Consider the following 230162-nt stretch of genomic DNA (forward strand, 5'->3'; position numbering starts at 1 on the left):
TTGCAATCACTATTTCCGAATAGACAAAAAACGTTGTATAGCCATCCAGAAAAATATAAAATAACAATGAGGTATTATACAAAGGAAGGTGTTCCAATGGAAAAGATTGGGTTACTTCTCAGAAAAGGCGTTTTCCCATATGAATATATCGATTCACATGAAAAATTCAAAGAAACGTCATTACCATCAATCGAAAAGTTTTATAGTGACCTTAAAGGAAGAATATCACAGAAAAATTATGAGCACGCACAAAAAGTATAGAAGGAATTTGGCTGTAAAAATCTAGGTGAGTATCATGATTTGTATTCAAAAACCGATGTGCTCTTGCTTGCTGACGTATGGACTGCCTTTTGTGAAACATCTATGAAATACTATGAACTAGACCCAAGCCATTATGTATCTGCAGCATCCTTAACTTGGGATGCGATGTTAAAATACACAGGTGTAAAAATTGAGCTTTTTACAGATATGGAGATGCATGATTTTGCAGAAAAAGCAAAACGTGATGGAATTACAATGTCTTGTAGACGTTATTTTAAAGCCAATAATCCAAAATGCAAAAACTTTAACATACGCCGACCAAAAACATGGTTGTCATATGTTGATGCTAATAATCTTTATGGATGGGCAATGAGTCAGTATTTCCAAATCGGAAATTACAAGTGGGAGTATAGTGATGAGTTTCTTAAAGATCCAGAGAATAATAAAAAAGTGTTCAATACTATCCTAAAGAAGCGAAAGGATGCAACACGAGGCTGTTATGTGCAAATTAAGTCTTATTTTCCTGCACAAACGCATAACTATTTAATGGATCTCATATATATATATATATATATCCCTCAGCAGTCGAAAATATTAAGGTAAAACGTGAACAATTTAGTCCAAAACAGGAGTCATACTTAGAAAAAATGGGAAAGAAAAATTATGTATCGGTGGAAAAGTTAATAACGCATCTTGGACCTAGAGATGAGTATGTCCTTCATTATAGCGAATTACAATATTATGTGAAACTTGGAATGGTAGTAGATGAAATACAAAAGGTTCTTTCATTCGATCAATCTCCATGGTTAGAACCATACATTTCACTAAATTCAAATCTTTAAAAAAAGGCTAGGAATGATTTTGAGAGGGACTTCTTCAAGTTAATGAATAACTCTGTATATGGTAAAACTATGGAGAATGTTCGAAAGCATATAGATATCAAGTTATTACCACTTAGAAATAAAAAAGATGAGAAAAGTCTTCTGAACAAGATTCGAAAACTTCATTCAAATACGCCCGTTTATTAGATAAGGACTTAGTAGGAGTACATATGGGTAAATCAGAAGTTACGTTAAATAAACTGATCTTAGTCAGTGCAGCGGTTCTAGGTTTGAGTAAACTCCATATGTACCAATTCTGGTATGACTACGTAAAAGCAACTTATGGTGAAAAAGCAACCCTTTGCTATATGGATACTGATTCATTCATATACGGGGTAGAAACAGAAGATATTTGTCAGGACATGTTAAAAAATGCGGACCTCTTTGATTTTAATAATTATTCCCTAACCATCCATTAGTAAAATCACTTCCAGAGGACCAGTGGTTAAGGGGACGAACATTAAAAAATGCGGGTGTCATAAGTAAATTCAAGGATGAGTGTCCTGATTATATAATATCCGAATTCTTTGGGATACGTGCAAAATTATACCATTATGTTTTGGAAAATGGTAGTATCGGCTCAAGACATAAAGGCATTAGTAAGATGGGGATGGAGAACACTGCCAGAAATAATATGTCTATTACCGCAATTGGGGAACAGTATGATCCTTTGACCTTATTATATAGGGAATGTTTATTTGACAAAAAACAGATTTATGCAAAAAATGTCGGGTTCAGAACTAAGGATCATATAATATCTCTCGTTGAAGTAGAGAAACAGGCTGCTTCACCCTTTGATGATAAGCGTTGGATTTTATCTGACGGAAAGCGGACACTTCCATATGAACGTGCATTTTACTATTATCTAAATAGTGAAATGACACAAGAAAATGCAGAACAACGAGCAATGATAGTTAAACTTCGAATATAAAGGCTTAATATCCATTTACTAATATGATAATAATCTGTATTTATTTTTCTATGTAAATTTTTTTTCATAACAAATATGCAATGCAGGTATTGTATAATGGAAGATAACGGTTTAGGTAGAGCCTACGAAGTAGTTTCAACAGGTATTATTACGTAGAAAGACATTGAGAAGGCGCAAATAAAAATAATAGACAGCGCACTCTGTTCTCGCTACAAGAGAGACAGTAAGTTTATAAAAGAATACGTTAGCTATGTGAAAAAATTGCAAAAAGAAGATAAACCCAACGAATACATAAGAACTGTCGCCATAATGTTATTTCCAAATGAGGAGACATATAAAAAACGAATAAATCGATATAGGGAATGATATGAAAATAAGAAAGAGCTTCTTGAAAGTGTTGAGAACTTATACAAACTCTATTTTGAATTATCTAAAGAAGAGCGAATTATTACTGAAGAAGAAATTAACAATACTAGAGATGATCTTAGAGAGGATTATGACTGACATAACATTTCAAAGAAAGGTCAAGGCCAAATTTCATATCGCAATTGTAAGTAGAGCCCGGATATCCCAACACATCAGTTATTTTTACAAATAAATAACGTATATTTTATGTAGATAAAAGATAACAATATATAAATGTCATTTAGTAAGTACGTTATATCTGGGCGGTACCTGGGCTTTAACCACGAAGTAATGGAGTCATTTCCATTACAGAATACTCTAATAAATACCTGAAAGGTACAAAGTAGACACAAAAATAAGGTTCAGCATAAGGAATACTCTTGTGGGTGAAATCATATAAGAATAACTGGGATCAGACGGAAATTTGTTAAAGACAGCTATACAGAATCTGTCCGTATTTCTGATATTGCAAAAATCAAGAAAATACGTGAAAATAATGAGAAAAAAATAAGAATGTTAAATGGTACATAAAACCGTAATGACGGAGAGGTTTCCATCCGATTTTCTAATAAGCTAATTTTTTATCCCGTATAATTCATAAGGAATGGAACAAATATACCGTAGATTTCTATTCCTTCTTTCCGTATATCAATCTTTGCTTCTCGTAACCACAGCTATTTTAATCCGAATACAAGATTGGCTTTGGGTTCTTTGACCACCACAAAATCGTTTAAGGGGTCATCACAATCAGTTGTCACTAAACTATCTTCCCCTTTGATTTTTAAAGATAAATCTAGACAGTCTATAAAACCTAATGCATTCGGTACTCTCTTCAAGATATTTTTGGAAGGTTTGGCATACTTCAATCCAAGTTTATCAGCCACGTTTTTTCTAATAAAATTATTGTAAACTGAAGTATCGATTAAAGCCTTAGCGGTATAGTGGGTATGACCCTCTTTCATTGCTTTGCAACGCCTTTCAAGATGATCTATATCATCAGAAAAAGGCCAATTTTACATTCCACATATGCCATTTTACTCTTTTACAGTTTTCGCCTAAGTGACGTACTATAAAGATGCTTATTTTTTCTTTGTTAATTTAATTTATTTTATTTTAAGGTAAGCCAGGAGAGTACATTGATAATTTTAGACTAATAAAAATTATAAAAAATGCACAATGTAAACATCATCGCCCAATAAATCAAGCTCTGACTAGAATTTTAAGAGAAACTAATTTATGGCACACCCGCTAAAAATTAGGAAAAGGACAGTGATAAAGGCGAACAGAAAAAAACAAAAAAGTAGTTCAAACAGATCACCTGTATTTTTCTTTTAGTTAGGCTATTACTAACTACTATGCGTAAATACTGTCAGGCATAGAATGGTATATTTTTAGTAGGTCCGAAATTGTCTTCTAATAAAGAAGTAAAACTATCAAAATAAAACAAATAATGAAAACTATCCTATGATAAAGGAGTGATATGTAAAAAGAAAAAAAACCCAAAAACCCAAAAATAAGGTGAATAAAGAAAACCGGTACTTATTGATTATATAGAGGAGTCGGGAGGTGAAATTGACTAAAATAGGTAGAGGAGTCATTAATAATGACATGATCACGTGCATTAATAATCGTATTACTGTTTATCGATGGGGATATTTCTTCCTGGGTAATGCGGCGAGATGATCTTTGTTTAAAGTTGTGATAGAGTTCCAAGGCTTTATGGTAGCCATAATTATATTCGCGAAGGGAGCTGACATCAAAACGGCTGCGTACTTTGTAGTCAAATAAATGTATGTTGTAGGTGTTGTAATAGAATAGGCAAGCGTCACCATTAAAATCTGGTGGTAAAGGAGGTAATCTTTTCTTCAGCTTGTTACGCTTTTTGACTCAACGGATCCAATTTTTTGTTGATTAAAATAATTTCTTATTGGCACGATTTTCACATTGTTCGATATAACCTATATTATCATGTGTCCTTTTCGGTAAGTGATAAATCTGTTTAAAGACCACATAAGGTTTGGCGTTGTCCTTATCCTCATTTAGCAGGAAAGGTTTATTTTTGAGTGATGTACCGTTATGTTCGTGTCTGAAAACACTAGTGGTAAGCTGCTTCCATCGTTCAATCTGTTTTGGAGAACGGTGTATGTCAAAGGTGAAACGTGAATATTCTTTGAAATAACGATATTCTGAAGTAACTCTCTTTTTTGGGTTAATTTTGGTCACTGGAGTTACGCTATGTTGTAACCTAGCGTTTTGTGGTTTGTACTAATGGTTATATTTTCGTATTGTGACTGTATAACTGACGCCAAGGCATTGTGAATGAACTTCCTTACCGATGCCAATAGTAGATTCATTACAATGAAATTTAGGATCATGCTTTGGTACTGCAGTATTAATCGTAATACTTGTGGATTTGACAGAAGTTTTGACTGAGGTGAGAGGATTGGAGGGGTGTTTTAGTACAATAGCCTTATAGTGGCGATTACAACGCCAATTATCTCGATTCGTAACTGAAGCTGCAGGTCTTGGCAATTATTATGTTTGCAGGCAAGGTAAAAGCCTAAGTAAATCATGTGATTTTCAAAACTAAATTTGATAAAAGTTTTGGTTGACTTCCAACTAACTATTTCAGTGTTTTTGTAGAAGTCCAATCGGCGGTGGATTGCCAAAAATTTTTCTATTAATAATTGGCGTAAACATTTAAAGTATTTGTTTACGACATGCTTGGGAAATTGTCTATTAAGAAAGAATATGAATGTGAGGTAATTTCCTATTAAGTAGTTCAGATTGGCAATCTTAGATGTTGATCCAAATGTACGACAGTGTTCTTGTGATAGTTCAATATCATTGGTGTAAATCCGGTATAATTTGTCACCAGTATTAGGATGATCAGCTCTGTAAGTGGTATCGAGCATGTAATAATGACCTAAACTAGAGTTGTATAATGTGCCACTTCCTCTAGTGTCATAACTAAGGTTGCTTGTCTAAACCTCTTCAAAATCCTACGATTAGTTTCGTCAAAATTTTACTATAGATTTATTATAGTTTTGGCAGAGTTTTGGCAGTTTCAGCATTTATAATAAGTTTTGGCAGTTTCGCCTTTCTCCAAAGTTTCGCCAGTTTTTTAATATAACTTTAATATAGTTTCAGCAGAATTTCGCTTTTCAGCAAAACGCCATCTTGCCTAAACCCCTAGGTTTCGGCAAGCAACCTTAGTCATAACGGACATAGGGATTGAGTTTTTTGATATGAAAGCGAAACGTATGGACCTTTGCTGGTCGGTAAAGATGAACTATAGCCTTGGTAGGTTGGCAGAGGTTAGGAGTATCTTCGTTACTCATATTTGTGATAATGAAAGGAGGTAAAAAAAAGAAACCAGTTGGACTATTATAAAATGTCCAGTTAAAAAAAAAATTTTTCCTGACTTTTTAACACTAAAATAATAAAGAAACGAAGTAAAAGTAATATTTATGTATAATAAAGAATGATAAAAAGTGTAACTGTAATAAAGTGAAAACATAAAACTCTTGTCAGAAATAAATGGAAACGAACGTTTTTGTAATATTTATAAAAATAAACGACGACGTTATAAAAAATTTTTTGTTCCAGAATTTTTTGGAAAAGAGTTTTTTTTTTTTCTTTTTTTCTTTGTTGATAAAATTAAGATCATAATTAATTGTCGTCATATCACAGGCACGTGATACTCTATTCATTTGTTCAGAGTGTCATATGACAAATATATTTTGTTAATAAATTAGTGAAACTGGGTATAGCCCGGAGCAATGATCAACAGCTCGGAAAATGTTCAATGATCCACATGCATGTACTCCTGTGTGACCAAATAAATGCGTCATACGACAGTGTCTGTGTAATGGCTGAATTTTTTACATATACCCTAACTTAGTGTTTTTCTCAAATAAAATTTTTTTTTACTCTTGTCCTCACGTACGTTACTTTTAGCCAATAATATTTCACAAAAATTTCTATATAAACTGAAAAATGTCTATCACGTTACTTTGCCTTGTCAAAGGAAATACCCTTGCGAACGCTTTCTCTGTCAAAATAAGTAGGGACGAGCCTGTTAGTGAACTCAAGAAGGTTATTAAAGCGGAAAAACAGAATGACTTTGCTGGTGTGGACGCAAACAAGCTCAGGCTATAGAAGGTAGAAATTGGCAGCGATCACCTTGACAATCCATTGAAGAATCTCACACTCAATGACAATAACGAGCTGTCTGCAATAAACGAAATTGGTGACTATTGGACTGAGAAGCCGCCTAAAAAACATATTTACGTTCTAGTTGAACCACCTGCCTCGACCGCCACTTCAACCCGTGAGCAGGAATTACTTGAGCGTATTTCGTTGCTAGAGAAATCACTCAGCAAGTCTGTCCATGGTATGTATTTCTGCCAAGAAATTTCTGGGACCGTGCAGTCTCGGAAATCATTAGGTCATGAGTCGCTTAAATCAACAGGTTATGGAGAGCATTTACTAACCCTGTTGTTGCATTACAGCATTCGACGTTGTTGTAAGTCTGAAACGGACGAAGAGCTTCAAGTGGACCGTAAATATCGAACACGCGACCCTCGATGGTCTCAAAGAACACATACGTGGAGTGCGTAAGATACCAGCGCTCGAGAATGATGGAGCGGAAGTTAAATGATAGTGGAAAATTCTCACCTCGAAACGATCAGGGTCTTCGTGAGATGCTTAACGTATTCGTGTCAAAAAACAATCTCAAGTTCACCGTATTCATTGAGATGCCATCAAAACCATTTTCAGATTAGTCATTCCCGAAGGTGTGTCAGCTTTATGGTCTTGGCGAGTCAGACGATCCCTCGTTATCAGTGTTCCCACCTTTCACTTGCGAGTATAAAGAAATGGAAGAGAATTCTTCCAAGGCAATATTTAACAATCTTGTAACCGAACTGAAGGCCCGTCTAAAGGCTATTCCAATCAGCGGGAATGAAGCATCGAAATCACAATATGTCTGCTCCTATCTTGTTACCAGAGTAAATCTGTACGAGGGGAAGTTTGAGCTTCGACCAGAAAAAAACATCACAGGACCCAATGGACACGGACCAGTTGATTTCGCAATAGACTTACTCCAAACTGCGAAAACTGTTAGCGTGACAGAGGTAAAGGACGAAGATTTTTTTAAGGGTATTGCTCAGAATGCTGTTCAACTCGAATCTGCATTATCAAACTGTAAACGTAAGGCGAATGAGATGGAGGAAGAGAGTGTGTTTGTAGGTAAGGTATTCGGAATTATCACAGATGCAGAAAAGTGGTACTTTATGGAATGTTCGCTTGATGACCAGGACAGGCTAAGAGTCGTCGGGCTGGATGTGGGAGGTGCAAGCACCACCCACCTCCGGGTCTACGACCCGTCGCAGTACCTCCTTCCCCCCTACGGGGGCTCAGGAATCCCCTATATCTGTCACCATCTGTCAATAACATCTGTCATATAACAATATACTAAAAAAGGATAAAATAAGGGAAAAGAGAGGAAAATACGATAGAATCAAAGGGGTATGACAGATATGACGGATATGACAGATGTTTCAGAAAAATCGGGAGAGGGTATCCCCAGAAAAAAGTTTTGATTTTACCCCCCAGATCTGTCATTCTGTCATAGTTCTGTCATATAATCAGGATTCCGTCTAATAATCTGTTGGAGGCAGTGAGATAGCAAACCAGATAAGTTAGCAGTTAAGCCCCTAGAAGGTCTATAGAGCCAGTAAGACCAACCCCGTCCCGCCCCCGTCAGAAAAAATAAGTAATTGAACAATGGGTATTGAGAATAGAGCATATCCAGATAAGTTTAGAAGACAGTACTAATCCGTCTTCCTCTTTTTTGCCTTTTTAAGGCATTTATCAATACACTGTTTACAAGCGTCATCAGAATCTAAGATTTTCTGTCCAAGTTTTTTGCATTGCCGATTGTAAGCCGTCTGCTGTCTCTTAGCAGCGGTTTCTTTCTTTTTCTCCTTAGTCTTCTTCTTGATCACCCAGTCTATTCCAGTAAAAGTATTCTTATGCATACCACAAATTGTGCAGTCACCATGCAGCCGGTAACGCCCATTTGTAGTCATATCTTGTATTTCACTAGCCGTCTCAGTTTCCTTCTTGCACTTTAGGCAGTAAAAATGTGTCATTTTAAGATTTGAAGTCTAAAACCATTCCTTTAATTTGTCGTAATATGTCGCATTTAGAGAATTATTACAAATACTACAATCTCTCCGGAGTACCAGCACGAATTCTAAAAGGTGAGGAGCACTACAACCTATACAAAAAGCCCCTAAAGGAGAAGTCATCAGAGCGTCCACGAGTAGTTGTATGGAAACCAAATGCGACACATCAGGCAGATCTCGCAGAGATGCCAGTCGACCCCAAAGGATTCCACTATTTCCTCGTATTGGTGGAAGTCGCAGGTAAACGAGTCGACGCAGAACCCCTAAAGGATAAAACCGCAAATAGGGTTCTCAATGGATTTGTTAAAATCTACAGAAGAAATCGTATCAAGCCACCAACACATCGAATAGAGACAGACTCCAGATCAGAATTCACCAATGATCAGGTACGTGATTTTTCCCTGAACAGCCTAGGGTGATGATGAGGTTCGGAGAGCCAGGAAGGCATAAACAGCAATCTTATGCTGAAAGAGCTATCCAAGTCATCCAAGAACCCCTTCTTAAACGAATGGTAGCACAGGAGTTGAAAACCGGGGTGACATCCGTGGAATGGTCAGAAGATTTCCATAATATAGTGAGTAAAGTAAATGAACTCTGGCAGAGAAATCCCCCAGACATTCCGACAGGGTCACCCAAAGTGTCAAAAAAGACGGAACTTCTCTCTGAAGGAACGTGTGTCCGAGTAAAGTTAGATGAACCTATCTCAGTACTCGGTAATAAACTTCACGGAAAATTCTGTACAGGAGACATAAGATGGAACCCAAACATTCGTGTAATCAAAAAAATGATACTCTCACCCGAACAGCCTCCTACATATCTCCTTAATGGACCACATGGTCGATTAGGTGTATCCAGATGTGCATATACCCGAAAGAAATTGCAAGTAGTTCCTATTAATGAAAAGCCTCCACCTGACTCTGTGATAAGAGGACAACCTGAAAGATTTGTTCCTGAGCAGATACTTCGGCATCGCATTAGAAAAGGTCAAGACCAGTATTTGGTTAAGTGGGAGCGCTATCCAGACACTGAGGCTACTTGGGAACCTGCTGACCGGTTGAAGGAGGATGTCCCTGACTTAATTCGCAAATTTTGGGAATAAAAAAAAATAGAAGAATTAAAGGGTCTTATTTTTTATCCCCTCGATTAGCATCAGGAACTATCGGGATAAAAACATTCTTCCCATCACAGGTAAAGGCTATATGTTCACGTGATTCATGGACATCATAATTGTAACGTTTCAGACATGTTCGGCTTAACCCAATCTCCCTATGCTTGTATCCATCTAAAACTGCAAGATCCTCAGTGATAGCATAATCAGGGGTAAGTTTGATTGACACTCCCTTTACCATGCCGAATGTCCTACCTGTTCCTGAAGCACCAGATATGTTGTATGTAATACTCTTGTCGATATCCAACCCTAATTCCTCAGCAGCTTCTCTCTGAATAAAAGACGCATTAGCACAAGTGTCTGCTAAACACTGAATTGCTATTCCATTAACCTCCCCATTCAGTGCTAAAAGATCTTTAGTATTCTCTAAACGAGCTATGTCAATATCCATAGGATCATCTACCCTGATATCCTCTTCTTGTTCCTCCTCAACTAGGTCCTCCGGAATCTCTGTGACTTTTCTAGCAGACAATAACTCCTCCTGAAGAATCTCACGGAGTAATTTCCTAAAGTCTGCAGACCTTAACAGGCTTAATAAGTCATTCTTAGTAACAGCTTTTGCAGGTATAGACTTACTACCAGTAACTTTCACAGGAATCTTAACAGGGGTTGCTTTGCCTTTCAATGGCACACTAGAAGAGCTAACTGCTGTCTTATTTGGGGACGACTTAAGAAGTTTTGAGATACTCGAACCTACTTTTTTTGACCCAACACGAACCATATAGACATCACCATCTTTTTCTCTCAATTCTACCTTTTCACCAAAACTCGCAGTATCAATGTCCATAGCATCATCATTAAGATTGAGGTTTCTCATTGCTTGGGCCAAATCCAGATCATCACGTCTATCTTTAGCCTTCTGAAGTTGTTTTGTAAGTATTTTAGACGTCCCACATTTATATCCCATAATAAGATCAATAGCATTTTGATGATCATCCAAAGTCCACTCAGGAGCATCAGGATCATCACCAACATCAAGTTCTACATAACCATCATCCCAATCAGAATCCTGAGGATCCTGAACAACACGTCTCTGTGGTTTTGGTCGAACAGGTTTAATCTGCTGTCTATAGACTGGTGGATTACGAACTGGCCGAGCCTGTAATTGTTTAAATTGCACCTGAAAATTCTTGGTAAGTTCCTCAGCTTGAGCCTTAAGTAACTCTTGTAATTGTTCTTGAGTAACCCCAGATGACTTTGATGTCAGTACGACAGGTTCCTGTTTTCCTAACGGAGGTTGAGTTACATCACTGTAATCTGCTTGAAGTCGTCGATTTCTATCTTGTAACCCCAAGCGCATTTCAGCCCTTCTCCGTTCTAAATTTCTCAGATGTTTAACCAAGTCATCAGGATTAAGATTACTAAACCTTTCTGCTTCAAAAATATTATCAGCTAAAAGACCTCTAAAGAACTGGTCGATAATAAGATCATCAGTTAGTTTTAGTAATTTTCCAGCCCTCTTTACAGTTCTATAAAATGCATCAACTGGCTCATTTTCCTGATAAAGACTGTTAAAACGGATACGTTTCTTTTCATCTAAAATAGTTGGAAATTGTGTTCTAAGCCAATAAAGCGCCTGGTTAGGTTTAATACCTGGAAAAACTATAGGATGATTATTAGCAGCAGCAACACCAGCATCTGCAGTAGCTGGAGCAACTCTATCTGTCAGACGAGCACCAGCTCTTCCCCAAGCTTTATCTCCACCTATTAAATCATGGGTAGGAATAAATGCCGCTTTAATAGTTACTAATGCATTAGCTGCATCTGTAGCATAAACATGTGCTTCAGACCCATTTACATAGGTACCTGCATTTGGTCCTCCTGCACCTTCTGGTATTACTAATGCTACAAAAGCAGCTAAATTAGCTCCACCTCTTGAAGTGATACCAGAAAGTTCCCAATTTTTTCCTGTAATTTCTCGATCAAACCATTCAGCCGCTTCACCAGCCATGCAGCTTCTAAGTATACCCATAGCTCTTTTCCAAGACTCTGGTGGCCCTCCAGCAGCGTATGGGTTAAGATTAATAGTATCAAGATAACCCATATAAAGCCTAACAAATGTATCAATATCATCAGTAGCTTTGCCCTCAAAAATTGGCAATCCTATCGCAGTGGTAGCCATATCGTCTCTAGTGGATTGTTTAAAAGAGGTGGAGGAGGGTTCAATTGTCTAATTCGAAACCATTGTACCTGAATTCTAAGAGCAGCTATCTGTTGGAAAAGTCTATTCCTAAGTCTCCCTAATGTCTGAATCCCAAAATGCACCCTATTATTAGCATGTGCTAGCTGTGCATTAACCTGTCCAAGTTGCGCATTAACCAATACAAGTTGCCCTCCAGTCCGAGTAGCCCTCAGCCGCCAATGATTTAAAAGGATATTACCACGATTCACAGCATTTTGAGCCTCATTACGATCCCTTACTGCTTGAGTATAATCTGCTTGTAATACATTACGTTCATGTCGTGCCTGATTACGTTCACCTATAGCCCGTTGACGAAGCTCTACCATAGTATCATAATCTCTTTGCAGGTTATGGTTTTCTTCTATGAAATTATCATTGGCAGCACGTATAATAACTAATTGATGTTCTAAATTAGTAAACGTTTCATCAAATGCATTTATCTTACCTTGTGCAAAAACTAACAAATCTTTTGTAATACCAAGTTCTTCATGTTTTGCTTTACAGCGATACATTAATATATTAATAATATGTTTGATTTGATTATTTGCCTCCTGTATCTCTGAATCAACAGTTAAACGACCCCTGGTAGTCAATAAATTTGCATGAGCCTTTAGTATTCTAACTAATTCATCATCGTCTTTTTCATTGACCAAGTGTGCAGGAGGCGGTCCAGTAGGTTCTGAAGGAGTATAAACTGGAATTGGTGTTGATGTTGACATCGTATTTAAACTAAGTTAGAATAAAATTCAAATGGATCTTTATGTATACAATTTGGACGAGTACACGACCGACTCAAGACAAGGCAATGAGTTTGCTCCATCATGGCCCTTTCAATTAGCCGTAGCAGGTAGCTCAGACTCAGGTAAGACAACTATGATCATTAATTTGTTAATGTGTGACAAGAAAGCAAAGGAGGATGGTAATCGGTATGTACTATGTGATGCAGTACTTTTAGTTGGCAGATATCTTGATGAGCCGAAGTGGGCAGTTGTACATGATTTTTTCGAAGAGGAGAAGATCTCATTCACTGCAGTAACCCATGATGAGATTCCAGAGATTGACTCCTTCAACCCTACTCAAGCTACTGTGGTAATCTTCGAGGATCTGATGGATGCACCTAAAAAAATCCAGGATCTCATCACTGGTTACTTTACACATGGACGACACAAAAATATTTCATGTATTTATGTAGCCCAAAGATTCTTTGCCATTCCTAAGGCTATTCGAGAAAATGTTAACTACATCTCACTGCATGGAGGTCATGGGAGCCTTACAGATACCAAGAGAATCATCCGCCTATATACAGAAGAATCAGAGTCATTAGCACCAGTAATTGATGATCTTACTCTGCAACGTGAATTTGTAGTGTTTGATCTTAGACGGTCCAAAAGTGATCCACTGTCCATTCGAGTAAGATGGGATACTAGTCTCAGTTCGATCACAGAGCAATCTCAGTTCAATCCTAGTTCGATCTCAGTTCAAACTCAGTTTGATCCAAGTTTGAACCCAGTTCGATCTCAGTCTGAACCCAGTTCAATCACAGTTCGATCCAAGTTTAGACCCTATGGTCAGAAAGCTGTATTTGAAGCAAAAAAAGGTGGACACTTGATTGAATTTGCTTGGGTATTTCCATCCCCTAAAGAACGTCAACATTTACTTGTACCTGGTGTCTTAGCCAAGAATGCAGATACCTGGATTAAATATGTCTTTCGGGAAGCTTATGGACTCTCTGGTAAGACCCTAGGAGCCGACTTTCAGGATTTCTTAGCAAAAGTACAGGGTAGGACTGCAAAGACTGAAACTTTGAAAACTGAGAATGTGAAGGAGTTATTCTCCCGATATGAAGCCCTGAAGTCTAGTCACCCTCTGGATGATAAACAAATAATAGAAGGTATTGAAGTCCTTCTACAAATCTTTTCTAAGAGCCACATGGACCGTCGAGCATTACAAGTAGGAATTAATAGTATCTTGTGAGAATATCAAGTAATTCGTCTGCAGAAGCTCTAAGAATCATAGCACTTTTTTTACGGCCTTCAAAGTCAATCCTTAACATCTTAGCCTTCAACCCTATTGCTCCTAAAGCACGAGAAGCAAAGTTCTTAGTCATTGGATTACTTATATGATTTACATAGTTCTCATAGAATGTAGTGAAAGGCTCGTCAATACCATCTGGATATGTATCCCTTAGAAATTGATATAAAGCAATTTCTCCACTGTCACAACCTATGGCTATAAGCTGTTCGAGAAGCCACTTCCTAATATCTTCATATGGCTCTCCATCCATAATATTTATATCCAGTCTTTGTGTAAACAATTGTGTAAAGTACACATTACTTCCCCGACGAATGATCTGAACTAACTTATCCCTAGCAAGTCCCAAAGCTTGTAGAGGGTCATTTTCATCACTAATCTTCTTTATAATCTGTCTGTATAATACACTGGATAATCCTCCATATGCTGTTTTTGAAGTGATTACTCCACAGTTTTGGCACTGGTTTATTATGATTGATGTTGACATGGCTATCTTTCTTTATGTAAAAAAGAATTATTCAAAATTAAGTAACTATTCGGAGCAGTCCTTGCACAACTTGTCCGTTAAGTCACTTGGGTTTACAGGCATGAGACATTCCCTATACAACTCAATATTAAGCTCTGCAAGTCTCGGGGTATGGTCCTCCAAAGTTCGTGGACGACCAGAAGGACTGATAGTTGTCATATCAGTCATATCCTGCTGTAAGATAAAATCATCATATTTATCTTGGTCAGCCTGAATAGCAGTCCTGATTTGTTGTATATCATTGAAAGTTAACCGCTGCCCATCAAGATTTTCCTCATTATAGCGTGTTTCATTGATGATTTCCTCTATAAGCGCCTCTTCTTCATAATGGACAAGGTAGTAATCCTCAACTACCTCATAGTCACTCTCAATCAGTCTATGATATGTTCTAGTACCACGTCGAACATAACGTCCTGTATCTGTATTTAAATATACAGGTTGCTCTTCAGGTGGAGGTGCAGTTTGTCTACGGACAAGCCTTCCATCAATATAATCATGGGATTCCATAACTATTCGATTAAAGGTATCTCCACCGATAATAATTGGACGTCCAGTTATAGGGTTAGCTATATAAGGGTAAGACATGTCTTTTTTCTGTACGTGTCTACATACCTAATAGTTTTCTTCAATTTACAATAACCAAGTGACACGGTCATCAGTCCTTATCAAGGCAAACATGGCATAATAGCCTTTATCTTTATTAAATTTATTTAATGAACTTACAAAAATAAAATAAAATTTTCAAAGTACAAAAGAGAAAAATAAAATTAACTAAAAACAAAACTATATAGTCTCCAAAACAGTAATAAAGCTATAAAATTAATTCGAAAAGGAAAAAATCGCATAACACTAAAACTATCCTGATCCCCCGCCTAGATATATTCCAACCTAAGAAGAAGCAACTATGCAAACAAACCAACGAACAATGTGCCATTATTAAAATCGACACACCACCCTGCTAAAGCTGTTAGTAAGTTGCACCGTTAGACGACCCAGAAAACCCGAATAGTGTTTAAACCAAGGCAAACCATATTTCATCGAGTTCATCAAATAATCAACGTCGGAGTCACATGTGGCGTCGGAAAGGGTCGGAGGAGGTAAAGTTGAGAAAGGTAAGTACGTGGACTTTGGCAAATTGGAAGGCCGAGAAAGTTTAAGTTTTTGAGTGATATTCATCGCGTCTTCCCATTGAGATTTGTCATAGGAGCGCGGTAGCCAAATTCTTTTTCTGATCTTTTGGATAAAGTGATTGTGGATAGCAGAGATAACCTTCATCGCTGAGTTACGTGGAATGGAAAGTTCATCAAAAAATTCGACGAAGGATTTTGGAAGGCAGCCACGGACAAGACTATATGAGGCCCAATTTGAAGAAGAAAAGGACCAACAAGGAAGAGATTTAAATTTGTTAATAATCAGAGAGGGATCCTTTTTAACGAGATCACCAGCATATTGGAGTTTCATGATAAAATTTTTCTGGTAGGAAAAGAGAATTTGTTCCATAGCAGTTCGTCTACATTTGCACATAAACAAGTGCATGAAATCTTCCTTAGAGTCGAGGCATGAACGACACGTTAAAATGTCAATATATAAGTCCGGGCGAATTCTTTTGAGATGTTCCAAGGTAGGCAAATCTTCCAAAAAGAGTTTAAATTTGAAGGTGCGATGAAAGGAAGCATGAGCACGAGTAAAGGAGGTATCATGCTGAGGTTCAGAATTTAACAAGAACCAGGTAAGATCCCAATCAATCACGAAATCTGAAATGGAAGATAAAATAATGGTAAAGTTAAAACGCGATAAACGCGTTAATCTATGCATCCACAGCATTTGCGAATATTGCTTAAATAGGCGTCGTGGGTTGGATTCGCATAAAATATCATCATATTTTAATAAGAAATCGTGAGGAGATACTTGATCCAGATCAGAAAGAAGAATTGCTGAAGAAGAAGTATGCGCAGAGTTATCCAGAGAGTCCGCGTAGTCATTATAGAAATTACCAGAGTGACCTTTCACTTTAACAGCCGTGACGGATAAAGATTTGGAGGAAATGAGACGTTCAATAATGGCCCAGAGTTCAAAATTGGTGGTCTTGTAATAAAGCCTACTATTGGAATAAGAAGAAGAAGCACATAGACGAAGACCATCTATGGCAGATTGAGAGTCAGTATAAATAGTGACCGTTGAAGAAGGAGGAGTGACTGTGAGGGCAGCATGTATAGCAGCGGTTTCAGCTCTTGAAGAGGAAGGCCAATTATGAATAATTCCATGTGCATAAGCAGCGATAGATTGGAAAAAACCAGCGCCATCGAGGACTTGAACCCAAGACCAACCCATCGAAACATCAGGAGTGCCAAGGTTAATTAAGGAACCATCGGTATAAAAACAATAATGGTTGTCAAGAGGAGTCGCTAACGGAGAAGCAGCAAAAGCAAGGGAGGCAACCGAGCCCAAAGGGGAAGGAGTAGGAGAAGGCACAGTATCCACATCTACTTGTGAAAAATTTGGTTGAATGTCCAGACGACTAAAGTATGTTCTTACAGTTTCATCAAGGTCCGCCCAAGTAAAGGGAGAAGAAATATTGGTGGTGTCATGTCTAATACGCTCCTGCGTAGTTGGGAGAATTAAAGATCTAATTGGAGAGAGTTTTGGGATGATACATAAGGGAGTAACATCAGATGGTTGATTTTTAGTATGAGAAACCGGTACATGTTTAGAACAACCGGGGCAAGGAGTGAGCGTGATAACATCATTAGGGCGAGTCACACAATCAGAGGTCCAATGGACAATCTTGCAGGAATATTGTTGTTTACTAAGTTGTTTTCCAAATAAAGGAGAACCATCATCATCCAAAGTCACGATCTATTTCATGGATTTTCGAGATGAGCCAAAAGCCGGAACCAAGTCAATGTTTGAAGGGATAGCTTCAGAGGAAAATTGTTCCAAAAGCAGAGAATTGGAATTTGGAACAGTGACGCATTGGTGGATGTCGTTGAACCATTTATGCGGGAGGACTCGATGACCTTTCCTACTTGATAGATTGGATAAATAAACATTCCAAGTGATCATATGGGTTCCTTGAGGCGTGATGAATTGAGATAGGTAATAAAGTTGCAAACTTCTAAGACGCCAGAAGTAAGATATAAAAATCTTTGGAGTCATAACGTCAAATAAGGGTGTATGACCATCAGATATAGTAAGGTCAGGCAAAGTTGAAAGTCGAGAACGTGACAACTTGAAAGGAGTGGCGGTCAGAAGAGCAATAGTGCAAGCGATATAATCCTGTTTAAAAGCAAAAAGTTTAGACCATATAGTCCAATCTTTAACTAACAAAGGGGAAACAGGAATCAAAAAAGAAAATTGAATTAAACGCAATCTATATAAAAATAAACTTTTCATAAAAGAAGAAGAAGAATTAGCTAATAAAAATAAATTAGTTAAATGTGTTTGTGATTGGTGAAAAAATAAATTAATCAATCCCAAGCCTTGAGATAAAAACAAAATAGAATCTGGGAGTACACGTGAAAAATTAGCCTTATGTTTAACCAAGGAACGGATACTGCTGGTTGCCGAGGCACATTCAGATTCAGAGAGGTGTGTGACTTGCATGCGATATTCCAATTTCGGAATAAGGACAGTGTTGTGTAAATAAACTACTTGTTTAGCAGATAATTTGGCAGGACGAGCGGTAGCAGCGAAAGAGTTACATTCTCTAGCAACTTGCTTTTTGACAAAATCGCGAGATCCAGCAACATTGAACCAGACGCCCAAGAAGCGGAAAGAGCTATTCATGGAGATGGGCACAATAGAGATGGAAGGAACTTTGTTCAATCCAGATAATTGCAAGTCAAACACGACTGGAGAAGGCGAAGGAGCTGAAGTGGGAGGCAACGAATTAGTAATTAAAACATATTTGTTGTGATTAGCGGAAGTATTATTGATCTGATAAAATTCTTCCGTAATAGAAAGCATCGATTCCATTCCAGATTTAGATGACGAGATTAAAGTAGAATCGTCCATAAAGACCAAGTTGTTGATGCGTAATCCATCTGGACTTGTCTTAGCCAAGGGATTAGATAAAGAAGGAGCATAAAGTATATATGGATCCATCATTTCATTCTTAAGAACAGTCAATAAAGGGTCTATATATATAACCCAGAGTAAAGGAGAGATAACTTCGCCTTGATCTATACCAATACGAACGCGGTAAGAAGGTGTAGTTCCATGAGCAGTAAAAACGCGATTAGAGCGTTTCATAAAGAGGGATAAAATAAACTTGGTAGCAGAAGCAGGAAGTTTAATGCATTCTAAAGCAAAACGCAACATCTTGAGATCAACCGAGTCAAAAGCCTTCGAAATATCTTGTGAAAGAATCCAAAGCGGCGATTTGTTGACATGAGCATCATGGATAATAGATTCCAGGACGACAATAGGGTCGCGACAAGAACCACCAGGGAGACCGGCGAAGTTTCCTCCTTTGAGAACTTCATTCGAAGCCAAAATGGAAGCGAGACGATTATAAAAGAGTTTGACCAAAGATTTCCTAATTACTTCAAGTAAAGTAATAGGTCTTGTATTCTTGAGTTGACACTTCCATTCGTGAGGTTTAGGGATAGGGAAAACCATAGCTTGACGCCATAAATCAGGAATGTCTGCAGTGTGGAAACATGATTGGACCAGAATTAAAACCAGAGCAGAAGCGTTTGAACCCAGATGCTTAAGCATCTCATAAGTAATCATAGAAGGACCAGGAGCTTTGTCGTTAGGCATAGAAGAGACCGTAGACAACCATTCTTCAAGAGTAGGAGGATCCAACAAAGAATCATAAATAGAAGAATTCACATCATCTATAGGACGATAAGCAGAAGACCATTTTTCAGGAAGAGCTGAAATGTTATCAGGAGGAGATGATTTTATAGGTACGGAATTCTGGAAATGGTTGATAACAGCGGCATCAATATCATGCAGGTCCGTTAGAAGTTTAGGTTGTGTAGAGTGGTCGATAAAGACACGATCCAATGTGATACGACGTCGAGTCCTTGAGAGAGCTGAATTAATGAATGAGGAAATATCAAACTCAAAATTGTTGTCCCTATCATCCAATTTGGCACGAATGGAAGAATCTTGAAAATCTTTCTCTTTGAGAAGAAGGAGGCCATAAAGGGCACTGGAAATAGTCTTTAAGGATTCTAATAAAGAATTAAAACCGTCTTGCCTACATGTGGTTAAAGAAGTAGGTAAAATAGGGGGAGAAGGAATAACCTTCTTATAAAGATGAAGAATTTTTTGAAGTCGAATGAAATGAATGGACCAAACATGTTCATATCTATTAAAATATGAGTAGGATATTTGCGCAATAAGCGTATCGAATGCAAAAGATGGCTGAGGAAACGATAATGTTGAGTTAAAGCTTCCAAATCTTTGGGCACCGTAGGCGTATGGTGATTACCAACCGTGACAGATGGAAGAGAGGCATTAGCAGCTTTCACGATACGAGAATGTAGATATTCACATTGTTGATTGATGTGCCATGTTGAAAAGGTAGAAGGAGGAACGTCACATAAGGAGTCAGTGTAAACAGAAAAGGATTCCCATTGTTGAGTAGTGACTGAATCAAATTTGAAAATGCGGCAGGTTCGTCGTTGAAGTTGTTTAGCACGAGCAACCTTGATAGACGCGGCCAAGAGTGAGTCATCAAAATACGTGATGATAGGATTGTGGTCAGAAGAGCAGGTGTCTTGTGCGTCAAATATGTAGGAAGTGAGAGCAAAGCATTTTAACATCGGGCAAGACCAAACATAGTCTATACGAGTAACTTGGTCATCACGGTGAAAGGTGCCTAAAGAAGTAGAAGCATTAACAGGAATGGTTTCTTCATAACCATGAGATAAAAGATGATATAACAAACGATAAGCTCGTTGAGAAGCAATAGCAGGGCGATTAAAGTAAATGGGATAATAAATGTCTAAATGCATATTAAAATCTCCACAAATAACGTGATAAAAATTTTGTTGTTTGGTTTGCACCAATAATTGTAAAAGAAGGTCAATAGTTTCTGAACGTAGTTTAGAATCAGAAATAGGAGGAATATATATAACAAAAATGTGTAATTTAACGTTGCCTTTAAAATATAGATCAACAGATAAAATTCGTGAAGAGTGTGAAACAAAATCTTGTACATGGGAAGCAAGGGATTTTTCAATAAAAAGGGAAACGCCACCAGTAGATTTAACTTGTTTAGTTTTATCTATATCAGATGAAAAAACAGTATAATTAGGGAGGCGTTTAGATAAAAAATGAATTTGTTTAGGAGATAAATGGGTATCTACGATACCACCAAAGGAGATATGTTTGAGGTTGAAAAAGTTGGAAATTTGTTCAAATTTAACTTGACTATTATGGCGAAGACCATTAACATTAAAGGATGAAATATTAAAAGAATTAGGGATAGGGGAAGAATTTAGGGTAGTAAATAGAGATTCATGTTCTAAAAAGTTATAAGTATCTACGGAGTTGGGTGGGTTACGAACAAATGTATCATAATTAAAATTGTCTGACATTAGAGCACAATGATAATAGGGAACGGAGAAAAGGAATCAAGAAGTCAGCTATTGCGAAGGAGCAGAAGCTCGATCGGAGGGAGAACCACCAAGAGAAGCTATAAAACCTTGAATGGAACCAGTGAGCGATTGTAAAGTATCTTTAATCGCTTTTTGATCTTGAATATACTTTTCGTCAAAATGACAAAATACTAATTAAATTTATTTTGACAGACGTAATGTATTTTGACAGACGTAATTAATTCATAGTAATTTTATAATAAATAGTGAATTGGTCCGTTCGCCGAAATACGACGTAATTAATTAGCGGAGAAGTATAATCTTGAATAACCGAGTTCAATTCGTCTTGCGGGGAAGGGTTAGAGTTGGACACGGGAACAGAGTGCGAAGCATTGGTAAGCGCAGATTTGGGGGGAGTGGATTTCTTAGGACCAGAAGACAAAGGAGCATTGGGATGCTGGATTAAAGTGCCAGTAGTTTCGGGAGGGTCTTCTTCTATCCGATCAGGTTCAGAATTGACAACAGGTGCGGAAGGAGGATTGATGCCTAAGTGGGCTTCAATAGCAGACAGCCGTTGATTATTGAGTTCAAGAGATGAGATGCGGGATTCCACTCGTGCGACATCATGTTGAAGAGTTTGCAACACGTTGAGAATTTTAAGGGCAGCTTCAAGGGCATTAGGGGTAGTTGGGTCCGGGAGTGGAACGCGAGCAGAGGCCGAAAAGGAAACAGATCTATCTTTGCCTTTTCGATTATTGGAAGGTATATGTCCATGAGCAGCTGAGGAGGAGTTAACCGAACCAGAGGAGGAGGGTTTAGTACTGTTATTGTTATTATTATTATTATTTGAACGATTGGAGTTTGAAGGAGAACGCTGAGCAGAGGCAGAACGATCCCGGGATTTAGATCGAGATCGAGACCAAGAATTATTGCGAGGAGTTTTTTGGTGAGCAGGTCTTTGGCCAATGTTGAAACGTTCTTTAAGGGTAGCAACAGGGTCACGTGTGCGTGAGCGACCACGACGTTGATTGAGTGGGCAGGAAGTAGGAGCACAACCGAGTTTGCCACATCTGTGGCAAAGGGCTTTAGAATCATTGGATGTACCCCATCGTAGAATACGACCTTGGAATCCAATTGTTTGTTCCATAGCGGCGTCCATCGTCGCTTGCGAGTTAAAAGTAACATAAGCCCAAGGCTTGGGTTTATAAGAATTTAGGGAAAGAGGAATGTTAATGGCTTTAGCTCCATGTTCTTTAACCAGTGGAGCGAGATGAATATCTTTTGTATTAGCAGGGAGGCCAGAGAGAATTGCAACGAATTCACGACGAGCAGCTTTTAGTTCCACTGAATAATGGCAGGGAGTGACGCGTAAACAGGTGGAAAAACAATAAACTACCTATTGAGTGGTAAAACGGGAGATAGCATCAGCATGATCGTAAACGATGCGGGCTTGTTGCATTTTGGCACCTTTCCTTGAATAGAGATGGAGGGATAGCAAATTGCCAAATTTCTTGAAGTAGGATTGGAGTTGAGGTTTGGTGATGAAGAACGGTATGTCAGTAACTTGAATGGCGCGGAGATCTTCATCAGATCGGAGTTGTTTTGGATCATACAGGTGGAACTGGAGGTCCGGAAATTCAGAGTGCATACTACCAACACACAAGTCACGAGCCTCCGCAGTGTGGAAATGGATGATGAGACGTTTAGCGTCCCCTGAACCAGTCATACGAGCCCGACCGGTATATGATTCATATGTTTCTAAAAACAAATTGTTAACGGCATCAATGATTGCCTTATTAGTTTTAAGTTTCTCTAGAGTTTGGGGAGCGGAGTTGGGCGCAGCCGCAGCCAGGAAATCTTGACGATTAATGGTAATGGTAGGGGAGGGATCGACAGCCTGATCGGGCGATGTATCATCATTCACGTCCATATTAGGAGACACGTTAGGGGATGAGTTATTTTCTTTATTTCGAGGTGCATGAATAGACGCGTTAGCTCCAGAGGACGCGCCTTGGCCAGGCGCAGTAGGCGCAGCAGAATTATTCGGGGTAGAAGCTTGAGTATTTTCTTGGGCGGTGCTGCGGGAATTATTTTGTTGAGGAATAGCGGTCGAAGTTGAACCAACTAAACCACCGTCAGCCGGCACGTCAGCAACGAAATCTTCATAGTCTTCATCCATAGAGTCTTTTGTAAGTATACGGGAACGTTTTTGAGAATTATTATCACTATCAGAACCAGAGTTATCAGAGAGTTGTTTTTTATTATTTTTCTTTTCTTGACGAGCAGCTTTATTACTGTTAGGGTTATAGCTGCCGCCACCTCTTCTAGCAAGGTTTCTAGACATGTTAGAAGGTATGAGTTGGGTAAAATATAAGAGTTGTTAGTACATCAGTCCTTATCAAAAAATACAAGAATACCTGATGATAAGATTACATGGTCATCAGTCCTTATTAAAAAATGCAAGAATACCTGATGACAAGGTTATATGGTCATCAATCCTTGTCGAAAAAATTCAAGGATACCTGATGATAAGGTTACATGGTCATCAATCCTTGTCGAAAAAATGCAAGGATACCTGATGATAAGGTTACATGGTCATCAGTCCTTGTCAAGAAATATGAGGATACCCGATAAATAAGCTAGTACTCCTGTTGAGTCTATTCGTTCCACTCCCAGTTCAGTCCCCAAGGGTCGCCTCCCCATCTTTGTTCACTTAATGCATGCTCTATGGTTTCCCTCTCTTGGGGGTCCACGACCATCCCATTCCTAAGCATTTTCTCCATAATATAAAGCTGATCCTCGGTGAGGCGGTCTATCCATCTTTTATAAAAGTCGTTTACATCTTCAAATGATATCCAGTCAATATTTCCTTTTTCAAACGGCTTTCCAAGAGCTTGGACATGCCCAATTGTAGTAGCGTAATTTTTCCATCTCTTATATGCTTCTTGACGAACCTCCTGCCACCACACACTATCTACTTTACTCGCTGCAATAAGGTCAGTATCTGGGATCTTTGCAACAATGCGTTCGACTATTTCTACTGGTAATCGGTCCAACATGATGTTATGTTACTTATACTATAGCCATCTTCAATTACTGTATGCCCATTACAAATGGATAAAAAATATAAACTAAATTCGTACAGGAGCCGCTTATGCAAGAAGTTCTGCTAAGGTTTTCTCAGCTTCATTCATAGTGACAGCTCGCTTTGGGGGGCCTGTTAATGAGTCCTTAGTTACATTATAATACAACTCGAAGAGGGCCTCAAGTTTGTCTAAAAGAGCTTGTTTATTCTTGTATGATTCACGAATCTTTGCTATCTTAGCAGTATATGCTGCATTATCTGGGAAGAGTTTTCTGGCCACGAACTTCACATATGATACAGGAGACTTTGCTGTCTGGATTCTCTTGATATACTTTACATGATCCTGGACAAGGTAGCTGGTTTTGCTAAACCCAGATACTAATGCGACTACTATAGTGTCTTTCAATGCACGGATAATCTTGAGGGCAGTTTCATCAGAGACAATGGTGAACTGATTGTGTAATGCATCATAAATAACTTTATCACTAATGCTGTCAGTGCTGTTAATAATGCTTGCTAATTCGGTATATGTTGACATAATTCCTTATACTTTTTTGTACTTTGTAATAAATAGGAATCTTCAAATTGACTTTACATTCAAGCAAGAAAAAATATATATACCTACTGTAAATCCAACCGCATTCTTGGCAATCATGTCCAGATAACCTTGTTTGCATTTTTCACATGGCAGTATCCTGCGGTTTCAAACTTGAGAGCTTTCAATGCTTTGGATGCATTTTCTGGACAAGTGATAAGTGTAGGACTACTCGGCTGTTCCTCTAGAATAAATCCATCTGTATGGATGCGTCGTACTTTATCCTTATATGGTTCTAATAACTCTGAAGTCGTCTTCCGTCCATGTGCTAATAAGAATGGAGCGATCCTAGGATACTCACCCTTGAAGGGACTACCTGGGTTTGTGAACTGGAATCGCCACTGGTCAGATCCTACTGGTACGATGGAGTCAAGTGTGTGGCCTTCTGGAAACTTGAATGGATCTGTTTGATCTGTGGTGAGTGTCTTGTAATTGCGTTTCCTCTGGCAGAGTGCTCCCCATAGTGTATTGAGAACTCTCTTTGCAACATGACTGGCCACGCCACCCTGGTTCTTTATATTGAAGAGAAAGTGGACATACTCACCAAATATTACAGTCCCAGGAATTCTTGCTTCTCTGTCATATATCAAGGCATTTGGCTTTCCATCCTGGATTAACTGTATATCGAGTCCAAGTTTCTTTGCTCGTTGTAAGTCAATGAATGTATAGACTCCCCTCTTATTCTGTCGGAAGAGAAGATCATTACCACTTACCTTGCCCTTGGGCGCTCCCTGGGAGCTAGCACAAAATAATCCATACAAGGCATAACCTCTATGGTCTACAAAGTCTTTGAGTATTTGAAACTTACCTTGTCGGATTGGAAAGTTTGCATTTGATTGCTGAATACTTAGATACAAACTTGTCACGTCGTATTGCCTTCCATAGCCCTTCCATTCATTGTCTGCCCAGATAAGACCTCCCATCATTGCATCACTTATCCACTCTGCTTTGACTGGGTCAAGAGGATCATTGGCTGGAACCCCTACACTAAACCGTTCAAAAAGCCAGAGTGCAGTTCTCTTGTACGACCAGTTGTGGTAAGATAAGTCGATTCCTAGACTGAACTTCTTTGTAGCCTGTAGGAAGGAATCCCGCTCTTCATGGATCCTCTGGTATGTTTCCTCAAGTGTTTCATATATTCCAGTTTTACAATTCTTCTTGATAGGGATGAAGGAGTAACTATCAGAGTTCTTACCTTTCTGAAACTGTCCAACTGTAAGAGACTTAACTGTCTTACCATTGTATATTGTTACTACATTATTAACCCCATCTTCACGATAAACAAAGGGAGACTTTTGTTTTCTATCTAATTTGCTAGGGTGGAGTCTTCCGGGATTCAGTGCAAGAGAGTAGTGGCCTTCAGACAGGATAAGTGTTGCACGTCTGTCAGATTTGCTCTTAGAAATTCGAGTGGAATCCCCTACAATATTAAGTGCAAGGCTTCCTGCAAGTTGTTCAACCTTATCCATATATGAGACTGGAACTGGAGCATCACGATTGAGACCTAATGCCTTTTTGATATACTCGGGCTTTTCGATTGACTTTGGCATTTTAGAGAATGTGCCGTAGATATATTTCAGGCGTTCATACAGGCAATCATTTAGCTCCCCGTTGCAACCCCCTGCAACCGGTGGGGCATCTCTCACATAAATTATGAATCGTTCAAAATAATCAGGGTCTGCATCATCCGGTAGTTGTGCTTCGTTGTAGTGATCCAAGAGTGAGAAGAGGCTGGCTGGTTGGTTTCCTGATGTCCATCCACCGGGTTTCCAGTTTTCATAGGGGAGCAGAATCTGAAATTTATGTGTCGGATACTGGGATTGGAGTCGCTGTCCAAGTCTTGCTATTGCTCCTCTGGAAAATCTTGCGCCTGAATTAATTCTTTGATATCCGGTCTTGTAGGTAAAGCACGGACAATCTCTGAATAAACCATTTGATGTATTTATGAATTGTGTTCAGTTGTAATATAGGTTTTTTATACAAAAAATATAAGATAACTAAGAAGTGCTTATCTTATTAAAAGGAGTCAATCTTGCTGCATACACGATCAAGATCCTCTTCATCCCAGTCGTCGACAATTCCATTGGCGGCTTCCCATTCACGTTCCATATCAGTTTTTGGACGTTCCTCTGGAATTTCTCGTGCCTTACCCTTATTCATCTTCATAGTTTTATAACCAGAGGTGGTAGGGATAATCTTGGCATCACGATCCTCCTTGTATACTCTTATTAGATCTGCGAGTTCTTTACGGCTAGGTGTTTTAGGTAAGTTCCCATTATATTCAATCCAGTCCTTGAAGCGGTCTACTACCTCCCTAAGGTAATACTGGTACTCGTCCTCAATACGTGTTGTGGGACATTCCTCTACTTCAAACGCGAGTATTTCCCAGTCATAGTCGTCTGACACGTCTTGGTACTTAGCCCATAAATCCTTACCTGTATTGTAGAGATCATTGAAGACCTGGTCCTTTGAATTCTTGACCCATGGCTTATGATCCCATCGGTGCCTTTCATGCCAAGCCCAGTGTGCTCGAGTACCTTCCTTTGGTTCAGGGTCCCAGTCAACTTCTAGTTCTGTGTCAGGTTCTGGGATAGGTTGCTCTTCAGGAGCGGGTTCTGGGTCAGGCTTAGTGACAGATGCAGAAAATTCTGCGGGAGACTCGGGTTGTTGTTCAGGAGCTGGGTTCACAGTTGTAAAATCTGAGTCAGATAGCAAGTCATCTAAAACGTCGTAGTTATCATCAGCTTTAAATGCAGGTTCTTCAGCAGGCGGCTCATTTTCTTGATCAGATTCCTCATCAGATAGATAACAGTCTGAGAAACTGTCTATAATTTCATCAGTATCTGACTCTATGGGAGCTGGAGATTCCTCAGGAATAGGATCCTCTTTGATGACAGGTGCAGGTTTTACCTTCAAGCAATCAGGTTTAGGTGGTACTGATGGAGGAGCCTTTTATTTTGGCAACTAGTTGCTCTTCAGTAGGTTTTTCTTCAACAGGTTTCTCAACAACTAACTCCACTTTCTCTTGATCTACTTGCGATTTACTAGCTGGATTATATATATTTGCCAAGAACTTCTCCAAGGCATTTGGATCAGATGCGGGCTTCTCAGGAGTTTCTATATCTATTCCTTCTGATTTCATCTGTTTCATGGATCCATTTTTTGCCGAGGTATTTCTTGTAAAGATCCTCCCTGGATATGCTATATACTCGGGTTAACTTTTTATTTATATAAGTCCGATTACTATTTATACTCAACTCATTTGATAGGATTCTAGAAGCGTTTATCTTTGATAATGGTGAGATGCAATGAGTTTCACAGTATGAAGTATATACCCTATAAAATTCTTGAACAGGTAGGTCGGTTATATGATTTTTTACTATGAGGTAAGTGTCCTTTATGAATTGAAATAGGGTGGAAGAGTCGATATGATGTGATCCTGCTTAGATGTTGTCATAGGTGGTGGATTCCCATTGAAGTCTAGGTAAGCGTCTGCAATGGCTCTCAAGTAAGCATAGAATGCCTCACTGGCGCCTGGGTATTTCATAGCGTCACTGAGTTTCTTAAAGTAGTTGAGGTCTCCCTTGCGGGATGGTGACACATCCAAGAACACTGTGCGCCTATCGTCATTCTCCACTCTGAGAGCATTTTCATTAGTGAGTACAATGGTGGATATAAAGTTTTTGTAATGTGTTGGCGTCTTGTATTTTTCATGGATTTCCATTATATCGCCTGTTACCTTATCTTTCAACGATCGATACAGATTATTCCACTGGCTTTTTTCTGTAGGCATTTCCTCGAGGAGGAGAAGAACCTTACCCTGTAATTGCCCATTGAAACTTCCAAGAATCGTTTGAGGATCGCTGGTCTTATAAACAAGTTGAGTACCTAAAACACTACGTTGAATGAAATCTGTTATAATACTCTTACCCCAACCCTGTCCAGATTTCAGGTAGAGAATCGAATACATTTTCCTTCCAGCTGCCACACCGGCCAACCACTTTATGATATACTCAGTAAGATTCCAATCGCCTGAACACCAGATATCCTGAATGTGGGAGAAGATAAATTTAACCGCGAGGTGGGTTGTAGATTCAAAAGTGGATATCGGACGCAGGATATGGAGGAATCCTGGAAAGATATTGAGATAAAGTTGGCCACCTAGTTTAAAGATACGGGATTTTTGAGGGTCACAGGTAGCTACACATACAGTACTATATTCGATCATAAACCATTTGTTGATATTAAATTCAACTTTTTGTGAAGGACCCTGTTCAGATTGTGTGTAAAAGACTTTGGTAATTGGACGGATAAGTTTATTAATATTTTTATCAGTGATGTGCTCGAGGTTTTTGATTTCTGATCGCCACATGAAGACTCCATGTGGGTTGGAGCAGGGGATAAAGTAACTGCAAAGATAACCTTTAGCTTGATTGAGATCCCTCATATTCTTTGCAGCGTTAATGAGCCGTTTAAGCTCATCAATACTAAAAGCCTTCTTCTGTTCACCGAACTTGGGGATAACTTGAGCTTGAGTGCTAGTTTGGGCAGTCATTTTTTGTTCTATCAAATCGAGTACTAATTTATAGTTACCTAATCTTCAATTGCCGAATATTTTTCCAAAGATCTGCACTCCTACCAATTTACCTCCTGTAGTCCTATGGTCCTGCGATTCTGCGGTCCTCCGGTTATATCTGGTTATCTTCTAGGGGTAAAAAAAAAACTATAAACCACGAACCTTTACGACTGCTCTAAATCTTCCCTTCCCCTTTTTCAAACTACATATATCTGAAATCCAAACCGCTCAAGAGCTCCTTTTACTATAGTTAGCTTTTTTCTAGTGTCCGTTAACTCTTTACAAGCCTTTTGATACGCCTTCCATTCAAGTTCACGGAGGATACCCTCCTCCTCCAATGATTGGCCAAGAGCATCATTTGCTTTTTCCTTCTTTTCTACTGCCCTGTCGTATGCCTCCTTGGCTTTTTTATGCCGCTTTCAGAGTACTCGTTCAGCTTCAGCTCTCCAGATTGGGCTGACTTCTAAAAGATGTGGCCCAAAATTGCTACTTGGAATGTGTTCCAGGATATGGCTTACAAGTTCGGGGATTACTGATACTGCGTGCGGGGTATACATGTTATCTGTCCTTATAGGTTACTTATGGTATACCCATTGTTCAATTACTTATTTTTTCTGACGGGGACGGGACGGGGTTGGTCTTACTGGCTCTATAGACCTTCTAGAGGCTTACCTGCTAACTTATCTGGTTTGCTATCTCACTGCCTCCAACAGATTATTAGACGGAATCCTGATATATGACAGAACTATGACAGAATGACAGATCTGGGGGGGTAAAATCAAAACTTTTTTCTGGGGATACCCTCTCCCGATTTTTCTGAAACATCTGTCATATCCGTCATATCTGTCATACCCCTTTGATTCTATCGTATTTTCCTCTCTTTTCCCTTATTTTATCCTTTTTTAGTATATTGTTATATGACAGATGTTATTGACAGATGGTGACAGATATAGGGGATTCCTGAGCCCCCGTAGGGGGGAAGGAGGTACTGCGATGGGTCGTAGACCCGGAGGTGGGTGGTGCTTGCACCTCCCACATCCAGCCCGACGACTAAGATTCAAACAATCCGAACCTATGGTCGTTGTATACAAGGATGAGAATATGGAAAATATGGTTAAAAAAGTTCTTGGACATATTGCATGGTTGTTAGAGGAGGTGCAAAAGCCGGATTCAGCTTCTCAAAGTGAGGAGAGGTCAATAAAAAAGTCTAGATCAAAAAGCAAACTTACGGGAAAGACAGATAGTGTAGATAAGTCTTAACAAAGAAAATTCGTTATGTATCAAGGGCAAAGTTCTGAACTTTTGTATTTATCTTTCATGTATTAATAAAAAATTTTAGTGAACATTTTTCGTCAAATCATGTGATTATTTTTTCCCGATCATGCATATGTCATATCAGTCGGAGACTGCCCAAAGAGCACAGAAAATAAGCGGTATATTTGGGTGAAACCCACGAAGTGGCTTTAGCCTTTCTTCGAAATGGTGAAACTGACTAACTAAAGACACACTAACGAATTTTTTAAATTAACTATTTGTCATCAGCGATCAGTTACTGTTTAATGAAGGAATGATTTACGTTCGGAGATTAATGGAGCTTCGTACTTGACTATTACATTTTAGCAGATTTTCCCTGTTACACTGATTGACCAGAGATTTTAATATTGGTGTTCCGTATCTGTCTATTTCGTTCTAGCAATGGCGAGATTTACAAAGATGATCAGGGGGATTGCGTTTACTATGATGATATCATGACAATAAACTTTTTAATTGTAATAGGCTGCGTACTCTTTGAGTTTATTAATAATCAATTGAACTTGATCGTTATTATTGTCTTTATTGTCTTCTCTTTAACGTACATTTGCCCTTTGGGCTGATATCATCTTTTTAAACCCGGTTAGCTCATTCTACGTAAGAAAACATATATAAATGTATGCTTTGCCCACTTTCACTGAAATAAATCGTTGCTTGATCATTTAAAATCGCTCTGCACAAAACTGATATTAAATTTAATAAATTTCAGTATTCATCCGATTAATCTTGATCTTTTTCTCTACTTCGTACACTCCGAGTATAAAATATCTTCGTTATCTTGATTCAAAGGTTCGTTAGAGTTGGACTACTATACCTAAAATCGTTTACCAAGACAAACTAATCGATTTTTTCATTTAGATGTCCTTAATCAATTTTAATGAAAATATTCCGTTTTTGGCAGTTACCTCATCTTTTTTTATCGAGAAAATCAGTATACTTATTGGGATCACCATTATTATGTATACTGTCAAACATTTCGAAGAAAGGATAAAGCCACTTCGTGGGTTTCACCCAAAATTCTCTGATTTATGTAACACTGAAATTAATAAAAAATTATCCGCGGAGATCAACAATTACTATACTGTGGAAATCGCATCGATCAATGCACGTATTGAAATTTTTATCATGGAGGCGCAAAGTATTCTCTACAGGATTAATAATATCGAGCAAACCGTTAATGATCTCTATGAAGAGGCACGGTTAGTTAATCACTCGAGACTGCTCAAAGAGCAAAATGAAATGGAAACAATTAACTCAGCCGTCAACTCTTCGGCTAATGTATCTTTTGAAACCATTTCGTGTAGTATTTGGACTCGTTTTAAACACATTACTGATAGAATCATGACCAAAAAAAAATTAACCTTAGATGAAGTATGCAATAGAATAGCAATTGAAATTAGTGATTATGGCATAGGAAAGATTTGTGCGCAAACAGTGAAAAATTTTTATCATAAGAATAATTCTCATAGTAAAACATTAGATAAAATTAGTGTGTGAGTACGAAATAATGAGTAGCGGGGAAGGAACTGTCATATACGGGTTAGGGCTCGACAAATTCCTCCCTTGAACCCTGCTTCTCAATTAGTCATATCCACTTTTGTTTTTATTAATTATTACTTATCTCATTACTTGACAAAATAAATAAATATGTTGTTTAGGGCAGTGACATTTATTACGTGATATTTTATTAGAAAAATTCTTACATTACACCTATATATGATCATGTGACTTAATATTATAATTTGATTGGTTATACAAAAATCTTACATGGGGGATAAGACCGGTATTTCGGAAAGTTATGTAGTATGATTGAGAATTTCTGTATAGTATGGTTAGAATGACCTACGTATGTATGATTTTAAAGTAGTATATATGATTCATATTTATACATACATACTTAGATTACTATATAAAAAAAATCATAGTATGTATGATTCATTTTTTTATTATTATTCTATACTACTAAAATTTAAATTTTAAGAAATTATAAATTTTATTTATATTACTTTAATACAAATTATATTTGATGTTATTTTTTAAAGTAATCCTAATGACTTCTTTTTTTCTAAATTAATTAGCTCCATTGCTTCAGCTTCGGCAAGTGCCTTTCTGGCTGCAGCCTCTTGAACACAAATCTGAAGTTCACGCTCCTTAAGGGCTATTTTTCTTTCTTCTATATCAAAATCAATATTTTCAGTATTATTTTCAGTAATTTTGCGTTGTTTAGAATTTCTAGTTGATGCAAATTGTCCTTTTCTTTTTGGTTGTGAGCTTTCAGCTTTAATATTGGTTGAGTCAACCAATATTGGCTTGTTTTTACCATTTCTTGTACTTAAATTTTTTAATGATAATACCATTATTAATTTTTAACTTTTTTTTAATATATTTAGCTTATCAAATGCAAAAATACCTTTATGTGTAATTGCCTTAGAAATTTTTTGACTTCTCCATTATCACGCCTTGAATAGGGAACTCCAAATTTATTTTCAGTTTCCATTATTTTTACAGCTTTTTGATCAACTTTACGTCCTCTAATGATATTAAAAAATAAAGAAAATAACTGATTAAAATGCTAAATATAAAATATTCAAATTAGAATTAAATTCAAATACCTAATTATTGCAGTTAACAATTTAAGATGCTTTCCTTCCCGATTAGCTAATGCATGGGCAGCTTCTGCCACATTGGTATTATTTGCACTGCTTGCCCATATTTCAGGATCTATTTTTGATGCATTTAAATTTAATGAGGCAAGAACATATGGCTGGCGGTAATAACGAATCCATTCTAAATTTTACATAAAAATTTGATTAATACTGTAAAGTAATAAATATAATAATAATAATATAATACCTTTAATTTTTGATTCTTCTAATTGTTCCAATGTATAAAATATTTTTTCAAGTTCACCAATTGATGGTGCTGTAGGGATATTTAAAATTAAATTTAGAGTTTCAGAGGAGAATTTTTTTGCTCTTGCATTACTAAATATAAAATTTTGTTAATATTTTTTAACAAAATTTAACCATTAATTATTTTATAATAAATTTACCGTTCAAAATGGACAACACATGATTTAAAAATATATTGTAAATGTGTTTCCCAATCCTTGTGTGTGTCTTTACTTTGTAGAAAAAGGCCCAATCCCTTGGCCTGAGCAGGATCAAGATCCCCAATAATACATCCAATTCCATTTCCATCTATATGCCTAAATTTGACAGCCTGTCCAGTTAGATCCTTGATTACATTAAAAAGATCAGTAAAAAGTTGTTGATAGCCTTCTGCTGTGGTAACATTAGTGTATACACGTGCATAGGAAAGAACTGTATATAAATAAATAAATAAGATTTTGTAAAATATATAAATGCCTAAATTTAATAAAAAATATTAATAAAACTTACTTAGCTTATGTTCAGTATTATATGAATTTATTTCAAATTCGTTTATATTTCCTTTGACCCTTTTAAATGTTAAGTCAATTTGAATTGATCCAAGTTGATGGATTAATTTGGCTTGATCCTTAAGCATGCAAACAAAAATGACAAGTTCATTAGAGTAAATATCTAAAATAAAATTAACAATCAATTAGCTTTAAATGTATATTTAAAATTTCTATAATAATTTTTACTTACTCATAGTATGTACATAATTGTGAAGTTCTAATTGTTTGGTTTATATGCTATGGATAACACCAAGCATTCCCTGACCGAATGGATAGATGTTCTTGTAAGTCTTCCCAACAAGATATCACAATTTGTCAATATTATTAAGCGATGCATGAATTTCTGATAATGTCTCTACTCTGAAATTAGCTTTTAGTAAATTCCCTAAATTGATTTTACTATTTATTAATAAAAAATCTTAAAGAGTTAAATATGTTACAAATAAAATTACCAGAAGTAATTGACCCTGCAGTTACTGAATTATCATCCTCAATGGCATTCTTTATAATATCTTGAAGGTCATCTTTGATTCCGTCAGGAATTCTTTCTGGTGGAGGAGGAGGATGATTATGTATTCCTTTACATATGATTACAATGCAGGGACATTGGTTTAAATCATATGGAGTTAAAAGAGTAAATTGTACTCTACAAGTTCTTTCCTTAATATTTCCTCTAACTATATGACCATCAGAATTAATATGTGTTTTTTCTAAAAAAAATTGTTTAATTAATTAAAGTTTAAAAGATGCAACTAAATTAACTGAATATTAATAAAAACAAATTATATTACCACATAATTTTTGTTTTGAGCTTCTTGAGCTAATTGTTGTGCAATATTTTAACAGTTCCCTTTCTTCCTATTATTAATAGTAAGGAAATATTATTAATTATTAAAATAATATTGCATAATATACAATATAAATTAAGACTCACCATTACAACATTGCCATTTAACAAATCACGTAATAAAGGAATATCATAAGTTGCAGGATCAACTTTTATATATCGATGGTATTTATCATTTAGTTTATATTTATCACAACCAATGATATAATTAGAAGTAGATGTTTGATAGTTCTTTAGATTGATTAATTTTGGCTTGCCAGAACAGGATATACCATTTTGTTTAAATTTACATTTAGATTCCATACTTCCAAGATATAGCCTATTATGATTTAAAGTAATTATTAAATAAAATCAATTATCATTTAACTTTTGTAACTTACACATAAAATGCACTATTGCAACTTATACATACGCATAGGTCTTTGATTTTTTTGTCTCAACATGTTTATTCTTACTGATTTCTTGCCAAAATTCTGAATCAAAGTCTACTTCATTATGGCTCATATTAATAATTTCAGGATTGATAAATTCACAGTGCTTGATTCCCATACAGTTTCTTTCTTCTTTTTTAATGCTAATATTACCAAAGAATGGACAGTTCTTAATTGAACTTTGACCACCTCCACCTAAGGAATATTGAATCTGGAGAAAAATTTATTTGTATTATATTTAATAATTTTAATAGAATTAATAAAGCTGCAGATTAATAAATGATAATTACTTACATTTTTCCAACAGTCTCTTGGATTCTTCCAACCTGTAATATTATATACTGTGGCAACACCATATTCTGAAGTTTTTGGATATTCAATTGGTACAGTGGCATAATGAACTTCTTGTACATGTGTCTTTCTTGAAAATATTGCAATTGAATCTTCTTCTTCATCGCTTATATCAGTATCTTTATCACTTTCAATAGTATTACTATCACTTTCAACTTGATATTCCTTTAAGAAATCCAAAAGAAAATTAATTTATTAAATTGAAAAACTTAGCCTCACATATTTTACTTACAGGATCTAACTCAATATAATTAATATCAAGTTCTTCTATGTCTGAAAGATCTATTTTCTCACTCATTTTTATTATTTTGGATAGAAATATTTTTTGCCAATAGAGAAAAATTTTTTTTCGTGTAATTATAAGCCACAATAGAGAGTTTTTTTCGTGTTATATATGATGTTATTGTTTATTACACGTGTTTCATTGTATCACATAAAATATTTTAGTATGATATTTATTGTGTCACATAGTATAATATTATCTTAGTATGGTAATTTGTCTTATCATACATACTAAATTTATAAATCATACTATACTGATTTACTATATACCCGATAAGACCTTATATAATTATATTAAACTGATATTACGTAATATATGTCACTGCCCTTATTGTTTTTCCGTAATTATGACACGTATATCTATAACATACCTATATCCTTTTTTTATTCATTTTCATGTGTTTCAAGTGATAAATCAGGAAATTGTGCGACGCCTTTTGCACAATCATTTGTTTATTTAAGTTGAACTGCGTGTAATTTACAGTATTTATAACCTTACGTAGTTACGTTTAAAGAATAAGTTCGCACCAACACATTTTTCCTTATAAATAATATCTTTAAAAACATGGCCGAAGCTATTATTAATGATTTTCATAATTATTTAGAAAATTTGAAGTCAAAAAATAATAAACATAGCGAAGAATTAGATATGAAATGCAGAGATGAAGAAGAAATCCATAAAAAAATTTCAATAGGCTTTAATAACCAAGATTGGACACAATGTAAAAGTAACTTTGAAGTGCTAAGTAATAACTCAAAAGAAATGCGCAAAATTATGAAAAACCAGAGCAAAATTACCGAAGATACTTTCTCTCTCACCGAAAAGATATTAGTATCAACCGAAAAGATATTAGCATCAAACAAAAATATCGAAGGGAGATTAGCATTATTGGAAAATACTAAACAAATTTTACGTTATAGTGATTGGGTCGTAATACTTATTAATGAAATAATAGTACCAAAACTTATGGGTGATCAGGATGATTGGGATAGAATATCTACTATTTTCACGAAAAGTATACTTGAAGATACTGATCATTATGTACTTGAGAATGAAGAAGATGATAGACTCTTCGAACGGTTAGTGGAAATTTTAGATCAAGTTAACATAACACTTGGAGAGTTTGAATATTTGGTTAGATTGAATAAGATGCGTAATACCGAATTTCATATAAATAATCAACCTCTGTGTGAAGCGAAAAAACAACTTGAAATGACATTTCCTGAGCATCTTGAACATTTCAAGGAACCGTTAAAGAAGGCTCTTTACGCTATCGAAGTTCAGTGGTAAGTTATACTTTGTTTATGGGTAGATTTATTTATTTATATAATTAATTTATTAATTTTAAAACTTTAATTTCTATAGGAAAAATAGAAAAAGAGATGGAAATAGAAATGGAAATAGAAAAATATTTAAAAGGAATCAATAACTCAATAACTACGACTTCTAATCTTATGTGATGGCATATTTATACTTGAGGCAATAAAGCATAGCAGTAGGGGCGCGAGTATAGTGTTTGTTTCGGGCTTTTTTTAACCGTGATAACGTCAATCCTGTTCACGTGACTTTCTGTCAGCTTTGGATAACAGAATAATGATTAGTTTAAAATATATGTACAAAATAATTTTTCGAGTAATAAATCTTGCAATAAAGCGAAATTTGCACTTTTTTTTTGATGCACTGCAAAACTTTCAGTAAAAAATGCAAGTTCCAGTCTCAGCTTTTCACACCTAACTTGTTTCACTACGAGATTCTCACCCCCATAATTGGCATAACTGAATAAAAATGAATTTGGGTTTATTAGCATAATATTTTATATGTTCTTTGTCAACAGCTTCTTCAATCCACTTAATCCATTCATTTTTATTCTCGGTATCTTGCATTTTGATATTATCGGACATTGAATAGTAATAATTGACAGAAAAGTGAGAAAGTGTTTAAAGCGATGAATTTGGGTAAAAAATTATTTTTAGTTTCCAATAGTCGTACAGTGTCACAAACAAAAGTTGTCAATCACTTTGATATTTTAGCCGCAGTACCGCAGTAATCGATGCGCTACATTTCTAAAATGAAAAGGGGAGGGTGTGGCAACTAAATAGTAATATTTACATATAATTTGAACTAATTAAATTTTTATTTAAAAAATTATTTAATAATATAGGAAATAAGTTATTTAATTTATTTTGAGCGTCTTCATCACCTTGTTTAGCAGTTTTTTTAAACAAATAAACTGTTTGATTTATATTTATCAATGCTCCATCTCCATTTACATACATTGTAGATAAATTATATTAAGCTATAATATTTTCTAAATTTGCTGCCTTTTGATATAATTCTACCAGAAGTATTACCCATAATTCAAATGCTTTTTCTTAATTGGCGTTAACTCTGATCCTTCATCATATCAATTTCCCAAATTGTCTACCCCAATTGAATTTCCTAAATCATATAATTCAAATGCTTTTTTTATCAACATTAACTACAATTACTAATAGTTAAATTCTCTAAGCAAAACAATAGAATCTGAATTATCCTGATTATTTGTTAACCATTTATAAATATATTCTGAACTTACGCTATGATCATTAAAACAATTAAGAATTGCCTCTTTTACTCTATATTGGTAGGCAAAGTAAATATTTCATGAATCATCAGATTAAAATTATTTTCATCAAACGACATCGAAGGTTCTATTTCGTTTAAATTTATCTTATCAAAATTTTTGAATAATTTGATGTTCACTTGATAATTGATTTGAAATAATTGTATTTAATTTAGTAATAACATCGTTGGTAGTCAGTCGATTATCTGGCTCATTATCCCAACATTCTATTAAAGGAATTTAAATATACAAGTATATTAATATAATTTAAAATTAACCAAAAACAACATTATTAATATATTATATTTACCAGTATAAATTTTTAAATAATCTTCGAGTATTAGAAAAAGTTTCTCTCTAAGACCCTGTAATATTTCTAAAGCCAGATCAAGATCGGATGTATTGAAAAGTTCATTACAAAAGGTGGGTGACCACTAGTTAGTTCCCATAAGAGTATACCAATGCTATAAATATCACTCCTTTTATTTAAAGAGTATGTTTGCAATTGGTAATAGTTGTATCTTATTTGATCAAAAACTTTTGGATCAACGTAAACAACCATATCAAATAATTTTGATTGAAGATTGAACGATCCTTCAATTCCTTTTGATAATCCGAAATCTGATAATTTGATAATACCTTGACGAACTAATACATTGTTAGAGTTCTATAATTATAAATGATGAATAAATTAATTAAATTCAAGTGAATAAATTATAAAATATTCATATATAGTATAAATTAATTACCAAATGATGCGTTGTTCCTTCATCATATAAACATACAACACGGCCAATTGAAGTGCCAGATTTAACTTATTAATCCAAGTGAGTTTATCAAAAATAATTTTGAAGGGTACCATCATCAGCATATTCCATTACTAATAGATACTTTTTTGAATTATCACTTTGATTTCTTTAAAAGAAAAAAAAACAAAATAATTAAATTTTAATATTTTAAAAAAAATTATTTTATCATACTTGTTGCAACGCCACAAAAACGAATAATATTCTCGTAAGGTTTACGATAATATTATTTCATTTTTTAATTTAAATTCTGTTTTATGATTAGCATTAACTAAAGACAAAAATATATATTAAGTATAAAATTAATAAATATTGTAATTACTTCATTAACAATTTTTTTTAACCGTGACATTGTCAAAATTAAAAAATTTTCAATACTTTACAAGAATTTCTATAGTTTGCGCGATAAACTTTTCCGAACCTTCTGAAACCAATTTCTTGAATATTATAGAAATGATTATATTCATAATATTTAAGGTAATTTTTTGTAATAGCTTCATCAATTATATTAATCATCTCATTTGAATTATCAATAATTTCAGGTTTAATTTTGTTAGACATTTTTGAGTGCAGAAAAATTTTTTTATTGAAAAAATAAAATTTCTATGCCTCGTGAGCTTATTTACATAAAGATTGTATTACCAAACATTACATGGCTCGTAACCGTCGATCACTTCATGATTTTACTGACATGATATGATGTATCTTTTCGATAGTAAAGTTGAATATTATTTTATCCTTTATTGAGAATCTAGAATAAAATTATTAAAAAATACAAGTTCATTGTGACCGCTAATGTTGTTATTTTCATGCCTTATTATAATATTTTACATTTTTATTATTATTTCACAAAAAACTTTTGTCAATCGCAAAATTATATATATATTATTATCACAAAAACATTTTGTATGATCTAACTCATTTCTTTTGTGCATTATCAATATCTTTTTTCTTACACGTTTTGAGAATGAACATGATGATAAGATAATTAGATTAATATGTATATAATTGGCCTTTAAAATCAAATTGTTTCATTCATTTTTCTATTTGACTTAAGATTGGCTAAACAAAAAATATTGTAATATACCGTCCCAATTTTTCGGCAGAATCTTTCTATTATGACAATTTCTTTTTATAGTATAAATTGACAACTACACTGGCTTTCAAAATAAGAAATAGAAGTGATACCAGTTTCTAAATTTGGAACAATAATTTGGGTATGAAAAATTTGAAAATTGGAAATATAGAAAGAAAATAATAAAATCTATAAATATCAATGTGATGTTCATTTTTTTTTTTGAATAAAGGAATAAGGATTTTTAAAACATATTTATTTAAAAGCTTTTTTTACATAATATTTTAACTGAAAATAGCCAATGAATCTGCAACTTTTTTTTTAATTTAAAAGATTATGTAATGTGATTAATATAGTATTTATATCTTTCAAAAATTTTAATAACTTTATTGCAATGGTAAAAAAATATTTCATTTTTCAATTAAATAAATAAAAATATCTTTGTCTAATAATTTTTTCCAATAAACTTAAATATTCAACATATATATATTTTAACATTCAAAGAGAATTACATTGAAAATGATAAAATAAAATACTGGTGCTGACTTTAAAATAAAGTAACATAATATTATACACAAATACATTAATTAAAAGCCTACATTTTAATATTGTAATAGGTCAAATTCTTCTTCCTGATACCTGGGTGAAGTTGCTACTGATATTGCTGGTTGAACATAAGTAATATTTGTCATTGATGGATTTGGATGTGTATCATCTTGAGATTTTGAATGACTTTCATTTTTTAATGATCTTACTTTCATTTTTAAATATTCAATGTAACTGTCTTTACCTTTTTCAATAAATTCAATTAAACTAAAAAAAAGTACTAATTATAAAGTCAACTAAGTGAGCGTAACGCAGTAGCTTCACTGGTCTAATCTAACATTTCTCACCTTTCTTTTAATCTTTTCATCCTTTTTGTCTAATTCCTTTTCCAGCTTTCTATTTCCATGAAACCTTTTATAATAAAAAAAAGTTTATTTTTCAAAAATAAAAATCCATTATCCAATTATAAAAAAAAGTACCAATTATTTTTTTCGAGAATGAGTTTTTGAGTAACTTGTCAATAAAACTTTTTTATCCCTGATTATATTAAAAGAAAATTAAATGTTTTACATTAAAATAAAATTTTTATTATTAAGTTGTAAAGAAAAGTTGAGTATTATTAAAAGAAATCAGGACGGTAGTCAACTTTACAGTATAGTCTAACATAAATTGTCTTATAACATGTAACGCGTCTTTTATAAGTTTGCGTAAAAGATGTAATTAACTTATTAAAATTCTTGGTCAGTGATTTTGACGGACTGATATACAGTTTAATTATACCTTTTATGTCAAATATATTTTATAACACAACCCATGATTTTATTGATGCGCAGTTTAAATTGTTTGGTAATAAAATAATATGTAAGTGACTCATAATTATATAAGATAATATGATTGTTATTGTAAAAGATGTAAGGACTGATATACAGTTTAATTATACCTTTTATGTTAAATATTTTTTATAACACAAGCCACTGGTTTTATTGATGCGCAGTTTAAATTGTTATATGGTAATAAAATAATATGTAAGTGATGACTCATAATTATATAAGATAATATAAATAGACTATTACAGTTTAATTATCAAATAAAATATTTTTTTTGCTTACAAACTTATACTGTAATAATTTTTTGTTATTGATGCGCAGTATAAAGTATTTTTTTTATTAAATCAATTAAATATCAACAATAGACTATTTTTTACTATTTTTCTATTTTTGTAAGTCCGCAAGAGTTGATTACATGATTATACAACACGCGTTTTTTATATTTTAAATAATATTAATATCATTTATACTTTTTATATGAAAAGCTTGTGCAACAAAAAAAAATATTTATACAGTCCTTTTTTCTTTTTTTTTTATTACACATCCTCTTATTCCAAACATCCTCCTATTTTACACATACACATCCACTTATTCTTTCCCTCCTTTAGAGAGAAAGGTAACAAACTTTTTCGCGCAAATAAATTTTTTTTTTTTTTACCGCGAAAAAAATAATATTCTTCCTTTCTATTATTCTTGAGAAAGGTAACAAACTTTTTTTTGCGCAAATAAATGTTTTTATTTTTTTATTGCGCGAAAAAATAAATATTCCTTCCTCAAATATTTTTATTTTCATATATGTATTTTTATTCAAATAAATATTTTTTTTTTTTTACACAAATAATTATCTAGGGTATACCATTTATTCCAAGATCAGGACAACAAATGTTGAACAAGAAATGAGTATTACTCCTAATATATCAACATAGAGATAAAGTCTAGAAAGATGAAAAACGTTAGACTAGACTAACCTACTCAAGTGAAGTCACCCAAAGGATAACATCTCCAAATCATTGTCATCAAGACCCAGGTTCTCAACAGGAATTTATTTATCACGTTTGGTACATTTGGTGAGTTGTTGTGTTTAAATTTAAAAAGTTTGGGCTTTAATTGCAATGAAGGCTTTTTTACGATTTAGTTCATGGGTCTGCTCACGTATGTATATGTCTAAGGTTTTCCAAATTTGCTTATAAGCTTATTTGTCGGGATTCTTTGTGAGTCTAGATGAAATCTGGTATATGTGCCTGAGTAAGCGTGGATGAGCGTTCTGATATCAGCCTAGTAATTCAATAACTCATTTATCCGAGTGATCATAGGATAACCTTTCTCTTTATTCTAGATTATTATTCTCCTTACGCAAGAAATTGAATTTGATTTACCACATTTGATACATTTGGTGAGTTGTTGTGTTTAAATTTAAAAAGTTTGGGCTTTAATTGCAATGAAGGCTTTTTTACGATTTAGTTCATGGGTCTGCTCACGTATGTATATGTCTAAGGTTTTCCAAATTTGCTTATAAGCTTATTTGTCGGGATTCTTTGTGAGTCTAGATGAAATCTGGTATATGTGCCTGAGTAAGCGTGGATGAGCGTTCTGATATCAGCCTAGTAATTCAATAACTCATTTATCCGAGTGATCATAGGATAACCTTTCTCTTTATTCTAGATTATTATTCTCCCTACGCAAGAAATTGAATTTGATTTACCACATTTGATACATTTGGTGAGTTGTTGTGTTTAAATTTAAAAAGTTCGGGCTTTAATTGCAATGAAGGCTTTTTTACGATTTAGTTCATGGGTCTGCTCACGTATGTATATGTCTAAGGTTTTCCAAATTTGCTTATAAGCTTATTTGTCGGGATTCTTTGTGAGTCTAGATGAAATCTGGTATATGTGCCTGAGTAAGCGTGGATGAGCGTTCTGATATCAGCCTAGTAATTCAATAACTCATTTATCCGAGTGATCATAGGATAACCTTTCTCTTTATTCTAGATTATTATTCTCCTTGCACAAGAAATTGGATTTAATTTAATTTATCACATTTGGTACATTTGGTGAGTTATTGTGTTTAAATTTAAAAAGTTTGGGCTTTAATTGCAATGAAGGCTTTTTTACGATTTAGTTCATGGGTCTGCTCACGTATGTATATGTCTAAGGTTTTCCAAATTTGCTTATGCTTATTTGTTGGGATTCTTTGTGAGCGAGTCTAGATGAAATCTGGTATATGTGCCTGAGTAAGCGTGGATGAGCGTTCTGATATCAGCCTAGTAATTCAATAACTCATTTATCCGAGTGATCATAGGATAACCTTTCTCTTTATTCTAGATTATTATTCTCCTTACACAAGAAATTGAATTTGATTTACCACATTTGTTACATTTGGTGAGTTGTTGTGTTTAAATTTAAAAAGTTTGGGCTTTAATTGCAATGAAGGCTTTTTTACGATTTAGTTCATGGGTCTGCTCACGTATGTATATGTCTAAGGTTTTCCAAATTTGCTTATGCTTATTTGTCGGGATTCTTTGTGAGTCTAGATGAAATCTGGTATATGTGCCTGAGTAAGCGTGGATGAGCGTTCTGATATCAGCCTAGTAATTCAATAACTCATTTATCCGAGTGATCATAGGATAACCTTTCTCTTTATTCTAGATTATTATTTTCCTTGCACAAGAAATCGGATTTAATTTAATTTATCACATTTGGTACATTTGGTGAGTTGTTGTGTTTAAATTTAAAAAAGTTTGGGTTTTAATTACAATGAAGGCTTTTTTACGATTTAGTTCATGGGTCTGCTCACGTATATATATGTCTAAGGTTTTCCGAATTTGCTTATGCTTATTTGTCGGGATTCTTTGTGAGTCTAGATGAAATCTGGTATATGTGCCTGAGTAAGCGTGGATGAGCGTTCTGATATTAGCCTAGTAATTCAATAACTCATTTATCCGAGTGATCATAGGATAACCTTTCTCTTTATTCTAGATTATTATTTTCCTTGCACAAGAAATCGGATTTAATTTAATTTATCACATTTGGTACATTTGGTGAGTTGTTGTGTTTAAATTTAAAAAGTTTGAGCTTTAATTGCAATGAAGGCTTTTTTACGATTTAGTTCATGGGTCTGCTCACGTATGTATATGTCTAAGGTTTTCCAAATTTGCTTATAAGCTTATTTGTCGGGATTCTTTGTGAGTCTAGATGAAATCTGGTATATGTGCCTGAGTAAGCGTGAATGAGCGTTCTGATATCAGCCTAGTAATTCAATAACTCATTTATCTGAGTGATCATAGGATAACCTTTCTTTTTATTTCTAGATTATTATCATCAAGGTTCTTCTTACACAAGAAATTCACCATATATTCGTCTATAAATTCATTACAAATTTCCGCGTATTCTTCATCATTATTATCATGATGAACTGAACGTTGACATTATCAATTCAAAATTCGACTTATTAAGTAATGTCATATCTTTTTCAATCATTTGATTTTTTTTCATTATGTAATCTAAACAAGCATTTTGGAACATTTTTTTAGCGGACTTTATTTTTTTTGACGTGACATTATTTTAAAGAGATTAAAATATTAATCCTGTAATTCTTGTAGTTAATTCTTTTTTTTTAAAATAAAATTTTCTGAATGATTATCGTAAAAGATAACTTTACTGCATAAATACTGATTAGTTGTTTAAATGTCCCTTTATGTATTCAATATACGAGTACATTTCTTCATTTACCATCTAAATTATTTGAAGACTTCTTGGCCGTTACCAATATAACGCTCATAATGGACATAAAGATGCAGTAAATGCCGATACTAATTTTTCAAATTTTTTTTTTAAACTTTACCATATTTAGTTACTGTACATCTTTATCTTGTTGTATGACAATATTATTAACATGGATTGTACTATAAGATTGTACTGTAAGATTTAAACAAAAATTTATAAAGAACAATGATATCAGATATTATTTTTTCATATAAATTATTTACTATATTATAATGTATCATTTTCAAATAGATTTTTTTTTATTATCTTCTAATTAACACCGATTAAGTAATTAACCAAACACAAATAATACAATCTTTCAATTTCCCATCCCAAAAAAGTAAAAAGAAATGATAATTCTTGTTCATTATTAAAATACATTAAAATATATTTCATTTTGTTAATTTTAATGATTTTAGCGAAGTGGCCTCCGTATTTTCTTATGTAGTATTTAATAATTGTATATTCTTTTTTTTCGTTTTCTTTATCGTTCAGCTTTTTTAACCGCTTGATAACTATATCATTACTTTATGTCGCTTGAAGAAATCTTTGCGTCAAACATCCTAAAAAAATATAACCGTTCATTTCTCGAAATTGTTATATTGGATCCACCTTTTATGAAAATTATTTACATATCTCTTGTTAAGCGGATTCTGGTCTGAACAGTCTTATATTTTTAATTGCGTTTGACTGTTAGATGTTCTGCGTAACCCACTTTCCAATATGACGGAAATCATAGAATCTTAAGTCACGTGAAATATCGACAAAAAAAATTTCCAAATAGTTAACGTCGGTAGTTGTTTTAGCCGGAACCTCAGCGATCTTTCCATTTTGCGATGTTTGTGTATCTGATTTTTTCCGGTTGTTACGTCTCTTGTTAGACTTACTATTTTTGTTGTTTTGCCTCGTTTCATTTTTCTTTACTTCTAAATTTTTTAATCTTTGCTTCTAATTCAGATATAGCGACCTCGTGCTACTTAATTAACTCCTTATCTCCCGATATTATTCATTCTTTATCTACTGTATCATTATTTGATTGGTTCATCTCTATTTTCCAATTTTGTAATCGTCTCCATGTGTTTCTTTATTTTCTCTTGATGTAGCATTATTATCTTATAATATTTACATATAATTTTAAACTAACTAAATTCTTTATTTTTAAAAAAAATATATATATATAGCTCGTAAGTTATTCCATTATTATATTTATATGATGTTACAAATAATTTAAACTAACTAAACACTTTATCCATATAATCATTTGGTAATTTTTTTTAGTTAGTAAGTTATTTATTTGATTATATTATATTTCTATAGCATTTGCAACTAATTAAATTATTGTTTAAAATATTATTTCATAAAATAGTATGGACGTGTTTACTTCAGTGAGTTGGAGGTCTCGAAAAACAAAAATATTACGCCATATTTGTAGAAATACCGTACTTGTAGTTATGTAGACAGAATTTTAAATTGAAAATTTGAAATAATTATTCATGATTATAATAAATTTGTTTAAATAAATAATTATGGTTTGTACAATATTATAGTTATAAATAAATAATCTGAAATAAATTAATAAATTTTTTTATGAGTTGGTAGAACATGTGACTATTATTTCGCTAATTTCCAAATTTTTTGTATTCCTTCATTTCATTATATCGTAATGACGTAATCCTGCAGGTATCCATAACTTTTATTTATAAAAAAAATGATACCATTTTTTTATGTTAATCGAATATTAAAGAGGAGTCGATGAATTTGTAAATATAAGGATACGATTATTATTAAAACATTTAAATTTCTTATCATTTCTGTTCTAAAACCCGAGTTTATATTTGGTTTCGATGTTACATTAGAAGGTGGTGATTTAAATGGTTGAGGTCTATACGGATTTGGATTATCTGCTGTAGTATATCTATAAATTTTTTTTAAAAAAAAAAAATTAATAAAAAATAAAAAAGAAAAAGAAAAATTTTATTATTTTTTTTTATTTACCCAAATGTTTCCATCATTTGTTTTAATTTAGGACCTATTGGACCACCAGAATAATTTCCATTATCCAATATCATATTTTCAGTAGATATACCATCAATAATATTATATGTCATTAAAAAATCATTCGTATTTATATAAGTTTTATAATCAACATGAATTAAACTTGAACCTTGTTCAAAAGGTATAGAAGTTTCTAATATAAAAGAATCAATAGAATAATTTTTTGAATTTCTTGGTAATAAACCAAGAGATTTTGGAGTAGTAGCAAGAACCAATAAATCTTGAGCAAATTTAAATTGAGAAGAATTAACAAATTCATCACTAAAAGCATTTGATTTATATTCATCAAAAAAAGTATTTAATTTTTGAGTAAATTGTGATATTTGAGTACCATTTGAAAGTAATATAGTATATTTATCCATCATAAATTCAACAAATGAAGAACCAAATGAAAATAAATTATTTTTAAGAACTATTCCATCAGGATTTACATAAATTGGTAATGGTATAACAGCTATTGGATTATTTTTATATCCCATCCAACCATTATAAAATCCTAAACCATGTATTAATTCATGACAAATTGTCCAAAAAATATCTCCTTCATCTGGTTTTATATTATTTAAATCTTCTTTAAACCAAAAACCTCCTTTTGAATTGAATTCTGCACTTATATCAAATTCATTAAATTTTGGTGTATTTGGAAATTGAAATTGTTTTACTAATGATTGAGGATATAATCTTTTCATTCCATCATCATCTTGTAATAAATAAAATTGAGTTGGATAAGCTGCTCCTCCTAAAATTTTGCATATATTTTCAGGATATACAGTACATAAATCATAATAACTAACGCTTATATTAATTTGTGTATTAAATATGAATATTGATGCAATAAGTTTTGCCGCTCTTTTAAATTCTTTTAATACATTATCGCATGTTATATTATCAGCATCACAATTTAATAATTGAATTTTAAATATTTCTTCTGATAATTCTCGAGTAGATATTTTTTCATTTTCAACTTTTGAATCCCATGTACATTCTATATTTTCTAATGATGCTAAAATATTATTTGGATGATAAAAACATTGTGCTGAAATATATGAAATTAAAAATTTGTATATTAAAAATATTATATAATTAATTTTCATTTTTTTTATATTATTATTATTATTATTATTATTATATAATTTTTTTGTTTTGTTTTTTTAAAAGGAAATTAAGGAAATTAAGGAAAAAAAGGAGCAAAAAAAAAAAAAAATTTACTTATGTTTTTTTTATAGTAAAAGCGGGAACTAATTTATGCGGGATGTTGCTCATTTTTATTTGATAAATATTTGGATTTTTTTAATTCGCACACAAAAATTTTTTATGATGTTATATCTAAAAATAAAATAATACATATCATTTAACGTAGACATAAAAAGTAAATAAATTTTGAATAATTCTTAATAAAGAAATTCCATTATGCGTTAAAATATCCGACATTTAGGTAACTCGCATGAAAAGTTTTTCTTGGCAAATCATTTATGTTATGCGCCAATTTAATTAACTCTAAATAAAGTTACATAATTTACATTCAAAGGTTACACAGTGATTTAATTAACGAATAATAAAAAAAATTTTTTTTTTCTTAAGAGAATTATTTTAAAACATTTTTAAAGATTATTTAATTATTATTTTAAAATAAATAAATATTTAAATTAAAAAGTAACGTCTGATTTACCAATTGACTTAAAATCCGGGTTTTCGGATATTCCCTTACATTTGTAACGGTATTACGATTGGTGTTGTACAACATAATTAAAATGTATATACCCGAAACTAGTTTAGGCTTTGCTTGTGGCTATAAATAGTGATATGTTAATTCTTTTACGAAATAATTCGTTACCGCATAAAAAATTTTTTATATGTACAATATTATATAATATAATAATATAGTATAGTGTATGTAGTGTGGTGTAATATAAAATATTATACGTTAATATGAAATAACTAAGTGACACAAGTCAAATTATTGTACCGGGCGATGAAACAATCGAAGGTACCGTATTTAGAAAAAATTTTAAACTTGTCCAAATTATAAATAATTTTTAATTTTATAAAATATCAAAATATCTATTTTAGGAAAAGATGAATTAAAAAAATATTTCAATATTTGAATATTGAACTTGTATAAAAAGTGGCTGCAAGGGAGGAAAGAAGCAAATATATTTGTATAAAGTGTGAAAAATATTATATTTGTGTCAATCATGTGAACGAAAACAATGTCAAGATAATTTTTCAAAATGGACCAGCGAAAATGAGGAATTCAAAATTCACAATTAAATTCTATGAAACCTCCAACTTTTTTGGAATGGATCCCTTTAAAAAAACTATATAAATATTTAGATAAACTTTATAATCAGCTGTTTGGATGGACATGGGATCATCGAAATCAAGAATATAGGAGATCTAAAGTTCAAGTTCTTGTCGAAGTGAGACAAATTAATGAAATTTTAAATGAGGTATTCATTATAATTTAATATGTCTTTTATTTATATTTTGTATTTGCACAGTTTGTATAATTTATTAATTTATCTTATATATCTAGATTGTCGCTTAAATGATAGCGCTTTATTAATACAGTTTATGGAATATCTAAAAATCCCGAAAATAACGAAATTTTAATTAATTACATATATTAGTATTTGATAGTAGTCTATGTACAATAAGTTAAATTTACCTTTACCAAAATCAGAGGACAACGTTACATGGCACTGGAATTTTTACGTTATAAACCTTATACAAAAGCCTGTGATATTTATTCATAATGTATACCGTTGGAATTGGAATGATTCCTTATAATGACACAGATGATGATTATCATCTAACTCTTGATATTTGTTTAGGATTAAGACCAAAATTTTCAATTAATATACCACGAAAGATTCGATGCTAATCCAGGTTTTCGTCCTGATATTTCTGAAATATGTGATACTTTATTGAAATGGTGGTCTGTTTATCATAAATATTTAACTCAAACTTGTTTAGAATTTCTCTCTGCAGATAATAGAAATAATTCTAAATTCAAAAATCCAGATGTAAACGAAACAAAAGACATAATCCTTCTAGATAATAAGGATTTAGAACCATCAGAATTTATCGATTTTATTGTAAGAAATCATTTGGTTAAATATATTAATTTAAACGAATTATCTTCAACAGTAGAACATATTGAAAGCGGTCATTTTTGGAACAATTTCAAAAACAATTTGGAAAAAAACGAATAGTAAGGTTTTTGTAAAAGAATAAAAAATATTGAATCAATTAATTAATGGAATCTTTTCTTCACGAATTAAATATGCATAAAAGAGTTGATTGTTGTCCAAGAATTATACATATATTAGGAATAAGTTTTGGTAAGATTTATACTATTATATAAATTGTTATTTTTTTTGTTAATATTACTTATATATTTGTTTATTATTCGTTTATAGATGAAAGTATTTATTTATAATGCAATATGCTGATGGTGGAATTTGAGTAATTACCTTAATAATCATTTTTCAGATTTAAATTAGAAAGATCACAAGATCAAGTTAGCTTATCAAATTACTGAAGGAATTAAATATCTTCATGGAGAAAATATTCTTCATCAAGATTTACATTCTAAGAATATAGTAATACATCAAAATAATCGATCTTGGTATAGCAAAAAGTACAGAAACCGAAACACATCTTCATTCGGGTTTATTTGGTATGATTCCGTATGTGGATCCTAAATTATTAGAAAGCGATTCTTATAAATATGATTAAAAGTCTGATATTTATAGTTTAGGAGTTCTTATGTGGGAATTATCTAGCGGTCATCCTCAGATGTTAACATATAGTTTAATAAAGGGTATCTGTTCCTTATGAATACATGAAATTATATCAATCGTGTTGGAATTGTGAACCAGATGAAAGACCATCAATTGAGCAAGTTTTTAGTAGAAATATTAAATATTCATGATGATATTGATGATGATGATGATATTGATAATACATCTATTTCACAGATTGTATTTTTTAATATTTATAATTTACTAATAAATTCTAATATCAATCAAGATTCATCATTAGACGACCTTTATCAATACTACAAAATTCGAATATGGATGGAGTCACATTAGGGATAAGAAATTTCAAAATAAATTAATTTTGATCTATGAATCGTTGTGCGCAAACCTTATATTTAATCGTAATTCTATGATTGTATTCAACTTGTTTTTTTTCTGTATTTAGAAATATTCAAAGCGTTATGACAACAATTTCTTTAAATTAATTATTCGCAACAAAATAAATAAACGGTATTTTTATTTTATAAATTCGCAAATTCGCGAGAGATGCATTAGTGATGATCGACGGCAATTTTATATTAGCACCCATAATCTGGAGGACAAAATGCAATTATTGGTACAATTTACATTAGAATTTACAAATAAGGTAAATAAATTTATTGTAATTTCGAACTTTAAAGTACCAAACAAATTCTTGACATTCTGGCTATCTTTATTTAAAAAACCATGAGGATATCTTCAAAATTACAAATTTTAAATGAGAGCTGAAATTATAAAATTAGACATTTTCGTTAAATTTTATATTAAAATCGGAGATTATGGCATATTGTATTTTTCAACAATTAAAGAACTCATTCTTTACAATCAGTGCTGACCAAATTATATATTACGGCAATTAAAATTATTATAACTTGGGTTGGGGGCCGCTCTGCTTAATTACAAATTAGATACGTATATGTAAAATGCCCGCCGGTTATTAGTAAATTTGACGAAAATTCTTTCCATTTCTCGCGAATTGCGAATTTAACTATTAAATTTATATTGGGTTCAGGTGTATTCTCATTGGATCGGAACACAACTATGTGATTTTAAAACATTATATAAAAAGTTTAGCCTAAATATATAAAAAATAATTTTATTTTAAATAGGGTCGATTTTTTAAATCATTAAAAAGTTAATAATTTTATTACAGCACTTTATTAGAATTTATAATATGCAATCGAAGAGAATGTTAGCAAATTTCGAATTACCTATAGTAGTTACATAATCATTACAAAAGTTTTCGTTAAATGATACTTTAATAATAATTTAACTTTTAAGACATAAATAATGATATAATGATTTTTCTTCACATAGTTAAGACAAGATTGGACCTAGACTCGAACATGTCTAATACCTGATTATGGATCGCACAAATATACTTGGACAAACATAACTAAAGTTCCTTAAATTTTTTTACAAAAAAAATTCGACGTGACCGTGTGACTTACTGAATTATCTGTTACACTAGTCTCAAATCTTTTAAAGCGAACAAAGAAAAAAAAAAAAGGTTTGCCTATTTTTAAATTACATATTCCCCTATAGGTAGGTAACTAACAGTTATCGGCATCTTTTTTAACCGTACCTTAAAATACCTTGTGACATGTTGTTAGTTTAATTGTCAAGTCTAAAAAAAAAACCGATCAGATCGTTGGCGTAATTAGAGTTTTATTTATAAACAAACAAAATTTTAAATTTTGTACAAAAATTCATTCTAACCGGATCAACATTTTACCAGGACCGAAGGTCTGATGAAAAAATTTTCACTTAGGGCCGGCATTATATAATGCTGGCTGACGTAAACAAAAAAGGAAATATCGGCATTATTCTTCATCTTGCCTTTTTAATGCATATTTCGGTCCTCTTTATCCGTTACGTAACAATAAACATTACATAACATTCTTCGTGGGAACACAAATTTCGTTATCTGTTTTGATGACAAATTGTCAATTGTCAGCAAAGGGGACACGTATAAATAAACACTGAGAAGTTTGTAAAGTAATTTATCAAAAATTTTTCTTTTGATAAAATGGCTAAAGACACTTCTTCCCCCACCAAAACCGGTATTGCTCTCGATGATTATGTTTTATTGGGTAATAGTGGACTAAGAGTTTCTCCGTTATGTCTTGGCGCTATGGTAATATTTAATTTCATAAATTTGGCCAAAATTATAACGTAAATTATAGTTTTATAATCGTTATATTTAATATTATGATGAATGACCCGCTTAGACTTTTGGTGAATCATGGGTAAGTTTATGCAGTATACAGTATTAAAAAAAAAAGAAGTAAAAAAAATGGTCTTTAAATTATATAATTTATAAATAGGGATTAGGTTCTAATAATGAGGAATCAAAAAAAGTTTTTGATCATTATTTTGAAAAAGGCGGGAACTTTATTGGTAGAGTTTTTATTTTTTATTTTAGTTGTAGTCATACTAAAATGATACTTTAATGACATAATTATGTTTCTTTTAGATACCGCCTGCAATTACAACTTTGGTGAAGTAAGTATTTAAAGACTATTAAATAATTAAATTAATCAATTAATGAAATTCTTTAATTGATTTAGAGCGAACGTTTTCTTGGGGAATACGTTGCCGGTAAGCGGTCCGATGTCGTAATTGCAACGAAATATACAGGTAATGAACTTTTTTATAATATTTAAACCGTTTAATTGTAAATTTTAAATAATTTTTTTAAAATTTATCTTATAGCGAATGTAACTAGTATGCAAAAGAGTATGAAAAAGGATGTGAGATACAATCCAAATTCTGGTAAGCTAGTTATTCATAGTATAAGCTAATTAATTGTATTAATATTAAACTTATGTATATATATATATTTATTTAGGTGGAAACCATCGAAAAAGTCTTGTGGAAAATTTGGATGCAAGTTTGAAACGATTGAATATGAGTTATGTTGACATCTTATACGTTCACTTTTATGAATATCGAACTCCAATTGAAGAATTTATGAGATCATTAGATGATACCGTTCGAAGTGGAAAAGTGAGTCGATTATACTACACAAAAATGATTTTTTTTTTCTAAAATATTTATAAAAAAAAAAATTTAGGCTTTGTATGTCGCTATAAGCGATACTCCATCTTGGGCACTTTCTCGTTCTAATACTATAGCTGATCTACGCGGATGGAGGTACGTTATTATAATTACAATGTAGATAATGAAGATACTTAATAATTCATATTATTTATTAATCGTATTTTAGCCAATTCATTGGACTTCAAACACGTTATAATCTATTGGATCGATCGATGGAATTTGATTTACAACCTGCTTGTGCTGAACATAATGTAATGAACTTCAATTCACGTTTAACTATAACTTATGAGTAAAGAAATAAGAAAATTAAACTATATCTTTTTTTCTTTAGATTGGAATTATTCCATGGGGTGTCGTTGCAGAAGGGTAATTAAATCATTGATACTTTTTATTTTTATATTGCGCATTAAAATATTTTTTTCATACTCTTGTTTTTTTTAAAAAAAAACCAGATTTCTTACCGGAAAATATACGAGGGAACAAACCGCTGATGCAAAATCGGAATTTCGTAATATGCAAATCGTAAAACATTCAAAATCTGATAAAAATTGGAAAATCTTGGATGAAGTTAATGCCATTGCAAAAGAAATTGGGAGATCTCCTGTTCAGGTGACTATTTATATTCAACCTTTTAAATATCTCTATAGGTTTCTTTCCATTTTGTAGATAAACTGTTAACACAAAATGTATAATACTTTAGGTTACTTTGAATTGGACTATGCAAAAACCCGGTATTACTTCTCCTTTAATTGGTGCTAGAAATATCGGTCAACTCGAAGAAAATCTTAAATCACTTGAATTCAAGTAAGTACATTAATATTTAAAAAAAAAATCTATTTTTAAAAAGATTAGCTAATATAAATTTATAACAAAAAATATTATAATTATAATTCTTTTTTTTTCAGATTGACACCTGAACAAATGAAAAGACTTGATGATGTTTCTGAACCAAGTGAAGTTCCATTTCCTTACGGGTTCTTTGATATGGTGGATTTAAATCTTGGAAAAAACATTAATATTCCAACTAGATTTGAATCCCTTGCGGCTAAATATGACTTTGGAACTTATCGTAGCTTATTTTAACAAAGATAGTTAAAGGGTCATTTGTATTTCATAATTAATCTAGTAATTATATTATTGTAACCAATTTTATTATATTAATATTTCGTTTTATTTTTTGTATTTTTTATTTTTAATAAATACATAATTTTGTACAAAATGAAAATTTTATTTAATCCGATATACGGAATACTTTTGCAATAAGTTTAATTTTGCAAGTGATAAACTGAGAAGATTGAACTACTTTAGCAATGAAAGCTTATAGCATAAAAGTATTAATCTTTACATACAGTATATACTGTATAAACCATTTTAGCTTTGAAATTTAAATTTTATAAATTATAATTTTGTCATATCATTAGTCCGAAGTGTAACGAAGGATTATACAGTCTACCCTTGATATAGCGAAGAAGCCGTTCTGCACCTCAAATTCGTTATAGCAAGTTAACGAAGAATTTGAAGAATTTGATTGGTTACTTCGTTATAGCGAGGGAAAATTGTCATATTTTATTATTCAAGTTGATATGCAATGTGTTCGGCAAAAGTGTCATTCTTGATATAAAATAAAAATAAATATACAGTATGTCTATCACCCTTTGTTGTACTATTTGTCTTATTTATTATTTCGTTACGCAAATTTTATAGTGATGACTGATGAGATTTGTAGATTTGTGGGTGACCAATTAATTTAGCTATATTAAGCAAGCTCTAACTATCAGTTATGAACTGAGTAAAAATTCGGGTCCAGATGGTTTAAACAATCTTTTCACAACCGGTTTCAATCTCAAGAGATTGTATATATTATATAAATTTAGAAACATCAGCTACAATTTCAGTATTGTTTAAAAAAAGTAAATAATCATGAGACTATCATGAGTCATCTCTTTACTAATAATCAGTAGCTATAGATTTACATAATTTTTATACTCTGACTATAACTAGAAAATTTATATAAAAGGCCTTTCCATCCACAAATTTTTTTTTAAAAAAATTCTCTCTTCCTCTCTCCAGCAAACAGCTGAGTGGCCAAAATCCAGCGAGGTAAACAAAAAAAAAGCTATTCTTTATTTTATTCCCACTTTATATTTCCTAAGTAAAAGCTTTAGACTTAGACATAAACCACATAAACCAAAGAAACAAAGCTTTTTTTGCCAAAGTAAACATAACCTAGGCGAAGAGAGTGGGCTGAGAGCGTGGGTTGGGAGTGTGGGGAGCGTGGGTTTGTGTGTGTAGGTGGTGGTGTTTTAACTTCGTTATTTTTTCGTCGTCTTTTTTTTTAGTTCTATCTTCTCTCTTTCAGGACTTCTCTTTATTAGGCCTTCTCTTAGGTCCCTTTTCTTTACGTCTTCCTTTAGGTACTGTATATGGTTGTGTGAGGTTTTGGAGTGTGGGTTGGAATGTGGGTGGTGGTGTTTTAACTTCTTTTTTTTTCGTCTTCTTTTTTTTTAGGTTTATCTTCTCTCCGTCAAGTCTTATCTTTATTAGGCCTTCTCTTAGGTTCCTTTTCTTTACGTCTGATTCCTTTATGTACGTAAGTTGGGAGTATGGGTTAGGAGTGTGGGTTTGTGTGTTGTGTTTAACTTCTTTTTTTTTTGTCGTCTTTTTTTTTTAGGTCTATCTTCTCTCTGTCGAGGTTTTCTCTTTATTAGGTTTCAGCTTAGATCCCTTTTCTTTACGTCTTCATTTAGGTGTGTGGGTTGGGTTGGGAGAGTATGGGTTGGGAGTGTGGGTAGGGAGTGTGTGGGTTGGGAGCGTGGGTTGGGAGCGTGGGTTGGGAGTGTGGGTTTGGAGTGTGGGTTTGGAGTGTGGGTTGGGAGTGTGAGGGTGGTGGTGTTTAACTTCTTTTTTTTTCGTCGTCTTTTTTTTAGGTTTATCTTCTATCTGCTAAGGTCTTCTCTTTATTTAGCCTTCTCTTAGGACCCTTCTTCGCGTTTTCCTTTAGGTATGTGAATTGGGAGTATGGATAGTCCCTATAAAAAAATTGGATACGTTTTTTATAAAGTTTTTATACGATTTTTTTTCCTTAGAAATAACGTATCATAATAGGATACGGAAAAATGCACAATTCCGTATCACTAAAAATATGGTTTGGATACAGAATTTGCACGGAATTCATATGGAATTTACATGATTTGATCACTGATTTTATCACGAAATTTATACGATTTGGTCACTGAATTTACTATTTGTATTACATTACAGTTTACTATAATTATATTTACATAAATCTAATTTTACTTTATTAAATTAAATAAAAAATAAAAAATAAACAAAATACAAATACATTATGAAAATTCCCTACTTATTAAGGCCACCTATTGCAACCAAAATTATCTATAAGTTCAGGTTCATTTGGAGTCAAACAACCTAAAAAAAACAAAAAAGAACGTCTAACTTAATTGAAAACAAAACCCCCCCTTCATATAGTATCTGCAATCGTCCAAGTCACCAAAGGTCAGCATTCCTACAAAAAAAGAAAGAGAACTCCAGAATGTCTGACCTACATAAATGAAAAGAATTATGAAGCATCTGATGAAAAAGAAACCAAAATAACAAAATAAATCCAAAACTGACCTACAAAAAAAGAAGACTCTGAAGCAACAAAACTGAAACAACCTACAAAAAGAAAAGAATCTGAACCCAACTTACAAAAAAAAAAAGAAAATTTGAACTGACCTAAAAAAAGAAAAAAAATCCTGAACAATCCTACAAAAAGGAAAGGACTCCCAAACTGATCTACAAAAAAACTGAATCTTCTCACAAAAAAAAAACTGCTGGCCTATGAAATAAAAAAAGGGATAAATATAAATAAAAAAGAAAGGGGGGTAACGAAGTTAGGAGAGTTAAAAAAAATTTTTTTTTTAAAGGGAGGACGTCAAAGTTAGAAAAATAAAAAATTTTTTATAAAGAGGAAATAGAAATAGAAAGAAGAAAATTTTTAGAAGAGTGGGAATAAAAGAATAAAATCAAAAAAATTTTTTTTTTTTTAAGGGAGTGACGAAAAAAAATTTTTTTTTAAAGGAGAGTGATGAAAAAGAAAAAAATTTTTAAAGTGAGGTACGAAAAAAAAAATTTTTTTTTAAAAGGGGGGTGACGAAAAAAGAAGAAAAATTTAGAAAAAATAACAAAAATAAGACAAGAGAAAAGAGAAGGAAAGGAAAGACAGAAAGGAAGATCGGAAGATCAAACTCATCAAAGTAAGGGTTTATATAAAAAACAAAACGTATCATAACAAAACAATAAACAATCACGTGATCTCGTGTTATGATACGAGATTTTTGTAAAATTATTTTCTAAAAATATTAAGTTTAAAAATTCCGTATACATTCCGTATGATTAATTTTTTCCGTATACATTAGTTTTTTTAAAAAATGTTCAAAAATGAATTGCTTATTAAATATACGGAATTTGTATACAGAATCTATAGAAACGTACATAAAATGTATACAAAACGTATCCTTTCCGTATACATATTTCTTATAGGGAGTGTGGGTTTGTGTGTTTTTGTGTGTTGTGTTTTTAACTTCATTTTTTTTTCGTCATCTTTTTTTTTAGGTCTATCTTCTCTCTGTCAAGGTTTTCTCTTTATTAGATCCCTTTTCTTTACGTCTTCATTTAGGTGTGTGGGTTAGGAGTGTTGGGAGTGTGGGTTGGAAGTGTGTGGGTTAGGAGTGTTGGGAGTGTGGGTTGGGAGTGTGTGGGTTGGGAGTGTTGGGAGTGTTGGGAGTGTGGGTTGGGAGTGTGGGTTGGGAGTGTGTGGTTTGGGAGTTTTGGGAGTGTGGGTTGGGAGTGTGGGTTGGGAGTGTGGGTTGGGAGTGTGGGTTAGTATGGGTTGGGAGTGTGTGGGTTGGGAGTGTGGGTTGGGAGTGTGGGTTGGAAGTGTGGGTATTTAACTTCTTTTTTTTTCGTCTTCTTTTTTTTTTAGGTCTATCTATTCTCTGTCAAGGTTTTCTCTTTATTAGGCCTTCTCTTAGGTCGTTTTTCTATAGGTATGTGAGTTGGGAGTATGGGTTATGAGTGTGGGGTTTGTGTTTTGTGTTTTAACTTCTTTTTTTTTCGTCTTTTTTTTTTTAGGTCTATCTCTCTGTTAAGGTTTTCTCTTTATTATGTTTTCTCTTAGATCCCTTTTCTTTACGCTTTCATTTAGGTGTGTGGGTTGAGAGTGTTGGGAGTGTGTGTGCGGGTTGGGAGTGTTGGGAGTGTGTGTGTGGGTTGGGAGTGTTGGGAGTGTGTGTGTGGGTTGGGAGTGTTGGGAGTGTGTGTGTGGGTTGGGAGTGTTGGGAGTGTGTGTGTGGGTTGGGAGTGTTGGGAGTGTGTGTGTGGGTTGGGAGTGTGGGTTTGTGCGTGGGTTAGGAGTGTGGATTTGTGCGTGAGTTGGGAGTGTGCGTGGGTTTGTGTGTGGGTTTGGAGTGTGGGTTTGGTGTGGGTTGGAAGCGTGGATTGGGAGTGTGGGTTTGTGTGTGAGAGTGGTGGTGTTTTAACTTCTTTTTTTTTCGTCGTCTTTTTTTTAGGTCTATCTTCTCTCTGTCTAATTGCGATGTACGCTTTCGTTGTTGCTATAATTGAAACTCCAGTACCATTAAAAAACGCCAGGAATCAAGTACAAATTCGCGTTACTTAGAGAAAATATGGCCATCTAAGACTAAATGTAAGGATAAATTAGATGTAACGAACAACAAGCACGATTCTATTTAAAAGCGACTAATTGGGATCTAAATGTACTTAGCTGTTTACAAATTATTTAATTAAATTTCTTTTGTTCATTTTCTGAGTCGCGTTTTTTTTATTTAATAGGTGACTGTAGTTAACTATTACGATGGTACTAATGCAATTGAGGAACCTAAACAGGTAACTATATTAAAAGTGCAAATGTACAACTTATTGCAATTAATTCGTTCCGGTGACATTTTTTGTGAAATTAACGATGTTAGGTAAGATAGTAACTTATCCTAGTGTATATGGATGTTGTACACAATTACTTATCATAATAATAAATGTATACCCAATGAGGATTTTATCCTTAAATTTTGGTAATGGTTTATCAAAAACTTTAATAAATCATGAATTAAATAAAAAAAAGTTCATTTCTTTGAATATTGCGATATTTAATGGCAAGAATATTTTTTTTTTGCTAATCAAGGGAAATTCGAAAATTGTGAGTACTTTGCTTATGTTTTTAGTAGAGTATCATTTATTATTATTGAATTTTCATAAAGGGACGAAAATCGTTCAATTCCCGAAGCAATGCTGACCCTTCTCATGGCCAATAATGGAATTTAACTATAAAGACATTTCTGTCAGTTTGAAATTTAATATATTTAATCGAAATTTTATTTCTTGTTGTTGCGGTAAAATAGTAAAAGTGCAATTTAAATTGCTTTACTTGATCGTAATGGTACTAATTTTTCTTAAAACTTGCAGCAAAACGTGGTGATCTTACTCCACTCATTTTGTGGGATGATGGTTCAGCAGTTATTGAATATGCAGTAACAAACATTATTGACAATTTTAAATTTTTGCTTGAAATTTTGGATGATGACGAATATATAATATAAATATTGAAGTTAATAACCCTCAGAAAAAACATTTCACGTTTATATGGTTATTTTAAATTATCATTCTCCTTACCTGTAAAGAAAGTTATCGAACTAATACAAAAAATAATGATCAAACTTTAGCACATATTGAACTACATAATAATTTACTGAAATAAAGAATCATACTATAAATATGTCGAGAATGATATATTGCTTCGCACGTGGCATTGTGCAACAAAAAAAACTTTAAATGGCACTTCGGACTTAATAATGGTTTCCGCTTCCTACGTTTCCTAGAAAGTATTTTTTCATAATAATTTTGTGCAGGAGTTAAAATTTGATAACTCTCAAATTGAATACTACGTTGTAAACATAAAAAAAAAATTTACATTTTTTTTTACCACAAGAAATACTGTACTTTACACAGAAAGCAATAATTAATGCTCTTAAAAATAGATCCTCAAGATGAAAAGTTCGTTATAAATGCAGTACGATACTGTAAGTCAATAATGATCCTAAAATAGAATAAGCTTCATTTTTATTAGACCAATTTGTGGGAATTATTATGCTGAATATGTAAATATGTAATAAATCATAATCAAACTAATTAAAAAAAGTTCCCCACATAGCGTTTCTAGTTAAATACTTCAAATTATTGTACCTGTAGTTTGGTAATTTAATTTGTAAACTACTAGAATCACGCTATATAAAGTAATCTCATACCTTTCTAGACTCAATAAAAGGTATTTTAAGTTCATGTGTTAATATATAACTAAGATATTTTAACTTTTATAGATTTTTCTTTATTAAACTTCTTTATTTTTTAATTTCTATAGTTGCAAATATAAAATTCAGTTATTAATGAGCTAAATAAGTAAAAGAAAAATACCTTTATAGGTTACAGTTTGTTCATAACTTTATATGTAATTTTATAATTTTATACGATCGGTTTTAATGAAATTTATCCAATTAATACCCTTTTTTAAATTTTGAACGTTAATTAATCGAAATAAGAAAATTTAATTAGCTAGATAAATGTAATTAAATCAATATAGTTAAATATTTTATAGATTTGATTTATTTATCCAATACATAATTTCAATTCACGCTCGTTTTATTTTTATATACGAAATATATATAAAGTAACTAAACCATTTGATTGAAGAATGTGGTGAAAGTTCAACTACTCCATCTGGATCTGCTGTTAACCCGATTCATCCCCGTGTGTCTCCTATGTTATCTCCATTCGATCCTTCTACTTATAGTACATTTAATAGCTTGGGCGGGGCGTAGATCCTTCGGTGCATGGAGATGAAGAACAACAAGATACTATTGAATAGAAACGCGAAATAATCGATAATGGAAAATTCCGATTCCGATATAACATATAGTGACGATAGTAACGAAGAAAGAGATCTCGAGGTTTGTTAATTTAAATTTATTTTAGCAATTGTGGGTTGATATATTTTTTTTTTTCTAATGGTCATTTGAACCTTTTGGGAAAATGTCATCTATTTCAACCCAACTATTGATCAAAAGAAATGCTTTATATAATTTTACCATTGGTATTTATTTCTCGTCTAGATGTTTTCTTCTCCCTATTTTTGGCTCTATTGAAAATTAGGGAGACGGTAAAGTTACAATTAAATAAATCTAAATCAAAGTTTATCAAAGGTCAAGGGAAAAAAAAAAGGCACGAGCATTTTCCTTACCAGATCAAAACATTTCAAATCAGAAACAAAATGTTTCTTACTATCTTCCAGTCAAAAAACCTTTTATTGGTATCAAAAAGCAACAGAAAATAGTAATGAATATGCAATATATAGTTTAGCCAGATGTTATGAAAATGGAAATTAATTTGGAAAAGGACTTGTAATGTAATGTACTTATTTAAATTACCTTAATTTAGCATTCTAAAAATGTAGTTATTCATGAAAATAATGCTAAAATTACGGATTTTGGTATTTCGAAAAATCAATGTAATCAAACTTCAACTGCCTATATTGGTAATCTTTGCGTTGTTGCTATATGGAACCAAAGCGTCTATTAGGTCCAAAATTTCTATATACTAAATCTTCAGATATCTATAGCTTTGGTGTATTAATGTGGGAAATTTCTAGTGGATATCCTCCGTTTAAAGATAATGATATCAAAATTGCACTTGCTGTTTCTATTAGTATTAGTACTCGTGAAGATACAATTCCTGATACTCCTAAAGAATATAAAGAACTTTATAAAATTTGTTGGAATCAACCGGAACAAAGACTAACTATTAACAAAGTATTAGGTGAATTTGAAAGAATGGGATTTGGGATTGATGATACAAATGAATTAGTCAAAGGCATTTATAACATAATTCATTATTTATTTTAATAAAATATTTGCAAAATACAATTTATACTAATTGGATAATAGCGATTTAACTTCAGAATTGCAAGCTGATGACGATGAAACTCTGGAATATGTCCAATCCTCTAGTTTATGCAGTAAGTTTTTAACTTTTGTTTAAGTACATCAGTAATGTGGTTACGAACCAAGTTTTTTAATTTATTATATTTAGTTAAATTGAATAACTAAATTAGCTTACCGAGGATAATTATATGATTTTGCTACAGAATTTTTTGATTTAAATGCTTAACGATAGATAGAAGAAAGTAAATAAATAAATATATATATATTTAAGATTCAGTACAATATGATAGCTTGAATAAAATTGTTTTATGCATATTAAAACAATAAAAAGATATTATTGGGCGTTTTTTATAAAACTAGTAACGATTTTGTTGATCATTTGTTGATCATTTATTTTAAATTTATTATAAATTTTGTCACGAGATTTTCTATGGAAATCATTTCTCAATTTGTTATTAAAACACCTGCTGAATTGCCTTGAAATTGAAAATCATTTCCCTTTTTATAAAAAAATTTCCTTTTTGGTAAAAAACTCTCAGATTAATCTTATATAACTTTATGTCAATGTCAATGACAATGTCAATGTCAGTGACAATGTCAATGTCAATGTCAATGTCAATGTCAATGTCAATGTTAATGACAATGACAATGAAAAAAACTTCTAATGCCAACTTTTCGCAAAAACTCTTCCTGTGCCACTAAAATTCCCTGTTAAATTGTTGCATCATTCAATATTTGCATAATTTCATTTTTTTGTTGATCATTAAAATTTCATAAAATATTGCAAAAAAAATAAAAAAAAATTGTAGAAAAAACGTTTCAGCATTTTTTCATATAATATTATTAAAAAAAAATGCCAAAAACTTTTTTTTTTGCATTACTATTAAGAAAAAAACATTTTGGCGTTTTTCCATATAAAATTATAATAAAAAATAACACAAAAACATTTTTTCTTCATATTTATTTTTTTAACAAAAAATGTCAATACTGATGTTTTTAATTTAAAAAAACCAATATTTTTTGATTTTTTAATTACAAAAATGTCAAGTCTGACGTTTTTTTAATTAAAAAAATCATTTTTTTTGATTTTTTAATTACAAAAACGTCAAGTCTGACGTTTTTTAATTAAAAAAATCATTTTTTTTTTGATTTTTAATAGAGTTCTGAATGGGTCAGGTCAGGTCAGGTCAGGTTATATCAGATTATCTGTTTGACCTGACCTGACCTGAAACCTAAAAAATTTCAGGTTAACCCAAATGATTTTTATTAAATTATTGAAAAAAAACGTTGCGCAATGTTTTTTTCTAATATAATGTTATATAAAAAATGTTTTCGCAACGTTTTTCAATAAAATATAAAAAAAAATGTTGCAAAACATTTTTTCCTAATATAATGTTATAGAAAAAACGTTTTCGCAACGTTTTTCAATAAAATATCAAAAAAAATGTTGCGAAACATTTTTTCCTAATATAATGTTATAGAAAAAACGTTTTCGCAACATTTTTCAATAAAATATCAAAAAAAATGTTGTGAAACATTTTTTCCTAATATAATGTTATAGAAAAAACGTTTTCGCAACGTTTTTCAATAAAATATCAAGAAAAACGTTGCAAAACGTTTTTTCCTAATATAATCTTATAGAAAAATCAATTTCGCAATAAAATATCAAGAAAAATGTTGCAAAACATTTTTTCTATAACATTATATTAGGAAAAAACATTTCGCAACATTTTTCTTGATATTTTATTGGAAAACGTTGTGAAAACGTTTTTTTCTATATCATTATATTAGGAAAAAATATTTTGCAACGTTTTTCAATAAAATATCAAAAAAAAAAACATTGCAAAATGTTTTTTTCTATAGAAAAAACGTCTTCGCAATATTTTTCAATAAAACAAGAGTTCTGTTTAAAGGAGAGTTAGGACTATAAAATGTAAAGTATATGAAATATGATTTATTTTGAACTTGTTCATTTCAATAAAATCATGACATTCGAAAAAATCTATGTTACAACCTAATAGCTTAATTCTAATTAGCTAATTTAGTATTAGGTTTTAATTTAAAAAATTAAGCAGTATCAAGGAGAATTCTCGCAAATTTTTCTTAATACTGCTTAAATTATAATTTAGCTAATTTAGTATTAGGTTTTAACCTAAAAAGTTAGCCCTATGAAAACACAATTTCCATAAAATGTATGTAAAAAAATGTTATTTGACCATATATTATTCGAAAAATCATTATTTGTTTATAATTTAAACATAATTTTATTTGATATAATATTAAATATTCGTAAGTTGTATTGTAAACATAAACAAGCATTAACTTAACGTACAAATGATGTTCAAATAACATGTTTAAACATGCAATCATTACATAATAAGGTCAATTTCGTATAGTAAATTCCTATTGTAAAATTTATGACTTTTATTATTTCTTTTTATATTGTCATTTTTTGACAGGTTTGCTTGATTATTATCTTTTCCAACATTTGTCTTTTTACAAGATGATCTACGAAGTACAAAAATTTCGGTCATATGACTTTGGCTTCGAAGTATAGGCAATGATTATCACGTGTATATGTGATAATCTTTTTTAAACTTTTTTTTATTTAATTGATACGGGTTTTAGATAAAGTTTCATTTCGGCTTCAAAACTTTAAAAAAATGTTTTTAAAGCTTTCGCTTTGAAACTTCTATATTAAAAAAGAAATATTTTTTATTTTTTATTTTTTTTTCCTTTTATTTGTTAGATAGGTGAGTTTCGAATAACACTTAATTGGAAACTTTGTAATTTTTTTTAAAAAAAAATAATTTTAGTTTTTTTTCTATTTCGTAAGTCATAAGTTTCAGCTTTGGTTCTTAGACTTTGGATAGGTGAGTTTCGAAGATTTTGCTCAAAACTTTTTTATTAAAAAAAAAGTTATTTTTTTTTCTTTTTTTATTTTGTAGGTTTTAGCAGTTCTTGGGTGTTGGATAGGTGAGTTTCATTTCAAATAACACTTCGAAACATTTTTTTTTTAAAAAAAAATAATTTAATTAATTAATTTTTTTTTCTATTTTGTAGGTTTCATCTCTGGTTCTTGGACATTGGATAGGTGAGTTTCGTTTTGAATAACACTCAAAATTATTTTTTTTAAAAAAAATAATTTAATTAATCTTTTTTTCTATTTTTTTAGGTTTGGCTCCAGTTTTTGGCGTTAGATAGGTGAGTTTCGAATGATTTTTTTTTATTTTGTAGGTTTTCGCTTCGGTTCTTGGGTATTGGATAGGTGAATTTCATTTCGAACAACACTTTGAAACTTTATTTTTTTTTTAAAAAAAAATAATTTAATTTATCAATTTTTTTCTATTTTGTAGGTTTTAGCTCTGGTTCTTGGGCATTGGATAGGTGAGTTTCGTTTCAAATAACACTTCGAAACTATTTTTTTTTAAAAAAATTTAATTTATTAATTTTTTTATGGACAGGTTGAATATCATCTTGCTTACGAACTTGATAAAGTAACTTATATGTTGGGAGTGCATGATGCATTTGCTATAGACCATTGTGTAGATTAAAACGTGATAGATAAGGATGTAGATTATACGGATGATGAATAATAGAATGGGTTATATATATACTACTAGTGAATAGTACATTTAATAAGCAAATAATTTACATTTAGATTACAAACATAAAACGGATGGGCTTATTTTTCCGTATATTTAACATTTAAAATACATATATAAAATGGTTAATTACTAGACATCTATATAACCGTTATTTATCAATTATTTACTATTACATTTTACGGCAATTAATTTTTATAGGGTAGGCAGTATTAAGGGAAATTCTCATGAATTTTTCTTAATACTGCTTAATTCTAATTTAGCTAATTTAGTATTGGGTTTAATTTAAAAAATTAAGCAGTATCAAGGAAAATACCCGCGAATTTTTCTTAATACTGCTTAATTCTAATTTAGCTAATTTAGTATTAGGTTTTAATTTAAAAATTAAGCAGTATCAAGGAAAATTCTCGCGAATTTTTCTTAATACTGCTTAATTCTAATTTAGCTAATTTAGTATTAGTTTTAATTTAAAAATAATTTTAAAAACGTTTTTTTCTAATATAATCTTATAGAAAAAATGTTTTTGCAACGTTTTTCAATAAAATATCAAAAAAAAAGTTGCAAAACATTTTTTTCTAATATAATCTTATAGAAAAAATGTTTTCGCAACATTTTTCAATAAAATATCAAAAAAAAAGTTGCGAAATGTTTTTTTCTAATATAATCTTATAGAAAAATCATTTTCCCAATGTTTTTTTTAATATATTATTATAAAATAATAGTATTGTTAGTTTCAGGTCAACAGGTCATTCAGATTTTACTGATGTTACAACCTTAACTGATGCCAAATCGAAATTGCTAAACCTGACCTGATAAATTCAGGTCAACCTGTCAAGGTTACCTGAATTTGGACAACCTGTTCAGAACTCTAATTTTTAACCACAGAAACGTCAAGTCTGACGTTTTTTAACTAAAAAAATTCAGTTTTTGATTTTTTAATTACAAAAACGTCAAGTCTGACGTTTTTAATTAATAAAATCATTTTTTTTTGATTATTAATTACAAAAATGCCAAGTCTTACGTTTTTAACCAAAAAAATTAATTTTTTTGACTTTTAATCAAATCTAACGTAAAAATGATTTTTTAATCATAAAAACGTCAAGTCTGACGTTTTTAATAAAAAAAAATCAATTTTTTTTATATTTAATTATAAAAACGTTTGATGACCCGACCTAAAATTTTCGAATCAATCTGACAGTATAATGATTATAACTCACTAACAATTACCAAGTTACTCTAGTTCCTTACGAAAATTATTTATACTTAAAATAAAAAAATTTTATTAAAATATACTTAAAATAAGTATCAATTTTAATTTGCGATATACTGTATTTACAATATATCTATAAAATATACTTTAATGTACTGCCCAGATACTTAAATTATACTTAAAATATACTGAAATTAGAATAGTGTACATTAAAAGTATATTTAAAGAGTATTTTAGGTATATTTTAGGTATATCGCAAATTAAAATTGATACTTATTTTAAGTATTTTAAGTATATTTTAAGTATAAATGCTTTTCGTGGGACTAGATATTTACTTTATTTAATATGAAAATTAAATTAATAGAAAGTCTAAATATAAGACCGATAAAATAGTAAATATATTAATTGTAAATCCTCTTATTTTATGTTTCACATATTAATTAAATAAATTAACTAAGCTTCTCAATATGATATATTAAAAATTATTAACAAAAGCTATTCATGAGATCACTTGTAAAGTATTGAACCAGTTAAATGTTTTTCAAAGCCTGAATGTTTTTATTAATCAATCACCCCTAACGACTTAACCATTATTCGAATCTCTACTAATTCGTAAGAATTTCCGTACGCAAGATATACAATAAAGGATTGTCATACATAAGTCATTATTTTATCATTACGTCGATCACACAATAGGCTAGTTATTATGAGGAGCAAGTTACGTGATCTACATGTCATATGTTTATTTGGCATATTTCATGGGTCAAATAGATGATGTAATGCGTTAACAATATCAATAATATTTTATCTGTTATGCAATTATAGTTTGGTGAAAAGTCACGTGAGGGCAGAGATTTTGACTTTGCAAAAGCAACATGATCCTATTTTGCGACATAATAATAATTACATTATTTTGCTCATAAAAAATTATAGTAATTGTTTCTGTGCTTAATTTGTACACAATTTTTTTTTAAAATTTAAATTTTAAACCACAGTCGGTTTTATAGCGAAGTGATTGTCATGAATAACGAAAATTTGAAGAATTTTAATGATAGATCGTTATAACAAGCGTCTCTTAATTAGGAAATTCGAGTTCGTTATAAAAGTGAGCCATTATGATACCGATAAATTATTATTTCTGAAATTATTATGTTTGGAATAAATAAAATTTAAGATTTAAATGTTTTATGTCACCACTTATACACTTAGTTTTCATTTAAAATAGTTCTACGGAAAATCCGGTAATCAAACAATTTTTGCGACATAACCTAAGACATATCCAGTTAATATCGTTAATATCTTTCAAAAAACCAAAATTTATAACGGATATTCTATTTATTGATCATGCTGCGGTTACACAAAATATCCTTATGAAATCACCGATAATAATTATTATAATTTATATTACGATTGTATAATATTCAATGCTTAATTTCATTCACTTTTTGCTTTAAATCTTTGATCTATGTAGTCCATTTTTAATAATTATTATTAGTTAGCAAAAAATTTTTGATGATATGATATTATGTTTATTTTCTTTATGTTCTTTTTTTAGAAATTTACTGCGTCTAAAAATCATTAATATCAATAATTTGGTTAGAAAAAAAAATCTAAGCCTACGACAACAATAAAAAATTATTCATGATTTCGTTAAAAAATCATTATTGTAAATAGAAAGATTCTTTGAAACGTTTCTTTTCTTGAATACGGTATTTAATTAATTATAATTGGTTTAATAATAGAATAATCCTTTTAATACAGTAATGACGAAATGACGAAATAAATGATGAGCCATATTTGAAGAAATGAGAAAAATGCTTTGATATTTTGAATGAATAGCCTCAAAATCGTTCGAAGGTGGTTTTAATATCACAATATTTCATATTGTTTTTTGATATAAATAAATGACGACATATAATAATCATATATTCATTTGCAAAGAATTGTTTGATTTGTTTATGTCACACGAGTTACCGATTTTCCGATTGAAATTATAATGCTAAAAAAAAAATTATGGTTAAAAACGGATTAAGAAAATAAATAAAAATAAACAATTGTACCAATCAGAAAAAAGATAAAATTTGCTTTACCGTTAAAAAATTTCACTAGACCGATAAAAAAATTGACTAACCTGATAAAGGATAATCATTCTCAATCAATAATCTGATTTTGGTTAGTGATCATCCTTTTAAATTTTGTTGTTAAAGTTAAAAAAAAAAGACAAACTTTTTCAGAAAAGACAATTAAATTAAAATTTGCCGTTTTCTAATTTTAGTTTTGGATGAAACAAATTAGGGAATTTATTTTATTGGAATTTGAATTCCGACTGTCGTCATTTGGTGATCATCATGTGTTTTTTCGTAAGTTTTGTTATTTTTTTAAAATGTTATAAATATTACCCGTTGAACTTGATAATTTCTTCGCTTTAAATTTCATTCATATTTCTTTTTAGTATTATTTTTTCTAGATAAACAAAACACAAACCTTCAAGAAAAACAAGAAAATTTTGTAAAAATGGGTAGAAATATTGTCGTAATGTGTGATGGAACATGGAATAATCCAAATTCCCAAACAAACGTTTTTACATTATATAAAGAATTAATTGAGAGAGAATTTGAACAACATGTTTTGTATATAGACGGAGTTGGAGTTGGTGAATTGATCTGGAATTTTACCGTTGATGGAGCTATAGCTTTTAGTCTTGACAATAAAATCAAAGAAGGTTACAGATTTATAGTTGATCACTATCATCCTGATGATGATATATGGCTTTTTGGTTTTAGTCGTGGCGCTTATACTGCGAGATGTATTGCTGGAATGATAAGAAATTGTGGAATATTAAATCGAGAAATCAACCCTGATCAAATTGACAAAAGTGTTGATCTTGCTTATGGTTTTTATCGTGATAGAGATTTAGCTAAACACCCGAAAGCAAAAGGTTCTGAAGAATTTAAAAAATCTTTCAGTTATCCTGATTCTAAAAAACCAATTATAAAATTCCTTGGATTATGGGATACTGTTGGCGCTCATGGTTTACCCGGTTATGCAATTGGTGAAGGTTTTCGATATTTGGAATTATATGATCAAAAAGTACCTAGTATAATTAAATTTGCTTGTCAAGCTTTAGCTATTCATGAAAACAGTGCTTTCTTTGAACCTTGTCGTATACTTCCGAACAAATCTGGTACTATCGTAAAAGAGACTTGGTTTCCGGGTGTACATAATGAAATAGGTGGTGGAACTTTTTTATCACTTAAAGGCAATGAAAGAATAATTAATGCAACTCTTTTGTGGATGATAGAAAATATCGTAGAAGCTGGAGGTTTATTAATGCATGATAATATCGAGACTTATCGTGCTCGTTTCTCTCCTGATACTGGACCTTCTTGGAACAATATGAATTATATGTCTGCTCGTATCAATTCTATTCTTCCAACGATAATGGTTAAAGATAGAACTATTCCATTAGAATTAGATTCTAGTTCAAAATTTTTAAGAAAAGATCTTCTTTATAGGGATGGTGATTGGTTGCTTCCATTTGGTGTTAGGCCATATCTGTGTACTCATTATACTTCGAAAACATATGAAGAATTTCGTAAAGTTATGGAAAAGAATGGAATCAAACTATATAATAAAGATAATAAAAATATAAAATACGATATGGATGTAAATGAAAAAGCACAAGACCCTACGAAAAAAATGCGTCCGAAAAATATTCTGAAATTGTCCAGAATATAATTGTGACAAAATGAGTGTCCTGAAAACATCCGAAAACGCGCAAGATTGGATTAACATCATAGATAGTATTTTTTCTCGCTCTTTAAGTTTACTTGGTAAACACACAGAGGTTTTAAATACCAGTTTTTTGCTTTTTACATTTTTTGATTTTTATTGTCTAGAATTTGCCTGGAATTTTTTCTTGTCCAACTACCAGAATTTGTCCGGTTTTTTTTTGTCCAGAGATTGTCCAAAATGTATCCAGGATTTTTGTTTCCAGAATTTGTCCAGTTTTGTCTATCCGAAATTTGTCCTGAATTTTACATGTCTGGACAAATTCGACAAATTCTGGACATTCTTTTTCATAGGGAGAGGATACTCGTCCATAATCAAGGAGGATATAATTTATTGAACAATTTCATTTAGTTATAATTATTAGATTGATAATGCCACTTTCAAATAAAATTATTATTTTAAGAAAATATACTTTAAAGAATTATTTTTTTTTATGTGTATTGTGTATAAAGTAGTTATATAAAAGTTAAATCATTATTTATCATTGTTAAAACAAAGGTTAAAAGAAGTCTAATATAAATTTGGTGTTGCATTTTAGCACGTTAACATCGTTAGCCTTTTGTTTGAATTAATTATTAATTGGCATTACAGAAAGATTGAAATAATTAATTTATTGTAAATCACATTTTCATATTATGATATTCCTGACCATTTCCCTATTATTCCCAATTAAAATGATTATTTCAAACTTATATTTTCATAGTCAAATGACTCATCCTGACTCCCTTTTTCATTGAAACTAATTAAAGTAAAAATTAAATTAAGAATAGCCAATAAAATTTAAACAATAGTTAAAACTATTTAAACTATTGGAGGACTACTGAGTACCAAGTGTTAAATAAATAATGCAACATGATATAAGCGGGTGAAACTCAAAAATATTTATCTAAAAATTTGAAAACTTTTTAATTTTTTTTAAAAAAAAGGACAAAAAAATGACGTCAATATTTTTTTTCCTATAAATAAAAAGTCTGAGATTTTTGATATATTCGGGTGTTATCCGGAAAACTTTCAGAGTATGTGATGATTCATGTTTGTAAACGTTATGATATTCCGATAATATTCTGAATGTTTTCTACATTACCTGACATTTTTCCGAAATGCATGAACGCTGTCTTTTTTTTACAATCAATGAAAGATATATTTTTATGTATTTGTATTTTGTTTATTTTTTATTTTTTATTTAATTTAATAAAGTAAAATTAGATTTATGAAAATACAATTATAGTAAACTGTAATACAAATAGTAAATTCAGTGACCAAATCGTATAAATTTCGTGATAAAATCAGTGATCAAATCATGTAAATTCCATATGAATCACGTGCAAATTCCGTATCCAAACCATATTTTTAGTGATACGGAATTGTACATTTTTCCGTATCCTATTATGATACGTTATTTCTAAGGAAAAAAATCGTATAAAAACTTTATAAAAAACGTATCAAATTTTTTTATAGGGCATTAGGCAGGGTAGTGATTACCAGCAGGAATCCTATTAACTAAGGAATCAATATTTAATAAATTACATACATGCTATCAAAAAATGATTAGTATGCGCTCTAATCTCAAGTCGAAAAAGCATCAAAAGTATTAATGTACGTCCTAACATTTTATTATATGAATTCTGGCCAGAGGTACTTATTTTTGGGGTGCTCACTAACTGCAAAATACGGTATTATTATTCTATGGTATGTAACATGAGTTTAACTTGATGAGATGGCTTAATCAGTTATTTAATTGATTAATTCGTGATCCGTAAGTATGCAAATTTATGTCGATCATTAGTAATTTTTTTCTGATACCCTCCTTAAATAATGCTCTTTATGTGAACCCATTCAATATCAACATATTTTAGTATATAATATTTATCCCAAGTTTCAAATAGTTTGTTTTTTATAATAATTTTTTCATATAATTTTTTATTTTTACTTGACATCACGCCAGATTCCCATTTCTGCGGATCATTTGCAATTGACTTGTGGATCACGAATTGAATTAACATTAATCGGTTCCAATTTCCAAAATACAAACTGAGAGATTTTCAACTTCAACTTAACAAAACAAATTTTTTTATCTCAAACTTACAGTATATAACGCAAAAAATTATTCTGATATTTTACTGTACATACAGTATTATATATCTTGAAATAATTTATCAAGTCACATTGAATGAGAACTTTTAGTGATTGTGTTATACAGTAATAAAGGGTAAGGTATCACTGAATAGTAGTTTTTACAATAAACTTAGTTCCCTTGTTTAGAAACCACAATACTAATTTATTACAAGTGAAATATTGGTGATATATTTATTATTAATTTTAGACAATATAATTTAATAAAATTTGTTAAAGATTTTTAAATTTATTAATCTTACTACAATGTTGTATAATAGATAATATAATGAATGAAGCCTTACTATATTCCATCAAATGTTCCTCGATCTATCACCAAGTTCAAAATAAAAAAATAATTTTTAAAAAAAAGGTATAAATTATATTTTTAGTATATATTAATAATTTTATTCCAAGTAAAATGTGTTTTAATTACTTTCATCTAGAATAAAAAAAAAAAAGTTTAATTAAAATTTAAGAGATCAAAAAAATCAAACACAAAAGTAAATTACCTTCAGGATTAATATCAGGTTTAGTAAAATCCATTTTTAAAGAATCTGTAAAACAAATGAATAATTATTTTTCTGAATGGATTTAAATAATTATTTTGAATTAAAATTACCTGAATATTCTAAATCATTGTTGTCTGCATTTTTTGGTTCTGGAAGGTTTTTAAAATCTAAAAGTCTACTTGTGTAAACTGCTTGAGGATGTGTTGTATATGAGAGTGTACTAGTAAATGATAATGGTGATTGAACTGTTGAAAATGACTTTTTATTAATTTCATCTGCTTCTTTGGCTTGCCTATAAAAATCCATTGGATTGAGACTATGCATTAAGCCAATAATTAACTTATGTAATTCTTCTGCATTAGGTCGTTTTAAAGGGTCTGCATCCCAACATTGATTAATAATATCAACAATTAATTGTGGAACTTTATAATTAGATTTTGGCCTCAACCCCTGACAAATTTTCATTGCTAAGAATTCATCATGAGCTATATCATGATAAGGAGGGAAACCTGTACAAATTTCATATGCAATGATTCCAAATCCATAAATATCACTTTTTTGGGTATATTCTTTTCCCCTTAAAACTTCTGGAGCCATATAAGGTAGTACTCCATATATTTTCTTATTATTACTCTGAGAATGTTCTATATTAGCTGGTTGACATAATCCCAAATCAGTAATATAAGTATAATTATCAAAATTACTTAATATATTCCCACAATGAAAATCATGATGAATTAATCCTTTATCATGAATATCTATAAGACCAATTGCAATAAAACATAAATTACTCAACTTTTGGTTCCAATCATGTGAAATGAAGTTGTTATTTAAATGTTGTCTTAAACTACCTGTTATTAATTTCATCACCATTATAAAATTATTTGTTTTTGGATCTTTGGTAATACCAAAACAACGAACTACCCAACTAGTATTATATACTAAAATATTTGATTCAATCTTAAAAGAAAATTATTGTTAGTTTAACATTTATAAAGGCTACTAATGAAGATTTATAAGAAAACATCTTACTTCTTTTAAAAAATCTTCTGTAATATCTTGTGAGTTATGTAAGCATTTTAAAGCAACTTTTGTTTTACTTTCTCTTCTCAATTTATTAATATTAAAATCCCAACCACAAATATGACCATTTTTCCAAACTGCTTTAAAAGTAGTTCCAAAACCCCCCTTTGCTAAATATTCAACATCTTCAAATTCATCATATTCAACCCACTCTATTATTTGATCAAAATTTTTAGCTTTTAATTGTGCTTTTTGGATAAATTCATCAACGTCATGATTTCCACTTGTCCAATTTTTGAAATTTTGTTTAAAATATTGTGATTTGCATGACCAACAATAAAAAAGACCAGTATTAAGCCGCTTACATTCTTTACATAAACCATATTGTTTATAACGTTCTTTTAATTCTTTGTCTGTTATTAGTTTATCAATTAACGATTTTTGTTCTTCAGTCAGTATAAAATGATTAAAATCTTTTATTTGTTCAAATACATCATCACTTAATCTAATTTCATCCATTTTAATAAATAATTTTTAAACAAGAAATATGTTATTAATTCGTATGTAAAAATCATTAAAAAATAATAAAGGAAAAAAAATGAAAAAAAAAGTGGTTAAAACATTATTTTATTGTTGCGATGATTTTAAGATCGGCAACAAAATTATTTAAAAAAAGACTAGTTAAATACATAAAGGAAACGCAATTATCCTATGATCGGCAATTAAATTTAATTAAATATATATGTAATATTTACGTAATATGTTTATATGTGTATAGGCTCTTACTAAGAACATTATAGCATCAAGGAAAAGTATTACAACAATTCCTCCAAATTTTTATTTAAATTCCCTAATAGGGAAAATTAGGTTTTAATAAACGTTTAATTTAGGCTAAACTTTTTACAAATATTGATTACTCACTTTGGTATAACATCGGTAATGATGATGTAAATTTCACCAAGTTCATAAATATTATCATCTGACCTATTTTTTTCATTTTTTAAATATGACAATAAAGTATGAACGTTCAGTTAATGATTTTATTTTTTTGAAAAGTTCATATTGAAAGATTTGTTAAGTTTTTAAATAAACATTTATTAATTAGAATTTTATATAAATATCATAAATCTACATTACTACATAACCCTAATTTCGCTGATAAATTCTCTTAATTTTTCTATTTGAATATTATTTATTAAGGAAGAAATTATTAAGATCAGTGACAACGTATTAATTTTGGGGGAAATAAAATATTTTAGATATTATTCAGTTTGCCATTAACCTGAAGAATAAAATTTATTAACCTATAAAATTTGAATATTAGTTAAAATACGCAAGATCACCCATAAGTCAATAATGTTTTATTCTATTTTGATTATAAATAATTTCTTTGCACACAAGTAACATTAAAAGTACTTCATTTTTTAATATTAAAGAATACTTAATAAATTATGCAAAAATTATTATTTATATCACATATACCAAAGTTTAAAGAATTTTGATAGAAGAAATCTTATTGTTCAACCAAAATGAATTAATAACAAAAGTTACAAATATTTTGCAAAGTTTAATAAAAGTTTGTAAGCTGTTAGAATATTATAAATATAATTATACGTCTTATTATTTTACTATACAAAATAATAATGAATATAAACATTTCGTAAATTTCGTCTCGTAAAAATGCGACCAAAGACATCATATCAATCCGCAGAGAATCTCCGATTTGGTGTGAAAGTTTGACTTAATGAATTAAGTTGTACAAATGCAAGTTTAAGACCTAAAATAAAAAGGTATCATCATGTAAAGAATATTTAAAAAGAATAATTTTTTTTTTTACATTAATACATAATTTATATAATGTAAAGAAGTAATACAACGTACAAATGTCTCAAAAACTTCCAGTAATAATTGTTAGTTGTTATACTGTAATAATAAAAGTATCACCGAACATTCTCTTGTTTATTATATAATACCCGCCAAAAAAAAATTACGTAAATATACCCCTAATTTTTTAAGTAACACATTAGTACCGTAATAGCTTTTGTAATATACGACACAAAAAAAATGTAATTATTATCGGAAAATGAAAATTTTAATAAAGAAAATAATATTGCTTTATTCGAAGTACACTATCACTAACATCTGTCTATAAAAAAAAATATATTCAAATAAACTGACGATCAGGAGCTGCGGCGTAAAGATTAAAATAAAATAAAAACCATACCGCTATAATATTTATAATATACAAATCGCGTCTCATACAAACAACCAGATTTACTTTATAAATCTTATAAGCGGACCTTCAAAATTTTATGCTTATTTTTTCATCACATGATCACATGATCAATAATATCAATAATGAGTCATCTCTTACAGAAAAAAAAATTTTTTTACTATTGTTTTGTTTGATCATGACGCGATTTTTGGCTCTGACTAGCTATAGCAAACTCGCAAACTCCGTGGGAAAAAAAAAATTTTTGTATGACAATTTTTTTTATATAAAATACCTCTCCATCCGAAAATTTTTTTTTAAAAAATATCCTTCTCTTCCCCTCATTCTTATCATTTCCAGCATAGTAACCCATAAAAAAAAAAATAATGTTTCTTTTTTTTCAAAAAAAGGAAAGAAAGCTCGAACGAAAACTTATTTTTTTTCACATAGTAACCCATCTTCTTCGTGGTTTTTTATCCTTTTTGGCGTTTTGAACACTACGCGTAGGATATTTTTCAAAAAGTTTCTTTTTTAAAAATTATTTTATTTTTTATTATTTTTAACTTTATTTTGTTTATATATAAGAAACCTCACTCACACACTTTAGCGCGGTAGTAACCTATCTTCTTCATAATTTTCTTATTCTTTTTGGCGTTTCAAACACTTTTATTAGATCTCCTTTTAGGCCCTTTTTCTTTTCATCTCTCTTTAGGTATGTGGATAGTATGGGTTGGGAGTGTGGGAGTATAGTGTGTGTGGGTTTGTGTATGTAGTGGTTCATTTTATTTTTTTTTCGTCATCTTTTTTTTAGGTTTACCTTCTCTCTGTCTAGGTCTTCTATTTATTAGATCTCCTTTTAGGCCCTTTTTCTTTTCGTCTCTCAGGTATGTGGGTAGTGTGGGTTGGGTGTGGGTGTGGGTGTGGGAGTGTGGGTTGGGATTGCGGGTGGGTGTGGGGAGTGTGGGAGTGTGGGTTGGGAGTGTGGGAGTGTTGGAGTGTGTGTGGGAGTGTGGGTTGGAAGTGTGGGAGTGTGGGTGTGTGGGTTGGGAGTGTGGGTGTGGGTGGTGTGGGAGTGTGTGTGGGTTTGTGTATGTGGTGTTTCATTTTATTTTTTTTTTCGTCATCTTTTTTTAGGTTTACCTTCTCCCTGTCTAGGTCTTCTCTTTATTAGATCTCCTTTTAGACCCTTTTTCTTTTCGTCTCTCAGGTATGTGGGTAGTGTGGGTTGGGAGTGTGGGAGTGCGGGAGTGTGTGTGGGTTTGTGTATGTGGTTTTTCATTTTATTTTTTTTCGTCATCATTTTTTTAGGTTTATCTTCTCTCCATCTAGGTCTTCTCTTTCTTTCTTTACGTCTTCCTTTCATACAAATTCTATATTGCCCGGTACCTTATATTACCGATCCACAAGATAAGCATAAACTGATTTATAATATTTTTCTTTCTTGAACATGAACTCTGACGGTATTTTTTAGTTTATAATCACATGTAATTAATTTCACTATTTTATTATCTTTTTTTTTTGCTTTACCAACATAAAAATTTAATGTTTAAATATTTAATTTTATTATTTATTAATTAATACTTATAAAAAATTTGAATGAGTAATTTTTTGGATGAAATTGGGACTTTGAAATCTTATGACAAAATGTTTTCACTAAAAAAAAAAATCAATCATTAAAATTTAATGCCGCAAAATCTTCTCTTACATGGCAGGACTATGATAAGGATCCTCAAAAAGTCATTGAAATTGCCAAATATAAAATACAATCGCAATACGCATACTTTATCGAAGGTTGGAGGAAAGTATGTTAAGTGGGGTGGTTAGTATCTGATTGGTGGTCCCTAATAAGGGTGACGTTAAATCTTATTCGTTTTCTTGATAGACTATTTCTAAATTTCCTTTTGCTAATTAATCATTACAGTGACCCGTGTTACTCATACATCGGTGCTCTTTAATTTTATGATAGGCATTCCAAGTCAAATTCAGGTCAATATGATTGATAAGTCAATGATTTTATTATATTTTTAATTTTATTTATTGCTTCTGAAAGCGTATATTAATAAAATCGCTAGTTACATAAATAAGTTAAATTGCATAGTCCGAATTGTAAATAATTTCTGCTATATTATGAATATAACTTAATATTTTGAGTAATAATTTCGTTCTAAAATTAAAATCAAATAAACTTAGTAAAAACAATTAATCGAAAAATATTTGTTTGTTCATACCATTTTCTACATAAATACATTACCCCTCTAATACTTTCTGGGTTCAATTACATTCAATAACGAAATACAATGTACGCGTCTCCATCAATAATAAATATGATATTTTTACGAAAAAAAACTCTTTTTTGCATTAAAACCTTTTTAAAAAATTTTTTTTTTTAATACGGTAAAAACAGTGTTATACACAGTATGCGAAAAATAAAAATGTTACATTAATTTTTCGCATGAAATAAATTTATTTCTCTATTAGGCGTATAATAACCGACACAATCAATTAAAACATGAACTTTTCCATTTTTTCATTTTTTTTTAAGATATGTGTCATAATGTTTCAAGATATCATATTTTCTATATTTACTATAATTAATAATCAGTAACGCCATTAACGCCATTGTTGAAAGTTTCCTAGGGATACAGACATTTGAAACTTTATGGTTAATATAGGCAATATAAGCGTTATCTGTCTTGAATGAGTCTAGAGCCTGTAGGCTGCTCAATACATTATATGTGTCTTTTTTAAAAAGTATTTAATAAATAAATTAATAAATATATCATGTACATAATATGTAATAATCTCTTAACAGATGATGAAAAAGATTTTATCATTGAGAACGGAAATCTTGATTTTTAATTTAATAAATTTATTAATGTTAATTTAAATTTTAATTTTATTTTCATTTTATTTTACATTAATTTAATAAGCATTAAGCTTAGTTCCCCAAGCCCAAAGTAGAAATTCTGGAATTGGGATTGTAGTTGTAGAAGCTCTTGATTAACCTAATATCATATAAATTAAATAAAAAGATAAGTATACTTCTAACATACAAATAAATATCTTAAAATTTTATAAATATTTTTATAAAAACTACTTTTTACCAGATTTGCATACCACAAACAAGTTTTTTTGAAGGTTGTTATAAGGAAAGGTACAAAATTGAAACCTCATTCGGTAAAATAACTATAATACATTTCTAACTACTTATTTTGGTCCGAAAGTACGTTAATGGTCGTTTCGGACTGTAGTTCAACCAATAAATAAAAATGAATGACCGTAATAAATTTAAAACACTTATAAATAATAAAACTGCGCCTCATAAATAATATTATGCTATCACACTATAATATGAAGCCATAACATCATTAACTATCGTAAAAGCGTTGCGTGGAATTATGATTATAATGAACTTTAACAGGCGTTTCTGAAGGAAGTATGGCAGTTAGTAAGGTTTAGAAGGACCAGGTAATATCTCCTCGATTCTCCCATAGAATTATTATTAAGGAAGATTGTGAAAGCCGTTTGTATTGTCAGGTACATTGATCCTAATCCTGCTGTTGTTAATAATTCGTCTTATTCGGCTACGGCCTCTCAATTCTCTTTCTCGAGATGGGTCATACTATATATATATATATATATAGCCCGTAATCGGGCTAATTTTATTCACTGCCTATTTACCATCAATAATTTCACGAGTCGTCACATGTTGTATACTGATGATCACTTAACTGCGTAGTAACAAATCACGGGTTTCTGCAAAGTTATGTTACTATCGATCTGCGTCCAAGTCACGTGATAGTAACAGAAATTCGTATTACGTTTATCATGAAAATAAGGTTAGATAAAGTGTGAAAATCTTTCGAGAAACTCTTTCCGACGATCGTAAAATACCAAAAATTCACAGAAGAAATTTTCGTTAAAAAACACATTTCTTTATAGACAAGTACCATTTTCTTCACCAGTTTTGGCCTCTATGTTCTTTTCGGAACATTATCATATGAGTTTTAATATCGGAAAAAAATTTTCAAAAAAATTCCTAAAAAATATAGAAAAATCTTATCGTTCGATAACTAATGAAGAAGATATATACTTTACATATTCTTCACCGAATACAGTCAACAATATGTCTAACAGTAAACCTAATAATAATTCTATACCCAATATCGATAAAGTAACTACGGACTGTCCTATGGAAGAAGTTGTAGCTACCTCTTCAACTCACGACCTTTCTCACAGCGAAATTGAACTCACATCACGTGACTCATCAAAAAATGATACTCACACGCAAACACCAATCAACGAAAACTTGACTAATATGGAGGAAGATCCCTCGGAACCTAATCCAGATAAAGGAAAATCACCGGAATCACAAACAGCCACACAAACAAACTTACCAAATGCGATTCCGATGACCGTGCTAAATGATATTTTTACACCAACATCACAAGCTCCTAACAAAACACACAAAGGATTTATTCCCAGAGACAGTTTTAAATCTGACCTCTCGAACAACGAAATAATTAACTTACTAAAAACGGCATTTATCCGTGACAGTAACGCCTTCAAATTTGAATCCAATACAACTTCCACATACAAATATTTCACTATATATTTTAGAACACGGGACTCACTTAACCAATATATAGAAAAAAGTCCCGATAACCTTAAACAGGTTAAAATATACGAGTTAACCAATGAAGCTATCAATACCTTATTGGATCAAAAATTCGCTAATTTGGACGCAGCAGTCATAAAAATCATGGACATACCTTATAATTACGACACATCAATGCTTATTAAACACCTTGCTATTAAGACCAACAGCAATATTATAGACCATAAAGAGCTCAAAAAACCACCAAGAAAATTACCTAACCGCAATAATCGTGGATGCCCGATTTTCATCAAACCTGCATACAAACAACTAATCGTACGCTTCGATAAACAATCTGCCTACGATTATTTCATGAAAGAAAATTATTGGAGTCTTGAAATAGAAAATTTTGTAGTAAGAATTCTACCAGGCAATCAGAATGACCCCGAGTTTAAAAAGCGTACCAGCAAATATTTTAAAATTACTGGACTACCACTTAACACAACAGCTATGGACCTTAATCCACTTATAAAACATGTATATGGACGTACTTGTACGTTCACACAAACTACTCGATATTCAACGATGAAAAATGCTTACGTATATGTTTCACCAGAAAATTATCCTGATAACGCAACGGGAGGCGCGTCTTCACTATTCGAGAACCACAACATTTACATCATCCCAGGGCACATATCAGCCAAAACATGCAACACTTGTGGATCCCCTTTACACATTTCTCAAAACTGTGACGATGTAAACTTCAAAACAACAAGAGATAACCGTAAAATCTATAATAAAAGATTCATCGATAGAAAAGAGGAAAAAATCACTATTCACGAAAACCACAAAAGCAGATACAACCACGTGATTTCTCTTAATGCTAACAAAAACTCAAACCCATCACAAACAAACAACAAACGCTCATCATCACAAACAAATACCCGCAATATAAATCCAATACCTAATAATTCACAATACCCCCGTCAAACAAGACAACCATACAACAAAACACATAATATGAACGACATTAATAACTGGGACGAACCCTCTATGTCTACCCCTCAATACCAACATCAGTACACATCAAATGATGAAATAGACAAAAGAATTATAGAACTAGAGAAACAAGTACAAAGTCTTCTAAAAAATATTAAAACTTTACAAGAAAATAAAGTTAAAACGGATGAGACGATCGCTGACATCCATCACAATACTAGCCTAATGAACACATCACTCACGAACGTGAATATGAGACTAGACAAATATGATACAATCCTAGAACGTCTCACCACTAACATCGGCTTACTTAGTAAGAAAGAAATTTCATCCGCCCAAGAGCGCCCTCGTAAAATATCCAAAAAAATTACACCATATGATCAAACTTCGTACAGATCAACTAAATCCAAATACAACCTCAGAAATAACAAAGACTACAACAATTCAGCTGAAGATAGTGAATTCGTCCCGGCAACAGAAGATGACACTGATGCCCCTGACGACGCTGCTATGTCGGACGGTGCCATTTTCGAAGGCATAATTGACAAAACACTAAACGAACCTATGAAAAATGACACTTTTACCGTTAAATCTTATAACCCATTGAACCTCCTCCCGAGCTTCAACGCGACACGTTAACTGTTGATATTAAATCCTCAACATATATTTGGACTCATCTACGATTTTCCCTTTTTGATTTTAACGTTTAAATTGTTTTTTTTACACATTTCTTCAATTAAAATTTTTTTTTTTTTATGGAATACACCAATTTTACTAACATGGTTGGCGTCGAAAACCAACCTTTATCTCAAGTGCCTATTAATTGTTCCTTTTCTTCTTCAAAAAATATAGAAAAAACACAAAAAAATACATATAATCAATATACCAAAAACAACTATAACAATAACAACAACAATAGTTATCACCGTTCAGGACCTATACTTCACACTCCTGATACAAATGACTTACCTAATGAAGAACACATTACTAATTTACACGTCGTTAATACTGATAATAACTATTTTATAGATTATCTTAAAATTGGAACCATCAATATCCAAGGAGGCTATAAAACCAAATTAATTGATATTATCAATTACTTTGTCACACACAACTTTAACATTCTTGGCTTAACTGAAACACAATATTGCCACAAACATGAAAATATTAAATTAGTCGAAAGACACCCTCACCCAACTAATAAAAATTTATCTATTTATATAATTTTAGACGCTAATGGAGATAACAAGGGCTCTGGCGTCGGCATAATGCTTACCAGTACCCTATACCAACACGTACATCAAATACGTTCTCATAAAGGTCACGTCTTAAATATCGAATTGGGCTTCAAACGTGACCATAAATTGAACATTACATGCCTTTATCTACCTGCGGGAAGAGACAAACACACCAACATTATTAAAAAAGAGTGCAACCAATTCATTGACCAACTATTTAGAACACAAAATACTAATGACGATAATCACAAATATTACAACCTTATCATGGGGGATCTCAATTGCTACCCAAAAGAAAAAAATAATCTTAATCACCACATTATTCAGATGGCTAAATTGAAAGGCTTTAAAGATATGGCAAAACACCATGCAGAAAACCAAACTCCTGAAATTACTAGACTCACACATAGAATAGATTACATATTTGGTAATAACAATATCCTTAACGCATCAATTCATACTTTTGCACAACAAATCCCACCATCACATTTTACCAGTGACCATAAAGCAGTGATTACATTATTACAAAATGACCTTTTCAAACGTTCACGACATCGTCAAGGTAATAGACGATATGAACAAAAAGAAAAACTGAATTATTCATCAATGAACGATGATTTATGGGAAAATTATAAATCTCAATCAAAAATATATTTTAAATACCGTTTCCAATACATTGATCTAGATAATATTTCGACACAAGATGATTTGGACCATATTTGGAACATATTTGAACATAGTTTGCATAACATTAAGAAATCAAATATTCCTCAAAAAAAAATAACACCACAAGAACACCATCATTTATACCCTTTACACATCCGTCAATTGAACCAACACGTGATTACTTTATATAAGACGAAACAATTCCTAAATTTAAAACATATTTATATCAGGAATAAAATTGAAAAACCAACAGACAAATCTTTACTTATCTCGCTTATTCCCGATTCAATGTGGACCTCATATTTCAAAAATTGGAAAGTTCATCGTGATCACATACAAAAAATAGGACGTTCGATGGACTATGACATTATATTAAATAATTTTATCACACAAGAAGATTTCTACGCACAAAAAACAGAAATCTATAAATTATATAATTATTTAAAACAAAAAAGAAACGATGAATTATCACAATGGAACACTGAACGTATTGAACATTTTATTAATCAAAGAAATTTTGATTTATCAACTAATCAAACAAAAATGATCAATTCTATATTACAACGAAAACCTAGAAAAATTACATTAGACCGACTAATTATTAAAGATAATAATAATGATACTATATTTACTAACAACCCTCAAATTATACAAAAAGAAGCTATCAAACATTATCAAAATATAGGTAAACACGATAATCAAATAATGTATCATTCTCTTGACGATTTACCTTTACCATGGCGTACAATATATGATCCGGCCAACCACCATTCCAACACTGATTGTTGGGATACACTTCAACAACAAATTGACATTTCTGACGTATTAGTCGTCTTGAAAAACTCTCCTTCTAATAAAGCACCCGGTCCTTCACAAATCACTTATGAAGATTTGAAACATCTACATAAAGATGTATTAATATTACTTACTCGGATCTTTAATTTATGTATCCATTTAGATACGATACCTACTAAATGGCGTGATGCTTTGCTATTCCCAATACCGAAACCATATGACTGGGATAGTAAACTTACGAATACAAGACCTATTACCCTTTTGGAAACAACGAGAAAATTGATGGTCTCAATTTTTTCCCAAAGATTAAATCAATCATTAGCAAAATATAATATTTTACAATTCAACAACCGCGCGGGTGTTTTGGGACAATCATGTTTAGAACCACTGTTCCAAATACAACATTTAATTGAACATGCCCGCATTCATAAGAAACCACTATGGATTGCCATACAAGATTTATCAAAGGCTTACGATAGAGTCGATATAACACTACTACGACTAGCTCTGCAACGTATTAAAATTCCGGAAAAGATAATTACTTTTTTTATTAATTTATTTTCTAATCGATACAACTCCATCATTCTACCTAATGGAAATTTAGCATTGTACAAGGTTCTACAGGGTATAGACCAAGGTGAAGTTGTTTCACCGCTTTTATGGAATATATATTACGACCCCCTGTTTTATCACATCAATCAACTATCACATCTTGCTTATAAGTGTGACACTACGAAAATCAAAAATATTTATCACAAAGATTCTGACATCATTCACAATTTTGAATTATCCCTGGTCGGATACCTCGACGACACCACCTGGTTTAGTCCTTCCTTAGATATGCTTGAAACTAAACTAGACATTGCGCACTCATTTTATGATTTAGCCAAAATTAAAGTGAATATTGATAAATACAAAATCCTTACAAATCAACGATTAGGAAATGATAGAAAAACTGTACAACTCACCATCAATGGCCAAAATACAGATGTTGATATCGTCTCAAAATATAAAGGCACAAGAATTTTAGGATTATATATTAACCCTTTAGATAGACACCAACAAACATTAATCAAAGCGCGCTCGATCATTATGAATCATGTGATCACAATGCGCCACAAAAAAATTGCTCATGCTCACGCAATATATATTATTAACAAAGTTATTTTTCCAAAGTTAGAGTATCTATTTCAGCACACGATCTTAAATTACACTCAAGTACAGAAATTGGTTGCACCTCTCAAAAAATTATTTAAAAAATTTTTTTCTTTACCACTTAATACGGCAGACAATATTATTTATAATAACATGTACCCACATATTGATAATTTGATGGATTTATTAGTCAAATCACAATTAAATGTACTATCGGCTCTATTCAATACTGATATCTTAAGACCTATAGCGATTCAAAAATTGGATATTTTAACTCAAGAACTTTGGTATACAGGAATACCTCGCGATACTAATAAATATATAGGTAAAATCTCCTCACCGAACTACTTATCAAAAAGTTTATCTCTATTACAACAATATCAAATTCATTTGGATCCCACCATCAGCTATGGCATTATAGGGGGACACACACCAATAGTGGAATACCTTCCGAACTTATCATCTAATGATTACAAATCTTTACGAAACAAAAGAATTATGTATATAGACCAACTAGTATCCGCAGACGGTAATTACCTTCTGACTTGGAATGAAGTAAAACGTTTAAACAACAATAATTTTAAAGGACCTAAACCTAATTGGTTTAAATTATTAGAAAATGAATTCATTCTAAGTAATTATCGTACTTTAACACATCCACTTAACGACAATTACACAATCCCAGCACGCTTACAACAAATCCCTGATCAATCCTTGGGTAATCATAAAAAGCGTAATGAATGGACATATCATTGGGATGTTAGATTACAAACTTGTATTATTGGAAAAACATATATACAAGATACTGATACGCATAGTTCCATTACTATCATGGAACACTATTTACCCTATAATAATTCTTTAATACCAAATAATGTCACCGTTCAATCATCACATTCTTTACCCTTAATTTTAACTCCTTGTCCAGGTTGTCATTTTAATGACCATAGTTTAATTTTACAAGACGCACGTATTAAATGTTCAATTTCTATGCGTACAAATCGTCTTTCAACCTTTAATACCTTTAATCACTTAAACCAAGAACATAAAAGATTTAAAAATCTTCCCCTATCTAAATATTATGTTAGCACCAAACCTTTACATCAAATTAGACATAGTGCATATAGTATTTATTTATCTCAACATCATGTTAATATAGTAACTCCCATCACTACAACATTAGAAATACCATCGTCACATGATGAAAATCATGTTTTACGACAATTATCGTCTGTTATAGATTCTGCCCTTTTATGTGACGATAATATTAAATTAATTTTAATAGAGATAGCTTCAAAATTTTTTTCTTTTACTAATTTTCGATTTTATTCAGATGGTTCTGTTTCAGATATAGGTACAATTAATAGCAAATCTGGGTTTGGTTGGATTCAGACAGATCCCCTTTTACCACAACTTTCTTTTTCAGGATCTACTGTTTTTTTCCCTTCTTCTTTTAAAAGCGAAAGCTTTGCTATTTTGACAATTTTATTAGTTTTACCTCCTAATGCTACATGTGAAATATTTACTGATTCACAGAATTGTATAGATACTTTTAATCAACGTTTAGGTTCACCTTCAATTAGTCCACGACGTAGACTGAAACAAAATAATTTTTTAATATGGGATCTTATAATGTGGTTAATATCACATCATCACCTTACGGTCCAACTGAGAAAAGTTAAAGGACATAGTAACAACAAGGCTAATGATCAAGCAGATGCCCTAGCTAAACAAGGCAGATATTCGCTCGATCCAATAATCGTTAATCACAAATTTTTTCACCAAAGTTCCCTAGCGCTTTTCAACTACAATCATATTAGCGTAATTGATCGTAATTTACGCAAGTGGAGTAATATACCCATTTATTCTAGAATTTTCAACATGGCTATGAACAACAGCTCACTGTTACCCATCAACCATCAAATAACATATGGCGACATCGATTGGATTTATACCAAACAATGGATTAATTCTAATCCTTTTGACATGCCCACGTCGTCTAAATTATCCAAAATTCAATCTAATAGACTCAAGAAATCTACCTTTACATATCCAACAGGCAATATTTTGCAACGCAATTACCCCAACCTTTATCCTCTAGGCCGTATTCACTGTATGGAATGTTCGATTGATGAAGATACTAATGCACATATTGGTTTATGCCTATCTCATCGTCGATCTATAACGTCGCTCCTGACCAAATTCAAAAAGAACCTGATTGATCTTCTTAGGAAAGAAGGCACTAGTAATATATCCTTTGATATAGAATCAAGGGTTAACAATTCTAATATGTTCAAAGTCTTCCCGGACATTTTAGACGCGGCTCGTCTACTTGATTCTCCAGATCAAATACGTATCCCTCGAGAACAACCATGGATTTTATTATTACACCACCTTATCCCTCGGGATCTAGCTGTATTTTTTGACAATTACTTCAGCAAAGCGGCGGAAAGGTCGCGTTTCCTGATACAATACGTCACCGACTTTATCTCGGAATTGACATCCATTACTTGGTCATCACGTTCCCGCTCGTTCAAAAAGTGGGAAAAAAGCTTAGATATTACTTTAAAGAAAAAGAAAAATTACCGAAAATGCACCTGCATTACCTCTGGTCGGGCGTCTTCATCGGCTGCTACTTTATCTTCTACCGTTACCCATCAGCGTCGCAGTCGATACACTCGTTACTATCACAACAAAGTTTTACCATATTACAAACAAAATGTCAATTTTGACGTGTCCGCGTGTATACGCTGGACAACCTGTAATTTTTTACATAGTGGTTCTTGGGAATCTTATAGAGATAATCTCTTATTTAATTTAGATAATTTCTCCCCTGTACAATCCTTTTTAGATTCACTTAGACCACGTATTACTTAGTGCTAAAGCCTTTACTTTGGTTTATTGGGATGTGATGTCGTGTTAGGGACTCCTCCAAGTTTGTTGAAAGTACCAGAGTGGCGCTGTCCTCGGGCGGTTTGATTATAGCTTAGTATTAGATAGCGTTCGACTTTTGTTTTATCTTTTGTTCTTGTCTATCTTTCTGTAATCTTGTTCACGTGGTTTTAAAAATAAAAAATAAAATAAAAAGGTTAGATAAAGTGTATAAAGAAATTTAAGACTTATATATATGATTTTTAAAGTGTATATTTATTCAAAATAAACAATAACTTAGAATAATAAAACAACACAAATAAATAAAATACTAATTCATAAATCATGACAAAATATAAAATATTGTCAATAAACCTTCTTTATCACCGTTCGCCCATTCTTTTTTTTTTTTTTTTTCACTCGCGTAAACGCCTCTCTTTATTATTAAATTGATAAAAAGCGCACTAATTACAAACAAAACAAAAAGAGAAACATTGAAATTGCCAACGTCAAGCATTGACAATCACTCCATACCAGGCGCTTCGGCCTACCGCTCGGTCAACACACAATCACCTTTAAATACTAGTACTCTATAATAAGACTAAACTACACAGATTAGAAAATGGAACTACTTTTTTACATGTCTACGTTTACCACCTCTACCTCTTCCTCGGCTACCAGGTTTACCTCCTCTTTTTTTCTTTTCTATACTTACTGACCATCCTTCGCCCTCCTCATCATCACTATCACTTTCAATCTCTTCTTCTTCTTTCGTTCTAACTCCTTGCTTAGCCATTAAGCGCTTTCGTTGTCCTTCTTTTATCATCTCCTTGTACTTACTGGGAACATTTTGTTTTATTTTTTCTTTGTCTTCTTCAGTCCCGTTCACCCATTCTATATATTGTTCGAAATTTTGGTATAAATGTAAATTAAACTTAGTATAAATTATACAAAGTATAAATTACACTGTTACACTGCTGATCACTGGAATCTTATACTACTTCGACGTGGCGCAGATCCCCGTAACACTTACTTATGAGGGTAGAACTTAACATTTTATTTCTTTTAAAAAAATTTTTTAGAATTTATTTATAAATTAATTTTTCTTTATTTTATAAAAAAATGAGAATAGATCTTTAATTGAATCATTCACATAATAAAAAAAAATTATTATATTTTTTTGGTTATTCGTAGACTAATGATTATATTACAATAAAACTTTGGTTATGGTAAAAAGTAGTAATGCAGTTGGAACTGTCCCAATAAATTGGCCGGCATATAGCAGATTGTGACACAGTTACGGCAAAAACCGTGTGGAACCAATTAATGTTATTAATGCCGTAACTTTTACGCCGTAGAGTATAAATAGTCTGGATAGCATAAAATAGTTTAATAGTATACATGGCTTGACGATATAAATTTTTAAATCTCTCCGAATTTGTTATAAAAATTTAAAGTTTCCATACTGATTTCAAATAACTTCTTTGATTATAAATTTCATAGAACAATAATTTTAATAGTAATGAAGGAAAAAAAGAATGAATAATTAGAATGATATGATATATTAAAAGTATAAAATAAAGTATGTAAATATGTTTTTAAGAAAATTTAAATTTTAATAAATATTACACACAAGTTATAGTGACTATTTACGGTACATATACCAGTTATGGCAACATATACCAATTACGGCACATATACCAGTTACGGCGCATTTACCAGCTCCAATTAAAGTAAAGAGTTATAACTAGGTATAACTCAATTGTAATACGGCTAATACCAATGTGATTTAGTTCCAACTGCATCTATAGTAAGAAGGTATTTGATTCTTATATAAATCGCAAAAAAATATTTATGTAAATAAGGTAACCCCTATTTTACTAGACAAGAATTTTGGAAATTTTGAAAAATATTAGTTAATTTAACATTGTTACATCAAAATTCTTCTGTTTTTTGAAATATATGATAAAAAAACAAGTCTACAATTTTCAGGACAAATTTTAATTCGCTCGGATATTATAATCTTGTTATATTAAAAGATTATTTAAACTTCCTTTAGATTCTTGACATCCATTTTCAATAGCTTGTTTATACCAATAAATAGCTTGTTCTATGCTTTTTTCAGTTCCTTCACCTTTTTCGTGCAAAGTTGCAAGGCTTCTTTGAGCATTAACAATTCCTCCTTCCGCAGCTATTTTATATAGACCAAATGCTTTTTCTTTATCAGTATCAATTTCTATTCCATGACTGTAAATATGTCCAAGTTTATATTGAGCATCTATAAATCCTTGATTAGCTGACTTTTTATAAAATTCAAATGCTCGCATTTCATTTTGACAAACACCCATACCTAACTCATAAAATTCACCTAATTTATATAATGCAAGTTTATTGTCATTTTCTGCGGCCTTATGATACCAATAATTAATCTTATCCAAGTCATTTATTATTTCTTTTTCATCTTTTATATAATTATTTTTACCAGCCGCCTCATCATATAATTCAAACCCTTTTTCTTTATTAACTTCTGTTCCAATTCCATTTACATAAAAAAATCCAAGTTGGAACTTTGCACTTATACATCCATTTTCAGCCGATTTTTTATAAAATTCAAATGCTTTAATTTCATCTTTATTTATATAAACCCCTAATTCATAAAATTCTCCTAAATTATATTGTGCTAACTTGTCTCCATTTTCTGCTGCTTTTTGAAGCCAATAAACAGACTTTTCTATATCCTTTCTTGTTCCAATTCCAAAATAATAACAATCACTAATCCAAGTTTGGGCATCTATACTTCCATTTTCTGCCGCTTTATTACACCAATAAATAGCTTTTTCTAAATTTATTATTGTACCTTCACTATATAAGATTCCGAGACTATATTGAGCTACATGATGTTCTTTTTTAGCAGCAATTTCATACAACTCAAATGCTTTTTCTACATTAACTTCAGTTCCAATTCCAAAATCATAACAATATCCAAGTTGAAATTGAGCGTCTAAGTAATCTTTTTCTGCTGATTTTTTATAATATTCAAATGCTTTAATTTCATTTTTTTCAACTCCTTTTCCAATTTCATAACAAATACCTAAATGATACTGCGCTATTTCATATCCACTTTCGGCTGCTTTATTATACCAATAAATAGCTTTTTCTAAATCTTTTTCTGTACCCACATTATTTTCATATAAAACTCCAAGAATATTTTGTGCGATTATATGCTCCTTTCTGGCAGCAATTTCATACAACTCAAATGCTTTTTCTACATTAACTTCAGTTCCAATTCCATTTAAATAGCAATACCCAAGTTGAAATTGGGCGTCTAAGTAATCTTGCTCTGCTGATTTTTTAAAATATTCAAATGCTTTAATTTCGTCTTTTTCTACTTCTTTTCCAATTTCATAACAAACACCTAAATTATACTGTGCTACTTCATACCTATTTTCTGCTGCTTTATTATACCAAAAAATAGCTTTTTTTAAATCTTTTTCTGTACCTTCGCCATTTTCATATAAAATTCCAAGATTGTTTTGTGCAAGTATATGCTCTTTCTTAGCGGCAACTTTATATAATTCAAAAGCTTTTTCTTTATTAATTTCAGTCCCAATTCCATTTAAATAATAATATCCAAGCTGACATAGTGCATCTATATATTCTTTTTCAACTAATTTTTTATAATATTCAAATGCTTTAGTTTCATCTTTTTCAACTCCTATTCCGATTTCATAACAAAAACCTAAATTATATTGTGCTACCTCATTTCCATTTTCTGCCGCTTTATTAAACCAATAAAAAGCTTGTTTTAAATCCTTTTCGGTTCCTACACCATTTGCATATGAAATTCCTAAGTTATTTTGTGCATAATTATGTTCTTTTTCTGCAGCTACTTTATATAGCTCAAATGCTTTTGATTTATTAACTTTAGTTCCAATTCCATTTGAATAATAGTATCCAAGTTGATATTGAGCATCTAAATATTCTTTTTCAGCCAAATTCGTTATTAATTCAAATGCCTTTTCATTATTATTATCTACTCCTTCTCCTATAAATTGATACAATAAACTCAAGTTATAATGTGCAATAATGTGACCTTTTTCTGCAGCCCCTTTATATAGTTCAAATGCTTTTGATATATTAACGTCGATTCCGATTCCATTTAAATAATAAGACCCAAGTTGAAATTGAGCATCTAAATACTCTTTTTCCGCTAGTTTTTTACTTAATTTAAATGCTTTAACTTCATTTTTTTCAATTCCTTCTCCAAATTCATATAATAAACTTAGATTAAATAATGAATTATCATTTCCTTTCTCAGCCGCCTTCTTACATAATTCAAATGCTTTTGGTTTATTAATGTCAGTGCCAATTCCTCTATAATAATAATATGCAAGTTTATACTTTGCATCCAGATCTCCTTTTTCTGCTAATTTTTTGATTATTTCAAATGCTTTTTTTTCATCTTTATCAACTCCTTCTCCTAATTGATATAAAATACTCAAATTATATTGTGCTTCATTACTTCCCTTTTCTGCTGCTATTTTATATAATTCAAATGCTTTAACTTTATAAATTTCAGTTCCAACTCCTTCATCATAACAGTATCCAAGTTGAAATTTTGCATTTATATTTCCTTGTTCAGCTAATATTTTATGAAATTCAAAAGCTTTTCTTCCATCTTTTCTTACTCCTTTTTCCTTTTTATGAAAATAATTCAATTCAAATGGCATTATCTTACATTTATTCTCAGTTGTCATTTGAATGTAATTAAATCCCTTTTCCTGATTATTTTTTGTAAACTTACTTCCAAAATAGTTTAATCCAAATTGATTTAATCCCCTAAAACTTAATATTTTTTGAAGTTTAATTTCCTTAATTTTATTTGTTTCGATTCTTACTTTTTTAGTGTAAAGCTTTTTAAAAACATCTTTTGCAACAATATTTCCATTTTTAGTTGCTTTTTCATACCAACATTTGGCTTGTATTTCATCAATTTTTGTTCCGATTCCATAATAAAAGCAATTTCCAAGTTGATACTGTGCATCAGCAATCTCCTGTTTCGCCAAGTTCTCATAATAGTTAAACGCTTTAATTTCATCTTTATTGACTCCTTTTCCTAATCTATAACAATCTGCAAGGTAAAGTTTTGCAATTGTATTGCCATTATTAGCTGCTTTTTGATACCAATATACTGATTTTATCATATCTTTTGCAATTCCAATCCCAAACTCATAACAATTTCCTAAATAAAACTGTCCAATAATACTTTCATTTTCTGCAGATTTCTGATACCAATTAAATGCTAAATCTTTATCACATTCGATGCCATATCCATCATTATAACATTTCCCAAGATATACTTGTGCAATTGGATAATTATCTTTAGATGCTTGTAGAAATAATTCAAAAGCCTCATTGTTATTTTCATTTATATTGCTAATATAATAATAAAGAACTCCTAAAATATATTTATACTGTGATTTGACTTGATTCTTTAATAGCCAGTTTAAAATATTACTTGAAGGTTGATTAAATCGTAATATTTGCTGTTCAATAAGTTGTTGCATATTATCAAAAGTAGCTCCTTCATCATGCTTTTTAATTGTAAATGTAATTAACTTTTCAACAATTATATTATTAATTTCATTAAATGCTATCTCAAATGTATCTCTTGATAAATTTGAATGAATTGATATACTTGTTGAATCATTTTCATCTATCACATTTGATTGAACAGATTTTTGATTTTGTAAATTTAAGACGTTTTTAGCAGACTCAGTAGATTCTATCTTACTCAATATATTTTTATTCATATCTGAGTCTATTGATAGACTCGCATTTATATCTAAAATATCTTCTGATTTCGAGACAGATTTTTCTAATGAAATATTTTCATCATTGATAGCACTACCACTAATTGTATTATTTTTTTCAGGAGAAATTAATTTCTTAAGAGTCAAAACAACTTCATACATATTTGGACGTTCGTGTGGTTCATATTTCCAACATTCTAATAACAAATAAATAAAAATTAATGCACTTCTTATTAACCATGAATAATTTAAATAATAATAAAGAGAACTATTTATTACCATTATATAAGTTACTATATTCAACGGGAGTCCCATCAATAATTTCTTCACGTATACCATTCACTATAGATAAAATTAAACCTACGTTATAATTATCATCGGTGCCTTTAGCAGAAAATGGTTGATATCCACTTGAAATTTGCCACATTAAAACTCCAACGCTATATACATCAGACTTTTTGTTTAATTTGTAACTTTGATCTTGATCGCTTAAACTTTTTGGATCTATAAAAGGTATAACGCCAAATATTTTTGATGTACTGCTAGACGAAGCAATTTTTTTTGATAATCCAAAGTCTGCCAACTTTATCCTTCTTTGATGTAAAAATATATTGCTCGCATGCTATGATTAAATAAAGAATAATTAATTACGTAATTCTGATCCTTTTATAAAAACCAACAATCAAAATTAAAATTATTACCAAATCACGATGAATAATATCACATTCATGTATAAACGCTACCGCACTTGCAAGTTGCAATGCCAATTGATATTTATCACTCCAACCAAGTTCACTAAAATGCTCACTTAAATAAGTTTTTAATGTACCATTGTCAGCATACTCCAAAACTAGTAAATATTTTTTCTCTGAAAAAAAAAAAATAATTTTATAACATTAGAAAAGGAAACTCTTTTATGATAAAATATATTAGAACTCACCAGTTTCTATCTTTGTAATACCACAGAACCGTAAAATATTTTCGTGAAAATCAACCCTTTTTTGTAATTTTATCTTTAAGAAAATAAGTTGGATTAATAAAATTATTATATAAATTATTATAATTCTATGTATAGTAAATTTCATAATACCTCATTAACAACTTCTTTTAAAGTTGTTTTATCATTATTAAAAGTTTTTAAAGCGTAAATATTATCAATATTTCTCCAATTAGCCCGATAGACACTTCCAAATGAACCGCTTCCTATTAATATTAAATCTTTGAATTCTGAATATTTATAATATGCTATATTTTCTTCAGAAATTGATCTTTCTAACCAATCTAAATAAACATTTGATTCATTTGACATTTTTATTCAATTTGTTTTAGGTTTATGGAATAGAAGAGGGATTAAAATTATTAGTTCGGCGAGACTTCATTATTTACAAATTATATACATATACATACATACTGTAATACATCAATAGAGTGTTACAAACAAAAATCATTAACTGTATCACATTCCTATATGATCGTCCCGAAATTTCTAATTTAGTCGTTTTTATTACAAGTTATTACAATTTTATAAATTCTGGCTAACATTAATTATAAAAGGAAATTTTTGCAAGATTAGTTGGCAGTCAGAATTTTTAAAATGTGATAAACAGTTGAGGACTCAACCTTATCTATGACATCAATTATCAAATGATTTGTATTGTAATAAATAAAGAATATCCAATATCCAATATTTCAATCTTTAATTGTGTTGGAGTCTTGGAGAACAAATCATATTGAATTTTGAAAATACAAAATTTTTTCTAGCGTGATATCAGTTACTATATTCTAATTAATTATTTCTTGGTCAGCATATAAAACTTCGGCCACACGAAAGTTTCATAATTATTGTGTTTATATAAAATCTATCTAGAAATATATCCGTTTAGAGATAGAGTCTTTTTTCAGAGGAAGTACCCAAATATAAATTGAAAAACTAGAGTCAGGCCATTCTTGCTAAAAATCAACAAAAAAAAATGAGATTTAATAAAAATGACCTAAAAATCATTAATTCTGGAAATCATAAAATTAATAAATCATCTTCAGTGAATTTCCAAGTAAATCAGACGTAAAATCTCATGAAGAGGCATTGATTAAAGTGTTAATACTATAAAACATATAAGATTAGAACGAATATTCTTTCATATTTTGCAAATTTAACAGGTTTGGAAACTTGTTTAAAACATAATATGAAATGGGAAAGTTTGAAAAGTGTATCCTTACCTATTTTAGAAACTTTAAAAACTTAACTTGGAGAGTTTTGCCTAAAATTGTAATTGGTTTGATTAAGAGTACGGAAGGCACATCACCAAATTAAGTTATAATTAATAAAAACTTATTAATGCCAATTTGCAAAAATTGTCTAAAGCTCAAATATTTTAAGACAGCAATTGATTGACTATAAGATGAAAAACTTATTATGAATTGGAAAAATATTGTCAATATTTAGAAGATTTATATCTTCAAGATCATATTGATATTGATTTACTTTCAATTTAATAATAATTAGGTCATTTAATATATCATTAGAAATAAATAATTCGAATTTTAATGAATTGGTTGATCTAATTAAAATGTATGAATCAAAAGTCATAAAACATTGTAAAATTGTGGCGAAATTCAGATAATTAATTTTAATTCTTGAAATGACTTTTTTTAATTTTTTTATTCTTGTTATTATAAATTTGTATTATTATAACAAGAGGTCATTTTCATGGAGGAGCTTGGCATGCTTCTAGTAAGTTTTTAAGTGAAACTTATTGTAATAGAAATGACTTTACCTTCACTTTTTATTTTTCAAGATGGTTGAGGAAAAATTATCAATTTTAAAAAAAATTGACATTACGTAATCTGCTGGTAAGGAATAATTGTAATAATATGGTAGGTAAAAATCCAGAAAGATAACATATCATCTATAGTACAATTTTTCAAACAAGTAGTATAACCAGATAGGGAATTGACGACTTATGGAAAATAAATATGTAGAGTACTTGCTAATTATGTATTTCATGTTAGGAGACTTTGACGAGGGTGCTTGGTAAATCTCCATTGTTCATTATAACTGTCACACGCGTAAGTGTGTCGTGCTCAAGCCTTAAAGGTAAAATCTTCAGTCCAACTGCGCCGGTATTTGCATAGCAAAATTGGTTTCATGCCAATAAAAGAGATCTCCACCTAATCGACAAAGGATAGACTTATAAGGTTAGTAGATCCTTGGATAAGGAATGATTTACATGTAACTTTTGGTTCTTTTGTTATCTTTTTATGGAAAATTGTACAACTATGAAAATTGATAAATTTTTATTTCATTTTTTGAAACGAAAGCAACTTCCCTTTCCTTTACGAACATGACATGCTCAAAAATATTTTCAGGAGATTTACCTGAATTAACAGAGGAAATTATACAGTATTTTAGAAAAGATTTTTCAACATTATATTCATGCATTTTAATTAATAGATTATGGTGTCGTTTAGCCATTCCATTATTATGGGAAGATCCATTTTCAAAGAAATATCCCGAAAATCACCACTTTATTGAAATTTACTTAAGTAAATTAAATGAAGATGTGAAAACAAAATTATATTTATATGGAGTTAATAATGATTTAGTATCTTCTAATACATTATTCAATTATCCTAGTTTTATAAAATACTTAGATATAGATAAAATTTTAAATTCTATTCAAACGTGGGTTGATACTTTAGTAGGTAAAAACCAAGAGAAGCTAGTAAATTTAATTTATAGGTCATTACTTGAAATGTTTATTGAAAATGAAGGAAATTTACATTCTTTTGAAGTTGTACTGTCTACGCGTTATAATTATTTTAATAATAGTATAGACTTGATTTTACAAAATCCAAATTTTGCATATAATATCAGAAATTTAGAACTCCGTATTATTAATTCTATTTTTTTATGTTAAAATATTATTAAATTGTTAAAATTTTTATATTCTAATTGCAATTCAATCTTGTCAATGGTTTTATATTTTCCTTCATCATTATATGATATTGATCGTTCATTAATTGAAAAATATTTAACACAAATAATTATTTCACAACATAATCTCAAAAAAATTTCATTTGAACATAGTACTACTTTATATGATCCATTTTTATTATTAAAAAATTCTAATTGTTCAAATACTTTAAATACAATTATATTTTATCACATTGATTTTAAAAATATAGTTAATATTTTACAAGAGGCTTTTGATCAATTGAATGTCTTAGAATCTATTCATCTTATTTATTGTCATTCTTTAAATTCTGATTTTGTTCAACAAATTATTAAGGTTAATAAACCTTTTAAATTGAGATCTTTGTTTATGAATGAAATATTACATATTGAATCATTACAATTACTATTAGAGAAATTTAGTGATTGTTTAGAAAATTTTGGATTTGAATCTAAGGAAGACAAAAATAATGAACCAAAACGACAATTATTTAAATTAATCATGAAATATTGTACAAAAATTAGATATTTTGATTCTGGTATACCTGATGATAATAATATTTATCTATTCATTGAAAATAATCAAAATAATATTAATTATCTTACTATTGAATTTGATATTTATGATGATTATTGTTGTACACCAAATTATGTTGAATATAGTTCAACTGTATTACAAAATTTAGGACAGGTTCTTCCTCCTAAATTAGAATATTTAAATTTATCTCTTTTATTTAATACAAGTGATCTGGAATATTTTTAAAAAATTCACAAGATACTTTTATTAATAAATTATTAATTGCATATGGGTTGCATGATATTTTATTTTATATAAAGGAATATATTATGAAGAAGGAAAGGGTTAAATATTTGGCTATGACTACTTCTATTGCTTTCGATGAATTTGATGATGAATTATTTTTTTTAAAATCTGAAGTAAATGAATTTAAATTACATAATATTATAGTTAAAAAATTCTCTGATTTATATTTTGGTCCATATAGTTTTATAAATAATTTTAATAAATAAAGATCTGTATTTTAATTTATTAATGTGATTATTGAAAATCTAATCAATTCTAATTGACAAATCCGTAAAATATCTTAGTATAAAAAGGAAAAGTTATTGAATATTTAAACAAATGGAAAAATAAATAAGAAAAACCATATGAAATGTGAAATTTATATATTACTCGATTATTAAGCTAGATAGTAGTTATGTTATTTAAGGTAGATTGAAAATGAGGCGCAGTCTAAAAAACTATCAACGTTTATTACGCACAATAATTAATATGATTTTTATGAGTGGTATATTAGCAGTTACAAATATATCACAGTTTTACATTTAATGATCAAATAATAATCATCAAATAAGCATAAGAAAAATTTAAAATCTTATTTATATAGAATATTCATAAAAATAAAATCCAATAAATCTATAATACACTACGTAAATAGATAATAATTAATAAACCATAATAAAAGAAAAATGAAAGTAAAACTAACTTCAACATACAAACTAGTAATTTAAATTATTTGACTCTAACTTTCAATATTATGTTCACTATCTTGACAAATTTCATTTAGTTCTATAAAAAAAAAATAGATTAGTTAAATTAGAAAGGAAATATTAGTAGAATTACAATTAAATAATAACTTACCCAATTCACTTAATTGAACATCTAAGCATTCTGAAACTGTATATTATGTATTCATAGTATTTAAATGTTAACAAATGTTATTGGTTTACTGTAAAGGATGTAGCTTCATATTATCGCTGGATAAACTTCCTAAACATACTAGTACGGCTAAGGCATTCGTATGATTGTATGATGATTCAGATTGTTCATTCACGTGGCCTAAGTTATTAATTATTGATGGAGTAAAAGAGTATATGGATTATAATATCTTCGTGTGGAAGATGAAAAATTCAATAACTCTGTTATAAGATTAATAGGTATGACCTCTAACAATCAAATTTCAATAAAGGTCTGGATTTACTGAAAAATGTTCAAAAAATAAATGTTTCAATTAATATTTTAATATATCAAATTGATTATAAATTGAGGTATTTTTTTTTTTGACACAAACTAAAAAAATTATGATATTATTTTGAGTTATTTTTATAGACCTAGAATTACAAAGTAATAATAAAAGTATAATAAAAACATTTTAATGTAATAAATGTATTTTAGTAATATTTTAAAATTATTCCAAAATCGTTTCCATTTTTAATAAAGTACAATATTATGATTTAAAATAGTATCAGACCAATTATTGTAAATTTATAATTGATACTTATTTAAAATTGTTTCAGTTTTTTATACTATTTATATATCTTAAATAAAATATTAACAAAAAATTAATAAAATTATTTTAGCATAATAGTTGTACTAATTAATACAGTAATCCATATTTAAAAGGTATGAAACATAATTAATAACATAATTAATTAAATTAATTAAATTATATTCTAAAAAAACAACAACACAAAAATTATACAAAAGAAATATTATAAAAGGTGATGATATCTTTGAAGTTTTTAGTTTTTTAATTCAAAAAAAAATTACTTCAAAAAAATTACTTGTCAAATTTCTAACTCTTTCTAAAAACTCTTTAAATTTTTTCTTTTAAAAGAAAATTACTTTATAGAATAATTTTTGAATAAAAATGAAATTTAATAAAAATCTTTTAGTTAATATTAAAAAATTGGAGGAAGAAGAATTGAAAAAGCAAGAGAAAGTTTATAAATATCAAAATGATGTAAGAAGTAATTGGGAATTCGGGGAAAATCATGAATATGATAGTGATGACGAATGGTTTATATCTAGTAAGAAAGATTTGGTTGAAGAATGGATTTGTCAAGTATGTGAAGTGCCATTAGAAGAAGGACAAGAAGAATATTGCAAACAATGTTATGAGATTAGGGAACAAAAAGAATATGCAAGAATAACGGGAAGAGATATTGATTGTTGTGAAATATGTAATAAATTTACATATTTAGAAGAAGTAAATCATGTGTATAGAGGACAGAATACGCCATGTGTTACAGAAAGAGCAATTAAAGAATTCTATTGCCATAAAGGGGGTTATATGAATGATCATCATAATCATAAGATATGTATGATTGATTCGAAAGAAAGAAAGAGTTGTTATAGTAAAGTAAGAAGTTATGAAAAGAAATCGAAGTTAAAATATTTAAATGAAAATATTAGAAAACAAGAGAATTTAGAAGTAATGTATAATAAGGTTAATGGACCTAAGTATTTACAGCATGAATATTGGTATAAGAAATGGATAGAAAATATCAGTGGAGGAGAAGAATATTTTGATAGTAATATATATCAAAAGAATTTAAATATGTTATACGGAAAAAATGAAATGTTGACAAGAAATTTAGGATTGGTAAAGATTTCGAAAAGAAATAATTGTGGGAGAATTTCTAAGAATAGGAAGTATCATTGTGAATCATGTTATGATATTTTAAGATATGAAAATATAGAATTAACAGTATTACCGAATTATAATAAGAAATGGATTTGGATTTTATGTAAGGGATGTCATCATGAAGCAATAGAAAAGAATTTTAGTTGTGAAATTAGTGTAGAAAATAATGAATTAGTAAGAAAAAGTGAGAAATGTAATGTTTGTGAAAACTGTACAAATTATCATTTTTGAAATTAGTATTTAACGTATAAATATTCTGTATTTAAATTTGAAAATATATTTGTAACCTAATGAATTAGCAATTGATAATTATCTTATTAGTGATAAATTGACTAATATTTTTTTTTTTTTATAGGCAAGATCACATTTTACTATAAGTAATAAATTATTAAAGGATTATTTGATTATTATTATGAAACGAAAAAATTCAAGTGAAATTTTTGAAAATCCTAAAGTATGTATTTATCTTTAAATTTTCTTAATAAATTGCTGCGATTTAAGTTCCATTTATTACAGAATATTGAGAATAAATAGTAGAAAGTGGCTCACCTTTTTTTTTTTAATTTTTATGCTATAAAATGACTTTTTAAAGTATAATTAATTCATTGATCAAATACCGACTGCATAAAAATAAAATTTGATTATGTACAGTATATAGTATTTTTAAATCAAGAATATTAGACATTCGTAATGTAATAAATCATCTTTCATCTTTGAATTTGTTTTCTTTGTATTGCTATCAAATATGGAGAAGAAATTAATATAAATACAGTATCCTTGAAAATGTTTAAAAATTAAGATTACCTCTCGAGCGACAGAAGTAAAATTAATGAAAATAGATTATGACCATATCACCATAAAATATACTAGTAAAGTTTACAATAGAATTTAGTAAATGAACTTGTGTACAATGCGCAATTTCATTTCAGATAATATCTGCAAGATTTAATTCAGGCTTCGGGGTGAAAAATTATGTCTAATATAAAAGATGGCGTAATGAAACATATTTTATTTTACCAAGGTTATTAACACTTGTAATTAGTAATTGTGACTAAAAAAACTCTGGTAAGAAGTAAATATTTGGAGAAATGATTAAGTATTGACCTGAATTATCTCACTGAACTAATCCATGAGGCGATTGCACAAGGATGCTTAGAATCAAAAGTTCTAAATATTATTATAAAAGTCTAAGTATTTTATTTAAGAAAATTTCATTATTGTATTGCCGTATAATATGGTGTAATATGGGACTAAAACCTATGAAATACAAATAGACAAATTTCAGGTTAGGTCGTTACAAGTTAATACCACGATATGATGTTTAACGTTCCCCATTGCCATACCACATTTGGGTGGTGTAACAAAACTTAAATTCCTTTTAATGTAGAAGTAAAATGACTATATATAACATTAGTATTTAGAAAACATTGCATGAATACTTGGCGATTTGATTAGCGAGTAATCTTAAATTAAGTGCATGTTCAATTCTTATTTACAAAAGGAAGAAAAAGAAAATTAAAATTTTTTGTCAGCCTTTAAAAAAGAAAAGACGTTTCTGTTTTATATTTTTTTGTAACTCTTTGGAAATCTAATTACTCTGAGTGCTGCTACGATAAAAAATTACACAGTGTTCCAGTCAACTAAATATAATAAATTATAAATATTAGTACAATATCATATTTTATAGTAAAGAAAGTAGAGAATTATAAACTTACCGCGCACATCTGTAGAGAAATTAACATATTCCACAGATTCTGAAGTTAAATTATCATCATCTATAATATGCACATTATATTTTTTGTTATTATACTATCAACATAAATAAAGATATAAATATGATTGATTACCTTTGACTAATTCACTTGTAACATTATTTCCAAAACCCATTCTTTCAAATTCATCCAATATCTCATTTATAGTTGGTCTTTGTTCAGGCTCACGTTTCCAACATTTTTTATAGAGATTTTCATATTCTTTGGGAGTACCTGTAATTGTAATCTCACGAGCACCATTACTAATAGAAACGGCAAGTGCAATTTTATTGTCATTCTCTTTAAATGGAGGATATCCACTAGAAATTTCCCACATTAATACACCAAAGCTATAAATATCCGAAGATTTGGCATATGGAAATTTTGGATCAATAAAACGTTTTGGTTCCATATAAGCAACAACACCAAAATTACCAACATAAGCTGTTGAAATTAAACTATTTTGATTTTTTGAAATACCAAAATCTGTAATTTTAGCATTATTTTCATGAATAACTATATTCTTAGAATGCTATAAGAAAATAAATTACATAAATATATTATTATTACTGTACTAATATGATAAACAATAAATACTAATACTCACAAGATCTCTATGCAAAATATTTTCATTGTGCAAGTAATTTAATCCATCTGCAATTTGAAATGCTAATTTTTTCTTATCATTCCAAGTCAAATTCTTAAAATTATTTTCAAGATAACTTTGGAGATCCCCATTATTAGCATATTGCATTATAAGAAGATATTCATTTGTTTTAGGTTCTAAAAAAAAAAAAAAAATTATAAAAAATTTGAAAAAATAAAAAATGAATAAGAATGTAATGTAAAAAATATATATATTTCAAATTTACCTAAACTGATACCAAAGCAACGTATAATTCTGTCACTATAATTAAGGTGCAGATGCATTTTTAGTTCATGAATAAATGCATCTAACAAATCATTTTTAATGCAAGTTGTATTAGTCAATTTTTTACAAATTACATAGTTATTAGTCTTAGCCCAAATTGCTTTTGATATTTTTCCAAATCCTCCTGCATGAAGTGGTACTACATTATTCAATTCTTCATAAGATATAAGTTTAACCTTTTCATATTTTAATGCATTTTCAATCCATTCAGTTGCACTTAAAGAACCTTCTTCTGCCTTTTTAAACCAATAAATAGATTTTTCTAAATCCTTTTTCACTCCTTTACCAATCTTATAGAAAAATCCAAGTTTATACTGAGCATTATTAACCCCTTGTTGAGCTGTTTTTTGGTACCAATAAAAGGCCTTAGCTTCATCTTTTTCAATGCCAATTCCTTCTTCATAACATAGACCTAATTTAAATTGTGCATCTTTATATTCATTTTCTGCTGCTTTTTGATACCAATAAAAGGCTTTTTCTAAATCCTTTTCCTTTCCTTCTTTATCTATATATCTATTGGCTAAATTAAACATTGCAATAACATTACCGTTTTCTGCTGCTTTTTGATACCAGTAAAAAGCTTTTTCTAAATTTTTTTCTGTTCCTTCTCCTCTTTCATAATACACAGCTAAATTATTCATTGCAATATTATTACCATTTTCTGCTGCTTTTTGATACCAATAAAAGGCTTTTTCTAAATTCTTTTCTGTTCCTTTTCCATCTTTATAACATAGGGCTAAACTACTTATTGCTTTAATATGATCTTTTTCTGCTGCTTTTTGATACCAATAAAAGGCTTTTTCTAAATTCTTTTCTGTTCCTTTTCCCATTTCATAATACATAGCTAAATTATTCATTGCAACATCATTACCATTTTCTGCTGCTTTTTGATACCAATAAAAGACTTTTTCTAAATTCTTTTCTATTCCTTCTCCTTTTTTATAGCACATGGCTAAATTCTTCATTGCAATATCATTACCATTTTCTGCTGCTTTTTGATACCAATAAAAGGCTTTAACTTCATCTTTTTCAATACCAATTCCAAACTGATAACAATAACCTAATCTATTTTGTGCATATTTATTTTCATTTTCTGCTGCTTTTTGGTACCAATAAATGGATTTATCTTTATTCTTAATATCAATTTCTTTTTCATAATAAAAATCTAATTTATTTTGTGTATATTTGTTTTTATTTTTTCCTTTTTGATACCAATAAAAGGCCTTAGCTTCATCTTTTTCAATACCAATTCCTTCTTCATAACATAAACCTAAATTAAATTGCGCTTCTTTATCTACATTTTCGGCTATTTTTTGACACCAATAAAAGGCTTTAGCTTCATCTTTATCAGTACCAATTCCTTCTTCATAGCAAATACTTAATTTAAATTGTGCTTCTTTATTTTCATTTTCTGCTGCTTTTTGATACCAATAAAAGGCTTTAGCTTCTTCATCCTTTTCAATACCAATTCCATTAGAATAAAAAACACCTAAATTAAATTGTGCTTCCTTATCTCCATTTTCTGCTGCTTTTTGATACCAATAAATGGCTTTTTCTAAATTCTTTTCCGTCCCTTTTCCATTTTCATAACATATGGCTAAATCATTCATTGCATGTTTATTATCTTTTTTTTTTTTTTTTTTTTTTTAATAGTAACGCATTTTATTAATTATTTAAAATTTACAAAATTTATATAATTAGTTTAAAATACTTAGAGCTCGCCATAAAATGACGAACCCTATAACTAAGTTTTAACTATCTAAAACTATTCTATTTCTATCTAATTTTAAACTATCTATTTATCTATACTAAGTCAGTAATCTTTGGTGTTAGGTCCCAGTTATGTTCTATATTAATTCCTTCAGTTACCGCACCTATAAGTCTATCTCTCGTTACTATATTAATTTTTTCATCAAATTCTTTTTTTTGTTTTTTCTTGTCTTTTTTATTTGTTTTTTTATTTTCTGTGTTTTCATCTGCAGAGTCCCCTTCCTGTTGATCCTGCTTTCTTCTTCTTTTTTCCTTCCTTAAATCTTGTTTCTGTATCCCCTTTAATTTTTCTAATCTTGCGACTTCTTCGCAACGAATTAACCAAATTCTAGTTTTGAATTCTCTATATATAAAGTTCCAACACTCCTTTATAATCCTTAATTCTTCTTTGATCTTTGTTAAATGATTGAATCTATCATTAAAGACTCCTCTTAGCATTTCCCAAATTCGACTTTTTCCAAGTAAAATATTTGATCTTTCTTCTAGAATTGTAACGATATTAATATTGTGATTTCTCAAGATTGTAATATCTTCTGATCTTCCGTTTTTATTTAAATGTTCTTCAAATTTACTTATAGATTCTCTCAAAATTTCATCTAGATTTGCTTCGTTATCGGTACAAATCCATACATGATCCCATGTCTCTATCTCATTTTCGTCGCATCTTATACATTTATTATTTTCTAATGCATCAACATCTCTTTTGCATAATGTCTCATACGTTGGAAGGTCTTTTAATAAGTTCTTTATTCGATACGACCGTTCTATAGTATCTACAGAACTACATTGCCTTTTAGTAAATGTTGTACGATTACTAATAAATTCTAATGTCGTCCTCCAGTCGAATTCTTTTTTAAAATTAAGTATAAAGAGATCATTTAATTTATTACTATTTAGGATTTCATTTTTCCATAATGCCATAGAAACTTTTTTCCTCCAATTTCTGAATCCTCCAGTAATAATATTTTTCCTCCATATTAAATTGTATTCATTTATTAATAAGGCATTTTCTATTATTTCGATCTTATATCTCATTTTCTTTTCTTTAAGATCTTTTCCTAATATTTGTTCCATTCTCTTTTTGATATCTTTCATTATGATTGCTTCTTCCTCATTAATGTCTTCTACGATATTTATAACATTTTTTGTCAAAAAATTTTCTATATAAAGTAGCTCTATATAATAATCGCTATCTATTTTTTTCCTATTACTCGTATTGATAATAAAATCTTTGATTAATTTTTTAATATTTTCGTTTATTCCTAAAACTATCTCACTATTATCATTAATCAGTATTAATCCAATAATTATACTTCTTATTAGAATTTTGAATTCGTTTTCATTATAAATTTCGTAGCTAGCTGATATCAAAATTTCTTCTTCTTTATTAACGTTGTCTTCTTTTAAAATCCATATTATGTTATACCAAAAAGCTCTTTTACCCTTATTATTTATATGACTTTTAATTTTCTTTAGCTCTATCATCAAGTAATACCTTTTGGTTCTTCTATCGTTTTCATTTTCGAATAAGCTATTTTTCATTATTGTAATAAAATCATCTTCCGCTTTTATTAAACTATCAATTTGATCTATTTTTCTATTTATTTCTTCGTTATTTTCTTCGTCTTCGTTAATTGCTCTTATACATTCATTTTTCTTAATTAAAGTACTAATTGTTTCATAAGGTTTTATCGCTCCCTCTTCTTTTCTTGTCTTTATTATTCTACTATTTTTGTTTTCTATATATATTAAACATTTTTCATTATTGTCTTTTTTCTTACTAATATTTTTCTCGCATCCTTCGCAACTTATAAGTAGGGGTGAGTTGTTCCAATCCAAGGTATCTTCTTTGTATGTATAATGAATACCTATTCTTTTGTATTTCTTACTTTTGGATCCTTTTTTGTCTACTGCAAAAATTGGAAATTCACCTTCTTCATTCCAAGATATTAACGTATTTTTTCCTTGTTTCTCGCTTTCATCAAAATAGTTAATATTAATATTATTTCTTTCGAATTTTCCCATGTATTCTTTTTTGATTTTTCTCGTATTCTCATTTGTATTGTCTATCAATTTTCCTTCTAGTTCTTTAAACCATTTAGGAATTTTACCTTTTGTGCTAACGCCTAATTCTATGCACATATGTTTCCATTTTTTCATATTTACTCCATCTATTTCTAGTAAATCTTCGATAAACATTACTTTCTTGTTTCTTCTTGAGAGCGCACTTTTCATGATATTTTTTTCATCAATTATTTCGATAATATCTTTAGCACCGCCTTCTATTAAATGATTTATATTAATGTTATTATATACTTCGTGATCGCAAATGTTAATGTTTTCGTTATTCAATAACTTAATTGCTTCAATTATCCAATTATTCTTAATTTTATATCTTAAGTTCAAGTCGCCTGGGCATTTTGATGTCCATATCCTTTTTTGTTCTTGCGACATCGCGATTTTGAATAATTTTTTTAGTTTTTCATTACCATTTGCCTGGTATAATAAATTTTTGCAAAGCATTTCTAACTGTAGATCGTATATATGTTTTACATCGTAAATATCTTTATCATAAATCACGAAGTTCGGTGTTGATCGTGCTAACCTGGCTCTTTTCTTGATTATCATATTTAATCGTGTCATTAATTTTGTACATTCATTTTTCGTTAGAACTATAGCCGCCAGTTGATATTCGATCCTCGGTATTATTACTATATTCCATACCGCTATTATTTGCTTTTCGTTTAATTTTTTCCAATTAAATATATTGCACGCGCTATTAATAATTGATGCTATTTTGTCTTTGTAAATTTTTCTTTTATTGTCATATCTAAAATATACTCCTAAGTATCGATTTCCTTCTTCATTATTCATTTTTTTAATTACATTTCCTTCTATTTCGAGCTCTTTCTCTTCACTATTAATTTTTATTAATTCGTATTTTCCTACGTTCGCTTTAATATCATTAATATCGAAAAATTGATGACATATATCAATCATTTCTTCTAAATTTTTCTTATTATTGCTGATAATCGTAGTGTCATCCATAAATGCCGTCACGTTTATGGAAATGTTTAAATCGTCTATTTCTCTTTTTCTTAAATTTATTATTTTCTTTTCATTTAGATTATAACCATTATTTTCTCTAATTTGTTCTAACCTTGCTAAAAGTGCGTCGTAAAAAATTCTCCATAATATGGGCGACCACACTTCGCCTTGATCTAGGCCATCTTCTACGTAATATTCATCAGTCATCTCGTTGTTTATTAAAATCCGATTGTGTCTATTTAAACTTATATCTAAAACGAGATTTATAAATTTTTCCGGGAGTCCTATTCTTTTCATACTTAATTCAAGCATTTGTATATTGACCGAATCGTACGCCTTCGAGATATCCATGAAAAGAATCCATGCTTCTTTTCCGTTTCTATTCGCATCTTCGATTATGTGTTGAATAATATTAATTGGTTCAAGCGTACTTTCGTTCTTGAGTGCCGCATAATTAGTATCTGTGAGAATCTTGTTATCCGATAAAATTTTGCTCAATCTATTTACTAATATTTTGAACCATATTTTACGCGCGGTTTCCAGTAATACTATTGGTCTCGTTAGCGATAGATCTTGATTCCAATGCGAACGTGTTGTTTTATTAATCGGGTATATTAAACCTTTTTTCCATTTTTCTGTCGCATTTCCTTTCTCCATGCTTTCATTAATAATAGCTAAAAGTATCTGTCTTGTCAGATTTTTGCTTTTCTTCCAGAAATCATAACTTATTCCGCTCATTCCTGGCGCTTTGTTTGATTTCAAATTCTTTATTACTATCTCTAATTCCTCCATCTCAATTTTTTCCATCAATTTCTTATATATGTCAGTATCAATGATTTCTAACGGTTTATATATTTCTCTCCATTCATGATTGAATTCTATTTCGTCTAGATTTATGTTGCGTTTCGCTGTCCATTTGCTGTAGTGCTCTAGAGTTATTTCTTTTATTTTTTCTTGATTTTTTTCTATCGTTATTTTCCCATTTTCTTTTATTACTAGACTTGACATGTCTATTTTTTCTCTTTTCTTTTCTAGAATTCTGTTTATCATTTTTCCTATATCTTCTTCTAAGTATATTTCTCTTTTCTTTATATTAATTTCAATTATTCTGTCGTTTATTTCTTCGTAAAGCTTTATCATGTATTTTCTCCTTTCTTTTCCTCTTTCTTCTAGTTCTTTTCTTTTTCTATATTCTCTTAAATGTTCTATATTTATTAATCTCTCTTTGTTCGTTTCTATTTTGTCGTGTGTTTTTATTAAACTAATTAATTTTTTTGCGTTAAATTTTCCTGTATCAGTCGTTCCCCAATCTTCTATAGTTAGTTGTTCATCGAAACTTTTATATTGTTTTCCATTTTTTGCTGTTTCTCTTCCTTTCCATTTCTTTTTAACTACTTTTCTAAGTAATTTGGTTATTTCGTGTTCTATGTTATTAATTTTTTCTAAATTCTCGTACTCTTTTATCAAATGATCTAATGTTCTTTCTTCCATTTTCTGTTGGTCATCGTTCTCCTTTTCCTTTTCTTTTTTCCTGATTTCTTTTAATTCCTCTATTCGTTTGGTTTTTTGTTCTTCGTATATTGCTACCATTGTTTCCCACATTTCTTCTCTATTTATATCATTTTCTGTTATATCCAGCAGTTTATCGTCGAATCTTTCTGCTATTATTTCCCAATCTTCAGTTTCTAATTTTATTCTTTTAAGTTCTGTTTTTATTTGTTTGAAATATTCTTTTCTGTTTAGATCTATCGATTCTTTTAATTCTAGCTTGATCGTTAGTGCTTTGTGATCTGTCATAAATTCTTCTATATCTAAAACTTCATGACTTAAAATTTGCCCTAGAATGCCTTCGCTTGTGAAAATATAGTCTATTCTGGATGAATGTTCTCTACTCTTCCAAGTATCTAGCATATCTTTCCCTGTCAGACATTCGTGAACATCTGTCAAGCCATGTTTTTTTATCGTTTGAGTTACCGGTTTACTTTTTTTCTTGTTGTTTGCTGATTCGTTGAAATCTCCTAATATTATCAGTTCCTGGTTTAAATTTTTCGCTTCGTTAATCCAAGCTGTTACTTTCTTTTCTATTTGTCTTGTAGTATCTTTGTCGTTGTTTGGATTGTAAATTCCTATTATTTTAATTCCTTTTTGTTTATCTTTGAATAGTATATCTAATTTGATCACGTGACCGTCTATTTTCTCTACTTTGTATCTCCGATCGTTCAGCTTTTTTCTAATTAATATTATTATTCCACTTTTTGTATTGTCATTATTGAAACTACTATTTATGCATTCGTATTTGTCCCATCCTTTGTAAATATATTTTCCTTTTTGTTCTGTTAATTTTGTCTCTGTTACGATTGCTATATCCCATTTTTCTTTTCCCAGAAAGGTTCTCAAATTTCCTTGTTTTTCTACATCATTCATACCTCTTATATTTATACAACCTATTGTTAAATGATTCTGTTTTTCCTCTTTTTTATTTGTTTTAATATGTTTTTTATGGTTTTCGTGATTTTTATATGTTTTGTCGTTTTTTGGGTTTTTCTTTGCGAGTTTTTTTCTTTTCTCTTCTACTCCTTCGTCCGCGCTTACTTCTTCGCCTTCTTCTCTTCCTTCCTTTTTTCTTTTATTTGATGTTATTTTAGAAGCGCTCGTCCATTCGACGTCTTCCATTGTATCTATTTCTTTCGTTCCAGTTTCCGTTATCGTATCTTCTATTTCCTCCGATATAGCCATTGTTACTATTGTTTCTTTTGTCGCTCTGGTTTTGTTCTCTATAATCGTTGTATCTATTTTGTTGGTATCCTTCACTCTGATATCTTCTATTTTCATATCTTCCATTTTCATTGCGATCATCGTTAAATTGTCTTCTTCGGTAATCATTGTTCCAATCTTTTCTGTGTCTGTTGTATCTGCTGTTACCGTTGTTGTTGTTGTTCGGTCCTCTGGGTGGCGTGAAATTTCCTTCGTTGTCATATGTCCCTCTGTTGCTGTAACTATTGTGATTGTTCCAATCTTTTCCTCTGTAGTCTCTGCTGTTTCTCTGTCCTTCGTTGTTGTTGCTGTTGTTGAAATAGCAATCTCTTGCTTTGTGATTGTTCCTTTTACATATAAAACATCTTGTGTTATCTTCATATCCTCCTTTATCGTGCATTTGGCTTTGAAATCTTCCGTTATTTCTTCTATTGTTGTTTCGAAAAAAGTTTTGTCCATTCTCGTCGTCACGAAAAAGCCACGTGAAGGTTTTGTCGTCAATTTTGATTTTTTTCCTTATTGCTTCTTGTCTCTCTGTTGCGTTGTTGAATTGTACTATCATTCTGTATGTTCCTCTATTCCTGTCGGGTGACTTATACCAATATCTTGCACCTGTTTGTCTGAAGATTGGTGTGAATTCTGTGTCGTTGATATGATTGGGTATGTCTATTACGCTCGCGATTATTTTCCCTCGTTGTTTGGTCACGTGATTTTTGTAATTTAAAGGTTCCGTTCTGATCATTTTTCCGTTGATAAAAATTCCCCATGTATTCAATAATTCATCGTCCGTACATTTTATGTTCATTAGCACTTTCATGTTGATTTTTCCATTTAATTCATTTTGATGCGTAATTCGTTCCATTTTCCCAAATTTGTTTTCTAGTTGCGTAATTACATCTTCTATATTCATACTTTTTTCGATTCCTGTTACTGATATTAATATTGTCGTATCAATTTTGTTTAACCATTCGAGGTTTCTGAATTTTCCTATTGCTTCCGATATTCTTGTGTCTTCCAGGAATTTGTTTTTTGCTGTTTCTGTAAAGAAACCAACGTATGTGTATTCGTTCCCATTTTTTATGGTTCTTCCCAGTGTGTTCACGTGAAATTCTAATAATTTGTTATTATTTAAAAATTCTGTTATCATTTTGTCATCTTGTGCTTGTGTTCCTTTCATCTGATGTGTAAAAAGACCCGCGAAATATTTCAGGTCGTTTGCTGTTTTAGGTTTGTGCATCGATTCTTTGCTTTTTATGGAATTTTCTCCCATGTCGTGATCTGCGGTTATCGCCATTGTAATTGATTGGTTCCTTGAATATTGAGAATTTCCGTATTCGGTCCTCTCCTGCATTTGCGAGTTGTTATTGGTGCTGTGAGGTGTGTTGACCTTTGTAGGATGTGAAGATTTGTTGTATATCTGGTATCTTTTCGCAAAGTTTTCATTTTGGTTGAATTCGTCACTACATGTGCTGCTGTTCGTTTCTTTTTCCCAAGGTAATTCATCGCTGGAAGCGCTGCCTGTTGTTTCTAAGTGATTATCGACCATTTCTTTGCATTTTTTCATTTTTTCTTTGTCGTCTTGGTCTACTGTTCCCAATTCCGTTATAATTTGGTGTTTTTTCATTGAGGTGTGTTTAAAGTAGTATTCTTCTTTCAGTTTCCAGTTTTCGTCCATTATTCTAATTTGTTCGTTCATTTCAAAGTGTTTTTGTTCGAGCGTTGCGTTGTGGAGATTTTTGTATTCTTCTATGTATCGGCCAAATTCTTTGTTGCGTTCTGTATTGTTCTCATCTATGCATATCATTATAATTCCTCTCATGAAGCAGCCAAATTTTATATCTTCGACTCCTAGGAAGTTGGCCAGGTCTTGGTCTATTTGTGTTGGTTCCATTCCTGCGTTTTTTAGTATGTCAGTGCGTTCTTCATCGCTTTTCTTTGCGTATCCTTCTAAAGCTATAAATTTTTCTTTTGACGGTGTTATTCCCATTTTTGTTTCTATTTAATTTTAGTTTTCTGGTTTGCTGCGGAATTCTATGTAAATCGGTTTATGCAGGAGAGAGTTTTCCTCTCTTGCATGTTTATTATCATTTTCTGCTGCTTTGAGATACCAATAAAAGGCTTTGGCTTGATCTTTTTCAATACTAGTATAAAAAACACCTAAATTGAATTGTGCTTCTTTATCTCCATTTTCTGCTGCTTTTTGGTTCGAATGAAATAATTCAATTTCATCATTTTCGTTATTAATTACTTCTTCATTGAAAATGTTAATTTCATTCTGCGTTTTATCGAATTTTTGTTCAGACATTTTTAATAGTAAAGCAATTTTTTTTTTTGTGCTAAATTGAGTTTCAATTTTGTTAAGAGTGATAAAACAAAAAATAGCTATCTATCAATGAACAGAAAAACTATCCAAAGACAGACGAAGTAATGAAACTTAAAAACGATGGACGTTATTAAATTACAGTAGATCAATTTTTCCAAAATCGATGTCGCACAAAAAAAGCGTACAAAAAACGTATATTGTTTGATATTTTTTGCTTACAAATTATAAGTACATTTTCTCATTGTCCGTTTTCAAAATGATTGAAATTGATGTCGATCATGCAGGGGTGGTGACAAAAAATACACAGAAGTAATGTATGTAATGTAACACGGAATCATAGAATGACCGTGCCGATCAAAAGCCCGTGATTAAACCCCGGGATATAATTGGATAAATCTGGGATAACAATTATAATTATATAAAAATCAAAAAATTCTTAGTAATAAATAAAAATAAATTATAATTAAATTTATTTGCACCATATAATTTTTTTTTAAATAATACCTCTTTATTAATATTATGATAAACAACGTGACAATACAACACACTTGCACAATGCAGACGTAATATATCTTTTGTTTGATTTTGATAGGATACTTTATTTAAAAGAATTATTTCTAGAAAATAATTGGATTCTATATAAACACTATTATTATTATATAACACCACAAGTTAGAAAAATTTTTTGAGAGCCATATTTTATTCATTATTTCGTTACGCGCGTGACTACAACCAATTCACCTAACCTATCTTTTGTTCTATTACTAATTCTTGATAAAAAATTTAAAATATGATCACCATTACTTAGCCTTTCATTTGCCGTGTAATACTTTGTCCAGTTTCCTATCTAATAACAGCATCATATCTCATATTCCAAATGTACTTTCCATACAAAATTTTAATATTCATGACAAATACTTAATAATGTGCCTGAACCTTTTGTATAATATTCCCAAATACAAATTGATATTAACAATCCTTTAATAATTTTATGAAAGATTCTACCGTTGAATATTGTTGATTTACATAAAAAATAGTTATGAGAATTTACTTCAGATCTTGCTACCTCTAGCGCTTGATTAATGATTTGATTAATAGTTACTTCTGATCTGCAAACCAATATGTCCAAAGATGTAAATAACGAATACATTTACCAGATATATAAATTTCAGGATTGCGTTTATTTAAAAGGTTCCATTGTAGGTAGTATTTTCAAAAAAATTTTTTATATTAAATGTCATCATGCCCATTATATTTTGAACGAAATTTTGTAGGATGCTATCCAATCAATATCTATATCCTGTAATTTCAGTCTGTAATTTTTATTAGTCATGATGCCTTATAATAATTACTTAGATTTAATTCTTTGTAAAATTCACGTGAACATCTTGTAATTAATTTCATTCCAATAAAAACCATACTCCCACGAATTTTCATTGGTCAGACTGATTTTAGCATTAATTCTCATAAAGAGCCATTTTTAGTTTGCCAAACTATTCGCCATTTTATTTCTTTTTATGTTAGAATGCCTGTGATTTAACTGGTCACATCAATATTTGATTCTCGTAAACACAACATATATTAAACTATTATGTATTTCATATTTTCCTTGTACTCCATATTCATAGAATTAATTATTCATAAATGAAAAATTGACAATTTATCCATGTAAACATTATCACTTATAGTCAACAATGCACATATAATTGCAACTAATTCTAATTCTAAAACGTTAAACTGATTATCTATACGTATAAAGCTTTATCCGAAAATCTTTCTTTATCATCAAAAACAACCTTCCCAATTCCCATCTTTTCTAGCTGCTGCTCAAATTTAAATAACCTTCCTTTAATATCTTATAACCTATATCGCCTCTTTTCAAAACTTTATCAATTCAATTAAACATTTTGCATATAATTTTTTTATAAATTTTTGTAATTTTTATAAAGATAAATATTAATTAAACATTAAAAAAAATTATATAATGTTAAAGTAACTGCTATAAATAATAAAGTATATTAATTAAACAATATAAACCAAATTTTATTAATAAAAATTATAATTAATATAAATATAAAATATATAATTTTCAAAGTTATTTGCATATTATTGCATCATGAGTCGTTGATTAACGACGATCTTTTTTGGTAATTATCATTTCTCCATACGTATGGTAAGTCTCTAATTAATGATTTAATTGATCTCTTTAACGAAATACCATCGTTCCTTATTTTGTCTATCCACTTTACGACGCGTTTTTCCTCAAAAGGGAATTCTTTAATTTGTAAAGTCACGTCCAAAAAATTATACAAATCATCATCGGTAACTTTTTTATCAATAATATTATGATTTGACTTTATATGAATTGTGTTGATTATGCCAGATAAAATTGGATCATCATGATCTAATTTGAGAGAATTTATATTTTTTTTGCGATTGTAGAAATAATTTTATTCGAATGATTGAAAAACTAATAATGTCTAAATTAGCATTAAAATAAAATAAAATAAAGATGTAATCAAATATGAATAATACCTTAAAATATTGATGCAAAATCTTTTTAACTCCAGTCTCAGAACTAACGTCCATCCATATTCTCTAATCTTCTCTGTAAGAAGATAAGAAAGAGCGTGATTCATTTTATAATCGATACTTGTTTGATCAAGTAAATCAAAATAAATTTTAACTGATTTTTTTTTCTAACTGAATAAAAAAAATTCGTTAACAAAAATCAAGTTTTTGAAAACAGAATAATTATAAAAATCAGTTTGATTATTGTACTCTAAAAAGTTATCATCAAAATCTCTTGACCAAAATCATACAATAACTCTAGAGACTAAAACCTCACTAATTATAATTTCTGAACATGGGTATCCATTATACTCTAAATAAGATTTATTTAAAAAAAAAAGCGATTAAAAAAAGTGCGATTTATTAGGGAGTACAGTTTATTACGTCATTCCATATATGGCAAAAAATGATCACTTTTTTTTACTTCTTTACAATATTTTTTAAACTCTGCTTAAAAATATTCGTTAGAAAGCCAGAGTCTCTGTCTTTCAAATAAACTTTAAAGAGGCTAATAAAGTTTATAACAAAAAAACTATCATATGAAGTCGATAATAAGTTGCGAATTCTCTAAATAGTCCAACTTTAGATTAACTTCAAACTTGCGAAACCTTTTGAGGCCTATAGTATGATTAGTGAAATGATGTAAATCAAAAAATCATTTGAGCATTATTTATTCAAATAAAAATTTTTACTAATACCATTTTAATTTTTTTTTATCTTTAGTGTATTTTTTTCCTTTTAAATTTAAATACAAAACACAAAACATTTCATATTTTGTGAGGTGGTAATTAGATTATTATAATTTTATAATACTTATATGTTTAGCATTCGTGGAGTTTACTGATTTTAATGTATGAAATCAAAAACAAAGTTATTTTTATTAAGTTTTGTTACTGTTTCAGAAACAATAATAAAATGATTATTATATAGGTAGGATTGTATGATTGTTTTCTATTTGAATATATATTTAAATAAAATTCATATGATGGTTTGTGAGATATTTATTTATTTATTTATTTTATGTGAAGACGGACAGACTATTAACAGGACATAAACGTAACCGTGCTATCCTACTTCTAGCTATCATCCCCCCGAAGATGGACCCGAACTTCTTTAAATCCAACGAACCAGAATGATCCCCTCCCCTACCAGAAAGGAACCAATGAACCGAAAGAAAAAAATGATAAAGGACACTGACTAAATATTAAGAAGTTGTGGCAATCTACACATTATAAATAGCAAAATTCAATTTATTGACGACAATCATAAAATGATCCGTATTTTTCTTTCAACCCATAGGGTCGCCACCTGTAAATACTGTCATAGGTGGAATGATTCACACTATTCTAAATTGTTTGGTGTATAAAAAGTAAACGTGATTTGTACATAATAGTACTACATATAAAACGAAACTAAAAAGATGTAGAAAAATCTACTTGTAAAAAAAAAAAAATTTTGGTTAAAATAACCGTAAAAAAAAACTAAAACTTAATCCGTGAAGGACCTGCAACGGCAGTAGTATCGACTGGTACTTTGGACGGACGATTCCGTTTGTAACGATCTTCATCTATATGAAAAAAATTATTAGCAACTAACGCTGTATTGCGTTTTTTAGGACGATGTTCCAACTCTTTGGTGTCATCTGACGTTATTTCTTTCTTCTTTTCTTTTTCTTTGCGAATCTTGCCATTAGCTTTCTTTGATCTTTCATTAAAATTAACCCCACTATTATAATATAGTTCGAAAGATTCCATTTCCGCATTGAGTTCGGCATATCTGATGACGTCATTACCTTTCAGAGGTGTGGTAGTGAGATGATTCATTCGCTCATGAAAGTGTCTGGTTTTGCCTGTCAGCATTTTACTAGCATGTCTTCTACGTGATAATGTGTGGACACTGGTGCCATAATATCGGGCTTCAGCTTTAATCGCTTGTTCTTTTTCGAGTAATTCTCTCGTTTCTCTCTCACGTTCTTGTTCCGATTGAAGCAAATATTTACGTTCTTGGCTAGTTGTAGCTGAAGAGATCCTGCGATGAAGGTTACACATATATGTGAACCATAAATGAGAACCAGGCCTTATGTAATCACCTGTATCTGTATAAAGAGGATCTTTAGGGATGATGTCCCTGTATTTATAGGGTATAAACATATCTGGGTAGGGATCATATTCTCGAACCCAAGGTTGGGCATTAAAAGGAGATATCTCTGGAATTAAATGGTTATATCCTCTAATAATGGGTCGGCCAGTGCGTGAATCAGCGTGATTTGTTGTCTTGTAGTAATGAGGCGTAGAAAAACCATAGTCCTCTGAAACTAAACCGTGATCATATATCAAATGTTTCACCGGTTTGTTGATATATTGAGATTTTAGAAACAAAAAATGATATCGTTGCGCCGTACGTAACCTATGCCTATTAGGGTCGGGAATGTTTTGCTCTTTTGTTTTAAAAACCCATCTACATGCTCGGAGAAATCGGGTTTCTTGCTTTTTCTTAACTTTGAGACAGTTTGATTGCTTGAGCTGAAAGTCAGTAAGACGTTTTCTATACATATGTTTATTACCATATTCTAAGACAGATTGAACATCTCTAGCGTGTATCGCTTCTTGATATGATATACCTAGTCTGTTTGAAAATACTGATTTTTTGGAGCGATTTTTCCATCGGTCGTAAATCAAATTAGCATGAAGAGCTTTACTATTAACTATGCCATCCGAATTAGATACAGAATCTTTCGGTTTGTGAAATAATTTTTCACTGAAGAATTGTCGTTGATGCGTAACACACGCTCGTCTATGTTTTGACATAACAAAAGGAACAGGTACATTACATATATACGGGGTTGAAGAAAATGAGGGAGTAGAGCAATGTTGACAAGGGGTGTAGATCCCAAAATGAAAACGATATCGTTTATAAGTAAAATAGAAAAAGGTCTTCGTAATGCGATTTCTTTCGATAGTACTATGATCACGTGAATAGACCATCAAGTGTCGAGCCAATAATTTATCTCGTATATAGTTAAAATATTTTTGTTGAATAGCGCGTGGTAACACTCTTTGTGAGGAAAAAAAGTGTGTGAGCATACAACTCATTTGGTATTTGGCGTTCGGAATTGTACTTGTGTTATTATAACTAATCGGTTTAGTGTTCATGTGGTAATCATTTGTGTGTATCTTGAGATGAATATCATTGGTGTTCTGAGGATGATCATCTAACTCAAAAAAGAAACTTCTTGAACGTCGGATTTCATAAATCCTGTTATATCCAGATCGTCGTGGAGAAGTCACGTGAAATTTGGAAAAAGAGATCTTCAAAGGATTATTTTTTCCAGGCGAAGAAGATTTTTCTATAGTACGAGAAGGCCTTAATAAACGTGGGCGTTTTTTCCTTTTTTTCTTTTCAATAGGTAATATCACCGGAAGAGAAGATATCGTATCCTTTAAGGGTTCAGGAGGTGTAACAGGAACTCGTGAGGGTATTGGAGTAAGGAGAGAAAGGTTAGAGAAGTTATTCTTATTCTCATAAACGGGGTAAATATCGCTGAAGTCCGCGGCGTCTGCTCGCGGAAAGCCTTTCATATCATGAATATTGTATGTGAGAACCAAAACCTTGTATACGACCAAGGCGCCCGGGTGGGCCTCTATCCCCTTGACGTTTCAAATAGAAACTAAAAAAAAACTTGCGCTATATTACTGCGGAAAATTAACAAAAATAAAAAAAAGGGGAAAGAGTTTTTTTTGTCCTGATGGTTTGTGAGATATTGTAAATTTTCATGGTTGTTATTCGTTTTTCGTTATCACGTGATCTCATCAAAATGATCGTCATATAATATAAATGATAACGCACTATATTGGAGCGTACCGCAAATAAAAAACAGGTTCTTCTTTATCCTTTTGATTAACTATAATTTGAAGTAAAAAAGAAATTATTTATTATTTCTTCTAATATAAAAAAAAAAAGATGAAGTTAACTAAATAACTCACGACGATCCTTTAATCCTCGTCCAAAATTATTGTAAACGAATACAGACCAAATTAATGAGAACTAAATAAAAAAAAAAATCATTAATATTGTGAAATACTATAACAAAACTTTTTTAATTACTTACAAAACTTATTATGATTCCAATGGAAACTAAAAATAGCGGGTATGTTAATATAAATAGCAAAAAAATCTAAAAGAAAAGTATCGAAAATAAATACTTTTTACATACGAAATACAATGAAAAAGTACCAACTATCCTTAACACTTATCGAATATTTCATAAGTATACAAAAATCTATAATAATAGCAGCCCAAAATACACATAAGCATATCATACCAACTTTTATTTCTCTTTTTGCCTATTAATTGATAATAACTAATTAATAATCGATTTTTAAAATATTTATACAAAAAAAACTTTTAGATAACATACCGAACGATATCCGATTATTTGAATTAGAAAAGTTAAGCCTGTCACTGCTATATGAAACAAATAAAAATGTCTTGGAAGAAATCTGATGCGGTTTATAGATGTATGTTCGACTAAATTTATTTTAAATACTATACATGCTTCTAAAGCTAGCCCCAATATAAAGAATAATCCGAGCTTAAGTAACATTTCATAGCTTAAGTATGTCTTGAACATGGCTAAAAATGAAAATCAATTCACGCGTTAATAAATAAATAAACAAATTTTTAATTTTTAATCTAACGTGCCTTGTGTATTGATGTCTCCACCAATTTTTTTATATATGTTCCAACCAAGTTGCCGATATAATTTCCAACCCAGGAAAGCCATAATAAAGCCAAATATTATTAATGCTATCATTAATGGTATGTCATACGATAAAAATTTTGGGTAAGATTCAAATTTCAATGGAGCTTGACATAACTTGCCGATATTTCCGTACCATTTTCGGACTTCGAGTATCTGAACCTGTTAAAAAATTTTATTTAGATTTTAATAAACAAATGTGTTGCAAGTGGACTTGACATCATTGACTTATATCTTACAATGGCAAAAAGAGCACAAAAGAAAGTAACTGCAGCAGTGGTAACAATCTGAACTGTATTTTGAGTATAGATCTAAAGAAACATCCCGTAACGAAATTCTATTAATGGATTATGTTTGCGCAAAATAAAGGATACAGCTTTGTCATTTTCTTACCGCATTAAAACATAACCACATTTGAAAGATTTGAAATATAATAAAGATAATATTTTCTTCAATTATATTGTTTAGTATAAAAAGATCTGGAACTAAGCAACTCATGCTTGGGTTACTACTTCTGGCGTAAGCAACCAACGATATACTAGTATCATTATTACGGTGGAATACTCGAACTTCTAATGCTGTTATTATTATGGCTTGCAAAATTGACGAAAGAATAAACAATTGTGTTGTTCTTGATCTGTTGATGCGGTGCAGCTGGGATACAAATTGTTTAGAAAACACGTTGTTAAAGAGAATTCAAAAAAATTTTCATTTATAAAAATCGCTTACCAACTTTATACATTTGCGTTTTATTACAATCATAACCATGATAAATATGTATATATATTTTTCCTAGTCTATAAATAATAATAATAATAAATTACAATGAATTTAAAAAATTCGAATTTATCTCTACCTAAAAAAATATTTTTTTTATGTGAGATCTGGTTTACATATAAATTTTTATCGGCTAACCGATCGATCATGGCTGTGTATCAGCTAATTTTTGTTTTAGCCATAAAAGGGTAAATGAGAGATATAAATAAGGTCGGCATTGAAAATTGGAGTAGTGAAAAAAATTTTTTTACTGAAACCACGTGATATGATATTGGATCGCTTGGATACAGATCATCTGCCGAAGGCGCAGTAAATTTTCGGCCAACACAGCCGAAAAAATGTTGATCTTGAATATTATTTTTGACTGTTTTCGGCTAATGAAGCCTTATTTTAACCAATCATGTTATAATTTCAGATAGATTAGTTTAGATAGATTATATAATTTCTAGAAATTTATAGAATGAACTTAATAGTTATAGAGAATATGATAATGTAAATTATTTTATTTTCTAGGTGTTTTAAAAATTATGTAATCAATTTTATTATTGTTCTTAATTAATTAATAAACGTGTTACCTGTTACTATTTTTTTTTAAAAAAAAAATATTTTAATCGATCAGTAAGTATTACTGGAATAAATTATTGGCAATTGTATATAGAAGTCTATTTATTGATAAAGTTTGAAATTGAATAAAGTTGTTATATTTATTATTGTATGTTTAAACTTTAAACTTATGTAAAAAGTCAATCTTTTCGCTGCCACTTTTATTTCAAATTCGCTTTAACAAAATTTTTTTTTAAATAATTAATTTTAACCTTATTAAAGATTTAAATGGTAAAAACACAAAAAGTTTGAGGAACTACTGTGGCAAATATAACACAAGCTGCTAGTAATCATTATGTATAAAATACATGATAATGGGATCATCATGGAGTTAGCCAAAAAATTAAGTGAAGGCACAGCTAACACCTGGCTTACTACACTATTATTTTAAAAAAAGTATTTAGCCGAAAATATTCAGCCGAAAATGATATTCAAGATCAACATGAAATTTTTTCGGCTGTGTTAGCCGAAAATTTATTGCGCCTTCGGCGGCCAACTACACCATTATTTTTTCAAACGGAAAAATGTGAAAAAAATATTAGGCGAAATTTTTTTAACAAGAAAGAGAAAAAAAAAAGATTTAGACGTTACACCCGATATAAGATGTAGGAGAATACAGAATATTCGGCACGGGATCAACCTTCAAAATACAGTGGCGTACCAACCGTCTATCGGTCTATATATAAGCCTCGCATAAGCCTTTTATTATAAACCAGTATGGTACGGAATATTGGATCTCCTATCTTGCCGAATGATGATCGATCATTTCCCGGTTAATTTTTACAAAAATAAATAAAATCGTAATGGACGCTATAAAAACATTTTTAAACCTTCCTTTTTTTTTAACAACAAATTATTTAATAATACATATACTCCTTATTATCAAATGAGTCAAATGGATGAAATTTCCGTAGAAATCGACGACAATATTGATAAAGATAAAATCGATATCGATAAAGTTAATATTTCTAACAATATTGATAAGGATAAATTAATTGATGACGATAAATCACATAACGGTAAAACTATTACTATGATAGAAATATCACCAAATGGAAAATATCTCGTTACTTATAGTGAAGAAGATCATTCAATTGTCGGTTGGAATATTGAAGATGTAGACGAGGGTCAACTTAAATTAGATCATACTGTTGAACCTGTTAAACTAAGAAAAAAAGAAATAGAGGTTGATTTACACAAAATGTGTGTTTCCGATGATAAGAAACTTGCGTGTATTTCTTTTATAACTTATGAATATGGATCTAAAAAACGTGGTAAGTAATAATTAATAGTCAATCTTATAAATTCATGCAGTTTTAAAAATATTAATACTTTGGTATTTATCTAATTACGATAATTTAATTATTATTTTATTAGAAATATTAGAAATATACAATATGAATAATCATCAAAACATTGAATTAGATTGTCACCTTGGTTATGACTATTATTATTTTATCTTCAACTTAAAAGGTGAACTTATTTTATATGGTGATTGTTGTGAGAAAAAAATTATTTATTTTTATTCCACGCAAATTAAAAATAACAAATGGAAGTGTAAAAAAATTTATGAGATACCTAAAGATTTTAAATTGATTAGCATATCAAAATGTAATAAACTTTATTTATTTTCAAATAACTCCATTTATGAATGGGATCTTATTACTGAAAAAGAGATAAAAATATTTATTGATGAGGAGTTTGAATATGATGATAATAGTAAAGATGAGGTAATAAGATATATTAAATTATTTGCCTAAATCTATATGAAAATATTTTAAAAAAATTACTAATTACTTGTCTTTTTTTTACAACCAAAGTCAAAACAAAGAAGATATATTAAAGAAAATATTACAGTTTTCAGCAATGAGAAGTTTATTTGTACAAGAATCAAGGATAAAATTATTATTTATTCGATTGAATTAGAAATTCCTATTGATTCTTTGGATATAAATAATGGTATTGATTTTTTTTCTAAGTTAAAAATTCTACTATACTATTAAACTTCATTAATACTATTTTATTATTAGTTAATCAGATGTGTATACCTATGAAACATCCTGTTTTATGTCCTTTATTATTTCCTTTATTCAGTAATATACCAAGTAGTGGATTTTGGGATTCCGTCATGGAAAATTGTAGAGAAAAATGTTTAGATCGCTTAAAACAATATGACCAATTACCAAAAAAATACTTTAATCTTCCAAATAACATTCGAGCCGCAAGCAAATATGCATTTGGAATTTTAGATGGAGATGTTTGTAAGATCGATTTGGAAAAATTGATATCAAATGTAAATTCTTTACTTAAAAATTCTGATGAATTAAATAATAGTGATTCTAATGATATGATTGGATATTGGTATTTTGACAATAATTTTAAAATCAATAAGAAAACATATGCATATGAAAACTTAAATGTTCATTTATTTAATTCATATATCATGGATGCTATACATGCATTATTTCAGGAAGTTATACCAGATTCTGGGCATAAAGAAAGAATTGAATGGGATTATAATAATGATGATTATAATGATAAAATTGAACTGCAAGTTTTTAGAGATTTAATTTGCACAAAACTTAAAAATAATCAATCATTTATATGCACAGAAGTTGAAAATTTTGAACCATTATTTATTTGCACAAAAGTTAAAAATCTTGAGCCATTATTAATTAAAACTAAGTTAATAAATAGCAATATTATTACTTTAACAGATATGGGACTTTTTATTTACCATTTTAATGGAAATGACAAATCTATTTCTTTAAATTATTATTATTACATGGATTTTGTTAGTATTGACCAATATGGCGATAGATACTATTATTATAAAAAATTACAAAGTTATAAGAAATTATTTTCAAAACTTACATTACCTTTGCCAAATTATAATAGTTTTAAATTTTGTGATGAATGGGTTTCATATGTAAAAAATGAAAAAGATGAGAAAAGTTTTTTTAAATATGATACTGAATTATTAATATTCGCAATTAAAGAACATAATTTAGAATTAGTAGATGTTATCTATGAAAAATGTGATAAGGAAAGTCTTTTGAAATATGGTGTTAAATTATTAACATTTGCAATTGAAAATCATCAGCCAAAATTAATAGATGATATCTACAAAAAGTGTATTAATTATTTTAAAGAAGATTTAGGAAATAATAGGATTTTTTTGAGTATTATTACTTCTAATATGCCATTATTAAACGAATATTATCCAGAATATACTTTAAAATATTCGTTAGAAACAATAATGATTATAGATTCTCTTTTTTATAACAAAGAACACCGAAATAACGATTTGCATCTTTATTCTTTTCAATATCTTCAAATAGTTGATTTAACTCGATCTATTTGGTGGTTAAAATACAATGCATTAATGAGGAAATTAAAGAATAATTATAAGTCAACATTCCAGATATTAAGTTTTATTCAAGAATTAATAATTTTGATCCTTTTTCCAATTTGGTTTGTTACATGTCGTATATTATTAAGATTTCATTTTATTTTTAAAATTGATTCATATGATAACATATTCGATACATATGTGAATGGGTATCTTGATACTTTGTTTCTTTTTCAAAAAAAAACAACACCATCAATAATAACAATCACTTTCATGAATCCTTACATTAAGTTTATCAACTATCCACAAAATTATAATTGGGTTTGGGAATTAATTAATCCTCAATCTAATCCATTTGCTAAAACAATAAGTAGTGATATTTATAAAACATGGAGTGGAGAAGCATTAATAAATTTTAAATGGAATAACTATGGAAAATATTATTACGCAATAATTTGGATTTATAATTTTACTTGGATGCTTTACTGCTGTTGCAACAATTCCTCAGGAATATATCAATGAAGATATTCAAAAACAACTACTGGTTGCTTCAATTATACTTGGGTCTATTCATTTGAGTTTTGAAATTTGACAATTTATCTATAATCCTATTAAATGGATCCATGATGCTTGGAATATATTTGGTATATTTGAATGTTTATTTTTAATTTGAATCTTTTTTAATACACTGGTAACTTCTAACAAGTAATTAACTATATTATTTAATGTTACAGATATAATTGCATATTTGTTTCCAATATTTACTGCAATTTACTGGATTCAAACAAAAGATAGAAATGTTCATTTACTTTCTTTTTCATGCTTATTTTTAGATATAAAATTTTTGTTATTCTTTAGAGCATTTGAATCTTTTGGTGTATATTTTACAATAATCATTAGTGTTGCAAAGAAGATTATTTCTTTTGTAGTGGTTTTATTAATTATTATAATTAGTTTTGCACATGCATTTTATATTCTTTTATCACCAGAAACACCAGAAACTAAAATTTCTTTTGAAACATATACAAATATTAATGATTTAAATAATCCTTGGAATTTAGTCCCTACTTATATTCAAGTATTTGAAAATGGAACTACTAATTCTAATTCATTTATTATTCAAAAACCCGATGGAAATACAAACATGTTTACAAATTTTAAAATGGCTCTTTTTGCAGTGTATTTATTCTTAACAGGTATGCTGAAAAAAAATTATTCTCATTAATATTTTTATAATTAAATATTTTAACAGAATAACATTTATTATAGGTGATTCGAGAGCACTATCCAATTGGACATATAATGATAATTCAACACTTGCAATACTGGTAGTCTTATTTTCACTCTTAATTGTAGTATATCTTATGAATTTGTTTATTAGATTACTTAATATAGCAATTGAAAAAGATAAAGTTTCATATTTAATACAAAAAGCAGAGGTATGATATCATCATCATTTAATATTAAATATTAAATATTATAAAAATTCTAAAATTTTTAAATTTTCTCAGATTATAGCTGAAATTGAGTTATTTTATTTATTACCACATCAAAGACGTTGGTATGCATGGTTTCCTGAAGTGATGTAAGTAAAATTCTTTTTTTAAATATATAATATATATTATATATATGATTGATACTAATAATATTTATTTTTCTAGACATTATTATGCCAGTGTTGATAAAACTCGTGAAAAGATTAAAGAAATGATAAGTAAAGGTGAATGGAAAACTGAATTCCCAGAACTGAAGCAAAATTTATTAAATGAACTCGCTATTCAATCTGTTGATGAGAATTCCTTACAGCAATTATTAAAAGAAATACAGTCTAAATTGTAATTATTGTCCAGAATTTCTAGGCTTTTAATGGTTTCTGTTTCTTATAGATATATTTCCAATATATATTATATATTATTTTAAAATAAATCACTGGAAATCATAGAGTATTATTTTTATTTATATAAGATCATTCATTTTTAATTATACATTCAAAACACTCAGACTTTTCTTGAACTAAGATTTCAGACTTTTCCTGAACTATGATTTCAGATTTTACTTGAGCTAAAATTTCAGTAAATTTGTGACTTGTATAATATGCTTGTGGATGAGATTGCATAATAGAAGTATTTGCTTGTTCTTGTACTAAAGTTTTGTTTGCTTTTACAAATTCAAGCATATCATCTTTTAATTGATTATCAATATTAGATACTAAAAATTTACGTCCTCCATCCCTATTTATTTTATAATATTTATTAATACATCTAATCCATTCAGATATAATATTTTCGAGCATTTTTATGGTTGGTCTATTGGAGGGATTTGAATCCCAACATTTTTTCATTAAATCTATATAACATTTTGGAGTATTTTCTATAATTTCGGGACGTTTTCCTCTACAAATATCCAAGATAAGGAGATGACCATGTGCTTCATGATAAAACGGAGGAGTACCTGATGTAAATTCCCACATTATCATTGAAAGACTATAAATATCACTTGCTGGGGTATAGGGTTTGTTTCTTAATATTTCAGGAGCCATAAAAGGTAAAACTCCATAAATTTCATTAATCTTATTACCAACATCACTAATAGGTTTACATAGTCCTAAATCAATAATAAATAGCTCATTGTGATTATCTGACATTAAAACATTACCATCATGAAAATCACCATGAGTTAAATTTGATTCATGAATTACTTTAAGTCCTAATATAATTGAATTCAATAATTGTAACTTGTCTTGCCACTTAAATTTAATTATATCAGACAAACATTTTCTTAAATTTCCTTTTTTTGCATAACTCATTACAATTATATAATTTAAATTATTTGGATCTTGAGTAATTCCAAAGAATTGAATAAATTTTGAAAATGATTTTTTTTGACAATTATAATGATATTTCCACTATATAGAAGGTAAAAAAATTAATAAATTTTTTGCAAAAGAAAATAAAATTTGCTATTAAAATAAATACAATACCTCATTCAGAAATTTACTATCTAAACTTGATGAATTATTAAGTATTTTAAGAATAACCTCATAATATATTTGTCTATTCCATTGTTGATTTTTAAAATTCCAACTATAAATAGGTCCATCTAACCAGATAGCTTTATGGATTTCACTAAATCCTCCTTTATCATAATAAACAATACTTGCTAATTTATTATAAGGTATCCATTCTAAAACTTCATAACTATTTTTAGCATTTGATTGTGCTTCTTGAATAAATGTATCAATAAATTCATTTTTACTAGTCCACTTTGAAAAATCTTGTTGAAATCGTCTAGTATTACATTGTTGGCACCACTGATAATCAGTATATGGTTGCTTGCATTCATTACATGATTCAACTTCATTTTTAGGATTTACTTTATCATTTTCTGCTGCCTTTTGATACCAATAAAAAGCTTTTTCTAAATTCTTTCCTCCTCCTCCAATTTCGTAATATTTGGTTAAAACCTCCATTGCATTAGTATTACCTCTTTCAGCTGCTTTTTGGATCCAATGCAAGGCCTTAAAAATATTCTTTTCTACCTCTTCTCCTTCTATATAACATATGGCTAAATTAAACATTGCTTTTTCTTCACCATTTTCTGCTACTTTTTGATACCAATGAATGGCTTTTACTAAATCCTTTTCTGTTCCTTCTCCATTTTCATAGCATATAGCTAATTTAAACATTGCTTTAATATGATCTTTTTCTGCTGCTTTTTGATACCAATGAAAAGCTTTTTCTAAATCCTTTTCTGTTCCTTCTCCATTTCTATATCTATTGGCTAAATTATTCATTGCTTCAATATGATCTTTTTCTGCTGCTTTTTGATACCAATGAAAGGCTTTTTCTAAATCCTTTTCTGTTCCTTTTCCATTTCTATATCTATTGGCTAACTTATTCATTGCTTCAATATGATCTTTTTCTGCTGCTTTTTGATACCAATGAAAGGCTTTTTCTAAATCCTTTTCTGTTCCTTTTCCATTTCTATATCTATTGGCTAAATTATTCATTGCTTCAATATAATCTTTTTCTGCTGCTTTTTGATACCAATGAAAGGCTTTTTCTAAATTCTTTTCTGTTCCTTCTCCATTTTTATAGCATATAGCTAAACTATTCATTGCTTCAATATGATCTTTTTCTGCTGCTTTTTGATACCAATGAAAGGCATTTACTAAATCCTTTTCTGTTCCTTCTCCATTATAATAGCATATAGCTAAACTAAACATTGCTTTTTCTTCACCATTTTCTGCTGCTTTTTGATACCAATGAAAGGCTTTTTCTAAATTCTTTTCTGTTCCTTCTCCATTTTTATAGCATATAGCTAAACTATTCATTGCTCCAATATGATCTTTTTCTGTTGCTTTTTGATACCAATGAAAGGCATTTACTAAATTCTTTTCTGTTCCCTCTCCAATTTTATAGCATATAGCTAAATTATTCATTGCTTCAATATTATCTTTTTCTGCTGCTTTTTGATACCAATAAAAGGCTTTTTCTAAATTCTTTTCTGTTCCTTTTCCATTTTCATAACATATGGCTAAACTATTCATTGCTTTAATATGATCTTTTTCTGCTGCTTTTTGATACCAATGAAAGGCTTTTTCTAAATTCTTTTCTGTTCCTTCTCCATTTTTATAACATATGGCTAAATTAAACATTGCATAAGTGTAACCACTTTCTGCTGCTTTTTGATACCAATGAAAAGCCTTTTCTAAATTCTTTTCTGTTCCTTTTCCATTTTCATAACATATGGCTAAACTATTCATTGCTTTAATATGATCTTTTTCTGCTGCTTTTTGATACCAATGAAAGGCTTTTTCTAAATTCTTTTCTGTTCCTTCTCCATTTTTATAACATATGGCTAAATTAAACATTGCATAAGTGTAACCATTTTCTGCTGCTTTTTTATACCAATGAAAGGCTTTTCCTAAATTCTTTTCTGTTCCTTCTCCATTTTCATAGCATATAGCTAAACTATTCATTGCTTTATTAATATGATCTATTTCTGCTGCTTCTTGATACCAATGAAAGGCTTTTTCTAAATCCTTTTCTGTTCCTTCTCCATCTCTGGCTAAATTAAACATTGCTATTTTATCTCCATTTTCTGCTAATTTTTCTAAAGAATCAATACATTCTTTACACCCCAATTCTTCAGTAAATGGTTTACAACAATTTTTGGTATTCATTGTATCAGTATCTTTATCTGAGATATTTAAATTAATAAGTTTAGTTTCCATTTGGTTATAGAAATTTATTTTACCGATAAAAAATTTTTTGAAAAAAAAAAATTATTTTTTTTTTTGTCAATATGCCATGAATGAGTTACTAAAAAGGAATAATTAACCAAAAGTAGAAGTTACAATTTTTTTCGGGCCATATTTTTCCGATGCACTGATCTACATCAATAACATGTTTTCCATAATATACCAAATTCTTGAAAAAGTTTTCTATTGAAACAGAATTGGTCCGATGTGTCTAATTTCACTGTGTTTTAGTATAGTAAGACATACGCAAATTTTCAAACAATTTATGTATTTTAACATCCTATTATTCCTATTATTTAAATAAACTTTAATTAAAAGCATTAAAAGCTCTATTTAAGTAAGATTCATAAAATAAAAAAAATGTAAATGTAAAATAAACAAGCCTAATTTTTGACAAATTTTTAAGATTATAAGAAAAATTTTTATCAGCATGTTCTTCAATGAAATTGGTAGACAAAATAAATGGGTATGAATTGAATATTTTCACAAATAAAACTTATTATACAGGTGTACAAAAATCGTTATACTTAATATAATTGTAATAATTACATTCAATAGTAATTTTTTTATATTCTCAAAAATTTGACGATACAGTCGACACATAGTATAAAAAAAAATGATTATTATAAATTAAGTGTCCTGTTATACTCGTTATACTCACAAATATACTTTTACAAATATACAAATAGTATTAAAAAAAGAATTTTTTTCAAAAAAAATTTTTCTGGATATCATATGCTTAAAAAATAATAAAAGTTAAATATATGAATTAAATCTATTTTTGATGAAAATATAGATGTCAAAAGTTACAATAAATGAGTTCTAAATTTAGATTGGCCCATATCTGATATGATATTACGTAATTCTAATTTTTGTAATTAATTAAATTTGAAAAAATTTGAGAAAATTAATGGTAAATAAGATTATAGGCATTTCTTATCCAATAACGCAAACAACCACAATGAAATATAGCCCGAAAAATAAAAATCAACGAAAATTTCTAAATATTCGTCATAACAATGTAAAAATGTAATGCAGATCATTGTATCGGAAATAATACGGCCCGAAAAAAATAAATAAATCGTGGTCAACCCTTCCATTTTTGGTTAAAACCTCCCATTTTAGTAACTCATTCAATAATAAATTGAATATCGTGGTTTTTTTTTAAAAAAAAATTATCCTAAAAAATAATTTTGAATAACCCAATTAATGTGTAAAGGAAAAATTTACTGCGCACATCAAAAATCATTGTAGATAAATAATGACTACAGTATTCGGTAGAAATATGTCGTTCATTACACGCCTGTATTTTCATACGTTAAAAAATAACATTAAATCAGATCTTTACTTTTGATTCTCACGTTTACTCCAAAAAAAAATTTATAGTTCGTCTGTTATAAATTGTACCAAAATGAAATTGGTACTAGTAAATTAATTAATTAAACTGAACATTTTTAATAAATAGCGTCTGCTAAGTCGTAACTAAGAAGAAATTGATGATTTCTTAATAGATTGTGGGCTAGATACTTCTTAGAATCTCTACCTCGTAATATTATCAGATCAAAAGTATAACAATTATCAGTTCCTGCTGATGTTCCTTCCAATATACAAGATCATTTAGATAATACATCATTTTCTAATGATGATATCAGAAAATAAAGAAAATGTCAGGAAGAGTCATAAATTGGATGATGATGGTGGAGGTGTAGATGGTGGAGTTCGTTCAATTGGAATAGTATTTATTTATTCATATGTTTACTGTCACCGAATATTCAAAGCAAAGATTTGCGCTACGGTTTTATTTGGATGGTAAGATAATTTAAAATATTAAATAATTGGTTATTTTTATTTCATATATATTTGTCTTTTATAGAAGGATAATGAAGGAATTGGCATTTCTTTGGTAGTGTACTTCAAAGTCGAACTAAATCACATCCTGGGTTTACAAATATTTTTCACTGTAGATTGAAAAATCTTTATATTCAATAGCTGACATTCAATCTTACTAGATGTTCTCCAAATCTTAGCTTCTATCAACATAAGTTTCGTTAATACATAAATTTCCAGTAACTTTTTGTTATATAATTCTAACATATTCAGTAGAATTTATAGTTACTATATATATTTCAAGTTATTGTCTTGGTAGTGGTAATTGGATTATTTATTATGGAAGTAAAAAAGGTAAGTTTACCATTATGCAAAATTTGCTTGATTAATTATTTATTTAAAAGATTTATTTTTCATAGATTACCGTAGTGCCATCATCACTCCATGGTACAAATATATATCCTTCGCTTTTCATTCTTAGCGATTTGCGTGATAAGGATTGAAAACATTCTTATGGAAATTAGAAATTGTGTTGGTACGATTAACGCAATTTAAGTTTAGCATGATTTATAATATTTTTTAAGATTTTAATCAATCAATTAAATTTATTAGTCAACGCTTAGTTATTCCCATATACGATGAATAGAATTATGGATTACGTGATATCCCTTTTATATAATATCTCTTATAACTGAGAAATCTCTCAAATATTCTAATATATCATTTGGGGAGTGGTATGTTTATTATTATTACAGTATGATAAAAAATTAAGAACCAGATGAAAATTTTTTTTTGCTAAATATTATCTTTATGTCATTAGGATATTTACTGGGAGATAGCAAAAAATGTACTTGTCAAATAATCCTGACGCCTCATCAAGACATCAAGACATGATTGAGCAGTCGTTATTATACTATACATACAGGAAAAATATCAGAAAACATATGCATTGTCTTTGCAAGTCAACCATTACGTTAACTTTATTAGGAAATGGGGAAATAATTCGAATATTTCAATAATATTTACAGGCTTAGTATAGTATAATAAGAATAAATTGTTGAAAATATTGTACTGGTTTATCTGAAAATTATATTAATAAAGTGGTTAAGTTTAATATTGTGATTTGTAAATGAACGAAAGATAATATACGTAAAACTTTGAATGTCTGTCTAACTTTACAGATCAAACCGAAAAAAAAAATTAAAAATTAAAATTATTGTGCATAAAGAAAAGAATGCTGAAATACTTGTTACATCTTGCTTAAATTTATTTAATTTTTTTTCAATTTTAACTAGACAACCACACTAACCAAGAATTTCAATTTATATTAAACAGCTATCCACAAAAAAACACTGATCCAGAGCATAAAAGAATAATTTGTTAATTTTTGCATAAAAGAAAAAAAAGATTTAACGAAACTAATGAAAGAATTTCATCCTGATCACTGACTATGAAAATTTTTTGCAAATTAATAATAATACAGTATGCAATATAAAATGGATTGATTTGAGACTAGTTTTCAAGGTACCAATTAAGTAATACTGATTACTAAAGAATTTTGGCTTTAAGTTTGATATTTTCAAAACCTAAATTACTATTATTGTAGTGTTTATTGAAGAATTTAAATTAATAAAGCCATCCAATTTGGAGATTTCGATAATTTAATGACTTTATTTTAATGTTGCTTAAAATAAATAAATATAAAATGCAATTGTTAATAACAAACATTACTTTTAACATTACTATACCATGGGTATGTTGATATGGTACTAAAAAAAGGAAATTTAATTTCCCGCTCTTTGGTTAAAAAAAGACAAACTTACTTTTTATAATCCATCAATTCGTTACGAGATATACAGTATGATGGAAAATAATATATTTTGAATAATTTTGGTCGATAAAATTTTTGTAACGTTTAAAGTAAACTTGTCAAAAATCTACTTATTCACTTTACAATAGGATTTATGAACCGAATAAATTATCACAAATTGTGGACCACACAAATGGCCAAAATTTAGTAATTCGTAATTTGCACTTGTTGTATTACTTCTTTAATGTTCATAGTGTTAAAAAATAATAAAATTATCTTTTGTTTTACCCCAAGTATTAGTGAAAGATACAAGATTTTTCAGAAAGATAATTGAAATCAAAGTATTTAATATTTTTTTAGCTATTAAGCTTGTCAAAATTCTTTGAAGGCTTTATATTAGTTTTGTCGCACAATGCACATTTGCTGCGGAATTTAATTTAAAATAAAAGTAATAGTACACATAATTTAAGTCTACTAACCGAATTTCATTAAATTTATTTATTAAAAAATATTATGAATTTACTTATTAAAGTATATATTACATGAATTGATTTATTAAAAAAGTTATATATATTATACGAATTGATTTATTAAAAAAAATATGTGGGCATAGAATTTCATCCAAATTTGATTTGAAATATCCTACAATATTAATAAGTTTTTAATCATGTGAAATAAATTTTATTGAATAATTTTATTTTGGTTAGAAATGAAAAAATGTTTTAAAAAAAATTGTTAAAATGTTGTTTTTTATAAATTTCAAAAAAAAAAATTCTTCTTTTAAGGCCAATTAAATAAAAACGTAAAAAACAATAAATTGAATTATTTTAGATGAAAAAAATAAAATAAATTATTTATTTATTTCAAATGAAAATTAAATTATATCTTACCAATACTTTTGTTTCTACAAATAACAGATAAGTGTTAAAATTTATGGTATATATAATACTTTTAGTAAGGGCCGGCCACTAGTCTTAAGGTATGACTCTAGTTTGTATATTCTAAGAAATCGGCCTAGGTCAATTAATTTTACATGTATTATAGTTATTAGATTATAGGAGATCGAAACGTTTGGATGTTTAATCAACGGTAAGACGGTAAGTGCTATATGAATATCGGGAGAATTTCAGCAATTCAATATTTCTCTTAATCCTTACCAAACTATTTATGATATCAGGTGTATATTTACTATATCGAAACCTGATTTCTTATTATTTATTTTATCTATATTTTATTTATTATTTTATTTTATTATTATATTTAAATTATATCCATTAATTTTTTCCTATTCTATCTATTTATATTATGTTGTTAATGGTTTGGAACATTGTTCCTGTTGGTTCGATTCCAACAAGCAACTTCTAAGTTCTAATATTAGATGTCACGTCTTAGATGACCTTGACATTACTATCATATCTGATCTACATTACGCGTTTTAATCCAAGAAACATAAAAAAAATAAATAAAAATGTGTTAGCTTTGCTTAATAATACCATTATTGCATTAACAAAAAGAACTTACCATAATGTTACATCCAAAAATCGTTCAAAGCATTGTCCAAGAACCTAAAAAATAGAAGAAATTACTGTATGTTAGTACTGTTTCTTAACGACATACCAACCAAAAGAAACTTATTACTGGTAAGAAATCTGTGTTTTTTATCTAAAAACTTACCGCAAGGAGACATCCAGAAACTATCCTAAAACCTAAAAACAAAAAAAAGGGGGTTATTAAGTTTAATAGTACTATTAACACCCACCCGAAAGACTTACCATGAACAATTATCAAAGAATCGTCTAAAAATCAAAAAAGAAAGAAGTAAAAGGTGTTAATGTCGCTATTAATACTACCATATAATCACCCAAAGAAACTTATCGCAAATAATCGTCAAAAAGGCATTTTAATAACGCCATTAATACCCGAACAAAAGACCTACCGCGAAGGATTATCCAAGAACTATCAAGAATCCTAAAAATAAAAAAAATAGTGACGTTAGTATTACTATTAACATTACCACGAGCTCAACCGAAAGTCCTTACCATGAAGAGTTATCCAAGAACTGTTAAAGAATCTAAAAAATAGAAAATAATGGCGTTAGTTATTATTTTATAACGCCATTAGCAATAAATTATATATATATACACTCCATTACCTGCCATTTGCCTAAGAGCCGTTTAAAAACTATCTAAAAACCTAAAAAAGATAAAGAAATGGCACGTTACTGGTAAACTAGTTAGCTGACAATATTGTCATTGTAACTGGGGATTAACGTAATCATAAAATAAAAAAAGTCTATAAAAAAAATGTTCTAATTATTGCCGTTTTCAGAAATGTTGGCACTCAGTGTGTCGATCATTTCTCAAATCGAACACACCGAACACACACTGAACACAAACAAAACACAGCAATTAAAATTGCGAAAAAAAAATTTTTTCCTTTATAAAACAAAAAATTAGACTTCGATAATATATTTTTAGGTAGTGTGCATAAAAAAATGTATAAAAATTATATTATTTATATATATGTATTCACTTGTATTTGCTTGTATTCGCTTATATTCAGTGTGTTCGGTTGTGTTCGGTTGTGTTCGGTGTGTGTTCGGTATAAATTTTAACATTTTCAATTTTTTTCATAACTAAAAATTGATAAAAATAGTTTTTATGTAAAACTATATACGCACACTTCAAGTTCTCATAATTTTTTATATGTGTTCACGGTGTGTTCGGTGTGTTCGGTGTGTTCGTTTTGTAAAAATGATTGACACATTGAGTGCCAACATTTCTGAAAACGGCAATAATCAATTCAAAAAATTAACTTACTAAACTGGAGTGCAGCAATGATTAGGAGCTGCGGAGCTGCCATTATTCTGTACGTTGGATTAGCGCAGCTGCTCAATTCTCAAAATGAAAGCCCTGACATAATAGGCATTTGACTTGACTTTTCTTCTTTCAGAGCACAGAAAACCGTCAAATATGAGGCCTAACGACTGGCAGCTTTATAGCGAAACATGGTTACTCAGGAATCTAATGATATAATTTTTACCTTAAAATCTATATTGTATAAATAGTTAGAGTACAAAAAGTTGTCATACAAAAGATTTTTTCCTACGGAGTGGAGAGTATAAGATCAAACAAATCATTTATATATTGCTTTTGTGTAATAAATTACTAAACATTTGTTAAATGTAAAAAATAATATATTTCTAATACTTCGCACGCGTTATTGCATGATCTCATGTATACATGATCAATAATCATGAGTTATTGAGTCATCTAAAATGAAAATTTTTTTACTGAAGAATCTATATTGATTTGGGAAAATCAACATGTATAAAAAGCATGATCACATGATCACATAATCAATAATCATCTAAACTCCGTGGAAAAAAATCTTTTGTATGACAATTTTTTTGTACTCTAACAATAGCTAACAAATTTATATATTGTTTTTGTGTAATAAACTAAAACGTAAGAATAATATATTTCTCATATATAAATCGCGTCTCAACTCTCAAAGCGTGTTATGATAATGAGTCATGACGCAAAATTTTTACTCTATACTCTGACTATAACATAATTTTTATATAAAATACCTTTCCATTCCACCCGAAAAAAAAAATTTAAAAAAAATCCCATCCTCTTCTTTTGTCTCTTCCCGCCTCATTTTTATCATTTCCAAGTAATAACCTATCTTCTCTTTTTTATTTCTACACTGTGCGGAGGATATTATTTTAAAAAAGGTTTTCTTTTTTAAAAATTATTTTATGTTTATTTTCTCTCACACACTTTGGAGCAGTATAGAACCTTGCTCTAAGTAAACTCGTCCTTAGTATTATTTACAGATGAAAGTAGAAAGAGGTAAGAGACCTGTTCCTTACTGTTAACACACGCGTCATCTCAGGATACCGAATTATTATAATTTAATGGTTAAATTATAATAAGGGTGCCGCAAAATCTTCTCTTACATGGCAGGACCATGATAAGGATCCTCATACGCATATTTTAATGGAGGTTGGAGGAAAGTATGTTAAGTGGGGTGGTTGTATCTGATTGGCGGTCCCTAATAAGGGTGACGTTAAATTCCTTAATTCCTATTCGTTTTCTTGATAGACTATTTATAAATTTCCTTTTGCTAATTAATCGTTACAGTGATCCGTGTTACTCATACATCGGTGCTTTTTTTGTAGGTAATTTCTGATGATCATATGATCATATTCTCACGGTATATTGCTATGCGAAGATCCTTACTTTTAGTAAACTTATCCTTTATATGATTTACAGACGGAAGTAAAGCAGGTTTGTACATTATTAATAAATTTTCTTTTTGGTATTATTTTACTCTACTATAGATTCGTTTATTTAATACCGGTCAAAATTATTAGCATACTTTAGATAATTTATTAAGTTGATGCTTCTTTTTTATAAATAATTAATTCAACAAATTTTTTTTTATCCTTTTTTTTAGAATTTTGAAACAGATGAATCGAAAATAATTTGATAACAATGTTTTATTTTTTTAATTTGATTTATTAATTTAATGATACTTAGAACTTCATTTCTTTTTTATTCCTAAATTTATATTTAAAAAAATCATGAGAGTATTAAGAAGATAAAAATATTTCTAAAATAAATAAAATATAGTACGAATATGCACTACTTGTTTTTGACGTTGATATTTATCTCCAAAATCAGTTGACTTATCATCAAATATGTATATATAAGTATATCTTTTATAAAAATATTAAAAAAATTTGGGGTGAAAATTCGGGTGAAAAAATAAATATATTTAATATGTTACAGTACATAGGCGGAGAATGTAAAATATTAAATTTCCTATATCGTAATTTCCTATATCGTATACTAAAATGATAAAAGGGTAATACTTTGATATTCTGATGTATAATTTTTAAGATGACAACATAAAATAATAATTAGGGATGGGTAAAGAAAGTAGAATAGTTATGGTTTTTAGTATTTTCGCTTGGAAATAAGTTGTTACAGATACATTTATTTTTTTTTTTTGACGAAGTCATTTTATTACTTTATTAGGAAATTAAGAAAATTACAAAAAAGGAAAAAATCTACATTATACAACATTTAGTAAAGAACACGATCGAACTATACTATAATATTATGATTTTATGTTCAAAAGAACTATCTACCATCCTGCACACCCAAGTGTAGGTACCAGTTAATTTATACAATGGGTTCTTTGATTCTTTTATTCATAAAACTCAAAGATTAGAAAGCTGTAACATTTATGACCAGATTTGTAGACTAATAAAATTTCATTAGATAATTTCTAAAGTTTGTCATAATGTTCGCAAAAAAATTTTTTATTATAAATGTCACACCCTCTAATAGTGGGCCATTTTATAGCAAGCACCTGCCGTTTGTTATAGCAGGTACCGCTAGGTACCCTACTGTCCCTACAACAGGTTAGCCCCTGTATCCTGTTAATTTCAGGGATATCCCGCCGTAAAAAACGCTTACATAATTTAACGTGTATACGCTGTATATTAATTACTACGAACTTTTGACTATGGTGGCTTTCCATATGCCAATCGTATGTACAGTATATGTTACCCATTGGTATCCGGATAATGCGGATATGCAAAATCATTTTTAACTGAAGCGTCACGGGTTTATGTGAATAATCCATGAATAATATAATTTACGGGTTAATGAGCAATCCGTGGGTTAATATTCATCATAATTTCAACTGTAATAAAGAGCAAATAAATTGAAATAAAATAAATCAACAGTTATTTCCTTCTTTTTTTAAAAAATAAATTATCATGATATGGATATATAACTTATTTGATAGATTTACATTTTAGGATTGATTTTGTCATACCTTAACATGTTTAAGAAACGCTTTGTAATAAAAATACTAAAACCAAAAATCCCATTGCATCATATAATTGTGCGATCTTCGAATTAAATATTTACACAGATAACTTTGCAAAATTCTTTTTCTTTAACTTCTATAATAAATAGCATTCTAAATTAATTTTAAAATAATTTTTTCAATCTAATACTTTACTTATTAAATATGAAAGGTACAATTTTTTGAAAATTTTAAACACAAAACCTTTCGTTAATATAAAATGGCTTGTCAAATTACAACACTTCCAATTTGATTATTTGCTTGTCTTTCCAATTAATAATGAAATCACCTACTTTAAAGTTATCATTTTTAATTATACAGCATTTTGCAAAGTCCTTTCAAATCCTTGGATTAATGGTATAGTTAATGATTCTCTTAGAAATCTACTATCTGTTAATCCACTTACTCTATTAAATAATAAATTATTTAGTCACAAATGAATTGATCAAAATGTTCATGAATCAAGCTTCTTTGAAAGTATTAATATAAATTTTCCTTTTTTTTGTTTCCTGGAATAAGAAATCTTTCAGAATTTATGACACATATATTCTCAATTTGTATATTTGTATAAATAGATCTTTTTTCACGACATATTCATTCCTTTAACCAGTTAAAGATTTTATGTAATTATGATTGATTTCGCAATATTTGCCAATTGAATAATTTGCAATATTCACCGAAAAATTAAAAATAAGATACATGTATGTACGAATTTTGATTTATCCGGCGAAATATATATACAAATATTTACTCTTTTATTTTATCTTTTTTAATAAATCGTTCTTAAACCAAAGAAGAAAAGTAATTCCCGCTTTCAAATTCTAATTATTTAGTAGCAAATAATTTTACATTAGCGAATAGATTAGAGGTTGAAAGTATCCAAATAAACTTCAACATGTTAAAAGCGGTTAACCTAGGCGGACTTAACTGGTTAATTAACGTTAATTGTTATGCACTTATGCTCATGTAAAGGGCTGACTGTAATCAATACTTTTATTCAAATATTAATAAATACAGTGTTTAAAACTTTTTTGACTGTAAAATGTAAATCGTATTAGATCGTTCGAAATATAAATTATATCAAGCCTATTATCGACAAACTTTCGATCTTGGTATTGCATATTTCAGGCTTACATTATATAAATCTGACCAGAATTATGGTCCAAATAGTTTTAACGACATTAACCTATTCCAACCTTTAGAATATATTCACGTCATTTAAATGATTTTTTTTTGCGTATTATCGGAAATTTAGGATTTAAATTGTTTAAATTTTTACCACGAGTGGTTTGTATATACCGTATACATATACAAGAAAATATAGTAAGTATGACTTGAATAAATATATGTCACGTGTCAGCCACTTTGATATGTTCATCTCTTCACCCACTCAGGTGATATTTTGTTCTACATAATAGGAAATTTGTGAAACATTTATATATATATCAGATATATAAACGAACAATTTTTTTCTTTTTTTTTGTATAACATCCTTCTTTTAATGCAGGACCCAATCGAAATCACATTTTTAGAAGATAAAATTAATGAATATAATTCAATCTTATCACAAGAACCAGACGACGACGAGGAAATCATATCACAAAATGAATCAGAAGTAATTGAAGGTATAATTGAAAGTTTTGAAACAATCTTAAAAAATATTGAAAATATTCATTAATTACACAAACATATATTCGTTTGTTTTTAATTTACAGATTCTTTTTCTGAAAAAGATGAATCAGAAGAAAATATTTCATATGGAATTTGTATAAAGTGTGAAAAAGGTAGAAGTCATTATCAATGGTGTCAATCATGTGAACGAAAACGATGTCAAGAAAATTTTTCAAAATGGACCAGCGAAAATGAGGACATTGACCAATTTCTTCAAAATTCACAATTAAATTCTACAAGACCTCAAACTTTCTCCCTTTTAAAAAACTTAGTAATATAAAATATTTAGATAAACAATCAGAAAGTACTTTATATTCTGCTGTTTGGACGGATGGACCAAGAATTTTATGGGATCAACAAAATCAAGAATATAAAAGATCTAAAGTTCAAGTTCTTATCAAATTATATCATGAGAATCAAGTTGATGAAATCTTAAATGAGGTAATCTAAATAGTGTATTTTATTTAGTCATTAATTAATATCATTAAAATAGATTTAAACACATTTTAGCTCAAAATATATCTAGATTGTCACTCACAGGATTATGGATTATTAATACAATTTTATGGAATATCTAAACAACCTGAAAATAACGAATATCTTATTATAAAGCAATATGCTCAAAATGGTTCATTATATGATTACATTGTTGATAATTTTGATAATATAGACTGGGAGATAAAATTACATTTACTTTATTACCTTGCCGAAGATTTGAAAGCATTACATAACGCTGGATATGTTCATAGAAATTTTCATCCATTTAATGTATTAGTATTTGATAATAGCCTCTGTGCAATAGGTTCATTTTCAAAATGCTGGAAGGATTCAATTTACACTTATACGAACGTATTTGGGAATCAACATTATATGGCACCAGAATTTTTAAGTGGCAGATCTTATACAAAGGCCAGCGATATTTATTCACTTGGGATGATTATGTACACTGTTGGAACTGGACGAATTCCTTTTATCCCTTCTAAAAATTTTGAATATCATATATTTATGAAATTATATATATGCCATGGGATGCGCCCAATTATTTCAAATGATATACCAAAAAGTTACAAAGAATTAATTGTAAAATATTGGAATCCTGATCCAGATTTACGCCCTGATATTTCTGAAATACATGATACTTTATTGAAATGGTGGTCGTCTGTTTACCATAATAGTTTAACTCCGATATGTCTAGAATTCCTTACAACTAATAAAATTCAAAAACCGACAATAACAAAAGAAACGAAAGAATTAAAAGATATAGTGCTTCCAAACAAAAAAAATTTAGAGCCATCAGAATTTATCGATTTTATTGTAAGAAATCATTTTGTTAAATTTATTAATTTAAGCGAATTATCAATAGTAGCGAAACCTATAGAAAGTGGTCATTTTGGAATCATTTTAAAAACTATTTGGAAAAAAACAAATAATGAGGTTGTTTGTAAAAGATTAAAAAATATTGAATCAATTAATTATAAACAAATTGAGGCATTTCTCCACGAATTAAACATGCATAGAAGACTTGATTTTTGCTCAAGAATTATACGTATATTAGGAATAAGCTTTGGTAAGGTTTAATTTATTATATAAATTAAATTATAATTAATACTTATATTTGTTTATTATTCATTTACAGATGAATGTACAAAAGAGTATTTATTTATAATGCAATATGCTGATGGTGGAAATTTACGCAATTATCTTAAAAAAAAATTTTCAAAATTAACTTGGAATGATAAAATCAAATTAGCCTATCAAATTACTGAAGGAATCAAATATCTTCATGGAGAAAATATTCTTCATCGAGATTTACATTCCAAAAATATAGTAATACATCAAGGGGAAGCTAAAATAATTGATCTTGGTATTGCAAAAAGTACAGAAACCGAAACACATCTTCATTCAGGTTTATTTGGTATGATTCCGTATGTTGATCCTAAATTATTAGAAAGCGATTCTTATACATACGATAAAAAGTCTGATATTTATAGTTTAGGTGTTCTCATGTGGGAATTATCTAGCGGTCATCCTCCATTTTATAATAATAATAATTTAAAGATGTTAACTTTAAGTTTAATAAAGGGTACGAGAGAAGATCCCATTTCTAACACACCTTGTGAATACATGAAATTGTATCAATCTTGTTGGAATAGTGAATCGGATGCAAGACCATCAGTTGAGCAAGTTTTTAATAAGTTAGAGGAAATATTAAATCTTCAAAATAATACTAATCATGATGATGATGATGATGATGGTGGTGATGGTGGTGGTGATGGTAGTAGTACGCCAACGTTACAAGGTTAGTCAGATTGCGAATTAACTTTATGTGCTAAAAATAGAGAGATAATTTTTTATTTAATTTTAGATTCTACAAAGGAGCCGGAAAGCCACGATAGTCTTCAAATAGGTAAAGGTATAATAATGGTGTTATGTTATAATTTATTTATATTCGTAATTTATTAATTTTCTAATATTAACAGGTAGTGAAGACATAACATAACAAATCCGTCTAACATGATATCCGAATATCGGTTTTTACCAAAATTCTTAGAATATGGAGTTACAATATAACAATGTAATTTGGTTATCACATTTTACTAGCCACAATTAATAATGTAGGACCGCTTCTCCTGAAAATGTTAATCATGATCGCCTTGGATCGTATATTACTATTGAAGCATGTAGTAAGTAATAAACAGAGCTTAGGCAGGTACTGTATGTATTACTGGAAAATATTGCATTAAAAAAGATGTTTACACCACTTATATTGAAATTAAAAGTACATCATTTTTGTATGATTTTATTGGTTCAACCGAAATAAACTTTTAGCAACAACAAGTGCATTATATAATCGGATTTAAATAGTAATTTTATAATATGTGTAATTAATAATCAAATACATAATCGTTATCCCAGTAAAATAATATAACATAAAAGTCATAAAAAGAATTGAAAACTATGAATTTCCATTTAAGAGATATATACATAATATACATATATGGCTGATAAGTAAATTAAAATAGCTAATAATTCGTTATTTTTCCTTATTGATGCATTAAAATTTATAAATTCTGCGATAAACAAAAGCAAAGAACTCTGATGATAACTTTACTTCTTTATACAAGTACGGTACGTCGTAGTATAACATAATGACATTTTTTTAATCAAACCGACGCTTAAAGGTCCATTGAGACCAGAAAGAGAAGAGATTGCTTGTTGAACATAATTTTTCATTCATTGAATAGGTTAACCCCTATTTGATGCAAGAACAATACAGTTAATTTTTGTAAATTTATATTATTGGTTGAAACAAAATGTCAAAATGTAACACAAGTTCTCCTTGAATATAACTACATTTAACGATTTGTTTCACCAATAAATCAACTATTTTCGAATAAGGACATCACATGGAAATCACATAATTAAAATAAAAAAAGGTCATTCTAAATTTGTGATTTTTGGTAAAATTAGTTTGCTCATTTGTAAGAAGCTGGTAAAAAATTGCTGGTAAAAAATTACTTCTAATTTTTGTTCCTATTTTTTATTATTTTTTTTTTAAAAAAAAAAAAAAAAAAAAAAAAAAAATACAGCAATAATCGAACAAACAAAAAAATTGAGAAATGAACTTTTTTTTTTTTAAAAAAAAAAAAAAAAAATATTAATTAATTTACGGTAATTACAAAATCTTTTGTTCCTAAATTAATTGTAAAGATGATTCTGTTGCATAAATAGTCCTGAAATCACGTTTTCTTTACGGAGTCAAGATTCCATGAATGGTCTGTTAATTCGTACGCCAACTCTTTAATTTCGCCAATTTGTAAATAAAAATTAAACAATAAAATCTCATCAAAAAAGAAAATCTAGTGACACAATCAAAGTTCAAACTAATTTGGATAAACTGTTCGTGTCTATCCAATATGAAAGAAAATTTAAAAATTTGAAGATCATAATAAGAGAAATCATTGTACAATAAATTTAACATATCTAAGATTAAGCGTACTCGATTTATTTGAGATAAATAATTTTTAATTCGGAATGAAATTGAATAACCTTTTTTCAATTGTTTATCATTAATATAAGTAACATATTTAAATAATTGAACACAGAAAAGTACGAGAGAATTCTTCCGGACTAATTGAACCAATTAAAAATGATTTTATTTATGATTTGTGATCTTATTCCCTAAAATAGTAAAGTGGTGTTTGTTCTAAATTATTTTGAAAGCCCATGTAAACAAACAAAATTTTGTGACCACACTTAAAACTCAATAAACTTGATTAAATAAATATGCTGAGCATTGATAATTTTTTTTTTTTTTGGAATAAATAAATTTTACAATGAAAAAGTCATAAGATATTAAAATGTGGACGAATACCTTAATTAATTTTAGTTATTTTTGGAAAAATGGCGGATTGTTTTTTTTTGAAATGAAAATAATAAATATGGAAAAATCTGGACTAATATATTATTTTTTTATTATTATTATTTTATTTTCTTCATTGTAATAAAAAAAATATAGATAAATAAATAAATAAAAGAAATTTATTAACAGTACATAGATTAATCGATTAGTCGATTAATAATTTTTGTGAAGCGCGTGATATGGTGTATAATGAATGGATACAAAAATGTAAAAAAAAAGGCAACATAATATTAATTATTATTTTTTTTTTAAAAAAAAAAGAATGAGGGCGTTATGGCTGTTATACTATTGTAAATATTTGGATCGGCAAAAATCCCAAAAAAAGAGTACCAAACATGCTTAATAAATCTTACGAATTTGGCTTGATTAAAAGAGGGATAAACAAATAAAATGGTATAAAAATGTTTCGATTTTCTGTTTTTTATTCCCTCAACACTTAAAATTCATTTGTTTCTCACAATTCTTATAATTCTTATTAATTCTTATATTTCTTTACCTTAAAAAATATTTATTACCTTTCGTAAATTTTTTTTTCGTATCGATATAACTAAACTATAAATCATGTCGGCTACTGATATTACATCAAGAGATGTTTACACAATTAAAGAAGAAAAGAAAGAACTTTATCTTGGTCATAATTATAGATTAGGAAAAAATGGTTGTGAGAAAGACGAGAAAAAAGCATTTGAAATTTATAAAAAATTATCCGATAATGGAAACGTCATGGCAAAATTTCAACTCGGTTATTGTTATGATTATGGAATTGGTGTTGAAGTTAATGAAAAATTAGCTTTTGAATTATACCGAGAATCTGCCGAAGGAAATAATACTCAAGCACAAAATAATATTGGAATTTGTTATGAATTAGGTATGGGAACAGAAAAAAATATTGAAAAAGCTGTTTATTGGTATGAAAAAGCCGGAAATAATAAACACGCTTTATGTAATCTTGGTAATTGTTATAAATATGGTAAAGGTGTCGATAAAGATGAAGTTAAAGCCTTCGAATTATATAAAAAATCTGCGGATCAAGACTTTCTAAATGCACAATATCAACTTGGTGATTGTTATGATAATGGTATAGGAACTGATGTTGATAAAAAGAAGGCTTATGAATTTTATCATATTGCTGCTGAAGCTGGTCATATTGATGCTCAAAAATGTCTTGGTACTTTATATGAATATGGTGAAGGAATTGATAAAGATTTAGATAAAGCTTTTTATTGGTATCAAAAATCTTTTGAACAAGGAAATAAGGCTGCTCAATGTAAACTTGGAGATTTTTATAGATCAGGGAAAAGTGTTGAAAAGGATGAAAAGAAGGCTTTTGAAATTTATAAAGAATTGGCTGATACAGGTTATCTTAACGCTCAACTTAAACTTGGATGGTGTTATGATTATGGTGTTGGAACTGATATGAGCAAGAGTAAAGCTTATGAATTATATAGATTAATTGCAGAACAAGGTGATAGTACTGGTGAATTAAATCTTGGAATATGTTATTTATATGCATACGGAGTAGAAAGAGATGTGGATAAAGCCATTTATTGGTATCAAAGAGCGGCTGATAAAGGGAATAATATCGCCCAATTTAATTTAGGTAAATGTTACGAAATAGGAGTCGGAGTTGATGAAGATTTTGGCAAAGCTTTTGAATTATATTTAAAATCGGCTGAACAGCAATATGAAGAAGCGCAAATAAGCGTTGGATTAGCGTATGAGAGAGGTCAAGGAGTAGAAAAAGATTTGAATAAAGCAATCTATTGGTATAAGAAAGCCGTTGAGAACGGATCTCAAGAAGCTCAAGAAAATTTAGAACATTTGGAACAATTATTAGATCGCCAAAATAAAGCTCAAAAAAATTTAGATCCCTTATTAAATGACAAAGAAGTTCAAGAAAGTTTGGATATTTTAACTGAATCTAATGAATCTTCGGAATGAAAAACAATAAAGAAAACTTTTTTTTTTTTAATTTTTATTTAAATGTATTAATAGTTAGAACATATTATATATATATATTTTTTAATAGTATTATTTATTATTTACATATATTAATTAATTTATTATCATATAATTTATTTTTTTTTTTTGTTTACGTATCTTAATTATAATAGTTTATATAGTTGTATTTAAAATAAATAATCAAAAAATAACGATGTCGTATCGACAACTTCTTGTAATAAAAAAATAATAAACTTTAAATATTTTTTGGTTAAAATAAAAAAAAAGAAATAAAAATGACTCAAAATATCAGTATCATCGCGTTGTTAGCCGTTGTACATATGGTCATTTTGGCTAAAAATTACCGTTAATTTTGGCCAAAATGATCGACATTCCGATCTTCAATTTACCGATACCCCAAGAGTTGTCAGGTTGTCGGGTTGTCGGATGCTAATCAGCCAATCAATTACACTTTGAATCCAAAAGGGTGTCACATGATATTGGCTAAATCATGTGTTCGTTATTTTTTCAATTTGCCGACAAAAATTTGCATTATGAAATCAGCTGTAATGGGCATGAAGAATCACCATTTTGTCGATAGATATTTTTGACATGATCAACATAGTATCTTTTCCTTTTTTTGTTTTTTAATTACATATAGTAAATAAAATGAATGTTATTTTCAAAAAAAAAATGAAATGACCCATCTAACCCTATAAAAAATTTTATCCGTTATTTTATTTCTGTAAAAATTTTGTAAAAATGAGCCTTTCATGGATCCATTCACGGAAAATGTAATTTCATAAACTGGTCAGATTTACTTACAGCAAAATTCGAAATATTGTGGACACTTGAAAATTTTTATTGTAGGGGTTACTCGGGTTACCCGGCTAGTCGGGTAATTAGAAAAGAAAATAACATGGGTATACATTAATTAAATTTTAATACAACATAATTACATTACATAGTATAGTATATACAATTATAGTACTTTTATACTTTATACTACGCCATCATATATATCTTTTCTAATGGTTTTGGTATGAACGACTGACAACAAAATCTTGACAAGTCAACGCCAAATTATTATACCGACAAGTTGATTATCCTGGCAAATTACCACATTTAAACTAAATATTACATTACAGCAAATTTCAAAATATACGGGACACTTGAGAAATTTGATTGTCGGGTTGTCGGGTAGCCGGGTTACTCGGCAGTAGGTTATTATATAATCTGATATACTACTATTCATTATACTCGTCACGTGTTATTTATACTTTTCTAATAAACAACCTACTGCCGAGTAACCCGGCTACCCGACAACCCGACAATCAAATTTCTCAAGTGTCCCGTTACTCCCGTATATTTTGAAATTTGCTGTAATAAAATATAAAATATATAGTAAATGAAAATATAAAGTACTAATAGATTTATTGCATTTAAAAATATAAAACTATTAGTTTATTATATAAAAAATTTGATATTGCAACAAATTATTTTATTAGAACACATCATTAGATTTACAAAATTGTCGATATAATGACTTGTCGTGATTTTGGATTGTCGAGACTTGAATTGTTTCTAATAACCCGACTAGCCGAGTAACCCGCAATCCCGACAATAAAAATTTTCAAGTGTCCACTATATTTCGAATTTTGTTGTAATATGATTCTTGTTATCAATGACGTACTACTGCGGTATGATTTCTCACGTGACTCAAAAACCATTATGAAAGCAATTTTGCATAAAAGAATTTTAGTTGAGCTTTAATTATATGACATATAAGAAATTGGTACAGTACACAAATTATACTATATTTTTTATAGAGGATTTAGTTGAATATGGTTATATGGTGCTGGAAATCTATTTTATTTTTATTTTTATTTCAACGTGACGTCGTGACGGTGGATAGGGATTGGAATCGATTATCGAATCTTTGTATATTCGATTTTTTGTTCCTTAAAAGATAATCCATTTTAAGCTTTAATAATTAATTCCATGATCAATAAATATATAAATTCTGAATTAAAATTGTAAAATCTATTAAGCAATTGTAAATTACTATAAAATCGTTGCCGGTCATTTGCCGATAATTTCGTCATTTTTGAGTTTTTGAAGGTCATTATCGATCAATTTTTCTTTATTAAAAATATTTTAAATCATGCATTTAATCTTTGGATGCAATGTTGAATTAATTTTTTGCTTAATTTCAATTTTCTCTGGACCTATCGACAAATCAAAGTCACGTGACTATAAATCAGCCGTAAACGTTGTGACAACAAAAATGATAATTAAAATATTTTCATATATATCGTTATAATTATTTTTCTTAAAATAATTAATGTAATTTAGGCTGAAATTAAGTTACTTTTACAATATTTGGCCTAAATTATGAAAAATTTTGGCCTATTATATATGTTTTTGAAGTCATTTCCGGCACCATATGTATAATAGGATTGTATCAATATAAAATCAGACGAAAACTCCAAAACTGGCGAAGCAGTGATGTTATATTTGCACTTCGTAACAGGCGTAACAGGATAAACTTCCGTAATCTCCAAAATCCAGAAAAGTCTCTTACACGCATGAGAAATAATCTGATTGATGTGAAAATTCTATTTTAAAAACAGTATGTTTCAGTTTTTCAAAATATATATCTCCTTTTGAATTTGATATTTATTATATTCGTACGAAAAAACATTGTAAAGTATATATATTATATTATTACAACGCGATTCGACTTTTGACTTCACATACTAGTTACACTAGCAACTACTAACTAGTACTAAGATTACTAAGACGCGATTATTAATGTGACTTATTTATATTTGTGCGGAGCCATGTTAGAAACATTTTTTACTTGGAGAAACCACTACTTAAGACAGATTTTCCTTTTATGTTCATGTTTATCGTGTTTATATCCGCCAATTCATTGTATACTAAGTCAAGATTTTTATTTCAGAATTGACAGTTTCTTACGAGTACTTTCCTTTCAAATATACCATGGCTAGTACTATTAGAAGTCTTATACAAAGCAATTCATTTGCAAATAGTCCTTACGCAAAATATTTTGATTTCTTTCCCTTCGAAAAGTCACGATAACAAAAGGACAAGGCGACATCTTGCATTTTTAACACTTTACGTGATATCAATTCAGAACGATTTAAATGTATCACAGAAAATCCCTAATGTCGTGAAATCACTATTAAAAAACAGAATGGTGAGTATGATAAGCCCCTATAAGAAATATGTACACGGAAAGGATACGTTTTGTATACATTTTATGTACGTTTCTATAGATTCCGTATACAAATTCCGTATATTTAATAAGCAATTCATTTTTGAACATTTTTTTAAAAAAATAATGTATACGGAAAAAATTAATCATGCGGAATGTATACGGAATTTTTAAACTTAATATTTTTAGAAGATAATTTTACAAAAATCCCGTATCATAACACGAGATCACGTGATTGTTTATTGATTTAACCCTTACTTTGATGAGTTTGATCTTCCGATCTTCCTTTCTGTCTTTCCTTTCCTTTCTCTTTTCTCTTGTCTTATTTTTGTTATTTTTTCTAAAATTTTCTTCTTTCTTCATCACCCCCCTTTTAAAAAAAAAATTTTTTTATCGTACCTCACTTTAAAAAAGTTTTTTTTCGTCACTCTCCCTTAAAAAAAAATTTTATGATTTTATTCTTTTATTCCCACTCTTCTTTTTTTTTAAAAAAAATTTTCTTCTTTCTATTTCTATTTCCTCTTTATAAAAAATTTTTTATCTTTCTAACTTTGACGTCCTCCCTTTAAAAAAAAATTTTTTTAACTTTCCTAACTTCGTTACCCCTCTTTTTAAAAAAATATTTTTTTTAATTTATTCTTTATTTATTCCCTTTCCCCCTTTTTTTATTTCATAGGCTAGCAGATTTTTTTTTGTGAGAAGATTCAGTTTTCTTTTTTCTTTTTTGTAGATCAGTTTGGGAGTCCTTTCCTTTTTGTAGGATGGTTCAGGATTTTTTCTTTTTTTAGGTCAGTTCAAATTTTCTTTTTTTTTTGTAAGTTGGGTTCAGATTCTTTTCTTTTATAGGTTATTACAGTTTTGTTGCTTCGGAGTCTTCTTTTTTTGTAGGTCAGTTTTGGATTTATTTTGTTGTTTTGGTTTCTTTTTCATCAGATACTTCATAATTCTTTTCTTTTATGTAGGTCAGACATTCTGGAGTTCTCTTTCTTTTTTTGTAGGAATGCTAACCTTTGGTGACTTGGATGATTGCAGATACTATATGAGGGGTTTTGTTTCCAATTAAGTTAGACGTTCTTATGTTTCTTTTTTTTGTTGTTTTTTTAGGAACTTATAGATAATTTTGGTTGCAATAGGTGGTTTTAATAAGGAGGGAATTTTCATAATATATTTGTATTTTATTTTTTATTTAATTTAATAAAGTAAAATTAGATTTATGAAAATACAATTATAGTAAACTGTAATACAAATAGTAAATTCAGTGACCAAATCGTATAAATTTCGTGATAAAATCAGTGATCAAATCATGTAAATTCCATATGAATCCCGTGCAAATTCCGTATCCAAACCATATTTTTAGTGATACGGAATTGTGCATTTTTCCGTATCCTATTATGATACGTTATTTCTAAGGAAAAAAATCGTATGAAAACTTTATAAAAAACGTATCCAATTTTTTTATAGGGAAGGTGATAAGTCTACAATATTATCCAAAAGAATTTTTTTTTTCTTCATTTTTCATTTTACCAAAACCTTTGTGAATGGTGTCTTTTAACCAGGTACTTGTGCCTTATTGGATTCGTTTTCGTAGGGAGTCTGCCATTCAACATAATATACACAATTAATTTATTCTATTCTACTCTATTAACATTACAACTAGTAAAATAGATTTCTCACTTTATTTTATAAAGTCAAATGGCAAAAAGGTGAATAACTTGTGGAAAATCCCTGCTGAGCGATGTGATTAATACTTTGGGAAGAGGCGAATAGAAATGATAATATTATGAGCACTTCATGACTTTATCATCAGAAATTTCCAGGAGTGCTGATCACGAAGATATCCCAATCAACTTTGATCGGACCCAAAGTTAACAACAAAAGGTTCTTTTCGACCAGACTTCCTTTGCTGAGGGTTCCTTAATGTACAGTGAGGGTGTACGATATTTAACAGTATTCGGAAATAACCTAATCATTTGACCATTCAAAGGATTTGCCTAATCCTTTGTCATAATCATAAATCATTTAAAATTTGTCATTTGGGTCATTTGCGAAATGACAAATGCCAAATGATTTATTTGATCATTTGTCGAAAGATTATTGGACAAGTCCTAATTGTGGAATCACGTGATTTGTGAAAAATACTAAGCGAACAATTCTTTAATTTTTTTTTTCATAATCATTTTTACATAACTATTATATATAATATTATTAGGTTGATTTTAATTTGTTGTTACGGTATTATTCTTCACCACTCCATACAAATTTAGAAACAAGCCAATAAAAAATTACATTGAAATGTCGAATTTTAAATAGCAATTTCAGCTAAATAATCCAAATTTTGACTTGTATTTTACATTTTTTCTATATAGCATAATTTTTTAATTTTAGTTTATAATTTATATACTATTTACTTTAAATTATAATGCTAAAATAAATCAAGTAATGTAGAAATGTTAGAACTTAGAAGAAGCCTCAGTATGACTCATTTGGCTGGTCAGTAAATTTGAGTTGATTGTTAAGGCAAGAAATTGCAAATGTTTAAATTTTAAATTTTCTTTCGTTAAATATAAATTATAAATCACGTGATATGAAAATCTTTTGCACTAAGAAAAATTTTTGTTACATAGATAAGATTTTTAATATTTGGTTTCTTTACTTTATGTTAAATGAGATTATCGATAAAAACTTTCAAATATTTAATATTGGTGGTCAAATGACTGGTCATTTGAATTTCAAATGACAAATGACAAATTTAATTCATTTGTCATTTCAAGTCATTTGCCATATTAACGTACGAACTGGCCGGAATTAACGTTAACGCTATCACGTGCAAGTGCATAACTCCTAAACTCGGGCCAGTTCGTACATTAATATCGTACACTCCATTGTATAGCATTGTATAGTTCGAAAACCCTTCTCCGCGCTTAATATTTCCGGGAATTCGTCCCAAATCAGCCGGTACTTTGAATTGATTCATTTTTTTTTTTGAATCTTCTTTAGATCGTTCGGGGTTAAAACACCCTCGTCGATCCAAATCCTCTTCATTATCCACTTCGCAATGCCTAAGAATAAGCACGTTAAGGACGCCCCCTTTGCTGGTCAAAGGATCAAAGGGTCTACAAACGGTGTCAGTTATTTCATGTCAGTGAGATGGCTGTTTGTAAATTGTACCATAACCATTTCTTTTTTGCAACAATTTTTGTCCTTTTCACAAATAATAATTTGCATAATATAGGTATCATAATAATATTATATTCCTCCGAAATTAAGCAATATGAAAATTAACACCACAACACCACTGGCCAGAATTATGAAGATTTTAGCCTAAATTATGTTTATTCTGGGCGGAATTATGTGCAAACATGAGTTGCTTTATTTTCTTAGCTATAATAGCTATAATAGCACAAAATTTGGTAAATATATTACTAATAACCATATGATTCCCATATATGGTATGGTATATAGTTCGATTAGAATCATGTCTTCGGTCTGTATTAACCAAATAAATTATTTAGCTAACCCGGTTACGCTAGCTATCAATATTTTTTGGTAAAATTAAGGAAACTCTGGTTTTAAGATTAAATAAATTAAACCTGATAAACATTTTGCGACTGAAAACTAATTGTCAACCGTACCACAAATTAATTTATTTTCAACAATTATTCTATTGTCACGACTCACGCCACAGAAAATGTCTTACTATAATATATTATTTTTCTCATAATAGATCATAGAGGATGAAAACTGATACAAGACTATTGGAGTAATTCAAAGCAATTAATAATGTTAGGTAATATCATTAAGACGCAAAAGATGCAGAAACCAATATAAAGATTTTTCTTTATAACGAACTGAACATTTGCAGATCGCTTTAAAAATTTTTTAATGATGTAAATTTGCATCATAAAATTAATTTTTAAATACATATATATCACATTCGTTTTGCAGTATAAATTTGTTTAAATTCTCGGATGAAAACTCCGTTATAAATTAAGAGTTACGAAATTAATAGAAAATTCTATTATTGGAATTAACACTTGGTTTTATTAGGTTTAGGTTAAAAACATACTAGGATAAATCTGGTCAAAACGATCTCTATTTTTATTAATTATTTTTATTAAACTAATTTAGTAAAAAAAATAATAATAATAATTTGCTACTAAATTTACTGATTATGGAAATAAATTAAACAACGTGCAAGTTCGTGCAAGTGTACTACAAATAAACAAATGTTACACCAACACCTTTTTTGATGGTGATGGTTCATAAGTTGATAGACCAAAATGATCATCATCATCGGGATTAAACCTAACAATCGTTTGACATGGAATTTCACCAGGACGAGTAGTGCGTTCTAAAAAACCAATGTTAGTAACACTTCGTATCAAAGCTATATGTTTATATCCAATATCAGATGCCAGCCACCACACTTTATTATTAAACAACAGTGGTATTAACTCAACAATCATCATTAATAATGGTATAGATATCGTTAAACCGACCATTAACATTGGATTGTTACCTCCTATACACACTTTATGCGTTGCCGTTAAGAACCCAGTTGATTTGCTATTTACTACATAATCATCCAATTCAATTGAATAATCTATGGGATACAGATTAGCTGCGGACTCTAATAATGCACCAGTATACCTCACAGCTGCTGAGGCTCCAACACGCTGTGCACAAGTGTTGTTTCCCTCACAATTCCATCCACTAACCAGTTGTTTTATAACATTGTTGGAAATTATGTCAGGTTTATAATCAGGGCGTGAATAAGCCTCTTCCATTGCATCAAATAGCTCATCTGTAAGTTCATTTAAATCTGTTAACTCATTCTTTCGTAACAAAACTTCTGCAAGATTTTCATCACGAGGACCATTATTTGGAAACCCAATTGTTACGCGAGGAAAGAGTCCTTGTTTTAGAGTTATCTTACAATCCAATTGTACCGAGCCTTGGTCACGAGGCAAATCACACAATTTCCATGAAATGGTTTTATTTTCTTTACCAGCCATCAAACTAATTGTTGTCCCCCTTACTATTTGATCTTTATTGCAGGGAGGATCTGGATTAACATTGCATTGTGCAGTTAAGTATTGTAAGTTAGCATTATCCAATTCCAATTCCAAGTTCCACTTCATTAGACCATCTTTATCTTTAAGGTTACCACTTGCTGTCGCATTTGTTGATGTAGTCCACGTTTGTGGCAGAAATGGCACTTCAATTTCACGTCCTCTAGTTTTATCAACCCAGCTAGACAATGAATTATATTGTATCACGGTTATTCCATCGATGGAATTTTCTGGTATAAATGCATTAAGAAGACTGTCTCTTATCCCTTGTGTTGGAGCTTGCGCCCACATAATTGGAGCATTATAAAAAATGTAAGGTTCTCCCAACTTAGATGCAGCATATGCACCAATACCAACACTTAAAATGTATATTAATAAGACACTTATATATGAAATTATCTGAAAGAAGCTTCCATGTCTTTGTTTATTATATCGTGTTCGTCGAAATATTATTAAACATGCTATTAAAACTCGTGCTGGAGTTTGTTCTCCGCTCATGATGGCTTGAAGAGGAATTCCTTGTTTTTTAAGTAAAAAGTAACCTTGTAAGTAAGCAAACATATGAGCGAGCGTCGTTTGAGCCAGAGCGCCAACTACAAGCGCCACAATAAATGATCCTAAGTTCATCAAGTACTTAAGTTCAGGATAATAATCGGGCTGCGAACCACAAAACTCGAGAAAAAGCCCCCATGAAAATATTATTAAAATCAGAAAGAATCTACTCAATGGACCTTGCCATTGCCAAGCGGCAAGAGGAACGTCGTGAAGACTTCTTGATGGCATTTTATATAATTAAAAGAGTGAATGCGTTTATTTTTGTTTTGTAAACCAGTTACTTCTTTTTTTTTCTTAAAAAAAAAAAAAAAAATATTACATTGAATTCATAAGTTTATTCAATATAAGTAGTTTTTTTTAAAAAAATTTTTTCGGAAAAATTCATATTTTAAAAATTTAATTAATTTGGTAACATTTTATTCTTATTTAATATATGTGCAGAGTGAGTTAATATTTGTTTTATGTCACAAATTACTTTCCTTTGTTCCCTTTTATATTGTAGAAAATCTTGAAACAAACCCTTTGTTTATCGTTATGTACCATTTTTTTCACGGGTACATGTCCGATTGGTTTTGTTTGCCAAAACAGATTATATATAAAACGTTTGTTTCACGAAAAATAAACACTTTGTTTTATCACTGTGATATCATTGAGGAATTGATTTTTTTTTTAATTAAAAAGGCTTTTTATTCTTACATCGTTTCAATTCTCTTCCTTCTCTTTCCCTATTTTTATTTTTTCTTAAAATTGACATTCTTTTAATAAACGTTATATATATATATATATATACAAAATGCAGTACTTATTATTTAAATTAATTTTTTCAACGGCTCTAATAATAATTTTTAATTATATTAAATTTGCAAATTGCAAATTATTTTTTACCGGTGGAACTGGGTATAAATCTATTTTTACTGGGAATAAATTATATTATCTAAGCTTCCCAGAAATCTCTTTTTTTTACGTAGATTTAACAGGAGTATCATTAGATAGCGATACTCACGTTGATCAATCCAAATGGATTGACCTCACCGATATTAAACCTCGACCAGAACGCACATCTACTAGACCAGTCTTGGGCGGTAAAGTTAATGATCAAATAATGTTCTTTGATTCAGACGACGGTAAATCGGTAACCGCTAATTCATTTGATACTACACCAAAACAATGGATAATAAATCAAAATGTCAAATCTTTAACACCGGGATTCTTTTCTGATCTTAATGGTTGGGTTTCTGATGGTAAAACTGGAAAGGCCTATACATTTGATTCAATTAATAAAGGAATGACAATACTTGATACTATTAATTTATCGGTTGGATCTGGTATTTCAACTCCTAAAAATCTTTTCGCGAAGAAATCTACCTTTTACGACGATTTTGTTCAAGTTATGATACCAAATGGTCAAATTTTGTTCATTGGTGGAAAACTTGGTAATGAACACCAGTCAATGAAAAGTTTACTAACTTATGATAGTAATAAAGATACTTGGCAAATAACGGTATGTAAAAAAAAAAAGATTTATTTCTTTTATACAAATTAAATTAATTGATTATTTATTCTTTATGCGTGAATATATAAGAACACAGTAGGTGCAGCACCTCAAGAACGTACCAAGCATACAGCTGTTTCAAGTAAGCGTTAAAAAAATAGTCATAAAAAATCCTTTAAAATTTCATTCATTATTAATTTTTTTTTTTAGCTTCGGATGGACGTGTAATTTTATTTGGTGGAATAATAAATAATGTACCAGCTTTACCACAATTAGCGGTATTAGATACTTCAAAAGCGCCATACCAATGGGTAACACTAACAGAAGAAGATCCTATTGGAGCTTTTAGCGAACATACAGCAGTGATGGCTAACAATTATATGATATTTGCGTTTGGTAAATTTAATTTATTTATTTTTTTACATAATATAAAGGTTAATTAAATTGTTAATTTCTTTTTTGAATTTTTTTAAAGGTAAAAATGAATCAGAAACAAAGGAATTGAAATCTAATAACAAAGATATATATAAATTAAATATATCAGATCCATTAAAGTATAAATGGTCATTATTAGCTAGTTTTGAAGGGAAACCTACATCAACTACATCATCAAACAGTTCCAGTTCTGCTTCTACTCCCATTCAAACGGATGTATCGGTTGGTAATAGCTCATTTTCGAAAAATTTTGAATTAAAGGCACGTTGGGTTGTTACAATCGTTGTTGTAATAGTAGCTCTTATATGCATATCAATATTTGCCGTTTATAGAACAAGACAATATAGAAACAAAAATAGGGTTAAGAATACTTATCAACATAAATTATCTAGTAATGATGAATTAGATAAAAATTATATTTGAAAGAAATATTGTATTGATTACAATAAACCTTCTTTCGACGCTTTATATATATAATGGTTAGTAGCGTACAAGTACTGTAAATTAGAATATTATATGTATGATATGTCTCTGACGAACTGAAGCGCGTCAGATGTCAATTTTGAATAGTTTACTACAAGTGAACTATTTTTTTTATTAATAAATAAAACTTGTGCATCATATAACAAATTGCATATATTCTGAGCAAATATTTTAAATATTGAGTTATTTATTATAAATAATGTTATTACACAATTTTTCAGTATTAATTTATTCGTCATATTTGTAAGTATATAATTTTAAAATTTCAGATTTTTATTTCTTCTTAAAAAAATTATATTTGGCATCTGACGTAAATTGACACACTACATATATATACGTACAGTACATAATGGAATTATCTTTCATGAGATTAATTAATCATCATTTTTTAAACAATGTATTACTACAGTAAATAATAATAAATAAACTCTAAAAAGTACGAGTTGGAAGTCACATTATGAAGTAATTTATAATACTTCAGTTGTTTGCAGATTTTGCGTTGTACCATGTAATTCGTCCTGTAAATCTTTATTATTTTGGTGTGTTGCATAACCGCCTCCAGGTCTGTGCGACTCGTAATAAAAATTTTTCTCGCTCTTACGTGTTGGATTTTTTGTAGAATTGCTGAATGAATAGTAATTTAGCTTGTAGCATCCCATTATTACATAAATTATAATTTACCGTTGTATTGTAATTCAAAATCCGGAATTAACTTCTTTATAATAATGTGAAAATCAAAAATGAAATATTTTAGCCTAAAAAGAAAATATAAAAAAAGTTCAGCAAAAAAATATATTTTTTAAATCCGATTTTTTATTCTTTTCGGGAACAAAAATTCAAAAACTATACGTTAAAATAAAACACCAGATATTGCAGACATAAAATCGACAATTGTAGTTTGATGCGTTTTTCTTTATTTGTACTGAACTAACTTGTTAGTTATGAAATAATTACAGTATTTTATTTATTTATTTTATTTTTAAAAGAGTAGTAACCAGGGTCTATTACATTTAATAACCAAGTTTTGAAACAAAATGACTATCTAAGTAGTAGATCGGTGGTCGTCCCTCAAGAGAGGATCTCACCCTTCGATTTGACTACGCTATAAGAACAAACTGGAACGTAAAACAATGAGGAAGACAAAAGAACTAGTTATAAAAAAGATTAGTCGTTTAATCTATCAATCCGTATTTTCTTTTATCCATAAGGATACTATACGTAAATACTGTCAGGTATAGAATGGTGTATTTTAATAAGGTCCATAATTGTTTTAGTATGATGTCTATTCTTTTGATGTAGAAGGTAAATAGATGGCGGTAATGTCCGATTTTTCTGAAGTGTATGAATTATCACTCACAGCACTATGTGAGTAGTTGTCAGGTGTAGGAATACGTCGGAAAAAGGAGTTAGGGTCGTTGATAATAGCGCTATCGCGTTGAGACTTGAGAGATCGCGTAACGGCGTAAGTGACGTTGTTGTTGGATTTGGATCGAAACGCTTCCTAACTTTGTAATCGAAAAGGTTAATATTATAAGTGTTTTTATAATATGTGTAGATGCGTAGATCACCAGGTGTACCCGGAGGTAAAGGAGGGAATTGTTTTTTCAATTTGTTGCGTTTTCGATTACGACGTATCCAGTTTTTAATCCTTCGTTTATGTCGTTTTCGTTTTTCAAATCCGCTGTGTTTTTCAGGCAAATGTTGGATTTGTTTAAATAACGCAGGATGTGGCGTTCGAACACATTTGGTGTCTAATATTATCGAAGTGATTTTGTTGTGATAATATTCGTGATTTAGAGTACTTTTAGTAAGGCAGTTCCATCGCTCTATCTGTTTTGGAGATCGGTGGACGTCTAATTTGAGGTTAGAGTATTCTTTGTAATAATATCTTTTCTGAATGTCCGGGGGAGGGTCCATCATTTGCTTCAATTCAGGATTGAGCTCGCCTATAGACTTGTTGTATTTGTGTATCGTCACAGTATAATTAACGCATAAGCGTTGGGAATTAACGTTTTTGACATTTTTATTTTGTTTGAGTGCGCTATGAGTGAGACGAGAATAAAATTGTTCTTCGTGAAAATGAGGGCCTTTTGGGAAACGACTTTCTCCATGAGTTAATGTCGAGTTTGTTGCTTTTTTCATGATGAGCACCGCAGTACCAGCAGCGTTTTTATGGAAAGCCGTCCTTGACAAAAGGTTGATATCCAGACATCATGTTGGATAATGTCTAGACATCATGTTTGATATATGTAGGATGATGTTTATGGCACGCCGGACTGGACAGATGTTTAAACGTAAAAGCTAAATCATTTGACGTTAACACCATATCATTTGACTTTGGAGTACAAAGCATTTGGTGTTAAATATAAACCATTTGTCATTAATTCCAAAGCATTTGTCATTAATTCCCAAAGCATTTGCCATTAATTCCAAAGTATTTGCAAATCTATAAACAAATTTCCTATAAAGGAAATAGGATTTCACGAGACTTTTAAAAAGAAAATTATTACTTAAATTGCACCATTTGAATTTTAACCAAATATGGAAAATTATTTTCATATCGCCAAACTGTTTGACAGTATTGGCAAAGAATTTAACTATAAAGTCAAACAGTTTGTCGGTACAGCAAATCATTTGAATTTCGCAGTTAACCTTAAACGTCAAATGATTTAGCTTTTACGTTTAAACATCTGTCCAGTCCGGCGTGCCATAGATGTTTGTACATCATTCAACATGATGCTCAAGCATCAACCGACATGATGTCTTAGACATCATGTTACCAAATATAGTAAATTTTATTTTGTGTAACTCATAAATATACTATATTTGGTAATTTGATCAGCATGATGTCTAGACATCATGTCGGTTGATGTCTTTCACATCATGTTGAATGATGTATAAACATCATCCTACATATATCAAACATGATGTCTAGACATACCATCATGATGTCTAAATATTATATTTCATGATGTTTGGACATCAACCTTTTGTCAAGGACGGCTTTCCATACGTTTTGACATAACACGCTGCTGGAAGAGGACATGAGTTGAAATTGATGTTGGTCACGTGTGCCCTGATGGTTTGTCGATTATTTTAAGCGGTCGAGTCAATTCTTCTTTTAAGAGCTACTAATTTGTCTTTGAGGAGTTGACGTAAGCGCTGCTCATAACTTCGGCAGGAATGTACATATCATGTGATTTGTAATTCTTATTAATAATCCTGACCAAATTTTATAATTTTAGGGTTAGGATTAGTTTTTGTTGGAGCTAGGGAGGGTAAGTCGAGTAAGTTAGTTACCAGGGTTAGGGTTAAAGTAATATGATTAGAATTAGATGAATTCTGGCCTAAATTCCAATCACGAATTCACTATTGATAGAAACATCCGAAAACTTTTAAAAAACTCATCAATTATCAAAGATCCGACACTTTCTAACCACATCAATTGGCATTATACCCATATCTGGATGTTATATAACCACTTCAATCGTCTTACGTCACTCAAACTAAGCAAGATCGAAAGTTGGAAAATGAGAACGCCGACACATAATCTTCCCACTTTGAATATCCTAAATCGAAATTTCCCCGGACTCCTACAAGGACACTCCTCATGTTTTTTTGTAACCAAGAAATTGAATCCAAGCTTCATTTATGGTCATGTCCTTCATTAATTGATCGACTTATCCCAATTTCGCCAAACACAAAGACCTATTATAGGATTTCCTTACTACTAACTCTAACCATCCTTCAATGATAAGTTTTGAAAAGAAAGCAAAACTTCGAAACTCACCTATCCAAAACCCAAAGAACAAAATACCGAAACCTGCAAAATAGAAGAAAAAAAATTAAAAAAGAAATTAAAAGAAAATAATTTTTTAAAAAAAGTTTTGTAGTTTTCACCTCCAAAACTTATCTATATATGATATATCCAAAACCTAAGAACTGAAAGCCGAAACCTACAAAATAGAAGAAAAAAAAAATTAAAAAAAATTAAAAAAAATAATTTTTTTAAAAAAATTTCGATTCTTTCATTCCGAAACTTTGCCTATATATTCAATACCTAAGAAACGAAATAGAAGGAAAAAAAAATTAAAAAATTTTTTTTAAAAAAAAAAGTTTTGAAGTTTTCACTCTGAAACTCACCTATATATCCAACACCCAAGAACTGAAAGTCGAAACCTACAAAGTAGAAGAAAAAAAATTAAATAATTTTTTTTAAGAAAGTTTTGAAGCTCTTCAAACTCACCTATATATCCAACGTGAAGCTGAAACCTACAAAATAGAAGAAAAAAAAAATAAAAAATAATTTTCTTTTAAAAAGTTTTGAAGTTTTTGCTTCAAAAACTCGCCTATATATCCAACGCCCAAGAACTGAAAGCTGAAACCTACAAAAAAGAGACTCAAGTCCGGAAATCGAAATGAACTGACCTACAAAAATAAATTCCAAGTCCGAGAGTCGAAACAGAAGAAACTACAAAAAAAAGTCTTTTTTTTAAAAAAAAAAATTGCACTGCATTTCTTTATTAATTTCTGTACAAGTACATATTAATTTCAAAATACTAGAACTGCAGACCTCAAGGATCATACGACTCTATAGCAAAGTTTAATCTAGTCTAAATACAGAGGGCTAACTAATCTAATATGTACTATCGTGCAATGATTTGATCTCAGGTCCCAATAAATAAATCTCCAAAATCTTCTCATCCTTCTCATCCGTTGCAAAAACTAAAAAAAAATAAACAAAACCTAACCAAAGAAGAATAAACCCTGAAAAAGAAAATTTTAATTATTATAAGGAAAATTTGTCCATCTCTAGAGAATTTGATGATAAACTGAAATTAAACTCCAAAAGGAGATGGCTCCAACTTCCAGTTAATACCCTTAACTTTCCCTCCACAGTATCTCCCTTACAAGTATAAAAGTTAATAAAAAATCATAAACTTAAAAAAAACCTATTCTAGATTCTATACTTTTATCTCGTTTGCATCTAAGTAAAATTTTTATCAGTAAATTTTTTATGTGAAATCAAATGAAAAAAAAAGAGTCCGAACCTGATTAAAAAAGAAACTAATTTAGACTTTTATGTCAAAAGTCTATTTAAATCTTAGGGGGTTATAAATCAGTCGAAGGTCGTAGTACAAAATGAATATTGACCATATGACTCATCGTACCAATTTGTTTTACTGATCGGATAATCAAAACTTTTTTTTTAAAAAAAAACGGTTTATGAAACTGGTATTCTTTTTTTTTTGTTAGAAGAGTTTTTTTAAACCATTAACATTTTATTTTTCTTCTGTTATTCTTTCTATTTTTTTAAAAAAAAACTTTCAAACCATTTAAAAAAATAGTTTCACCCGTCCAATTTTGAATATCTTTTTTTTAATTTGAACTAGACGCCCGTGTCCAGGATGATAAAAAAGTTATTTACTACTATACGTCTATACGTAGTAAATAAATGGGTTATCATCCTTCATAACTCATTTATTTACTCGTATGGGCTGATTTGACGCATTGCATGTGATAATTTCATAGTAAATGGGAATTGGTTACTATTTGGTATGATGCGTCAAATCGGCCCATATGTACTAATACATAATTGTTAAGCAATAAATAAATAACTTTATCCCTGAAAACATTTATTCACGAAAAGAGGTCGTCTAAAGCAGGGGCAAATCACGTGACTTCGAAAAAAATTGTTTTCATAAAATAAAACTTTTCACCATATATTCAACCATTCTAAACACACATCCTAAATGCATTTTTGCCTGCTCTGCAAGTTTACTTAGAGCGCAGAGTAGGGTTTTGAATGCTGTTTTTGATTTATTTGACTTTTTCAATTTCGTTATCCATTTTTGGATATGATCGGCAAAGTTTCGTTCATTCATATGTAAAGTCAAAAACAATATTCATAATCCACTTTTTTTCCTTAAGTAAACTTGCAAAGCAGATAAAAATACGCTTATATTATGATTTTAAAGTTTCTATTAATCTTTCTTTATAAAAAATTAATCTAATTAAAATTACACCGAATCACGTGATTTGCCCCGCTTTAGACGACCTCCACGAAAAGTAATTTTTATAAATAACGAGATAAATTAATAAAAATCAGCTAATTCAAAAATTTATCTAGATTCTAGAAAAGATTTCTTTATGTATTTAGTATAAAAACAATAAAATAACTAAATGGAATAAATAATTTTTTGGTGAAATGTCCATTTGGCAAAATGTCAATTCGGCGAGTAGCTAAAAATAAATGAAAAAATAAAATAGAAAAACTGAAAAAGGATTAAATTTCTTTTAAAAAAGAATTTTTAATTTTAATAAAAAATTACCTCCATTTAGATTATATTTATAATATTTCTTTATAAGGAATATTAACTAAGGATTAATTAGAGAAAAAACAGGAAATAAAAAAGTAATAGAAAAAGAAAGCATCAGAGAGATAGCCGAGATGAAGATGTCCATTCGATAAAATGGCTTCAGCGAAATGGAATTCGGTGAAATGGGGTTTTGGTGAAATGGTATTTCGGACGAAATGGTACTTTGATGAAATATCCCTTCGGTGAAATGGCTTCGGCGAAATATGTTTCGATGAAATGGACTTTGACGAAAAGTCCGGATACCCTTGGCATGAAGCTACTGTATGTATTCTAAATTGTGTGTTTGATCATTTTTTTCTATCACTACGAGATGATTCTCACATTTCAATAGTCTTTCTTTGTAAATATAAAATAAATTAAACACAAATTTTCGCCAAATCATATCCTTCGTACTCAAATAAATTATAGAGAATGTTAATTTTAGCGAGAGAAATCTAAGATAATATGATTTCGAATCTATAATATGATTTTGGAGATTAGTAATAAAGTAAAAAAAAAAATAAACCAAAATTCATTTTATCATACATTTTATTTCAATCGACAAATATCTGAAACATTATTGTGAATTCAATACTCTACAGATATGACAAAAAAAGTTGCAGTCACGTGATTTTTGGCCTGCATCATGGCATTACACTGACAAATAAATGCTCCACCTAAAATTTGTGACGCATCCTGCAAATTAGCATAATACTGATGTTGATTACAATTTTCTTGAGAAAATCAATGTGCTAATATACTGTATATATATATGAAAATTAAATAGTATGTCTGAATTAATTATGGACATTAGTTTTTTTCGATTACATATACAAATGGTGCAGCTTATTTATACAAAATCCACATCATTGGTGTAAACACTATCATTAAAAATAGATAAGTATCATCACTCTGCAAAATCAGAATATACTACATACGAATTTGTATTATATGAAAATTTCACAAATAATGTGACAGAAAAGTGGAAATATATAAAGGAAAGATTTATGAAAAAAATAAGAATGATTTAAGAATATAGAAATGACTTGGTAGTGAATAGTGAATGATTGTAAATAACTTTAATGGAAAATTAAGAAAATAGGAGATTACTAAAAATAATTAATGAGAATTCGTATTACAATGATAATTAGTTTATTAATGACTTGAGTTTAATCAAATCTCTATTAATGTAAAAGTAGTGACAGAAGCATTTAAATTTAGACAATCATGGCATTGATAAGTAAATTTTACTAATCGTAACTTGGGCTATGATGCATAGTATGCACTTTGCTATTGTAATAAGAGTGTATTAATTTTCTTTAAAATTTGCTTCTGTGTATCAACTATTGACGGTTGTAACCTGCCGACCGTTTTGGCCAACCATTGCCATCTCTAGTCATATCTAAAGTTGCTTGCTGAAAATAAAGAAGGTCATTGTCGAAATGGTAAAAATAATTTCTACAATTTCGACATAACGAATTCACTAATTGTGACAAGTAAATTTAGTCATAGCTAATCGATTAGGAATGTAAGATATTTCATTATTTTAAATGTGAATCTGTGTGAAAACGGGTCAGTATCATCATATTTTCCATCGTAAATATCGCTAATATTTTCATCAACGTTCCAATATGTCCGATATGCCCATTTTGTCGTACATTTTTCGATAATATTTATGAAAAAACGATATTATCATTTTTTCTTAACCAGGGATCCCTATAAAAATTTTATCCATTATTTCTATAAAAACTCCATAAAAATGGGACTTTCCCGGATCAAAATGTATGTAATTCGATAAATTCCATGATATAAGATTATTAATTCCTGAAATATGAGCCTTTTACGGAAAAAGATGGAATATAAAAACGGATCAACTTTTTTTACAGAGAATCTATAGAAAATTATTTCTACACTAAGAGTGTTGAGATTTGATAATTATTAATCCAGTAAAGTATGAATTTCCCTAATATTATAGTGATAATTAAATAATTTATTCTTAAATAGAATGTTACCGTTATATCAAATGTTGAACCTGTTGCTCAAGTATCCTTACACTTTCAATTAATAATACTGGATTTTAATATTTACGCACTGAATTTTTTTAATATGTAATGTTATAATACAATATTTATAATAAAGATTTATTTTAAAAAATATACATAAAAGAAATTTAAAAATTCAAATAATAGTAAGTTATGTTGTATAGTTTGACCAATACCCAAACCAGAATTTTTTAAATGCTTAATCTTTTTTTGATTTTTGATCATCTGATGAAGGACTTATAATGAAACCAATGAATTTAATTAATTTAACAACAATTATTCCAATGATACTAAGAGAGATACCTATTAAAATTGCATAAATATCAAGATTATATGCTCTAATAAATCCCATCCTAGTTTCAGCAGGAACCCATTCCTTTAAAAAGTCATCATCGACATATTCAACAAAAGAACTGCTATGTAAAATATATTCAATTAAATCAGCAGCTCTATATTTTCTCTTACTATTAATTTTAGCTAAAACTTTTAATCTCTCTGAATTATTCTTTACATTCTCTTCTTTTAATAATGAATCCATTTTATTTAAAATATCATTAACATCCAAAGTGGTCAATTTTAATGATGATGCTACACCAGCTGAAACTAATTTTTGAGCGTTACCCATCTGATCACCAGCAAAAGGTAAAACTAACATAGGAGTACCAGTATAAAGAGATTCATGAGCACTTCCTGCACCTCCATGATTAAAAAATAATTTTGTATTAGTATGATTAAGTATAGCAAATTGTGGAACAAACTCTGCAATATGGATATGTGGATGTTCATTATTTAGAATTTGCGAAGTTTGAATTTGTGTACCATCAGATAATTTTAATGTTGGATAAAAATAATCTTTTGGTGTCTCAACTAATGCCCAAACTACACCATCAATTATTTTTTTGTTAATTGCTTCAATAAACGATTGTAAAAGTTTACTGTTATTATCAGTGGTTGTAGAGTAAAGTGTACCAAAAGATACATATAAAACGCGTTCGTGCCCATTTATAAAATCAGAAAGTTCAGGCGTGAGTGGTGGATATTCTTCTGATAATATTGGTCCAATTTCCTAAGAAAGAAGAAATTAAAGATTGATATTTCATATTAATATAATAAAAGTAATGATATATTTACCTGAATATATGGCGGCAAAGTTTGTGGTAACTTTAAGAATGAAAATAAAAAACCGTTTTTACTAATTTAAACAAAATTCGACAAATAATAATTTATTTATTAATAATTACCTCAAAACCAAAGAAAGTATCAATCAAAACTAAAGAAGCTTTAAAACCTCCAAGAGTCAATTGACCAAGGTCAACATTCATTTGTTTTCTCATTTCATTTAACTGATTTGTAAAGTCACTTAACGAATAAACATATCGAAACACTTGAATAAAATTACATCTAAATCTTTCCCAAATTGATTCATTTTCTAATGAAATGTTACAGCCTAAAATCGGGTCAAATTTATATGGTTTAGGATCCACGACTAAAAAAAAGAAAATTTTTTTAATAATGATTTTTTTTAAAAAAAAAATAATAATAAAATATTTGTAATTACTTTGAAGTGCCGAAACCAACACAACAACGGGTTTCTTTAGTGTGTTAGCAACATCTATACAGGCTTCATTTATCAGTAAATCGCAAAATATTAAGTCAATATTGTAATCTTCAACAACACTTTTGTATTTTTCGTATGTTCTTTTGTAGGATATTACGCCCATTTCCCAGAGACTTTTCATGGCATTATAATCTTGTTCTTCATCAATTCCATCCTTTCCTAAATTTTTCATGCCCATGCCAGGACCTAATGAAATTTGTTTAACGGCTGGATACTCTGATGACAATACATTATTTCCGGATGCCAATAATATTACCTTTATATCGTTAATGAAAATATGAGAGAGTTGATCATCGATCATCAACGTTAATAAAAAAAAAATCTTACATTGTAGCCTCTTTCAGCCAATATCGTAGCAATGTCTAGCATTGGTTTAACATGACTTCTTCCGCCCATAAAAGAACCAAACAAAATATTTTTAGGTATGTTTGAGCGATCTATATCAACTCTTTTAGAAATATCGTTTTGTACTGCAGTAATAAAATTGACACAAAAGACTAGGTTTAATAGGAAGGGCACCAATAATAATAAAATTGATTTTCTTTTAATCATTTTTTTTTTTTTGATAAATATACACACACAAAAAAATGATTTAATTCTTTATATATAATAATTCGAATTCCGGGGAGTTTATCCAATGGACATTTTCTCATTAAATTCACATGCGAGTTATTTAAATGTATGCATCTTTAGATTTGTTATTCATTTTAAACATTTTTAACCGACGGAAGAATATAGCCGATACAACTGATAGTCTGAAACCGGTTAATTAACGTGCATCTACTTAATTTATCAAATAAAGGCTTGGTGACACATATTGTTCAAAAAAAAAATTTAACTGGTAATACTGCAATACTAGAATGCATTAGCTTTAACCGGTTAACATTTAACCGGTTCCGAAAATCATGCGCAGTACTATCTGTACAGTATATCTCGTATTATGCTTTTCCGATACTTTTCTTGAATAGGAAACCTCCAACCAATCCGGGACCTCGAATGATCATCTGATTTGTTTGCTGCCGATCATATTAAAATAAATTAAAGTTAGCATCTTAAAAATGAAATTACTCGAAAACTAATCTTATGTTAACAATGACGTTAACGCATCACCCAACTAGTGCTTCGACCCGGATGAAAACCGTCATCCGGATTACACAAAAAAAAAATCCGGATTATATCCGGATTGACCCGGATTTTGAATCCGGATCAGATAATCCGGATAGAAACCGGAAACCGGATTGGATTTACAAATGATCGGCAATAATTCTGGCCAGAATTCATAACGCCGGCCAGAATTACAAATTGTGTAACATTAAATTTTCATGCCAGCCGATAAAAAATTTTTTGCCCGGTGGCTAAACTATTTTTCGGTGTCACGTGATGTTAATTTCGGCCAGAATTACAAATTTGGCCAAAATTATCCAAGACCACGAAATTTACATAATTCCAATTTCATTAAATACTTTTCTTTAAAACAATTTCATATTATTTCAGCATTGTCTCAGAATATTGTTTAACATTTCTTTGTAAATTAACTAATTATGAAATTTTAAACAAGATATTTTTATATACAGCTAAAGATTACTATAAATAGATGTGTTGGGTTAGTAAGGCAATTTTTTAAGGATTTGTTTCTTCTTTCAAAAATTAAAGAATCATTTGAATCAAATTATATAACACTAGTTTTAACTTTTAAAAAAAGTTGTTATAATTATATAAATTTATAATATTGAACAATTTTTCATTTAAAACAATAATTATTATTTTGTTGTAACAAAAATAATATAAAGTTTTTTTTCTTTTGAACGTTTGAATGTGAAATCTAAAATTATTTGTTATTTGTTAATGTATAAATTTAAATAAACAAATCTGATACAAACTTCAATAAATAAATTATAATTGAAAAATCTTCTTAAACTTACTGTATTAAAAAGTTTAATATAACAAATATAAATTTAATAAATTTTAATAAAAAAATTGGTATTAGGCGCAAAAATAATTAGCCATAATATAATTTAGATATAGGATCAGCAAAATCATTATTAATTAAAAAAAAAAATAATAAAAAATTTCATCCGGATTCCGGGTCAAACCGGATATTTTTCATCCGGTTTATAATCCGGATGAAAACCGTGAAAATCCGGATATCCGAAAAAAAAAAATCCGGATCAATCCGGATTGATCCGGATACGGGTCGAGGCACTACACCCAACCACCCTAAGAGACATACTTTCTTTTGCTAAAAATTAATTAAAATTTCGGAAAATCATGTGAAAATTAAATAATAATAAAAGAATTATTTTTCGTCGATTTCGGTTGGACTCTGCTGCGGAACTGTGGTCTAACGGTAAGTGGTAAGGATTTTTTATTTGCGTCGGGTTGATTTCTTTTAGGTTCAGCCAGTTCCAGGATTTTTCTTTATAGGATCAGTTCATTACTGCTGTGGTATTACGTTAAATAGCTTCAATTTCCTTTGGCGTCAGGGGATTAGTAATATTAAGTTATTAATAAATTTTTTCTTTCTTTTTCAGTTCCGTCATTCTGGCTGAGAATCGGCTTATTAATTGATAGGGCAATTAAATTATACTTAAATTAGAATTATTTCCATGTTTAAATTATTATCTAAACCAAAAGATTTGAAGCTATATTTATTAAAGTCCTACTTTGTTTAAGTATGTATAAAAAATCTAATATATTTAGAGTTAGAAATTTTTATTATGCAATTCGGTCCAAAAAAAGTGGAAAAAAAAAATTTTAAAAAAAATAACAATACGGTCTAAAAAAAAGATCGAAAAAAAATAATATAAAAAAAATCGGTCTTAATAAGACCGAAACAATAGGATTATTTTAATTAAAAAATTTCAGTTTGGAAAAAAAATTAAACATAAATGAGAAAAAACAAATTTTTCGGTTTGAAAAAAAAATGAAAAAAAATCGGACAAAAAATTAAAAAATTAAATAATCAAAAAAAAAATTCCGATTAAGGTAATTTTCATTAACCGAAATTGGATTAGTGGATCGAATAGTTTTGGACCATATATATAAATGAGGCATGTCACGGTTTTAATTATATAGCATGGGATTTCAAGTTACACAATTCAAATTATTTATGCGGAGACGTCAGACAAATTTTTTTAGTTATATATACAGTAGATTATCCATTTTTATTTTATTTTATTCAATATAGACGTAGACTGGGGTGATAACAAGGAAATCCCTGTAATGCTGTAAGTTAGCACCATTACAAATAGTACCTAACGGAGTTGTCCTGCCTATTACTAATATCTAGACTATATCGTAGAATAAATTGGAAAAAGAAATAATAAAATTACCTAAATTATAAAAAAACGAAAAGTTATATAGATTATCCAAATATCAAAAAAAAGTTGAAATCATTCACGTGATAAAGTTGCATTTGATTTTGACGTAATAATTTTTATTTGGGAAGAATCTTTAATTTAACCAAATATGAATGATTGCATTACTAGAAAACTTTATAAATTTACACAATTTTTTTTTTATAACCATGTTAAATTCTTATTTTAAATTTTTATAAATATTACAACACAATTTATTTCCTTCGAAATTAAGTCAAAATTATATTGAATTATTGGATGATAATGAATATTACGATATTACAGTTGAAGTTGGCAAAGATCCTAATGTGAAAATATTTCGTTCACACAAGATTATTTTGTGTCGCCGTTCTCCATGCTTACGACGTAGTTTGGCCTCTAGTAAAAACCAATGTTTTAACTAACATTAAGTTTCCGAATATCACCAGAGGTTTTCCAAATTATTTTAAGGTAAGTTTGTAACTATATATAATACAATAATGACTAAATATAACATAATGCGTATAATTATCTTTAATATTTATTGAAATAATTAATTTTATGATACAGGTATATCTATGGAGGTATTCTTTCGTTGAGTGAAAATATGATTCAAAAATTTTTCAAATTTTATTGGCAGCAGATGAACTATTTCTTCAAGAATTAATTGATTATTTACAAAATATTTGATTGAAAATAAATCCGAATGGATGGAGCAACACTTTGAATTCATTCATCGAACAAGTTTTCAATACAATTCTTTATTGGAAATTCAACGATTCTGTACAGATTTTATGGCAAAATCTCCAGAGAAAGTATTTAAATCACTTGATTTCACTTCACTTCCTGAAAAATCTTTAGTTCAACTCATTAAAAGAGATGATTTACAAATGAAAGAAATAGAGGTTTGGGAACATGTATTAGAATGGGTCTTGCACAAAATCCTACACTTGATCCTAATGATTTGTCAGATGCTGATTTTAAAACAATGAAATATACTTTACAACATTGTTTACCTTGGATTGGATTTTTTAGTTTATCATCCAAAGAATTTTCACAAAAAGTTCGTCCTTATAAGAAGCTCTTAAGACGCCAAATTTATGAAAATTTATTAAATTCTCACTTAGATCCTGATATTAAACCAATTGATAATATTTTACTTCCTAGAGATATTAGATTTGATTGAATTATTGATTCAAAAATTATTGATTTGAATATGGCTTCGATTATTTCAAGATGGATCAATAAAGTTGATGTTAATTGTAACTTTTCTTATTTAAGAGAATTGTATTTACCATACAAATTTCAATATTTTAACTGGACGTTCGTTAATTACTATAATACAGGTCTTATAATCTCTATACTATCAAGCAAAAACTTTTATCAGATGGATAATAATTGATGAAGTTTCATTTATACCGATAATTAAATTTACTATTAGTATAAAAGTGGAATTTCATAAATTTTTTGCACATTATGTTAAAGCAAGTGAAATTTCAAATGAATTATTTAAAGAATTATAATTTAAACAAAGGATATTAATCAATAGTGTAATTTATTTAAAATAAAAAAATATGCAAAATAAGAAGGATCATTCAATTCCAAAAAAAATAACACCACTGAACTAAGTTAAGAATTTTTCAAAATAAAAAAATTTTTCTCTCTACATTCTATCATTATCATTTCAAGCATTTTTGTACTCCAATTTGTTTTAATAACAATGTAGTGTAGCACACTCCAACTTTATTTTCATCAATACTATTTTCTAATTCAAAAATTCACCTAATTTAAATATAACCTCATTATTAAGTAGAGCCGTCATGCATTTCGCTAACCTTAAGAAATTCTAAATCATTGATTATGTTCCCAAAATTACTGTTATGTGCATCAATATATAATTCAAATTCTTTTTCTCTATTAATTTCACTTCTTTTACTAATTAAACAATGACATCCATATTTTAAATCAACTTCTTTAAATTCATTTTCAGTTGATTTTTTATAATATTTTTTATAATATTCAAATGCTTCTTTAGTTTCATCTCTATTCACACCATTTCCTAATTCATAGCATTCACCTAAATTATATTGTGATATTTTATTTTTGGTTTCTGCCGCTTTGATGTAAACAGCTTTTTCTAAATTAGTTTTTGTACCTTTACCATTCTCATATGATAATCTCAAGTTATTTTGGGCAACTTTATGTCCTTTATCAGATGCTCTTTTATATAGCTCAAATGCTTTCGTTTTATCAACCCCTGTTCCAATTCCACTAAGATAACAATTTCCAAGTTGAAATTGAGCGTATGAATACCCTTGATCAGCTGACTTTTTATAATATTCTAATGCTTTAACTACATCTTTTTCTGCACTTTTACGATTTTGATAGTAAATACCTAAAATATATTGTGCAACTTTATATCCTTGATTAGCGGCCTTCTCATATGACTCAAATGCTTTCATTTTATTGACTTCTGTTCCAATTCCATTAAGGTAACAATTTCCAAGCTGGAAATGAGCATATAAATACCCTTGACCAGCTGCGTTTTTATATGACTCAAATGCTTTTGTTTTATCAATTATTGTTCCAATTCCTTTAGAATAACAACATCCAAGTTGAAATTGAGCATATAAATATTCTTGATCTGCTGACTTTTTATAATATTCAAATGCTTTTCTTTCATCTTTTTCTACACCATTTCCATTTTCATAACATTTGCCCAAATTATATTCTGCTATCGTGCATTCATTTTCTGTTGCTTTACAATACCAGTAAGAAGCTTGTTTTAAGTCTTTATTTATACTTCTACCTAACTCATATAATTCTCCTAAATAATTTTGACTACTACAACTTTCTCCTTTTTCAGCCAATTCTTTGATTATTTCAATACCTTTTGTTTTATTAATTTCTGTTCCAATTCCTTCAAAATAACAATTTCCAATTTGAAGTTGAGATTCTATATATCCTTTATCAGCTGATTTTTTATAACATTCAAAAGCTTTAGCTTTATTATTATTTGTAAGGTAATGATTTCCCAACAAATATTGTGCAACGGCATTTCCATTTTTTCCTGCCTCTTTAAATAATTTGAATGCTATTTTATTATTTACTTCAGTTCCATATCCAAGTTTATAGAAAACATTAAGAACAAGTTTTGCATTAACTTGTTTACTATATCTTAACATTCGAGAATACCAATTATTTGCTTTATTTATTGTTATTTCTTTATCACCAGATAAATAATTAGTAATCTGATTTTCGCTAATTTGTCAAATATTTCGAGAGCCTTTTTTCTATCCTTATTAATACCTATTCCATATCCATAATGAATTCCTAGCAAATATAATGCATCATTGTCTCCTTTTTCAGCCATTATTTTAATTAATTCAAATGCCTTAACTCTATTTATTTCAGTACCATATCCAAAGTTATAACAATAAATAAGTTGAAACTGTGCACTATTATTATCTTGTTTAGCTGATTTCTTATATAATTCAAAGGCTTTTCTTGTGTCTTTTCTTACACCTGTTCCTAATTGATAACATTTACCTAAATTAAATTGTGCAAATTCACATCCATTTCCTGCTGCTTTTTGTAGATAATGAAAAGATTTTTCATAATTTGCTTTCAATAATATTTTTCCAACACAATATAATCCAAGTTGACTTAAATTTCTAAAAAATAAAATTTTGCAAAGCTTTCTTTTTTTAGTATTTTCTGTTTCAATTCTTATTTTTTTATTATAATGCTTTTTAAGAATATTTTTTGCTATAATATTTCCATTATCCTCTGCTTTTTCATACCAATATTTTGCTTGTAGTTTATCAATTTTTGTTCCAATTCCATTATAAAAACAATTACCAAGTTCTAGTTGTGCATCAGAAATTTCTTGTTTTGCTAATATTTCATAGTATTCAAATGCTTTCATCTCATCTTTATCAACTCCTTTTCCTAATCTATAGTTATTAGCAAGATAAAGTTTTGCAATTGTATTTCCACTTTTAGAAGCTTCTTTATACCAATAAACTGATTTTTTTTCATTATTCATTATTCCAATACCAAATTCATAACAATATCCTAGATAAAATTTTCCAATTATACTTCCATTATTCGCAGATTTTTCACACCAATCAAATGACATTCTTTTACCACGGTTAATACCATATCCATCATAATAACATTTAGCAAGATAAATTTGTGCAATTGAATAATTATTATTTGCTGCTTTTGAAAACAATTCAAATGCTTTAATACTATTTTCTTCTTCTATACCAATATTATAATAATAAAATAATCCAAGAAACCAAATATATTGAGATTTATCCTGATTTTTTGATAACCAATATATGAGAGTATTTACATTTTGATTTAACTGTAATATTTTTTTATCAATGAGTTGTTGAACTTGATCAAAAGTAATTCCTCTGTCATGTTTCTTAATTATATAAATAATCAACTTATCAACAATTGCTCCATATATCGACTCAACTAAATTAATTGATGATAATGACGTTTGAACTGATGCAATTGATGAACTATCTTGTGAGCTTATCCTACTATCACACACATCACATACATTAATATTTGTCGATGTAATATATGATGGATTTGACATAGTATTAAATACTAAACTATTATTAATATTTAAATCATTATTTATATCCAAAGACACCTTGCTTGATTCTGAATTTGTTTCGTAATTTTCCGAAGAAAAAAAAATTTTTTTGTCTTCATTTAAGTTATAAATGACAATTTCAAGAGAAATGATTTCTTTAAGTATTAAAACAACTTCTTGCATATTTGGGCGTTTATTCGGTTCATAATTCCAACATGCTAATCAATTGATAAATAAAATTAATATTCATGATGCTCATAATAAAGTATTAATTATGGTACGGCACGATTTCCCGACGGATGATTTCCTGACAAGGCATTTGCCCGACAAGTTTGGTCAGAGATATGCACGAACACGTGATCAAACGGCCAGCGTTAGACTGTCGGGAAAATGTTCCGTCGGGAAACGGTCCGTAAGCGTTAATTATATCATATAAATATTACCTGTATATAATTTACTATATTTAATAGGAGTTCCATCAATAATTTTTTCTCTTTTACCAGTTAATATAGATAACATTAAGTTTAGACCATAATCAACTTCACGAAAAGGTCTATATCCACTTGATATTTGCCAAAATAAAACTCCAATGCTGTATACATCTGATTTTTTATTTAATTTATAATTTTCTTTGTCTTCGAAACTTTTTGGGTCCACATAGGGTAATACACCAAATACTTTTGATATGTCACTTGATGCTTCAGAAATTTTTTTTGATAAACCAAAGTCTGTTAATTTAATATTTTTCTGGTGTATAAGTATATTATTTCCATGCTTCAATTACAAAATTAATTATATTAGCCTTTTTATACTGTACCTTTTAAAATAAATGATATTTGAACGAATAAATATTTAAAAAATATATATTACCAGGTCGCGATGAATAATATTATTATTATGCAAAAATTCTAGAGTACTAGCCAATTGCATTGCTAGGTGGGATTTATCATTCCAGCTCAATTCATTAAAATTCTTGCTTAAATAAGCATTCAACGTACCACTATCAGCATATTCTAAGACTAAAGAATACTTTTGAATTTCGCCTAATTAAATCAATTTTATTTATATTTAAAATAATTACTTATTATTAAGAAAAATTGATTATTACGTTAAATATGATTTCAATACTTACTGGTTTCTACCTTTGTAATTCCACAAAACCGGATGATATTTCCATGTGCGTTAACACTTCGGTGTAATTTTAACTGTGTTGTATTGTATTAAAATGATTATTATAAATTCTAATATTTTGTATTACCATACCTTTTGAATAATTACTTACCTCTTTTACAATTTCTTCAAGAGTTTGTTTATCATCACTAAAAGATTTCAAAGCGAAGAAATGATCAGTATTTTTCCAATTAACACGATTTATATTTCCATAAGAACCACTTCCTATTGGTAGAATATTTTTGAAGTCTGAATAATCATAGTAGTTGATATGTTCATCGACAATTGATTTCTCTAACCATTCAATATAATGGTTTGAATCTTTTAAGATGTTTTTTGACATTTTTTTTTTTATATTTTCTAATTAAGTTGAAAACATTCTTTTATATTCAATAATTGATCGGCGAAATTTTAAATTTTTATGGTTACTTGCTGAGCTTTTTTGAAATGAGGACACATTATCGTTAATTATCGTAATGTTACATAAAGTTTTTTATTTTTTCAGGAATTTTCAGTAGTTCATAGATTAATTAATAATTTAAAATAATAAATTCACCACGTATGACAACTCTGGATATGGAATGTAAAAATAGATTATAAAAATCAATAATAAAAAAAAAAATACAAAATATTAAAAATTTTACGTACATAATTAATTTACATAAATTACGTTAAATGGGTTTCTCATAGAATGTAAGCTAAATAGAATTATGTAAGATTTTACAAATTTATGGAAATGATTTCCATTTGATTTAACTCAGTTAATTTTTATGTGAACCAAGGGGTTTGGTTCATCCATTGATAATCATTACACCGACAGTTTATTTGCCTAATTTTAGATTATTTTTTAATTGATAAACAAGAGGCATGCTTTTAAAAAATCTTTAAGTGAAATTATTGTGAAAAAAAAAAATGACTTCAATTTATAAATATGCAAATTATTGATATAAAATAAGCTTCGTTAAAATAAATAAATTAATAAAATGAATAAACAAATGATATTTTCTATTTATAATGAGTAAATTAAATATAGAGAAATGGCAGATTTCGGTTTATTATAAATTAAAATAGTAAAATAGTAAAAATTTAAGGGAATTGTTAAACGTCGCCTGGGTGATTGTCGCCTGGATTTTTTTTTTCAAATATGTCACATGATGTACAATATATAGAGTAAATTTATTGATCGGCTGACAGCTGATTTTTTTTTTATCGCAAAAGATATTTTTAAAAAATTTTTTGCAAACATATTTATTCAAAATAATCTTATCTAATGAAATTTTATTTATAAATATTAAAATTTAAGTCACACATTTACGATTTTAAAGAAAAAAATCACTGTATTTTTAATAAAGTGATACAAATAAAAGAAACAATAACAAAAAATAAAAAGATAAGTAAATTACAATGACCAAGGAGAAATATGCCAATAAAAAAATGAAATAACAATGGAGTAATGGAAAATAATAGAAGATGAAAGGGAGTAATGATAGGAAACAAAAAGGAGAAATACTAGGACATGATGGGAGATGAAGAGAAGTGATGGAAGACGAAAAGGATTGATGGAAAGATGAAGAGGAGTGACGGGAGATGAAAGGAGTGATGAGAAGATGAAGAGGCAAGGAGTGATGGGAGACGAAAAGGAGCGATGAGAGGAAAAAAGAAATGATGGGAAGTAAACAGGAGAGAAAAAGAGATAATGGAAAATGAAAAGATGTAATAGAAAATAATGGGAGGCGAAAAGTATGGAATAATGAGAAGTAATAGGAGGTTAAAAAATGTCAAAATTGACTTTTTTTAATTAAAAATGTTAAAAATGTCAAAATCGATGGGTTTTAATTAAAATCAATAAAAAAAACGTTTTTTCAATTAAAAAAAAAACGTCAAAATTGACAATTTTTACAAAATTGACGTTTTTTAATTAAAATTAATAAAAAAAAATGTTTTCTATTAAGCACGTCAAAATTGATGTTTTTTAATCTGATCACTTCAACCTCTCTTCTACGCTAATATACTGTAGATAAAAAGAGGGTTGCGTTTTATTTGTTCTTGGGTGACAAAGTTAAACCTTTAAGAATAAAACACCTACTTTGGGGCGTATTTTGGAGGAGAAATCATAAAACGAAATAATCGAAATAATTTGTCATAGCAAGTATCACGTTCCCTATATTTCTTCTGTTTAGCGATGTATATCGATATGTGTGATGTCCAATAGTAATATCCACGTAGATCAAGTTTATCACGTGAAACTTTACAGCCTGGACGAGAACGAAAATGTGTAAAAGCAGGGTTTGAATAGTTGTAAAAGAGTTGGGAGCCAAGAAAAGAGGACGTTACTTGACCTGTTTGGCAGGGTGGCTCCCTTGTTATCGTTGTTTTTGTAAAGTTTTTGTATGTGTTGGTTATGCTAAAATTTATCATGCGTACAAATAATAAATATATAAAATACTAAATATATAAAATATGATAACATAACGATAAATAAAAATGTTTTAATCAGAGCACATTACATAACCTTGTCATCTGGACGTACAGTCGGTACAGTTTTCCTGAATAATACAATCAAAAAAAAATAAAAAAAATTGATAAATGTCAAATTCATATATACATGATAAAAGAATTTAATTTAATTAAAATTATCTATTAATCAATTTAATACTCATGAAATATTAATTTCTTAATTTAATTTCAACCAATAATTAAGTACAAACCTGATTCAGTTTTTACAGAAGCTTTATATCTACTTAATCAATTTCATATTTTCAAATAATAAAGCTACTAAACAAACTAATTCAATCATTGTTAACTTTATTCCTAGACAGATTCTTAATCCTCCTTATTATTTTCAAAAAAAATTTTAGCAAATGTACGAGTTTACGAAGTACATTTGTAAATCAATGAGTAACGTAGGGACAAATATAATCACGTGCAATCGGCCTTTTATTATTGTTGCGCAAGTAAAGTAATACAAAGAATAAAAACAATAAAACCCTTACTGAGAAAACTCTTCCCCTTTTTCTTCATTTCAGTTATTTTCCGCAGTAATTTTGCGCAAGTTCATTTTTTTTAAGTTTCTATTTGAAACAACCAAAGGGAAGAGGCCCTAAAGGGCGCCTCGGGCATAAGACGAGGCTTTATTGTTCTTACTATACCCATATTTAAGGGTTGGTTATGTCTTATTTTCCAAGAGCCGACGATTTTGCTCTTGCACCCGGATACGACTATACACCTGCTGGTCCTAATGATTTCATTTTCAACCATGATACTTTACAAACAGTACCTCCTATTGATAACACTTTATCGGATACACCTTCATTTCATAACGACTTTGATGATATTAGGCCTTTCTCTTCACCTAACAAAACTTATATTTTTTCTACAAAATACGAGAAGTTCCACGTGACTCCACACCATAGAGCCGGTTATAACAAGATTTACAATTTTAGGCGCTTAAAAAGTTTCTTTTTTGAGCTGGTTGATCATTTACCAGACACCAATCAACTTCAATTGAAGATTTACACAAATGATTATCATATGTCCTCTAACCCGATTAATCATGATTCCACGAGCCGACTCCCTAATTTCAAATTTCAAATATCGAAACAGCTCACGCACTTTTTTTCAACACAAAAAGTTATTCCTCGAAAATTGCAAGAAAAATTTTTTACACTTATTCGTAAAAAACTATTGGAGCGTTTGGATTTTATAAGATCACGTGCCCAGAAAAAAGACAAAAATAACCACATGACTAAAACTTTTTTTAATTTCTTGTATAAAAAATATAGATTTTATTTTGGAATTTACCTCCCATGCAATCACACTCACACAATAGGTTTACTTCCCAATACTACTGCGACTTGCTCCATCCCGGTCCCTTTTACAATGTCACATGATCGTCATGCCTGTATCATCCACCATAAGAATCTAGTTCTATACTGTATCTCGAAGGATAACAAAATTCCTGACTTTAGTCGTTGCAAAACATTCAAAGATTTCCACGCATCTCGCCTCTACAACAGATGGACTAAAAAGAAATTTCATCAGAACTTTTCGAACCGATTGGGTATCTCTTTCACCACATCATACCACGCATATAATCCTAACGTCGTCGCTACAAAAGGATTTGATTTTATTTATGGCAAATCTTATGGGAATCTTCAATTCACTCCCAGTTCTTCTCCAAAGGTAAAGAAAAGACAAGAAGCACGTTTTAATGCTCTGATTAGACACACTTTTCACAACGCCAAATTGGACGACAATGCACTACCGGATGATAAACTCCATGTTGCACGACATCACAAATTATTGTTCCAAGAAAATCAAAGCTTTATCACTCCCATTAAACATCTTCGATACAAGAAAAGATTTGTCGTACCGACAAAAGGTTATTATACCTTTCCGATCCCTTTTCATAAACCAAGGATCGTACCTGTACCTGCTATAGTGGAACCGATTTGCAATGATAGCTCTGTCGCACCTACACCGACGGCTAATTCTATATCCCCAGTCAATACAAACATTTGGGAGAATGTACCTGAACATTACATTCCTTTAATTCCTCCATATGATATTTACGAAGGAGGCCGCTTTAATCAACCTTCTCGTGGTAAAATCCGGAAAAAGAATTTACAACCGCTTGCAGTCGGCAGTGATGGATGGTTAGCCTTCATGAAAGTAATTTATGATGAATACGTATCAAGGACAAAACATCTACAAGAAAAAATCAATGCTGGAATACAATGGGAAACTACCCCCGATCAAGGCGAATATCGGCGTAATCTTTGCAGCGCTATAATGCAAGTCACAGACCACATACATGAATATGAAATGAAATTATTAGAGATTTCATCGTCAGTACCTCCTGAATTACCAGTTATAACTGGACCGATTAAAAACAGCGAACGCAAAAAACGCGAAAAGCGTCACTTACAAAAATTAAAAGAATTTGAACGGAAAAAACAGGAAGATACTGAAATCTTAGAAGTCTTACGTCGTTGGGTTAGGAATGATGAAAATATTTTTTACATGAATTACTATAAGAAAGACTATAGTTTGGCATATCAGCCTTGTGCTATCATGGACGATCGACCGCTTAAACGAAGGGCCAGAGATAATGGCAATTTAGATACTCACTATGGCTATCATGTAGATAAAAAGGTTTGTATATTATCCGATTCAAAGGATTTAGAAAACAGTTCCTCTACTCGTACTACTTAAGTACTCGTTAGTCATTTTAACATAACCACTTATACATATACTAGTTTCTTTTTGTACATGCTTTTTAGCATTTTAGTTCTTTTTTTACGTTAGATTTTTCACAACTTAAAATAGTGTAAATCATTCCACCTCTTACAGTATTTACAGGTGGCAACCCTTGTGGTTGAAAGAAAAATACGGATTTATGCTCGTCAATAAATTGCATTTTGCTATTTATAATGTGTAGATTGCCACAACTTCTTAATATTTAGTCAGTGTCCTTTATCATTTTTTTTTCTTTCGGTTCATTGGTTCCTTTCTGGTAGGGGAGGGGATCATTCTGGTTCGTTGGATTTAAAGAAGTTCGGGTCCGTCTTCGGGGGGATGATAGCTAGAAGTAGGATAGCACGGTTACGTTTATGTCCTGTTAATAGTCTGTCCGTCTTCACATAAAATAAATAAATAAATAAAACAAAGAATAAAAACAATATATACAAATAATTACGTCATCATTAAGTATAAATATCAGTACCCCCCGTGGCTTATCCTCTTTAGGCCTTTTTTGTTATAGTTGTCATGGGTGGGTAAGGGCGGGCACGTGATTATATTTGTCCCTACGTTACTCATTGATTTACAAATGTACTTCGTAAACTCGTACATTTGCTAAAATCAATCTCATAACTTCGGGACAAATATAATCACGTGCAACTGCGGAGTAGAATTAAAATCATTAATAATTAAAATATTGTTCTAAAAATTTCTAGTCTAAAATTCTATATATTAATAAATTTTTGTAAAGAAAATAAAATGCATAAAAAATTCTAAAGTAATAAAGGGAATCAAGAAAGGGCTTCCTTTAAAATTTGCCCTATTCTTTTCTAACATAACGCGTACACCCCTTTGGTAAAACCTTTGAAAAGTGGTGTTACTTGTCCAATTTCCCGACATTAAAACTGTTGATAAATCCATGCCTGCATTTTGTGCCTCATAATTCCAAGAAAATCTCTTTTTGACACCTTAAGCAAGAAAACGAAAAACTCACTGGCCCAAAGCTAATGTCAACTAGGTCAATCTTTTTTCAAACTTTTATAGCATGATTTCAGCGCCAATGTAAAATATATAAAACATCCTAGTGTAACTAAGAAAAGTTAAAAAAGGACTGCGCCACACAATAATAAATTTGCTATCATTATAATAATTGAAAGGTTTTAAAATATTATATTTTTATTCGTTAAATCTTGCATTTACGTGTTTGTAAAAGTTTAAAAAACATCAATAATGATATATAATGAGTATGCCGTTACGGATTAAGCTTTCAAAATGTATAAGAATTAAATTTATCAGAATTTTCCAATATTCTTTATTATTATGAATAGCATAAATATTAATTCTAATCATTGTTTCAGCTGGCCATTAATAACCTCCTATCTTTTCAGCATGAACGATGCCACAAATCCTTTTAAAAGGTTCATATTATTCTAAGTTACTATCCCAAATATTTATTTTCTTTACTTCATAAATTTTATTATTAAAAAATTATCGGTGTTATGTTCGATTTTGTTTCTCTGAATTTGCCAACTTCCGGAGATGTGGAATTGATGATCTTTTGACCGAAAATTATTAGATAAAAATAAATTTAACGATGAGCACAACTTTGGCTAATTTAGATCAAAGATCTAAATTTACTAAAACAACCATTTGGTATTTTCTTCATGAAATTCTTATTAAGAGCAGTGATTGTCAAATACTCTGGAAAACAAGTTGGCCATGAGAAAGGATGAACTTGAAAATTGAATTACGTAGCTTTTATTTATTATGGGTTACTTTTACACGCAGGACTAAGCTCACTTTTCGTCTATTATAATTATCCAATCTTTATTGTCGCAAAAATAGAATATGCGAAAAATAGAATACATGTACAAAATTCTCAATTTTTTGCTTAATAGTTAATGAAATCAGATATTTCAACCACACTAATTAGTTAGTTTAATATTTAAGTTTACATTTTGTGATTTACTCATGAATGTAAAGTGTAATGAATTCTTTGAAAGTGTAATAAATTCTTAAAATTTAGAAACTATAAATTAAGAAAAACTTTTTCTTGATCTTAAATTTTTTTATAATCTTTTTATATTTTGTTATTATTTCATCAATATTAATATCTATCTCAAAGCTATTATCATAACTAATGATTAATGAAATCGGATTTTGTGGTATACGAGCTTCCCAACCAGTAAAAAATAATTGCAAATCTTCTGAACTTAATTTCTCATGACTACGTAATATTAGTAATTTTAGTTCACGAAAATTTTTTGGTGAATATTTAACAACAATTTCTAAAATTATTTTTCCTCCTATATATGAATCATCACAAATAGTTTCAATACTATCTAATTGTTGGCAATTCTTAAAAATTGCTTCTAGTATTTCTGTTCCATTTTTTGGAAATTTAGTATATAGTGATTTTAAATTTGGACAAAATTCAGCTATAGTTAAATTTAATGAATTATTACATTCATTCACATATAATTCTTTCAAACTCTTTCCATTATTTTCTAAGAAATTAATTAACATATTAACTTCTACTGGACAATTAACTAATGTTAAAATTTGTAAGTGTGGAAAAGTAATATGTTGCAATTCTTTAAAGTCAGCATTTCTATATTCAAATAATAAATTCGTTATTGTACTTGAATGTGGTTTTAATGAAGATACTATCTTTGACCATTGTTTATCATTATCATCGTAATTATAATTATGATTCCGGTAATGTTTTATAAATGATAAAGATTTCAAATTATTTTGTGATAAAATTAAATCTTCTAACCCATCATTTTGAGTATAATAACATAAATGTATTTCAAGTAATTGTATATTGTGACATATGCTAGATAGTTTACAAAGAAAATCAGAATTAATGTTAACGTCGGTGCTACATTTTAATTCTGAAAGATTTTTTAAACAATCTTTTGCTCCAGGAAGATTAAGAATAAAACTTGGAATACGCTCAAAACCATTATAAATTTCATCACAAGAAAATTCATTTTTTGAACAAAAATCTAACCTTTTTAAAGAAGGAGTTTGTTCCATAAACATTTTTAATATTTCTTCTGTTATCAAAATGGTTGGTATATAAGTTTCATCATAAATACTATTATAAAAGCTATTAACATATAATATATATGGAATTGAAAGAACTTTTAAAAATGATGCATAATTAAACAATGGAGATTTTGAAGTTGAATTTGGGATGGAAATTCTCCAATTACGTATTAAATCTTTTGATTCTTTAGGGAGTAAATTGATTAGAGTTTTAAATTGTTTATATGGTATATTTTTTCCAGGATTCAAAATGTACCTCCATAAAATTTCAACAGAAATTCTACACCAAAGACGATCTACTAGTAAGCATGAATATAAAGTAACTTTGTCATCTTCTAAACATTCTAAAATTTTGATAAGACAATCAATAGGAAGTTGAAAGGCCATTTTATTTAATAAAAAATAAGAAAGGTATTTAGGTTCTTATATTAAGCAAATAATGTCAGAATTAATTATTATGAAAAAGAATTTGTCGAAATTACACATGATCTGCATTATCAATCTGATCTTTTATTCCTTTACGTCACCACCTAGAACTAACAAGAGCTTGCAAAAATAATTAATTGTATACTCGTACTAGAAATGACTCAATACATAAGATTGAACTTATTTATCGTGGTTAGCAGTGAATTGTTTCGAAAAAAATGAGTATTAACATTAATTAAAGTTGAAAATACAAATACAGTTCTATCGGGCTTAGTTCATTTGGAGATAATTATACTGGTAACAATGCTTACAGTTATCGATTTTACAATGCATCAGGTAATTTTATTTTTCATTTGAAGATGTGAAGATACTCAAAATATGAAAATGAATCGGGTAGTAAATAAATCTCATGCCATGTTGAATTATAGTGGATTTAATTTTGGTTGGGTTCATTGTGTATGAATGGTAATTGTTTACATGTTAACAATCATAGCAAAAATTATGAAAATAATTTTATTACTGATACAGTTTATATCATTGAGACCTTTACTGTAGACATCACCATCACTAGATAGATAATTATTTTAAGAAATTTGATGATAAATAATCTAAATGGTGTAACAATCTGTAACATGTAAACGCGTGATATGTCTGCACCTGATCTATTCTGTGTGTAATTTAATACTAACGAAAAAAGGATTAGTTTATTAATCATATTTCCATTCGATGATACGATCGGCCGAATCGAACGTTGATTTGTTAAAAAAAATTTTAATCAGCCCGAAATTTTTTTCAAATTTATTTTTTTTCATTTTTTTTTCTTTAAACCAAATGTTTTTGTTTTTAATATTTTAATATTTAGTATTTTAAATTTTTTTCGGATTTTAATTTTTTTTCCCTTTATATAATCTGTATAGTTTTAATTCTCCTCGGAATCGATACTGCGGTGCACGGTTTTTTAATAATTTATTTTCTTGGTTATTTTTCTTTTTTTCCTAATTTTTTTTTTGTTGAAATAAATATATTATATATATTTCTATTTGAATAATATATTTTATATGGTTCTTTTAGTTTATGATTATCCAGCCAAAAAAATAAATAAATAAAATAAAAATAATAATTTTTTAAATTATATTTTTTAAATAATTAGTATAATTATTACTTATCTTCAAATATTTTTTAATTTAATATTATAATTTATAATATTTAATATAGTAAAATTTTTATTATGTAATAGCTAATTTCCTAAATATGCAGTATATGTTTCTGTTTCAACGAAACAGGTTGTTACAGTTAGATTTAAAATGTTCACTTTTTATAAATGAAGCAACAAACTAATTGAATAATTATCCCTAAAAGTCATAACAAAGTCAAAAACTTGATGATTTTCTAATATACAAATGAGATGTTCGATTTATTTACAGATTCTAAATGTTATAATGTACAGTACATTGTTGCATATGTAATTTATACTATTAAGCGAGGTAAATAATATTCGAATGAAATTAGGCCAAGCTAAAATTACCTAAAATTAGGAAATATACAGTTGATCAATGCAGTAGACCAAACACGACATATCGACTAAAATACAAATTCATCATCTGTGCATGCATAGTTGTATCATGTATGCATAATGCTACTTACCTAACGCAGAGAAAAATTTTTTTTTTAAAAAAAGAAATAAATAAACTCACTATTATAATTATATGACAAAATGACTTCGGTAATAGAATGGATTGAGGAAAAGATAAAAAATGAGTGTATTCATTATTTTGAATAATATGATAAATTTAGTCATTTTGATGAAATTGGTAGAGGAAGTTTCGGTAAAGTGATTAAAGCAAATTTGACTAACAGGGGATTGGTCGCACTAAAAATTATTTTTAATGATAATTCAAAAGAGAAGCTTAACGAGGTTAACGAAGAGTTCGTCAAGGAGGTAGGAATCGTTTATGTTGTATAGTATACAGTATTAACTTGTTATATACAGCACATATTAATTAAATCCATTTTGTTTTATCAAATTTTTCTTCTTTTTTTAGCTAAAACTCCTTCGTGAGATTGATTATCATTCAAACATCAATCATTTTCTGGGAGTAACAAATGGTTTAAGATTTTTTTTTAAAATATTTATTTATACAGTTCAATATAACTTATTTATATTTAAATTAATAGATTCAATGTCTTATATTTTGGTGTTGGAATATGCAAATGAAGGAAATTTAAGAGATTATTTGAGAAATAATTTTGCTTCTTTGGAATGGAATCATAAAATTCAAATGGCATTGGATATTACTAATGGATTGAAATTTCTACATTCCAAAGAAATAATCCATAGAGACTTGGTAAAGGAGTATTAATTTTATAGTATTTTGTTTGTGATTTTGTTTTGATGATAATTTTAATAAATACTTGTTTAATCATTTTATAGCACTCAAAAAATATATTAGTGAATAATGGAAAATTGTTAATTGCAGACTTTGGATTATCTAAAAAGTTAGCAGAAATTACAACTTAGTTCAATGGGTAATAAAATGGGGATGTACGAATATATTGAACCACAATGTATTAAAAATATCAAGTATAAAAAAGATAAGAAGTCTGATATCTATAGTTTAGGTGTTTTATTATGGGAAATTTCAAGTGGGAGTCTTCCTTTTCACGATTATCGAAGTAATCGAAATATATTAGCTATTCACATCAGTTATAACAATCTTAGAGAAGAACCAATTAAGGGTACACCCCTAAAATATCAACAACTTTATCAAAAATGTTGGGATGATGAACCAAAATTAAGACCCGATATTGAAGAAGTATATAAAATTTTAAATAAAGGTACACAATAATATAAAGCTAATTAAAAAATAAATGCAAATACTACAGGTTTACCTCCCTTATTTTGATAAGTTTTGACAATAAACTTCAAAAAATTAACGAAATTCTATTCTTTAAAATACCATTTCCATTATAAGATCACTCATATCCATATCCACAATCATATACTCCGTACCTATAAGATACTCATATCCACAATTACTCATTTCCACAATACTTCCAACATATGCATTATTCTACGAAGCATGCCGGAAAATTTTTTAATTACAGGCATTTTGAGTCGAAGTCGGTTAATATTTTTCAATAACGTTTTCTTCGTTTATTTTTAATTTGTTTTATTCTTTTTTTTCACTTAGTGTATTTTATTTCATTTGTTTCAATTATTTTTCATTATTATCGGTATATTTCAATAATTTTTCCGTTAAAATTTCGTTGTCTTTCTTGTTTTTTTTAAGACTATTATCACCAGAATTTTGGTTTTAAGATTTGAATGATACAAAGCCATAGTTCATGATTTTAAATTAAAATTTGTATTAGGAGCTCTTTAAGTTGGTAATTATTGGAGGGGCAGCGTTGCACAATTATATTTAAATCTGATATATTGATAATAGAACCGAAACTTGAATGTTTCCTATCTACAAGTTTACTTAAGATGGATGAAATAATTGATAATTTTTTTTTCGATAGGAACCATAATTTTATTTTACTTTTTTAATAGAATCTGTTTAACTTTTTTTTTTGTTTTTTGAGATAATTTTTTTAACAGGATGCATTTGATGGTTTTTTTTTTTTGATAAATGAAGGTCCATATGTCTATATGAAAAAAAAATGGTCATCACTACATATCTTTAAAACGCTTATTCTTATTCCTCTATGCTTAAATAATATCCTGATTAAATCAAAAAAAAATAATGAATCAACCGAAATTTTTGGCCATAAATGTAGCTTTAATTAATTAAAATGAAATATTGAATATTCTACTTTTATAAAAGAATAGAAGATGGTAATTTTTCAAAATATACAAGAAGAGAAAGAGATAAATTAAAAATGGAAATTGATTTCCAATTTATTTGAATTTTTCTAATAAAAACCGAGACGAAATTTTTTTCTTGCAAAAAGAGAAATTGAAAAAATAGGAAACGATTTCCATCTGTAAAGTTTTATTCAATTTTACGAGTTTACGAAAATTTCCAAAAATTACGTCCGTAACGTACTTTTCCAGTACTTGTCCTATATATACTATATATATTATAAAGCTAGTACAGTACGGTTGGTTTTTTATATTAAACGGACCAAATAACTACTATAATTAAATGAACATTGATATACATGAGCAATTTCAGGTACAAGTGGGATCATCTATTAATATTATTGGTTTATATTGATAAAAATCAGCAAAATTAGTCAAGAAAAATGACGAATATGATAATAGTGTAATAGCATACCTGGGTTTGGATCGGTCATCATTGAACAAAGTAACAATAGTACTTGAATAGTAAAAGATTGATTAAACTCTTTTACATAAAAAGAATTGCAGCAATCATGTAGAAGATTTATCTTTTGAAATAGTAAGCACTGGTAATCATTGATCTCTTATAATATCCAGGCTTATACTTCAATTATTGATGATATTTGGATGATATATTCTTGTTGTAAAGCTAACTTAGTATGAACATCAAATATTAAAATATGCAGTTTAAATATACAAAATTGTATAAAAAAATACACCCTTGGTTGCTTAAACGGATAATCTTTAGGAAACAAATAGCAAAGAAAAACACACCGCCGAGTATCTAATCAAAGTTGCAGAAACAGAGTTGAGTGAATCTTTTATATATTTGTATGAATTTTAATATAAACTAACAAAAAGTAGGGTCCGTGATTATCGCTTGCCAATAAAAAAGATCATCTCCAATAGGACCAGCACTACAAGATGACGGTGGCCACGTCCTAAATCGTGCAATTCATAGTAGGAGAAATGTAAAGAATAAAAAAGGACGATATATTAGTAATTAATTTGTCAAAAGTCTCAGCTGAGAAATTTGTAGTAAAAAAAAAATAAATGAAACAATAAACGTACTTTATTAATTATCTCGTTCTTCAGAATGAAAAAAAAATAAAAAATGAAGTTATCGTTAAAAGCTTTTTTACGCAAAAATACTTTATTTGTATCACGAGTAACATTTTAAAATTAATCCTAAAAGAGAAGTTAGAATTTTACTGATTTTTAATTTTACGTTTTGAAATTCTAATTTTTTTATCGATAATATCCCATTTTACAACGTATATTTTATCATTGATCCATCAAATAAGGAAATGTAATCATATGGATTTTGACCTTTTATAGTTAGCATCATTTACTTTCTATTTTATGAATTATTTATCGTCTTTGATACTGCGCTACATTTTTGATAAAATGACATACTGATGATTAATAGACATCATACATACTAGCACTGCACAAGATATCCCCCTTTTTAAGGATACCCACTTAAATTCAGTTGATTAGTCATTGCATTCCATCTTGGATACTCGCTTAGGATTAATTCACGTAACAAATATATGAAATTAATAATTAACAAATTTATAATAATTTCACAAATATAAAATATATACTGTGTTTAACCTTTCATTAGACTTCTAATTTGTTTGAATCGTTGGTTGGAAGTTAACTTTGTGCTGAGCTCAATGTATAATTAATATAGTGTATACATTGTATTATATATTAAGTGATTAGTCGTTATTCTCATTTCTAATAATATTCTGTAAAATAGGTTTCTATCGGGAAAATACACTGTATGAAAGAAACACTTCCTGATCCAAAATCATAATATCGTAACAAAAATATTTTTTTAAGTTTAATAAGGGACTGTACGACCCAAAAATCCTGACACCCATAATATCGACCATGATGATCTAAAATCTGACAATCAAAATCCTGACTGAGATTCATCAGATGAATTTGAGATTAGTTATTTTTTTAATTCAATTATTTCTAATTTTAGAAGATAAGGAATAAGTTTAGTAACCTAGTAATATATTGTGATCATCCTTTTAACTAAGATAAAAAATTTTTTCTTTTAATTTTTCAATAATAATATAATAACGTTAGTTAATTTGCATTATTATTAATAAAATTTGCAAACAATTTACATTGGTATTAACAAAATTCACAATAAATTAACCTGTTACTGCGTCACTGCATTTTTAAAGTTATATGCTTAATTGGAAATTTATATAATTTTTTACTTTAATTTTGACTGTCAAGATTTTTTAACTGTCAGAATTTGTGACTATCGGGATTTTATTTCAATGGGGTTTGGGTTTGTCAGAATTTTGATGATTTTATGGTTGTATGATTTTGTGGTAGATTATTCTTCTAAATACAATTATAGCTAAAAAACAACACGTAAATTTTTTATTTTTAAATATCAATTAAAACTTAAAAGAATTAAAAGGATTATTTAATAAATGATAAAATGATAAAACAAGATTTATTGCCTGGCCCAAAATTTATATACTCATTAATCAAACTAAATTTACATGACTTCATAAGTTGTGTACAAAACTTTTATGAATAATGTACGCTCTGCACGTGTTAAAATAATTGGTAAGACGAAAAGGAGTGGTGTCGAGTTAACCAAAGCGTATATTATGGTGATAAATTGATATTGAGTATGATTTAGATAACAAAACTATACTCAACTGTATAGTGTATATTATCGAACGAAAAAAGTATCATATTTATATTTTTTTATTTATAATTTTATACTCAACTGCCATATTAAGTTAAAATTGAAAAGTATAAACAGAAAAATTTATTATTGGTTTTCCATAGCGACATAATAGAAAATAATAAATATAGTAAAATAATAAATATATGATAATTTAAAGTGTAAGTTCACCTATTAATGCATGGAATTCTATTGCGTCATAAATAGGTCCAAGTAATTGATCATTGAGTTCATCGAAAGAAGCATAATTACTATATAAAAGACCCAAATTCAAATTTGGATCATATTGTGTTATAAGAGGACCTCCGCTTGCACCCTCTCCTAAATTTAAGTCACGTACGGTATAATAATCATTTGACAATATTGTTTGTCCTTGCCACATACAAAGAGTCTGTCCATTATTTGGACAATTTGGAAGATTACCTCCATTCGGATAACCTTGAATAGTTGTTGGAACATTGGTTCCTAGTTGGAATGCCCAACCGAGAGCTCCCGTATAATATTTTAATGGAAGATTTTCCATGTTGAAATTAAATAACACCATGCCCCAATCAAATTCATTATCATCATTATTAAGAAATTCAGGTGTTATTGCCATCTTGGCGATAGGAACTTTACCAAGTGGACCAGGTTGTCCATTGTCATATCCAGGAGAAAACATTACATTTTGAAAATATGCTTGAGCAGTATGATTATAAAGACAATGCGCTGCAGTAGCTCCAATATTTCCATCATCAGTATTAATTACACTAGCGGTACAAGTAAAATCTTCACCATTCAAGCTCATAAATAACATTCCAACGGGAAAATTTTTAGGTTGATCTACATTTGCTACCCCAGTTTTTGTATCATATTTTCTCTCAAAAGGTTGCATAGATTTCGCATCTTTAGAGGAGTCAGTTGTATTTTTTATAGGTTCGACACCACTTCTTGTTCTAAATCCAATATTTTTAGTGGTTAAAGGTTTAGCTTTTTTCATTTTTTCTGATGTCCAATAATTCTCATCATATTTAGGAATCGTCGGAAGTGAATAACTTGAATCGGTTTTGAAGATTAGCACAACCAATGCAGTTAAGAGATAAAATATAATTTTTTTGTTCATTTTTTTTTAATAAAAGTTAATTAGATAAAAAAATAAATATTGTAAATGAATAAATAAAATATATTGGAGGATTGGTTTTGAAAAGTGAAGATAATTTTTTAATTTTTTGGGGCTTTTTTATCTTAAAAAATATTTGACGATCATCTTTGAAAAGATTCATTCTATTTATGAAATGTTCATATTAAATCGTCCGGATTATAATTAAAAATAACAATGTAATAGCGGAATGGCTTGTATTAATAAATTTTGTTTGTTTTGTTTTTTTTTTTAACTTTTGCACTGATTAAAATTAGTACGAGTACATATGTAATATTTATATAGTCTAAGTAAATTAGTAGCTTATTATTCAGTTCTTTTCATTATAGAATACTTACTAACGCTTTTAAGATTCTTCTTAAAATGAATCGTTGTATCACGTGATGTAGTACCGTCGGGATTCGGTATTATGAAATTCTAATTAAAGCGATGATCTACAAATGACCGATTTACAGTATATCGATTGCTTCCTGCTTGACATAAATAAATAAAAAATAAAATAAGATCTACAAATGATCGAAATTATATTACCATATTGATAAAAATACAACTTTAAAAATTTCATTTAAAGATAATCCTCCGGAAATAATTCATAAATGCTTATACAAAATACATTACTAATAAAGAAGTAAACTTTTTCGTTAGCATTATAAGAAAAAACCAATCAAAATTTCATTAACCGGAACTGGATTAGCCACACAAATCTCTCTGATTGACCATTGGAACTTACAGAATAAATGAAATATAGGTGTAAAGAGCCAGGCACATGTGACTCGCTGATGAATAATTTAAAGTCCTAATCTGTAAAAACAGTCGATCCGCTTTTTATATTCCGTAAAAGGCCCATATTTCTAGAATTAATAACCTTATATTACAGAATTTATCGAATTATTTACATTTCCGTGAATGAATCCGTGAAAGACTTATTCGTATGGAGTTTTTACAGAAATAACGGATAAAATTTTTTATAGGGCTAAGCTTTATCCAGATATATATATATATATATATACATCTATATCGGGAAAATGAGGGCTATTGTAGATTTGTCAGAAAGAATAATTGCGCGGTAGTGCGTCAAATTTCCCTTCCCTTAAAGCATAGCTTCCGCAGGAGAAAAGCCATCTATTTTAGAAAAAATTTTCTGAAATTGATCACCCGAAAAAATTTATTTATGAGGGAGTTAATAATAATCCTCTGTCGCACTAAGTGTCACCCATAATCACCTTCATACTAATTTTTAAAAATTGCAAGTGATTAGCTGAGTTTATAAATGACCGGGAATCTTCGTTTACTTATTTCCCGATCTCATATTGATAGCCGGGAAATTACTAATTTTAGTTTAAAATAGTTATGTTTAAAATAGTTAATGTTTAATGAGTGACACGCTCCATGGGATTATCATTTATTTGGGAATAATGGGTTTTTTCCCGAAAGATCTCATTAAGTATATATGATGTAAAGTCATACTCCGCGCGAAATTGTGCCTGTACAACATTTAATGAAATATTTTATTTATTTATTTTATTTAATAAATAAGAGCTCCGAACGGGTCGGGTCGGGTTATTGACTTGTCCCGATCAGATAAACTTTTACAGAAACTTTAAAATCGAAACTATATCGTAACTATATCAAAACTTTATCATAGAACTTATCGTAAAGATTTAATACCATATTGTGACCAAATCTTGATTATAAGTTTACGCGGATCATATGTACAAAGTTGATGCATATTAAGGAAATCGTCACCGGATTAACCAGCTTGTGCAAAAATAGTATTGAAATCGAAAACATATAGTAAATGTATATTTAAACTATATTAAATGTATGTTTAAGTTATGGTAAACAAATATTAAAGTTGCAGTAAAGCTATAGTTTATTTATTTTAAAGTTTGATGTACTATAAACTTTATTTAGAAATATTAAATTGTTCTATCCTAAATCTAATCATACAAATTATTCTAATCTATAAATAAACCTAAAAACATAGATATAAATTTTCCTATAATGTTAAATGTACTTTTAACTCTATTAATAACATTTTTTTCAAAATTTCTGAAACTTACTAGAATTCTGTATTCCTATATTGGGAGCCATTCTTCTAAAAAAATAAATAAATAAATAAATAAATAAATAAAGGTTATTATGTATTAAAATATTTTTTAAAAAAAGAGTCTTTGAAAGTATTCTGAAACATACCTCCGGGGTTCTGGTAACTAGTGCTCCTAACGGGTCAAGTCAGGTCGGGTTTTAAAGATATACCCGATCTGACCAAAGTGAAAAGGTCTTGACTCTAAACCCGACCCGAATATAGTTTGACCGGATATCCCAGAATTTTCAAAGGAAAAAAAATGAGCGACCACCATTTTTTCGGCATTATAATGAAACCTTAATGAAATTTTAATAGATTTAATAGATTTGTAATATTGTGAAGCTTTGTTGTCATTCATTTATTATAATTAATTAGTATTTGTTCAATAACTTGGGTCAACCAGGTCGGGTCATGCGGGTCACCGGGTCATAAAAATTATTGAACCTGACCTGAGCTTTTAAGTCGGGTTGGGTCACATGACCTGGGTCGACCCGTTCCGTTAGAAGCACTACTGGTAACAAAAATGGGGCTGGTGTCTTATGAAAGATGAACAAAATGTTATTAAAACATCTTTCTAAATTTAGTTTCGAAATTATTTTAAAACTCACATTTATCCTTCATAATTCCATCGTGAAGTTCTAAGATCTTCACTTCTCACTCTTTTATTAATTTTTTTGCTGTATTTTGGCGTAACAAAGTGATTTCCGACATTGTACAAGTATCCGGTAGGTATAGCGAAAAAATTTCGATATATTAAAAATCTATTATACTGAATTTTAAAAAATTTTTCATGCTAATAAAACTAATATACACTATATTTTAATTTTTTCATCTTAATTTTGGCCAGAATTATATAAATCTTAAATTCTGGCTGAAGTTATATATTACTTATATACTCAATAAAAAATATTTTATATTCATTTTCATGACCTCTGACTTAAAACTAAGATTTACCGCATCACGTTACTTAAATTTTATTGGTCTATTATCACGTGATCCGGTTTATCGAATCATTTTTACTATGGCTGGTGAGGACCCCGGATAATTATAATAGAGGTCACATCCGCAGTACTAATTAAAAATTCAATGAAATATACATAATTTTTGCCGTTTTGATATACATTTTTATCATATGACCTTTATACGTATTGAAAATATCCTTTTTTATCATATGACTTTAATAATAATTTTTTTTTTTACAGAAAATACTATATTTCATATTAAATTTATTCGGCATTATCATTAATTGACTTTGTAGCAATAATCAATTGTAATTTATCTATAACTGAATTAAAAAAATTATAGATTGCCATTTCTTTTTTTCCTACAATTAAAAATTCCATATTTTCAGTAAAATTTTCGCAATTTCCTAAATAATAAATGATCAAATGACTAGGAATATGTGAAAACAAAACATATTTTGGTTCATCTATTGGAAAACATCCAAAAATATTTGGAATCTGTTCTATATAAACACGTACTGAAATATAAGAAAGTGAATCAATACAGCTAGTACTATCAACATAAGAATGATAATTTGTTAATTTATGATACATAGCCAAAAATTGAACAAGGCAAATTTTTGATCCCAAAAGTGCAAATGCGTAACCACCATGATTGGCGGGATTTTCCAAAGTAATATTTGCAACGCTAATGCTTGGCAAAGCTAAATAAATTATAAATTATAAATTATAAATTAATATAAATTTGCAAACAATAACCAAGAATTTTACCTGGGGCATTTTGATATCTTTTCAATACTTCTAAACGTGTTCTATTTTGCTATCTTTTAGTTCTTAAATTTCCAGTTTTTGCGCCATCATTTTGAGCCAAAGCAACTATATTATTAATCTTATTAGGATTAAGGTTTAAAGCTGAATCATGTGCCACGTAAATCCTTTCCATTCTTTGATTTGAATAAGCTTCATGTTTACGACGTTGTGAAATTAAATATGAAATATCCAATTCTCCTGATGATAAAACACCCGTTTGAAATATATCACTACTCTTTTGAATAATTTTTTTATCTGATTGACCATATATATAATCTATTTGACTTTGTTCTAAATCATCAGTTTTTTCTAAATTGAAAATATTGTATGTGCTAACCAACTCTGCGGCCTTGCTAATTTCATTTAACTCACAATCAGCTTTATTAATTTCTTCCAATCCATCATCATCTTGATTTAAATCATCATCTTGACTTAAATCATCATGATCTTGATTCAAATCATCATCTAGTAAATCACTTTCACAAGCTAATACATGTGTATTAAAAGTACTATCATAAAAAAGATTTTTATACCTGATAAATTCAAGAACTTTGGCAAAAGCTATTGCTTGCTCATGAGCTTCATGAATAATCAAATGTATTTCATCATCTGTAGGATATATTGTTAAATGAATATTATCAGCAATAGTATCTTCGTAATAATTTGTTATATAACCTAATATAAACAAATAAATTAATAATAAGCATAATTAGAAATATAAAAAACTAATTTTATTTTCACCTTCAGCTGAAGTTTTTTCAGCATTTATCTTTGCTAATGATGCATTAGTATGAGTTCGAAACATATGCATAATTTTTGGAATACTTTGTACTAAATCTCCAAAAGTAAAATCATTACGAAATTGCCGACTCAGCCCAAAAAAATGTTCACATGGTTCAGATCCATGAATCCATGTACATAGTGGAACTGACGGATAATAATCCCGATATGCTAATATTAATAAAATCTAAAACAATTTTGCATTAATATATTAAATATTATGTAACAAATATTATTAATAATAATACTTACTAATGATTCTGCCAAACTGATAAATATTTTAAAAGTTTGGGGAGCAAGAAAATTTTTTTTTATATCTATAATATTTGGATAAATTTTTTGAATGTGTTCAATATGATTTTTCCACATATGAAGAAAAAAATAAGCTAACATCGCCATTCGTAATCTTTCATTATGTGAAATTGTACGACTTTGATATGCATCAATCAATTCACCTAAAAAAGTAAATTTCGATTAAAATTATAAACAATTATATATAAATAAATAATATATTTACCAATTATAAAAAGATAAATAAATAAACCATCTTTACTATGATCTTGTGATTTATTTTGATTATACACTTGTTTTAAGAATGATGAACAAAAAATCTGGTATGCAGCACCGTCATCTTGACGATCTGCATTTTCTACATCACGCTTGTATAATACACTATCAGGCATTTTACTAAGCATAAGTATTTGATCATATCTTGCAGTTCCAGTTCCTAATGTAAGTAATCGAGCACCAGAGAATAATGCATTTCTACCACTTTTTTTCCCATGTTTGGAATCTTGAATGCGAATTATTGGGCCAATATTAGGAAAAACTGGACACATAAACTTAATATTATATAGCTTATCTTCGAAAATAATTTTTTCTGTAGTTAATGTATTAATTAGCATTGATTGCGAATTAAATTCATTTGCTGCTCCATCTGATCCAAAAGAAATAATATTAATTTTCAATTGTGCTGCATATTCTAGAATTTTTTGATGATATGTAAGAATGTCTGCAGCTTTTTCTTTATTGTTATTTGGAATTAAACCAATAACTATTGGTGGGATTTTGGGTAAAGGAATCTAAAATAAAAAAATAGAAATCAATGTTTTATTTAACTTAAAATATAATTGAAAAAAATATTAATAATAAATACTTGGAGCAAATAAACTCGAACTTGTTTTGCTATAGCATTTTTGACCTTTATTTTATCAATAATTGCAATGATTTCTTTATAATTTGATGCTTTTGTTTCTGAAGTTGATAAAGTTGATCCAATAACACAGCCTAAAGTTGCTGAATAACTAAGACGTTCTTTTAATTTAGTGTTATCTGTCATAGCAGCAACTGGGCCATTGTAATTTAATGAATCGGCAAATCTTTTAAATCGCACCATATTCTCATAACAAAGTTCTGTATTAATAATTGCATCGTCTGATTGTGCATGATGTAATCTTATATAAAACATTGTTAGATGATAATACAGAATAAAATTGTATTATATTTGCAAAAATAAGCACAATTACCTAATATTACGAAGTATACGTCCAGCTAAATTTTGCTTAAACAGTTCATATCCTCTTGTTCCCAATGATGCCAAAATAGTTGTAAAATTTGCAAAGTTTTCGGTATATTGCAAATTTTGATTTCCTTTATTATTTTGTTCACGATTAGCTATTTCCAGCATAACTTTACAAAGTCCTTCAAAAACTTTTTTATTTTTGAATACTCCTTGCCGTCCTTTTTCTGCTAATATTGGCCAAAATGAGTCTTGCTTTGAATCTACTGAATAATAAAGTTCATTCAGATTAGAGTCATTTAAGTATTTGAAGATCGGATTTTTTTTAATTATAAATTTTGGTGTAAATTTTCGATTCTCTATTTTTGGAATTGGCCGTTCAATTGCATTCTAATAATATAATATGTAATGTAATTAATATAAAATTAAATTTAATAATTTTCATTATTTATAATTTTAATAAATACCATTAAAATTTTGTTACTATTTAACTTCATATATTTTTTACAAATTCTTCCTTTGTTTGTTGTTGTAATTTTACATTTTACACTTCGAATACAATTAGAATTAAAATCGTTGCGCCATTTTGCCCTTGCAACTAACTCATTCTCTAATTTGATTTTTTCATTATTTGTCAACCTTTTCCAACTAAAATTTTTGTCAAATTTTATTGGAAATAATTCTTTTGCCAATACTTCAACACGTGGTGCACCACCATAATGTATAATTCCACCAATTCTTTGTAAATACTCTAAGTGCTTCTCGTCTCTCAATCCAATACATGAAATTTGGTGAGATTTTGTAGAATTTACAAAATAACTTGTAAGTGGACGTATTCCTTCTGTTAATAAACAGTTACTAGTTTTACTATGTTTTCTAAATTTCTTGAATTATAAGCTCGATGCAATCTGATTATCTTTCCACATTTACATTGAACTTCATTGCGAGTAATAATCTTATTAACTTTCGGATGATTTTGTAATCTTTTATCCTAATTAATAAAAAAAAATTGAATAATTATTAGCATCATAAATTAACTATGAATAGATTAATTATCTTGAATTCTGATACTTACTTTAATATGATCAAGTTTCGTTATTCGCTTTTGACTATTTCGCGTTTGCTTTTTCCTAACATTTTTTTCATTATTAGTAGTATACGATGATGATGATGATGATTCACCATCATTATCATCAACATTTGAGTTAAATTCCACTATATCAGAACCATCACTCATACATTTTTCTGATTCAAGAATATTGAAAGGTATATTTTCATTTTCATCAGATTGAACATCACGCATTTCAATATCAATATTTTGATCAGGTGAAGGTGGTGAATTTCTTTTGAAGAACAAAATGATCTGTTTGTGGTAAAGGATCATTAATATTCCACTTTCCACTTGATGGTGTCCACATTATCATAATAGGTTCATCATAAGCTTTAATTCGTGGTTCAATTAATTTATTATACAATGAACTAATTAGTTGAGAAACAGTTGGAGGATATATTGACATTATCGGTCTTTAAATTACTGATGCTAAGCCATATAATCCGATAATTGAACAAAACTGATGTGGCTTAGATATATAAGCAATTTCACCAATATATTCTCTTTCTTTATTATATGTAGTCAGCATATCTGAATTTTTGGCTGAATTTAAAGCTATATCAGAAAAATAATAATCTTGTTCAAAAATTTTTTGACTAAGATAAAAATTTGAAAATTTCATCAATTCTACAACCATAGCTAGTCTAAATTGTAATGCTAACATTTGGTTTGCATTAAAAATTAGAGATATAGAATTTAATAAACAATCTCCATTAGAAAATACAGCTGCAGAAGTTAAATGTGGATATTGCAAATGGAGGATTTTTTCAGCAGTATTATCAATATTGGTTAATGGAGGAAGAGTTTTCGTGAGGAGTGTCAAAAGTAATAGAAAAGATACCGGATATATTAATAGTTGAAACATAATCTTGAACAGAATGAATATTAGGAGGTGGAGTTGTAGAGAGAAATTTATTAATGTTTAAAAGTTGTTCAAGATTTTTACTATTCATTTTGTGTTGATATTGATATATAATAACGTAAAAGATAAAGTTATGACGCGTATGTGTCTTAACATTTTAAAAGTAATAAATGGTAAACCATATTGAATTCCTGGTAAGTTTATCATGGATAATATAAAGTAAATTTGATAAATTTATTACATTGCGGTAAATTTATCACAAAGTAAAAGATGGATTTTTCTCGTTTGCTATTTATATAATTATATTGAAAATTGATGTAACACTGCATATGATAATCCTAAAATATACGCTTTTATTAGAAAAATTACATGTGACCTTAAAATTTTGTCTAAAATTATATACTTTTTTTACTGTGACCTAATTTGGTGGTACTCTATTTTGGCATGTAACATTTTCTTAAAATACCCGTTTTTTCATATGACCTTTCCATTAAAAACGCAAAATTATATACTTTTTTTGCATATGACCTTTATTATAATTATCCGGGGTCCTGGCTGGTGTAATAGGACCCCGAACAATACATGAAAAGGTAACAATAGAGAGTTTGCGTAGAATGAGCCCAAAAGTATGTAGATCATTTCCTTTTTTGGATAATTCTGACCAGCATTACATAGTGCCGGCCCTGAAGAGATGCATAGAGCTATTAGTAAATTTGTGCCGATCTCTTGTTACCTATTTATATATTGCTCGGGGATCTGGTGTAATGCCCATAACTTACCTAGTAACTTTATTAATTGTGGGGCGCAGTATTATATTTAATATTAGTGTATAAATTTTTAGTTTAAAAAATAGTACTACTACTAACCATGTGAACATAGGGTATTTATTTATTTATTTTATGTGAAGTTGGATAGACAATTAAACAGAACATATGCCCTCGAAAGGGATTTTATCCTACTTCTTGCTATCATCCATTAACAAAACGGACCCAAACTTCTAATTAAATGAGGAATCTAGTCTAATCCTATGCTACTACCAATAAAGGAACAGTATCCGACAATCAAAAAAATAAAAAAATTAAAATTTCGATCCATATTTTTCTTTCGGCAAAAGCCGCGACCTGTAAATACTGTCAGAGGTAGAATGGTTCACACTATTCTAATTGTAAAGAAAAAACCTAATACATAAAGTATTGGAAGAAATAGAAAAATCTATATAAAAATGATTCCAAAAGTACAAATAAAAAAAAATAAACTAAAAATCAAAATGAAATCGAATTCTTAATTAGTATTAATACTAAACGACGGTCCCGCCTGCTCAGAATCGAGAGCTAAAGGTGAATCTAGATGGGAACGTTGTAAACGGTCAAATATCAAGCATGAAAAGATGATAAAATTCAACTACCAAACGTAATTGCCAAATGTTAAGAACGAACAAATTAATTATGGATTGGCGTAGATGGATAAATAATTAGCCGAAAAGGATAAACATTTAGGAGGAGTAATGGGAATCCCATAATTTTTATGAACTCAATATTTTAGTAATATATAAACTAAGCGATATCTATAATGTTGATAAACATTTAGGAAGAGTAATGATTTACATGATGTAATATTTATCAAATGATTGACAAAGAACCAATAGGAAAAATAGAGTCGATCATTTGCGGCTTAGCGATCTTTAACAATAAGAACGATAAGAAAGAATAATTATAAGCCACAGAAGATAAATTATAAGCAAAACACATAAAGTGGATTAAAAGAACATATAAAATAATGTCGGAAAGATTAAAGAACACGAAATAATATAAAAGATAATATGAAGAGATAGTATAAAGATGGAATACAAAAGATAACATATTAAAAAAGAACATATATAAAAAGATAACACAGCCACAAAAGATGGATTATATCTTTACGACATAATATTTGAAAGATTATTTTAAAGAAAAGATAGCACAGCCATAAAAGATGGGTTATAAATTATTTCTTTACGATGTAATATTCGAATAATAGAAAAGATAATATATAAAATAATATATAAGATAGCATATTAAAAGATAGCGTATTTAGAATATAAATAGTATATTAAAAAGATAGTTCAAAGATAATATGTAAAAGAACATAAAAGAAGTATATTAGAAAGATAGTTCAACGATAATATGTAAAGAATATAAAAGATAGTATATAGATAGAATAGAAAGTAGCATAAAAATTGTATATATAGAAAGCGGAATTCAAAGTAATTCCACAGTTCTCATCCACAGAACTCAATAAAAATATAAGTTTTATTTTTAATTATTTGTTAGTGAAGTTTAATGTTAATTAAAGGTAATAGGTTCGCCCTAAACTTTAATTAATGTTTGCTTAATTAATTTTAATTGAATAAATGGAAATTTTAAGGTGAATTAAATATACACTTTTGGAAGGTAATAATTCGTAGCGAGAGCTATCGAAGTTTGAAATTAAAGGTAAAAGCGGATATAATTTGGGGAAAATTTAGAGAAGTTAAATTTTATTTTATTTCATTCGACGTTTTATATTACTAACGTTATTTATTTTGTGAACCAAGAATGTTGTCGTTATATGTTGTATATGTTGTTGTATGTCGTTGTTAATCATGTTGTTAATTAATTGCTCGCTCGTTTAATTGTTCGTTCGTTCGTTTGTTTGTTCGCTCATTCGTTCGTTCGACCATGAGAATGCCCGTTCGATGTGGCAACCTTGTAAATTGATGACAGGGGGAATTGGGGGGATCTCATATGGTGCATGCTCCGAGAAAGGAAATGATCATCATCACATGATTATTATTATAATGAATATGAAAATTTAATTTCGTTAGTAAGTCACTGATAGGTATTATTGATCAATATTTTATTTTAGAATTTATTTTTAGATTTCAGGTTTTGACGAGTTCAGGAGGGACCAATAAATCAATAAGGATTTAATTGAGTTAAAAACTTGAAAAGGTGAAAGATTGAAGTTTAAAGTTGTGCAAGTAATCACTTAATCGATAGAAAGCACAAGAATATTTCTTTCGGGAATAAAGTACCTGAGAAATTTCATAAGGAGATGTGGAAGTGAAAGATGAATTTTGGAATAAAGATTAATAATGGGAGAACACCAATGCATTATCTGGGGTTCATCTGTGTGGTATGGGTTACCTCTGAGTTTGAATTTTGGATAAATGCTCGAGATTGGAAAATTTTTATTCTTCGACATTAAAGATTATAACGTATGGGTTACGTCAAATCTGGATACCCAGCTCAATAATGCGCAAATTGCTTTGGGGACGGGGAATGAAAGTTGTAAAGACACCTACTATCAAGAAACATTGAATGGATAAAATGGGACAAACCTGTAAACTATCATGTTTTTACCCAATGGGAAAAAGATAGAGATAAGCCCAGTATAGGTCCACCAATTTGAGGAAAGATAAGTTGGTTTAGATGAGTTTTATGGATAGCTGATGACTTTTAAAACTGGATTTTGGAAGGTTAGATTCACCCGTTAAGAGACAAGTCGGCCAACGAAGAAGGAAAAATGGATACGTTGTATTGTTACAGGTCCTAGGCTACATTTCAGATGAAGGTTCCTGGTGTAGTGTCCTAGTTCACGCTCTCATTACAATGTTCCGTTAAAAGAAGATAAAATAGGAGGATATTTACACATTAACGAGCCGTATAATGAACATTACGTGCAGTATTTAATAATAGAGTAAAATCCGAAAAGAAGGACATTTATTTGAAAGAAGAACATTTATTTGAAAAGAAGGATATCTATTGGAAAAGAATGACATTTTGTGTATTATAGATTAATTTATATAATGTAGAATATATAGTAAGAAAGATTTATGTGGACGATGAGGAAGATTGAAGATTCACAAACTTTTAAAGTTATGAAAATTTTGGAGTTTGTGATATATGATATGTGAAATTATGAATCACGGTGATAGAAGATAAATTTTAGAATGTGACACGTGAAATTATGAATCACGGTGATAGGAGATAAATTTTAGAATGTGATATGTGAAATTATGGATATCGGTGACAAAAGATAAACTTTGTGGCGCAGTAAAAACCTCCACAGTCTGAGGAGATCGTGGACTTAGAATAATTTTTGAAATTTTGAGGCGCAGCAAAAATTAATAATAGAATATGGAGTAGTAAATATATAAAACTGAAAGATGGAATTTAAAGATTGAAAGGAGCAATCTATCTAAAGATAAAAGAATGTTTAGAAGATTGAAAATAGAAACATAGAAGATTGAAAATAGAAACGATGAGAGTGAAATATATATATAAAAGGAGGTGAGATTTTAGTTAAGATTCTGGATGAACGATTACAACGATGGAATGGTATGAAACTTGGAGGGTTGATTACGAGAACCACAAATTAAGACATGACGAAAATATCGGAAATGTAGATATAGACGAATTGAGAGGAGAAAATATAACATGTGAAATATGTTATCCAATAAGAGATACACCAGAAGTTTTTAAGAAATTTTGGAGAATATTACAAAAATTTGAATATACGATAAGGGATTATAATGCAGAAACTATAAGGGCGTTAATAAATTTATTAAGTATAGATAGTGAAGAAAGAAATAATTATACGAAAGGAAAAACTAGAGATGCATTAGATATAATAGTTGAATCGATAAGATACTTGAAACAACCAATATTGAGAGAGAAAGGACTAAAGATAATAATAATAGTGGTTGCGAGAGATTGTATAGAAAACGATAAAGAAGACGAAACAATGGACAGATTAATAGGGAATGAAGAATTAATAAGATATGGTTATATTTTGGAAGATTGGGATGTGAATATAAGATTTAGGGAATTTTATGAATGGCATAAAGTGGCTATATCAGAGTTTATAGAATGGAAAGATAGCGTTATTAGAAAATACAAAGATATATTGTATGAGGAAGCGGAATTAAAAGAAGATGAGTCAACGGAAAAGATAGAAGCGTTCAAACAAAAGATTAGATCAATGTTGAATACAATGTACGTAAAAGGTCGTGGTGGAGGAATCTCGAAAGTAGTAATTGAAAGAGTTTATGATAAGATTAGGGGGTTTGAGCAATTAAATATAGATGAAACAGATAGTGATGACACACCAAGAAGTTATACTATAACAGAAACAGACGATGGGGAGGAAGAAAATTTACCAATTAGTAAAAATGAAGAAATGTCAGATGAGGAATCTGACGAATCTATTGAATCTAATAATGTTGAAGAAACAGAAACAACAAAGGTATTCGAAGAAATAATTAGAATGGATTTGAAAAGAATGGGATATGATGTAGAAATAACGGAAATTGAAAGAATAAGAAAATTTGGAGTAACCGCAAAGATAATAACAACATATGAATTTATGAAGAAATATTTAACAATATGGAATCTTGAAGATGAAAAATTAGATGAACAAATATTACAATGGAGAGTTGAAAACACAAAAGAATGCGGAAGATGTGAAATTGAAAGATTAAAGAAAGAATTTGAAATTGGAAAAGAAACCTGCATAGAATGTGAAAAAGATATTGAAAAAGAAAATCCAACAGATGATGAAGATGAAATGGAAGAGGATATAAAAGGACCCAAAATTGGCTCAAGTAAAAAACCAAAAAGTAAAGAGAAAAATAAAAAATCAAAGGAAGTACCTATAATACCAATAACACCAGTACCACCAATAAAACCAAAGATAACAATGGCAGCATCAAGAGATGAACTCAGAGCAGATCTAAGAGCATTAATGAATACTATGTATAATCATGATATTGGGGCAGATTGGAACAATTTAGCAGTACCACCGATAACATTGACAGGATTACAAGGAGAAGTTCAAGCGAATACCAATGCGATAGGAAATTTAAACGCAAATAGAGGAGCTATTGTAGAAATACCAGCATTTTATGGTACCAGTGGAGAAGATCCAGAAGAATGGGCAGATAAATTTGAGGAGACATTTACAGCAAATGGTTTAGGGAATGATGATGCACAGAGATTTAGATTAGCAAAAGCGAAATTAATGGGAGGAGCAGCAGATTGGTTAAAGACTGAAGGAGTAAATATCGTCGATTGGAATGTTAATGGAGATCATAATTTAAGATTAAGAGTAAGAATAATTGGAAAGTATGCAAGTGATGAAATTAAAGATAGATGGCTAGAACAATTAGAAAAGATTAGACAGGGAGACGAGAATGTAACTCAATACCTTACGAGATTTAAGTATATGTTAAAGAGAGCGGGAGGTGATGCAGCAGTAGCAGCAAATCAGCAAAAGAGAATTTTTATTAGAGGATTAAAACCGGACTTTACTAAAGATGTAGTAATGGGAAATCCAGCAGATCTAAACGCAACATTTCAGATAGCAAAAAACGTAGAAAGAGGTTTAGAAGCATTAACAGATAAAGTACAACCAAAAGGAATTAATGATGAACAAAGAAGACAAGAACCTATTGTTCAAGGGAATGTAAGGAATAATAAAGGGGTAGATGAATTAGCAGACAGTTTTGCGAAGTTACAAATTAAGATGTTAGAAGATGAGAATGAAAGATTAAGAAATTTAGCGAGTCAGAGCTATAGGCGATTGCCACAAAGAAATCAACTAATGCAAAGAAACCAACCAATGCAAAGGAATCAACCAATTCAAAGAAATCAGTCATTCCAAAAAAGAGTACCGACATGCTATACATGTGGTAGAGCTGGTCATTATTCAGGAGAGTGTCCAGAGAAAAGAAGGAATGTAGGAGTGAATATGATGGACGAGTATTATGATCAAGAAGAATATGATTATAATGGATATGAAGATGAGGAACCACAATACGGTGAAATGTATTATACACAAGGTTATTACGATGATTATGAAGATAGGGAATTAAATTATCATAATGAATTATACGCAAAAGATAACGCAGTAAAGACAAGAAGACAAACAAGAAGGACGAATCCAGTAGTGGGATATAAAAATAATGGTGAAGAAGGAAATTTACAAGAAGAATTAAGAGAAGCGGGAAATAGAATGGATGATAGAGAAATACCAAGTGGAACAACAACACCAAGATATACGCCCGAAAGGATAGAACAAAATAATGTATACAAAGATAGTCAAAATTGGGATAATCCAATAGGACCAGAAGATTATAATTATGGTCGGCGACCCATGACAAAAGATGGAAGATTTTATAAACCAATGTTCACAAAAGAAGGCAAAGCATTTTACCCTGGAATGCGGCAAGATGAATTTGGAAATTGGGTTAGAACAAAGCCATCAGGGACAGGAAAGCCCAGAGAATATGGACCGAGATTAACTGATGGAATACCACCTTACGATATTGTGGAAGACGTGAAAAATTGTAGAGCGAATATAACAATTGGACAAATGATAAATGAGAATACTAAGTATCATAAACAATTGAGAGAAGGAACATATAGACCAAGAAGCATAAACGAGAAAAATTGACTACACTCGGTGGGAACTATGAAAAATGAAGAGAAAAGAACTACAGCAATGAGAACAGAATTAGAAGTTGAAGATCAATTAGTGAATGTAATAATAGATACTGGAGCAGCAGTAAGTGTGATAACGGACAAATTAAGGAGGAGATTGAATATACCTATATTTGGAAAAAGTAAATTTAGATGTACAATAGCAAATGGGCAAAAGATAGCAGCGTTAGGAAAGGCAAATATAACTTTGAGATACAAAGATGAATTAGAAATACTAAAAGAAGTTGAAGTAATCGATTCAGAAGAAGAGGATCTAATTTTGGGAAATGATATATGGAAACTGTATAATGCAAAAATAAATTTTGAAGATCATACCTTAAGAATAGAAAAACGAGGAGAAATGATAACGATTCCAGTAGGATATGAAAGGGAAGCAATATATGAAAGTGAAGAGAGCGAGGATGACGAAGAATATGAAAGCAACGATGAAGGAGAGGTATTCAAAATGCACCAGAATTTTAAATAGAAAGTCTTGGCTCTGAAGAGAGAGAGACGGAAAAGATGCTCGAACCAAGTGAAAAATTTATGCAAAAACTAAGTATAGGGGAAGTAGAAGAACCAATTTGGGAAAATATGGTAAAATTACTATTAGAATATCAAGATATTTTGGAATACGATGAGGAAATAGAAGGAAGAACAAAAGCAGCGCAACATGAGATAAAAATAAAAGATGGGGTAGAACCAATAAAGCAAAGAAGATATAAAGAAACAGATGAAAAGGCAAAATTTATAAGCGAAGAAGTAGACAAATTGTTAAGACAGGGAAGGATAAGGAAATCAAAAAGTCCATGGAGTTCACCTGTTACATTAGCAGGAAAGAAAACAGGAAAATATAGATTTTGCATTGATTACAGAAAGTTAAATAAGATAACTATAATGGATAGTTTTCCTTTACCAAGAATGGATGAATTATTAGACAAATACAGAAAAGCAAAATGGTTTTCAAGTATAGATTTAGCGGCAGGATTTAATCAGGTAGAAATGAAAGAAGAAGACAAAGAAAAAACAGCATTTGTATGTTCGAAAGGGTTGTTTGAATATAATGTAATGCCGTTTGGTTTAACGAACGCACCAGCAACATTTCAAAGATTAATGGATGAAATATTAGAAGAATACATAAATGATTTTGTAGTAGTATATATCGATGATATTATGATATATTCAGAAAATTTGAAAGACCATATGGAACATGTGGAAAAAGTATTGAAGAAGTTACAGGAGAATAATTTAATAATAAAATTAAAGAAATGCAGATTTTTGGAAAGAAACATAGAATTTTTAGGACATATAGTAGGAAATGATGGATTAAGGCCAGACGATAAAAAGATAGAAAAGATAAAAGAAATGAAGGCACCAACAACAGTGAAAGAAGTAAGATCATTTTTAGGACTTTGTTCATATTACAGAAAATTTGTGAAGAATTTTTCAAAGATAGCAAGACCAATAAGTGATTTGAGAAAGAAGGGAATACCTTTCATTTGGGGAAGAGAACAACAAGAAGCGTTTGAAAAATTGAAAGAAAAGTTAATACAATATCCAATATTGCGACATCCAGATTGGAAGAAAGAATTTTTATTAATAACAGATGCATCAGGAAAAGGATTAGGTGCAGTATTAAGTCAAAAAGATGAAAAAGGAAAAGAAGTAGTAATAGCATATGCAAGTAGAAGTTTATTACCAGCAGAAGAGAATTATCCAATAACAGAATTGGAATGTTTAGGAATAGTTTGGGGAGTTCAACATTTTCATAAATATTTGATCGATAGAAAATTTAAAGTAATAACAGATCACAGTGCATTAAAAGGATTAATGAATGCAAAGATACCGAAAGGAAAAAGAGCAAGATGGGTAATGGAATTACAGCAATATAATTTTGAAGTAATACATAGATCAGGAAAAGAAAATACGAACGCTGACGCATTAAGTAGGTTATTAAAGATAGTAGAGGATCAACCAGAAATAGTAATAATCGACGGAGTAGACGGATTAGGAAAGACAAGTATAGTACAAAATTTAATTGAAGAATGGGAAAAGCAAGGATTAAAAGTAAGATTCAACACTTATAAGAGAAGAAGAAAAGATAAAGATGAATTTTATGAATCAAAGATGGAGACAGAATGGAAATTCAGAAAAGAAGTAGTGGAACAAATAAACAGAAGAATGCTAGAATATGACGAAGATACAGATATAATAATTTTAGACAAATCACCATATTGTGAATATTATTATCAAAAGACGAAAAGTTTTGACAGAGGATTAATTACTCCACATGGAAATCATGAGATGGAAAAAGAAATATTCAGATTGAAAGAAACAATAGACAAATCAATAGTGATATTTTTAGAAAAGGATAGTGATGTATGTTGGAAAAATTACATTGGAAGAGAAACAAAGAAAACGGAAAAATCGTCATATCCAACATTAAAGAAGGATGAATATTTGGACATGGTTAGAATGTTTGGAGAAAGTCAGGGCGTGTACAAAGATACTAAAAGATACAGTCGAGTAAAAGTTAAAAATGACAATAGTAGTTGGAGAAAAGTATTTAAAGAGGTGGAGAAATGGAGAAGAGCACAGAACTAAAAATACAGAACACATAACGAAAATAACAAATTTAGAAGCGAAATCAATTAAAGAGGTATTATGGAAGAAAATAATTACAAGAGAATAATTGACAATATCGAAAAGGAGAATAAATATGAATTGAAAGAAGGAATTCTATATAGAGTAAAAGGACAAAACAAATTTAGAGTAATCAGGGATTATGAATACGAAGGATTGATGTACATGATGCATGATAACGAATTATCAGGACATTTTGGAGTAGAAGCGACATTAGATAGAATAAAAGAAAATTATTGGTGGAAAAATATGAAAGAAGATGTAGAAGAATATGTAAAAACGTGTTGGAATTGTCAAATGAGAGGAAAACCAAGAGGAAAGAACGAATTAATGCCGATAAAGATAAATGAACCGTTCGAGATGATTGGAATAGATATAGTTGGACCGTTAAAAGAGACAGAAAAGGGAAATAAGTATATTGTAGTAGCAATGGATTATTTTACAAAATGGCCCGAGGCCGCACCACTAAAAGAAGCTACAGCGAAAGAGGTAGTAGAATTTGTTTGGAGGGACATAATTTGTAGACATGGGTGTCCAAAGAAAATAATTAGTGATAGAGGGACTCACTTTAACAATAGAATGATGGAAGAATTAGTAGAAAGATGTGGGATAAATCATAGATTAAGTACACCATATAGGCCACAAACAAATGGTTTGGTCGAAAGATTCAATAAAACTTTATGCGAAGGATTAGCCAAATTAGGAGAAGAAAACTGGGATAAACATATACCATCCGTATTATTTGCATACAGAACAAAGAAGCAATCGTCAACAAGAATTAAACCTTTTTATGCAACGTACGGAAGGAGAGCGAAATTACCATTAGATAAAGACGAAAATAAAATAACATTAGCTGATAGAGTAAAAATATTAATTGAGGAGCTACCGGTAATAAGAAGGAAAATAAAAGAAAACGTGGAAGAAGCTCAAGAAAAACAAAAACAACAACATGACAAAAGAGGAATTAGGAAACCTAAATTTGAAATAGGAGAAAAAGTATTATTATACGAAGCGTGGAGAGAAAAACAATGGTCTGGAAAATTACAGAACAAATGGAAAGGACCATATTTAATTCACGAAGAATTTGGAAACGGAGCATATAAACTCAAAGAATTGGACGGAAGAATACTAAAAACACCACAAAATGGAGAATGGTTAAAGAAATTTTATAATCGAGAGAGATTTACACCAAAAATAGTAATTAAAGGAAAAGAGGTATTCGATAAGACCCGAGTTCGATTCGATTAAAACCATTATGGATAAGACACGAGTTCGATTCTATTAAAATTATTTGTGAGGTCACAAATAGTGAAGAGGGGGATAATGTAAACGGTCAAATATCAAGCATGAAAAGATGATAAAATTCAACTACCAAACGTAATTGCCAAATGTTAAGAACGAACAAATTAATTATGGATTGGCGTAGATGGATAAATAATTAGCCGAAAAGGATAAACATTTAGGAGGAGTAATGGGAATCCCATAATTTTTATAAACTCAATATTTTAGTAATATATAAACTAAGCGATATCTATAATGTTGATAAACATTTAGGAAGAGTAATGATTTACATGATGTAATATTTATCAAATGATTGACAAAGAACCAATAGGAAAAATAGAGTCGATCATTTGCGGCTTAGCGATCTTTAACAATAAGAACGATAAGAAAGAATAATTATAAGCCACAGAAGATAAATTATAAGCAAAACACATAAAGTGGATTAAAAGAACATATAAAATAATGTCGGAAAGATTAAAGAACACGAAATAATATAAAAGATAATATGAAGAGATAGTATAAAGATGGAATACAAAAGATAACATATTAAAAAAGAACATATATAAAAAGATAACACAGCCACAAAAGATGGATTATATCTTTACGACATAATATTTGAAAGATTATTTTAAAGAAAAGATAGCACAGCCATAAAAGATGGGTTATAAATTATTTCTTTACGATGTAATATTCGAATAATAGAAAAGATAATATATAAAATAATATATAAGATAGCATATTAAAAGATAGCGTATTTAGAATATAAATAGTATATTAAAAAGATAGTTCAAAGATAATATGTAAAAGAACATAAAAGAAGTATATTAGAAAGATAGTTCAACGATAATATGTAAAGAATATAAAAGATAGTATATAGATAGAATAGAAAGTAGCATAAAAATTGTATATATAGAAAGCGGAATTCAAAGTAATTCCACAGTTCTCATCCACAGAACTCAATAAAAATATAAGTTTTATTTTTAATTATTTGTTAGTGAAGTTTAATGTTAATTAAAGGTAATAGGTTCGCCCTAAACTTTAATTAATGTTTGCTTAATTAATTTTAATTGAATAAATGGAAATTTTAAGGTGAATTAAATATACACTTTTGGAAGGTAATAATTCGTAGCGAGAGCTATCGAAGTTTGAAATTAAAGGTAAAAGCGGATATAATTTGGGGAAAATTTAGAGAAGTTAAATTTTATTTTATTTCATTCGACGTTTTATATTACTAACGTTATTTATTTTGTGAACCAAGAATGTTGTCGTTATATGTTGTATATGTTGTTGTATGTCGTTGTTAATCATGTTGTTAATTAATTGCTCGCTCGTTTAATTGTTCGTTCGTTCGTTTGTTTGTTCGCTCATTCGTTCGTTCGACCATGAGAATGCCCGTTCGATGTGGCAACCTTGTAAATTGATGACAGGGGGAATTGGGGGGATCTCAACGTTTCGAGGTGATGTGTTGTGAAGAGAAATTAACTATTGTGTTAACATCACGTTTTAAAGGACGTTTCTCCAGTTCTTTCGTGTCATCTGAAGTAGGAGGATCAATAGCGATCAATTTACCCATTCGTAAAGTAAGGGATCGAGAACGAGAATTGCAGCGACGTTGCTTTGAAGGGATTACGATATTCAGATGAGCCGATATTAAATTATCCATTTCTATCTTAAGAGTCTGTTTAGAATGGCGTTTAGAACAGGGCGGACATGCTAATTATCACCTTGCCGATCATTTGCCGATCATATATATTGATTATCACGTTTTTTTGAGGGCTTCAAGCAAAGCTCAAAAAAAATTTATAATCATTTTGTTTGGTAATTTAGGTTATCAAAAATATACTATAAAATTATTGTGGCAAAAAAAAATGTAGTGCCAAAGTTAGATTTGGGCCGAAATATTCAATAATTAGTATTTACAAATCATATGCCGATCATCTGCTAATTTGACTTTGAAGCTTCGGGCAAAGCCACAGATGTTCGGGCGAAACTTGAAACTTTTATAATATATTATTTAAGTATTCAAGAATCTATGGCTAAAATAAACATGGATAATTTTTAATAAACAAAAAGTTATCATTAAAAGAATACTTGCAATTATTAAGGTTAATATAAGGCTAATATTTGGTAAAATCTTCATGAACTAATTTTATGAATTAATTTATTAATAGTATATAAATAAAGTAAATAAAATCAAAATTTTATACATTATTACGTAGAGTTTGTAAAAAAAATAGTATTTTTTTGTGACAATATTGGACAAATGATCAGCAAAATGATCTAAAACTTGACGATGTTTGTCGCTAACATCAGAGTAGAACAACTTTGCATGTTGTTGCATTCGTAGTTCAGCTTGGGGATATATGTGTCAAAGTCTAGTTACTTCACCATCAATGTTGGTTCGTTCGCATATACGTTGGAATTCCTCCTCGCGAATACGTTCTAATTCTAGTTCAGCTTCTTTTGCTTGCTTTAAACGAGCTTCACGAGTATTTATCTCGAGTTTATACATAAATGTAAACCATTCTCTGGATCTAGGAATAATAAAGGAACCATTGTCATCATAGACAGGATCAGGCAGAATGATATCCCGATATTTGACAGGGATAAACATGTTGGGTATAGGATTATAAGGCCAAACTGTATGTTCAACCAATGTGACATCAGTAGTCCAAAGCTGAGGTATAGCTGGTCCATAAAAACAAGGGATGTTAAAATCATAGTTCTTTTCATCGGGAATGGTGTCAACCTTTTTGTAGTGTAAATGTTTGATTTTTTTATTGATCTTTTGAGAACCTAAAAATAGATAACCACATTTGTGGGCTGCCGCCAATTTAGTTGATGCGTTTGCGCCGGGTTTAATAACTTGCTGGTTGAGAACACGGCAACAAGAACGTTCGAAGCGTTTATTTTGTCATTTTGCTGTCCGATGATTAGGACTTGTAGTGATTTTAAAATTGCTCAAGAGTCTGTGATAAATGTTCGTATGATTTTTCTTGACTGGACCACGGTAATTGCATACCATATATCTCGAGGTATAAGAGACGCCTGTTCATAATGAAGTAATAGATTTAGATTCCTTTTCTTTCCATCAGTTGTAAATCAAATTAGCATGGAATGCTTTATTTTGTTGTCTATTAAAAGGGATAACATCATTATCATTATTTTGAGTGAAAACTGTCTTCGACTGATATTTTTTGAAAAAGTGAACGCCACAACCATGATGTGAACAGAGGTAATTGGTCTGCAAAGACGTTAAACTAATACAAGTGATTTGGAATATCAGGTGATTAATTTGTAGATCATGACGTTAAGGATGAAGTAATTAGTTTTACAAAATTAAATAATATTAGGATAATCATTTTGGGATAAAATGCCACAAATATTGAAATAACATTTGTGGGAAATTTATTTTTGAGGAATCGCGCAGTACCCACAAGTGAAATTATGAATTTAGCCTATAAAGGTACAAATATAAATAGAGGTAATAATCTAACTTCCCCAAGGGATAGAAAAAAGTTACAAATTCGAGAAGATGTAAATTAATGGAATTAAAGGTTATTGATATGGGAAAACTATCGCCATTATTAAACCAAGCATATTATTGTATTTATTTATATTATTAATAAAGTATAATTTTGCTAATATCTAAGGTGGCAACATGATTTATCACGGGCTTAGGTATTACACTGGTTAGAAAATTGATCCGTTATAGCGATTAGCGAATATCGAGCTTTTACTAGTAAACTCCGGTATATCGAAACTATTTTAATATACGCGATTTGGTTCCGGCAAAAAAGTCTGTTCCAGTTTATCGAATTTCACTGTGTATTAGCTTCTAATGAGGTCAACAACACAATTGAGTATTATTTCAAATTTTTATAACAATAGAAGGGTGTATTTTATTTTTTTTTATATACTTTATTATACATTCTATATATGCACGGTAATAAAAAAAAAAATAAACTTTATTAACGAATCCTAATTTTATTAACCTTTTTTTTTTGATAATATACTGTAATAATGAATATAAATGTACTCAATTAGTAGAATAGATATTAAATACATGTCTCTAAATATCTTCGTCAATCACTCCTAAAATGTAAGTAATGTGCTACAAGAAGAAACCCATAATTACTAGTGGCGTAACTTTCATTGTTGCTTTTCGGCCACTATTTTTGGCATTGAAGAGTAAATGTATTCCAATTTTTATTATAAACTTTGTTAGAAGTTGATACTTTTTATTTGGAAAAAATCAATGGCTATATTTTACACAGTTGATCAATTAAAATAAGCAATATTGAATGAAACTAGGCCAAGTAAAAAACTATAAACCTAAAATTAGGAAATGTACAGTTGATCAATGCAAGCATTTGCAACATGCATAGTTGTAGAATTTTTTTCCAATCATGCATATAGAACAAATACTGACTACATATCGAATAATAATTGCATAATGCAATTCACGCATGCATTAATGGGCTTATTTGTAATATCATAACGCAGAAAAAATTTTTTTTCTAAAAAAAAAATAAATAAATAAATAAGCTCACTATTCAATTATATGGCAAAATGACTTCGGTAATAGAATGGATTGAGGAAAAGATAAAGAATGAGTATATTCATTATTTTGAATATGATAAATTTAGTCATTTTTATGAAGTTGGTAGAGGAAGTTTTGGTGAAGTGATTAAAGCAAATTTGGCTAATAAGGGATTAGTCGCACTAAAAATTATTTCTAGTAAAAATTCGAAAGAGAAACTTAACGAGGTTAATGACGAGTTCGTCAAGGAGGTAGGAATCGTTAAGTTTATGCTGTACATTATACAGAATTTAGCTTATAAAATTAAATATATTTTGTTTTATCATATTTTTTCTTTTTTTAGCTAAAACTCCTTCGTGAAATTGATTATCATTCAAACATCAATCGTATTCTGGGAATAACAAAAGGTTTATATGTTAAGATACTTTTTTAAATTATTCATTTATAAAGTTCAATATAACTTATTTTATATTTAAAATTAACAGACTCTAAGTCTTATATTTTGGTGTTGGAATATGCCAATGAAGGAAATTTAAGAGATTATTTGAAAAATAATTTCGCTTTTTTGAAATGGAATTATAAAATTAAAATGGCATTGGACATTACTAACGGATTGAAATTTTTACATTCCAAAGAAATAATCCATAGAGACTTGGTAAAGGAGTATTAATTTTATAGTATTTTGTTCGTGATGATAATTTTAATAAATACTGTCAATTTATAGCATTCAAAAAATATATTAGTGAATAATGGAAAATTGTTAATTGCAGACTTTGGATTATCTAAAAAATTAGCAGAAGTTACAACTAGTTCAATGGGTAATAAAATGGGAATGTATGAATATATTGAACCACAATGTATTAAAAATATCAAGTATAAAAAAGATAAGAAGTCCGATATCTATAGTTTAGGTGTTTTATTATGGGAAATTTCGAGTGGGCGTCCTCCTTTTCATGATTATTATAATCGGAATTTATTAGCTATTCACATTAGTTTTAACAATCTTAGAGAAAAACCAACTGAGGGTACACATTCTAAATATCAACAACTTTATAAAGAATGTTGGGATGACGAACCAAAATCAAGGCCTAATATTGAAGAAGTTTATAAAATTTTAAACACAGGTAATATAGATATAAAATAATACAAAGATAATTTAAAAATAAGTATAAATATTACAGGTTTACTCTCCATTTTCATTTCAAAGTTCTAATTCTTTGATAATTTTTGGAAGTGACCGTCAAAAAATCCAAAAAATCTGCAAAACACCAAATTCCATTCTTTAGACTACCATTTCCGCCAGAACTGACAGTTGAAGAGATCTTGCGCAGTGGGACAAAAGATAAATTTAGGTCGAATCCTCCAAACCGATACTTTATATACAGACTCGCATTCCTTAAAGAACTTAGAAAGCGAACTGCTGATGATATTGCGCCTATGTCGAAAATATCGGCTCACGTTAGTTCTATGTGGTTCAATGAATCAACTCCAGTAAGAGATGTCTATAAAGAACTGTCTGATCAAGTGGAAAGTCGGCTAAAGGAAAAATCAGTTCGCATCAATGAGTCATATAAACCATTATCCTATTGAGTTATGCTTCTGTGAAGCATGCTGGAATAATTTTATTAATTGCGGGCAATCTTGAATCGAAATTGGTTTTCGATTATTTTTAATTTGTTTCATATTATTTTTTTTCTTTCAGGGTATTTATTTTCGTTCTTCAATTTTTTATTGGTATATTTCACATGATGATGTTCTTCATGATTATACTGTTATATCGTATTGGCTTTTCCCGTTCAAATTTCGTTGTTTTTCTTTTTTTTAAGACTCGTTTCACCAGAATTTGGTAATTTGGTTTTAATATTTGAATAATGTAAAGCCATAGTTCAACTAGTTCATGATTTTAGATTAAGATTTTTTTTCCATGCATTAAGAACCCTTTAAGTTGGTAAATTATTGGAGAGCTTGAAATCTTTTTATCATAACAGCGTTGCACAATTATGCTCAAATTTGATATATCGATAAAAACCTGAAACATGAATGTTTTCTACATATTAAAAACCGCTTAAATAAGATGGATGAAATAATTTGATAATTTTGGTTTGATAGGATCCATTTGATAATTTTTTTTTCTTTTTAATAGAATCTGTTTAATATTTTTTTTTTTATAGTGTATTTGATAATTTTTTTTTAGTAGGATATATTTGAAAGTTTTTTTTTTGATAAATGAAAGGATTGAAAGGTCCATGTGAAAAAAAATGATCATCACTACATATCTTTAAAACGCTTATTTCTTATTCCTCTATGCTTAAATATCCTGATCAAATCAAAAAAAAATAATGATCAGCCGAAATTTTTGATCATAAATGTAACTTTTGCAAAAGAAAAATATTCAATATTTCATTTTTAATTAATTAAAGTATAGAAGATGATAATTTTTCAATATAAATTTTTTTTACAAAAAGAGAAAGAGATAAATTAAAAATGGATATTGATTTCCAGTTTATTTGAATTTCTTTAATAAAAACCGAGACGAAATTTTTTCTTGCAAAAAGAGAAAATGAAAAAATATGAAGCGATTTCCATTTTTATTTATTTTGAAAATTTTTTAAATTAATCGTCAATTTTATGAGTTTACGAAAAATTCCAAAAATTACGTACCATACGTCCGTACCGTACTTTTCCAGTACTTGTCCTATATATACTACATATATTATAAAGCCGGTTGATTTTTTTATATTAAACGAACATTAATGTCCAAATAACTACTATAATTAAATGAACATTAGTCTCCAAATATGGTTAATTAACATTGATGTCCAAATAATCAATATGCTAAACCCTATTTTACAACCGGCCCGGCCCGCACTTGGAAATTACAGCTGTTTTCATATTATTCAGGACAAAGTAAAATTTTGAACCCGACATCCGGTCCGGTTTGTCGGATGTCGGATTGTCACGTGGATCAAGATTTACTAACTTTTCGTCCTTAGATATGAGTTTTGGAATAAGATTATTCATTTCTTGATCATCTACATTTGATTTCACCTTCTGATATAACTATCGGACCAACCTTCGCAGTTTCAAAGAGATTTATACATGTTTTCTTTGTTGTTTTGATTTCATATTTGTTGATGTAACTTTTGCATGTTAACAAAATCTAAACTCTCAGGAACTTTATGTATAGTAGGTATAATATTATCTTTAAACTATGCAAGAAAGGCATATCTATATTTTATATACCCATTTTTTGTAATTGGTTTGTGAAGAGATCCTCTTAGTTTTTTATAAGAGTCTTTGGTGCACAAATACAATTATTCCACTTTTTGCACAAGTTATAGTCCTAATATTTGTCCGATATGTTTTAGTTTGATGATGCAGTTTGAGACATTTATATATATATATTTGGAAAAAATAAATATTATATGATATGAAATTTTGAATCAATGAATTATATCAACGAGTTAGTACGTTTAACTATTTTAACTATTATCGTTACGTAAATAAACAAACGTGACAATCCGACATCCGACATACCGGACCGGATGTCGGGTTCAAAATTTTACTTTGTCCCGAATAATATGAAAACAGCTGTAACCTAAAGTGCCCGGCCTGGACCCGGATTATTATTATATCATTTTGTTGTTAAAAACAGAAAAATCGGCCAACTTAATTTTGGGCAGTTTAATTTCGGCCGGAATTAATACGATTTTGGCCAGAATTACGAAAATCTGGGTTTACTGTAAGGCCCGGATGAATTTTGAAGAAAGATTGCCGGCCCAAACCAGATCCAGGTCCGGGCAGGGTTAGGGTTTCCGGGTCCCGTTTGCAGACCTCTACTAAATGTACGTTATTTGGACATTTAATTTTTGGACATCAATGTCCATTTAATATTTAGGCATTAATGTCTATTTAATATTTGGACATCAATTTAATATTTGATATTAATGTCCATTTAATATAATAGTTATTTGGACATTACATGAAAAAAAAGAAAAAAAGGCCATACTGAATATTTATATAATAATCAGATAGTACGTTAATCTATTAAATAGTTTTCATCAAAGTCCTGAACCAATTAGATCATTTAAAGTAAGTCTTGTAGATTTTCTTTTTTTTTGCGTCTAATTGTCTAATTACAAATATTTTAGCTCACAAAAAAAAAACACTTTTACTGGAACAAGAATGTAATGTACAAACCATATTTGATGATATTACCAACCTTACAAAACAGTAAGAACTTTATAGTAAATGTATTTAAACCATTACATATAATTCGATGCATAATAATCTATTTCATAATTTAAGGGCTATTATATTTTCAGAAATATAATGTTTGTATATTTTCAAGATACAGATAATTTGTCAGTCTATTTTGTAGATGGAAATACTAGTGTTGAGAATATTGTGTAGATATTACAGCTAATGTGCTTATATCTTATGATATTAATGTCAAAATAGTAGCGTTTCAATCGTTTCATGTGGACAGTATATCAATAATATTATCTTGTCATACATTTGATTGAATGAGTTATTCAATGAAAATCCACCTAATACAGTTTATAATGAAGATTCTGGTACTTTAAAGGTCAATCTCATTCATTCTACCTTACCCACAAAATTTCAGAAAACTAAGATAGAAGATATATATTGAAATTGGAAAAGATAATGTGGGAAAAATTGTTTATTTATTATTTCATAATGCCAGCAATAGAATAGCAGAGGAGTTATCTTTAGAAGAGAGGGAATTCATGAAAAAAGATTAAAGCTAAGGAAAAGTCTGAGACTTAATGATTGGTTTAAAATCAGTAATTCAGTATTCATAAATTTGTATCATATGCTTTTAAATTTAAAGTATATTTTATTTTTTTCCTAGAATTTTATATTTCTCAAAATTACAATTTAATGAATCTTAACTTGCATTTTTTTTTGTGAGAATAGTAATATTTGTTGCTTTTATGCTTGAATCTAATCCTTATAAATTAGAGGATGGGAATTGCTGAAAACGAATATGATTAATAAACTTTTTTTCGCAAAAAAATATCTGATCAAAAGTTCATTGAGCTTTCCCAGTTTCTATGATAAATTTATTATAGCCAAAATGGCATGTAACTAGGGGTCGCGTTTAACTCACCGACAATTGCTTCACCGACAACCGTTTCACTGACATATAAAATTAAATATAAAAATTTTATAAATATTTTTACATATATCTTTGTATGAAATGGGGATTTTTTTTGTTAGTAACACGTATTTCTTTGTTAGATTTTATAAAATACAAAAAACTACTATTATAGATTTACTTAGGGAATAGCACATACTTTTTACAATAGATTAGTTTTTTAATAAATGTAATAATGTTTGTTGTGATAAAAAACTAAAAAGTTTATTATATAAATATATTTTTTTGTTAGTTTTTAAGTTTTTATTATTTTAATGAAATTTATAATAACATATATATAAAAAAAAAAATACAATAGATATAACTACACAGTGAAATTCGATAAACCGGATATTCGATAAACCGGATTTGGGCCTAAACCGGACTTTTTTGCTGGAACCAAATCACGTATATTAAAATAGGCTCGATATACCGGAGTTTACTAGTAAAAGCTCGATATTCGCTATAACGGATCAATTTTTTTATTTTTTATTTTTAAGATATAGACTCGACTGGGGTCAAACGCTAAATAGGAATAAACATGGTCTAAAAGATCAATAAATTCTAAGCTAGTGTTTTACCCAACCTCTCAGGAGAAGCCTGAAGGGGTCGTCTTGCCCATTATTCTATAGAACAATCAAGCATAACCTGGAGTCTAAAACGGACTATCAAATGCAAACAACCGAAACATAAAAAAGAAACAGCCCGTATTTTTCTTTTCACCCACCAGGGTGACCACCTGTAAATACTGTCAGAGGTGGAATGGTTCACACTATTTTTAATTGTTCTAAATTAGTTAAACTTCTTTTTACGCTAATAAGGAGTAATGTAGATTAGTGTAAAATGAAGGAAAAAGGGCTATTAAAGTTTTGGACTCATTACAAATGTTTACATAAAATAGGTTAAAAGTAACAAAATCTAAGATTTGTTCGAACTAGAAACAGGGGAGTCAATAGGGTAACCCGTATCCAGTCGTAGACGTTTAAATTGGTCTCTGTGAAGATAACGATCGCAGATGTTAGTAAGTGTGTTCCGTTTCTTGGGACGAACTTCGAGGCTTTTGGTATCGTCAGAAGTGTCATTATAAGCGATGTCCTCGAGGTGTGGGAGCATGAATCGTTTTGGGAGGGAGTCAAAGTAAGTAACGTAACGTCTTCGTTCACGCTGATAACGATTGTTTGAACAGCCGCTGGTTGCATAATTCATGAACCGGTCATGCACTGTTTGTAGTTTGGTAAGGTGGGTCGTAGTGTCTAGATGACGTTGAAGGTGTTTGGTGCTAGTGCCGTGATAAAGGTGTAAAGTTGCATCACGTTTGGCCTTAGTTAGCCGACGTTGAAATTCTTTAGGCTTGAGTTTAGTACGCCTATTTGATTGTAATTCCAGTAACTCGGCCACTTGGTCGGGTTGTTGTCTTAATGCGTAGGAGTCTTTAACAACTCGTAACCATCCATCAGAATCAGGTGGTAAATAACGTCCGTATACATCATAGATGGGAGATCTAGGGACGAAAGGTGTAAATTCATCACCTAAGGACTTTCCAAACGGGTTGTAATTTTCCACTGTCGCAATCATCTCGTGCGCGGGATGTGGTGAAAAAGTAATACTATCATTCGACATCAAATTGTCTGTAGAGTTGTTGAAGTTAAAATCATTCATCGAGATTTCTGATGAATTTAATTTAAATTGGGGTGCATTTATAGGAATATCAACTTGGAATACGCTGGAGAACACAATCTTGGGTTCATCTAATAAGAGGTCTTCTTTAGGGGCCAGAGGTCCACCAATCCGTTCATAGAACGGAATGCGAAATGGGTAAGCATCAGCATCAGGAATCGCTGATTTCCGGGAGTAAGTAAGATGTGAGAGGGTTTTGTGAATAGTTTGACATTTGTGAAAAAGAAAATGATTTTTTTGAGCAGCTTTAAGTTTCACTTCGAAACCAATACATGCTGAATCATAACGGGTATTAAAAACTCTGTTGCAATTTCTATCGAAACGCTTCTGTTGATTCCTTTTAGTCTTTGAGTTAGGAGAGGGTATAAATTTGAAATTATATAACCGTTTAATGTACATATTACGGTGACGGGAGCGTATAATGTTTTTATTGCTGGCGGCCAGGTATTTCATAGAGTATTCAATGCCGAGGCGTCGAGAAAAAATTCGTTTTTCAGTGCCTTCATTCCATCTATGGTAGAGGTGTGTAGCATGGGAAGTTTTGGAATTAAGTAAAACTTGATTTTGTAGACTATTATGTTTAGTAAAATGGAAAAGTCGAGTTCGGAAGAACTCTTGTTGATGATCGACACAAGCGTGACGATTATTAGTCATAACAAAAGGACTAGGTATATGGCAAAGAGATAGGTCTTTGGACTTTTTCAAAGTCATTAAATGTTGGCAAGGTATATAACAGCCGAAGTGAAAACGATATCTCTTGTACGAGAAATTGAAGAAAGTTTTGGAAGATTTATTATGTTGACTTCCAGGGTGAGGGTGATCTTCATTATCGGGTAAGAGAGTATTGCCTGCACGTGATCAGATAATATTAAACCGATCCAATAGCTTGCGGCGGATAAGGTTAAAATATCTTTGTTGTATACGTCGTGGTATGACTCGTTGTAAGGAAAAGAAGTGCGTGAGCATTTTACTAATTTGGTATTTGTTGTTGGGGAATGGACTCGTTGAGGTATACCGAATCGGTTTAGTCTGCATGTTGTAATCATTTGTATGTATGATAAGGTGAATATCATTGGTGCCTGAAAATTGATCGGCCAGCTCAAAAAAGTAACTTTTTGAGCGTCTAAATTCATAAATCTTGTTATAACCGGTACGATTATTAATATTCACGTGAAATTTTTTCACCGAAATAAGGAAGCTATATTCAATGTGGGAAGTGGGTTTTTGAAAAATATTTTGTGAAGTAGGGAAAGAAATAGCCTCTAGTGGCATATATTCTTTAGAGATAGTATTATATTCCATCTCTGATTCTTTCAAGG

The 230162-nt window shown here is 29.4% G+C and overlaps 49 protein-coding genes across 50 annotated transcripts; 21 read left to right on the top strand and 28 right to left on the bottom strand.

Annotated features, from left to right (window-relative positions):
- Nucleotides 1-908: 908 nt before the first annotated feature.
- Nucleotides 909-2073, top strand: OCT59_028677 (uncharacterized protein; the record flags this gene model as incomplete). Its single annotated transcript, XM_066147469.1, has 4 exons — nt 909-1040; nt 1110-1164; nt 1290-1370; nt 1562-2073. 4 exons carry the CDS (start codon nt 909-911, stop codon nt 2071-2073), a joined length of 780 nt encoding a protein of 259 aa, XP_065994178.1.
- Nucleotides 2074-3152: 1079 nt separating this feature from the next.
- On the bottom strand, nt 3153-3440 carry OCT59_028678 (uncharacterized protein; the record flags this gene model as incomplete). The annotated part of the gene is made up of 1 exon (XM_025324409.2): nt 3153-3440. The coding sequence occupies one exon, from the start codon at nt 3438-3440 to the stop codon at nt 3153-3155; it is 288 nt and encodes a 95-aa protein (XP_025186246.2).
- Nucleotides 3441-4389: 949 nt separating this feature from the next.
- On the bottom strand, nt 4390-4832 carry OCT59_028679 (uncharacterized protein; the record flags this gene model as incomplete). Its single annotated transcript, XM_066147470.1, has 2 exons — nt 4390-4743; nt 4812-4832. 2 exons carry the CDS (start codon nt 4830-4832, stop codon nt 4390-4392), a joined length of 375 nt encoding a protein of 124 aa, XP_065994179.1.
- Nucleotides 4833-7358: 2526 nt separating this feature from the next.
- On the top strand, nt 7359-7949 carry OCT59_028680 (Coronin-like protein crn1; the record flags this gene model as incomplete). The annotated part of the gene is made up of 1 exon (XM_066147471.1): nt 7359-7949. The coding sequence occupies one exon, from the start codon at nt 7359-7361 to the stop codon at nt 7947-7949; it is 591 nt and encodes a 196-aa protein (XP_065994180.1).
- A 15841-nt stretch (nt 7950-23790) lies between these two features.
- On the bottom strand, nt 23791-24192 carry OCT59_028681 (uncharacterized protein; the record flags this gene model as incomplete). The annotated part of the gene is made up of 1 exon (XM_025327156.2): nt 23791-24192. One exon carries the CDS (start codon nt 24190-24192, stop codon nt 23791-23793), a length of 402 nt encoding a protein of 133 aa, XP_025172654.2.
- A 93-nt stretch (nt 24193-24285) lies between these two features.
- On the bottom strand, nt 24286-24756 carry OCT59_028682 (uncharacterized protein; the record flags this gene model as incomplete). Its single annotated transcript, XM_066147472.1, has 1 exon — nt 24286-24756. The coding sequence occupies one exon, from the start codon at nt 24754-24756 to the stop codon at nt 24286-24288; it is 471 nt and encodes a 156-aa protein (XP_065994181.1).
- A 113-nt stretch (nt 24757-24869) lies between these two features.
- OCT59_028683 (uncharacterized protein) lies at nt 24870-27955 on the bottom strand (the record flags this gene model as incomplete). The annotated part of the gene is made up of 3 exons (XM_066147473.1): nt 24870-26708; nt 26857-27762; nt 27848-27955. 3 exons carry the CDS (start codon nt 27953-27955, stop codon nt 24870-24872), a joined length of 2853 nt encoding a protein of 950 aa, XP_065994182.1.
- A 2358-nt stretch (nt 27956-30313) lies between these two features.
- On the top strand, nt 30314-30649 carry OCT59_028684 (uncharacterized protein; the record flags this gene model as incomplete). Its single annotated transcript, XM_066147474.1, has 1 exon — nt 30314-30649. One exon carries the CDS (start codon nt 30314-30316, stop codon nt 30647-30649), a length of 336 nt encoding a protein of 111 aa, XP_065994183.1.
- A 2087-nt stretch (nt 30650-32736) lies between these two features.
- Nucleotides 32737-36069, bottom strand: OCT59_028685 (uncharacterized protein; the record flags this gene model as incomplete). The annotated part of the gene is made up of 13 exons (XM_066147475.1): nt 32737-32971; nt 33021-33031; nt 33111-33231; nt 33313-33487; nt 33554-33684; nt 33753-34023; nt 34102-34263; nt 34595-34720; nt 34934-35000; nt 35077-35308; nt 35402-35631; nt 35715-35936; nt 36004-36069. The coding sequence occupies 13 exons, from the start codon at nt 36067-36069 to the stop codon at nt 32737-32739; spliced, it is 2049 nt and encodes a 682-aa protein (XP_065994184.1).
- A 549-nt stretch (nt 36070-36618) lies between these two features.
- On the top strand, nt 36619-37483 carry OCT59_028686 (uncharacterized protein; the record flags this gene model as incomplete). The annotated part of the gene is made up of 2 exons (XM_025329380.2): nt 36619-37340; nt 37420-37483. The coding sequence occupies 2 exons, from the start codon at nt 36619-36621 to the stop codon at nt 37481-37483; spliced, it is 786 nt and encodes a 261-aa protein (XP_025186249.1).
- A 1284-nt stretch (nt 37484-38767) lies between these two features.
- On the bottom strand, nt 38768-40023 carry OCT59_028687 (uncharacterized protein; the record flags this gene model as incomplete). Its single annotated transcript, XM_066147476.1, has 4 exons — nt 38768-38883; nt 39116-39323; nt 39406-39470; nt 39846-40023. 4 exons carry the CDS (start codon nt 40021-40023, stop codon nt 38768-38770), a joined length of 567 nt encoding a protein of 188 aa, XP_065994185.1.
- A 5989-nt stretch (nt 40024-46012) lies between these two features.
- On the bottom strand, nt 46013-48915 carry OCT59_028688 (uncharacterized protein). Its single transcript, XM_066147477.1, has 2 exons — nt 47667-48915; nt 46013-47586 (listed from the first exon to the last, which is right to left on the bottom strand). The coding sequence occupies exons 1-2, from the start codon at nt 48818-48820 to the stop codon at nt 47394-47396; spliced, it is 1347 nt and encodes a 448-aa protein (XP_065994186.1). The 5' UTR covers nt 48821-48915; the 3' UTR covers nt 46013-47393.
- A 4643-nt stretch (nt 48916-53558) lies between these two features.
- Nucleotides 53559-55821, top strand: OCT59_028689 (uncharacterized protein; the record flags this gene model as incomplete). Its single annotated transcript, XM_025313950.2, has 13 exons — nt 53559-53666; nt 53761-53778; nt 53857-53929; nt 54006-54034; nt 54100-54169; nt 54245-54304; nt 54381-54538; nt 54606-54685; nt 54759-54843; nt 54924-54958; nt 55045-55201; nt 55293-55396; nt 55498-55821. 13 exons carry the CDS (start codon nt 53559-53561, stop codon nt 55673-55675), a joined length of 1155 nt encoding a protein of 384 aa, XP_025186256.1. The 3' UTR covers nt 55676-55821.
- Nucleotides 55822-56298: 477 nt separating this feature from the next.
- On the top strand, nt 56299-57568 carry OCT59_028690 (uncharacterized protein; the record flags this gene model as incomplete). Its single annotated transcript, XM_066147479.1, has 7 exons — nt 56299-56322; nt 56610-56692; nt 56758-56870; nt 56932-57006; nt 57101-57178; nt 57264-57339; nt 57520-57568. The coding sequence occupies 7 exons, from the start codon at nt 56299-56301 to the stop codon at nt 57566-57568; spliced, it is 498 nt and encodes a 165-aa protein (XP_065994187.1).
- Nucleotides 57569-62547: 4979 nt separating this feature from the next.
- OCT59_028691 (uncharacterized protein) lies at nt 62548-63561 on the top strand (the record flags this gene model as incomplete). Its single annotated transcript, XM_066147480.1, has 3 exons — nt 62548-62610; nt 63098-63194; nt 63269-63561. The coding sequence occupies 3 exons, from the start codon at nt 62548-62550 to the stop codon at nt 63559-63561; spliced, it is 453 nt and encodes a 150-aa protein (XP_065994188.1).
- Nucleotides 63562-70696: 7135 nt separating this feature from the next.
- Nucleotides 70697-72556, top strand: OCT59_028692 (uncharacterized protein; the record flags this gene model as incomplete). Its single annotated transcript, XM_025330040.2, has 2 exons — nt 70697-70775; nt 70868-72556. The coding sequence occupies 2 exons, from the start codon at nt 70697-70699 to the stop codon at nt 72151-72153; spliced, it is 1365 nt and encodes a 454-aa protein (XP_025186257.1). The 3' UTR covers nt 72154-72556.
- A 6235-nt stretch (nt 72557-78791) lies between these two features.
- OCT59_028693 (uncharacterized protein) lies at nt 78792-79890 on the top strand (the record flags this gene model as incomplete). Its single annotated transcript, XM_066147481.1, has 6 exons — nt 78792-78825; nt 78915-78950; nt 79201-79273; nt 79375-79448; nt 79538-79550; nt 79779-79890. 6 exons carry the CDS (start codon nt 78792-78794, stop codon nt 79888-79890), a joined length of 342 nt encoding a protein of 113 aa, XP_065994189.1.
- Nucleotides 79891-82042: 2152 nt separating this feature from the next.
- On the top strand, nt 82043-84301 carry OCT59_028694 (uncharacterized protein; the record flags this gene model as incomplete). The annotated part of the gene is made up of 1 exon (XM_025330041.2): nt 82043-84301. The coding sequence occupies one exon, from the start codon at nt 82043-82045 to the stop codon at nt 84299-84301; it is 2259 nt and encodes a 752-aa protein (XP_025186259.2).
- Nucleotides 84302-90531: 6230 nt separating this feature from the next.
- Nucleotides 90532-91442, bottom strand: OCT59_028695 (uncharacterized protein; the record flags this gene model as incomplete). Its single annotated transcript, XM_066147482.1, has 4 exons — nt 90532-90563; nt 90763-90823; nt 91028-91281; nt 91421-91442. 4 exons carry the CDS (start codon nt 91440-91442, stop codon nt 90532-90534), a joined length of 369 nt encoding a protein of 122 aa, XP_065994190.1.
- An 8099-nt stretch (nt 91443-99541) lies between these two features.
- Nucleotides 99542-100034, top strand: OCT59_028696 (uncharacterized protein; the record flags this gene model as incomplete). Its single annotated transcript, XM_066147483.1, has 2 exons — nt 99542-99902; nt 100030-100034. 2 exons carry the CDS (start codon nt 99542-99544, stop codon nt 100032-100034), a joined length of 366 nt encoding a protein of 121 aa, XP_065994191.1.
- A 2145-nt stretch (nt 100035-102179) lies between these two features.
- OCT59_028697 (uncharacterized protein) lies at nt 102180-104070 on the top strand (the record flags this gene model as incomplete). The annotated part of the gene is made up of 2 exons (XM_025331537.2): nt 102180-103772; nt 103954-104070. The coding sequence occupies exons 1-2, from the start codon at nt 102822-102824 to the stop codon at nt 104068-104070; spliced, it is 1068 nt and encodes a 355-aa protein (XP_025186262.2). The 5' UTR covers nt 102180-102821.
- A 1148-nt stretch (nt 104071-105218) lies between these two features.
- Nucleotides 105219-107890, bottom strand: OCT59_028698 (uncharacterized protein; the record flags this gene model as incomplete). The annotated part of the gene is made up of 5 exons (XM_066147484.1): nt 105219-105238; nt 105314-105373; nt 105446-105881; nt 105957-106132; nt 106222-107890. 5 exons carry the CDS (start codon nt 107888-107890, stop codon nt 105219-105221), a joined length of 2361 nt encoding a protein of 786 aa, XP_065994192.1.
- A 193-nt stretch (nt 107891-108083) lies between these two features.
- OCT59_028699 (uncharacterized protein) lies at nt 108084-109535 on the bottom strand (the record flags this gene model as incomplete). Its single annotated transcript, XM_066147486.1, has 1 exon — nt 108084-109535. The coding sequence occupies one exon, from the start codon at nt 109533-109535 to the stop codon at nt 108084-108086; it is 1452 nt and encodes a 483-aa protein (XP_065994193.1).
- A 3998-nt stretch (nt 109536-113533) lies between these two features.
- OCT59_028700 (uncharacterized protein) lies at nt 113534-115743 on the bottom strand (the record flags this gene model as incomplete). Its single annotated transcript, XM_066147487.1, has 3 exons — nt 113534-113542; nt 113691-114280; nt 114465-115743. The coding sequence occupies 3 exons, from the start codon at nt 115741-115743 to the stop codon at nt 113534-113536; spliced, it is 1878 nt and encodes a 625-aa protein (XP_065994194.1).
- A 114-nt stretch (nt 115744-115857) lies between these two features.
- On the bottom strand, nt 115858-116157 carry OCT59_028701 (uncharacterized protein; the record flags this gene model as incomplete). The annotated part of the gene is made up of 1 exon (XM_066147488.1): nt 115858-116157. One exon carries the CDS (start codon nt 116155-116157, stop codon nt 115858-115860), a length of 300 nt encoding a protein of 99 aa, XP_065994195.1.
- A 4070-nt stretch (nt 116158-120227) lies between these two features.
- Nucleotides 120228-121553, bottom strand: OCT59_028702 (uncharacterized protein; the record flags this gene model as incomplete). The annotated part of the gene is made up of 1 exon (XM_066147489.1): nt 120228-121553. The coding sequence occupies one exon, from the start codon at nt 121551-121553 to the stop codon at nt 120228-120230; it is 1326 nt and encodes a 441-aa protein (XP_065994196.1).
- Nucleotides 121554-122591: 1038 nt separating this feature from the next.
- OCT59_028703 (uncharacterized protein) lies at nt 122592-124273 on the bottom strand (the record flags this gene model as incomplete). The annotated part of the gene is made up of 9 exons (XM_066147490.1): nt 122592-122647; nt 122730-122790; nt 122855-122880; nt 122960-123089; nt 123164-123378; nt 123448-123667; nt 123745-123816; nt 123899-124159; nt 124235-124273. The coding sequence occupies 9 exons, from the start codon at nt 124271-124273 to the stop codon at nt 122592-122594; spliced, it is 1080 nt and encodes a 359-aa protein (XP_065994197.1).
- Nucleotides 124274-125771: 1498 nt separating this feature from the next.
- Nucleotides 125772-130076, top strand: OCT59_028704 (uncharacterized protein; the record flags this gene model as incomplete). Its single annotated transcript, XM_025333591.2, has 8 exons — nt 125772-126159; nt 126263-126615; nt 126706-126844; nt 126916-128359; nt 129192-129433; nt 129507-129676; nt 129749-129822; nt 129899-130076. 8 exons carry the CDS (start codon nt 125772-125774, stop codon nt 130074-130076), a joined length of 2988 nt encoding a protein of 995 aa, XP_025186266.2.
- Nucleotides 130077-130203: 127 nt separating this feature from the next.
- OCT59_028705 (uncharacterized protein) lies at nt 130204-130530 on the bottom strand (the record flags this gene model as incomplete). The annotated part of the gene is made up of 1 exon (XM_025313952.2): nt 130204-130530. The coding sequence occupies one exon, from the start codon at nt 130528-130530 to the stop codon at nt 130204-130206; it is 327 nt and encodes a 108-aa protein (XP_025186267.2).
- A 401-nt stretch (nt 130531-130931) lies between these two features.
- On the bottom strand, nt 130932-133473 carry OCT59_028706 (uncharacterized protein; the record flags this gene model as incomplete). Its single annotated transcript, XM_066147491.1, has 4 exons — nt 130932-130943; nt 131047-131142; nt 131218-131237; nt 131535-133473. The coding sequence occupies 4 exons, from the start codon at nt 133471-133473 to the stop codon at nt 130932-130934; spliced, it is 2067 nt and encodes a 688-aa protein (XP_065994198.1).
- Nucleotides 133474-135142: 1669 nt separating this feature from the next.
- On the top strand, nt 135143-136448 carry OCT59_028707 (uncharacterized protein; the record flags this gene model as incomplete). The annotated part of the gene is made up of 8 exons (XM_066147492.1): nt 135143-135309; nt 135408-135460; nt 135632-135681; nt 135747-135752; nt 135852-135862; nt 135940-135949; nt 136024-136061; nt 136148-136448. The coding sequence occupies 8 exons, from the start codon at nt 135143-135145 to the stop codon at nt 136164-136166; spliced, it is 354 nt and encodes a 117-aa protein (XP_065994199.1). The 3' UTR covers nt 136167-136448.
- An 8079-nt stretch (nt 136449-144527) lies between these two features.
- Nucleotides 144528-147197, top strand: OCT59_028708 (uncharacterized protein; the record flags this gene model as incomplete). Its single annotated transcript, XM_066147493.1, has 8 exons — nt 144528-144651; nt 144742-144810; nt 144987-145138; nt 145208-146264; nt 146334-146612; nt 146694-146996; nt 147063-147104; nt 147178-147197. The coding sequence occupies 8 exons, from the start codon at nt 144528-144530 to the stop codon at nt 147195-147197; spliced, it is 2046 nt and encodes a 681-aa protein (XP_065994200.1).
- A 1978-nt stretch (nt 147198-149175) lies between these two features.
- Nucleotides 149176-151265, top strand: OCT59_028709 (uncharacterized protein). Its single transcript, XM_025313954.2, has one exon. It carries the CDS (start codon nt 149682-149684, stop codon nt 151059-151061), a length of 1380 nt encoding a protein of 459 aa, XP_025186273.2. The 5' UTR covers nt 149176-149681; the 3' UTR covers nt 151062-151265.
- A 7047-nt stretch (nt 151266-158312) lies between these two features.
- Nucleotides 158313-160157, bottom strand: OCT59_028710 (uncharacterized protein; the record flags this gene model as incomplete). The annotated part of the gene is made up of 1 exon (XM_025313956.2): nt 158313-160157. The coding sequence occupies one exon, from the start codon at nt 160155-160157 to the stop codon at nt 158532-158534; it is 1626 nt and encodes a 541-aa protein (XP_025186275.1). The 3' UTR covers nt 158313-158531.
- A 565-nt stretch (nt 160158-160722) lies between these two features.
- On the top strand, nt 160723-162279 carry OCT59_028711 (uncharacterized protein; the record flags this gene model as incomplete). The annotated part of the gene is made up of 4 exons (XM_025313957.2): nt 160723-161430; nt 161512-161563; nt 161632-161817; nt 161897-162279. 4 exons carry the CDS (start codon nt 160723-160725, stop codon nt 162277-162279), a joined length of 1329 nt encoding a protein of 442 aa, XP_025186276.2.
- An 8660-nt stretch (nt 162280-170939) lies between these two features.
- Nucleotides 170940-172910, bottom strand: OCT59_028712 (uncharacterized protein; the record flags this gene model as incomplete). The annotated part of the gene is made up of 5 exons (XM_025330042.2): nt 170940-171806; nt 171872-171901; nt 171982-172226; nt 172299-172614; nt 172686-172910. 5 exons carry the CDS (start codon nt 172908-172910, stop codon nt 170940-170942), a joined length of 1683 nt encoding a protein of 560 aa, XP_025186278.2.
- Nucleotides 172911-176618: 3708 nt separating this feature from the next.
- OCT59_028713 (uncharacterized protein) lies at nt 176619-176879 on the top strand (the record flags this gene model as incomplete). The annotated part of the gene is made up of 1 exon (XM_066147495.1): nt 176619-176879. The coding sequence occupies one exon, from the start codon at nt 176619-176621 to the stop codon at nt 176877-176879; it is 261 nt and encodes an 86-aa protein (XP_065994201.1).
- Nucleotides 176880-177498: 619 nt separating this feature from the next.
- OCT59_028714 (uncharacterized protein) lies at nt 177499-181821 on the bottom strand (the record flags this gene model as incomplete). Its single annotated transcript, XM_066147496.1, has 7 exons — nt 177499-177964; nt 178346-178944; nt 179217-180526; nt 180752-181082; nt 181179-181351; nt 181441-181513; nt 181591-181821. 7 exons carry the CDS (start codon nt 181819-181821, stop codon nt 177499-177501), a joined length of 3183 nt encoding a protein of 1060 aa, XP_065994202.1.
- Nucleotides 181822-183476: 1655 nt separating this feature from the next.
- On the bottom strand, nt 183477-183896 carry OCT59_028715 (uncharacterized protein; the record flags this gene model as incomplete). Its single annotated transcript, XM_066147497.1, has 3 exons — nt 183477-183489; nt 183565-183733; nt 183818-183896. 3 exons carry the CDS (start codon nt 183894-183896, stop codon nt 183477-183479), a joined length of 261 nt encoding a protein of 86 aa, XP_065994203.1.
- A 574-nt stretch (nt 183897-184470) lies between these two features.
- Nucleotides 184471-186807, top strand: OCT59_028716 (uncharacterized protein). The gene has a single exon (XM_025313959.2). It carries the CDS (start codon nt 184647-184649, stop codon nt 186690-186692), a length of 2046 nt encoding a protein of 681 aa, XP_025186282.2. The 5' UTR covers nt 184471-184646; the 3' UTR covers nt 186693-186807.
- Nucleotides 186808-188741: 1934 nt separating this feature from the next.
- OCT59_028717 (uncharacterized protein) lies at nt 188742-190160 on the bottom strand (the record flags this gene model as incomplete). Its single annotated transcript, XM_066147498.1, has 1 exon — nt 188742-190160. The coding sequence occupies one exon, from the start codon at nt 190158-190160 to the stop codon at nt 188742-188744; it is 1419 nt and encodes a 472-aa protein (XP_065994204.1).
- A 2219-nt stretch (nt 190161-192379) lies between these two features.
- OCT59_028718 (uncharacterized protein) lies at nt 192380-193045 on the top strand (the record flags this gene model as incomplete). Its single annotated transcript, XM_025331539.2, has 2 exons — nt 192380-192544; nt 192701-193045. 2 exons carry the CDS (start codon nt 192380-192382, stop codon nt 193043-193045), a joined length of 510 nt encoding a protein of 169 aa, XP_025186283.2.
- A 3877-nt stretch (nt 193046-196922) lies between these two features.
- Nucleotides 196923-197870, bottom strand: OCT59_028719 (uncharacterized protein; the record flags this gene model as incomplete). Its single annotated transcript, XM_066147500.1, has 1 exon — nt 196923-197870. The coding sequence occupies one exon, from the start codon at nt 197868-197870 to the stop codon at nt 196923-196925; it is 948 nt and encodes a 315-aa protein (XP_065994205.1).
- A 3351-nt stretch (nt 197871-201221) lies between these two features.
- OCT59_028720 (uncharacterized protein) lies at nt 201222-201551 on the bottom strand (the record flags this gene model as incomplete). Its single annotated transcript, XM_066147501.1, has 1 exon — nt 201222-201551. One exon carries the CDS (start codon nt 201549-201551, stop codon nt 201222-201224), a length of 330 nt encoding a protein of 109 aa, XP_065994206.1.
- Nucleotides 201552-201777: 226 nt separating this feature from the next.
- On the bottom strand, nt 201778-202578 carry OCT59_028721 (uncharacterized protein; the record flags this gene model as incomplete). Of its 2 annotated transcripts, none has more annotated exons than XM_066147502.1 (2): nt 201778-202442; nt 202509-202578. In XM_066147502.1, the coding sequence occupies 2 exons, from the start codon at nt 202576-202578 to the stop codon at nt 201778-201780; spliced, it is 735 nt and encodes a 244-aa protein (XP_065994207.1). The 2 variants fall into 2 exon arrangements, with proteins under 2 accessions (XP_065994207.1, XP_065994208.1); XM_066147503.1 differs by lacking the exon at nt 202509-202578 and having other exon boundaries at nt 201778-202198; nt 202261-202283.
- A 1919-nt stretch (nt 202579-204497) lies between these two features.
- On the bottom strand, nt 204498-206042 carry OCT59_028722 (uncharacterized protein; the record flags this gene model as incomplete). The annotated part of the gene is made up of 4 exons (XM_066147504.1): nt 204498-204950; nt 205031-205057; nt 205142-205429; nt 205602-206042. 4 exons carry the CDS (start codon nt 206040-206042, stop codon nt 204498-204500), a joined length of 1209 nt encoding a protein of 402 aa, XP_065994209.1.
- Nucleotides 206043-218906: 12864 nt separating this feature from the next.
- OCT59_028723 (uncharacterized protein) lies at nt 218907-219125 on the bottom strand (the record flags this gene model as incomplete). Its single annotated transcript, XM_066147505.1, has 1 exon — nt 218907-219125. One exon carries the CDS (start codon nt 219123-219125, stop codon nt 218907-218909), a length of 219 nt encoding a protein of 72 aa, XP_065994210.1.
- A 705-nt stretch (nt 219126-219830) lies between these two features.
- On the bottom strand, nt 219831-220076 carry OCT59_028724 (uncharacterized protein; the record flags this gene model as incomplete). Its single annotated transcript, XM_066147506.1, has 1 exon — nt 219831-220076. The coding sequence occupies one exon, from the start codon at nt 220074-220076 to the stop codon at nt 219831-219833; it is 246 nt and encodes an 81-aa protein (XP_065994211.1).
- A 1958-nt stretch (nt 220077-222034) lies between these two features.
- OCT59_028725 (uncharacterized protein) lies at nt 222035-223595 on the top strand (the record flags this gene model as incomplete). The annotated part of the gene is made up of 5 exons (XM_025332611.2): nt 222035-222256; nt 222349-222412; nt 222491-222660; nt 222730-223129; nt 223240-223595. 5 exons carry the CDS (start codon nt 222035-222037, stop codon nt 223593-223595), a joined length of 1212 nt encoding a protein of 403 aa, XP_025169729.1.
- Between the last annotated feature and the right edge of the window lie 6567 nt (nt 223596-230162).

This window comes from Rhizophagus irregularis, chromosome 8 (assembly GCF_026210795.1).
Source record: "Rhizophagus irregularis chromosome 8, complete sequence".
In the NCBI taxonomy this organism is placed as follows: domain Eukaryota; kingdom Fungi; phylum Glomeromycota; class Glomeromycetes; order Glomerales; family Glomeraceae; genus Rhizophagus; species Rhizophagus irregularis.

Bases quoted from the DNA above. Each gene is read 5' to 3' on its own strand.
- OCT59_028716 (XM_025313959.2), top strand. From the start codon at position 184,647: ATGTCTTATTTTCCAAGAGCCGACGATTTTGCTCTTGCACCCGGATAC.
- OCT59_028709 (XM_025313954.2), top strand. From the start codon at position 149,682: ATGTCGGCTACTGATATTACATCAAGAGATGTTTACACAATTAAAGAA.
- OCT59_028688 (XM_066147477.1), bottom strand. From the start codon at position 48,820: ATGAAAATTAATTATATAATATTTTTAATATACAAATTTTTAATTTCA. The intron at 47,587-47,666 runs GTAAATAAAAAA...AAAAATTTATAG, and splicing joins CAAATGATGGAAACATTTGG to ATATACTACAGCAGATAATC.